Source organism: Cetorhinus maximus, chromosome 20 (assembly GCF_964194155.1).
Source record: "Cetorhinus maximus chromosome 20, sCetMax3.hap1.1, whole genome shotgun sequence".
In the NCBI taxonomy this organism is placed as follows: domain Eukaryota; kingdom Metazoa; phylum Chordata; class Chondrichthyes; order Lamniformes; family Cetorhinidae; genus Cetorhinus; species Cetorhinus maximus.
This window is the reverse complement of record NC_135898.1, coordinates 85,482,716-85,771,073: the sequence shown is the minus strand read 5'-3', so window position 1 is coordinate 85,771,073 and position 288,358 is coordinate 85,482,716. Positions and strand designations below refer to the sequence as shown.

Here is a 288,358-nt window from a genome sequence, read left to right as displayed (position 1 = left end):
ACAGCTCCTCACACCCTGCTTCCTGTAAGGGCTCCATTCCATTCTCTCAGATCCTTCGCCTCCGTCGCATCTGTTCCGATGATGCCACCTTCCAAAACGATGCTTCGGACATGTCTTCCTTCTTCCTTAACCAAGGATCCCCCCACCCCTCATCAACTGTGGTTGACAGGGCTCTCAGCTGTGTCCGACCCACCTCCCGCACCTCTGCCCTCACCCCTTCCCCTCCCTCCCAGAATCACAGAATTTTAACAGCACAGAAGGAGGCCATTCAGCCCATCCTGTCTGCACCAGCTCTCCAAAGGAGCATTATGACCTAATGCCATTGCCCTGCCTTTTCACCGTACCCCTGCACATTGTTTCTATACAAATAATCACCTAATGCCCTCTTGAATGCCTCGATTGAACCTGCCTCCACCACACTTCCAGGCAGTGCATTCCAGACCTGAACCACTCGCTGTGTGAAAAAGTTTTTTCTCACATTATATTTGCTTCTTTTGCAAATCACTTTAAACCTGTGCCCTCTCGTTCTTGATCCTTTTACAAGTGGGAACAGCTTCTTCTTATCTACTCTGTCCAGCCCCCTCATGATTTTGGACATCGCTATCAAATCTCCTCTTAACTTTTTTCTCTCCAAGGAGAATAGTCCCACCCTCTCCAATCTATCTTCATAGCTGAAGTTTCTCATCCCTAGAACCATTCTTTCTATAATGTGGCGCCTAGAACGGTACACAATGCTCCAGCTGAGGACTACCAAGTGTCTTATATTAATTCAGCAAAACCTCTCTGCTCTTGTACTCTATGCAGTTATTAATAAAGCTCAGGATTCTATATGCTTTATTAACTCTCTCTCCACCTGTCCTGCCACCTTCAATGGTCTATGCACATATACACCCAGGTCTTTCTGCTCCTGCACCCTCTTCAAAATTTCACTCCTTATTTTATATTGTCCGTCCATGTTCATCCTACCAAAATGCTTCACCTCACACTTCTCCACATTGAACTTCATCTGCCACCTATCTGCTCACTCCACCAACTTGTCTATGTCCTTTTGAAGTTCTACACTGTCCTCCTCATAGTTTACAACACTCCCAAGCTTCGTATCATCTGCAAACTTTGAAATTGTCTCCTGTACACCAAGATCTAGATCATTAATATATATCGGGAAAAGCAAGGGTCCCAATCCCAATACCTGGGGAACTCCATTACAAACCTTCTTCCAGCCCGAAAAATATCCATTGGCCATTACTCTCTGCTTCCTATTTCTTTCACCAATTTTGTATCCAAGTTGTTACTACCCCTTTTATTCTGTGAGCAATAACTTTTCTCACAGGTCTGTTGTGTGGCACTGTATCAAATACCTTTTGAAAGTCCATGTACACCACATCAACAGCAATACCCTCATCGGACTTTTCTGTTGCCTCTTCAAAAAACTCCAGCAAGTTAGATAAACACGATTTCCCCTTTAGAAATCCGTGCTGTCTCTTCCTTAGCAACCCATATTTTTCCATGTGACTACTAATTCTATCCCAGATAAGTGTTTCTAGAATCTTCCCCACCACTGAAGTTAAACTGACTGGTCTGTAATTGCTGGGCTTATCCTTACAACCTTTTTGAACAAGGGCATAATGTTAGTAATTCGGCAGTCCTCTAGCACCTCCCCTGAGCCTAGGGAAGGCTGAAAAATTATTGCCAGTGCCCCTGCAATTTCTACTCACTTCCTTGGATATCCTTAGATGCATCTCATCTTGTCCCAGTGCCTTGTCAACTTTAAGTACTGACAGTCTATTCAACCCTTCCTCCTTATCAATTTTGAACCCTTCTAGTGACAGAGTTTCCTTTGATAGGGTCCCCTTTGTCCTCACTTTTCACCCCACAAGCCTCTGCATTCAAAGGATCATTTCAACTAACTCCAGCAAGATGCCCACCACCAAACACATCTTCCCTTCACCCCACCCTCGTCAGCATTCCGTAGGGACAGTTCCCTCTGTGACACCCTGGTCCACTCCTCCATCACCCCCAACTCCTCATCACCTTCCCACGGCAACTTCCCATGCAATCGCAGATGGTGCAACACCTGCCCCTTTACCACCTCCCTCTACGCCAACCAAGGCCTCAAAACTTCTTTCAGGTGAAGCAGTGCTTCACTTGCACCTCCTTCAATTTAGTCTATTGAATTCGCTGCTCCCAATGCGGTTTCCTCTACATTGGAGAGACCAAACGCAGACTGGGTGACCGTTTTGCAGAACACCTTCGGTCTGTCCGCAAGCATGACCCAGGCCTCCCTGTTGCTTGCCATTTCAACACACCACCCTGCTCTCATGCCCACATGTCCGTCCTTGGCCTGCTGCAATGTTCCAGTGAAGCTCAACGCAAACTGGAGGAACAGCACCTCATCTTCCGGCTAGGCACTTTACTGCCTTCCGGAGTGAATATTGAGTTCAACAACTTCAGATCATGAACTCGCTCCTCCCTCTTGACTCCTTTTCCAATTCAATTTTTATTTATATTTTATTTTACTCTTTTATTTATTTGTTCATTTTTTAAATCCTTTTTCCCCTCCCACCCTCCCCCCGCCACAAGTACATCTGTCACTTGTTTTTGTGTTTTGCTGACCTTTGCTCTGTTATTAACACCTTCTGCTATCTTACCCTTGCGGCACTATCAGCACCTTCTTTACTCTTTAACACTACCATTAACACACCCTTTGCCTTGTGTCCTTGACATCTTTGTCAATCTCTCCTTAGCTCCCACCTATCCCTGACCTTCTATCTTGTTCCACCTGCTCCACCACCCTCCCCCCACCCCACCTTAACCGGTATAAAACCCATCACATTCCTACGTCAACTCTATTTCTCTCTCCACAGATGCTGGTCCGACCTGCTGAGTTTTTCAAGCATTTTCTGTTTTTATTTCATCAGTTTGAGCATGGGCTGTAAGACACAACAGGTACGTAAGACGTAGCTAAACTTTAGCCAAGAGCGCTCCCCCTGTTTAACTGGGTGCCAATGGAGCACATCGCTGCGAAGGTCTTTACCAATCAGATTGGCTACTTATTCAGAACAGAATGGAACTTGAGGAGCGAAGGGTGAGAGAGAAAAAAAAAATGAAAGAATTACCGATCAATTTTTTGTGTCCCCCCTCCCTCCTCTCCTGTACTTCTTCCCCTGTGGCCTCCACACCCTGTGCAGCATATGTCAGTGGTGTTTTTTTTTTCTAGTGACAAGCACAAACATCTCTTGATTGATTGCCTGCACTGGAAGCCGTTGATTAAACAGCTAGAGCAAACATGGGGTTGCATCAGCTCTGTCGCGGGATCGTGCGAGATGGATGAGTCATTAAAAAGTTACAGGTGGGTGTCGTTCTCAGCTTGAGGCGAATGGGAGTATAAATCGCTGGCTTGTGTCCGGCAAAGGCCAACGCCCGGAGGGCTGAGTGCAAGGACTGCTCTGAAGTCTCTATAAATCTGCCTTCCGCTGATGGATTGTGTGACTTCTTTGGTTATCCCTCGTCCAGATGCTTCCTTCATCGCCCAGAACAGCTGGGATGTCTCAGCTTTAAAGCTGCTGGGTTTAGGCATCGCTGCCAGACCAAGAGTGCTACAAACGGAGGTACGCCTTCACTCTTCCCTTGCTAGGGGGTCCCGATCTGTTTACTCGTTTTCCATTCTGTTTATGCTCCTCGCTGATAAATGGGAAGTCGAGGAGGACGAAACAGTTTCCACTTTGACACCCACCAAGCTTCAAAGACGTTTCCCCCCCATCTGGAGCACCTACAGATCAGAGGCAATGCACAATGTCACAACAACGTGTCCAGCTTCAGAGGAGCCCGCTCTGTTCTGCCAGCAAGGCAGTGTCATCCATTACAGACTACCGAATCTCTGTCGGCCCTGCTTAGTAAAACATCACGAGCTCTCAGAGTAACTCTTTCACCGACGAATTTTTTTTTTTTCCGAAGGCTGAGGGATTACATCGAATTTTAGAGCAAAGGCCTATCGGTCCATGAAGAGAAACTTGCCCTTATACAGCACCGTTCGCAGCCGCTGTTATGGCATCAGCCAATAAATGCCAAGCTGCCCAAATCCCGGGGGGGGGAATCTCGAAGCGGCTGCCGCAAGCACTTGCAATTTGTACTTATTTCGAGACGCGGGCTTTGAATTCGATTAAAAAGGAGGCCACGGGTTTCTTTAAAAACCAAATTAAACCTTTATCAAAGAGAGAAAAAAAATGATTTTAAGCACATAATTACTACTATGGCAACTCCTAGCTCCCCTACTTGATCTAACTCCCAGTTACACCTCCGTTAAGGCAACAGTAAAAACACATAGATTTTAAAAGCCTCAGGCAAAATAACACGATACCCTGAAAAGTCCAATTCAAAGTGAGTTTTCTTAACTTCAGCTCTTGCAGACAGCAGTTTGAGGTTTAGAGGCTTTTTACACTTGTTAGATCTTAGAATTCCTTCCCTTACACACAGCTTTCTCTCCTTCGTACATATTTCCCCTTTGAATGCAAATTCCCATTGTTTCACTATGTCTTTGGGCTTTATCTCTCTAATAATAAAATCCATCATGGTACCAATTTTACCAGTAATCTTTGGGAAAAATAAACACACTGTTTCTTAACTTCTCCTGGCTAGGTGAAACATTTCACCCCCTCTTTTGAATTAAAGCTAGTCTGGTTTATTTAAATATGCAAATGCTCCCTTTACACCTCACATTCTAAAACCTCCCCCATGTTTAACTATTTGGCACTTCAAACCTAGCTTCTCTTTCTACATCAAAGCCTTCAGACCAGTTGTCTCTAATACAATTAAGTCCCACACACACACACCCTCACAGACCCATAGATCCAGACCCTACTATTACTCTGCTTTACAATAAAGTCCAATAACATTATGAACATTATTATATCTTCCTGACAACCACCAGACATCCCAAAGCGCTTTACAGCCAATGAAGTACTTTTGAAGTGTAGTCACTGTTGTAAAGTTGGAAACATGACAGCCAATTCGCTCACAGCAAGCTCCCACAAACAGCAATATGATAATAAACAAGATAATCTCTTTTTGTAATGCTGATTGGGGGATAAGTATTGTCCAGGACACTGAGGAGAACTCCCCAGCTCTTCTTCAAAGCAGTGCCATGGGGTCTTCTATTCCCACCTGAAAGGACAGGGCCTCAATTTAACATCTCATCCAAAGACAGTGCAGCACCCCTTCAGTACTGCACTGGAGTGCCAGCTAGGCTAGATTTTTATGTTCAACTCTTTGGGTCTTAAACCCACAACTTTGTGACTCAGAGACAAGAATGCTGCCCACTGTGCCATAGCTGACAGTGTTTTGTTCCACACGAACCTATTCCCATCTTACACTGTCACATATCCTTGCTCTTTCTTTATTCCTTATCTGCTTATTTAACTTTTGCTTGAATGAATCTATGCTATTCACCTCAACTGCTCCATGTGGTAGCAAGTTCTGCATTCCCACCACTCTGTGTTTTTTTAATTACATTGACTATAGCTTATCACAGTTCTCAGAAAATCACATTGAATGACTGATCCCCACACAGCCTGGTTTCCTGACCTCCCCACCACCACCACCACCACCACTCCACCCTGAGTAATTGCTCGATCACTTTCATGGGAGAGATGATGGAGCAATGATGCAAAATTTTTGCCTACTGAATAGTCAGGAAGCAATTGTACTTTGACTACAGAAAGATCATAATTGACGGAAATAATTACTTCTTTACTTTTATGGGTCTCCACTATTCTTGTAACATTGGCAGTGGCGTGCAGATCACTCGTGAGCTACACCAGCATCATATTGCATTGCTGTTGAATTGTCGCTTGGTATTACAGGACTTGAGTATTGCTGATAAAAAGAGACATGTCGAAGCTTTTCATCTTGCACTCATCAGGACACTTCGCAAGAATACCAATGTCAGGGGAAAACAACAATTAATACTGTATGTGAAGAGAGCACTGATTGGTTGGCAAGTGGACTCTGATTGGTAGAGGCATTGCCATGGAGAATGCACCAATGATGGTTACAGACAGTTAACTGCCAAGCATTGGTTGAAATTTAAACCAGGCCGCTTGACCCTGATTGGTCAAGGCATTGCACTGAGGAATGAGTCAGTAAGTGGCTGTCACTTACATTGTTTAGCTGGAACAGGCTCAATGTGTGTACATGTTCTTTCTGGTTGCAAAGAACAAGGCCTACGTACAATATTAATTATTGTTTTCCCCTTATTTTGGTATTCTTGCAAAGTGTCCTGGTGAGTGCAAGATGAAAAGCTTTGACATGTCGCTTTTTTCAGCAATGCTATTTATTTACTTATTATTTCACGGGATGTGGCAATTGCTGGCTAGGCCAGCATTTATTGTCCATACCTAGTTGCCCTTGAGAAGGTGCTGGTGAGCTGCCTTCTTGAACCACTGCAGTCTATGTGGTATAGGGATACCCACAGTGCTGTTAGGGAGGGAGTTCCAGGATTTTTACCCAGCGACAGTGAAAGACCAGTGATATATTTCCAGTTCAGGACAGTGTGTGGCTTGGGGGTGAAATTTGCAGGTGGTGGTGTTCCCACGTATGTGCTACCATTGTCTTTCTAGGTGGTAGATGCCACGGGTTTGGAAGGTGCTCCCAAAGGAGCCTTCGCTTATTCCTGCAGTGCATCTTGTAGATGGTACACACTGCTGCTACTGTGCATCAGTGGTGAAGGGAATGAATGTTTGTGGATGTGGTGCCAATAAAACAGGCTGTTTTGTCCTGGATGGTGTTGAGCTACTTGAGTGTTGTGGGAGCTGCACTCATCCAGGCAAGTGGAGAGTCCATCACACTCCTAACTTGTGTCTTGTAGATGGTGAACAGGCTTTGGGGAATCAGGAGATGAGTTACTTATTGCAGGATTCTGAGCCTCTCACCTGCTCCTGTAGCCATAGTTTTTATATGGCTAGTCCAGTGCAGTTTCTCGTCTATGGTAACCCCCAGGATGTTGATAGTGGGGAACTTAGTGATGGTAATGTCATTGGATGTCAAGGGGAGATGTTTAGATTCTGACACTTGTGTGGCACAAATGTTACTTGCTACCTGTCAGCCCAAGCATGGACGTTGTCCAGGTCTTGCTGCATTTGGACATGGACTGCTTCAGTATCTGAGGAGTTACGAATGGTGCTGAACATCATCAGCGAACATCCCCACTTCTGACTTTATGATGGAAGGAAGGTCATTGATGAAGCAGCTGAAGATGGTTGGGCCTAGGACACTACCCTGAGGAACTCCTGCAGTCATGCTCTGGAGTCCTGGAGCTGGGATGACTGACCTCCAACAACCACAACCATCTTCCTTTGTGCTAGCTATGACTCCATCCAGCAGACAGTTCTCCCCCTGATTCCCATTGATTTCTGTGGTGGTGGTGGGGAGGTCAGGAAACCGGGCTGTGTGGGAATCAGTCATTCAATGTGGTTTTCCCCAGGGCAGCCAATTAATGGCCACAGGGACATGCTCATTGTGCAGTTAAGGATGTCAGGTGGGCTCTCAAAGGTGGAGGGCCAGTCCACCTTTAACACAGCAGCAGGATGTCATGACAAGTAATTGAGGGGGAGGGTGCTTCAAAATGGAGGCCGCGTCTCTCCAATTTTTTTTTATGATTTAAAGTAAAAATGGCTTTTGTAGCCAGGCCACCGCAATGGGATGGGGAGGGTGCCCCTATACAGGGTAGCTTGTGGCTGCTAGACACCCCAGGTAGGAATAGGAAGGGCCTATAAACCAGTCTGGAGCGCTGGCACCCTCCATCTGCTATCAGGAGGCCACCTCTGGACAGCTAAACTGGTCCCCGGCGCCTCGAAGAAGCTGAAGGCCGACTGGAAAATTCCAGTCAGCCTCCTTGAATTGGCCTTAAGTGGCTCTTAGTTACTTTCATCAACTACTCGTCATGTGCAGACAGGTCGTCCTCACCTCACCACACCTCATCCTCCCACCCACCTACCCACCGCCAACCCCCTCCACCACCAACCCCCTCCACCACGCCCCCAACCCCACTTCCGAGAAAATTATCTAGAGCCATGGTGGCTCTGGAGAATCAGCACACCATCCGGTGGGGTTACTTTCAGTGCCCACCTGCCACCCATCCTATGGCCCTAATGGGGCCTAAAAGTCAAACCCAACATCCCAGCCAATCAGCTGCTTTCCGCAGATTCCTCTTCCTTCATCTCGCTTCGTAGAAACAGGGACAAGATCTTCAGCTCCTCAAGCATGTTCCACTGTTCAACTAGATCATGGCTGACCTCATGGTCTCAACTCCATCTTAGCTCCAAAACCCTCTAAACCCTTTATAACAAACAAAAATGTATTGATGAAAGGACATCGACCCGAACTGTTACCTCTTTCTCTTTCCGCAGAAGCGGCTTGAGTATTTTCAGCATTTTATGTTTTTATTTCGGATTTCCAGGATCTGCAGTACTTTGCTTTTGTTAAAAAGCCCACCTGACCTCAGTCAAGGTTATGGTGAGACCACATTTGGAATACTGTGTGCAGTTTTGGTTTCCACGTTTAAGAAAGGATATGCTTGCTTTGGAGGCGGTACAGCGAGAGTTCACTAAATTGGTCCCTGGGATGAGGGGGTTGTCTTTTGATGAGAGGCTGAGTAAATTGGGCCTATATTTCCTGGAGTTTAGAAGAATGAGAGGCGATCTCAGTAAAACATACAAGATTCTGAAGGGGTTTGATAGGGTGGACACACTGAGAGATTGTTTCTATTGGTCGGGGAATCTAAAACACAGGGGCACAGTCTCAGGATAAGGGGCCGATCATTTAGGACTGAGATGAGGAGAAATTACTTCACTCAAAGGGTTGTGAATCTTTGGAATTTCCTACCCCAGAGGGTTGTGGATGCCCCATCGTTAAATATATTTTAAGGCTGGGATAGGCAGATTCCTCAGGGAATCAAGGGGTATGAAGTTGGATTTTCATCTTTGAGGAGTTGGGAAAATTCCCATCTTGCCCTGCCCACCTCAGGGGGAAGTCCCCGGAAAGGTGGGATTTTTGCTCCAGGGGGGATGGGTGCGGGCTGCAGCTGACCCGGGAAAAAGTTCGGAGGCAGCCACAGGGGTGCCGAGCTGGGTTGTTTAAATGGCCCATCTCGGTGCTGTGTGACTTCATCTCAGTTAGAATCAAAACAGAAAGGCCCTCCGCCCTTCACCATTCACACCCTCACATCTCCCACACACTCCCCAGCTATGCCATCACTTTCCACACACCCACCCCCTATGGCCCCTCATTCTCACAATGCCAAGGTAATCCTCCACCTACTCCCTATGAACCGTCATGCCCCCATGCCAAGCTATGCCACTCCCATGCCAATTCACCCACTATACACTGTATAGAACCAATGAACCATATAGCGACAATAGGATGTGTAAAAAAAAACTTTCAAAAAAACAGTCATTCATTAATAACATTTGACTTTCTTAAATAGAAACTCCTTTTTACTACAGGACAATAAAAGTGTCAATCATCCAGGCCCTTTGAAGTGTCAATAGCACAAACCTCTTTACCTTGTGTAAGTAAACATCGTGAAATTAACAGCATAGATTAGTTGTCAATCAAGCAATGTTTTCCCTGTGGCTCAGCTGTTTCAACAGGTTAATGGATTTCTGGGCTCTCAACCAAGCATCATTATTCATTCTTGGCTGAGGGTCCAGAAATCTATTAGGGTTGGGCAGAGGGGGCATGAGGAGCACCTTTTGAACTTATCTTTCAAAAGGTTCCCATATGCAGACTATAGTTCATAACACCTCTGAGGTGACATCAACCACGGCTCTTAGAAAAGCTCCATGAAAATTGCGGAGGCCTAGAACACCCCCATATTGGAGGTGGCCAGGTGAGGAGTGCAGAGTGTGGCCTCGTGACCCAAATCAATCCGCACCCTGAAAGGCTCTACTTCTGTATTCAATTCCCCTCACAATAAACAATAACATCCTATTAGCTTTCCTAATTATTTGCTGTACCTGCATACTAGTCTCTTGTAATTCATGCACTAGGACACCCAGATCCCTCTGCATCGCAGAGCTCTGCAACCTCTCACCATTTAGATAATATGCTTCTTTTTTATTCTTCCCGCCAAAATGGACAATTTCGTGTTTGCCCACAATATACTCCATCTCCAAATCTTTGCCCACTCACTTAACCTATCTATGTCGCTTTGTAGCCTCCTCAAGTCCTCTTCACTCTGTGCTCCTACTCCTAATTCCTGTGTTCTTGTAAGGAAACCTCAACTGGCCTTCTGTACCCCCAGCTTTCTGGGGAGAGAGTTCCTGATTACCACGACCCTGGGTGTGAAAAAACATTTCCAAATTTCACTCCAAAATGTCTGGACACTAATATTAATTAATATTGTGCACTGCCGCACCAGCACCAGCGTTCTGGGTTCCCTGCAGAGGAAATCCAGGGACTATTTGACTATCTGAACCTGATCCTGCTTGTTGCAATTTTCCTGACTGGAGTTGAACGCCCTTCAACAGACGCTAGCTCGAGGATCAGCAGCGACCTGCCACTCCAGAGCCACATGAGGCTCCTTAATAACTCATGTGCGGCTCCCAACCTTTTCCAATTGAATCACATTGAAAATGACAAGTCAAGTCTAGTAAGCGCTGTGTTTTTATTGTGGGCTTTAAGCACCCGAGCACGCAAATACTGGAGATAAGAAGGACAACAAATCAAAAGAAGACTCAAACTACAGAATAATTCAGAATTAGGTCTATTTTAACATCAATTTTCTTTCCCATTGGTACATAAATTGAATGTATTTTAATTATCATGTATGTAAATTCTACCAGAGACACTTGGCGATTTGCCAAGTATTTGGTTTAGATATGTTTATTTTTTTTTTGTCTTGCAGCTCTGATAATTTTTATTTTTGGTAATTTTTTAATGAAAAACTTTGCTGACTTCTGTCCATCTTATGTATGAGGCAGTCCCTGATGCTCTCCTGCACCTCCTAGAGGCCAGCATCAGAACTGCATTGCCAAGGGCCTGGAGCAAGTCATTGTTCCTTCTTAGCTTCTTGGCCAGAGTTCCGTGATATTTTTGTTTAATATTCTTGCAGTATAATAATGCTTCCCAGTAAGAGTGATGTAGGTGAAATATGCTTCAGGTCTGCAGCTAATAGTCTTTGGTTTTTCATTACAAGATTGATTCAAGAAAACCTGAGATTAAAGGAATAGATTCGGGCCGGGGCCTGGATTTTTGCCACGGTGGAGAGCCATAGCAAAAATGGCGGCCGAGTCCAGAAATCAGAAGTCCTGCCCCCCGAACACAGCGCTTGCTATTTTTTGCAGTGGCAGGAAGGGAGACGGGTCGGTGTGCAGTTTGCAGAGGCAGCTGAACATTTATATCATCATTTGTCACCAACGAAGTGGGATTTGGGTGGGCCAGGAGTGTGAATCCCAACGTGTGCAGATTAGACCTGTCAAAGGGAGCTTACCTGAACTTGGTGGATTCATTTGGATAGCCATGGTAGCCTTTGGAGGGGTAAGCTACCCCTTTGGATCTGGTCCCAAGACACCTTTGGGATAGGTCAGATGTATTGTCAAAATTAGGCATAAATGTGTGTAAAAAGTGCATAAGCTCATTACTGTCAAGCTCATTGGAACTGTCAATGGACCTGTCAAAATCAACTGTCAAAACTATCAGAAGCACCTGGCAAGGGGGATGTCAAAGGGAGCATGTCAAAGGGAGCATGTCAAAGGGAGCGTGTCAAAGGGAGCGTGTCAAAGGGAGCATGTCAAAGGGAGCATGTCAAAGGGAGTTGTCAAAGGGAGTTGTCAAAGGGAGCATGTCAAAGGGAGCATGTCAAAGGGAGTTGTCAAAGGGAGCATGTTAAATGGGGCTTGTCAAAGGGAGCATGTCAAAGGGAGCATGTCAAAGGGAGTTGTCAAAGGGAGCATGTTAAATGGGGCTTGTCAAAGGGAGCATGTCAAAGGGGGCATGTCAAAGGGAGCATGTCAAAGGGAGCATGTTAAATGGGGCTTGTCAAAGGGAGCATGTCAAAGGGAGCATGTCAAAGGGAGCATGTCAAAGGGAGCATGTTAAATGGGGCTTGTCAAAGGGAGCATGTCAAAGGGAGCATGTCAAAGGGAGCATGTCAAAGGGAGCATGTCAAAGGGGGCATGTCAAAGGGAGCATGTCAAAGGGAGCATGTCAAAGGGAGCATGTCAAAGGGAGCATGTCAAAGGGAGCATGTCAAAGGGAGCATGTCAAAGGGAGCATGTCAAAGGGAGCATGTCAAAGGGAGCATGTCAAAGGGAGTTGTCAAAGGGGGCATGTCAAAGGGGGCATGTCAAAGGGAGCATGTCAAAGGGGGCATGTCAAAGGGAGCATGTCAAAGGGAGCATGTCAAAGGGGGCATGTCAAAGGGAGCATGTCAAAGGGAGCATGTCAAAGGGGGCATGTCAAAGGGGGCATGTCAAAGGGGGCATGTCAAAGGGGGCATGTCAAAGGGAGCATGTCAAAGGGAGCATGTCAAAGGGGGCATGTCAAAGGGAGCATGTCAAAGGGAGTTGTCAAAGGGAGCATGTCAAAGGGGGCATGTTAAATGGGGCTTGTCAAAGGGAGCATGTCAAAGGGAGCATGTCAAAGGGAGCATGTCAAAGGGAGCATGTCAAAGGGAGTTGTCAAAGGGAGCATGTCAAAGGGAGCATGTCAAAGGGGGCATGTCAAAGGGGGCATGTCAAAGGGGGCATGTCAAAGGGAGCATGTCAAAGGGAGTTGTCAAAGGGAGCATGTCAAAGGGAGTTGTCAAAGGGAGTTGTCAAAGGAAGCATGTCAAAGGGAGTTGTCAAAGGGAGCATGTCAAAGGGAGCATGTCAAAGGGGGCATGTTAAATGGGGCTTGTCAAAGGGAGCATGTCAAAGGGAGCATGTCAAAGGGAGCATGTCAAAGGGAGCATGTCAAAGGGAGCATGTCAAAGGGAGCATGTCAAAGGGAGCATGTCAAAGGGAGCATGTCAAAGGGAGCATGTCAAAGGGAGTTGTCAAAGGAAGCATGTCAAAGGGAGCATGTCAAAGGGAGTTGTCAAAGGGAGCATGTCAAAGGGAGTTGTCAAAGGAAGCATGTCAAAGGGAGCATGTCAAAGGGAGCATGTCAAAGGGAGCATGTCAAAGGGAGCATGTCAAAGGGAGCATGTCAAAGGGAGCATGTCAAAGGGAGTTGTCAAAGGGAGCATGTCAAAGGGGGCATGTCAAAGGGAGCATGTCAAAGGGAGCATGTCAAAGGGGGCATGTCAAAGGGGGCATGTCAAAGGGAGCATGTCAAAGGGAGCATGTCAAAGGGGGCATGTCAAAGGGAGCATGTCAAAGGGAGCATGTCAAAGGGGGCATGTCAAAGGGAGCATGTCAAAGGGAGCATGTCAAAGGGAGTTGTCAAAGGGAGCATGTCAAAGGGAGCATGTCAAAGGGAGCATGTCAAAGGGGGCATGTCAAAGGGAGTTGTCAAAGGGAGCATGTCAAAGGGAGCATGTCAAAGGGGGCATGTCAAAGGGAGCATGTCAAAGGGAGTTGTCAAAGGGAGCATGTCAAAGGGAGCATGTCAAAGGGAGCATGTCAAAGGGAGTTGTCAAAGGGAGCATGTCAAAGGGAGCATGTCAAAGGGAGTTGTCAAAGGAAGCATGTCAAAGGGAGTTGTCAAAGGGAGCATGTCAAAGGGAGCATGTCAAAGGGAGCATGTCAAAGGGGGCATGTCAAAGGGAGCATGTCAAAGGGAGCATGTCAAAGGGAGTTGTCAAAGGGAGCATGTCAAAGGGAGCATGTCAAAGGGAGCTGTCAAAGGGAGCATGTCAAAGGGAGCATGTCAAAGGGGGCATGTTAAATGGGGCTTGTCAAAGGGAGCATGTCAAAGGGAGCATGTCAAAGGGAGCATGTCAAAGGGAGCATGTCAAAGGGAGTTGTCAAAGGGTGCATGTCAAAGGGGGCATGTCAAAGGGAGCATGTCAAAGGGAGTTGTCAAAGGGAGTTGTCAAAGGGAGTTGTCAAAGGGAGCATGTCAAAGGGAGTTGTCAAAGGGAGTTGTCAAAGGGAGTTGTCAAAGGGGGCATGTCAAAGGGAGCATGTCAAAGGGAGCATGTCAAAGGGAGTTGTCAAAGGGAGTTGTCAAAGGCAGTTGTCAAAGGGAGTTGTCAAAGGGGGCATGTCAAAGGGGGCATGTCAAAGGGAGCATGTCAAAGGGAGTTGTCAAAGGGAGTTGTCAAAGGGAGTTGTCAAAGGGAGCTGTCAAAGGGAGTTGTCAAAGGGAGCATGTCAAAGGGAGCATGTCAAAGGGAGCATGTCAAAGGGAGTTGTCAAAGGGGGCATGTCAAAGGGAGCATGTCAAAGGGAGCATGTCAAAGGGAGTTGTCAAAGGGAGTTGTCAAAGGGAGCATGTCAAAGGGAGCATGTCAAAGGGAGCATGTCAAAGGGAGTTGTCAAAGGGAGTTGTCAAAGGGAGCATGTCAAAGGGAGCATGTCAAAGGGAGTTGTCAAAGGGAGCATGTCAAAGGGAGTTGTCAAAGGGAGCATGTCAAAGGGAGCATGTCAAAGGGGGCATGTCAAAGGGAGCATGTCAAAGGGGGCATGTCAAAGGGAGCATGTCAAAGGGAGCATGTCAAAGGGAGCATGTCAAAGGGAGCATGTCAAAGGGAGCATGTCAAAGGGAGCATGTCAAAGGGAGCATGTCAAAGGGAGCATGTCAAAGGGGGCATGTCAAAGGGAGCATGTCAAAGGGACTTGTCAAAGGGAGCATGTCAAAGGGACTTGTCAAAGGGGGCATGTCAAAGGGAGCATGTCAAAGGGAGCATGTCAAAGGGACTTGTCAAAGGGAGCATGTCAAAGGGGGCATGTCAAAGGGAGTTGTCAAAGGGAGCATGTCAAAGGGAGCATGTCAAAGGGGGCATGTCAAAGGGAGTTGTCAAAGGGAGCATGTCAAAGGGAGCATGTCAAAGGGAGCATGTCAAAGGGACTTGTCAAAGGGAGCATGTCAAAGGGACTTGTCAAAGGGGGCATGTCAAAGGGAGCATGTCAAAGGGAGCATGTCAAAGGGACTTGTCAAAGGGAGCATGTCAAAGGGAGCATGTCAAAGGGAGTTGTCAAAGGGAGCATGTCAAAGGGAGCATGTCAAAGGGAGTTGTCAAAGGGAGCATGTCAAAGGGAGCATGTCAAAGGGAGCATGTCAAAGGGAGCATGTCAAAGGGAGCATGTCAAAGGGGGCATGTCAAAGGGAGCATGTCAAAGGGAGCATGTCAAAGGGAGCATGTCAAAGGGAGTTGTCAAAGGGAGCATGTCAAAGGGAGCATGTCAAAGGGAGCATGTCAAAGGGAGTTGTCAAAGGGGGCATGTCAAAGGGAGCATGTCAAAGGGAGCATGTCAAAGGGAGCATGTCAAAGGGAGTTGTCAAAGGGAGTTGTCAAAGGGAGCATGTCAAAGGGAGCATGTCAAAGGGAGTTGTCAAAGGGAGCATGTCAAAGGGAGTTGTCAAAGGGGGCATGTCAAAGGGACTTGTCAAAGGGAGTTGTCAAAGGGAGCATGTCAAAGGGAGCATGTCAAAGGGAGCATGTCAAAGGGAGCATGTCAAAGGGAGTTGTCAAAGGGAGCATGTCAAAGGGACTTGTCAAAGGGAGTTGTCAAAGGGAGTTGTCAAAGGGAGTTGTCAAAGGGAGCATGTCAAAGGGAGCATGTCAAAGGGAGCATGTCAAAGGGAGCATGTCAAAGGGAGCATGTCAAAGGGGGCATGTCAAAGGGAGCATGTCAAAGGGAGTTGTCAAAGGGAGCATGTCAAAGGGAGCATGTCAAAGGGAGCATGTCAAAGGGAGTTGTCAAAGGGAGTTGTCAAAGGGAGCATGTCAAAGGGAGCATGTCAAAGGGAGCATGTCAAAGGGAGTTGTCAAAGGGAGTTGTCAAAGGGAGCATGTCAAAGGGAGCATGTCAAAGGGAGCATGTCAAAGGGAGCATGTCAAAGGGAGCATGTCAAAGGGGGCATGTCAAAGGGAGCATGTCAAAGGGAGCATGTCAAAGGGAGCATGTCAAAGGGAGCATGTCAAAGGGAGTTGTCAAAGGGAGCATGTCAAAGGGAGTTGTCAAAGGGAGTTGTCAAAGGGAGCATGTCAAAGGGAGCATGTCAAAGGGAGCATGTCAAAGGGAGCATGTCAAAGGGAGCATGTCAAAGGGAGCATGTCAAAGGGAGCATGTCAAAGGGAGCATGTCAAAGGGAGCATGTCAAAGGGAGTTGTCAAAGGGGGCATGTCAAAGGGACTTGTCAAAGGGGGCATGTCAAAGGGAGCATGTCAAAGGGAGCATGTCAAAGGGAGTTGTCAAAGGGAGCATGTCAAAGGGGGCATGTCAAAGGGAGCATGTCAAAGGGAGCATGTCAAAGGGACTTGTCAAAGGGAGTTGTCAAAGGGAGCATGTCAAAGGGAGTTGTCAAAGGGAGCATGTCAAAGGGAGTTGTCAAAGGGAGTTGTCAAAGGGAGCATGTCAAAGGGGGCATGTCAAAGGGAGTTGTCAAAGGGAGCATGTCAAAGGGAGCATGTCAAAGGGAGCATGTCAAAGGGAGCATGTCAAAGGGAGCATGTCAAAGGGAGCATGTCAAAGGGAGCATGTCAAAGGGAGCATGTCAAAGGGAGCATGTCAAAGGGAGCATGTCAAAGGGAGCATGTCAAAGGGAGCATGTCAAAGGGAGCATGTCAAAGGGAGCATGTCAAAGGGAGCATGTCAAAGGGGGCATGTCAAAGGGAGCATGTCAAAGGGGGCATGTCAAAGGGAGCTGTCACAACTGTTGATAGGACCTGTCAGAAATGTCAAGAGGACCTGTCAAAAGCAACTGTGAAAGGGTGCTGTGAAAGGGAGCTGTGAAAGGGAGCTGTGAAAGGGAGCTGTGAAAGGGAGCTGTGAAAGGGAGCTGTGAAAGGGCGCTGTGAAAGGGAGCTGTGAAAGGGAGCTGTGAAAGGGAGCTGTCAAGCTGTCAAGGCATTTAAAAGACCCGTCCTTTGAATTTCTGAGAAGAAAGAATGCTTGCTGTTGCCACAGGGGCATATGTTGGCATGGAGGTTATGTGAGGTTGCGGGGGTGGATACAGGGGCATGAGGTGGCATGGGTTGACATGGATGGGGCATGGAGGGTGTGTGGGGGGGAGGGGTGAGGGCTGAGGGATGTCTCACAGGTGACCCGAATTCAGTAAGATCAAACTCCAACTCTGACAAACAAGATTCCTCACTGGCTCTTCGGATTTTCCTTCTTCCGCCGCCTCAAAATACATGCATCAATAAGATCAGCACTCATTGGCTGAGATTTAAACCACCCTGCCAACCAATCAAAGACAAATTTTTCCCAGAAAGACTGTCTCAGCTCCTGAAAGATGCCAGACTGATGAAATCAGAGAGGAAGATGCCAAAGGATGAACCAGGCTGTTTGGCCAAACTGGTCTGTGCTGGCATTTATGCTTCACATGAACCTCCTCCTGCCCTTAGTTCACCAGCCCACCAACATTTTATTCTATTCCTTTCTCCCTCATGTGCTCATCAAACTTTCCCTAAATGCACCCCTGTAGTTTGCCTCACCAAAATATGAGGAGAAATATTTTAAAGTAAGTGAAAATCAATGGTAAAGTACATAATCTAAGCAAAGGCGGAAGGAGATAAATAATTTTTGTAACTCTTAATATTGATAAACTGTTCTGGAAGTTTTGTAATACAATACTGTTGCCATCTTAGTCACAATCGTTAATACTCAAAAGCCTTTCAGGGTCAATGTCGACTCTCGCGACAGTGTAAAACTGGTGGTGGCAGTCAGCGACTTATTTCACATCTCCCTCCCTCCATCAAGGGAATGGTATAAACTGGGCGGCTGACTCCCTATCAGCTAGCGCCGTGTTACACCATGGTAAAAAAATCAATATCTACCCCTTAGCGTGACAGCTGACAGGTATTTTTTCTTCGCAAAATGGAGATGCAGATTTTCCTGGTGTAGCCAGCAAAGTTTGCATTGATGCAGAATAGTCAATAATAAAAAAAGGTCTGAGTCCAGGAGACCACTCGCGGAAGAAATACAGAGTGTCCCTTGAACCAAGCGTCTGTATCAACAAGCATAGGGTTTCTGCAGTAATTCAGCAGTAACCATATCAAGGTGTTAGAAATTATTTCTAAGTGTTCCTCTGTTAATAAAATGGAATTAATGTTCCAACGACATTCTCTTCATTACCGTCTCTATCAGTCCCATATTCATGATTATCGTTCAAAGCTGAATTTAGATGTCAGATGGCAATGCAGGGAATATGAATATTTACACATGTTTAGCTCCCTCGGTTTAACATCTCATCTGAAGGAGCGCACCACCAACAGTGGCAGCATCAGGTCTAAGTCAAGTTCAGCACTTGGATACAGAATAAAACTCCCTCTACACTGTCGCCATCAAACACTCCCAGGACAGGTGCAGCACGGGGTTAGATACAGAGTAAAGCACCCTCTACACTGTCCCCATCAAACACTCCCAGGACAGGTACAGCACGGGGTTAGATACAGAGTAAAACTGCCTCTACACTGTCGCCATCAAACACTCCCAGGACAGGTACAGCACGGGGTTAGATACAGAGTAAAGCTCCCTCTACACTGTCACCATCAAACACTCCCAAGACAGGTACAGCACAGGGTTAGATACAGAGTAAAGCTCCCTCTACACTGTCACCATCAAACACTTCCAGGGCAGGTACAGCACGGAGTTAGATACAGAGTAAAGTTCCCTCTACACTGTTCCCATCAAACACTCCCAGGGCAGGTACAGCAGAATGTTAGATACAGAGTAAAGCTGCCTCTACACTGTCCCCATCAAACACTCCCAGGACAGGTACAGCACGGGTTTAGATACAGAGTAAAGCTCCCTCTACACTGTTCCCATCAAACACTCCCAGGGCAGGTACAGCACAGGGTTAGATACAGAGTAAATCTCCCTCTACACTGTCCCATCAAACTATTCCAGAGAACAGGTCAGACGGAGAGACTACTCCTTTTATGCTATCCTTTTAGAGACTCTTCCCAAATTCAATGTGGGTTTGATACAGTGTTAAATCCTCTCTATATTCTCTCAAAAATGTTCCTATGCCCAAACTTCAGAAAGGAAGATTTGCTTTATAAAGCATGCTTCGCAACCTCAAGACTTCCAAAACTGCACTGCAGCCAGTGATGTACTGTGTGAACTGTAGTCACTGTTGTAATGTAAGAAAAACACTGGAACCAGTTTGCACACAGCAAGCTCCCACAAACAGCAGTGTGAAAATGACCAGATAATCTGCCTATCTGACATTGGTTGTGGGATAAATATCGCCCAGGTCACCAAGGAGAACTTCCCTGCTCTTCTTCAAAATAGTGTTGTGGGATGTTTTACATCCACCTGAGAGGGCAGATGGGGCCTTGGCTGAACACCTTACCTGAAAGACAGTGCCTCCAACAATGCAGCACTTCCTTGGTACTGCACTAGGCACAGGCTGAAGGCACAGCTGCCAATGGTTGTGAGAAGGAAGTGGCGGATGCACAAGAGGCCAGAATTGAAGGAAGGACTGTCAGCAGATTTGTTCTCAAGTTCTGGAGTGAGACTTAAACCTACAACCTTCTAACTTAGAGATGGAAGTGCTACAGAAGAGCCACAGAAGAACATCAGCATGTCTTTTAAACAAATTTAAATGGCATTTGCCCCTTTTCTCCCCTTGGCGGCTATTTTCAGTTTTTTTGTAAGACGATATATTGCAAAGGAAATACAACAGAACAAATTTTGAAAAGGGTTCTTCACAAACCTATAGAAACTTTTACAATCAGTTTTTATGTTCCCCGCAAGCTTACTCTCGTGCTCTATTTTCCCCTTGGTCCTCCTTTGCTGAATTCTAAACTGCTCCCAATCCTCAGGTTTGTGGCTTTTTTTTTTAGCCAATTTGTATGCCTCTTCCTTGGATCTAATGCTACCTTTAATTTCCCTTGTAAGCCATGGTTTGGCCAACTCTCCTGTTTTACTTCTGCGCCGGACAGGAATAAACAATGGTTGCAGTTCACCCATGCGCTCTTTGAATGTTTGCCATTGCCTATCCACCGTCATCCCTTTAAGTAACGTTTCCCAATCCATCATAACCAACTTGCGCCTCATACCATCGCAGTTTCATTTATTAAGATTCAGGAGCCTAGTCTCAGTATCAACTACATCACTCCCCACCTTGATGAAGAATTCTATCATATTGTGGTTGCTCATCCCCAAGGGGCCTCGCAAAACTAGATTGCCAATTATTCCTTTCTCATTACACAATACCCCATCTAGGATGGCCTGTTCTCTAGTTGGTTCCTCAATGTATTGGACCAGAAAACCATCCCATATACACTCCAGGGGCAGAAATTTATGGCCCCGTTTTGGCGGGGACGGGGCAGTTATAAATGCCATTGACAACAGCGGGAACGTAAAATCCCACTGTTGTAAAATTCTGCCCCAGGAATTCCTCCTCTATGGTATTGTTACTAATTTGATTTGCCCAATCTACATGCAGATTAAAGTCACCCATAATTACAGCTGCTCCTTTATTGCACGCATCTCTAGTTTCCTGTTTAATGCCATTCCCAACATCACCACTACAGTTTGGGGGTCTATATACAAACCTCGCTAACGTTTTTTGCCCCTTAGTGTTTCTCAGCTCTGCCCATACAGATTCCACATCATTGGAGCTAATATCTTTCCTCACTATTGCGTTAATTTCCTCTCTAACCAGCAATGCAACTCCACCGCCTTTTCCTTTTTGTCTGCCCTTCCTAAATACTGAATACCCCTGGATGCTCAGTTCCCATCCATGGTCACCCTGCAGCCATGCCTCCGTAATCTCGACGATATCATACCCGTTTACATCTATAAATGATGGTGAAACGTCTCCTAAATATTTTATGAATATAATTGCAATACTTCAGATAGCTGGTAAAGTTTTAAGAATGCTAGGGGATTGTGACATTCGGCTAGGTTGCTGTAAATTAAATTTACTGCTTTGCTTAAATACAAACTGAGGGAAAACTGGTTAAAACCAGTCATACCACCTGTCTACATTTTTAGGTTCTTGGAAAAGAAATTTTGCAGGGGAGTGTTTATCCCTGAGTAAACAATTCCCAACAAAATATAAAATCCAAATTTCAAAACCCCTTTATTTACTTTAAACTGAAAACCACATTTTAAGGTCTTTTTAAAAATGAATGGGTGAACGTTAATTTTTCTGACCTTTTTAATTGCTTCTTCTCGTTGCTTTCTAACATGGCCCACTATCACTCGACACTGAAATACCAACCTTCCAGGGTTGTCCTGGTGTCTCCAGGAACGAAAGGTTAATTCTTCTAGCAACCCCCGCGAGGAAGAAATGATAGGGTCGCTGAATAAAACATGGTGGGCATCCTTTGTTTTCTCTGAAGGTTTTTGTTTCTCAATTATAAAAATAGCGCAGAAGGCAGGGAGCGAATGAAGAAACAGCTGTTTGACTGGCAGCCAAGAATCATCCAATCAGGTAACAATCTTTCCAATTGGTGGGAGAAGGCGGAATATCACGGCAATGCACGTGTCAGGTGACCAATGATGGGGATTGAGGGTGGGGCATTTGGTGACAGGAGATCATGTGATGAAACCTCTTGAATATGGCCAATCAGCGTTGACAACCCTTGGTAGGAGAAATTATCCTGGTGTCCAGGCCAATTGTCATCCTTCAATCGCTATCACTGAACAACCTGATTATCTGGTCTTTATCTTCTGGGAGCTTGCTGATGTTCCATTGAATAGTGACATGGGAGAGGGCAGGTGGGGCCTTAGTTTAACATTTCACCTAAAAGCCATCACCTTTGCCAGCACAGCATTCCATCAGCACTGCACTGGACATGTCAGCCTGGATTTTTCAGCTTAGGTTTTTGGAGTGGGACTTGAACTCTCACCCTCCTGCTTCAGAGGAAAAGTACAACGCACTATGATACACTATTTCAGCCTTTTAGCGACCCAAGTGGTCTTTCAATTGCGATTTAATTTCTCATCACCGTGAGCCTTCTCCCTTCAGCATGGCTCTTATTCATAAAATAGCTAGATGCTCAAAAAAGTTGGCAATGTATCCTTGAAGGTGTCAGTTACTCCAATGGGAAATTTGCAACAGTTTTATTCCTGTCCAGGGCCATGTCTCCTCAGGAGGAGAGAGGTGGGGAGATGGAAAGGCCTAAGGAGGAAATCCCAAAGCACAAAACCTGGTTGACTGAAGGCACAGCTGCCAATGGTTGCGAGAAGGAAGTGGGAGAAGCACAAGAGGCCAGAATAGAAGGAGGGCAAAGCTTATAGAACATTGTAGGCATGGAGGAGATGGCAGAGATAGGGAGGGGAGAGGCGAGGTGAGGCTATGGAGAGATTTGAACATAAGGGTGAAAATTGAGTCAAGGAACCAGGCTGAGATTTCCAGTGCCCAGTGCTGCAGGAGTGCTGCATCGTCGATGATGCCATCTTTCAGATGAGACATTAAACCATTCAATTAAAAATAAAAGATCCTGTAACACTATTTTGAATAAGAACAGGGGACTTTTCCCCAGTGTCCTGGGCAATAAGTATCCCTCAACCAATATCTATATCTTGTAGGACTTTGCTGTGTGAGAATTGGCTGCTGCATTTTCTACATCACAACGACTTGAAGAAAAAGTACTTAATTGGCTGTAAAGCGCTCTGAGGCTTCACATGGTCATATAACTGCAAGCTGTTGTTTCTACCTGTTGCATGTTAATACGTCAATAAATAGATGACAAATGTGGAGAAGTTCAGAGACAATGGCCTGAATTTTCACCCTCGAGGCAGGCAGGGGGAGTTGGGAAAATTCCCGCTCGGCCCCGCCCGCCTCAGGAGGAAGTGCCTACCAAGGCAGGATCTTCATTGCTGGGGGATGGGTGCAGGCTGCAGTCAGGCAGCCAACTGGGAAGAAGTGTGGAGGCAGCCATAGGGGCTGCTGGGTGCCGAGGTGGGCTGTTTAAAAAGCTTCACCTCGCTGCCATGGGACTTGTCCCAGTGAACAAAAAACACAAAGGCCCTGCAGCCCTCACCCCTCACACCCCCTTCACCCTCCAAGCACTCCCCGTGCCCCATTCATGCTATCTCATACCCCCCCACCCACCCCTATGTCCCCTCATGCCCTCTACGCAAAACCCTGCCCTTGGACCCACCTCCTCAGGCGCATCATGCCCCCATGCCAAGCTCTGCCCTTCCACCCACCCCCTATGGCTCCTCATGCCCCTGTGCCAGGCTCTGGCACTTCCATGCCCATTGACCCACTGTACATTTTCTAGAACCAATGAACACCACAGTGTATAGTGGTATCTATAAAAAAGTGTAATCCATTGATAAATTTCTCCTATGCAAAAGAAGCCCGGACAGTAAGCTAATAAAACTGTCAATCATCCGGGCCCTTTGAAGTTTCAGAAACCAGAAACCACAAACATTTGAAACCACTTGACTTATGTCAGCAAACATTGTGAAATTGACCACAGAGATCAGGGATGCTGAGCTGTCAATCAAATAATATTTCCTCTGGGGAGCAGGTGTTCTGTGATTCTAATAGATGTTCTGGGCATGAGGCGACATCGGGGGTGGGTGGGTGCCATTGCTTTGCACAGGGGGCATGAGGGGCACCTTTTAAACTTGCCTTTTAAAAGGCCCCTCATGAACACTAGGGTTCACGACTCCTCTAAGGAGCCGTGAACCATGACTCTTTAAAAGCCTGGCCCGACTCTATGAAAATTGTGGGAGTGGTAAGAGCTACCTATCTCTGCAATGGAGCCGGCCAGTTTGGGAATGCCAGAGGCAAACCTCTGACCGGAGGCTGCCCTCACCCTTTAAGGGCACTCCTGAAAATTGAAACAGCTTGGGAATGGGGTTGGGAATCCTGGAACTTAGGATCTGCCCGCCATTTGTAAAGGGTTCCCGAGTCAGCCTGCCTGGGTGAGAATCCAGGTCACGGCGCTCGTGGCCTGCAGTATAGCTGGTTGCAGAAGGACAGAGATCAGATGACCTGGTTGGGTCTTTCCTTCTACCACCTGCAAGATTTCAAAATCTAAGCTTCCAGTCGTCTAGCCAGCTCTTTTACAGAGTCTGGACCCATCTCATCTCCTCTCCTTTACAAACTTACTGGTGTCCCGGAGTGTAACCATCCACCCTACACCCACATTTCTCAAATGAAAGAAACATAAACAGGCTGGTAGAATGGGCGGACAAGCGGCAGATGAAGTTTAATGCAGAGAAGCGTGAAGTGATATATTTTGATGGGAAGAATGAGGAGAGGTTATATAAAATAAAAGGCACCATTCTGAAGGGGGTGCAGAAACAGAGAGGCCTGGTCCACAAATCACTGACGGTGGCGGGGTGGGTACGAAAAGGCGGTTAATGAAGCAAATAAAAGCAAAAGACTGCAGATGCTGGAAATCTGAAATAAGAACAGAAAATGCTGGAAAAACTCAGCAAGGTCTGGCAGCGTCTGTGGAGAGAGAGAGACAGAGTCAACGTTTCGAGTCTGTGTGACTCTTCTTCAGAGCTCTTAATAAAGCACACGGGATCATGGGCTTTATAAATAGAGGTATTGGGCACATGATGAACCTTTATCAAACACTGGTCTGGCCTCAACTGGAGCATTGTGTCCAACTCTGGGCACCACACTTCAGGAAGGGTGTGGAGACTTTAGAGAGGGTGTCGTAAAGATTCACAAGATTGGTTCCAGGGATGAAGAACTTAAGTAAGTGGATAGATTAGAGGAGCTGGGGCTGTTCTTCTTGAAGAAGAGAAGAATAAGAGGGGAATTGATAGAAGTGTTCAAAATCATGAGAGGCATGAACAGACTGGATTGGGAGAAACTGTTTCCATTTGCCGCAGGATTGAGAAACAGAAGAAACTGATTTAAGGCGTTTGGCAAAAGAACCAAAGGCAACATGAGGAAAAATCAATTTACGCAGTGAGTGGCCAGGATCCGAAATGCGCTGCCTGAGAGTGTGATGAAGGCAGGGTCAGTCAGGGTCAATCTTCAAGGGGGCATTGGCCAATTATCTAAAGGGAAAAAATTTGCAGGTCTACAGGGGAAAGGCAGAGCAGTGGAACTAGTTGAGTTGCACTCGCAGAGAACCAGCACAGGCCGGATGGGCCGAATGGCCTTCTCCTGACCTGTCACCATTCTCTGGTTCTATTCTATAAGAAATGCTTGCACCAGCTGAGATCACAATGTGTGAATAATAAGGGCCTGAAGATGTCGTGTTAAGTGATACTTAAAGAATGAGGCTGGACTGTGAAGTGTAGAGCAAAGAACATAATACCTTTCATTTGATCTCCAGTTTTATCCTGCTACTCCATGATTAAACGCACTGTCAAGGATTGGAGAGCCATCCACCCTGAAAGGTTCCTTTCAACTTAATTTCGAGATGGGAAGGAATGAATATGTCATTTTAATTTAACTGAGTATCTACTCAGGCTTGACCTTGCCTGGGAATGGGATAAGTGAAATTCTTTCAACCTTAAGGAGGCTCATCGAACTATTCTCCCTGATGTAAATTATATGCGCAAAGGCATCCGTCTCACTTGATAATATTTGCTTCCTGAGGCTGCATGGCAAGCTCCTCCAGAGACCGCGCTTCCATCTTGAGCAACTTTTCAGCCCTTCCCCCCACCCCACCCTCACCGGCCATGCACCCCTCCCCCACCTCCATCTCCAGTCCGCTCCTCTCTTCAACGTTGCTTTGCGCTGAGTTTAGATTCACCAGCTGGCAGCACACTCAACTCACTGAGAGTCACGCTTGCAGCCAGATGTTGCCAACTCTGGCTGGGCCTTGGAAACGGGGCCTCATCTTTCGATCAGGCACTTTATAGTCTCCCAGGCCCAACACTTGAGTTCGGCAATTTCAGACCCTAATCTCTGCTCCACAATTTTGTTTCCATTTCTTTGTATAGTTTCTGGTCTTAAGTCTTGTTTTGCTTTTGGACGGCAGACGTTCATTATTCTGCCATTCGCACCTCTTCCGCCCCCAGTGCTCATTTCTTTACTTGCTCCGTTACTATTCCCTTGGGCACAACTAACCCTTTTGTCCTTTAACCTCTCCCGTCTTCCGCCCTTTCACCAGACCCGGGGCGGGATTGTACGCCAGCGGGATTTTACGGTCCCGCCGAAGTCGATGGGGTTCAGAAAGGCTTCGCCGTATTTTACCCGCCCTGTGACAGAGCGGTAATATTCCGGCCCTGGGCCTGGACCTTGCGTTCCGAGGTCAGGCGCGCACCCGACCCGCGCAGCTGGTGCACGTAAAATTGCGGGAAATGATGTCGGGCATGCGTCCCACACTCTCCCTCTTTTTCTGGCGCCCACCCTCTTCCTCCACCCCCATCCCCCACACCTCCCCCTTCCCCCGCACACCCCCCCAGGTAGCAATGAGCCTTTCTCAGTGTTCGTTTCACGCTAGCTGTCCGGCCGCTAATTGGCCAATCGCGGGTGGAAGCACATTTTGCGTCCGCCTCCGGGAGTCGGGAGCGGGCCTGTCAACAATAAAGCGGGTAATTAAGCCCATTAAGAAGGCAATTGTCAGCGACTTTACGCGTCCAGTTTGACGGTTGGCCGATGGGCCCCAACGCCCAGGCGGCCTTCACGTTTTCGCTACAAACTCCACCCAGGGCGGGGTGAAATGTCGGAGGCGAAATAAAATACAAGGAGGCGTTTGAGGGATGATCCGCTGTGTAGTCTGCTGCCTGGCGCTTGCATTGACAGTATCGTCAGAGTTTGCTGCATTTGTTGAGCCCATTTCGTTTTTAAATGACTGCAGCTCTCCTGAGGCAGCTCCACAGCAGCCGCCAGCCTTCGGGGAGCACGAGGACCCTCACCCCTCCCTACTTCTCTACCCTCTTTTCCCGCATTCCCCCCCCACCCCCGGCAACGCGGAACCTTTCTCAGCCCGCGTTTCACGCTGGCTGGCCCGTTGCGGGCGGAAGCGCGATTCGCGTCCGCTTCCGGGCCCGCTGACCGTGCGCGCCCGACGAAGGCAAGACTTTGGCCCCGTTCTTCACCCGGCCCCTTCTCCTTTCAGCTGCCGGAAACTTGTATAACGTCTCCCGGTTCCGACGGAAGGTCATCGGCCTGAAACCTCGGCCAGAATTTTCTGTTCGCCGGGCAGGCGCGCGGCCTGACCCGAACGAAATGACGTGTGACCGGACATCGGGCGGGCGGGCGAGCGTCCCGACATCACCGCGCGCTCACGCAACATTTCGGTTGGCGGGCGCACACGGGAGTCGGCGGCGCGCCCCCCGGCCATTAACAGGGCCTGTTCAGGCCCCTCAAAAATCTAATTTAATTAAATCTAAGGTTGGACTAAGGCAGGCGAAAAGGCCAAGCGGCCTTTGGGGTTTTTTTTTTGCGAAACCTCATCCACGGGCGGGACGAGGTTTCGATCTGTCAATAATAAAAAAAAAAACATTTTCAAACTACATGTTAGAAATGAGTTATGAAAATTTTACAGAGTCGCATGAGGGGGCATGTTCTTAAATTGTTTCTTTTTTTACTTTTCAAAGCCTTCACCGCTCTGAGGCAGCTCCGCGCCTCAGGGAGCTTTCCCTACGCGCACCCACACGCGCGTGCGCAAACTTGCGCGCTCGCCCTCCTGCCCACCGCCCACACAGGCAGCGCTGCAGTCCGCGTTCCACGCAGGGCAGGCCTTCATTGGCCCACCAGCTTGACATCGTGGTCAGGCTCCGATCGCAGGCAATGGTTGGCTTCCCGACGCCTCCCGCTCACCCCCCAACCCGACGAGGGCAATATCCTGGCCATTGGCTCTGTGTTTCTCTCTCTCCACAGTTGCTGCCTGACCTGCCCAGCATTTTCTGTCCATTTCTGGCTGGAACGGTTCCTGGAGGTTGCATCACATGACCTTCCTGTCCCTCGCTGACCGGCCTTCTCCATTGGTCGCTCAACACTTCCGCCCTCATGACGCCTCCCCTCCCCATGGCCAACTGAGCAACAAACACAACCTTGGAACCTTGTCAATTTCAGTCTCCCCATCTCCAATGTTGCTCTGTAACCGAGGGGAAAATGGTTAAAGTAAGTTAACAAAAAAACGGATCCCATCTGCTTTTTTAACAGCTTCCTCAACTGGCCCTAACTCTTTGTAAGATTTGTGTACACATACACCCTGAGGTCTCTCTGTTCTTGCACCCCATAGAAAGTTGTACCATTTTGTTTGAATTCCCTCTCGTTATTCTCCCTATTAAAATTAATCGCTTCGCACATCTCTGTATTAAATTTCATCTGCCCGGTTCCTGCCCAGTTCTCCATTCTATATCCTCCTGAAGTCGATATACTGGCCTCTCCATCGTTTACTACATTTCCAAGTTTCGTGCCACCTGTAAACTTTGAAATGAGGTAATCTGCAAGTTTTTAAAGCTATAAACTTTGCTCCCTCGATTGCTCAGTTGCAGGGTGTACTGTCTTCCCATCACAAATTTGCATCTTTTTACAGATTTCAGCATGACTAAATGCTAATCCATGGCATTTTACAATGATGCAGCTTGAACTTTACACAATCCTGTGTAAACCCACCCTGGATATTTCGGAAGGTTAGCGCTCCCCATAACAGTTACAGTTCTAACGTCACTTTTCAAATACACTTCCTCCATATTTTGACCGCTTCATGGGACAACCCGTAAATATTCAGGTCAGCCAGATATAAAACTGAGAAGGGACCGACAATCAAGTTCCGATTAACAAACTGAAAGGGAGGTTAAAGTTTGTCAAAGGATCTCTGATTCCTCATTAAAAAGAGGCCCGATGAGGAAAAAAGTCCCATTAATAAATCACCCAATTTGTGCCTGAATGACTGCCTTTAAAACAAGCTTGCTGGAGCAACTGGAGCTGGTGTACTATCCCATAGAGAAGGACCAGATAAGGGCAGCATCTCCTCTGCCCCTCCGCCAGTGACCATTGCATCTGGTGAGGCTGCGACGACTGGGGAGATGCCGGCTGTGGAACTGGCAGCTCCCTCCCAGGCGGGGCCAGCAGAGGCTCCACGGGCCAGAGGACGCCCGCCAAGGTCATCGAGGCCAACAGGACGGCAGAGTCAGCAGGCTGGCTCAGACGCCACTCCCAGCGAGGGGGCAACACCAAGACGTAGCACCCGAAAATGTAAGGCACCTTAGGAAAATCAGGGGTTTATCACTGGTGCTTTTGTGTTGGCCCGAGGTGAGATCTTTATGAGTTGGTGTGATTTTTAACACCTTTTTCATTTTGTTTCATTAAGGTTCTTTGGTTGCAAAAATAAATTCAGACATGTCACCAAGGCTAAGGGTGCCTCCTTTCTTCTGCAGGTGGATGGTTTCCAATAGAGTAATGAGCACTTTGTGGGACATCCAGCTTTATTAACAAGGACCTTAGTTAACGTTCCCAACCAGGCAGATGTTGCACTTAGGTCTCAGAAATTTCTGGAAGCAATTGTTTGTGCATCACGCATCAAGAGGGAAGGAAAAAAGCCGAAGGTATTGTCTGAAATAAAAACAGAAAGTGCTGGAAAAGCTCAGCTGGTCTGGCAGCATCTGTGGAGAGAGAAACAGAGTTAAGGTTACGAATCCAATACAACTTTTCTTTGGAACTTTTTCTCTCTCCACAGACACTGCCAGGTCTGCTGAGTTTCTTCAGCACTTTCAATGGTTTTTATTTCGAGATCTCCAGCACCTGCAGTGTTTTGCTTTTATTGAAGGTATTGTCAGGTTTGCTTCTGTAACCCATCTGCAAACGTTATTTCTAAAGAAGTTTGGATTGAAAGTGTTTATAGCCGACCTGTCAGTACCTGTAGAGTTTAAAGGCAGTCCAGTGTTTCAATGTAAACCTGAGTCAGAACTCACTCCGTTAGCACTGACAAGCTCCCTACAACCAAAGCATTAAAACGCTCTCTTTTCAGATGTTGATGAATCCGCAGTGTATTAGCGGATCCTAACTCACACCAAGTCCTGTTCACCCATCACCTCTGCCTTAATTGACCTACAGTGTCTCCGAGTCCAGCAACGCATTGATTTTAAAATTCCCATCCTTGTATCTAAATCGCCTCACCCCTCCCTATTTGTAACGTCCTCCAGCCCACAACCTACCGATCCTTTAACTCTGGCTTCTTGTACATTTCTGATTTCCTTTGCCCCACCATTGATGCCCATACCTTTCAGCTGTCTAGGCCCTAAGCTCTGGATTTCCCTCCCTAGCTGGCCTCTCTCTTCTCCTTTAAGATGATGGTTAAAATCTTCGTCTTTGACCAGGCTTGCGGTCCTCTATCCCTCTACCTCCACCTCCACACAGGGCTCAGTGTCAAACTGTGTCTGATTTATGCTCCGATGAAATGGCTTGGGGTGTTTGACTGTGTTGAAGGTGTTATATCAATGAAAGGTATTTGTTTTACTGGAAATTTTAAAGGTGCAAATAAAAACTTGAATAATTAATAATCCTTTATTTTTCATCCATTGAGCTGAAATATTTTTGAAAGCCTACCAAAACCAAAGGAAACCACAGGACAGCTATCGCATCGTGGCTGCAAGAAATAAGAACAGACACTCTAGAATTGCATCCTCACACACGGACAGATGGAATATACTGGCAGGAGGGGACTGGGCAGTTCAGACAGCGGGGATGTTCCTCCTGAACATACCCACGAGCATTTAGTAAAGTGTCTCATATTCGCGTCCACAAATCAAGATAAACAAAACCAGGCGGGAGCTCTGCGCGAACTCTGTTCATGATTCAGGTATTGACGATAGGTGAATTAATAACCAATAAGATTGGCCTCACGTAAGCTGAATCGTGATTGGCCGACTAGCTGTTCAATTTGTTTTCTGCCAAAGCAGGTGGGAATTCACTGGTTTCGTGCTGTGGTTAAAACAAAACGATTATGTTTTTCAGGCAATCTTTGAACTATGGCAAGGTGAGCAGAGAGGGAAGTTCTGAGAACGCTCCAGCGCTTGCGCACATTCTTATCTCCCACCTAACAGAATGAATGTCACTCATCCATGCCTTTCTTACTTCTAGGCTATTTCAATGTTCTCCCAGTTGGCCTCCCATCTTCCACCCTCCATAAACTTAAGCTCATCCACAACTCTGCTCTTTGTATTGTAAATCGTGCCAACTCCCGCTGTCCATCAGCCTTGTATTCGCTTACCTACATTGGTTCCAGGTTGAGCAGTGCCTCAATTTTTAAATTCTCATTATTATTTTTAAATCCTTCCATGGCCTTAACCTCTCCCTATCCCTGTAATCTCGTCCAGCCCCACAACCCTCTGAGATATCTACAATCCTCTAATTCCGGCCTCTTGCGCACCCCCAATTTTTAATCGCTCCACCGTTGGCGGCCATGCCTTCATCTGCTGAGGCCCTAAGTTCTGAAATCGCCTTCCAAAACCTCTCCTTTAAGGTGCTCCTTAAAGCCTACCTCTTAGGCCGAGCTTTTGGTCACCTGTCCTATTATCCCCTCATGTAGTTCAATGTCAAATTTTGTTGACAATGCTTGTGTGAAGCGCCTGAGAACATTTTGCTTTATTAAAGGCGCTATATAAATATAAATTGTTGTTGTTCTTGTCTTTGAGGTCAAATGCACTGAAATCACTGTTCACAATGACCAATTAATATCACTCGCAATATGAACTCATAATAAATGGTAGGAGTCAACAACAAGAAGTTGCGTTTACCATTATTAAACGTCACAAAGCACCTCACAGGGGAAATTAGCAACAAAACTTGACATCGAGTCCCATAAGGTGATATTGGGTCAGAAGACCAAAAAGCTTGCTCGAAGAGGTGGGCTTTAAGCAGTGTCTTAAATAAGGGGAGAAAGGTGGAGAGGTTTAGGAAGGGCATTTCTGAGCTTGGGACCTCAGCAGCTGAAGGCTCAACCATCAATGGTGGAGCAATTAAAATCAGGGACGTTTAAGGGACTAGAATTAGATGAGGAAGAGATCCCAGAAAGTTGTGAGACTGGAGACCACCTGTCTATAAGGTTGTCAACTCTGGTTGAACGCATCACAACATAACCTCCAGTCTCCAATTGCTCCACAAACTCCCCCATCCCATTCTCCCATCATTGGTTGCCCAACACGTCTGTCTTCCATAATCTGCCTTCCCGTAGCCAATTGGAAAGCCAAAAGACTCCGCGTCACCTGATTGGATGATCCTTGACTGTCAGTCAAACAACCTATTTTCTCAACGCCAATATTTTTATAACTTATAAACATAAGGTTTCAAAGAAAATGAAACACACAATTTTCTTTTAATTCTCCCAGGAAATTTCTCCTGGGTTTCTTACCCAGAGAATAATCTTCAATTCCTGAAGACCCCAGGCCAGTAGTGGAGGGCTGGCAACCCTCCTGCCTGCCTATGGCAACCATCCAAAACCGGATTCCAGGTGTTGGATGAAGACAGGTTTGGCTGAACGATTCAGGTGGGCACTAAAGACTACTTGGCACAATGCCAAGAACTGGGAGATGCTGTGGTCTCGTTCCACCTTCAATCAACTGGCCATCCATCTCACTGTGGGATCTTGCTGTGCAAAGAATGCCTGCTGCCTCTGCTCACACAATAAGCAGTTCACTGTAGCAATGAGTTTCAAGGCACATCAATGGTATAACTTCAAGCTCATGTAAAACTGCTCAAAACATCTACTTCATTCATGAGGTTCAAGAAGTCAAAATGTTGGAAAGGGTGCTGCACGGTGGTCCAGAGCAAAGTGATTAAAGGTGAATGATGCTCTGGGTATTAGGCATGATCCCACCCTCAATGATACCACTTGTCCACATCTGCTTGACTTATTCGCGTGCTTAATGGACCCTCACTGAGCTCTACAGAGAAGCCCTTTAAATATTATTTTCAGAGCAAATATCTTGGATGCAATGAGAAGCCCACATGGAACCCATCAAAGAGGCAAGCACTTTATGTTCAATGTACTTACTCTTTTTCCCCCTCGCACCCCCACCCCATTGGAGCTATCTCTTTCAAAAAAATAATCCTATTAGTTTGAAAATAAAAACAGATCTAACAAAATAAGATGAAAGATTTTGTCCCTCAGAAAGACGCAAATCAAATCCAAATTGTTCGCCCACAACGTACGTTGTAATAAAGAGGAAAATGGTCCTTTCAACCGTCCTATAAAACATAATTATTTAATTGAACACACATCCCCATTTCAAGAACAATCAAGTCTGTATAAACCATATCCCAAAACAATCCTAACCCAAAGTTTGGAATTCCAAAGCACTAAAATCACGTCCCATCTCCTCCAAGGAACCGGGAATTCCTCATTCAGACTCTAATAATAATGCCGACCAAATTTGCTGCTGTGTAGTTTACTCAACATTGTCCCTTCTCTGCCCTGGAACATCAACTGATGGTCTGCGCCAATAATTTGTACAAGTCCTAAGCCATCTATTTTTAACAATTCCTATTTTATAGAAACGTTCTCTATTTAGATTCAGCTAGAGATTGTCACAGGGTTTACATAGCCTAGATAGCCCAGGGTGTTGCCAACCAATGGGTGAGAGGCATCAAGGATCCGAGGTTGCACAGACCTCTGCACAAGTTCATCATGACCCTGAATCCCAATGGGAAAATACATCAGGACTGTGCAACCCATGATCCATGTGAACAAGCAAATCACTGCCGAATTGTTTCATGCCCTTGAGCTAAGTGGCTTGCAAGGCCATTTCCAAGGGCACTTAAGAATCAACTGCATTGCTGTGGGTCTGGAGAGTCACATGTAGGTCAGACCAGGTAGAGACGGCAGATTTCCTTCCCTGAAGGGCATTAGTGAACCTGACTGGGATTTTACAACAATCAATGGCAGCTTCACAGTCACCATTACTGAGGCTAGCTTTATAATTCCAGGTTCATTAATTCAATTTAACTACCACCAGCTGCTTGGTGGCATTTGAATCCAAGTCCCCCAGAGTATTAGCCTGGGCCTATGGATTACCACCCCAGTGACATTACCACTATGCCACCAGTACCCACTAAGCCATACACACAGTGCACTAGTGTGCTATGCCACCCAATTGCCACAATGTGAATAATTTTCACTTGACTTACTCTTTTTCATCCTTTTCCACTGACTTCTCAGAAGTTCCAGCTCTGCCGGCAAGTGAAATAGATCAAACTGAAACACTAAATGCAGCATCTCCCTCAAAAAAGAAACAACGTTTGTATAAATACAACAGTATAAAACATTCTGATCCAAATGTAACATTTCTTGGCAAATTCGAGAGGTCTTTATCAGGATTTAATTGTATTACATCCCTCATTAATCTCTTAAATGCCAGGAGGTCCCATTAGTTTAAATGCCTGTGACATAACATCTCATTATTAGTGCTTAAAACATACCACTAATTTCTGGAAGGCTGCCAAATCTGGGAATGAAAACCACAAAGGAAGAGAGAGAGTCGAGTTAGACTCAGTTTCTAAAATCCCTCTGAGATCCAGCCCTTTCATCAACGTGCTGCCTTTTAAATCACAACTCTCAGTGGCCCCTGCAAACTCACTGCCGGCCTGGGTCCCCCTTTATCGTACAATGTAGAAGCGTCCAGAAGCATTTCTTGCCTGCAGTCGTGGCGTGTGCACAAAGCCCTATGTAAAGTTTAAGCCCACGTCCCGATTAACTGCTGTATAATCTCAAACTGTCGATGTGAGCAGATCTCGTTTTGTCAGATTGTAAAACAAAGAGCAGTAAAGCCATTCAGCCCTCAGGCCTGCTTCCCCGCTCAATAAGAGGACAGTTTGACCTTCTACATCAACTTTCTCGACCTAACAACATTTTCCTCAATTCCCCTAGCGCCCTAGAATCCATCTCCGATGCTGAAAGAAGACATTTTGTCGAAGTTTCTCGCCTTGCGCTCATCAGGCCGATCGCGAGAATACCAAGGTAGAAGCAAAATACCGCGGATGCTGGAAATCTGAAATAAAAACAGAAAATGCTGGAAAAACTCAGCAGGTCTGACAGCGACTGTGGAGAGAGAGAGAAGCAGAGTTAATGTTTCAATTCTGTATAACTCTTCTTCAAGTTAATGGTGACTGAGAGTTAACTGCCAAGCATTGTTTGAAGTTTTAAACCAGGCTTGACTCTAGTTGGTCAAGGCATTGCCCTGGGGAATGAACCAGTGAATGGCTGTCACTTATTTTGTTTAGCTGAAACAGGCACAGTGTATGTACATGTTCTTTCTGTCTGCAAAGAACAGGGCCCCGTGTATTAATATATGTAGCTTCCAGTACATGCAAATGCACCACATTGTGAGCCTGACTGACAATTTAATAACTGGTGCATTCTCCATGGCAGCCAATCAGAGTCTCCTTGCCAACGAATCAGCACCCTCTTCTCCTACAGTATAAAGTTGCTGCTTCCCCTGACATTGGTATTCTTGCGCTTGTCCTGATGAGTGCAAGATGAAAAGCTTCGGCAAAATGTCTTTTTTCAGAAATACTCAAGTTCTGTACCACCAAACGACTATTCAATCTTTAACCCAAAGAGGAGGTTATGTTTCAATTGTACAGAGCATGTTCAGCCCACATCTGGACAAAGTGTGTTCAGTTTTGAGCACCGCATCTCAGGAAGGAGATATTTGGCCTAGGAGAGGGTGCAATACAGGTTATTCAGCTAAACGGGTTAAATTATGAGGTTAGGTTGCATAATCTTGACTTGTATTCCATTGAGTCTGGGGGAATTGGTGGGGGTGGGTTGGGGGTGGGGTGGGGGGGGGTGATTTGATTGAGGTGTATAAAATGATTTGGCGGGGCAGGTAATGAGGAATTATTTTCTCTGGTGGGGGAATCAAGAACCAAGGGGACATCGTCTGAAAATTAGAGCCAGGCCATTTAGAGGGAAAATCAGGAAGAAACGTCTTCACACAATGGGTAGCAAAAACCTGGAACCTTCTGCCTCCAAAAGGTTGTGCATGCTAGGGGAAACAATTGGTGCTTTCAAGACAGAGATAGATTATTGTTAAGGCATTGAGGGTTTTGGAGCGAAGGCAGGTAAAGTAAATTAAGTTAAAATACAGATCAGCCATGATCCAATGGAATAGGCTTGTGGGGCAGCATGGCCTCCTCCCATTCCTAACCATCCATAAGGCAACAGTACTGAAAACATCAAAATTACAATGTTCTGAAAATTCAAGCAGGTTAAACTTTAACTTGAATGATAGAGATTCAGCAGGTGGGTAAGGAACTATGTCATAGCGATGTCACTCACTGTGAGCAGATGAGTGAGAAACACTTTAGAGTGGAGCTGTAGCCACGTCCTGATGTTCTATAAACTTTAGAACAGTTAGTGATTTAAATAAAAGTATTTTGAACAAAAGGCTATTTCCTTCAGCAAGGTCTCTTCTAGAGTTAAAAAAAACAAGGGATCCTGAGCCAAACCCACAATAACAGATGATGGCAGCAGTGACCACACCCACCGAAACAGTACAAAGAGTCGCGAGGAGCCCCGAAGAGGAACCCAGCAGTGCAGGGCAGGAGGTGAAAGACTTCGAGGCCAACCCAGCAGCCACGTCGGAGAGAGAAAACACGAGGACAGCCCAGCAACCTGCCAGGCAAGCAGGTGTGGGAAAAGGGAACCTCGACCCAGGGTGAGAAATGGGCTAACACCTTTTACCTCTCGCAGAATCTTTCCAAAACATAGAGGGCCCCAGACAGAATGAACAATGGGAAAACTGGAGAAGGAGTTTCACCCGTTACCACAACACTTCAGGTCTTGCGAATAAAAATATCAACACTTTACTATATGTTGTCGGGAGCATCGTAGATGATGTGCTGGCCAGGCAGGGGTGAACAAAGAGACAGCCTCCTATGAGGACGATATTGGAGCCTTTGACTCATATCTCAGTCTCCATAGAAATATTCTGATAGAGGGGGGAAAAATTTAATTGACGCATTTGAAAACAGGGTGAAAGGGTCAACTCATTCATTAGCAAATTGTACTGTCCGACAGACAATATTCTGAGTACCAAACATTAAAAGACAACCTGATCAAAGATAGAATAGTCGTTAGTGTTTTAGATGAAAACTTCCCTGACTTTTCACAATCTGGGGAAGGTTTAACTTGAAGTAAAGCGGCACAACTAGGCTGAAGAGCGGAGGCAGAACCAAGTCTTTGTACAGGCTATGAGGGAAATCCCACACGACCAGCCCGAGGAACTCGTTCAGTTTTGTGGATTGTAAAACCAAAAGTGTAGCAAGGCAGCCACCAGGGAAGTGCCCTGAAAAAGCGCCAGCCGCCATTTTGCAAAGTCCCTGCTGTGGTAGGAAGAAGGTCCACGCGCGGGATGAACGCCCTGCCTGAGTAGGGCAGCATCATGGCCGTTTAAGAAGGTGGCTTAACAACACCTTCACGTATTACTTTTTTTTTCACATTTTCATTCATTGTGTGTGTGAACAATCCATCATTTCTATATCATCCTCGGTTTCCCTTTGAGAGGGTGGTGGTGAGCCGCCTTCTTAGCTGCAGTCCATGCAGCGTAGGGACACCCACTTTGCTGTTAGGGAGGGAGTTCCAGGATTTTGACCCGGCGACAGTGAAGGAACGGCCAATATATTTCCAGGTCAGGATGGTGAGTGGCTTGGTGGGGAACCTGGAGGTGGTGGTGTTCCCCCTGTGTCTGCTGCCCTTGCCCTTCCAGGAGTAGCTTGGAATGATCAGTAAGTGCTCACCTTGCCAATGACATCTGAACCCTGAAAATGAATTAAAAACAGCTTGGCGTTGCAAATGCATGGATGGAAGCAGCAGTGACATTTTGGGTACTACGGTCTCATGGAAGTTAGTCTGTTGGACTATGAGTGGCACCCCATTGATCGGCCTACCTTCAGTTCATTGTATATGTGGGGCTGGAGAAAACACTGAGATAATCTCCAACTAGACTGTACGTGTGGAGCTAAAAGCACCTGCAGTAACCAGCCTGATGAAATCCCTTTAGTGGACTGTATGTGAACCCCACCCTCACCAACACTAGCCTGCAAGTCTTGCCAAAAAGATTGCAAGAAGCCACTTGATTAATTTCCTGTCTGATTTATATTAACAAAAAAACAAACAAGCCAGCTGAATCAGAATTATCCAACAGATTAATAACATTTCATAATAACTGGTATATAGCCCAGGGTCTGTATTGTTTAATAAAACAGTTCCTTTTGACCAACATTACAAGAAAACTGTGGGGAAAGAAACACACTAATTTTTGCGATGAGACATCTGGGCTCTGTGGAGTTGAAGAACTCACATTCAGAAGAACCATCTCATTGAGGGAAAATGTCTCGGAGCATTTAACAAGGGGCAGATTAGCTCCCAGAAACTGTGTTAAGGGCGCGCGAGAGTCCCTTCAGAGTCTCACTTAGGCTCGGACCGTACTCTGGACATAACAGGACTGAGTGACAATGCCAGGTAATGTGTTAAAACAACAGTTTTATTCAATATTGAATAATGATAATTATAATAATAATATGATAATTATAATTGATAATATAAAAAAGAAAGAAGTACAAAGAAAGAAAGATAACTTTATTGAAAAGAGAAAGCACTATTATATGTCAGAATAAAGAAGAAATCCAGATTTTTTTTAAAGCGTAAACAATAACGCCAAATTGGTTTGTTCCACAACAGCTCCCCAATGGGTGTGGGGGTGTTTGGTTGGCCCAGTTGGCTGGACGGCTGGTTTGTGATGCAGAGTGACACCATCCATGAAGGCCCCACATTCTCAACCTTGCCCCTTGCCTGAGGTGTGGTGACCCTCATGTTACACCCACCACCAGGTCATCTCTCGCTAATGACAGAGCAGCCTCTGGTCCTCTGGGACTGCACTGCCTTTCACTTTCCCCAAAATGGGTAACCCCAACTTAGTCTGTTCCATGAAAGGATGCTAAATTGGTAAAAAATTCCCCTTGGTATGTACACTACCAAGTTTCTGAGTAACCTTACAGGGGTGGACTCTTTAGCCAGTCACTCTGATGTCCCTTCCTCCGTAGCCTTCAGTGGTTGACTATTCCACTCCAGCTGCAGCACTGAATCCTGGGAGCAGTGCCCCTTTAAGCCAAATTTCTGGCTCCATTCCAGCCTTTCGAGGCCTCGCCCAGATTTTCTCGAAACAAAGAGTCTGGAAAACACACACGTTCTTATCAACTCTCCACAGAGGCACTGCAAGGCTTTGCAGACTTGACAATTCAAGTTGTTTACGCATCTTTTGAAGGTACCTTCCCATCTGCCATCAATCAGGTTGTAGTCTATCAATCAAGCTCCATCTCCTGATTCCACACCATAGTTGACCACCCCATGTGAGGCGACTCATTGTCCTGGCTTGTAGTCCACGGGTCACCAAAGAACAAAGAAAAGTACAGCACAGGAACAGGCCCTTCGGCCCTCCAAGCCTGTGCCGATCATATTGCCCGTCAACTAAAACATTTTGCACTTCCGGGGTCCGTATCCCTCTATTCCCATCCTGTTCATGTATTTGTCAAGCTGCCTCTTAAACACCACTATCGTACCTGCTTCCACCACCTCCTCTGGCAGCGAATTCTAGACACTCACTACCCTCTGCGTAAAAAACTTGCCTCGCACATCACCTTTATAGTTTTCTCCTCTCACCTTAAATCTATATCCCCTAGTAATTGACTCTTCCACCCTGGGAAAAAGCTTCTGACTATCTACTCTGTCCATGCCACTCATAATTTCGTAAACTTCTATCAAGTCGCCCCTCAATCTCCGTCGCTCTAGTGAGAACAATCCGAGTTTCTCCAACCTCTCCTCATAGCTAATAACCTCCAGACCAGGCAGCATCCTGGTAAACCTCCTCTGCACCCTCTCCAACGCCTCCATATCCTTCTGGTAATGTGGCGACCAGAATTGCACTCAATATTCCAAGTGTGGCCTAACCAAGGTTCTATACAGCTGCAGCATGACTTTCCCAGCTTTTATACTCAATACCCCTCCCAATGAAGGCAAGTGTGCCATATGCCTTCCTGACTACCTTATCCACCTGCGTTGCCACTTTCAGTGACTAACATCGGGGTCAATACGGTAACAGTTCCTCTTTTTAAAGATTAGAAAAATAACTGTTTTCTTTAGTGGCGCATCTAGAAAAAAATGCAATGTTCAGTCAAAACAGCAGCTGTGAAAATGCTGCGCTGGAAGAGATTCTTGGGGGGGGAAAAGACCAAGTCTACAATGAATAATATTACTGATTATATAACTGATCAATATTCCATCACATCTAGGTTTAAATCAATGTCTACAAAGGAAGATTCATTGCAGGCCGACTTAAAAATCAAAAGTGAAGTAAAAATAAAATGACAAAGTTAGTAATTGCGGCTGTGGGTCTACCAGGGGCAGCAAGAGAAGAGAGCTAACACCTTGTTGTTGGGAGAAGCTCAAATTCAGTGCCGGATTCACCCTGATGTTAAACGTACTGTGCAAGTCCCATCCACAGAAAGGCACAAACAACAGGAGGTTCACTGAGGGAGCATGCTACGGGACATAGCACCAGGCACGCTGCTCAACCACAAGAGCACAGCTAGCACTGAAACTTTCCAGGTTAGTTAGCCGTGGAACAGTGGTTAGCTCCCTCCAGCTCCGAGTCGCAAAGGTTGTGGGTCCAATCCTGGCTCCAGAGACCTGAGCACAAGTCTAAACTGAGCACCATACTGCCAGTTGTACAGTCTTTCAAACGAATATTAACTGAGGCCTACCTGCCCTCTCAGGTGAAGGCAAATAAGCCCCACGGCATTATTCTGTAGATGTGCAGGGGAGATCTTGCCAGTGGCCTGGTAAAGATTTATCCCTCAATCAACATCAATAAATGCAGATGATCTAGACATTTATCTCGTTGCTGCTTAAGGCTACCATATTACAACAGTCTTGAGAAGGTGCTATATAAATACAAGCGAATTCTACCTTTCAACATGAGACGACCTGAACTTACTTTAGAATTTTGTCCGTGTGAAAATATTTTGTTGTGGAACAGTCCGCTTCAAAAGAAAAACACGTTTGAGTGTGTCAAATAAACGGAGCTTTCAAGAAGGAATATCTCTCTGAATTTTTTTTGAAAATTAGACTTTTGTCTCCATGACTCAGTTGATTGGGTTGCTTATTCTGATAACCCACCCGCTTTGCACAGACCCTGTCCCCCACTGGGCATCCGCCGTGTGCACAAATGCTTTCATTTTCACACAACTCCATCTCCTTCATGTCAACAGTGCAGTGTTCAGTGTACCAGCTCCCAGCCTTGCAAACTAAAGCCAACGATGCTTTTCCCTCCAACAACGAATAAAAATGAGCAAATAAAAAGAATGATTTGACAGCAGCAGGTTCAAAGCCTGTGCTTGTTTCCACTGTCACCGGTCCAATATAAGTACCCAAGACTCCAGATGTCAGGTGGGTCCTAGAGTCCAGACATGCTTCCGTGTTGATCTTTGCTGTGAAAGCAGGTCAGTACTCACGTTAGCACCCTGGGAGGCAGGGCTAGAAATCCTCCAGGATGATAGAGCACCACCAGGAAGTATTAAAATTCATTTTCATGGGATGTGGGCATGATCAACAAGGTCAATATTTCTTGCCAATTGCTAAATGCCCTTGATATACAACTGAGTGGCTTGCTTGGCCATTCCAGAGGGCATTGGATTCACAGAGCTATCAAACCGCTCTTGCTTAGCAATAACCTGCTCACTGACGGTCAGTTTGGATTCCGCCAGGGCCACTCAGCTCCTGATCTCATTACAGCCTTGGTTCAAACATGGGCAAAAGAGCTGAATTCCCGAGGTGAGGTGAGAGCGACTGCCCTGGACATCAAGGCAGCATTTGACCGAGTGAGGCATTAAGGGGAAAACTCTCAACTGGTTGGAGTCATACCTAATACAAAGGAAGATAGTTGTGGTTGTTGGAGGTCAGTCATCTCAGTTCCAGGACATCACTGCAGGAGTTCCTCAGAGTAGTATCCTCGGCCCAACCATCTTCAGCTGCTTCATCAATGACCTTTCTTCCATCATAAGGTCAGAAGTGGGGATGTTCGCTGATAATTGCACAATGTTCAGCACCATTCGTGACTCCTCATACTGAAGCAGTCCATGTCCAAATGCAGCAAGACCTGGGCAATATCCAGGCTTGGGCTGACAAGTGGCAATTAATATTCAGGCCACACAAGTGCCAGGAAATGACCATCTCCAACAAGAGAGAATCCAACCAACAGCCCTTGGTGTTGATCTTGGAACTCCCTCCCTAACAGCACGTGGACTGCAGTGGTTCAAGAAGGCTTCTCAAGGGTAATTAGGGATGGGCAATAAATGCTGGCCTAGCCAGTGACGCCCACGTGCCATAAATGAATAATTTTTAAAAATGGAGGCCAGACTTGGTAAATACAGCAGATTTCCTTCCCTAAAGTGACATCTATAAACCCGTTTGGTTTTTATAAAAATCTGGTAGTTACATGGTCTTCATCACCAATATTGATTCCAGGTTGATTGAATTTAAATTCCCTAACTGCCATACTAGGATTTGAACTCGCGACTCTGCATTGTCAGTCTAGATCTCTGCATTACTAGTCCAGTGCATAACCACAATGCTACCACACAGCAATTCCCAGCATTGAAGATATATCTCCAGGACACTGTTGCAACAAGCAGCCCAGGAGAAAAATCATAAAGGTCATTGAATAAGACCGTGCTTTATTCAATTTCTGTAAAACTGCTTTCCATTTGTTGGTTGTAAAAGTTTTGGAGATAGAAAGAAAGGCTGTTTCACTAACAGTCAAGATTAATCCAATAAATTTGTTCCCTTTCCAGTTGGCTATCTGCCTGGAGGATGGGCCAATGATAGGAGTGTGGGCATGAATAGTTTAAAGCAGGAGGAAGTGGTGAAATCCCCAGGAATGTCTGACTACAGTTGATAGAACCATGGGAAGCGACATAGAAACAACTCAGGCTCCTGCTCCCAATAATCTCCAGATTTGGTGTCACTACATCTTTTTATTTATTCATTCATGGGATGTGGGCATTGCTGGCTGGGCCAGCATTTATTGCCCAATCCCTAATTCCCCTTGAGAAGGTGGTGGTGAGCTGCCTTCTTGAACCGCTGCAGTCCATGTTAGGGAGGGAGGGGGTTCCGGGTATTTTGACCCAGCAACAGTGAAGGAACGGCGATATAGTTCCAAGTCAGGATGGTGAGTGGCTTGGAGGGGAACTTCCAGGTGCTGGTGTTCCCATGTGTCCACTGTCCTTGTCCTTCTAGATGGTAGTGATTGTGGGTTTGGAAGGTGCTGTCGAAGGAACTTGGTGTGTTTCTGCAGTGCATCTTGTAGATGGCACACACTGCAGCTACTGTGCGTTGGTGGAGGGAGTGAATGTTTGTGGATGTGATGCTTTGTCCTGGATGATGTTGAGCTTCTTGAGTGTTGTTGGAGCTGCACTCATCCAGGCAAGTGGGGAGTATTCCATCACACTCCTGACTTGTGCCCTATAGATGGTGGACAGGCTTTGGGGAGTCAGGAGGTGAGTTACTCACTGCAGAATTCCTAGCCTCTGACCTGCTCTTGTAGCCACAGTATTTATATGGCTAGTCCAGTTCAGTTTCCGGTCAATGGTAACCTCCAGGATGTTGATAGTGGGATTCAGCAATAGTAATGCCATTGAATGTCAAGGGGCGATGGTTAGATTCTCTCTTCTTGGAGATGGTCCTTGCCTGGCACTTATGTGGTGCGAATGAGACTTCCAACTTGTCAGTCCAAGCCTGGATATTGTCCAGGTCTTGCTGCTTTTGGACATGGGCTGCTTCAGTATCTGAGGAATCACAAATGGTGCTGAACATTGTTCACTGATGATTGCACATCGCCACTTCTGACCTTATGATGGAAGGAAGGTCATTGATGAAGCAGCAGAAGATGGTTGGGGCTAGGACACTACCCTGAGGAACTCTTGCAGTGATCCTGGGACTGGGATAATTGACATGCAACAACTACAACCATCTTCCTTTGTGCTAGGTATGACTCCAATCAGCAGAGTTTTCCCCCGATTCCCATTGACTCCAGTTTTGCTAGGGCTCCTTGATGCCACACTCGGTCAAATGCAGCCTTGATGTCAAGGACAGTCACTCTCACCTCACCTCTGAAGTTCAGCTCTTTTGTCCGTGTTTGAACCAAGGCTGTAATGAGGTCAGGAGTTGAGTGCTCCTGGCAGAACCCAAACTGAGCATAAGTGAGCAGGTTATTGCTAAGCAAGTGCCACTTGATAGCACTGTTGATGACCCATCACTTCACTGATGAATGAATGTGGACTGTTGGGGCGGTAATTGGTCACGTTGGATTTGTCCTGCTTTTTGTGTGCAGGGCCTTTGTTATGATCCCAGCTGATGTTCCTACTGGACAAGCCAGCTCCCAGGGTGGGGCAGGCTTGATAGATCCTAACTTTTATTTTTTGTTTGGAAATGAGGAGAACAGCTACTGAACAGAGTCAGAGGAGTCAGCTGATCAACTTCAAACAAAAGAATAAAACATTTATTAAACAAGAAAAGATGAACTATTTTACAATACTGCTTCACTCATAACTATACCTTTACAGATATATACAGATTTGTAAGGATAACAAAAGTTATAAAAGCTATCTTATACTCTCATATTCACAGAAAGTATACAGTCCATGTAAACCAATACATGACCTGTAATCAGGGATACCACACTCTGAAACCAGGTGATAGATGCCACCCAAATAGATGCTGTGGATTCCTTATAAACTCCTTCCAGGTGCTTATCACACTGTAAGCCAACTGAATTCTGTCTTTCACACGAGGGCTTCCAATTTCCACTCTCAAAGAACACACTTTGGAATCTTCTCCCAAACAATGCTTTCTCTTGGACGCCTTCCACAAGGGTCCACCTCCAGGGCTTTGAACTCACCTTCCAATGTTCCTGTCCCCTGGATCGCCATGTGCATTCAAGTTTCGCCTTCCACACACTCTCTCTCAGACACTTAACCATGCCAACAGAACACCACTGCTTCACATGCCCACAGTAAGAAGTCACCAGCCTTTGGCTGTCTCCTCAGATCTTCTGGTTTCTCGCAAGCCCATTTTGCTTTAAGTGCGCGTCTTTAAGCTTAGAGCTTTCCTCTGTTCCTCACTCTTAAGTTCACTTAACTGGACTTTTTCCAGATTCCTGTTCTTCCTTTGACTAGGTCTTCTTTGGACCTTTCTCCTGTTCCACTCCCTGGTTTTGGCTTGTTCTTTGGTTTGGGACTTGCTACCTCTCCCTCTCCTATGCTGCTTCGCCTGGCAACTCCTTTCAACTAAACTGAAATTGCTTTTCTGTTTCTCTCTGTGGGTGCCTCTCCCTGGACTCTTGTTGCTAGGCTACAGCACAGTTTTTCTACCCTGTGTTTGCGTTAACTTCCCTTCAGGAGTCATAAAACCTCATTAGAATGCAGGCATCCTTTAAAGTGAAACCAAAACTCAAGTTCACCCTTTCTTAACACACAAATACAGAAATACAAATTAAACTTAAACTTAAAGCTGAAACTCATTCTTAATGCGCACAAATACAAATACAACTTACTTAAACTATCTCTAGCTCTGAACAATATCTGGGCAATTTTCCACATAGCCGGGTAGATGCCAGTGTTGTAGCAGTAATGTAACAGCTTGGCTAGGGGCGTGGCAAGTTCTGGAGCACAAGTCTTCAGCACTATTGCTGGAAAATTGTCAGGGCCCATAGCCTTTATAGTATCCAGTGCCTTCAGCTGTTCCTTGATATCATGTGGAATGAATTGAATTGGCTGAAGACTCGCATCTGTGATGCTGGGGTCCTCCAGAGGAGGCCAAGATGGATCATTCACTCAGCACTTCTGGCTGAAGATTGTTGCAAATTCTGAAGCCTTATTTTTTGCACTGATGTTCTGGGCTCCCCCATCATTGATAATGGAGATATTTGTGGAGTCTCCTCCTCCAGTGAATTGTTTAATTGTCGACCACCATTGACAACTGGATGTGGCAGGACTGCAGAGCTTAGATCTGATCCATTGGTTGTGGGATTGCTTAGCTCTGTCTATCGCATTCTGTTTATGCTGTTTGGCATGCAAGTAATCCTGTGTTGTGGCTCCACCAGGTTGACACCTAATTTTTAGGTATGTCTGGTGCTGCTCCTGGCATGCCCTCCTGCACTCTTCATTGAACCAGGGTTGATCCCCAGGTTTGATGGTAATGGTAAAGTGGGGAATATGCCAGGCCATGAGGTTACAGCTTGTAGTCGAGTACCATTCTGCTGCTGCTGATGGCCCACAGCACCTCATGGATGCCCAGTCTTGAGTTGCTAGATCTGTTTGATACCTATCCCATTTAGCGTGGTGGTAGTGCCACACAACACGATGGAGGGTATCCCCAATGTGAAGGCAGGACTTCGTCTCCACAAGGATTGTGCGGGGGTCACTCCTACTCATACTGTCATGGACAGATGATCTGCGGCAGGCAGGTTGATAAAGATGAGGTAAAGTATGTTTTTCCCTCTTGTTGGTTCCCTCACCATATGCCACAGACCCAGCCTAGCAGCTATGTCCTTTAGGGCTCAGTCAGCTCGGTGTGTAGTGGTGCTACCGAGCCACTCTTGGTGATGGACATTGAAGTCCCCCACCCAGAGTACATTCCGCGCCCTTGCCACCCTCAGTGCTTCCTCCAAGTGATGTTCAACATGGAGGAGCCTTGATTCATCAGCTGAGGGAGGGCAGTTATATGGTAGTCAACAAGAAGTTTTCTTGCCCATGTTTGACCTGATGCCACGAGACTTCATGGGTTTGGGAGTCAATGTTGAGGACCCCCAGGGCAACTCCCTCCTGACTGTATATCACGGTGCCACTACCTCTGCTGGGTCTGACCTGCCGGTGGGACAGGGCATACCCAGGGATGATGATGTCTGGGACATTATCTGTAAGGAATGATTCTGAATATGACTACGTCAGGCTGTTGCTTGACTAGTCTGAGACAGCTCTCCAAATTTTGGCACAAGCCCCTGGATGTTAGTAAGAAGGAGTCTGCAGAGTTGACCAGGCTGAGTTTGCTGTTGTCATTTCTGGTGCCTAAGTCGAGGCCAAGAAGTCCATCTGGTTCCATTCCTAAGAGACATTCGTAGTGCTTGGATACAACTGAGTGGCTTGCAAAGCCATTTCAGAGGGCAGTTAAGAGTCAATCACATTGCTGTGGATCTGGAGTCACATGCAGGCCAAACCAGATAAGGACGGCAGATTTCCTTCCCTAGAGGGGCATTAATGAACCAGGTGGGTTTTTACAACAATCGGCAATGATTGCATAGTCATCAGTGGACTTTTAATTCCAGATTTTATTGAATTCAAATTCATATTCCACCATCTGCCTTGGTGGAGTTTGAACCCAGGTCATCACCCTGGGTCTCTGGAATACTAGTCCAGTGACAATACCACTATGCCACCGTCTCCCACTTACCCCCAGCTTGTCTCTTCCCTTTTTTGATTTTTATGGTGTTCCGTTCCATAGCCTCAGCATGAAAGTAGCACAAAGTTAACAGCATTTTTAGAATAATGGCAGACTAATGAGTTGTCTTGTGTGTTGAGCATGGTTGTAACCTTAAGAGAAAGGCATCCTGGCTCTTTGTCTTGGCCACATGTTTTCTAAGCTCAGCAGTGAACCTGGGCTGTGTACAGAAATATCAACAGTTTGCTGACGGACACTCAAAAACTGATGGAAGTTGCACGGAGGCAAGTTCATAAGTATAGGATAGCCATCAATAAATCCAACAAGGAATTCAAGAAAAAACCTCTTTACCCAACGTGAGAATGTGGAACTTGCTACCAGAGAGCAGTTGAGATGAATGGTGTAAAGGATTATCTCTAATGATAGGTACTGAGAATGTACCTAAAGAGCTATGGCACAGTGATGTCTCTCACTGAGAGATGAGTGAGAGGCATCTCAGAGAATAGCTCCAGCTATGTCTTGGTCTTATTTAACCTTTGTAAATAGTATGTAAATAATGTTTTTGAACAAAAGACCAATGCCTCCAGCAAGATCTCTTCTAGAGTAAGAATCCCGAGATAAACCCATGATAAAAGATGGTGGCAGCAATGACTACATCCACAGAGGAATCGTAGAAAACGATGGGAAAAGCCTCAAGTGAAACCCAGAAACAGTGCAGGGCAACCACACCAGTGAAGACCAAATAATGACGGGCCAGGCAAGCAGCGCAGGAAAAGACAACCTCGAACCGGGGTGGGAAATGGCTTCTGCTATGCCCCTACCAAGGCCCCATACAAACTGTGCAATGGCAAAGTTAGTGGGGAGATTTTACCTGGTACCGCAAGGTATCAGATCTTGACAGTAAAGAGAACAAAGATCATGACTTTGTTATATGTTGTTGGGAGCAGAGCAGATGATGCGCTGGCCTTACAGGGGATGAACAAAGAGACAATCGCCGATGAGGATATCATCGGAACCTTTGACTTCAGCCTTTAGAAAAATATCGTCATAGAGAGAGTGAAAAACAGGGTGAAAGGCGAATTGTACCGCCTAGCCGAAAATTGAGAGTACGCAACAACAAAAGACAACCTGATCAGAGATAGAGTAGTCGTTGCTGTTTCAGATAGGAATCTCACTGACCTCTTACAACCTTGGGAAGGTATAAATTTAAGTAAAGCTGTACAACCGACCAGACAGGTCAAAGAGTGCAGGCAGAATTAGGCTTTTGTCAGCGATGTGAGAGGAAATTTCCCAAGAACAGACTGGTAAAGTCACTCAGTTTGTGGGCTGCAAAGGGCAGCTTGCTAGGAGAATTAAAGGAAAATAAAAACCAGTATTGTAGTGCTGACATTGATGTCAATGGACATCCAACCAAATTCAAGCTAGACACAGGAGCTGGTGTCGCAGTGTTACCTGACAGAGTTTCATGGCTGAATACAGTGAAACTGCAACCATCCTCTATTTAACTCCAAGGGCCAGGAGGAATCGAGCTAAATGTTAAAGGTCGGCTTGATGCAACACAAAGACAGAGAAATTTCTGAAACATTGTACATTATCAAGAATCAAAAATGCTCTTTGTTGAGCAGAAAAGCCTGCGTAGCTCTGAATCTGCTTATGAAAGTTGGTGAAGTCAACATAAAATTACACAAGGTAATGAATTTAGGAGGAAATTCCCCACACTTTTTAAAGGCTTGGGTAAGCTGAAGACCGTTTTTTTTCACATTATGCTCAAGGCAGATGCAAAACCCATTTGTCTACTCATGTCAGGGAAGATCCCACACTCACTTATGAAAAGTCAGGTGTGAGAGAGAGGCAATGCTGCAACAAGGGGTACTTTCACCCATTACTAAACCAACCAGGTGGTGCTCTGGTACGGTACCAATCCCAAAGCCTAACGGCTCCAATCGAATCTGCATTGACCTGATACACCTGAACAAGGTGGTGGAACGAGAAATACATCCAATGGTATTGGTGGATGAGGACTTGGCCAAACTTGTGAAAAGCACAATCTTCACCTAACTTGACACCAACAGCGGATGCTGGCAGTTACCACTGGATCAGGAGTCAAAACTCTGAACTACTTTCAAGATTGCATTTCCTTTGGACGGTACTACTTCAGCCATCTGCCATTTGGCATCACATCTGCCTCCGAAATGTTCCAAAGGACCACAGCCAACATACTGCAGGGCATGGAAGGTGTCCTATGCCACATGGATGACATCTTGATCCATGGGTTGACGAAACAGGAACATAACAAACCGGTCAGGGAAGTCTTTCTAACGCTGCAAGAAGCTGGATTGGCATTCAATGACAAATGAGAGTTTTCTAAGCCCAAATTAAAGTTCCTGGGGCACATTATTCAAGCAACTGGGATCACCGCAGACCTATAGAAAACAAAGGCAATAAAAGGAGTACCCGCCACCTAGAAATATTACATTGCCACAGAGGTTTATGGGCATGGTCAAATAACAAAGTAAATTCCTATCTCACTTAGCCCAGAAAAATGAATCCCTCAGACATCTTTTACAAGACCAGGTCTTGTGTCACGTGCCATGTTCAGCACCAGCAGCAGTCATTCGAACAAATCAAAATGATGCTAACATCCTCAGGAGGTGCTAACCCACTACAGCCCTGAACCTCCCACGGTTGTGGCAGCTGATGCATCTGCAACGGGATTGGGAGCAGCGCTATTCCAGGTCCCAAGTGACGGCAAAAGAAGACCTGTTTATTATCCGTCCGGGTCATTAACCGAGACCGAACAGTGCTACGCGGTTATCGAAAAGGAAGCTCTTGCAGTGACTTGGGCATGTGAGAAATTCTCCGATTACGCGTGGGCCTGCAGTTTAAGATTGAGACCGATCATGCCCCTGTTGAACACAAAAGAAATTGCAAAGATGCCACCCAGGATTCAGCGAATCAGACTTCAGCTCATGCGATATGACATTACTATGGAACGCGTGCCAGGTAAATATCAGACTACAGCCAATACACTGTCCAGGATACCCGCCAATTAACCAAAACCTTCACAGCCTTGACTACCAAATACTTGCCGGCAACTGACCAGAAGTTGCGTGAATTCCATGTGGCCCAACAGCAAGATGACAAGCGCATCCAGATTCGCACATACTGCCTGGACGATGGCAGTCATTCGAACAAAGCAACTCTGTCTTGGTGCTATCCGCCTGGAAGTCCTCCAGAAGATCCAGCAAGGACACCTTGGTATAACCAAGTGTTGAGCCAGGGCACAGCAGTCAGTTTCAGGCCAGGGATTTCACACTCAATTGAACAGATGGTCTCCAACTGCATCACCTATGCCATTCACAGACAGGAGTAGAAAGAGCCACTTCTGCTCCCTTCCTTTCCATCAAGGCCTTGGTATGGATTTATTCAACTATAAAGGGAAAATATTTCTTATAGTATTAGATTATCATTCCCGCTGGATAAAGCTGCAAAAGCTACATGTCCTCACCTCTGAAGCAATTATTACCTCCTTGAAAATGATGTTCTCTGCACATGGTACTCCGGACATTGTCATCTCTGATAACGGACCACAATTTGCCAACAAGTGCTTCCAATCCTACGCAGCATCATATGGATTTTTGCGTGTAAGAAGCATCCTCAAAATACCCTCAGTCTAACGGAGAATCTGAGCGAGGAGTACACACTATAAAAGCCCTACTGAAGAAGAATGACGACTTTGAGCTTGCTCTGCTTAGTTATCGCTCCACACCATTACATAATGGGTTTGCCCCATGCGGGTTTCCTGTGGGCCGCAGGCTAAAGACCCAACATTGTTTCCTGCCCCACACCAAATGTCATGGTGGAAGGCCATCATCAAGCTGGGAAGAAAGAAGAAGCCTATCGAGCAAGACAATCTCATATGTTTAGGGCATGGGGCTCAAGGTCATCCAATTCTTGGAAGGGGAGGGAAGGTATGGATCAGAGACCAGAGCCGTGCTGGTATGGTAATTGAGGAGCTACAGCAACAAAGGTCGTATCTGGTCCAGATACGGTCAGGAATCATTTGAAGGAACAGGTTTGCCCTAATTTCAATGAACCTCAGGAGAATGTCAAACCTACAGAACGGAAAACGACAATGGCAAACTCAGCCGTGTCGACCCTGCAAAGTCCTCCTTACTAACATTGGGGGCTTGTGCCAAAATTGGGAGAACTGTTTCACAGCTTGACCTAGTCATACTCATGGAATCATACCTTACAGACAATGTCCCAGAACCCATCATCACCACCCCTGGGTATGTCCCGTCCCACAGGCAGGTCAGACCCAGCAGAGGTGGCAGCACATTGGTATACAGTCGGGAGGGAGTTGCCCTGGGAGACCTCAACATCGACTCCGGGCCCCATGAAGTCTTATAGCATCAGGTCAAACATGGGCAAGGAAACCTCCTGCTGATTACCACGTACCGCCCTCCCTCAGCTGATGGATCAGTGCTCCTCCATGTTGAACATCACTTGGAGGAAGCTCTGAGTGAGGCAAGGGTGCAGAATGTTCTCTGGGTGGGAGACTTCAATGTCCATCACCAAGTGTGGTTCGGTATCACCATTACTGAACGAACTGGCCGAGTCCTAAAGGACATAGCTGCTAGACTGAGTCTGCGGCAGGTGGTGAGGGAACCAACAAGAAGAAAAAACATACTTGACATCATCCTCACCAACCTGCCTGCGCATATGCATCTGTCCAGAATCGGTAGGAGTGACCACCGCACAGTCCTTGTGGAAACAAAGTCCTGTCTTCACATTGAGGATACCCTCTATCGTATTGTGTGATGCTACCACCACGCTAAATGGGATAGATTTTGAACAGGTCTAGCAACTCAAGACTGGGCAACCATGAGGTGCTGTGGGCCATCAGCAGCAGCAGAATTGTACTCAACCACAATCTGTAACCTCATGGCTTGGCATATCCTCCACCCTACCATTACCAAGCCAGCGGATGAAGAGTGCAGGAGGGCATGCCAGGTGCAACGCCAGGCATACCTAAAAATGAGGTGTCAACCTGGTGAAGCTACAAGACTGGACTACTTGCGCGCTAAACAGCATAAGCAACAAGCGATAGACAGGGCTAAGCGATTGCACAACCAACGGATCAGTTCTCAGCTCTGCAGTCCTGCCACATCCAGTTGTGAATGGGGCTGAACAATTAAACAACTCACTGGAGGAGGAAGCTCCGCAAATATTCCTATCCTCAATGATGGGGGACCTCAGCACGTCAGTGCAAAATATAAGGCTGTAGCATTTGCTACCATCTTCAGCCAGAAATGTCGAGTGGATGATCCAACTCGGCCTCCTCCAGAGGTTCCCAGCATCACAAGATGCCAGTCTTCAGCCAATTCGATTCACTCCATGTGATATCAAGAAACGGCTGAAGGCACTGGATACTGCAAAGTCTGGCAATAGTACTGAAGACCCATGCTGCAGAACTTGCCACATCACTAGCCAAGCTCTTCCAGTACAGCTGCAACACTGGCATCTACCCAGCAGTGTGGAAATGTGCCCAGGTATGTCCTGTACACAGAGCAGGAAAAATCCAACGCAGCCAATCACCACCCCATCAGTGTACTATCGATCATCAGTCAAGTGATGTATGGTGTCATCAACGTTACTTTCAAGCGGCACTTGCTTAGCAATAACCTGCTCACTGATGCTCAGTTTGGGTTCCGTCAGGGCCACTCAGTTCCTGGCCTCATTACAGCTTTGGTTCAAGCATGGACAAAAGAGCTGAACTCGAGGTGAGGTGAGAGTTACTGCCTTTGATATCAAGGCAGAATTTGACTGAGTGTGGCATCAAGGAGCTCGAGCAAAACTGGAGTCAATGGGAATCAGGGGGAAAACTCTCCACTGGTTGGAGTAATACCTAGCACAAAGGAAGATGGTTGTGGTTGTTGGAGGTCAGTCATCTCAGCTCCAGGACATCACTGCAAGAGTTCCTCAGGGTAGCATCCTCGGCCCGAACATCTTCAGCTGCTTCATCAATGACCTTCCTTCCATCATAAGGTCAGAAGTGGGGATGTTCGCTGATGATTGCACAATGTTCAGCACCATTCGCGACTCCTCAGATACTGAAGCAGTCCATGTCCAAATGCAGCAAGACCTGGACAATATCCAGGCTTGGGCTGACAAGTGGTAGGCAATGATCATTGACCAGAAGCGAACTGGACAAGCATATAAATGCTGTGGCTACAAGAGTAGGTCAGAGGCTAGGAATCCTGTGGCGAGTAACTCACCTCCTGACTCCCTGAAGCCTGTCCACAATCTACAAGACACACGTTAGGAGTGTGATGGAATACTCCCCACTTGCCTGGATGAGTGCAGCAGCAACACTCAAGAAGCTCAACACCATCCAGGACAACCACTTGATTGGCATCCCATTCACAAATATTCACTACCTCCACCACCGACACACAGTGGCAGCAGTGTGTACCATCTACAAGATGCACTGCAGAAACACACCAAGGCTTCTTAGACAGCACCTTCCAAACCCGCGACCACTACCGTCTAGCAGGACAAGGGCAGCAGACACATGGGAACACCACCACATGGGAGTTCCCCTTCAAGCCACTCACCATCCTGACTTGGAAATATATCGCCATTCCTTCACTGTCACTGGGTCAAAATCCTGGAACTCCCTCCCTAACAGCACAGTGGGTGTACCTACACCACAGGGACTGTAGCGGTTCAAGTCGGCAGCTCACCACCACCTTCTCAAGGGCAACTAGGGATGGGCAATAAATGCTAGCCCAACCAGCGACACCCATATCCCTTGAATGAATTTTTTAAAAAACCCCACTAACGAGGGAAATCAGGAGTGCAACCCCCATGAACTGACCACAGATCATCAGATTCCAATCTACCTCAGAGTGAGCTGCACGCTCATTCAGGAAGACTGATGAAACAACTGTAGAGACTTTCCCTTTAAGAGGGGGCACTTTAGGGAGAGGTGCCAGGGAACATGTGTATGATAGTATGGGGATAAAGACTCAGGAGGAGATGTAGGGTAAAGGGTTAACTCTAATGATATCAACTGAGCACGTGCTCAGTCACTACGTCACAGTGATGTTACTCATGGAGAGCTGAGCTTGAAGCATCTCAGAGTAGATCCAGCTATGCCTTGGTCTTGATTAACCTTTGTAAAGAGTTAGCATGGAAGTAAGTGTTTTTGAACAAAAGACCATTACCTCCGGCAAGGCCGCTTCTAGTGTAAGAAGCCAATGAATCCCGAGATGAACTCACAATAATAGAAATAGCATTAGATGCATTTAACGGGAAGCTGAATAAACACTTGGGAGAGAAGGGAGTAGAAGGATATACTGATAAGGTGAGGTCAGTACAGTGGGTGGAGTCTTGAATGGAGCATAAAAGCTGGTCAAACAGCCTGTTTCTGTGCTGTAGCCTCTATGTAATTCTGTGCAAGAGACAAATTAGGAGGAAAAAAACCATAAACGATCGTGCAAATGGAAGAAAGTCAACTTGCAATGAACAGAGGGCCTTTGTGCTAAAGCAATAAGTAGCGGCTGGTGGGATTGATAGGCTATGGGATGCTGCTACCTTCCTTGTGTCCTCTTCTTTATATTCTGATTATGTAACTAAAGGGAAATGACCAAATAGCCGGCCTCTCTTCCTGTGGCGCTGCTTCCTCCTTTACAATACAATGATACACGGATCAGACTTCAGAATTTATGATAGAACAAACAAACAAGGAATGATATATTTTTGGCAGTGAAATTCTTAACTCTGTAACCACCTTCAGCCCTACAAGCCTCTGAGCTCTTCCAATTCCATCCTCTTGTGCGTTCCCCATTTCCTTCGAGTTACCATAGGCAGCTGTGCCTTCAGCTGTCTAGGCACCAAGTTCTGGAATTCCCTCTTAGCCTGCCTCTCCTCCTTTAAGATGCTCCTTGAAACTCTTTCACCAAATGTTTGGTCACCTGTCCTAATATATCCTTATGTGATTCAGTGTCAAAGTTAGTTTGATAATTGTCACTGTGAATCATCTTCGAAGCTTTTATAAATGTTGAAGACTGTGTACAAATTCAAGTTACTGGTGCTGTGGTCTTGAAAAATCTGGCTTCTGGAGCACTCCAAACCCTGTGGATCAGCCTGGAAATTGTTTTTGAATTTCTTCTTTTATGAAGGTTTGAAAGCGCCCATTCCAGATATCGCACTCTATCAAACACATATTACTGAGCAGCAAATAGTTGTAAGAAAGCCAGCAAGCCATTTCCTTCACTTATCGTGATCTAGGGATAACCTGGACTGGTTGTTGAGAAGTCAAGCAGTCACTAATCTTGAGAAATTTCCAACAATAATTCACCTTAAATTAACCTCAGGATCCATTTAGATCACTTAAAAGAACTTACAGCACAAAAACAGATCATTTGGCCCAACTGGTCCACACCGATGTTTATGTTCTCCCTACATCTCTCCATCGGCATATCCTTCTACTCCTTTCTCTCTCATGTGTTTATCTAGCTTCTGCTTAAATGTGTCTACGCTATTCGCCTCAACTACTCCTTTAGGGGGCAAGTTCCATAGGGAATACTTTCAGCAACGGGGGGTAAAGGTTCAGGTCAGGGTAGATGTTAAATGTGATGTTTCAGAGATTGACCGTGGGAGAGCAGTAGATGTATCCAAAAAATATTTTTTAAACATGAAAAATCACAGCTTCCTTTCACAAATCTAACAAATGGTTTCATTTTTTAAAAACAGTTTTGATAAGAGTAGGTAGGAGGAAACTGTTTACGCTGGGTGAAGGGTCAATAACCAAAGACACAGGTTTAAGCTAATGGGCAAAAAAGATAGAAGTGAGATGAACGAAAAGGTGGTGGAAACATATTCAATAGGGACTTGAGAATTAAATAAATACATGAAGGGGAGATGACTACAGGGCTATGGGGGAAAAGCAGGGCAATAGGACTAACTGGATAGCTCTTTCAAAGGCAGCATAGCAATGATGGGCCGAATGGCTTTCTTCTGTACTGTTAAGATTTTATTGTCTCAATTTTTTTTCCATACATTAAAGGCAACCTCAAAAGATGCAAAGCAAAGGTGTTGGGGAGAAGGAGAATGAAAAATAAATGAATTGAGTTGGAGGAAAAACTTTAAAAACAACATTTTTGGAAAAAAAAACCTTTATGGAACACCAACCTTTTAAAAAAAATTATAACTAACAATCTGACACCAACCCGTCCACTCCCCGGAAAAACTCCAACACCAAGTGTCACAAATCTTGGGTGCCCTTCTGATATTTTTTTAACAGTAGATCATTTTTATTGAGAAAGTATTAGACTTGCACCACAGAAATCAAACTAAAGAGAAAGCATAAAATACAATCTTAAGAAACATGGTTTATGAGGACTCGGAGAGCTTTACTAGCTCTTTAAATAGTGTTTGACATCGCACTCTATACAAAACAAAAGGTCTAATCCGACAATATATACAGTAGAAGGCAGCATTTAGAGGTGAGGATACATACATATATATATTATATATTATTTTATATGACAAATGAACATTGATTCCAGAAAGCTTTCCTCTCATAGCTAGATTGTAGCCCTAAACCCTTAATACAGAGGAGTCCATTCGCAAGCACAGATCTCTCGTGTCTATCTCTGTCCTCTCCAGTTTTCAGTTTACAGTACATTTTATTTAAAATGTAAAAATAAAATTTACATTTAAAAGGGGAGGGGCGAAAAGAAAGAATGAATGCCTCGTCCTATTTGCTCAAGATGTAATGGCACTGAGCGCACACAAAGACCGTCTCTCGTTGGGCATCTGGTGCTGAAAGAGAAAGAGAGGGAGAGAAAATCATAGTGCAATAAAACCTGAGGGCAACAGGATTGTATGTTCTGTCGCTTCCTCCCATTTAGCCGGGAGCTGGAGTTAGCAGAAGTGGAGGTGTTTACAACAAATAGAACATATACAAATACTGTGTTCAAATTATCTCATGGAAAGGAGGGACAGACGAGTGGACTGCATCTGACATCTCAACTGACGAACAGGCAAACCTCCATACTGAAGGAAAACAGGGTTTGAATCCAACCAAATAGGATGGATTGGAAGTCATCTCTGGATGAACTTCATGAGAAATGACTCTCAATGGAGTGCAGTGTGCATGTAACGCAAACTTTGGCCCTTATTCAACGGCCATTGGCAACCTTGCTCAGGGAAGCCTAGCATGGGAAACAATAAATCCTACAGTAGGGATTCTGAAGTCTACTTTTGGGGCAAATAAGCAAAGGGAGCACTGATCTGCACGATGTCTGATGTGTAAGTGCCTTGGTGCCAACGGTGGGTGTCCCATATTGAAAGGACTCCATTCCCCAGAATCTGTATTTCTCATTATAATGAACATCAAAAGTCAGATTTTTGTTTGGGGAAAAAGTCAATCAAATCTGCAATTTCAACCAGGCAGTGAGTTGTGTGTAGTTACAGCTATACAAAGCGCTGATTAGATCACATCTGGAGTGCAGTGTTCAGTTCTGGGCATCACACCTTAGAAAAGATATACTGGGCTTGGAGCGAGTTTAGTGTAGATTCACCAGAATGATCCATGCTTTTCAAAGAATTAAAGTACGAGGCAAGATTACACAAGCTAGTGTTGTACTTCCTGGAATTTAGAAGATGGTATGGTCTGATTAAAGTTTTCAAGATATTAAGGAGAACAGATAGGGTAGATACTGACTTGGTTGGGGAATCTAGCACTAGGGGACACAGCATAAAAATCAGAGCCAGGTCTTTCAGAATTGAAGTTACAGAACACTTTTACAGGACTTTGGAACACTCTTCCACAAACAGCAAATGATGCTGGGTCAACTATTAATTTTAAATCTGAGATCGATAGATTTCTGTTAACCAAAGGTTTAAAGACAAAGTTAGGTGTATGGAGTTGGGTGAAAGATCGGCCATGATCTTATTGTTTCTACAGAACGGGTTTGAGGGGCTAAATTACTTGCTCCTACGTTCCCAAGCTGGGACGAGGAGGCTGCAGGACTCTATCTTAATTGGAAGTTTAGCAGATGCAAGCATTGCAAAGCTGTTAGTCCATTCCTGATGTACATGGAACATTCAGTTGGCACTTGCAACAGAGTTAGTTTTATTTTACTGCAACTATTTACAGGCACTAAAAGTATTTTTAACAGATGAAGCAAACCAGCCATACCGCTTATATATATATATATATATATATATGTGTTCAAAACATTTGATCCAGCAAAGAAATTAAGCCAAAATTCATCAGTAATTAGCTTCAAAGTCGCATGCTCTTTTGATGTCTGCTTTCTCTACTCTTCGCATCAAAGTGGTGATACATACTGCGGTGGTCCCACCTTTTTGGTAGGAGCCTACACAATGAGTGTTGACATGCTCTTTGAGATGAGGAGAGGAGAAAGGGACAGGGGGGATATTACACCAAGCTTAATCATCTCCAGGAAAAAGATGTTCACTAGATGTCAACTAGGAGCTGGGAATCATAGCTGCTTGCTCCCTGACTGAGCACAGAAGCACTGAGGCTCGTCATGGCACATATATCTGTCACCCTCAAAACAGAGATCCGCAAATTCAGCACAGATGGGGAAACCACACCAAGGGCATTCTCGGTATGTAGTAGCACAGTAGGTAGTGCAATCTTCCACCAAATTACAAAGCAGTTTCTTTGGCTTGGTTTTTGACTCAAGGCACAGAAGCGTTGCATCTATATTGCATGCTGATTTTGAATTATTTTTGCAAACTTTTTAAATTGAAAGAAAACCACCAAAAGACACAAAAACGGAAGGCACCAGGGAAATAGGAAGAGTAATAATTACCAGTTGCTCCCATTGACGATTTGGGAACTTTAAATGAACAGCATCTCGAACAATAGCTGTTGCCACAGTTGCTGCAGTTGCGCTAAGCATGGACAGGAAAAAAGAACTGTGATGAAAGGAGCAAGTACTCAACACATACCCAGTATATTAGCAGCACTCCCTACCAATACATTGCCTATACAACGTTAATTACCAAAAGGAAAGGGGGGTGGTGGCATAGTGGTACTGTCACTCTGGTAACCCAGAGACCCAGGATAATGCTGGGGACCCGGGTTCAAATCCCACCATTTGAATTCAATAAATGTCTGGAATTAAAAGTCTAACGATGACTATGAAACTGTTGTCAATTGTCATAAAAACCCACTTGGTTCACCAATGCCCTTTAGGGAAGGAAATCTGCTGTCCTTACCCAGCCTACATGTGACTCCACAGCAATGCCCCCTGAACAAGGGCGATTAAATGCCGGCCCAGCCAGTGACGCCCACATTGCCCCAAGGGTGAGTACTGACCCTCCGACATTGTAGTAACCCCTCGGCGCTGACTCTCCGACAGTGCAGCGTTCCCTCGGTACTGACCTCTGCCAACAAGTGCTCCTTCAGTACTGACCCTTTGACGGTGCAGAGCTCCCTCTACTGAATTTGGAGTGACAGCCGAGAGTCTTGCACTCAAGTTCCTGGAGTAGGATTTGAACCTACAACCTCCTGACTCAAGAGGTGAGAGTGCTAGCCGCTGACCCATGGCTAACACTGCTGTATAGCCATTCCATCTCTTTTTTTTAAAAAAAACGATAGGCATTGAGCTTGATGACAACAAAGGAATGAATTATTTTTTTTGAAAGAATACTCACTCGCTTCTTCAGGACTGAAAACGTGGCACTGCAACTGTTACAATTTCCTGAAATATAGAAGGAAAAAAGTGTAATAAAAACATAAATTAAAAAGCACAGCTATTAAAACAAAGCTTCTTCCACACTGACTCTACATTCCACTTCTGTTATTGCACTGATTGCCACAGCATGCTCTGGAACAATCATTACATATTAATTCACTGGAAATGCAGTTGACATAATCAGGTTCCAACTTTGACCCTCCTTTCAGGAGGAGATCATTGCTGGACTGCGTCAATGAAATAAAAAAAAAATCACGATTTGTCAGAGGAACGGGATACAAAAATAACAGACTTTCGAGCAAAGATGTCGACGTGTATCGCAGGAAAAGAAAACGTGGCGGTGGGAGGGGTGAGGGTGCTGCAGCTCCTCGGTAATCTGTGCACCGTAGCTTTGTGATGTCCAATTAGTCTTTGCCCTCCCTCTGAACTATTAAAGCCACTGCTTCACATTATGCTGGGCTCGTGGTGGATTCCTGACCCCTCACTCCATTGCTATATAGTGACACAATAACAACAATAGCTTGCATTTATATAGAACCGGTGATGTGGTGAAACACCCCGAGGCACTCCTCAGGAGCATCAACAAACAAAACTTGACAGTGAGCCACATAATCAGACATTAGGAAAGATGACCAGAAAGCTTGGCCAAAGAGTTAGGTTTTCAAGAACGACTTAAAGGACACACAGGTAAAGAGGCAGGGAGGTTTAGGGAGGGAGTTCCAGCGCTTAGGGTCTAGCCGCTGGAGGCACGGCCACCAATGGTGGAGCGATGAGAACTGGGGACGTACAAGGGGCCGGAATTGAAGACGCAGTGATCTCACAAGGATTGTGGGGCTGGAGGAGCTTACAGAGATAGGGACAGGCAAGGCACTGGAGAGATTTGGAATACCAAGAAAATTCTGTTTGAGATCAAAGACAGCAGACTAATTTCATTCTAAGCCAACCAGCCTCAATGTTCGCATGTTCTCACAGACTGGTGGAGGTTTACAGACACTGCCAATATTTCAGAATGCCATAAATAATCAGCATGCTAGCCGAAATGTACTCCTACTTTCAAAAAAGTGAAAGAAGTGATAAGTCATAATTTAGTGTTTTTCAAAATCATTTATTTGTAATTGACTTTAACCCTTCAAACCCAAAGGAAACTCCTCTCTCCCTGGGCCAACCTCTTTATAAATTTTCCAGCTCTCTCACTCTTAATATTACAGCAATGAAACCACTCAAAGACCAGGATTAGCTTTATTACAGGGCTAGTAACCACAACGGAAATAAGCATTTAAAATCCAATTTTAATTAAAAAATAATAAATTTTAAGCGCTTTTTTTCTTTGTTCTTTTATCCCTTTCCCTTTGACTTCGCTGTCCTCTCCAATTCCCTGTCACATTTTCTTTCTATTGCTCAAATTCTACTTTTATTCTAAACAAAGTTTCCTTTTTGAACCACTGTAAAAGTTATGGCCTGTTTTTTTACCCCTCCTGTCGCCCCTTTTCCATTTTTGACAGGTGAAGCACTTTCAAATTCTATTTTCATTTTAATTGTTTCAAATCTGCTCAATTTGATTGCTGTCCAGCCAATCTGAAGCTTAAAATGTTAAAGGGTAATGCTGTATAGAAGCACAAAACAGAAAGGCCTCTCTTCAGTCGCTCGGTCCGGGAGTGCAAAGGGCCAGAGAGGCAATTTCTGGCTAGCTCCAGCTTTTAAAAATTCAATATGTTATCTTTCAGAAACACCACCTGCATTTAAATAGCACCTTTAACACACTAAGATATCACAAAGTTCCTCACAGGAATGTTATCAAACAAAAATCAACACCAAGCTAAAGGACATTAAAAGACATTGCTAGAGAATAAAAACTTGGTCAAAGGGTCAGCTTTGAAGTGGGTCTCAAAGGAGGAGGAGAGGAGAGAGAGGTAGAGAGATTTAGGGAGGGAATTCCATAGCTTAGGACCTAGATGCTGAAGGCAAGGCCACCAATGGTAGTGTGAAGGAGTCAGTGTGGACGCAAAGGCAGAGTTGGTAGAATGCATAGTTCTCCGAAAGTTGGAGGGCTGGAGGGAATTACAGACATAAGGGAGGGAGAAGACATGATTTGAAATGAGGATGAGGGTCTTATAATGGAGGCACTCAAGGACCGAGAGCCAATGTAAGTCAGTGAGCACAGGGGTCTCGGGTGAACGGAACTTGGTTCACATCCTTCATCCATTTGCACTACTAAATACAGATCCAGTTACCAGTAAAATATGTTCTGGCCCTACAAGACTGTGTCCCCCAGTATTCAGCAGTGAATAAATATGGCCACAGAAATGTATAAAACAGCTACTCTTGCAGGGATAAAGCGGAGGCTATTGCTTATCCTTCCAACTTGAAAGAGAAACACAATCAAGAATAATTTCTCTTCTCTACTTTATAATCTGAAAACATTTGAAAAAAACTCTCCAGATCAGTTTACACAAAGACCTATTTGGCCAATTTGAACTCATCCTTCAAGGAACCAACCCTACTGCCCACCTGAACAGGTAAGCAGAGCCTGGGTTCAACACCTCACTCGAGAGATGAAACCACCCTCAGTGCTGTACTGAAGTATTAGTTTAGGCCATGAGTCTAAGTACTAGTGTAGGGTTTGAACGCTCACCTTCTGAGGTGAGGATCCTACTAATGGAAACAAGCAGGTGTGAGCCGTTACCACTCTTGTCCAAAATTCAGCTGATCTCCATCCATATGAAATAAATTTACCCTGTTGCTACCCCAGATCTTCATTCTCAGGCCTTGGAAGCCAGTGAGGGAACGTTTCACCAATGAGGGCCAGCAAGCACAAGGGAGCTATAACGGGTGCAGTAGCAGCGAATGGGTTAAGTGAAGAGTACAACTGCGTCAATATAAAATACTTCCTTGCAGAATACCAGTTATCCCAACTGATAATGCTGAGGAAGGGAAATCTGCAGAGAATCATTTTTCCAGATGTAATCGGACAGAAAGCGTGTTTATATTCTGGAAACTCCATCTGTTTAAATGTGACTCCATGTATAAGGTTCCCAGCAACATATGCTGAGCGTGCAAAAAAAAAAAAGTGCTGAGGTTATCAAAACACAGGTCAACGAGCATTTAGGTCACATCCCTGGGCTAAAAGACAAACGTGTTAAACATGTCCTTTGTCAGCTGTTGAGCCAATTCCTCAAACGCTAAGTTTGGCTTTGCTGCTGTTTTATCCAGTTCTCTCTCTCTCTCCCCACCCACCTCCAATATGGGGGGTTTGGAGGAGTTTTGGGTCTGGCAGAGGGTTATGGCACAGCCCTATTAAGACTTGGAACCTGGGTTTGGATATATCTCCAAATGAATGAAGGTCACCTGTCTCGATGATACTACCAAGACACAAACGGCCTTGTTGTAGGGAAGAGCATGAAAATGTGATACAGGGCTACAAACTGTCTTGGACAGCGTGTGGAGGTTCTCAAAGTGAAAAGATTTTTGGGTCAATCTCAACTGATATCAATATATTGACCTAATAACTAATGGAACAGAGACAGATCAAAGCACAGGTCACAGACGGAGAGGATCACAGACCAAGTCTTGTAGTACACTGGTTGATGCAAGTTACTAACACAGTTTAAGCTGTTCTTACTAGACGAAGAGACTTGTTTGACCAATCCGGGAGCTTCTCAGGCTTTCAGTTTACAATGTGATTTGTTGTCTAAATAAATATCGGAACTTTGCCTTAGAAGGTGACCAAGGCAATGAAAATACTGGTTTCTGAGGCAGTCAGTCTGATTTGGTCGGTAGCATCCTTAGCTGAGTTGACAGGTTGAGAGAAGCAGGCCAAGGTTGAATCCTGGGGATGGAGGGGACAAACAGACATCCTAGAAGATCTCATCCTTTCTGCGAGTACATTGCTTAATATATTAAAATAAAATTTCTTTGTGCGCTAGTATGCAGTAGACACAGCACCTTGGCTCAATCGCTAACACTTGCACCTCAGTCAGAAGGTTTCAGGTTCAAGCCCCACTCCAAGGCTTGAGTGTGTAGTTTGGGCTGATAATACAATGCAGCACTGAGGGAGTGTTGGATTGTTAGAGCTGGCACTCTTCAGATGAGATATTAACACCGAGTCCTTATCTGCCTTATCCAACAGTTCAGGTGAAGATCCCTTGGTACTATTTGAATAAGAGCAGCAAGTTCTTCTCATGTTGTGGCAAACATTCTGCTCTCAGTCAACAAATTAATGGGTGATTCACCTCAGAATGGCTGATACATTTGTCCATGTAATGATAGAGGCCCCTTCAAATGAGTAGTCTATTGCACACGACGCTCTTAGGGGTTAACTGTGTTCCTCTCCGCAGATGCTGTCAGACCTGCTGAGTTTTTCCAGGTATTTTTATTTTTGTTTTGGATTTCCAGCATCCGCAGTTTTTTTTGCTTTTATCTTTTAGGCTCTTAGGGGTGTCTGAATATGGTAACAAGGTGCTATAAACATAAGTGTGTCCTTTATTTTAGGGATGGAAAGCTCACATGCTTTATGGGAGAGTTGGGTGACCCTCAGCCTGGTGATAATGTAAATTAGGAGGTTAATGTAAAAATGAAAGGAGTGGGGCAGCAGGGGGGCACATTTAACAGACCAACGATACCAACATCACGGGTACAAGCGAACAGCAGAGTCCGGGTACTCTGCAATCAGTGGTTCGTCTCCTGACCCATCAAAGCCTCAAGTCAAGAATGTGATAGAATACTTAAACTCTCTTGGATGGATGCAGCTGCGACACCAGCTAAGAAACTCAACAACATCCAGGGCAGCAGTTTGCTTGATCGGTGCCCCTGCCAATGAGCGCAATATTGATCCCCCTCCCCCCTACACCACCCCATCACCAGTGTAGTGTCTGCTGAATGCACTATACCAATTCACCAAGGTGACTTTGACAGTGCCTCCTGTTCCTGTAACTTCTACCACCAAGAAGGGCAAGAGCAGTAATGCTGTGGGAACGCCAAGCTCCCTACATGATGGAGTCATGGAGTAAACCACTGTGTGCAGGTAAACCAACATGTACTTTCAATTTCTCGATACTTCAAGCTGGGCTTGCAGAAAAAACATATTAGGTGGGATATTACGGAGCCCACCAGAGCAGGCATGAAGTTGGGGGTGAGAGGGGGAGGGGCCGGTAAAATCGGGCTGGAGTACCCATGTCCGATTCCCGGTGGCGGGAAAACTGTCCTGAGTTTAGTGGGGAGCAGGAATGACCGGACACAGGAATCCCACCCGCAGGACCTCAACAAAGGTCATTAATGAGCTATTTAATGCCAATTATCCCTGGGCCCACCAGCATTTAATGGTGGCTAAGGGATTTAATGGGACTTGTACAGGTCTCCTGTGTCTTCGAGAGCCGCCCAGGAGACCCAACAGTAGCCTGCCAAGGAGTTCCTCGCTCACAGGCACTCAGTGCCCAATCGAAGGACACTGCATTGGGAAAATGGAGGGGGGGGTTGCTGAAAGTCATCCCCTCTCTCCTTGCTTCTAACCCCTCTTCCCCCGCCCTGCTGGTGACTCCCTGCCTGTGACCACCATCTCACCTCACTTGCCCATCTCCTGGGATCCAGCTATGGTCCCTGCTGAAGGCCTCAAAACATTGCCAGCAGCAGCCACCACTCCTGGTGGTGCTGCCGGTCATTGAGAGCTGCAGGTCTCTGGCTAGCCAGCAGGTCTCAGGGGATGGAATTTCCACCCTACTGGAGCATCGATCAAGTGGGAAGTCTAACGCTGACCAGCTAAGTGCCTGATTGCATTTAAATAGTGTCGAGCCTCCCAGTGAGAAGCAACATGGGGCCCCCAGCGATTCTCCAACTGGCGGAGGGAGCCCTTGTCACACAAACTGAATACTACCCTTATGTGATACATCTAGTGTCGCTGTATTTAAAGAGAAGTATCAAGTGATGAAATTTGGATAAGCAGTAATATATTGGGTATTGGATCAACAAAAAAAGAACTATTTTTGAGTGCAGTTCCCCCCCCCCCCAACTTCCCAATAGACAGGGCATAAATCCTGGTAATCTAACCCTGCCAAGTTTACTCAGAGACTCAAAGAATCTGCTGGCTGCAGTTGTTACTTAATAGCCCCTCAAAAGTTACTCAAACCATTTTGTTTTCCTTGGAGCAGAGAAAGCCAGCATTCCCTGGTGGGGAACGCAAGACAGATGGGGCTGGCCAAGCCTTTGAGTCTTGCGGATGCGCTGGAAACCAACTTTGTGTACTGAATCCCCTCCTCCTCCTAACATGTCATGTGTAAACAACATTAATACTGTCTAGGAGGCACAGGCATGTTTTGGATTTGTATCGTACATTGTGCCTTCTGGGTGGAATGTTGTTCAAACTAAGGACACAGTTGGCTCATGCCAACAAGAGCTAAAGGTTCAGCCAACTGGCTTGATGTATCTGTTCCTTTATGGTCACATGTGTAGCGATGGAAGCAAAGCCAAGTTTCCACACACAGATCGGATTGTACCTGGTCTGTGAAAGGAATAGAATATGATGGGCTGAATGGCCTTTCCTCATTACATAGTATGATACATTTTAAAATCTACATCATTTACAATGGATAATAAAACTAAAAACTCTTTTCAGAGCTCCTAACTTGTTTCGCATTTTTTAAAAAATGTAATAGAAAAGTCTCACGATTAATGTTAAAACCTTATAAAGCAGCAGTGCTCAAGCTCTTTGTCTCCTTGGGCCATTTAAATGTGCACCACAGGGCTTCAAAGGAAAATTTAAAGTCCTATACTTCCAATAGTGTGCTCAGATGCCAAGCCGAGAGTTGAAGGTGCCACCTTTCGGGTGACACGCTGTACCGAGTCTGTGTCTGCCTTCTAAGGCAGACGGCAATATTGGAGTTCTCCCAGGTGGCCTGATCAATATTTAATCCCTCAAACAACATCGCTTAAAAAGGAAAACCAGATTCTTTGGACATTTATTGTCGTTTGGGGGGTTTTGCTGCGTACAAATTGACTGCCGCGTTACCCTACATTACAACAGTGACTACATACACTTCAAAGTAGTATTCCATTGGCTGTAAAGTGCTTTGGGGCATCCGAGGTTGAGAGTTCCGCTACATAAAACACAACTTCTTTCCTTCCTGATGCTAACTGATCTCGGAGTTTCGATTTCAGATTCATCCACAAATAAGGCAACAATGCCAAGAACAGTCCTTTTCAAAATTTCAGGCCCGCGGTATTGGAGCAGGACAGCCAGCGGGGGACAGGAGTGCAAACAGATAGGAATTGCCAAGGCTCTGGGAGTTGTCCAGATGCCATTTTGATTCTGCTGGGTAGATCTGCACGAGATCGATGGAGGAGGAAATTCTGAATGGGATGGGTGCTCCAAGGCCTGTCTTCCTAGTCTAGAAATGGTGAGAGTTGGCAACTCTAGTCAAATGTTTTCCTGGAGGTTACATCATGTCCCTGTTCACACTGTCGCTCGTGGCCAATTGGAAAGGAAAGGGTCTCTACATTATCCAATTGGATGCTTCTTGACTGTCTTAGTGCCCCCAATCTCCAAAATTTCTATAATTCATAAACAGAAGTATTCAAAGAAAATGAGAAAAATGGTTCATTCTAATTACCACAATGGTTTTTCTCTAGGGTGTTGCTCACAGCGGTGTCGTGGAGATTAATCTTTAATTTCTGGTGGGTGGGAACCCTAGCAAGGTCAAGTCGCAAGCAAAATTAGTGAGAGGTGCTGATCAATGTGACGTATCAATGTAGATTATGTGATTAATTAGTTATCCTTGGAAAACTGCAATTTTCTGAAGACAGAGACCATTGTACCTATTTCTTTGTAGGCTGTCTTTCCCAGGAAGCAGTGAATTACTTCAAGAGAAGTGATAAGGGTCAAAGGTATGTGAATGAAAAAACACTTCTTTCTAATAACCACTTACACAGGCCCTTTTCTAGGCTTCAGCCTTTATGGTTCACGGTGGGGGGCAGGGGGAGGGGCAGTGGGACAGGGATGCCTCTCCTCTCACAGCTGCAAGGTTCTATTTACGAACTCAGGGAAGAGTTGGAAGGTGAAGGGATCACACCTGCCTCCCAACTTTCTGTCTGGGTTTTCCTTCCTCCTAGGGATCTTCATTTTTTTTTTGCCAGGCTCAAATTGCAGCGTATACAACAGGGAGATACCACCGTTTTAATGGGAGGTGTTTCCTCCTCTTTCCTTAGGAAATCTCAATGCTGCTCGACTGCAGCGCAGTGCAAACTCATTGAGTGACTGTGCAACTCAGAACTGTACTATAAACAGGAAACTAGCTGCAGCTGCCACAGAGGAGTCCTGGCATTTCAGACTCAAACAGACCGAAGGTGCAGGTGATGAAAACATAATAATCCTGCATTCCTTATGCGTATGCTTTGAATTTTAAACTAAACTGAAGAACAGGGGCAGTGTAAGGAGTCAAACCAAGCTCATATCAGACAATGAGGCCACACTATAAGGCGGTATGAGTAAATCTCTTCTGCACCCTCGCACCCTCTCCAAGGCATTTACACACTTCCTAAAATGTGTTGCTCAGAATTGAACACATTACACCAGCTGAAGCCTAACCAGTGCTTTAAAGGGGATTAGCACGGCTTCCTTGCTTTTATACCCTATTTCTCTATTAATAAAGCTCAGGATCCCATTTACCTTCGTCATAGAAATGATGGATGAAGTAACGCTGGTGTGGAACATAAACATTGGCATAAATCAGTTGGGCTGAATGGCCCGTTTCTGTGCTATAAATAAAAATGTGAAGTAATTCAGCTATTTTTCCTTTATGAAGATTGTTGTTTTTTTTTAAACTGCCCCACCCCCACCATTTTGGCAGCATTTACTGGGCTCCAGGACTGCCAGTTTCCTCAACGCTCTACCCTAGGTCAGTCAGAGCCGTGGCAGTGAAAATAAATTTTGCCGCTTGTTCTCTCTTCTCCCTTCCCACTGCAGCATGGGTCCAAACGGTAGCCCGTGAGGCTCACTAGCCACCCAAGCTAGAATGCTAAGTGCTGGCAACTCAGTTGAAAGGAAAACTTGCGTTTCTGTAGCACCTTTCACAATCTCAGGATGGCCCAAACCATTCCTACAACCAATTAAGCAGAATCATAGAATGATGCAGCACCGAAGGTGGCCATTCAGCCCAGCGAGTTTGTACTGGCTCTTTGAAAGAGCTATCCAAACAGTCCCCGCTCCACCTGCTTTTTTTCCCCTAGCCCAGTAAATTTCCCTTCAAGTGTTTATCCATTACTTTCTGGAAGTTACTACTGAATCTGCTTTCATCAGTCTCTCAAACGCTCCATGGCTGATCATCACAACTCGCTGTGTAAAAAGAAAAACCCTAATCTTATTTCCAATTATAATGCCAATCATCATAAATCTATGTCCACTGATTACCGGTCCTGCTAATACTGACAAGGTGGAGGGTGTGTGGTGGGGGGAAGGAGGTGGTGCAGGGGTGCGGTGCTGTCCCTTGGAGAATGTCAATATTGACAGGTCACCAACAAAGAAAATTTGAAAACCACTTCTGTACACAGTGGGGTGTTGACCTCATTTTATCAATTTTTATTTTTAATATAGGTCAGGTTACAAGAAATAGCTGTGTCTATGCGAGTTTGAGTTGATGTGTTAACCTCAATATTCAGCAGGAAAGCAACATTTTCATGGATAAATGCATTCCACATTTTAAAAAAGAAAATCAGAGCTGCAGAAAAATCAGAAACTTGTAAATATTGCTGGATTTCCTGGCAGTTCTACGAATACAACTTTGATGGCAATGTTTTTAAAACAACAGTCTATCGGTAACAAATATCAAAAGCAGAGAAACTCACATTAACTGACACGACGCACAACATAGAGAAGGATTAGACACTGAGCAAAGGAGAGAGGTGACTGAAAACACATGAGCCGACTATTCAGCCCATTATGCTTGTGCTGGCCCTTTGAAAGAGCTATTCAATTAGTCACACTCCTTCTCATCTTTCCCCTTGGCCCTGCAAATCTTATCCTTTTCCAGCATTTATCCAAATCGCGTCTGAAAGTTATTAATTGGTCAAAGAGATGTTCTCAGAAGTCCCGAAAAGCACGAGTGAGTGTTAGTGGACAGGAGAAGAGAGAGCAGGGTTAGGGAGGGACTTGGGCTGAGGCAACGCAAGGCTGTGTCATCAATGGTAGAGTAGGGAGAGAGGTGCGACACAGAGGAGATCAGAGGCCTAGTGAATTTGGCTAGAAGAGAATGTAGAGAGACAGGGTTGGAGCCATGGACTGAATTATAAACAAGGCAAAGGATTTTGAATTTCATGTTGTGCGAAGCCGGTGGCCACTGGAGGCTGGGGTGACGGGTAAAGCAAGTTGCAGGGACAGGCAGTAATGTAACAAAATTGCTTTCTTTTCTGATTTTCTCACCATGCTTTCCTCATCCCCTACCTCCTCTGCTGAAGGCGCTGACTCCGAGCTAGGGTCCCAGCAGTGCCCTCTAATCTTCAAAGTGGCCACTGTTCATTTAGGAGCCTAAATATCAATTGGAAATGGGAGAAACCAGGTCCAAGTCTGATCATTTTCCAGCACAACTTGCCAGAGTGCCATCAGAAACTGGAATTCTGGTGATCATCTGCACTCAACCCCAAGGCTTTGGAGACAATTTACAGCTTCTCCTGCCACTGTGTTGATTGTAAAGCTACTACAGTTGGGCCCACTGAGTTAAACTGTGAAGTGGAGACAGAGAGAAAAAAAAATAGATAGTGAATTTACTAAAGCTGCAGCCTCGGGCAGATATCCAAGGGCCACATTCCTGGCAGCTTGGGCGAAAGTTAGCTAGCTCATACCCAAGAGGTGTGCAACTATGAGGAGAATGGAAGTACGTCAACAACTGGCAACACCGTCATGTAGAAATCAGCACCAGGCAGTTCACAAGGAAGGAAGGAAGGATACGGAGCTGTAGTTGGAGTTAGGTTGCAGAAGAGTGAGGAGGCTTCTGAAGGGACAAGGCAGTAAGGGTTGCAGAAACAATGGCAGAGGGGTGGTTTAAAAAAGCTGAAGGCCCTGCCAGCCATGAGGGAACGGAGATAGAAGGCAGTTCCACAGTTGGAGGGAGCTGAAGTGACCAGCAATGGAAGAAATTCAATACGTAAAGAGAGACAAAAGGTACACACCAAAAAAAGTTGTCTGTCAGCAAAGTCTAAAATTTTGTATATGAATGTTTTTCACAGTTGCAAACTAGATTTATTTTTTTCTAAAAATTGTCCCTCTGTAAATAGCAAGATTCTAAGCTGCAAATCTCCAGCTCATACTCCTTAAATACCTTTGCCAGATGATGTACAGTGGACCCTTGGGATGTGTTTAGGTAATTGCAACAACTACTAAAATGTCAAATGAAATAAATATTCCCACTATCGCAATCTGGAAGTCTCAAATGTACACACGTTGCTGAATTCCATCACAACAAAGGATTTTCCTTTCAGCTCTTGATTATGAACTTTCAGGTTTGACACAATGTACAGCACACAAAATTTCAAATACACTGCCTCTTCGATATGGCAAAAAAAAAGTTCAATTTTTCAAACTTTTCAGTCTCTTTATTAAATAAAAGTGAATGGTTGACCTCCCATTGCATTTCACATGGGAGAGTCAAGAGCAGACGTAATTTTCAGGTGAAGTGGGGTTAGAGGGAAGGGAATAATTGAGGCATAATGGTGTCCTTGTTATGAGACCATACAAATATAAAAATAAGGGCAAAAGGAATTACAAATTCTAGGCGGTAACTTTGATGTTAGGCAATAGGGAAAAACAAGCTATATTGCATCAGTCACCCATCACCCAAAGTCCAAATTATAACACCAATATTCACATTTATAATGGGAACTGCCAATATAAATTGGCCACACTGTCATCACACTCTGGTCAGCTGTGGCATTGCAATGCCTTTACTGGATAAGAGGGATGGAGGATAATTACAGCATGACAAGTCTACACAGGCATTATAAATACAGACATAAGAATTTATACTGAGAAAAGTAGAGAGGTAGTGTGTGCATGTAAGATTTTTATCGATTATAATTTTTGGAGGGATTCTCCTCTTGATGAGCCAGACACTGTAGCTGTAGTATATCTGGACTTCCAGGAGGCTTTTTATAGGGTGCCGCACAAAAGATCAACACACAAGATAAGATCAAACAGAGTTAGGGGTAATATATTAGCTTGGATAGAGGATTGGCTAACCAACAGAAAGCACAGAGTCGGGATAAGTGGGACTTTTTCTGGGTGGCAAGCTGTAGCTTGTGGGGTGCCACAGGGTTCGGTCCTTGGGCCCCAACTATTTACAACCTAAATTAATGGCTTGGATTCAGGGATAGAAGGTACTATAGCTAAATTTTCAGATGACACCAAAATAGGTGGGAAAGTAAGTTGCAATGAAGAAATAAGAAATTTACAAATGGATATGGACAGGTTAGGTGAATGGGCCAAAATTTGGTAGATGGAGTTTAACATAGATAAGTGTGAGGTTATCCATTTTGGTCGGAAGAATAAAACGGTGACTTATTATTTAAATGGAGAGAAACTTCAGAATGCTTCAGTGCAGAGGGATCTGGGTGTCCTTGTGCATGAATTGCTGAAAGCTAGTATGCAGGTACAGCAGATAATAACGAAGGCAAATGGAATTTTGGCATTTATTGCTAAAGGAATAGAATATAAAAATAGGGAAGTGTTGTTGCAACTGCACAAGGCATTGGTGAGACTGCACCTGGAGTACTGTGCACAGTTCTGGTCCCCTTACTCGAGGAAGGATGTAGTTGCATTGGAGGCGGTTCAGAGGAGGTTCACTAGATTGATTGCAGAGATGCGGGGCTTGTCTTATGAGGAGAGATTGAGCAGTTTAGGCCTATACTCGCTAGAGTTTAGAAGGATGAGAGGAGATCTAATTGGGATATATAAGCTGCTAAAGGGGATAGGCAAAGTTGACGTGGAGCGGATGTTTCCCCTTGTGGGGCATTCTAGAACGAGAGGTCATAGTTTTAGGCTAAGGGGCGGTAGATTTAAATCAGAGATGAGAAGAAATTACTTTTTTCAAAGAGTCGTGAATCTGTGGAATTCACTACCTCAGAGTGCAGTGGATGCCGGGACGCTGAATAAATTTAAGGAGGAGATAGACTGATTTTTAATTAGTAACGGGTTGAAAGGCTATGGGGAGAGGGTGGGAAATTGGAGTTGGGGCCGAAATGAGATCAGCCATGATTGAATTGAATGGCGGGGCAGGCTCGAGGGGCTGAATTGCCTACTCCTGCTCCTAGTTCTTATGTTCTTATGACACTTGAGAGTAATTTGCAGCCTGGCTTTAACACACAGGATCAGCGAGTTTGTATAGTAGGAATGAATCAGCTTGTAAACAGATGTCACACTGCACAGTTTAACCCCATTAAAATTGGAGAATCATTGAAAATTATGGCACAGAAATAGTCCATACCAGGTCATCAAAGAGATAGTCCATACAGATCATCAAGGTTGCGTCCCCTGCTTTACTCCACAAACCACCTAGTCTAATCTTGCTCACCTGTTCTGTCCTCTTTTTATATCTGGATAATTTGCTACTAAGCAAACATTATTGTTTTTTTTTCATAAGAGTTTAAAGTTATGTTTTCGCTCTCCCCAAGTCTAGAGTTATGGAAAATAAAAATGCATTTTTAAAAAATTAAAAAAGAAAGACTTTTCTTTTTCTCTCATTCTTGAGTGCCTCTGTACTACTCATTAACCTGAACTGAGGGGGCAGTTATTCAACTGTCTCCATACATGTGTGAGCATGGCAGCATAGCAGAGCCTAATCCTGTAGGCGCACATTTTCCAGTGGGTTCACTGGAGAGCATTCAGGAACTCTGGCCGATTCTTCCCTCCCTCTCCCTGAGGAGTTACAGACAAATGTGCACACCATGCTTGTTGCTGTGTTTTAAGAACAGCCCAATTCAGGGCTGATGAGGACAGAACTCAATGCTACCCTTGAACAGAGCCTTTAACAACTGGTTCATTGGGAAAGCGGCCAATGAGTTACTTTAAGTCCATGGGTAGCATTCTGCCTTCACCAGTGACATTCTTTGCAGACTGTCAAAATGGATACAGAATTGTCATATGTTCCTAGGTAGTTGCATGAAGCCAGTACAGGCTGTCATATAATTTGAACATATGTCTCACTAGATTCATCCCATGCATCAGTCAATCCCTTTTTGAACTCCTACAAAATAGAGACAATGGAGTGGGAGCGCACCACTGCAGTTAATGGAAGTGCTGCAACATAAGTATAATAACACCTAACCCCCACTAATTATTCATGTCAGCCATGAGTCTTAATGCTTATCTTGAACAATCAGTTTAAACACATAGGGGTCAGTCAAGTTAGAACTCTCACTCAGATACGGGCATTCGAGGGTTCGCAAGCCCCATTCCAAAGCGCAAAATCTCATTTGCCACTTACAGTGCAGTACTGAGGGAGCACTACACTGTCAGACATGTCACCTTTTGGACGAGATGTTAAACCCCAGGCTCCTTCTGCCCTCTTGGGTGGATATAAAAGATTCCGTGACATGATTTCAAAAAGAACAGGGAACACTCCCCAGTGCCCAGGCCAATATTTATCCTTCAATCAATATTACTTAAAAAAAAAATCACTGTTCGCGATTCCTCCCTGTAACTTTAATTGGTTGCCACATTTCCTACATTACAAGTGACTTACTTCAAACATACAGTAATTCATTGGCTGTAAAGAATTTTGGGGTGCCTGACTCGCGTTAAAAGAATGACATAAATGCAAGTCTTTTTGCTTTACTACAGTAAAAAAATTAGCACAATTTTATTGAAAATGCTCTGTTACTGAACATTTTCTTATACTTTTGCAACATAATCAGGGAGCAATATCATACTTCTCATAGAAAAACACAGTCGACAACAATTCTCAAGGACAGGAAATGCTTCTCAAAACACCTTAAAGAGGAAATGATACAATGTACACAAACAGAAACCAAAAAGTAAAGTATTGAACCTGATCAGCAACACAGTAGAATAGAATTCAGCGGAAGCTTACCCGTCACAAAAATCAAATGTACACCTTCCTCAACATAAATATAGACTTAAAAAAAAGTCTCCCAGCTACCTGCACTCCTTCAACATTCATCTCAACCAAAATTCCACAGCCCCTATCCTCACCCGCACCATCTCCCATCACCCTAAAGCTCCACTGGCCTCCGGTACCTCATTAAGCTAACTACAAAGTTCACAACGTTGCCTTCAAATTATTCTATGCCCTTACACTTGCCTTCCTTAGTGATTGGCTCCAGCCCTCACCTGTACTTCTCTAAAACTGGTATTCTCCTTGCCGCACAAAACCACCCTTTCAGCTCTTCCACAACAACTCCTTTCCAACTCTCTCCACATTACCAACCCCCTCAGAGTGATCATAAATCGCTCAAAAACACTTCTTTTTAAACAGTGTCTTCAGTTCCCACACTCAAATCCTCTTACAAGCTCAAAGATAATTACAGGGGAGGAAGGCTATTCAGCCCATCTTAATTCATAGTCACATCCAATTAGTTTTAAAGGGACTTTAAGATTTTCACCTTCACTATTCTTTATGGGAGACCCTGCCAATGCATTGAATGCTCTTTCGAATAAAGAGCTTCCTGAACCAATCCTAAGTTTATCTTTTGTAGCTTGAACTTTTGCCCTTATCTGCAGCTCTTGGCAATTTAATTTGGAATAATTTTCCACATTTGCCTTTCCAACCATTCAAAAGAAGTAAAATGATTTTTTCATGCGCAGGGTTATCAGAACGTGGAATGTTTTATTAAAAGCAGCTATTAGAGCATCATTATTTAAATGCATTTTATGCATCTCTAGAAGATCACCTCTCAGAGCATTCCCTTCAAAGTCAAAAGCTTGTCCAGTTTTTTCTTAGTAACTTGGGTCCCTGGCACATGGGGCCTTCAGCTCCTCTCTTCACTGTGTCCAAGTGATTGAGTCCCTGCATCTCGGTGACACACTGGATGCAGTATTCAAGGTGTGGCTGCCCAGAGCACTGTACACTTTGATCATGGCTTCCTCTGATTTGTATTTGTGTTGGTGATCAAGTTCAACATTTTACTTTTCATTTTCTGTCTGTGTACAGTGTATCATCCCCTCTTTGAGAGGCCTTCTTGCCCTTGAGAATTGTTGTCGACTGTATTTTTCTATGGAAATATGACAATGGTCTTTGAATATGTGTCCCCCGGAACAAAGAAAAGCCATTCCCCCTTCAGACAGCTGATGCTTCCTGTATATCGGCTGCATATAGTGACACCATATTCCTGACCGGAATAGAGTATTGGGTAATTTCCTCATCAATCGCGTCTGGAGACTGCACTGTTGTAAAGAACTAGGACTGATTTTATGCACAAAGTCTGTATATACCTACCTGCTCTCCACTCACTGTGTTTTGCTGGAGAAATCTCCAAATGCAGAAATAATCCTGCTTTTATCAGAAGTTGCTGTGGTCATGAGCTTTGTTTTCTGTATTCAGGAACCCTTTTAAATAGACTCTGCAGACTGTTTGCTGTCTTGCATTCTTAAATACATTATTTTGAGTAGATAGACTGAGTCCTGCCGCAAGTCCTGGCCCATCTCCAACTCATAGGTTGACACAGTGGTGTCAGGAAACTTTATATCACGGAGGAGTTTCAAGGATAACGTTTGTGCAATAGGCAGGATTTCCTGATGCCGATTTTACACCATCACCCACAATGCGATGGCTTATAGGCAGGTTTGCACACCAGTAATCACCTGAAACTTGTGCCATTCTACTTTTAGTTCTGGCCAACGGGGCAGGAACTGCTGTATGAGGTGGGACATTAAACCCATCATGCCTGTGCAGGCTCTCTGAGAGAGCTGTCAATTCATCCCACTCCCTCTGCTCTTTCCCCATAGCCACGCTAATGTTTTCTTTTCAAGTATTTATTCAATTCTCTTTTGAAAGTGACTATTGAATCTCCTTCCACCACAGTTTCAGGGAGTGCATTCCAGATCATAACAATTGGGACAGTAAAACAAATTCTCATCTACCCCAGCCACTCCCCCTGCCTTTTCACTAATTATTTTAAATAATCCCTGGTTCCAGATGATGGTCTTGCTGGTGCAAAATAGCTTCAATATCTGGTGTAGTTCAACTAATACAATACCCACTCAAAAACAAAAAATACCTGGAAAAACTCAGCAGGTCTGACAGCATCTGCGGAGAGGAACACAGTTAACGTTTCGAGTCCGTATAACTCTTCAACAGAACCAAGGAAAAATAGAAAAGAGGTGAAATATAAGCTGGTTTAAGGGGGGTGGGACAGGTAGAGCTGGATAGAGGGCCAGTGATAGGTGGAGATAGCCAAAAGATGTCATAGACAAAAGGACAAAGAGGTGTTGAAGGTGGTGATATTATCTAAGGAATGTGATAATAGGTGACATTAAGGGTAGAAAACAGGACGAGCAAGGTACAGATAGCCCTAGTGGGGGTGGGGTGGGGGGAAGGGATCGAAATAGGCTAAAAGGTAGAGATAAAACAATGGATGGAAATACATTTAAAAATAATGGAAATAGGTGGGAAATGAAAAATCTATATAAGTTATTGGAAAAAAGGGGGATCAGAAAGGGGGTGGGGAAGGAGGAGAGAGTTCATGATCTAAGATTGTTGGACTCAATATTCAGTCCGGAAGGCTGTAAAGTGCCTAGTCGGAAGATGAGGTGCTGTTCCTCCAGTTTGCGTTGAGCTTCACTGGAACAATGCAGCAGGCCAAGGACGGACATGTGGGCATGAGAGCAGGGTGGAGTGTTAAAATGGCAAGTGACAGGGAGGTCTGGGTCATGCTTGTGGACAGATTGAAGGTGTTCCACAAAGCAGTCACCCAGTCTGCGTTTGGTCTCTCCAATGTAGAGGAAACCGCATTGGGAGCAGCGAATGCAATAGACTAAATTGAGGGAAGTGCAAGTGAAATGCTTCTTCACTTGAAAGGAGTGTTTGGGCCCTTGGACAGTGAGGAGAGGGGGAGTAAAGGGGCAGGTGTTGCACCTTCTGCAGTTGCAATGGGAAGGTGCCGTGGGAGGGGGTTGAGGTGTAGGGGGTGACGGAGGAGTGGACCAGGGTGTCCCGGAGGGAACAATCCCTGCGGAATGCCGCCAGTGGGGGTGAAGGGAAGATGTGTTTGGTGGTGGCATCATGCTGGAGTTGGCAGAAATGGCAGAGGACGATCCTTTGAATGCGGAGGCTGGTGGGGTGATAAGTGAGGACAAGGGGGACCCTAGCATGGTTCTGGGAGGGAGAGGAAGGAGTGGGGGCGGATGCGTGGGAGATGGGCCGGACACGGTTGAGGGCCCGGTCAACCACCGTGGGTGGAAAACCTCGGTTAAGGAAGAAGGAAGACATGTCAGAGGAACTGTTTTTGAAAGTGGCATCATCAGAACAGATGCGACGGAGGTGAAAGAACTGAGAGAATGGGATGGAGTCCTTACAGGAAGCGGGGTGTGAGGAGCTGTAGTCGAGATAGCTGTGGTCGAGCATGACCTAAACCTCCCTGTCGCTTGCCATTTCAACACTCCACCCTGCTCTCATGCCCACATGTCCGCCCTTGGCCTGCTGCATTGTTCCAGTGAAGCTCAACGCAAACTGGAGGAACAGCACCTCATCTTCCGACTAGGCACTTTACAGCCTTCCGGACTGAATATTGAGTTCAACAATTTTAGATCATGAACTCTCTCCTCCATCCCCACCCCCTTTCTGATCCCCCTTTTTTCCAATAATTTATATAGATTTTTCTTTTCCCACCTATTTCCATTATTTTTAAATGTATTTCCACCCATTGTTTTATCTCTACCTTTTAGCCTATTTCGATCCCTTCCCCCCACCCCACCCCCACTAGGGCTATCTTGCTCGCCCTGCTTTCTACCCTTAATGTCACGTATTATCACATTCCTTAGATAATATCACCACCTTCAACACCTCTTTGTCCTTTTGTCTATGACATCTTTTGGTTATCTCCACCTATCACTGGCCCTCTATCCAGCTCCACCTGTCTCCCCCCGCCCAAACCAGCTTATATTTCACCTCTTTTCTATTTTTCCTTAGTTCTGTTGAAGAGTCACGCGGACTCGAAACGTTAATTGTGTTCCTCTCCGCAGATGCTGTCAGACCTGCTGAGTTTTTCCAGGTATTTTTGTTTTTGTTTTGGATTTCCAGCATCCGCAGTTTTTTGCTTTTACAATACCCAGTCAGACTCTCTGCCTGTCCCATACATGAAAGATATTTTCTGGGGAAATAAATTAAGTTGTCCTGTCTGCTATGGATTATTAGTGTCAGCCTCCAAGACTAAAGAGCAGTGAGTACTACCAGCAGAGACGGTGTACATTAATAGGCCAAACCCAGAGAGTGTTCACTCCAATCCTGCACTTTTAAAGTTTTAAGAAACATGTGTCTGAAATAACAAGTGAGTGCGAACAAGCAAGTGAGAGAAAATATGTTTTAATAAGTGGTGCCCTGGACTCACATTGAGTGATCAATGCCGTGTTATTTCCAGTGTAAAACATTTCTAGCCATTTCCCTCCAGCCAGACATTCCACACGTAGCTCACTGAACGGGGGTGTAAACGAGAGCAAATCTCAGGACACTTGAAAGGAACTTCTGCACAGTTCAAACTATCTCACATCAAATCTATCGCTGCCAGAATAAGTGGAATACACTGATAGGACACAACATTAATTCCATTATAATATACTGTTAAATGCATGTCAAGCTGTCTACAAAAACAGCCACAAGTATGTGCTGTAATATCTAGGGTCAGTTATTTCAACTGATCTGTTGTTTCAAATGCAAAGCCTGAAGCTAAGTCAGTCAAAAATCACACCATATTTACAGCACAGAAATAGGCCTTTCGGCCCAACTGGCTTTTGCTGGTGTTCATGCTCCACATGAACCTCCTCCCACTCTATTCACCTCATCTCATCCTATCAACATCTCCTTCTATTCCTTTCTCCCTCAAGCACTTATCTTGTTTCCCATTAAATACATTATTATGCTCAACCACTGCATAGGGCCCTGACAGCATCACCCACATCCCAAGACCAAATAAAAACAAAATGCCTCGCGAGGGTGCAGAGGAGATTTACCAGAATGATACCTGTGATGAGGGGGTCCAGTTATGTGTAGAGTATAGAGAAGTTGGCATTGTTGTTCTTAGAGCAGAGGTGGTGTTGAAAAATTTTGATAGAGTAATTAAGGTGAAATACTTTCCCCGGACAAGAGCAAAAGTAACCAGACACAGCTTTAAGATAATTGGCAAAAGAGCTAGAGGGGAAATGAGGAGAACTTTTTCTTATACTGCCTGAAGGGGCATTGGAAGCAAATCCAATAGTAACTTTCAAAAAGGAATTGGATATATACTTCAAAAGGAAAAATCTGCAGGCCTATGGGGAAACAGCAGGGGATAATATTTTCAAAAAGTTAGGTGGTGGTCATTTGGCCCATTGTGCTATGAAAACTTATCCAAACCTGTCATAATCTTGTACACCTCTATTAGGTCGCCCATCAATCTCCTTTGCTCCAAGGAGAACAGCCCCAGCTTTTCCAACCTAACCTTGTAGCTAAAATCCCTCATCCCTGGAACCATTCTGGTAAATCTCCTCTGCACCATCTAAAGAACCCTCATATCCTTCCTAAAGTGTGGTGACTTGTTGGGGCTGAACCAGAGCTTTATAAAAAGGCTCAGCATAACCTCCCTGCTTTTGGCTCGATGCCTCTATTTATGAAGCTCAAGATCCCATATGTTTTGCTAGCTACCCTCTCAATATTTCCTGCCACTGTCAAAGATCTATGCACATGAACTCCATGGGGACAGCAATGGCTATGAAGTGATTTGAAAACAAGAATGAAAATCTTAAAATCGATGAGGAACAGGAGCCAATGTCGGTCAGCGAGCCATACAATAGACTTTTCAAATAAAATATTCTCTCCCCCTCCAAAAATAACATTAAGATTTAAAATATAGCCCCACCCCAAGATGTAAATAAAATCGTTTGCGGGGCCAATTACGATGTTAGCTACTTGTGTTGATGACAAAGGCATGTTGCTAAACATCCAAGATCTGATTGCCAGCCTTGCTCAATAACACACTTGCATGGAACTATTAATACTATATAAAAAAACTCACTGCTTGACATGCTTCCTCCTTTCTGTTTAATTTCTCCCAACAAACTTGTAATTAGTGCAATTCTTTCCATGCACCTGAATCCTATCCCAATCCCATATCATCTTGACTCAATTGGTAACTCTCCTGCTTTTGACTTAGCGCTTGGCAGTTCAAATCCCAGCAAGGAATTTGAGCGTACAAGCAAGGCTAGTGCATCCCAAACTGTGGGTCACAACCTCAAGATGAGATTTTGGGTCACAAGCTCTGAGGTAGCAATGGCTGCTGTGGAGCTCAATCTGCTTCCGACAGCTGTAAGGCCCCTTTAAATCCTGACAGTTTTTTTGTTGGTAGGCATGGCCTAAAAGACTGCTCTCTGAGGCCCAACTGCTGCTGCTGCAAATGTAAAGCCAGTGAATAGGTAGGTGTTTGCTTTATTTTGGAGAAACCCTGTCTTTTCACCATGTCCCCTCGCGCTCAACTCCTGTTTCCACAACCCGCCTCTAAAGAACTGAAGCAGCCCCCACTGAACAACAATTGAAGCATTCCACCCCCACCTTGCTCAGCAACTCTCATACCGCTCAATTTTCACTCTGGGTCACGTGATGTCCTGAGGCATTAAAATGGGGTCACAGCTGTAAAGTTTGGGAAGCATTGATCTAGGCTGGTGGGCCAGTGCAAAACCCAGGCTTGCTACGGAATTGAATGTCCCGCTTGTTACAGGCAAATGCGCAAAGCCGAGGCGTTGTGTGTTATTTGGGTATAAAAGGTCCCATGGCACTGTGAGAAAAGGGCAGCGAGTTCGTCTGGTGTCTTGGCCAACATTCCTTCCTCAACTGACACCACCTGAAACAACACCACAGCTGGCCACTCAGCTCATGGCCGCGTGTGGATGTTATTAGCTCAGGAATGGATGCAGTGTTTACCTACATAATGACAGTCTCTGCCCTCCGAAAGAAAAGTAGCTTATCGTGTGAACTTTCTTGTTGCTTCTATGAGAGAAGCTCTACTGAAATGCAAGTATTTCCTTTCGATCAGCTTTCTCTGTAGAAACAGAAGTATTTATTTTCTTGACCGTGTAGTAAACTGAGAAAAGCCAGATCAGGCTCTGCAATATGGATGTGATATCCTTGCCAACCCTGCAAGGAAGGCATTGTATATTTGTAATAGAAAAAGGAATCACTTAGCATATCAAAAGCTGACTCGGGCACTCTATCCTTTCAGCTGGCTTGCCAGCTATGTGTGATAATTATTCAAAGAATTTGTTTGTGTCTTGCACATGTGAACCAAATCATTTCTTGGCGTCTCTTTCTATAAATATTCATTTATCTTCAGAGCCACGGCATCCCTTCATGTCACAATCTATACATGTGAGAGTCATTTACAAAAGAAAAACAAAAAAAACAAATCCAAAAGAACTCAATCGGTCTGAAAACCCTGTGGTGGGACCACTGCAGTTCCCGCCACTGCTTCCCCCAAACTTTCACCCCTGCTCTCGATGCCACCAGTGCATGAGATAAGGTCCCCCTGGCACTGCGTTCCACCCCTCCCCCCCCAACTCATTGCCCCCTCCAAGTGTGAATGGAGAAAGTGGGGGGTCACCATCAACCTAACCCACTGTGAAGGTCACCATTGCTTAACCTGATCTGGTTCTCATGGATACACTTGGGCGTGCACACTTTGGACAGTGACCAGAAGCCTGACTCATGTCCACCCCTTTCCTTGCCTCAGCTGAGGTGTGCTAACACAGTGCCCCTGGCTGATGGCAACAGCTAGTTCAACTCAGAAAAGAGATTACAATTTTTTTTTGTCAATGACATTCTGGGAGCAGTTAGAGGCGTGGAGCTTCAACATGAAAGGTCACCCTTTGCACAAGAAATCTGGAGTTTATTCTTTTTAAAAAAAAAACTTGAGGCATATATATATTTTTAAATAAGTGGGGAAGTAGAGAGAAGAATGAGTTCCACTTAAAGCTTTTGTTTCTTTTCATCTAAGCTGTTCACCAAGCAACATGTTAGGAACGATGTAATAAAGTTACCTCTAAGTTTCTGTAACTAAGCATTCCCATATGTATAACACATGCACACCGTTATAATATCAAACAGAATAATGTATTAACTCAAATTGTCTAGGAAATGCTATGTCGCTGACTGCCAGGACCCTATGGCTTGAAAACAACAAAGATATAAAGGGAGGCACTTGCCAGATGACACATTTGTGTTCTTTCTGACAGACTGAATAACAGATCACTCCACCCAGCAAGCTGATTGTGAGAGTTTAATCCATGATGTGTGCTCATGCGTGTATATTTTGGATGTCCTGTTCCTATCTACACAAACACAAGTAATGGATACAGATCTAAGTGCCTGGGTGGTTCAGAGTTAGACATCTAAACAGGCGCGATATGCATTGCTTGAGTCCACAATCTTGCACAGCATAGCACTTTTCTACAAATCTTTGCCAATTTCAGGGCTGATGATGCCCAGGGAGTTCGGACTTGGTTATTTAACAAGATGTGCTTTATTTCAGCTTCACTCAGTGCTGAGTTTCAAACCCCACAATTTCGCTTTTAACCACCTCCAATGCTTGGAATTGAATTGCTGCACCATGCTGTCTTGCACTAATCTAAAACCTTCAAACCTATGAAGGTAGATTCACTATTTATTCCCCACTTCATATCAGAGCTCAGAGAGTTGACAAAGTGTAGTTAACAAAGAGGCAGTTTTCCATTGCTCACTGATAAGGAGAAATCATAGAACAGCTAACACATGCAGCTGGTGTGGTGAGGAACATCCCTCCACACCAACCACTGCTGAAATGTAGTTACTGTGTTCCAAGTAGCCCTTATCCCACTGTGCAGTGAGTGGGAATCACATCTAACCCAAAAAGAGAGTCTAATTTCTTCTAAGCTGCATTATTTAGTGTCTTTCACAAAGCCAGGATGCTCCAAAGTGATTCACAGGCAATGAATTACTTTTGGAACTTCTGGTTCATAAAATAAAAACTTATGTTTACATCACAGCTTTCATGACTTCAGGCCAGCTCAAAGTGCTTCACAGTCACTACTGAAATGTGGAGAATGTGACAGCCAATTTGTGCACAGCAAGATCCCTCAAACAGCAATGAGATAATGACCAGATAATCAAATTAGCTATGATCTTACTGAATGGCGAAGCACTCAGTAATTGGGTTGAATGCCCTACTTCTGCTCCTAAATCATATGTTAGTATGGAATCCGTTTTTGATGTTGACTGAGGAATAAAATGTTAACCTGAACACCAGGCCTCTCCTGCTCTTCTTTGAATAGTGCCATTGGATCTTTCACATCTACCTGAGCAGACAAATGAGAGGGTGTAACCTCTCAGCTGAAAGGTGCAGCATTCCTCTATTCTGCATAGTGTCAGCTAAGATTCTATATCAAGTCCTTCAGTGGGTCATTTGCCGTGAGTGTTACCAACCGAGCTAAGCTGATGCCCAAAGCTCTTAGTGCAAGGCATCATCATGGCTGTAAAGAATAACATTAAGGGTAAGATTGTAGCAGGTTGTAAATACTGAGGGAGGTAGAAGCTCTGAGGATGAATGTGTTACCACTCAGAGATGATGCAGTGAGTTTATTTTCAATACAGTGAGGGATGGTTATTCTTTTACAGTCGAGTAGGTATTTTTGACTATTCTCATTAAATGCGGCCAGTTTCCTATGCCTCAGAGAGGATGCTTTTGATTGCCAAGATACCTAGGTAAATACAGAATATGTCCAGAAAATAAATGAAGGGTTCATTGGATAAGAGTGCTACTCTATAAGCAGAATTTGAATAGAATGTGCCTATACTCTGAAGTTTAGAAGAATGATCTTAGAAAATTGTGAGAGAGCTCAACAAGGTAGATGCTGAGAGGTTGTTTCCCCCACTGGCTGGATAGTGTAGAACTAGGAGTCAGTCTCTGGATAAGAGATTGACCATTTTGGACTGAGATGAGGAGAAATTCCTTCACTCACAGGGTTGTGGACGTTTGGAAACCTCTATACCACAGAGCTGTGGATGCTCAGTTGTTGAGTATATTCAAGATTGAGATTGATTTTTGGGCACTAAGGGAATCAACAGATTAGAGTATAGAGCGAGAAAGTGGAGTTGATGTAGGAGTTCAGCTGTGACCTTATCGAATGGCTGAACAGGCTCGAGGCTATGGCCTCAACCATGGCCTATTCCTCCTACTTATGTTCTTATGAATCTTCAGTGGCTGATATCATCTCCACCAAGTCTTTGGAAGATGGCAGAACAATATTCTAAACTTTGAATGATCGATCAGGGGCCTGAAACGTTAACTTCATTTCTCTCATTCCACAGATGCTGCCTGACCTGTTGAGTATTTCTAGCATTTTCTGTTTTCATGTCAGACTTCCATCATCTGTAGTATTTTGCTTTTGTTCTCTAAGCTTTGACTTGAAGTGCAACTGTCAAATAAATTTACTAACAGTTAGACAAGAAGAAAATAGCAGCAGTAACACAGAAAAGTTTTTTTTTAAACAACTGTAGTCAATAAGCTTCATTAATCCCTCACGTGAGTAGAGAGCAATAAGCACTTACTGACGGCTGTGCCGAAACGTGACATTGGTAATAAATATCCTTACAAATTGGCTCTATTCTTTTTCTCAGTGTTTGTGGAACTAGCTGATTCGATTACCTGGCCAAAATCAGGGACAAAGGCATCACATCAAGCTGTGACATGATGTTTGTAAGTGCAGCTGTATTTAACCATAAAGAAAGGAGCCAATGTGAATCCGAGACAAGGAAGCTTCATTTTTGCTAGGAGGATGAGTTTGCTGGATTCTGAAAAGTCAGAAGAGTGCAAACCAAAGTAGCATCTAGAAAGGAAGGAAGAACTTGCATTGATAGGACACCTTCCACAATTCCAGCGCATCCCCAAAATACGTTACAGCTAATGAAGCTTCGTTACTACTGTGCGAAAAAAGAAAAGAGAGAAGGGCAAAAAAGCTGGTAGGAGGAGAGAGATTGAAAGCTAGAGTTGGGAAAGGACTCATCCATCTACTGAATTCATCCCCCACTCCTGCCTGGTGTCCTTTTCAGGAATATGAAAATTAGAGACACCTTCGCATACACACCAGGGCTTTATTCACGTTTTTGGAGGGGCTCAGTGTTCAGAAGTTGTTTTCTAGATACACACACACACGGGAAACTGGATTGAGACTGGTCAACTCATTTCATGTAGAGCCCTAGCAGGTGTTAGAGAAAGGAGGCTTCATGGGCTATGCTCAAACCCACAGTTCAATATGAACATGACAAGAGGATGAAAGAACGCGATCCTTCCAGCAAACCCACTTGCTCAGCAAATATAAGTGACATTCACAGACTCTACCCAGGATACTTATATTTTGGTGAGAGGTGAATAACCATAGAAAAGATGAGAAACTACTCCCTAATTCCCTCAGGGAATAAGCAAGACTTTAGGATATCCAACCATGATACTGCAAACTAAATTGCTCATCTCTATGGTCCAAGCAGCATAAAGACCATTTTGTTGTACAGAAGATTTGAACATGTATCTAATACCCAGTTAACCATCTCTAATTATCTACCTTGCAGCTACACAATGTTCCTATAATATTTTACCTCAGAAATGACTCTTTATAACACTTCAATTCTGACTGACACAGTCAAAATGTGCTCGTTTGTGGAGCCTGGGTAAAAGGGAGAAGGGCTTACTTTATCACAGTGAATTAGTGTAGTGCCTGTCATGGAGGAAACATGGCAGCCATTTTGCACACAGCAGCACTTCACAAAGAGCAGTGGACAATGCTGTGGTTTTGCCTCTCTCCCCATGGGATCTGGGTTCAAATTTAGACCAGATTGATGGGAATGAAAGTCTCTTTTGAAGGTTGTAAAGCTCCTGAGTGAACTGAATGTGAGGCGCTCTCTGTCAGGCTTCCCAAGAGACAATACATTAAAATGCCCACACTTCAGCACTGACCGGCATTAGACTGTCAATCTTACTTGAAAAGACCACAAAGAATGGCAGATGTGAGAAATGAAAATAGTCAACCCACTCAACACATATATTGTGTTAAACATATGGTACAGATTATATGCAGGATAATAGATGGTTGACATTTATCAAGTTGGGGGGTTTTAATGATGTCAATAAACAGTGAAATCAAAGCCCAAGCAGTTTATGTCGTCACATACCTTCAAGTCAACAAACTGCCTCTTATCAGCAGGCAATACATTAGCTGATCATCTGTGGCATTGCTCAGGGCTAGTTTACATTATAAAAGTAACTATGCTTTGAAAAGTACTCTACTGGCTGTAGAGTTGTGAAAGGCGTTATATAAATGCAAGTCTTTATTTTAGTGTGGGCAGTGGGGCATACAGACATACAAAATAGGAGAAGTAGGCCATTCGGCCCCTCAAGCCTGCTTCACCATTCAATAAGATCATGGTTGATCTGTTTGTATTTCTAATTCCACATTGCAATCTTCTCCCAGTGAACTTTGATTCCCTTGCCTAACAAGAATCTATCTACCTCCACCTTAAAGATTTTCAATGACCCCGCCTCCATTGCCTTCTGAGACAGAGTGTTCCAAAGTCTTAAAGAAAAAACTTCTCCTAATCTCTGTCCTAAAAGGGCAACCCCTAATTTTAAAACCACGCCCCCTAGTTCTGGACTCACCCACAAGAGGAAACATCCTTTCTACATCCACCTTGTCAAGACAATTCAGGATCTTGTATGCTTCAATCAAGTCACCCCTCACTCTTCTAAGCTCCAGTGGAAACAAGCCCAGTCTGTCCAACCTATCCTCATAAGACAACCTGCTCATTCCAGGTATCAATCTAGTAAACCTCCTTTGAACCGGCTGTAATGCATTTATATCCTTCCTTAAACAAGGAGACCTAAACTGCACACAGTATTCGAGCTGTGGTCTCAACAATGCCCTGTATAACTGAAGCAGACTGTGACGTCTAGCCATGCACGAAGGTGTGTTTCAGATGGATTGTTCCTCTTAAGACCATTACTTAGGTACTCGCTGTGACAGAACAGTCCACATTAGGCACACACTGAGATTAGACATTGAGCAGAAATTTCCACAAGTTGGCAGCTACTTGCAAGTCCTTGGCTCCCTGCTCTTGGAAAAATGATAGGTCATCAAAGTCAACAAAGCCAGCAGAAACAAAACAACCCTCGTTTTTAAAAACCAAACTTTTTGTGTTCTGAGCTTGAAGTAGAAAATGTGATGAATACCCATATATAGTGGGACTGTTTAATAATTACTACTGAAGCATTCTATTACAAATTTGGGTCAGCTACAGATATCTTCTAGGACTCAATGTCACTTATGTAAGCATCTAAGCATCTTTCTTTTAAGGGAGTTGAGTCATGCTGCCCTCTAGTTACTTGTACAATACTGGGATCTGGGGCTGTGACAATGAATGAGAGAGAGATTTGGACTGGATCCCCTTGTTCTTTATCATTCTCACCAAAGACGGGCCGAGTTAAACATTGGGAGGGTCAAGGCTCAGTTTGAATTAAGTGGGTTTATTCCACAACAATGTTAAATGTATAGTGCAAAAGGTCAGACTCACTTAATTTAATCAGCAAATCTTATCTCTGCATGTTGATTTTTTTTTATGCGTTCATGGGATGTGGGCATCGCTGGCTAGGTCAGCATTTATTGCCCATCCCCAACTGCCCCGAGAAGGTGGTGGTGAGCTGCCTTCTTGAACCGCTGCAGTCCATGTGGTGTAGGTACATCCACAGTGCTGTTAGGGAGGAAGTTCCAGGATTTTGACTCAGCAATAGTGAAGGAACAGCGATATATCCAAGTCAGGGTGCTGAGTGGCTTGGAGGGGAACTTCCAGGTGATGATGGTCCCATGTGTCTGCTGCCCTTGCCCTTCTGGATGATAGTGGTCATGGGTTTGGGGGTACTATCTAAGGAGGCTTGGTGAGTTCTTGCAGTGCATCGTGTAGATGGAACACACAGTTGCCACCTCGGTGGTCGAGGGTGTGAATGTTTGTGGATGGGGTGCAAATCAAGAGGGCTGTTTTGACCTGGATGGTGTCAAGATTCAGAGTGCTGTTGGAGCTGCACTTACCAAGGCAAGTGGATGGTATTCCGTCACACTCCCGACTGTGAAAAATCATGAACACTTGTCACTTTGGTGGGTCATCTTACATTCAACAGAATAGCCCCGCTGCATTCTAACCTTCATTCCAGGGTGTAACATCTTCCCCCACCCTCTCCAGCCTCATGGTCCACACATATGGCTTTTTGCTGCATGGCTAAGTCTTAAAAACATAAGCAATGGGAGCAGGAGTAGGCTATATGCCCAACGAGCCTGGTCATGCCTTTCAATAAGATCATGGCTGATTCTCATCCTCAACTTCACTTTCCCCACTTAATCTTTTTTTGGATAATGAGGTGATTATCTACCTTAGCCTTGAATATTCCAATGACCGAGTAACCTCACCTCTCTCAGGTAAGAGAATTCCAAAGATGCACAACCCTCTGAATGAAGAACTCTTTCCTTATCTCAATCCAAAACGGTTGCTCCCTTAACCTGAGACTCTGCACCCTAGTTTTAGGCTCTCCAGCCGGGGTAAACGGCCTCTCAGCATCTATCCTGTCAAGTCCTCTCAAGATCTTATGTTTCAATGCGATCTCATTCTTCTAAACACCACAGAGTATAAGCCTATTCTATTCAATCTGTCCTCATAGAACAACCCCCTCATCTCAGGAATCAACCTTCACTGTGCCCCCTTTAAGGTAAAAATATCCTTCCTTAGATATGCAGACCCCAGTATTCCAGGTTTGTCTCAATAAAGCCCTATAGAATTGCAGGAAAACTTCCTTACTCTTGCACTTAAACCCCCTTGCAATAAAGGCCAACATGCCAAATCGTTTGCTGTACCTTCATGTAAACTGTCTACAAGAAAAAACAAATCTCTCTAAACAGCAATAGTTAGTAGCTTCACAACATTTAAAGAGTTATGTTTTTCAATTCTCCTTACCAAAATGAATAACCTCACATTTCCCCACATTATACTCAGGTGGGTGTCTCAAGTGCCCAAGGCAACACAGCGTTAACATGGCAGAGTGGCAAGGAAAGTGCAATAAGCCAACTGCTTGAATTGTACTTTATCAAGGATGAGGGACTTCAGTTATGAGGAGAGGGTAGAAAATTTGTGCCTGTTCTCCTTGGGTCAGGGAAGATCAAGAGGTGACCTAATAGAGGTTTTCAAGATGATGTTAAGCTTGCATAGAGTAGAAAGGATGTTTGTTCCTTCTGGCGAGTGGGTCAATAACTTGAGGTGACAGATGTAAAATCATTGACAAAAGATCTAGAAAGGAGATGAGGAGAAACGTTTCACTCAGTTGTCGGGATCTGGAACTCTCTGCCTGAAAAGATGACAGGAACTGATTCCAGAAATAATTCGAAAAGTGTGTTGGATAGGTACTTGAGGATGAGGGACTTACAGGATTACAGACAAAAAGCTGGGGTGGGGAAAAGCATAACTGCTCTTTCAAAGAGTCAGCACAGGCACAATGGGCTGAATGGCCTCCTTCTAGTTTCAATGATCCTATAATTCTATTTCTCTCTTTTATTTTTCCAGATGATGGGGGTTGAAATTTCCATAACACACATACAAAAATTCCTTTGTGGCCACAAAACTGATTCAGCAAAGAAAAACACCTCTGGTATAAGAAATGAACATTCCAACTGCTTGTTCCAATGCAGGCTAATGATTTGCACAAATGTACAAAGTGTGACTGCCAAAGTGAGGCATGCTGTGTTGTTTAAATATCAGGAAAGGCTTGGGTTCTTAACTCTACAAAAGAGAAGGCTGAGAGGCAACCTGATATAAGTTGTTCACATTATGACAGAGTTTGACAGTGTAAGTGCGGAGATATTTCCACTTGTGGGAGAGACCAGAAGTTGGGGCAATAAATATAAGATGGCCACCAATAAATCCAGTGCCAACTTCAGGAGAAACTTCTTTAAGCAGGGAGGGGTGTTAATGTGGAACTTGTTATCGCAAGGAGTAATTGAGGTGACTAGCACAGATGCAGTTAAAGGGACGCTAGGTAAGTACACGATTGAGAAAGGAATAGGAGATGCTAATGGGGTGAGATTGAAGTAAGGTGGGAGGCGGCTTGTGAGGAACATTAAAACCAGCATGGACCAGTTAAGCCAAATTGTCCATTATGTAATATTCTATCCCTTAGGAAATCACTTATAGCCTGTAGATTAGATTCAAGACATCACACACTTAAAAGGCAAGTACTGTGACAAACAAATAATTCCCTGAAATTCTATGTAAATAGTTAGAAACCAGTTGAGATGGTGGTGTCTTAAGAAGCTAAAATCTCTCTCAAGAATATTAACATTTTCACTGTTGATAGTTTATAACATGGGGGCTGGGGAGAAGCCCATCTTCTGTCAAGGTTCATTGAAAAGTGAAGATCCAAATTACACGAGGGGGTATTGTTAAACTGAAAGGTGTACAGCATTACTACAAAAGGATGTCACTTGGCCCATCAAGTTCCTTCCTTGTACAGATCCTGTGTGAATCAATGCCACCAAGGGCACAACCTCACCCTGTTAATCTCGAGAGCATGAATTTGCGTCAATGTGCACTCTTTGCGAAAGGTAAATCATACAAATCTCATGCCTTTCAATTTCCTCTGAAGCCAACCGAGCTGCCTTACATGACCTGGGAGCGTTCAATCCAACAAAACAACAACTTACATTTTATATAGTGGCTTTAACATAGTAAAACATTCCAAATGCGCTTCACAGGAGTGTTGACACCGAGATACATAAAATGATATTAGGCCAGGTGACCTTGGTCAAAGAAATAAGTTTTAAGGAGCACCTTGGAAAGAGAAGAGAGGCAGAGAGTTTTTAAGCAGGGAATTCTAGAGCTTAGGGCCAAGGCAGCTGACAAACATAGTCACCAATGCACTGGAAATAGAAGGCGTTACTTTCCCAAATACTAGGTTTGAACGAAGACTCTTCAGCCCATTTTCATCTCCTTTCAAAGCAGTAACCTTGCTGTCTTTTCAATATAAATTCACAAGAGAAGCTCAGATTGGTCCTCAGCTGTATTGGCTCACCACTAACCACAAAGACTGCAAAAACAAAACATGTTTAAAAAAAGGAACAGCTGGAAACTGACAACAGATTTGTCTTCAGCGAAAGGGATAGGTTCACATTAAATATAAAACCCTTCACCAAATTCCTTTCAGAGGTTGAAAGGTCTGTTCTCTATGATTTTATTTCTGATTTTCCACATAAGAAACTTAGAAAAGCTCGTATTAAACTTCCTTGGTTCTAATGATCAAAAAATAGTGACGTTTTTCATTGATTCCTTCAACTGGTCACATGGAAAATCAACAAGCTAATGACTAAAGGGACAAAGAACTTGTGTTTACACAGTCCTGTTTACATCTTTAGAAAATCCAAAAGTGTTTCCCACTAAACAAATTACTTTTGAGTATAGTCACTGCTCTAAGGTAGACAAACATGGTTGCCAATTTCTGCACAGAAAGATCTCATAATCAGCATAAAGATGAATGACCAGCTATTTGGTCTTGGAAATGTTGGTTGAAAGACAAATATTGGTCAGGCCACTAGGGCACCTGCTCTGCTTCAATGAGTGGCAACTTTTAAACCTGGCTGCTCAGATGGAAGTAACATCTCTTCTGAAAGACTGCACTGCATGTTGATGCGACACTCCCTCAGTACTGCAATGGAGCTTCAGTTTAGATTATATGCTGAAGTCCCTGGGTTGTGGCTCGAATCCATAACCTTCTTGGGAGTTCCACCAATTATGCCAAATTAGTAAGTTTTGACCATATTAAAGTAGCACAGAAAATGATTTTTCATGAGCACATTAAGTATCATGCTGGCAAAATGAATTAGACCACCATCCCCCCACACATCCACTATTTAACCCTGGCCTCCTGCCTTTCCCAGACAATGGCCCCAGCCACACAGGAATCTACGTGTCCCAGAGTATTTCCTCGCTTCAGTCTACACCTACCACCAGGTGTTTTTTATTCTGGTGGTAGAGCACAAGGAAATATAGCCTACAGTATGTTTTGCAAGGAGGAGAAGAACAAAAAAAAGCCAGTACCTTAGTTAAAAAAAAAACCTTTTTGTCAACCATCCTATAACGTCTGTTTATCATCAACTGCAGGTGCAATAATCCTTCTAAAATCCAGAGAGATGCTGTGTAGTTCAAAATGATTTTATACAGTGCTGGTCTCTGGGGTTTGTTTAAAAAAAGCCCATTCACTTTCAGTGTAGTGTGCTCCTATCAATCAGTACAATTAATCATATTCCATCAGCACTGCTTCACTACTCAAAGCATGTTCCAGCCCAGCGGACTTCTCACCTCATCGGCTGAGCAGATTTGATTAATGAACACTTGTGCTTTTCCTACCTGCTGAGGTCGTGTTGACTGTCAAAGCTGTTATTCTACGAGTGAAAAATGCTCCTAGCTCTGGTAAATAAAGGCAATATCCAACATGGCCTATATATATTCTATATATATATATATACATTCAAGATAAAATCAAAGTTTTGGTGCCAAGCATTCACTGTGTGACCCATTGAAGTAGTCAATGAAAAGCAAATGTTGCTTTTCTGGGTGGGGACCAGAGCGAATCAGAAAGCAGTTCCTTAAAGGGCCAGTGCAGAGAACAGTAAAGAGGCCGTAAATTGGAAGCAGAAGTATAAAAGTGACAGAAGTGTACAACAGGTCAGCCAGTAGACAAGCGAACAGGGCAGGGTTCAATTCTCAACGTTAACCTGGCCAGTCTCCCATGTTCTACCCTCACCAGACTTGAGGTCATCTCAAACTCTGCTGGTTGTGCCCTAACTCACACCAAGTCCCATTCACCCATTCCCTCTGTGCTCACTGATCTACACTGTTGCGATCCCCTAGAGACCAATAACTTTTGAAAAGAAATTCAAACTTTCAGTTAATAGCTTGTTACGACCGGGACGGGAGGAGTGTGCGGTTGATCTAGCCCCACTACTCCACAGGTCGTACCATTAGTTTAAAAGTTTAATTTATTCACTAACGTGGCCAATCGTTTACCTTCACTATTGGTACCCAGAATAAAAGAGACTGAAGGAGAGTCATACGGACTCGAAACGTTAACTCTGTCTTTCTCTCCACAGATGCTGTCAGACCTGCTGAGTTTTTCCAGCTATTTTTGTTTTTGTTTCAGATTTCCAGCATCCGCTGTATTTTGCTTTTATATAAAAGAGACTTTAACTAGGCTTCTTTCAATAAATAACAAACCTATTAGTTTGTTACAAAACCGGGCTTGTCAAATAGAAAGGCGAAGCTTATCAACATACAGTATGGAATATGAAATTATACCAAATTTTCTTTTGAGATAACCCCAAGTCTCTCTCTCTCTCACACATACACGCAAAAGGAAATAAAATAAAAATAGAAATGGGGTATCTCAGCCAAAGGTTAAAAATCAATGGTTCAAAGGCAAAGGATAGACGGTGGAGTTCTTGAAATGGCATGCAGGTTATACGGTTGGACTCTCAGCAATGATCTGTGAAACAATCGATGACCCTGGCACTGCTTTCCAGGCGGATTCATGGAATACTCGAGGGTACTCTATTCCAGCATGCAGAGCGTCTCAGAAGCAGCTTATGCTCACTTCCAGCTGTGGACTGGCTCTGGACTGCAAAAAGGCTGTTGCTTTGCTTCTCAAGCAGTTGGTCCTTCACTTCTCAAAGCAAAGCCAAAACATACTTATAAAGCACAGTTTTCTAGGCATGTTTTTTTTTTCCAGAGCCATAAAACCCATGTGACCCTCTCTGTACACAGTTCACCCAAACCAAGAGAATGACAGTTTTTTTTTCAACTGCTTAACTACCCTTTCTTGTAAAAGGATGCTTTTTCCAGGAGTAGCAATCAGAGTCCTGCATTAACCCTATAAAGGACAGTGTATTTAAAAACAAATTCTTCCAAAATGTCCTAAGCCCCTGAAGGTAAACCATTTTCTGTGATTAGTGTTCAAGACAAGCTGAACAGATGATAACAAGATTCATATTATAAGGCACTTACTGTAACAAACAGACTAAAACCACTATTCAAATGCTATATTTGTAGGTAACTTATAATTCAAACTACAGAACAGATCTGTTAACAGAACCAAAAGAGTCCACTATCAGAATACGCTATACTATCCTTTAAATAGACATTCAATTCTCCCGGATCCAGTCTAAAATAATTCTTAGCTCCCAAGGGTTTAGTTCCGATCCTTTCCCTTCCCAGCCTGGAAACTTTTAATTCTAGGACTGTCTTTCATGGTGCGAGTTTTCCTGAAGACTTCCTCCTCTAGCTAAAGCTAGGCAAATCTTCCAGCCTTTTTAACTCCTCAGGAATTTGGTCTGTCAAACCTGAGCATGAGCTCCTACATAGCATTCCTGTGCGATGAACCAAAGAAACCTTCAGAGTTCACTTGCCATTCAATCAGCACTCTCTTCTCAAACAGTATAAATTGTTGTTTTCTTCTTATATTGATATTCTTGCAAAGTGTCCTATGAGTGCAAGATGAAAAGCTTCAACATGTCTCTTTATTCAGCAATAGTCAAGTTCTGTACTACCAAACGACTAAAAGAAACTTATGGCCTTAGTTGCTCTCTCTCCCTCCTGGATGCTGGCAGACTAATGTGCCTGAGAGTTTTCAGGGATATCTTAGAAACCCTTCCCCTCTCAAAGCCAATTTTCATGGCAACGTTAATCGCATGGTATTGTATCCAGGTGGAAATGCTGATTAACTAATCTTAAAACTGAAACTCTCTTTTATATTGGAAGAAAATGGATAGTTTAAAGTACAACTGCTCATAACCCCAACATTCTCAACACATTTCTTGGACTTTGGAAATTTATAGTCTATCCTCTGTTAGCACACAGGCTGCTACCACTGCCTTCAAGTGTAAACACCTTGCACCTTGTCCCCAATAAAACAATCTGAACTCCTCTTAATCTCTGACAATCAAAGCACCCAGGCGTGTTGTCAGGCAGACGTCAGAAAAGGTCACATGACTTCCTTCATTTTACCTCAAATTAAAGACACAGCCCCAAAACACAATAATCTTTTAAACCTCATAATTGTCAAATCTGACTTGCGGTTAAGCGACGCCTTAATTTTAAATTTCTCATCGTTGTTTTCAAATCGTTCCAAGACATTACTCCTCTCTATCTCTAATCTCCTCCAGCACCACAACCCTACTAATTCAGCTGTTAAGAGCTTTGGGACTTCCCGAGGATGTGAAAAATGCTACATTAATGTCCACTTACTCTTTCTTCTTTACTCAATTTGCACGCATTACTATAAAATGTGGTACATGGGTCACACCTTCATGCTGGCTTTATCAGAGATGAAAAATTTACAATATAGTGCTTTTCACAATGCTGGGCATCTTAGAGCGCTTTACAGCCAATGAGGTATTTTTTGAAGTTACTGTTGTAATGCAGGAAACACATCAGCCAACTTTGCACACAGCAAGCTCCCACAAACAGAAAAATGTGATAACGACCAGATAATCAGTTTTTGAAACACTGAGCAGCACACCCTCAGTAACCCACTGGTGTCTCAGCTTGATTTTGTGCTCAAGTCCTGGAGCAGTGCTTGAGTCAGAAGATTCTGGTTTCAGAGGCGAGAGCGCTACCAACTGAGCCGCTGCTAACACACCTGTGACAGCTACCAAAACAATGACACCTACAATGGCCTGACTCTCGCACTGGAACCTATGGACTTGCCGCACTGTATTTACTGCCCAACTTTGCAACAGTCTGAGAGAGAGACCATCTGCAGTGCATCACAAGGCCGATGTCTGAGGGAAATGGTACAGAATTAAAGAAAACATTCCTAACTCAATCAGCTTGCATGTCATCTCAAGAACATGCCAAAAGACGTACAAGGTGAAACACAAGTTTATCACTGCTTCAAGTAGGGCGTGATGATACTCAAGGCCATGTCTTTTTAAAAAAAACCCTTGAAGCTCTCCATTGAATCAAACTCTGATAAGACAGCTCATAGCACACGTTCCCTCATACAACCCTCACCAGACATTTCCAGATTCACCGTCATGACTAGAATGATGCAAACACGGCACCAAGCATTGGCCACTGCATTTCTGCTCATGTTAGTTGAGCAAGATGTTCATTTTCTTTTAAAATAAAGTTGATTAAACATACATTCCAATGAGAAAGAAAACTTCCAAGGGGAGAACCCACCATCCGTGGTTAACTAAAAAAGTTAAAGACAGCTTCAAACTTAAAGAAAAAGCTTTTAATTGAGCAAAGATGGGTGGAAGGTCAGGAGGTTGGACAAAATGTAAAGAACAGCAAAGAATGACAAAAAGATTAATAAGTACGGAAAATTTCAAGTACAAGAGAAAGTTAGCTGGAAATATAAAGTTGGATAGTAAAAGTTTCTATAGGTATAAGAAAAGAGTTAAAGTGATGTTGGACCTATAGAAAGTGAGTCTGGGGAGTTAATAATGGAAAGTAAGGAGATGGCAGATGAATTGAACAGGTATTCTGCATTGGTTTTCACTATAGAGGATACAAGTAACATCCCAGAAATAGCTGTAAGGGAGGGAGGAAGTCAGGAGAATTACAATCAGCAGAAAAGTGGCATTGAACAAATTGTTGGAGCTGCAGGCTGCCAAATCCCTTGGTCCTGATGGACTTCATCGTGAGGTCTTGAAAGAAGCGGCTAGTGAAATAGTTGATGCATTAGTTTAAATTTTCCAAAATTCCCTAGGTTTGGTGAAACAGCAAACGTAACTCCTTTATTCAGAAAGGGAGGGAGACAGGAAGCAGGAAACTACAGGCCAGTTAGCTTAACATCTGTCAAAGGGAAAACGTTAGAAGCTATTATTAAAGATGTTATAGCAGGGCACTTAGAAAAAATTCAAGACAACCAGACAGAGTCAACATGGTTTTGTGGAAGGGAAATCATGTTTAAAACATTTATTGGAGTTCTTTAAAGGAACCACATGTGCTGTGGGTAAAGGGGAACCAATGAATGTACAGTATTTAGATTTCCAGAAGGCATCTGATAAGGTGCCACATCAAAGGTTATTGTGGAAAATAAAAGCTCATGGTGCAGGGGATAACATATTGGCATGGATAGGAGATCGGCTGGCTAACAGGAAACAGAGAATGGGCATAAATGGATCTTTTTCTGGGTGATGGGATGTGATGAGTGGTGTGCCACAAGGATCAGTGCTGGGGCCTCAACTTTGTACAATTTATATAAATGACTTGGATGAAGGGACAGATGGTATGGTTGCTAAATTTACTGATGGCACAAAGATAGGTAGGAAAGTAAGTTGTGAATCGGACGTAAGGCGGCTACAAAGTGATGTAGATAGGTTAAGTAAGTGGACAAAGACCTGGCAAATGGAACATAATGTGGGCAAATGTGAAATTATCCATTTTGGCAGGAAGAATATAAAAGAATCATATTATTTAAATGGTGAGAGATTGCAAAGCTCTGACATTCAGAGGGATCTGGGAGTCCTAGTGCATGAATCACAAAAGGCTAGTATGCCAATACAGCAAGTAATTAGGAAAATGAATAGATCGTTTATTGCGAAGGAAAGGAAATACAAAAATAGGGAGGTTATGCTTCAGTTGTACAGAGCACTGGTGAGACCACATCTGGAGGACTGTATACAATAATGGTCTCCTTATTTAAGGAAGAATGTAAATGTGTTAGAATTAGTTCAGAGAAGTTTTACTAGACTAACACCAGGAACGGGCGGGTTGTCTTATGAAGAAAGGTTGGACAGGTTAGACTTGTATCCACTGCATTTTTGAAGAGTAAGAGGTGACTTGATCGAAACCTTTAAGACCCTGAGGGGTCTTGACAGAGTGGATGCTTCCTCTTGTGGGAGAATCTAGAACTAGGGGTCATGGTTTAAAAATAAGGGGTCGCTCGTTTAAGACAGATGAGAATTTTTTTTTCTGAGGGTCGTGATTTCTCTCTTCCTCTATAGGCAGTGGAAGCAGGGTCTTTGAATATTTTTAAGGCAGAGCTAGATAGATTCTTGATTGACAAGGGGGTGAAAGGTTATCGGGGGTTGGCAGGGGGTTACAGTCAGATCAGCCAGTATCATATTGAATGGTGGAGCAGGCTTGAAGGGCCAAGTGGCCTACCCCTACTCCTAATTTGTATGTTTGTATAAGCAATGAGAAAATGCTACAAGAACTAGGAATATTTACACAGGGCATTAAAAAATGTCTCAGGGAAGACCATGATGAAGCATTGAGGTTTATGAGGGACTCAAATAAACTAGATCCTAACAATATATTTGGCATAATCACTAACCATGACAAAAGTCCATGGGTTGAGTTTCAGAGGAGAGAAAATTAACTGACTATAAAGTTTTAACTACTTTATGGTGCTAAGCATTTAGAACAGGTTGCTTGGGGAGGCAATGGGGATGGATGTAAACATCAATGTTCACACTGTGACTTGAGAGTCACAGGCAATCCCCTGGCCCAATAGCCTCCACCCTCAAATCTCCAGTTACTCAGTCCTATGTGAACTTACATAAATTCTGTGTTTGTTTGCTAGTTTGTCCTGTTAGAATGTTGTGGGCCTGGAATTTTGCAGAGGGTTAATTTTAGTGCAGAGGTGGATAAATATTAAACCTGAAAACCAAGTTCTATTTGTCTTGTCAACTTGAGGTATTTACAAATTAATGGGAACACAGGTTTAAACGTTATTTTAAAGGCTGGGGCTTTTTAGGCAAGAGCAGACTGAGAGGTGACTCGATAAAGGCTTTTAAGTTTACGTAAGAGTTTAACAGGGTAAACGGAGAGAAAGGTATCCACTCGATGTGGGCGTGTTGTGGAGGGGACAAGGAATAATCACTATTAACCCCAATAGGGAATTCAGAAGAATACCTTTACTGAGAAAGTGGTTAGAATGTGCAATTCGCTATCACAAGGAGTAGCTGAGGCGAAAAACATAAATGCATTTAAGAGGAAGCCAGAAATGTACATGAGGCAGAAAGGAATAGAAAGATATTTTAGTACAAAGGAACAAAGTTCCAAAAATTCATGACCCTCAGAGAAAAAATTTCTCATCTGTTTTAAATGGACGACAAGAGTGCAAGGCAGAAAGAAGTTATTCATGCACCCCAAAGATAAGTCTCTATTACAAAAAAATTCCAAGCTACGATAGTCGCTCAGACCAGTGAAAGAGTCACCATTCACAATGCAGTCATGCTATTACAAACATATTACTGCAAACACGTTCCTTAATCACAGATGGATTCCTGTTGAAGTAAAAGGTGACCTCAAAACTCTTTTTAAACAAAACACAGAACAAGGAAAATGCCACTCTCTCCATCAAGCCCATTCATTCCACAAACATACATAATTCTTCATTGGACTCGAGCCAATCACTTCATCACCAAGACTCCGTTCTCTAAAGTTTCTCACCTCACCCTAAAATAAACCAAGTGAAAATCCGGTTCCTAAACAAAACAAGAAACACTGAGCAGGTCAGGCAACATCAGTATGAGAAATGAAAGAAAAGTGAATGTTTCAGGTATAATCCTTTGTCAGATTTTATGCTACACTCCACAGTCTCTGCCATGATATGACATGTCACAGCATCTCAGAAATTGCTGCAATCCACGTGATTGTAGTGAATAGGATTTGGCAGAAGACTTGCGCACCAAAGTCCTACAATTTATGTTTTGGCCTACCTGCATATAAATGCTACTTTTCTCTGAAAGTCCTTTTAGTTTCTATTTTAAATGAGTCAACATTTTAATTCAAAGGACAGTGTGAACAATATTAGACAAACACTTCAAGTGCTTGTAAGTTTCTATCCCAGAGTCTAATTTCAGGGCCCCGTCGATCCACTTTTAAGATTCAAATATTTAATTTTCCTACACTGCTTCCGTCAATCAATTTACCTGCTTTCCAATCCTGAAAAGGCCAAATTAAGCTGCACTTGAACACGCAAGGGCCTGGAACAGCTTCTCTGAAGCCAAAAAGCATTTTTCTGAACAAATCTTACGTTTCCACTATAAGTGTCAGTAAGTGACACTTGCCTTGGAGTCAGAAAGTTGTGGGTTCAGGTCTCATCCTTCAGTCATGAACACAATCCAGGCTGACATTCCCAGTGCAGTTCTGATAGACAGCACCTCCTGACCGACTATTGCCCCTATCAGATAGGATATTAAATCAAGGTCCCTTCTCCCTTTTCAGGCTGGCATAAAAGATCCCTGGGCACTATCCGAAAAGGAACAAGGAAGTTCTCCCCGGTGTTCTGGGCCCATTTGTATCTCTCAAACAACATCAATAAAACAAGATTATCGGGACATTTATATCATTGCTGCTTGTAGGAGCTTGTTGTCTGCAAATTGGCTGCCACAGTCCCGACATTATGACAGTGACTAAATTTCAAAAAGTACTTAATTGGCCGTAGTGCTCTCTTTGGGGTTGTGAAAGGTACTGTATAAATTAAAGTCCTTCTTCAGTTTACTTGTTTCCAAGTCTCAGCAGCACTGAATTCAACTTCATCTGAGTCAGTGATGGTGCAGTTGAAATAAAGCCAAAATTCCCCAGTGTCTTTCCATAAAATTCTTACATTTCCACTACAAACGGGTCTACATATATAGTAACTGCATGAGTTACAGAGACATCAGTTACACAGCCAGTTGGTGTAGATTAGATTGCTTAGCAATGCAGACAAGGAGGTTATAATCATTACCATCACTGGATGAAACTCAGTTCCATTACTGAAAGCTTGGCAGGAACCCCAGACCTATATACCAGGCACTAAGCCCAGACAGACAGGTGTGAGGCACGATTGTCTTATCATACCCCCCACACACATTCAAAAAGAACTGAGATAAAGCCTCAAAGCAAAGAAAGAGATGAACATTTTATGCAAAAGAATACTGGAAGATAAGGTGCTACTGTGGCCTTTATTCTTCATCAGTTGTGGAAAAGTACTGGTTTTATGAAAGAGAAAGGCCCCATGATATGAAGCTGTGGGATAACAGCATGCACATTAGTCTGCAATTCCTCTCTGCACTGTCAGTTTGCTTAAGATAAATGAATTAATGCCTCTGAAAAAAAATAGCAGGTGAATTTCCAATGAAGATTTTAAATGCTCACACCCTACAGTGTAAATACAGTAGCCAAGTACTGTGCCATCTTTAACTGAGGGACCTCTGAGGTGTTTAGCCACACAAATGGAACCACCATCTTTTCCACATTTTTAGCATGATTCATCCTTACTTTCTGTTGTCATATAATCGTCACACTTTTCTGTCAGGAATTATAATGCGGAAAGCTATGTCCACATTTATAATGGAGGTAGCCTCCGTAAACGTGCCATGCTGTGATTAAAGCTATCCCAGTTGTAGCTTTACAACTGCTGTCACTGCGTCACAGTTCCCAACCCCAAAGTCTGTCCTACACTAACTCCTTTGCCACAATCAACTCTACTTTCCTATTTCAGAAATTTCAAAAGAAAGATTCCATGGAAGCTGGTCATCCCCTCTCGAGCATTGGCCTGTGTAGTTACTACTGGCAGGCTATTCTGACATCATCCATTGTGGTCAACTCTCAAACTAACCTCTGAGGTGCTAAAGGCACTTTATAAATACATGTTGGTGTTGGTCTAGCAATCCACTCAGTTGTTACCAAAACCACTACATGCAATGGCCCAAGAGGGAGGCCCACCACCAACTTCTCTGGGAAACTAGTAATGGATACTGTGAACCTTAACAGCAAAACCACATCCAGTGAATGAATTTAAAAATGAAAAGAAATAATGGCCAACCCAACTCGTCTGATGTCTGCGTGTGCACATTCCCAGTGGGGAAACACTGGATAGTGATCTGGGACAGGAATCTTGACCACTATTTTCTTCCTCTCTCGTTGAGGGATATTGAGACCAATTCTCCAGCCTTAGCAGTTAACTCGATACATGTTTGGGACAAAACCTGAACTTTCTTTATCTGGATGGCGTGTATGCTGCTTTCAGCGGGGCTCAAGTGTCGGAAAGCTGAAGGTACCAGTGAACAAGGCAATTCTCTTGCTACTAGAATCTAGAAACACAAAGTTGGCCGAAATCCCTTAATTGAGGGTCTTGTGTTCTGTTGCTGGATTCACTGGCTCTGCTGCAGACGATGTTTACATACAGAATTCAGTGGCAAATGGGGTAAGGAGTTGCATTATTTGCCTGTACATAAGGCTGCGATATAAAACGGTCTTCAAACAGAGCAGTAGAGGGTCCATGACAGGTAATATAGCGTTCAGTACCATGGCAGTTATGGTGCTGCAGTAGCAACGTAGAGGTCATGAGTTCAAATCCCAACAAGCTGTGGAACGGAACAAACCTGGTCATTTATGGGTTGCCAGATTGCCTTTATAAAATTAATTAGTCACGGATCCTGGTTTTGATCACCATCTAAAGCCCCGGCTACACAGTGTGCTTCCGTAGGTCCAGGATAAGAAAAATGGGGTTAGTCTTTGATGCCTCCCAAGGGTCAAACGAATCTGTCAGCATTCCGTCTGGCCTCACACATGGTGCCTGTAGAGGAGGGAACTGCGCCCCAGCATGAACCATAAGAACACAGGACCTAGGGGCAGGAGTAGGCCATTCAGTCCTTCAAGCAAGTTCCACCATTCAATAAGATCATGGTTGCTCTGGTTGTGGTCAACTCCACTTTGCCGTCTGCCCCCCCAATCACTATCATCAGAGGAGAGCAGAGCAGAAAGAAACCAAAAAAGATCTTGCTGGCTTGCTGCTGCCTTTCTTAAGGGTTAATCGCAGTTAGCGCCAGCCCACAATCTCCAAAGGCAACTGACAGCAGCAGGCAGCACCGCAATTAAATGTGACAGAAATAGTAACATCACTTTTGCAGCAATATATCAAAGAACATTTTGCAACAACGGCAGCCTATAACCTATTATTCAAACCAATTTAAAACCCTGATGCCTTTTGCTAAAACAGTCACTAATTCAATCCCCATATTACACAGGAGTGGGTCCTTAAGCCCTGTGCAGAATTTCCTTTACATATATTTTATTTAAAATAAGAAAAAACAAAAAATCACATACAATTTTCTAAATGCTGGACAAATGGTGTTTCCAATTATCTGAATGATTAGGTAAACACACTCACAGGCTGGATGTGTGCTAGAAATTCAATGAAACTCCAGGTAAATTAATTTTGGAAGTTTGCAAATCATCTCTGTTCTCAGACGTTATGTTCAAAAGGTCACCTCTAGGTTTTTGCTTAGGGTTAGGAAGGAAGACAGCAATTTATATGACTAACTGGCTCCAAACTGTTTTTCTGCATGCAGTAAGCAACTGTGGAGCCATTTTGTTTTTGCACAATAAGATACCACAAACAGCCACAAACCACATTAGTCGGTTGATTCAAAGAGTGCTTTTTAAAATTGGTGTTGGCCGAGGTACCGGGAGATTGCCCAGCTCTCGTTCCAATAGTTCCATGGGATCTTTAAAGGTGATGATCAGAAGAGGCACAGGGTGGGCTTGTCTGGAGGACAGCAGCTGAGAAACACTGTGGCACAACCCCTTGGGGTCTAGTTTAGATTATAAACTCAAATTACTACATGGTGGGGGAGGGGCTTGAACCCATAACTTTCTAATCCAGCGACAGGAGCACCACCAAAGGAGGCAAGCAACAAAACAACAACTTTTGTTTACATAGCACATTTAATGTAGTAAAATGCCCCAAGGTGCTTCACAGGAACGATCATCAACAAAATGTAACACCAAGCCATGGGAGGAGACATTAGAACGAATGACTATAAAGCTTGGTCAAAGAGGTGTAGGTTTGAAGCAGCACCTTAGAGGAGGAGAGGAGGAAGGGTGGAGAGGTGAAGCGGTTTAGGGAGGTAATTCCAGAGCTTAGGGCCCAGGCAGCTGAAGGCACCGCCACCAATGGTGGGGTGATTAAAATCAGGGACATTCAGGAGGCTAGAATTGAAAGAGTGAAGGTATCTGGGAGAGCTGTAGGGCTGAAGGGGGTTATAGAGACAGGTGGGGGGGGTGAGGCCACGGAGAGTTTTGAACACAAGCGCGAGAATATTAAAATTGAGGTGTTGCCGGACCTGGAGCCAATGTAGGACAGCGAGCACAGGGGTGATGGGTGAATGGGACTTGGTGCGAGTTATAATGCAGATAGCAGAATTTTGATGAGTTCAAGTTTATGGAATGCAAAGCTGCAGGATCAACCAGGAGAACATTGTGGAAGAAGGGACCTACGACAAATAGCGGGAGAGGGATAAAAGCAAAAAAAAACAAAAGCTAATAGAACTAAATTTAAAAGAGAAATATTGCAAGTTCCAGAGTTACATGAAGCAATGAAAGTGGTCATTGGTCTAACCAGAGCCCATGTTAGATTCCAAGAGAGCTTATGGGTCTCTAAAGAGAGCTGATAAGAAACTATTTATATAGCTTCACACACACTGCTAGTTCATTCATCACCCGCTTCTCTTGCTGTCACTGCATAACCTGTTGCTGACTAATAGCGGTGCGTACCTGTCAGATGTTATCAGATAACTAGCAAGAGGAAACAATTGGCTGGAAGTGGACAGCCAGACTACACAGTCACATAACACCCCTTCTGCTGTCACTCGATTGGTCGGTCACTTCATAAGGCTTAAGTGCGTCTTCATCAAGGTGACTGTATGAGGCGCCTGAAAGCGGGCCAAATTAACTCAGAGAAGGTTGGGAATTCAAACTGTGCACGTGCCAGGCTGATTTTCTGTTTATTGTCCTCGGTGCAGGGTGAGCTTCTACACTAAGTTACTGTTAGTTGTGTCTGCTGTGGCATGGTTGACAGCAGTCTTGCTTCTGAATGAACACAAGAGTCCAGGCCAGCACACTTCAGTTCAGTACTGAGGGTGTGCTGAACTGTCAGGCTATCTTTCGGATGTTAAACCGAGGCCCCATCTGCCCACTCAGTTGGATGAAAAAGAACCCATTACATTATTGTGAAGAGGAGCAGGGGAGCTATCCCTGGTACCTGGTCCCTCAACCTATATAAAAAAAAAACAGATTATCCGGTAATTACACATGGCTGTTTGTGGGATCTTGCTGTGTGTAAATTGGCTGCTGGGTTTCCCACATTACAACAGCAACTGCATTTCAAAGGGTGACTAGTGGGGGGGGGTGGGGTGCAGAAAAGGCAGTCAGGTTTCATGCCCCAGAGTGGTCCCCAGTGGCAAGGATATGTGTGTGTATATATATTGAACAATTGCTCAAGATTATGTCTGATCTGAATCATAGAATGGTTATAGCACAGGTGGAGTCCATTTGGCCTGTCAAGCCCATGCTGACTTTCCACAAGAGCAATTTAGCCCACTCCCCTGTCCTTTCCCCATAGTCCTGAAAATTTTTTTTCCCCTTCAGGTCCTTTTTCTTTATTATTTCATGACGTTGCTGGCAAGGCCAGCAGTTATTGCCCATTTGCTGCTAGGTCATTGCAGAGAGAAGTTAAAGCTCAACCACATTTGTCTAACAAATTGGATTGAATTTTTCGAGGTGGTGACTAGTTGTGTAGATGAGGGTAGTGCGGTTGATGTAGGCTACATGGACTTCAGTAAGGCTTTTGACAAGGTCCCACATGGGAGACTGGTCAGGGTGGTAAGAGCCCATGGGATCCAGGGCAATTTGGATCCAAAACTGGCTTAGTGGCAGGAGGCAGAGGGTGATGGTCGAAGGTTGTTTTTGCGATTGGAAGCCTGAGGCGAGTGGTGTACCGCAGGGATCGGTGCTGGGACCCTTGCTGTTTGTAGTGCACATTAATGATTTAGACGCGAATATAGGAGGTATGATCAGTAAGTTTGCAAATGACACGAAAATCGGTGATGTCGTAAATATTGAGGAGGAAAGTCTTAGATTATAGGGCAATATAAATGGGCTGGTAAGATGGGCAGAGCAGTGGAAAATGAAATTTAACCTGAGACGTGTGAGGTGATGCATTTTGGGAGGACTAACACGGCAAGGGAATACACAATGAATGGTAGGAGCTTAGGAAGTACAGAGGATCAGAGGGACCTTGGTGTACATGCCCATAGATCCCTGAAGGCAGCAGCATAGGTAGACAAGGTGGTTAAGAAGGCATATGGGATACTTGCCTTTATTAGCCGAGGCATAGAGTATATGTTGCAACTGTATAAAACTCTATTAGGGCACAGCTGGAGTACTGTGTGCAGTTCTGGTTGCCACACTATAGGAAGGATGTGATTGTACTGGAGAGGGTGCAGAGAAGATTCACCAGGATGTTGCCTGGGCTGGAGCGTTTCAACTATGAAGAGAGACTGGATAGGCTAGGGTTGTTTTCCTTAGAGCAGAGAAGGCTGAGGGGGGACCTGATAGAGGTATACAAAATTATGAGGGGTATAGATAGGGTAGATAGGAAGAAACCTTTCCCTTTAGTGCAGGTGTCAATTACCAGGGGCATAGATTTATGGTAAGGGGCAGGAGGTTTAGAAGGGATTTGAGAAAAAGCTTTTCACCCAGAGGGTGGTTGGAACCTGGAACACACTGCCTGAGGGGGAGGTAGAGGCAGGAACCCTCACAACATGCAAGAAGTATTTAGATGAGCACTTGAAACACCATAGCACACAGGGCTATGTGCCAAGTGCTGGAAAATGGGAGTAGAATAGATAGGTGCTTGATGGCCGGCATGGACACGATGGGCCGAAGGGCCTGTTTCTGTGCTGTATAACACATTGCTGTGAGTCTGGAGTCACATATAGGCTACAATGGGTAAGGATGGTATATTTCATTCCCTAAAGTGGGTACAAAAGCAGGTCAGAGGCCAGGAATTCTATGGACAGTAACTCACCTCCTGACTCCCCAAGCCTGTCCGCCATCTACAAGGCGGTATCAGGAGTGTAATGAATACTCTCCGCTTGCCTGGATGAGTGCAGCTCCAACAACACTCAAGAAGCTTGACAGCATCCAAGACAAAGCAGCCCACTTGATTTGCACCCCATCCACCACCTTAAATGTTCACTCCCCCCACCACCGACGCACAGTGGCAGCAGTGTGCACCATCGACAAGGTGCAGTGCAGCAACTCACTAAGGCTCCTATGACAGCAGCTTTCAAACCCCATGACCCCTAACACCTGGAAGGACAACGACAGCAGATAGATGGGAACACCACCACCGGCAAGTTCCCCTCCAAGCCACTCATCATCCTGACTTGGAACTGTATCACCGTTCCTTCACTGTCGCTGAGTCAAAATGCTGGAACTCCCTGCCTAACAGCGCTGTGAGTGTACCTACACCACATGGACTGTAGAAATTCAACTGGAAGGTCACCGTCATCTTCTCGAGGGAAATTAGGGATGGGCAATAAATGCTAGCCTAACCAGCGACACCATGAAAGAATTTAAAAAAGGATATTAGTGAACCAGATGGGTTTTTACAACAATCACTGGTCACCATAACTGAGACTAGCTTTATATTCCAGATTTATTAATTGAATTAAAATTCCACTAGCTGCCATGGTGGGATTTGAACCCATGTCCTGGCAATGTTAACCTGGGTCTCTGGATTACTAGTCCAATGACATTACCACCATGTTACCGTCTCCCCTTATAATTCTCTTTTGAAAGTCATGATTGAGTCTGCCTCCATCACACTCTCATGCAGTGCACTCCAGATCATGACTACCTGATGTGTCAAAAGGCTTTTCCTCATGTTGGTTCTCTGACCAATCACTTTAAATCCGTGTCCTCTGGATCCCAACCCTTCTGCCGATTCAAACAGTTTCTATCTACTCTGTGTCATGCCCTCATGATTTTCAGCACATCTAGCAAATCCCCTCTCAACCTTCTCCAAGGAGAGCAACCCCAGCTTCTCCAATCCTGGAAGCACTCTCGTAAAGCTTCTCTGAGAAACAAGTAAGTTTAAGATCACATCTAAGGCGTTGCAGGTTGGATGAGTAACAAGAAAAAGGATAGGTCAGAGTAATGGGCAAAACTCCTGGGGGAGTAGGAAGCGTAGGATGATTACTCTCTTTTGAGGACATGACATAAAAGGACATAACATTCGGTGGCCATAACAGCAGTGACAGAAAACTGAAGTTAGTAGCATGGTAGTAGAACTATATATAGACACAAAGAATTAACAGCATGGCAGGGGGCCATTTGGAGGGGACGTGCACGTGTGTGTGTGTGTGTGTGTGTGTGAGAGAGAGAGAAATGCATGAATATATAGATTTACATTGATATATAGATACAAGGGATACCAGCTGGTGTGCTGCAGAAGTGCATATCTTTTCACATGAGTTCAAACTTGGGTCAGTGTGATCAGATGCAAGTTCTTCTGCTGGCTGTAAGAATCCAATGTGAAATTAATTCAGACCGTCTCAATCCAATTCCTTGTGTGTGTGTGTGTGTGTGTGTGTGTGTGAGGCTATGGCACAAAGTACACGGCATCATCACCAGCCTCAGTTAGCCAATCACTAATTACAGAGGTAACATCACAGACACATATATATAAATTTAACTTTCTTTTTATTTATCCATGGGATTGTGGACGTTGCTGACCAGGTCGGTATTTATTGTCCGTCCTTAATTGCCCTGACAATCGAGTGGCTTGCAAGACAAGGGCAGGGCAGGAAAGGATGGCAGATATCCTTCCCGAAAGGACAGTGAACCAGTTGTGTTTTATGACTCTCATGGCCACTTTCACCGTAGCCAGGCTGTTTTTAATAACCGAATTCAAATTCTCAAACTGCTGTAGGTGGAATTTGAACTCATGTTCTCTGGATAATTAGTTGAAGCCTCTGCAAGACTAGTAACACAACCGCTAGACTACTATATCTCTTGCACAGCATGTGACCACATTGTTGGCACAGAGTAAGGGGAGCTTCATTCTATTTCTAACAATGCTATACCTCAGGATGTCAAACACATGGTCCACAGGCCAAATCCAGCCTATAAACTTTCGTTATGTCACAAACTTTAGGATGGATGCTTTCAATTTGCATGCTTGAGACATAAATTATCTCTGCTGCTGATTTCAGCCACTTTCCTGGCCTAAAGGACTGCAAAACATTGTTCCTTCGGTGGTGGGTTTAGACCAAATCGGAGTTGTAATGTTTCAAGATTATTCCACAGAAAGGAGTTATGTGGAGAAAAAAGTCATTACTCCTTAAAAGCAACGCGTGTTCTCATGCGTTTTAAACTAAATAGCACACGAGTGAAGGTGACTATGTTAAACAGAAACAGTTTCTTGCCCCCTGCGCGTACGATAAACCATCTTGCATGATTGGAAAACCTTTTTAACGTTAACACAGCAACAACAAATTGCATTTCCATATCGCCTTTAACATAGCAAAACATCCCTAGGTTCTTCACAGAAGTGTTATCAAACAAAATGTGACGCTAAGCCACATAATAATGATATTAAGGCAGATGACCAGAAGTGTGGTCAAAAAGGTAAGTTTTAGGGAGTGTCCAAGTGAAAGGGGGAGGTGAGAGAGAGAGAGAGAGAGAGAGAAAACACAGCGAAGAGGAGAAAAATGCTCTGATATTTTCAATGTTGTACAGTGTTATTTCCAGCAGAGATAGTCAAGCAGTCAAATCAGAACTTTTCCTATCTCATCATATGAAACTGCTCTGGGTCAGCATGACATGCTAATCTCCACCGCTAAACGTAGTCAGGATGTTGGGAATTACAGTGTATTGAAATTTATATGAAGATTAAAAGGAGACTGAATGCTGATCTTAAAATCAAGGGGACTATTGCTTTTTTTGTATTTTTATCTGGAAGTACTTGACTTCCTTATCGCACAATAATTCCCTCTTAAAACAAAGGGCTTTGCCTTGTTCTCGAAGCTTTCCCAGACTCTCTGAATTAACCATCTCAACAGCAAGTCTTTTTGATATTACCGAATGTTTGGAATTATTTTCTGAAACAGGATTATTCGATTAGGATTCACAGAGAAGGGGTTCGGGGCCAACCCTGTGCCCTTCCTGTTGGAATCCCGACATACAAACGGCTTCCACACAGTCTCCTTTTAGAAGGCACCGTTTATTTATCGCAGAATTATTGACATAGGATATCCTTGTTAAACCCATTAAGTTTATTTGCAATGGACTCCCGCCCAATAGCTTACTGGAGACAGTATAAGCTTAATAAAAGTCAAGAGGATAGAGTAGGAGACATTTCTCATAGTTCAATGCTGCAGGACAAATGGTGCTCACTGCGTTATGTTTCCGCTCAGAGACAAATAAATATACATACACACACACACACACACACATGCGCACATGCTCAAACATAATCTCTCTTGCACACTTTCGTTTTGATGCCCTGGCTGCTTTCATTTCCTTCTGGGAGGATGGGGAAGGACACTCTGGTTGACTTATTTTTTTTAAAATGTCAGCTTGGCCATGTGGTGCCACGCTTTCCTCAGAGTCAGAAGATGTGAGTTCAAACACCACACATGGGCTGCAAGAGTTCAAGAAGGCAGCTCGCCACCACCTTCTCGAGGGCATGTAGGGATGGGCAATAAATGCTGGCCCAGCCAGGGAAGCCTTGAATCATCCCTTGAATGATTTTTTAAAAAACCCACTCCCGGATTTAAGTGCATAAACTAGCTTGACGTTTCAATGCAGCATTGCGAGAGCGTTGCATTGGTGAACTTGCTATCTTTTGGGTGAGACGTTCTCAGGAGGGCCCAAAGAATTTCACAGCCCATAGATTACTTTTGAAGTGTGCTCACTGTTATGACAGGAAAATGTAGCAACTGCTTCACACACACACACACACAGTGTGAAACAAAGAGCCAGCTAACCTATTCTTGGTGGCGATGTTTGAAGGATGAATGTTAGCCAGGATACTAAGCTTGTCTTCTGTTTGAATAACCAAGTAGGGCTCCAGTATGACCTCATCCGAAAGATGGCACCTCTGACAACAGCACTCCTTCCTACTATACTGTTTCCATATCCTAACTCTCATCACGCCCCATTCGCCCATCATCCCTGCGCTCACTAACCTACATTGGTTCCCTGTCCAGCAATGCCACAATTTTAAAATTCTTATCTTTGTTTCAAATCCCTCCATGGCCTTGCCCTGCTCTACCTTTGTGACTACCCCCTCACCCCAAACCCTCAGGGATCTATGCTTCCTCAAATCTGGCCTCTTGTGCATCCCCGATTTTAATCGCTCCAACATTGGTGGCCATGCCTTCAGCTGCCTGGGCCATAAAACCTGGAGTTCCCTCCCTAAACCTCTCTTCCTTTAAGACCCTCCTTAAAACCTACCTCTTTATGACCAAACATTTGCTCACCCATCTTAATATCTCCTTATGCCAAATTTTGTCTGATAATGCTGCTCTGAGGTGTCTTGCAGAGTATTACTATGTTAAAGATGCTCATATAAATACAAGTTGTTGTTGTTGAAGGGTCGACCTAGATTACCTACTGGAGTGGGGTTTGAACCCATAAGCAAACAAAAGCAAAACACTGCGGGTGGTAGAAATCCAAAATAAAAACAGAAGGTGCTGGAAATACTCAGCAGGCCTGGTAGCATCTGTGGTGAGAGAAAAAGTTATACAAATAGTCATTTGGTATTACAGAGCTTGAGCTTTTCATTCTTGCACTCATCAGGATCATCGCAAGAATACCAATGTCAGGGGAAGCAACAACTTCATACTGTATGAGAAGAAAGTGCTGATTGATTGGCAGATGGGCTCTGATTAATAGAGGCTTTGCCATGAAGAATGCACCAGTTAAGGGTGGCTGACAGTTAATTGCCGAGCATTGCTTGCAATTTAAACCAGGCAGCTTGACTCTCCATTGCCAACCCATCAGCACTCTCTTCTCATACAGTATAAAGTTGTTGCTTCCTTGACATTGGTATTCTTGCGATTGTCCTGATGAGTGCAAGACAAAAAGCTTCGACAAAGTGTCTTTTCTCAGCAATGCTCAGGAAACAGGTTTAATATTTTGAATCAAACATGACTCTTCTTCAGAACCCCTAAACCCCCAATCTGAAGACTCATATTTCACTCAAAAAGTTAACTCTGTTTCTCCATAAATGGTGTTAGACCTGCCGAGTACTTCCAGCACTTTGTTATTTGAACCCGTGAGCCTCTGACTCAGAGACAAGTGTGCTACCAACACAGTCAGGCTGTCGATCATCAGTAGATAAACATTTGAAGTACAGTAAGATAAAGAGCTATGGGAAAGTAGAGCACTGCGATTTTTTTGTATTGCTCTTGTATACAGCTGGTGCAGGCACAAATAGTCAAATGGGCTACAATGGTGCTTTGAACCTCTAAGTGATTCTGGAGACAGTCATATCGGCTCATTTATCTTGCAAGGAGGCAGTCGAATTTGGAGCTACCATCAGCAGCTGTAACGGAAGATTAAGGGACTGCAAAACAGAACAGGTTGATCAAAGAAAGGAACACTGCACATGTGGCAAACCTTCACAGTCATTCAGGGGGTGAGCTCGAATCATCATGGGCATCATACAAAATAGAACCACACCTCCTGAAGGTGGTAGGATAAGTTGACATGGCCATTATACGAATTGATTCTTGGCATAGGCATAATAGAGATACGAAAGCAAGTAAGTTACACTAAACCTTTACAAATTACTGGTTGGACCTCAGCTGGAGCACTGTGTACAATTCTGGGCACCACACTTTAGGAAGGGCATTAAAGCCTTGGAGAAGGTGCAGTGCAGGTGTCCTAAAATAGTGCCAGGGAGACAAACTTCAGTTCTAATGCAGAGGCAGTAGAGAAGCCAGGGTTGTTCTCCTTACAGCAAGAGAAGGTAAAAGGGGAGATTTCACAGATAAGTCCAAAATTAAGGGGTTTTTGAATGAAGAAATTTAGTTCCACTGTCTTAACGGTTGGTAATCCAAGGTCACAGATTTAAAATAACTGCAAAATCTTTGGGGGAGGGGAGAGAAGATGTTCTTTACATGCGGTGAGTTATGATGATCTGGAACGCACTGTCTAAAGGATGATAGAAGTAGATTCAGCAGTGTATTTGCAATGGAAAAGTAAATAAATACTTAAAAAGGAATAATTTGGAGGGTTTTGGGGGAGTCGGGAGTGGGGGGGGGGAGAAGATGCAGGACTAATTGGATAGCTCTTTCAAAAAAGAGCTGACACAGGCATGATGGGCTGAACGGCCTCCTGTGCTACAAAATTCTATGATTCTAAAACAATTGCCATCGAAACAAGCCCCATTAACTTTGGGGAAATCTCGCTGCTATTTGGATGTGATACCAAGGCTGATTTAGTTGATCCAAAAGCATATATATAGTCTTTTGCCAAATCCACTCCCAATACTTTATCATCTTTTTCCATACATAATCTCCACCAACAATCTTGACCAAGGTTGGAAGAGGAGCGGATGGGGACAGGACAGACACACACTCTTCACAGGTCAACCAGTTATTTTACCACTGGCCTGATTCTAACCTCATCTATTAAAAATATGATGTGAACTTTGTGGCAATAATCATCAGATAGAATCACAACTGGATAATTTATCTCTCAGTTATGTTGGAATATTGAGGTCAACCGTGGTGACCCATTCCTGCCCCAGCACTGCCATCAGATCAGAACATCATCCTTTTATGGAAAAAGAAACAATAATGTTGATCTTTCTGGGAGTGTGGTTTAGTGAAGGATTTATTGGAATGTTTATCTTGAATGAAATAAAAGGTTTAATTGGAACAATCTCCCCAGTAATTCAGCTTTTAAATGCTTGGTAATTATTAACTGAAAGGCTTCCAGAGAGAAAAAAGGATTAAAATTCCTGGTCACCTGCAGAACGGCTTCTGATCCTTTGTGATGGTTTGATTTGGCTGGACTTGAGAAGGGGGCAAGAGAGAAAAATGCTTGCGTGCTTTCTAATGTCGGAGTGTTCTGGCCTTCCCTGTGAAAAATGTGATACCAATTACAGAGCTAACTGTTGCTTTTGTTTTTAATTGGGAAGAAAAAGGCCATGCAAAGGGCCAAGGCCCATAGTCCCTGGAAAAGCAATGAGAAACGATGAGGTATATCAAGGAATGGTAATTGGTATTAATTACCTGATTAAGTATAAATTATTAATTGGGACGAGTATAGATCAGGAACATTGGAACAGGACTAGACCATTCAGCCCCTCAAGCCCATTCCACCATTCTGAGAGATCAAGGTTGGTCTATGGCTTACTTCCATGTACCCAATTTTGTCCCATAAAGCCTTTGATAACAAAAATTTATCAGTTTTAAAATTAAGAAGTGATTTAACATCAATTGCTCTTTGCAGAAGAAAATTCCAAACTTTTACCACCCTTTATGTGCAAAAGTGTTTCCTAATTTTGCTCCTGAATGATCTGGCTCTTACTGTGCTCCCTGGCTCAAGGCTCCCCAACCAATGGAAACAGTTTCTCTCTACCTACCCTATCTGTTCCACTTAATATCATGAAAAAGTCAATCAAATCACCCATAACCTTATAAATTCCAGGGAATACTATCCTAGTTTGTGTAATCTCTCCCTGTAACAAATATTAAGTATTAATTGATAATAGATAGGTCACATTGTAAATGACTCAAGTCATCAAGATATTAAGAGCAAAAAGGGGGCATGAAATAACATTGGCAGGTAAAATAAAGGAAAATCCAAAGTTATTTTACAAGTACATTAAGAGTAAGAGGATAACTAGGGAAAGAGTCGGGCCCATTAAGGACCATAGTGGTAATTTGTGTGTGGAGCCGGAAGACGTAGGTAGGGTCCTAAATGAATACTTTGTGTCGGTGTTCACAAGTGAGAGGGACGACGTGGGTATGGAAATCAGGCAGAAGGGCTGTGATATAATGAAATAAATTAGCATAGAAAGGGAGGAGGTTCTAAGTGATCTGGCAGGCTTGGAAGTAGATAAATCTCCAGGCCCGGATGAAATGTATCCCAGGCTGTTAAGTGAGGCAAGGGAGGAGATAGCAGGGGCGCTGGCAATAATTTTCAATACCTCTCTGGCCACAGAAGAGGTGCCAGAGGACTGGAGGACAGCCAATGTGGTACCATTATTCAAGAAGGGAGGAAGGGATAAACCAGGGAACTACAGGCCAGTCAGTCTAACCTCAGAGGTGGGGAAACTATTGGAAGCAATTCTGAGGGACAGAATTAATCTACTCTTGGAGAGGCAGGGATTAATCCAGGACAGTCAGCATGGTTTTGTTAAGGGGAGATCATGCCTGACCAATTTGATTGAATTTTTCGAAGAGGTGACCAGCTGTGTAGATGAGGGCAATGTATTTGACATAGTCTACTTGGACTTCAGCAAGGTTTTTGATAAGATCCTGCATGGGAGACTGATAACGAAGGTAAGAGCCCATGGGATCCAAGGCAATTTGGCAAATTGGATCCAGAATTGGCTGAGTGGCAGGAAGCAGAGGGTGATGGTCGAGGGGTGTTTTTGTGACTGGATGCCTGTATCCAGTGGGGTTCCACAGGGATCAGTGTTAGGTCTCTTGCTATTTATGGTGTGTATATATATATATATATATATATATATAAATAAACGATTTAGACTTGAACGTAGGAGGGTTGATCATTAAGTTCGTGGATGACACGAAAATTGGTGGGGTGGTAAATAGTGAGGAGGATAGCCTTAGATTACAGGAGGATATAGACGGGCTGGTGAGATGGGCTGATCAGTGGCAAATGGAATTTAATCCGGATAAGTGTGAGGTGATGCACTTGGGCAGGACAATCAAGGCACGGGAATATATGATGAATGGTAGGACCCTGGGAAATACTGAGGATCCGAGGGCCCTTGGTGTATATTTCTACCAGTCCCTTAAGGTAGTGGGATAGATAGATAAGGTGGTTAAGAAGGCATATGGGATACTTGCCTTTATTAGCCGAGGCATAGAATATAAGACCAGGGGGGTTATGCTGGAACTGTATAAAACGCTGGTTAGGTCACAGCTAAGGGTATTGCATGCAGCTCTGGAATGCGCATTATAGGAAGGATGTGATTGCACTAGAGAGAGATTTACCAGGATCTTGCCTGGGCTAGAGAGTTTTAGTTATGAGAAGAGATTAGATAGACTGGGGTTATTTTCCCTGGAGCAGAGGAGATTGAGGGGGGACATGATTGAGGTGTATAAAATTATGAGGGGCATAGATAGGTAGACAGGAAGGAACTTTTCCCCTTGGTGGAGGGATCAATAACTGGGGGGGCATAGATTTAAGGTAAGGGGCAGGAGGAAGAATTTTTTCACCCAGAGGGTGGTGGGAATCTGGAACTCACTGCCTGAAAGGGTAGTAGAGGCAGAGGCCCTCATAACATTTAAGTAGTATTTGGATGTGCACTTGTGATGCCATGGCATACAAGGCTATGGGTCTAGTGCTGGAAAATGGGATTAAAATTAGGTGCTTGTTTGACTGGCGCAGACTCGATGGGCTGAAGAGCCTTTTTCTGTGCTGTAGACCTCTATGACTATAATGAGGATAGAAAGGTTCACAGAAATACCTCGAGTTTCTGCTACTGCTATAAATCATAGCTTCCTTGAGAATTAAATACCACTTTCCAGGAACTCAAGGGTGTGGCTTGGGCAGGATAATGGGTTCAACCTTCAGGCTCCAATAATTATGTTTTACTGTGGGGGACAGGGGTAAGAGGGAGAGTCCTTGCATCTTTAGACAAAAGTCAATGGATCTCACAACACTACAGAATGATACTTCTTCCCGGGTATCTTTTGGGTGAACTTTTCTCCACCTGAAAAATTACACGGGCTCCTAGATACACGTAAAAAGTTGTATATTCCAATAGCTTCTTTTATATTAAAATAAAAGCAAAATACTGTGGATGCTGGAAACCTAGAACAAAAACAAAAATACCTGGAAAAACTCAGCTTCTTTTATATGTAGGGAATAGGTAAATTGTCAGATTTGTTGTGAAACCGAGGGTGGTACTAAGGTAACTAAGGGATACGAGGCTAATACAAGAAGGTGAAGTCGAGGCGGGAGGAGATCAGCCGTCGGATTTGCTGAGGGTGGAGCAGGCTTGAAGGGCCAAATGGTCTACTTCAGCTCCTATTTCTTATGTTCTTATGTGGAGGGCAAGGTGCACAGTGCAGGGCACCACTGAAGGTAGAAGCGATGAGGAAAGATGGTGAGAGTCAAGTAGTAATGATTAGGTGCCACAGGGTTTGGTTTTTATTAGCCAGTAGGTTTAGGGAGAAGGGAACCACTGCAGGAAGTAAAGAGCTCTGTACTTCAGAGCAGCTAGCAGAAAAGTAAATTTGATCACAGTGGTGGCGATGGAGTGAGAATGCATGAGTAGGTCAAAGTACTTGGGAGATTAGAAAGAATGAGAAGAGGAACCTTAATAATAGTCAATAAGATAGAAACACAAGAAAGGTTGGAAGAGAGAGATATATATTCAGAAATAATTGATTGGCATTGGAGGTGCAGCAAGAAAGCCATTGGGTCTTTTACGTTCACCCGAGGGGGCAGACAGGTTCAGCATCTCATGTGAAAGATGGAACCTATGGCAGTGCAGCAATCACTCCTGGCTGTACAGAGAATGTCAGCCTGGATTATGTGCTCAAGTCTCTGCAATGCGGCTTGAACTCTCAATTCTGGTTCAGAGTTAAGAATGCTGCCCACTGAGTCAAGACTGATACCCAAAGAGGGGTAACAGTGCTAGAATTCAAGGATGGTAAAGGAATGTGCCTCAGTGATAGGAATACACTTAAAAATAGAAATTAGAGCACCTCATTTCGTCCTTCATTCTTCCCCAAAATGGGTACGCACAACAGTTTTTTTTATTTTTACCTTTGCCTATTCCAATCTTACTTTGTTAAATAAAAGCCGATGCAGCCTGTCTGATTGAAATCAATGGAAACACAACACCGCGAAAATTACAATAATCTCTTCTCCTGGTACGTGTGATGCTCGAACTCTTAGCTACAGATTCAAATTAGACCTGACGCTGATAATTTTGACTACATCCTGTAAGGATTCCACAAAGTATTTTTATAATAGTTGGAATAACCGTTCTATTTTTTTTTAAAAACGTTGCCTGAATTCATTCCATATTTATTTAATACTTCCCCCTTTTCTCAATGATCTTATTTTGGGGAGTCTGACCCTGAAATCCAAGTTGGCAAAGGCCCTCAGCTCAGAAATGCTCACAATTTTAGACTAAGTGGGCAATTTGTTTGAGGGACCATTGGAACAGCTGGTTCAAAAAATACAGATTATCATCTGTGAAGCTCTCAAAAATGCCTCCAAACACTTTGCACACAACGAATTAAACTGAAGTTCCAGTGACTGTTATGTAGGCGGTTAACTTGTACACAGCAAGATTCCACAGACGGATGATTTACCAGTTTTTTTTTTCTCCATGGTGTCATTCGACGAAGGAATGTTGGCCAGAGCGCTGGGGGAACTCCCCACAAATAACAGCCAGTTGTTACAAACTTTGAAACTTTTGAAATGCAATCACTGTTGTAACGTAGGAAATACGTGGAGCTATGTAAAAGACTATGTATAGAGAAGAGGTATATAATTTCAAGTTGTGTTGTTAAGACACAGAGTTAAGCAGAAAAAATGGGGCACTTTAACACAACAGCTTACACAATTAACATGTCAGAAGATCCCAAGAAGATTCAATGGTGTGTGACTAAACCAAGCAAAAGGAGGTGAGGGTGGTTGAAGGGGCAGGTTTTAAAAAGGCATTTGAAAACAAAGAAATGTAACAACAGTAAAAAAAAAAGGATTTCAGTTAACAGATTAAAAATTTTAACTACCCTGACTCAAAAAGTAAGTGTGCAGTCTCCTGACCGATACATAACCCACCTACTTTTTAAAACAAACACAATCACACAAGCCACCCAAGCTAAAAGCAGAGATAAGAGAGAGAATAAGAAATCTGATCAAAAGCAGCAAACACAGGAAATACACAGCACATCTCCTTGTCCCCAAAAGAGGAGGAGAGAGGGAGAGAATGGGTTATGATGATTTAAGGATCCTGGGGGTGGAACGATGGGGACTAACCCTCGACTGTTTCTGATGAAAGGCCATGCTTGAAATGTTCACCAATCATTTTTCCCCTTTTGCACTATGGCCTCCAGGCCTGTGTGTCAGACATGCTCGTGGAATAAAACCCTAAGGTTCTGCAACCTAGACCAATAATTCCCGGCCAATATTCATCCCTCAATTACGACCTGGTAATTATTTACTGTTACTGCTGTGGGGGCTTACTGTGCTCAAATTGGCTGCCACGTTTCCTATATCGCAACAGTGATGACACTTCAAGAAGACGTCATTTGCTGTAGAGTGCCTTGGGGTGCCCTGAGGTCATGAATGGTGCTGCACAAGTCCACTTCTTGCTATCTTTCTTTAGGCCAACACTCTGATGACTTCATGCTCATTGTGCTCTTAGGCCACCAAGGAAGCTGCCTGAACAAGCTCAGGTCAAGAAATCCAGGCCTCGGCAACTGTTGGCTTTGTACAACAACCTGCATTTACATAGCGCCTTTAATGTAGTAACAATGATCCAAGACGCTTCACGGGAACGTTAGCAAGCAAATGTTCACACCGAGATACAGAAAAAGACATTGGGTTGGTGGGTCAAAGAGGTGGGTTTTAAGGAGCGTTTTGAAGGAGGAGATAGAGGTAGTACGATTTAAGGAGGAAATTCCAGAGCTCAGCACCCAGGTGGCTGAAGGTACAGCTGCCAACAGCAGTGTGATTAAAATTGGGGGGGCACAAGAGGCCAGAGTTGGCAGAGCAGAGAGATCTTTGTAATTTTGCAAAAGCAAAATACTACAGAAGCTGAAATTCTGAAATAAAAACAGAAAATGCTGGAAAATTCAGCAGGTCAGGCAGCATCAGTGAAGAGAGAACAGAATTAACATTTCAGGTCACTAACCTTCTCTCACCACAAATGCCCTCTGGAGAGAAAGTGTATGGGTGGGAATGGAAGAGTAAAAACAAGAAAAGGATAATTGGGTGGGCAACACTTAAGTTTAGACATATAGACTTTCAAGATTAGCAGACACTGGGTTCGTAGTAAAAAGCATTAACCTCTTGAGACGCAAGGGAGATGACCTCTTAACAACACCTTCTCTTCATCTCCTCCCAACTTTTGATAATAACAACCCATGATGCCCAAGCAACTCGTTGCCAACAACTGCTCTAGAATTGCTGGACAATGCTGAGGAACCTGCGTCCTAACTTTTGGAAGACAGTCAATGTAAAATGGCGCCATCATTAAAGAAAATTTCATTTTAGATAGTAAATGGTCACAGGAGCAACATGCAAGCACATAAATATTAAACTTTTATCCATTGAAATGATAAACAAGATAAGGATAGATTGGACCCTACTAAACAGTGCCACTCGTGCCGAATGTTTATTACACAGGTTTCCCCCCTCTACTGCCCCACCACCCACCTCGATCATCTTTTCCTCTCAACTTCTTAATCCTAGGAAACAGTACAAAATGCAGAGAGCTTGAATTTAATGGTTTCCTGTCATTTACCGAAGATTGGAGACATTTGATGAAACAAAGCAAACACTGAACTGCGAGAGTCAGCTTGACAGTAACATTTGTAACACAGAACATGATGCCTTTCCACCCTACAATAAGCTGCACAGAAGTTTGAGCTAAATTTGAAACAGTGGACTATAGGGTCAGTTCATGTCAAACTACTTTTCCCTAATTCACCAGATTAAATGGTGGTGCCAGATTCAATCAGGGTGCTGGCCGACTTGGCTCAAATGGTATACACCACTGTCTCATGCATTATAATTCTAACTGCTCTTATCAAGTGTGTCAGCTTGTTTAAAATATCTAACTCCCGTGATTCTTTAAGCAGTCGCTATCTGAAGGCTGCAATTCATTCAGAGTGGACTGCAGATAAAACAAAGAGCTCTCAGTCCTTACTTATGGTGGTCGCCAGTGAAATGTGAATGGCAGTCCCTCCTGCACTGCATGACAAAGAGAATTTGCCCGGGATTCCTGCAGTTATGTGAGCTATACAGTCCTTGTATTACAACAGGAAAGCAAGGAATTGCATTTATATAGCATTTTTCAAACCTCAGGACGATCCCAAGAGCTTTACAACTAATTAAGTACTTTTGACATATGGTTACCATTGTAATGCAGGAGAGTGCGGCAGTCAATTTGTGCACAGCAAGCTCTCACAAACAGCAATGCCATAATGACCAGATAATCTGCTGCAGTGATGTTGGCTGAGCGATAAATATTGGCCAGGACACTAGGGAGAATTTCATCAGCCTACTTCACCAGGTTTTCCTCCTTGAAGGACATTAGTGAATCTGTTGGGTTTTCTTTAATGACAATCTGACAGCCTATTCTCTCTTACTAGTGCCAGCCCCTCTGTGGATCACCACCTTGACATTATGGAGAGGTTTGCGCGCTTCAACAATCCCTCGAGCGATGCCGTAGGGAGCTCCTTAACCCTGGTAGGGCCATCCACTGCAGCAAGACCATGGTGAGGTGCCAGACAAAGCGCGGTCCAAAAGTCCTCTATGGCAGAACAGACAAAGGAAGGCTGTGCATTTCACTGGCTGCGAAGGCAGAAAGCGGCTGCAGCAGCAAGGTGGTCCCAGTTATTGTGGTTCAACATACCAGCAAAACCTGACTACCAACCCATCAAGCTCATGTGCACAATAATGGTGCCCCAATGTCGCCACGTTAGACAAAGTCATGTAAAACTTCAACCAGGGGCCATTACCAAGCCCTGTGGTGACGGAGAATTGGCAACGGGCACGGGGCTGTGAACCTGTGAGTCCCTAATTAGGAATCGTGCACAGCCGACTGGTGCATGAAGGTTGTTGGACACCTGTGTTGGGACAGAAATGCCTTTGGGCAGCATTTGTGACTGAGCAGTCCTGTTCAGGATACCCTCTGCCCACGCCACATGGGGAGGGGGCTAGAAAAGGTGCCCTAAAAATAGGCTGTCCCAATTTCTCCTGGCTGGGGAACCACGCCCTGTGGGATCACCATCTTTGGTGGTCAAAGAAAGAAAATTTTAAATTTTGCAACTTGGAATGTTAGAACACTCATGGAGAATCTCAAGACTGACTGCCTGGAAAGGACTGCAATCATATCATGTGAGATCAAGATTCCAAATTGACATCGCCGCCCTCAGCAAGACCCACCTGAGGAGGGACAGTTGAAGGAACTAAGAGGGTGATACACCTTCTATTGGAAAAGAGAGGCTGATAGCAACCTTTACATCCCACGGAGTTGGTTTTGTCATCTGGAATAGGATCTTTGATGTACTGCCAGAACTCCCCAATTGTATAAGTGGCATTTCACCTACAGCTCAGCTGTAATCACCCGCCATCATCAGTGCTAATGGCCTGACACTTGACTCTGATGAAGATGCTAAGGTAAAGTTCCATTCTGACCTTGATGAAGGCCTCATGCTTTCTGGGGGACTTTGTCAGGGTGGCTGTGATTCTGAGGTCTGGAGCTTGAGCCATTGGGAAAACCAGGGTGGGAAAAGCCAAATGTAAATGGTGTCCACCTGCTAACAAAGCACGCTCAGCATGGAGTCATTATAACAAACACCCTCTTCTGCCAAAAGACAAATACAAAACCACATGGAAGCATCCTCAATCAAAGCACCTCCTGAATTATGTCATTGTTTGGGTCAAAGATCAGATGACTGTATCGTTCAATACAGGGACTGATGCCTGCTGGACAGATCATAGACTTTCTCAATCAGTGAAGAACATCCACCTAGCACTAAGACATCGCAAGGCTCAAAAGTCCAAGAGGAAGATGATCAATGTCTCAGCCCTAAAGCAGCCTGACTGAAAAGAGGAACTCCTCCTGCTCACAGCCAATCAGGAAAATCTTCATACATGTAACTCAATTCCAGAACAGTGGGACCAAATAAAGTCAGCTGTACTATACGCCTTTGTTCAGACCATTGGATTCGAGCATCATTGTCACCAGGACTGGTTCGATGAAAATTATGCAGAAATATGTGAACTCCTCAAACCAAAACAAGCAGCCTTCATTGCCTGGCAGGACAACCCAAGGTTGCAAGTCAAGGAGGCAGCATTCCAACAACTCAAGGCTGATGCCCAAAGACAGATCCAAAAGACAAAGGACATGTTGTGGGAAGAGATACTGTGGAAACTAATGAGGTACTTCTCCCTTGTCCATAGCAGGGAAATCCTGACATACATTCCCCAGAATCTCCTGAATCCTGTGCCTGAGGAAATCCTTAGAGACACTGTGTGGCTTTAGACCCTGCAGCATAATCTCTGTTGCCAGAAAAATCCAAGAAAAATGTCGAGAGCAACACGGGGAACTCTTCATTGCATTCATTGACCCAACCAAAGCATTTGACTCAGTAAATCGCGAGCTCTGTGGATTGGACATCCAAATCTTTGGAACACAAGAAACTTCATCACAACCCTGCAACTGCTTCGTGATGATGACAGCAACTGTCTGAGTGGGAGATCTGAAAAAGACATCTTTAAAATCCAGACCAGGGTCAAGCAAGGCTGTGTGATAGTCCCCATACTATTTATAATCGACCTGACAATGGTTATTCACCTCAAAGATCAACTGCCCTCCGGTGTCAGTATTATTTACTGCCTAGATGGAAAACTCTAACCTCAGTCGACTCCATGCCAAAACTAAACTGACCACCACAGATATATAGGATCTACAGTTCGAGGGTAACTGCATTGCCGCTGCTCACCCTGCACCAGATTTGCATGCCACGCTCAATCTCTTCAATTCTGCATACAAGAAACTCCACTTGTCCTTGAATGTTGCCAAAATAAAACTCACATCAACCCACACCTGGTCAGCCAAATATTCCACCTCTCATATACGTTGAAGGGGAGACTCTGGAATATGTTGAGCACGTCCCATACCTGGGCAGCCACCTCCGTCAAAGGGCCACCATTAACAAGGAGATCCAACACAGATCATTTGTTGCTAGCTCAGCCTGCTTCAAACTATGGCAGCGATTGTTTGCGGCAACACGGACCTCTGAAAGTTACCAGAAGTCCCAGTGTACAGAGCAGTGGTCATCATACTCCTGTACTGCAGTGAGACCTGGACTGTGCATCAGCCACACGTAAGAAAAATTCGATCAGCAATGCCTCTGCCGTATCCCCCAGATCAATAGGAGGATCACGAACGAACGCTTGCGCCCTTCCTGAAGCCAGCTCCACAAGCATTCAGGCAAAGCTCCTGCATAAATCAACTTCTACGTACTGGACGCTGTGTCCGGATGACTGAAAAGTAACTCCCCCACCAGGTCCTGTTTTCTCAGCTCATAAATAGCCAGCATTCCAGGGGAGGATGAAGAATATACTTCAAAGGAATTATGAAGCTCTCTTTGAAGTGAGGCAGCATTGACATCAATGACTGGGTGCAGCTTGCTACCAATCGTTCAGAATGCCGACAACTTGTCCATCAAACTGCGTCATGCTCATGCTTTCAGTCCCAATATCTTAATGAAGAAGCAGAGCGCGGCAGAGAAGGAAAGGGAAAGGACGCAAATCCTGCATTCCAGATCCCACTACCTAGTGGGACATCCTGCCCCATGTGCCCAAAGATCTGTGGGTTGAGAATCAGCCTGTTCAGTCTCATGAAGACCCATGGCAGAATCCTGAGTGGGTGTCTTCCTTGAATCGAGGGTCAGCTGATGACATTTGGTGCCAGCTTTATCTTTCTAGACATAGAAGAAAATGCTCTGAAATTCTCAAATTGTCCTGGTGTGATTGGAATTCACTTCTGCTGGATTGCTCATCAGAACCCCATGTTACTGTACTTCAAACATAAAGACAGGTAGGTACCATATATCCAGAAATCTTTTGTGCAATACCCCTGCACAGTATAAATATTGTTCTCTCTCTCAAACCTCACCAATACTGATATTTTATTGCCTAGTTTTCAAATACGTTCGCAGTCTGGCAGGCTGTCCTCACTCTGATCTCTCAGAGGCGGTTGGCCTATTCAAATTAGTACCTCCCTGCATTACAATAGTGACTTCCCTTCAGAAGTATTTTAATTGGTTGTAGAATGCTTTGGGACATCCTGAAGTTGTTAGAAACATTAGAAATGCAAGATTTTATTATCCTCCTTTGCTGATTATGTCAGCAGCTCACACTACTTGAAGAAAAAATGTCCCAGTATCAGTAAAGAAACATGGAAAAGGATGTCACAGTCAATTGATACATTTTTTGAGCTGCTTGGGAACTTTATCTGCTAAGAGACTGTGGAGGTATGAAATGATTTTCAGACACCCAGCATCAGCATCAAACACTCCCAGGTCTGGTACAGATGGAGTTAGATACAGAGTAAAGCTCCCTCTACACTGTCCACATCAAACACACTCAGGGCATGTACAGCTCGGGTTTAAACACAGGGTAAAGTTACACTATCAGATCAAGCACTCACAGCTCAAAGACACCAGCAGCTAGATGTAAAGTGAAGTACCTTTTATACTATCCATTAAGTGCTCCTTTGTCAGACACTGAGGGGTTATACATATGTAGATTGAAGCACTCTCTGCCTGCAACAAGAATATGGCTCAGCTCCTGCTGCACGTAGCCACTTAGTAAGTTTAAAAGGAGGTCTAGTGGTAAAAGTTTCCCTTGAAATGGAGTGTAATCTGAAAACATTTTTCATCTTAGTGCCAAGTAACAAGACAGAACCCTCTGTCATGAAAATTATTTAGCAAAACTCTGAACAAGAGAAGACTGGGAGCTGTAAAAATAAAAAGAACAGAATGTGCAATGTGAAAAGGTTATTAAAACTCCAAGTTTGTATTTTGCAGAGCAGGTGCACTGTTGCCCTTTACTCCTGGGATCTAGGCATAAATCCAAATCAGTGGAAATCAGTTGTCATCCACAAACTCAATGAAGTTCCAAAGCCACAAGAATGCAGCACAAAGCTGCACAGAGAGGAGGGTAAAGGGATCTTATTTACTCAATTTTCTATTGCTTTTCTCGTTTTCTCCTAAGTGCAGGATCCACAACAAAATGGCAGTATCTAGCAGCAAGGGCCTAGGGGCTGGAGTGCTCTTATGGGTTTCAGCAGCGATGGTGGAGCCGGACATTCCTGGGCAGGGTGTAGAGGGAGGTGGCCCTGTATTTTGGTCAAATTGTAGTGTAGATGCTGAGATTTGGCACCAAAGGTGACAATTTAGCAGTACACCATGTGGCGATACTGCAGTTATTAGCAATGTGAGATTGGCTGTGCTGTTTGAAAGTAATGTGGTGCAGGTGCTAGGAATTCGACAGCATTGAGGGCATGGCCCTGCATTTTGTAGTAATTGGAACAGCTCCAATGGTTTGGAAAGACCAGCACAGGTCCTTTAAATTGATACCACTGTGAAGAGAGAACCTAGTCTTGTTTAGAATGGGCAACTGGAAAGTTGTGTTCAGTTCATTGAATAGTTCCCAGGATCTGGCAAGATTGGGAAAGTAAATCAATCTCAGGCCAAAGCAATACTGGCAGGAAACAAAGAGAACAGATGTAGGGGCTGAGACCAGGGGAGAAATCTAGAGCTCTAGCACGGGCTGCTTACAAGTTGGGAGGGGTTTTATGAAACAAGAGGATGGGAACAGCCTTGATTTTCTGTTCAGTTCTCATTCCGTAACATGCCCAGAATGCCCTTCCTGTACTGCCAGAGGATTAGACTCCCACCTTTAATACTACCATGTTCGAGGGTCCAATACCATTGCTAAGCCTGAGAATCCAACAGTGAGCCAAACCTAGCATTCAAACTGCATAATTTCCAGAAGATCCTACTAAAGGATTCTAGACACAATAGAAAGCCATCTGTTGTTAAGTCCATGGTAACTTGTGTCCAATGAGAATAGAGACCTGTAACTGTTACTGTAGCAGCTTCATCAATATTAGGAGTTGGAATATAAAAATTGAGAGGGGGTGGAAGAGAGAGAGAGAGAGAGAGAGAGAGGGTGGAAGAGAGACAGAAAGAGAGGGTGGAAGAGAGAGAGAGAGAGGGTGGAAGAGAGACAGAGAGAGAGAGGGTGGAAGAGAGAGAGAGAGAGAGGGTGGAAGAGAGAGAGAGAGAGTGGAAGAGAGAGAGAGAGGGAGGGTGGAAGAGAGAGAGAGAGGGAGGGTGGAAGAGAGAGAGAGAGGGAGGGTGGAAGAGAGAGAGAGAGAGGTTGGAAGAGAGAGAGAGAGAGGGTGGAAGAGAGAGAGAGAGAGAGAGGGTGGAAGAGAGAGAGAGGGGGTGGAAGAGAGAGAGAGAGAGAGAGGGTGGAAGAGAAAGAGAGAGAGAGAGAGAGGCTGGAAGAGAAAGAGAGAGAGAGGGAGGGTGGAAGAGAAAGACAGAGAAGGCAGGGGAACATTACAGAAAGAGAAAAAATACAATTTTATTTTTAATTTCTGCAACCAATATCACAGATGATCATTAATGCTTAATTTACCACAATATCATTGTACAATTTCAGCCTAAATTCTCTCACAGAATGCCTGCTTAATCCACATAAAAAGATTAACCCACATAGAGAGATTAAAGTAAGTAACATCTGGGAGAAGATGATTTCCACTCACCGTAGTTGTTGGTGGGATAACGTTTCCGCAGTTTCTCAGTCAGCTTCGAAACTTTGCTCCTGATGGGCTCGTTTTTATTAAAAAATCCATTGTCCTGCATGGTCAGATCGTAATCCCCACCGCACTGGGGACCGTCGTCATCCTCCTAAACACAGGAGCATAAAACAATCATCAGGTCAGAAGTCCCCACAAGTTTTCATTAAATCCAAGACATTGCAAGTGAACTTTGGAGAAAAAGCCATTAGCCTTCACAATTGTTTACCAAGTTTTTGTCCATGTCAGCTGCTTAAGCATTGCCAAGGGGCCACATGTAAATAAACACATGTCTCCATTAATTCTCAAATCATTGATACCAAGAGATCTTGACTGAAACATAGAAAATCCTGAGGGGTCTTGACAGGGTGGATGTGGAGAGGATGTTGCCTTTTGTGGGAGAATCTAGAACTAGGGGTCACTTTTTAAAAATAAGGGGTCACCCATTTAAAAGAGATGAGATGAAATTTTTTCATTCAGAGAGTCATGAGTCATTGGAACTCTGTTCCCGAAAAGGCGATGGAAGCAGAGTCTTTGAATATTTTTAAGGCAGAGGTGGATAGATCCTTGGTAGCAAGGGGGTGATAGGTTATCGGGAGTAGGTGGGATGCAGATTTCAGATTACTATCAGATCTTATTGAATGTTGGAGCAGGCTCGAGGGGCTGAGTGGCCTGCTCATGCTCCTTGTTCATGTGTTCTCATTCAGAATTCATCAATGAGACAACAGTGAATACAAAACAGAAGTGAATACAGGGATGAATTTGTTAGTCTTCAAGGGGCAGACTTCTAGGACCTCAGACAACAAATGGGTTGTGGCTTATTTAGCAACCTGCAGTAAGCAATAGTGTCTGGCATGAATGAGATTAGTGGGTAACAGAACACATTGCAGCAGCAACAGGAAGACAACCAGTCTTGGGTAGATGTGCACATAGTCCAGGATTCCAACACAGCCTCAAGGGCTGTTGAGGGCTCTAGACAGGAAAACATATCCTCTTTTTAACAGAAGCACTCGTCCAAATATACAAAAAAGCACAAGTGTGAGTGCACGTGCGTGCGTGCGGTTTCAGGCTTGCAAACTATTAACTGGAAGATTACTTTGGGCTCTTTTCCTACCTGACGATTGGGATAAAAATGCATCTTGCTAATGAAAGAAAGGCTTCCATTTACAACACATGATCCTGTGTTCTGAAATGTATTAAAATGCTTCGCATGCAATTATGTTGGAATCCAATAATTGCTGGAGTGATGCAGATAAAGGTGGCCATCACTTGGTTTTCAGCAAGATCAAGCAAACAGCAGAGCTGAATGAGCAGCTCATTGATCTATCGCGAATCTGCCTCAGGGAGGATTGTTGTCCAGTACACAGGGAACTCGTCTTCGAAATGTGACATGGAATCGTTACTATCCACAAGTATAGGTGGACAGCACTTTTGACAGTGCAGCACTTCCTCAGTACAGTACTGGAGTGTCAGCCTAGATTATGTGCCCTAGTCTTGAAGTGGAATTCAAATTCACATGGGAGTTTTTCAGTTGCTGCTGAAAGGAAATTTAATGGCAGTTAGTTGCCTATTTAGCTGCATTGGAGCTAAACATGGTGTTACCGGGTTCCCTCTAGTAGCAAATCAGTACTTAATGCTCTCAGGGAAACTACGGAGAATCAATAAATACTGCCTTGCCAGCAATGCCCACAACCTAAAACTACGTTTATAGTGCAGCCACATAGTGTTTACTTCTGGAGCCCTTGGGCCAGGAGTTTGTCAGCCAGAGTCCCCTCAATTGCAATCAATCCTTGTACAGATAAAGCACTGTCACAACTGCCACAATGAACTCCACAACTAACATATAAAGTATTCAGAGGATCAGATATGCTGGGGAAACGGCTCTTGCTCACAATCAACACGATGAAAGTCATGGATGGGTTATCGGATTTGCGCCAAGTGCCCATCCAGGTACTTTTTAAAGAACGTGAGGCAACCCGCCTCCACCACCCTCCCAGGCAGTGCATTCCAGACCGTCACCACCCTCTGGGTAATAAAGCTTTTCCTCACATCTCCCCTAAACCTCCTGTCCCTCATCTTGAACTTATGTCCCCTCGTGACTGACCCTTCAACTAAGAGGAACAGGTGCTCCCTATCCATGCCCCTGTACACCTCGATCAGGTCGCCCCTTGGTCTTCTCTGCTCCAACGAAATGATGAGTCCGTTATAAACAGTATTGTGTGAATTGCTGTTTATAGCAGTGGGCAATTCGATATAAACATGAACCATTTGAATTTAAACTGCAAATGGGCTTAATTTGCCTCTCAGTAAATTGGTACAATCCTGTAAACTGAGTTTAGAAAGTATCCCCATGGTCTGTAAAACACAAAATACGATCGTGTGAATCACACAGAATTCCAGGCATGCAGTCTAAGTAGGTGTTTGCATGTGTCTGTCAGACTAACAAGAGTACCACTTCTACTACCCATTGCATTTATAATAGAACCGGTATCTCCTTATGTTGCTGGAGGATGCAATGGGCACCTTCTAGTCTCCTAGGAGCACACAACACAAGGAGGAGAAATCCCTCTCCTTCCACTTGTTCAAAGACGTTTCCTTACAGCCATGTTACAAGGCTAATGAGCACAGATTTTTTCATCATCGGCCTTGTGAAGATGCCTTAGGGTATCACATGTGAACGCACAAACATATGAAATAGGAGCAGAGGTAGGCCATTTAGCCCCTCGAGCCTGCTCTGCCATTCAACAAGATCATGGCTGATCTGTTTGTGCTTTGAGTTCCACAATCCCAACCAACCCCAACAATCTTTGATTACCCTGCCTAATAAGAATCTACCTCTGCCTTAAAAATATTCAATGACTCTGCCTCCACCACCTTCGGAGACAGAGAGTTCCAAAGCCGCTCAACCCTCCTCACTTCTGTCCTAAAATCGCCATTGGGTTAGATCCATTTATGGTTCGAGCCATGATTCAGTGGGGGTCTCTCACTTCTGGGTCAGATGGTTGGGGCATCAGTTGCACTCCAGAAAATTGAACACAAAATCCAGGCTGACACTCTGTGTAGCACTCCCTCAGTATTGCACTGTCAGGGGTGCTGTCTTTCAGATCAAATACTAAACTGAGGCCCCATCTACCCTCTCAGGTGGACACAAAAGATCCTTTGGTATCATTTCGAAGATGATCACTCTCCTAGAGGCAATATTTATCCCTCATCAACATCCCGAAAACAGATGACCTGGTCATTATCACATTGCTGTCTGTGGGACATTGCGCAAATTGGTTGCTATTGTTTCATTGGTTATAAAGCACTTTGAGATGTCCTCAGCTCTTGAAAGGCAATATATGAACGCAAGTCTTTCTTTATGTACCAATCGCCTAACCCGCCATCAATGCAATCTGGGCACAAGTTAAGTGTTCAGAATCTCAACCATGAATCTAGTTCAGATGGCAGACGATCTTGCTCACCCCACTGAGGAAAAAATAGTATTACCCGACTGCTCCCTGTATCAACCTAAACATATTTGTTCTAGAGATTAATCTCCATCTGTTTCTTTAATTTTCTGTAAGTCATAACAATGCATTCTATAACATATGAACATACAAATTCAGAGGAGTGGGCCACTTGGCCCCTTGAGTCTACTCCGCCATTCAATAAGATCATGGTTGATCTGATTGTAACCTCAACTCTACATTCCTGCCTACCCCCGGATAACCTTTCACCCCCTTGTTAATAAAGAATCTACCTAGCTCTGCCTTAAAAAATATTCAAAGGCTCTGCTTCTACCACCTCTTGAGGAAGAGAGTTCCAAAGGCTCAACACCCTCAGAGAAAACATTTCTCATCTCTAAATGACCCCATAAACATTGACCCCTAGTTCAAGATTCTCCCACCAGAGAAACATCCTCTCCACATCCATCCTGTCAAGACCACTCAGGATCTTAAAGGTTTCAATCAACCACTGCTTCCTCTTCTAAATTCCAGTGGATATAAACCTTTCCTCATAAAATAACCCACCCATTCCTGGTATTAATTTAGCAAACCTTCTCTGAACTGCTTCTAATGCATTTACATCTTTCTTTAAATAAGACGACCAATACTGTACACAATCCTCCAGATGTGGTCACACCAATGCCCTGTCCAACAGAAACATAACTTCCCTACTTTTGTAATCAATTCTCCTCACAATAAATGATAACATTCTATTAACTTTCCTAATTACCTGCTGTACCTGCATATTAACCTTTTGTGATTCGTGCACTAGGACACCCAGATCCCTCTGAATCTCAGATCTGCAATCTCTCACATTTAGATATTAAGCTTCTCTTTTATTCTTCCTGCCAAAATGAATGATTTCACATTTGCTCACGTTATTCTCCATTTGCCAGGTCTTTGCCCACTCACTTAACCTATCTATGTCACTTTGTAGGCTCCTTGTGTCCTCTTCACAATTTACTTTCCTACCTATCTGTGTCGTCAGCAAATTTAGCCACCATTCCTTCAGTCCCTTCATCCAAGTCATTTATATAAATTGTAAAAAGTTGAGACCCCAGCACTGATCCCTGTGGCACACCACTCATCACATCCTGCCAACCAGAAAAAGACCCATTTATGCAAACTCTCTGCTTCCTGATAGCCAGCCAATCTTCTATCCATGCCAATATGTTACCCCCTACACCATGAGCATTTATTTTCTTCAATAACCTTTGATGTGGCACTATCAAATGCCTTCTGGAAATCCAAGTATAGTACATCCACCTGTTCCCCCTTATTCATAGCACGTGACCTTTCATGGGAATGGGATGTGGGCGTTACTGGCCAGGCCAGCATTTATTACCCATCCCTAATTGCCCCAGTTCAGAGGTCATTTAAGAGTCAACCACATTGCTTTGGGTCTGGAGTCACATGTAGGCCAGGCAAGGACGGCAGATTTCCTTCCCTAAAGGACATTAGTGAACCAGATGGGTTTTTACCACAATTGACATTGTTTTCAACGTCATCAAAGAACTCCAATAAATTGGTTAAACATGATTTCCCTTTTACAAAACCATGTTGACTCTGCCTGATTGCCCTGAATTTTTTCTAAGTGCCCTGTCATAACATCTTTAATAATAGCTTCTAACGTTTTCCCTATGACAGATGTTAGGCTAACTGGCCTGTAGTTTCCTGCTTTCTGTCTCCCTCCCTTTTTGAATAGAGGAGTTCCGCTATTTTCTAATCTAATGGAACCTTTCCTGAATCTAGGGAATTTTGGAAAATTAAAACCAATGCATCGACTATCCCATTAGCCACTTCTTTCAAGACCTTAGGGTGAAGTCCATCCGGACCTGGAGATGTGTCAGCCCGCAGCCCCAGCCATTTGTTCAATACCGCTTCCCTGGTGATTGTAATTTTCCCCAAGTTCCTCCCTCCCTTCCATTTCCTGATTTACAGCTATTTCCGGGATGTTACTTGTGTCCCCTATAGTGAAGACCGAAGCAGAGTGCTGGTTTAGTTCATCTACCATCTCCCTACTTTCCATTATCAATTCCCCAGACGCACTTTCTATAGGACCAACGCTCACTTTGTTAACTCTTTTCTTATTGAAATATCAGTAGAAACTCTTACAATTCATCTTTATACTTACTAGCTAGCTTTCTCTCATACTCTAATTTTTTCCCTCCTTGTTAATCTTTTTGCCATTCTTTGCTGTTCTTTATATTCTTTTCAGTCTTCTTACCTGCCACCCATTTGTTTTAGCAATATTCCATGTTGTACTTTCAAATTCCAATAGAAAGATCTCAGAGATTATTTGCAAAAGCTTGCTCCCATTTCCAAAAGAAGTGCTTTTGAGTCTGTGTTTAGCCAACAACTCGCATTCATGGGGGTATAAGGGAAGGAGTAGCGCCTATTACAGATGGGCTCGCTGACGCTTTGGAGTGGCTCAACCTGTACTGGTACTCACGTTCACTCAGTCCTCACCTATGACTCCATGTGTGACAGCAGCCAAATCCTGGTAAACTGCTTTGACAGGCAAGCCAAATCAGAAGATGACGGTCAATGGGTCTCCTACCCTCGACAACATAGGGATTTGGCTACCCTGGTACACGAAGACTGATTCGGTCAACTGGGCGGATGAGACTAATCTAAAGTCCAATGGTCTTGAAGGCGGGTCAGAATCATGTTATGGAACGCGTGGAGCTCAATCAGACAAAGACGACATCCTGGTCACCCACTGCGTCTAAATCTATCTCCAGCTGCCTAGACTCATCTTGCCACCGGGCCAACATAGGTCAGGATGGGAGAGTGAAGCTGATGATGCGCAACTCTCCCTCCCTATAATCCAATTCACATGCAAGCCATGCACATCCTATCATCATCACTCATCTTTCAGTACAACAAAATTGGTCCAAGGTGTGGTACAGGCATGAGTTAGACTTAAACAGGAGAAAGGAAGGCACTGGGTATAACACAAGTTAAGGTGTAGGCAACCTACTGTCCAATAAGAAGCCTCAACATTAATGTTACCTTCATTCAGAAACCATTACTTTTCACTGGCTCCAGGGCTTGTTATGCAAAATTATCATATTCAGATACCAAATGGTCTTGCAAATGGGCCAATAGAGAAATAATTCGCTTTTGGCTCAGTTTGCTATACCTTCATCACTTTGCTTCCTCAGCATGACCCTCAGAAAGGGTAACCCCCGACTGGACTAGTATAATATTCTATAAGGGTGAGGGAGAACTCGGACACTATTCAAGAGAGACCAGTTAAAAAGGACACAGGCTCAGCACAAAGGAAACCCATTCACTGATCCGTCAAACCCCTGCGTCCCACCGGGGAACCCCTTCCACCACACATTGTTACTGCAGGGCAGCGGCATGTAACTGGTGGAAAGGACACCCACACACAGAATGAAATTCTCTTTCTGACAACTTAGAAGAACTCTGAAATGAAAATCAATTTGGGTGACCCAGTCCAGGGCTGGGAATGAAGCCACAGCATCAAACCAGCAGACTTGGCATCAGGTCAAATTCCAGTCTGGGAAAATCAGTCATGTTTGTGTCATGAGTTTAGGTAGATTAGACTAGCAAAGGGTAGGTTTATAATACATTTCACTAAGTTTGATATTAACTCGACTCAGGAAGCCTGCATTTAATTTTGGAATGTTTAGTAGCATTTCTAGGATGGCAGAGACAACAGAGAGAGGAGCTAAGGCACTCCACAGTTTTAATGGATGCTTTAGAAGAATGAGTTACAACGGGAGGCCGTGTAAGGAGTTCGGATTCGGAAGAGCAAAAGGAGCAACATTTGTGTGGACAAACGTTTCTTTAGAGTTACTAAGGTAACTAACAGTTCCTACTGCCCTTCGCACTAGGTCTTCCATGGCTGCATTGACTCTTGGAGGTAAAACTCAACATTGTGTTACCTTGGAGGAGGATGACGATGAACACTACATATGCATGACTCTTAAGGCAGTTAGAAATAAGAAGATAATAACAGGATATATAAATGGAAAGCTATAGGATGTTGAACTATAAGGACTCCGCAGCCTAACCAGAATAATTCTGATTATTTTGATGTGGAAGGGGAACACGAGGCACACCAACCAACTACCTTGCCCATCTCTTTTAACAGAACTGCACCAGTTTCTGCAAACATAGAAGCAATTTATTTAACAGCAACTAATCACCATCTCAGCCAAACTAATGCCTACAAGACAACATTCGATGGGTTCAGAAAATGTTAGGGTGATGTATTTTATAATCTGTTCAGAAAGCACAACATTCATTCAGTAAAGAGAACATTACCAATTAACTTGAGGAAAACAAGAACTCCTAACTCTTTAAACAGTTTAAAAACCAACACTAAGACATTATCAGTGATTGAAAAGGAGTTTCCCTTTGAACAGCCACATGCTACTCACCGTTACCAGCAGTTGGTGCTCCTTTTGGAGTAAGCCGCAAAAAGAGAGAGAGAGAAGGAACAGTTTGAAATATTGAATACGGGTAAAAAGAAACAATGCTCAATAGAATTCATTTTGACAAGGTGCCCGAATGAAGATCCATGGCCCTAAATGTTAACCTTGTTTTCAAATCTCTCCGTGGCCTCAATTATCTCCGTAGCCTCTCACAGAACTATGAGCCTTCGAGATCTCTGTACACTACCAACACTGGCCGCTTGCACAGCCCCAATTTTAATTGCTCCAGCACTGATGGCCGTGTCTTCAGCTGCCTCAACTCGAAGATCTGTAATCCCCTTTCCTAGATTTCTCTGCCTCTCTGTCCTCCTTTAAGACACAATTTATAACTTACCCCTATTTGGTCATCTCCCCAAAACATCTCCTTACGTGGCTCAAAATTTGTCTGATTACTCTTCTCTGAAGCCCCTTGAAATATTTTATTACCTTAAACACTAGGTAAATGCAAGTTGTTGCTGTGGTTAATCTTGATGCTGACAAATCTGCCATGCCAACACTCTTTGCTTTTATTCCAGCTAGCCTGCATTTGGAGTTTTTCTTACAATTCCAATTTATTTCTTATCCTAAGACTGAACAACTTCTTTCTATGAAGATAACATTCTCCTTCTTTTGGTTTTACTTTCTCCAGGAAGAATTCTGCATTCCACAAGATATGGAATATCATTGTTAACTGAACAAGTTTCCATTTTTTGAATCTACTGCCAGAATCGGGCACTCTCCTGGAAAAGGAGTACACAAGTCAGGTTCAAAGAAAAGCTCCCTCTACACTGTTCCCATCAAACACTCCCAGGGCAGGTACAGCACAGGGTTAGATACAGAGTAAAGCTCCCTCTACACTGTCCCCATCAAACACTTCCAGGACAGGTACAGCATGGGGTTAGATACAGAGTAAAGCTCCCTCTACACTGTCCCCATCAAAAACTCCCAGGGCAGGTACAGCATGGGGTTAGATACAGAGTAAAGCTCCCTCTACACTGTCCCCATCAAACACTCCCAGGGCAGGTACAGCACGGGGTTAGATACAGAGTAAAGCTCCCTCTACACTGTCCCATCAAACACTCCCAGGGCAGGTACAGCACGGGGTTAGATACAGAGTAAAGCTCCCTCTACACCAGTGAAGGGCAACCTAGGCTAGTGAGTGGCATGTGCACTAACCGTGACCTCATGAATAAGAATTTGCGGGGCAGCACTTTGATTGGACACAGAGGGTGCACACGACTCTCACAGTCAATGTTGTGGTCAATCAGCATACACCTCACTTCACGCACCCTTGCTTTGCATGCGTATCACTTTGGTAATACCAGTAGGGGAAAAACTACATGGAAGGAAACCAACAGAATCTGGCAGCCCTGCATGTGGGCAACTATCAACAAAATGTCTTGTGGGTTGCACTCAGAACCCTGGTGGGCCACAGGATGCCCACCACTGCTCTACATTGTCCCATCACACCGTCCCATAGCAAGCACAGCATGGGTTAGATACAGAGTACATCTCCCTCTACACTGCCCTATCATACACTTCTAAAAGAGATGCAGCAGTTAGACACAGAGTTCAGCATTCTCCATTCTCCTTTTAACGGCACACTTTGGACCCAATCTCAAAAGGTGCGCTCTCTACTGTTTTGTTTACATTCCCTCATCACTTGCCTTATATTTTCTCAGTGGAAAGCACCCAATCTCCAGCAAATTAACTAATGGCTTTTAACTCCCTCTGCACCCGAAGGACTTGTTGAGAGGGGTTGTGCCAGGGGCATCAGAATCTTGCCCAAGTGCCCATTATTCCAAAGGGAGTGCTGGCAGTCAGTTTCGACAAGCTACCTGCATTCTTGTGCAGCCCATTCCTATCCTTACCCAATGTTCACACACATGTATTTTCCAGCCAGGATCGCTAGTTAGCAAACAGCAGTAGGAACACCAGTTGATTTTCCTTTCCTCATCCCATAAAAGCTGCAGCATTTTTAATGCCACTTCAAGATAACTCACACAATGAGTTCACTGACGTCAGCTCACTGCTTTATCCAGATCAGCCACCAAAGGGGCAACTAATCTTAATCACTTATCAGTTTTATTGCAATCAGTTTGTAAATCTCTAAATCTAGACAGTAGCAGCTGATTCAGCGAGGCTGAGATAACAGGATTGACGGCAAAACCAAGTCCAAATTCTGTCACCCTCCAATCTCCACACAGAAGCATTTCGGAGGCAGGCACCCAAGGCAATTGTAGAACACAACAACTGCCAACTGAGTGGAGATCAGCCAACTTGGCAAAAAATAATGCATTTATATAGCCCCGTTCGAGATCACATGTCATTGTAAAATACTTTACAGCCAATAAAGTATTTTTGAAGAGTAGAAATGTAGGAAACGTGGCAGCCAATTTGTGCACAGTGAGCTTCCACAAACAGCACTGTTCTGATTGATACAATTTGTTTTAGACATGTTGATTTAGGGATAATATTGGCCAGGACACACAGAGGAGAATTCCCCCGCTCTTCTTCAACATAGCGTGGTGGGATCTTTTGCATTCAACTGAGGCCAGATGGGGCCTCAATATAACGTCAGAAAGGCATCTGCATCAGTACAGTACTGGATTGGAACTGGTAGCCTAGGTTTCATGCTCAAGTCTCTCGACTGGGACATGAACCCAAATCCTTATAAGGCAGGGGAGAGAATGCTGCCAACTGTGCCTCGGCTGAAACCCTGGGTCAGCAAGGAACAGAGCTGGGGTCTGGATGGTCTGTATGGACTACACTGGATAATGACTGCTCACTGAGCATGCACACACTGACAGAAAAAAAATAACAGATTTCTCAGAACTCTGGCAAACAGGAAAACTTTGTCAATGTGGCCAAGTAACCAGATAATAGAAACTGCCGTATTCTGCATTTTCACTGCCTGGGTTTTTTCTTATTCTGCATTTTCATTGCCTGGGCTTCTTCTTATTCTTATATGGGATGCGGATGTCACTGGCAAGGCCAACATTCGTTGCCGATCCCTGATTGCTCTTGAACTGGGTGGCTTCCCAGGCCATTTCAGAGGGCACTTTAGAGTCAACCACATTGCTGTGGGTCTCGAGGCACTAAGGACAGCAGCTTTTTTTTCCTCGAAAGGACATTAGTGAACCAGATGGGTTTTTTTACAATAATCAATAATTGTTTCATGGCACCATTACTGAAACTAGCTTTCAATTCCAGATCTATTCATTAACTGAACTTATTAATTGATTGAATTTAAATTCCACCAGCTGCCGTTGTGGGATTTGAACTCACGCTCCCAGGGCCTCTGGAATACTCATCCAGTGACATTATCATTTTGCTATTGTCTCCCTAATAATCCATAAAATGCGAGTCCACATTACATCTTGGCAATATGAGAATGGGAATCCAGTTTTAAGAATCTGGAAATAAAAACCTGAAGTGAGCATGAAGTTGTTGCATTGTCAGAAAAATCTAACAAGATCGCTATGTTCTTCAGGAAAGGAAACCTGCCACCTTAACCAGCCTGGTGGCATACACGTGACTCCAGTTTCATGCAAGGTGATTGATTAACAACTCCTCTCCAGCGTGCTAGGCCATTGCACGCAGTTGGATCATTGCCTTCTAGGGATGTCAAGGAACGGGCTTACCAGGGACGCCATCATTCTGAGAATGATTTCATTTTTAAAATCACTTATTGCAACAAATCACTTAAAGTATTTTAAATTCAAATGGGCGTTCACATGGTGGCACAGACTCAGTGAGGAACCAGGCGCATATGTCCCATCTCCACAGTGCCACAGAGCATGCAAACTCCGACACACTGTGCCATGTTCAGGGCTGTGGATGGACGTTTGCTTTCCTTGCACGTTACTTCCCTAACGACATTCAGGTTTTCGGCTTTGAACTTAACTGCACATCAAGAGTGGCTGTTACATATCATTCTGTTCAGCCTGTTCTCCCAGGTGTGAACTCTGCAGTATCTCCATGGTACATAATAAAAATAAACCACGAGGAGTCCACATCTATTCACATAAACCAAAAGAAAATCATAAAGTCAATTCCGGAAATTGCACATAAATGATTGTATAGGACACTGTGCCAAATAAAACCAGACATGACACGCATACTTGGCGTAAAATTGGGCCTGAAGATTTTATGGACTGAAATTGCGGTGTGTGAAATTAGTAACAAATGTGTTGACTTGCAATTTTTTTGCCCACTACTTTAAACAAGGGTATGAAGCCATTTGTCTGAAACACCTTCTGTTAAATACTGAAGAGGAAATTCAACAAAACAGTGATTTTATCATAAAATATTCTCAAAGCAGTTCAAAGCAGGAGGAAATAACTGAGCATGAGCAATGATGGGAAAAGGTTAGGAAATGACTATGGTCCGAGTTGGGGTTACAATAGTGACTACACTTCAAAAGTACTTAAGTGACTGTAAACATCTGGAACATCCTGTGGTCGTGAAAGACGCTATATAATTGCAAATCTTTCTTTCTTAAAGCGGAGATGGGGGCAGCGAGGTGGAGGGGTTTGGGGAAGAGATTCAGAATGTGCAACTTAGATAGAGAAAAGGAGTCATACAGACTTGAAACATTAACTCTGTTTCTCTCTCCACAGATGCTGCCAGGTCTGCTGAGTTTTTCCAGCATTTTCTGTTTTTGTTTTAGATGGATGGTGGGTATTTGGAAGAAGGGGTTTATAAAGGAGGCCAGTGAAAAGAGGAGTTGGGCCAAAGATCAAGGGCTGAAGGAAGTTGTATTGGTTGGGGGGGGGGGGTGAACTTGTCTTTACTTTGTGTCCTCAATGTACAAGATAGTCAATAATAAATTCAAGAGAAGTTTATTTACACAGAGAATAGTGAGAATGTGAAACTCACTACCACATGAGTTTTTTTTTTATTAGTTCATGGGATGTGGGCATCACTGGCCAGGCCAGCATTTATTACCCACCCCTAATTGCCCTAGTTCAGAGGGCATTTAAGAGTCAACCACACTGGACGCAAGGACAGCAGATTTCCTTCCCTAAAAAGGACATTAGTGAACCAGATGGGTTTTTACAACAAGCGACAATTGTTCATGGTCATCATTAGACTTTTAATTCCAGATTTTTATTGAATTCAAATTCCACTGTCTGCTGTGGCAGGATTCAAACCAGGGTCCCCAGAGCATTACACGGAGTCTCTGGATTACTAGTGCAGCAACACTACGCCATCACCATACGTCTTGGTGTATCTACGTATAGCATAGATACACCCAATTGAAAACTGGATAAGTCCATGAAGGAGAAAGGAATTGATTACACTACTATGGTTAGATGAAGTAGGTTTGGGGAAGAGCCTCATGTGGAATATAAAGACAGGCATTGGCCTGTTAGCCAAATGGTATGTTCCTGAGCTGTAAGCACAATGTAATGTAATTTCACGTGAACACGATTTGCTACTAATATCATACCATCCAATTTCTATCCATGTGTGCCCCCCACCCCACCCCACCCCACCCCGGTCACTTGACGTCATGCAAACATCCATCAAAATATTGCAAAAGTCCCTCCACTTCATCATAATGATCGGATAAACTGGTACATTAATACTTTCTTTTGTTTTGATCCCTTCCCGCTGTGCACTCTTGACAAGTCCAATATTCAAAACACAGAAACTACAAAGGCCAGTTGTGTGGAGGAAGAGTCAGGGCTGTGTCTTCAGGTGGCTGATTAATCCCAGGTGTAGGATCCACTTATCTCAATTGGAAACATGTGGCAGCAGAAACCTGGATTTAAATCATGACTCTTTCTTCTTTATCCAGTTTATACTGCAGACAAATTCCCCCAGCCTCAACCCTATCCATCCTTCTCTGAACGTAAGGGATTGTTAGTTCAACGATCACAGCTCAGCCTGACCCTGCCCTCACTTGACTACCCACATAGGTCCAGATGTGCATTCTAGCAGGGAGTTGCGGCTACCTGAATGACTCAGTCCCTTCCCTAGGTGAGGGATAGGAGACAGATTGCATCACCTCCACTTGTTACCCCGACTGGAATCATTCCAACACAACACAAACCACTGATTGTGAAGGGGCTTGACAGGGGTAGACATTCAATCCACTCGCTGGGAGATCTAGAACATGGGGGGCACAGCCTCAAGATAAGGGTTGGTCATTTAAGACAGAGATGAGGGGAAATTTCTCTACTCAAACGGTTGTGAATCTTTAGAATTCTCTACCCTAGAGGGTTGTGGATGCTCCATCATTGAATATATTTAAGGCTGAGAGATAGATTTTTGACCTTACAGGCCAATGATGCACCCACACCTAGAATACTGTGTATAGTTTTGGTCTCCTTATTCAAGGAGGGATATACTTGCATTGAAAGCAGTTCAGAGAATGTTCACTAGGTTGATTCCTGGGATGAAGGCGTTGTCTTGTAAGGAAAGGTTGAGCAGGTTGGGCCTATACTCATTGGAGTTAAGAAGAATGCGAGGTGATCTTATTGAAACATACAAGGTTCTGAGGGGGCTTAACAGGGTAAATGCTGAGAGGATGTTTCCTAACGTGGGGGAACCTACGACTTGGAGACAGAGTTTCAAAATAAGGGGTTTCCTATTTAAGACAGAGGTGAGAAGAAATGTCTTCTGAGGGTCATTAATATTTGGAATTCTCTACTCCAGAAAGCAGTGGAGGCTGAGTCATTGAATATTTTCAAGGCTGAATTAGACAAGGTTTTTTATTGACAATGGAGTCAAGGATTATGGGGAACTGAGAGGAAAGTGGAGTTGAGGCAACAATTGGATCAGCTGTGATCTAACTGAATGGTGAAGCAGGCCTGATGAGCTGTAAGGCCTATTCCTGCTCCTATTTCTTACGTTTCTTAAGTTTTTGTCATGGAGGGGGACTTCCCAGGGTTGCCAAGGCTCCAGGAATTGAAGATGAATCTCCAGGACACTGCTGCCACAGAGAATAAACATAGGAGCACTTCAAAAAAAAAAGTACATTTTCTTCCCCTGTTTTCCTGGAATGCTTATTAGTTATTAAAATATCAGTGATGGGAACAAAATGGCTGTTTGACCGAGAAGTCAAGAACCATGCTACCGATGAGACTGTTCAATTAGTAACGGGAAGGCCGTCAGCCCCCAGTCCTGAGAGAGAGAATATCGGGCAGGTTGGTTGGCGACAGAAGGTCGTGTGATGAAACCTCCAGTAATCATTCCAACCCGAGCTGGCAGCCCAAGGTCATTCCTGCTTTGCAAGATCCAGTTCTGCAAAGAGGCAGACCACTGAGCTAGCAAGGAAAGCTATGCTATGGCCATTTTATTTTGTGTGTTTTTTTTTAAAAGATACAAAAGCTGTCCAAGGCGTTAATGTCTTCCAGAGTGTGCCCTCCTTTTCATCATGAAAGCAAAAAAAGAGACACAGCAGTAAAATTCCACTCACATGGGTGAGACGGTGGTGTTGTGGCAATGTCACTGAACTAGTAATCCAGAAGCCAGGCTAATGCTCTGGGGACAGGGCTTCAAATCCCTGGCAGCTGGGGGAATTTCAATTCAAGTAATAAATCTGGAATTGAAAGCTAGTCTCAGTAATGGTGACCATGAAACTATCTGGTTCACTAATGTCCTTCAGGGAAGGAAATCTGCCATCCTTACGTCCAATGTGGTTGACTCTTAAATGCCCTCTGAACTAGGGCAATTAGGGATGGGTAACAAATGCTAGCTTTGCCAGTGATGCCTACATCCCAAGAAAGAATTTTTAAAAACCAGATGGGTCATTTACTCAGCAACTTTACCACACTGCAGGACCACTAAGTAGACACAGCACTGCAAATAGAGAAGCTGCTTTTATACTGAGTTAAGGAGGTGGCAGAGCCACTGGGAGGAACAGTTTTCCTTTTATTTAGTTACAATCGTCCTGACCACCGGCCTTAGCAAGTTTACTATTGGGGGGTGGTGGTGGAGGCGGGGGCAGGATGCGTTCTGTTGGCTGCAATAGGAGCTGGCCGAAACTAGTGCACCATACAGGTCCAACGCGAACAGCAGCTTTAAAAGGAGGCATTAAACACCTAATAAAAGATGAACTTCCATTACACTTTTGCATTGTTGCACCTGAATTCCCCGAAGTCTGTGAAGGAGGAATATAAAAAACACAAGGGAAAGCACTGTGCTAATTTAAAGGGGGAGGGGGAGGAGGAAACAGGAATATTTGCCGACAGTGTGATTTATTTAAAATTAATAAGCCATGTATTCAGATAAACTGCTCTTTCATGATGCATTGGACCACACAGCAAATTAAAATCGACTCATAACATCAGGCACAATCTGTAAGTGAAAAAAAAGGCTTGTATTTACAAGCACCTCATTACAACTCTCAGAAATGTCTCACATACAGTGAGTTACCTTGAAGTGCGGAGATTGCTTTGAGTGTGAAAGCAGCAGCCAATTTGCATACAGCAAGGTCCCACAAACACAAGACTGGATTGTTTGTCTCTTTCTTTAAGGTGATGCCAGTCGAAGGAGGAATGTTGGCCTGGACAACGACTTTTTTTTTTTGTTACATCCACCTGAACAGGCAGACGGGGCCTCAGTTTAACACCTCAGCCAATCTGAGATAGCACGTCAGACAGCACCTTAATACAGCATTCCCTGCTCCTCTGAAAATAGTGGCATGGGGACCACTGACAGTGCAGCACTTCCCCAATACTGCACTGGAGTGTCAGCGTGCACTTGAGGCTGAATGTTCATGGGGTTTTAAAGATTATCCACCATGGATATGGAGGAACAGCTACAGAAAACCTAGGAAAAAACATCATACAAACCACGTGCAACATTTTTCCCATGTTTCCATTGCTCTTGTGCCAATCTTACAGAGAACGATTATGAGAGCCCCAAAAGAAATTCATCCCTCAAGTGATTAGCGCTGAAGTGGAGTTTGAACTCATAACCTTCTGATTTAAGGGGCAGGAGTAATACTAACTGAGCCAGGCTGACAAGATCGTCTTGAATAAATGCAACAGGGAATTCAGGAGAATCTTCATTACCCAAGAAGTGTTGAGAATTTGAAACTTGCTACAGAGGGTAAGGCGAATAAAATAAAATGCATTTAAAGGGAAGCTAGATAAGCACATGAAAGAGAAAGCACATGAAGGAGAAAGAAATAGAAGTATATGCTGACAGGGTGAGACGAAGTAGGGCAGGAGAGACGACTCTAATGGAGCATATACAAACCAGCAAAGACCAGTTGGGCGAATGGCCTCTACATTCTGTGCAATTCTGGTCTTTAATGATTAGCCATCCCAACGAGATTGAATCCTTATTGCAATGCAAGCGATAACCTATGAAGAGCTGCATAATTGTGGGTTTTTGTTTTAAACTTGTGTTTTGGGGGATGTCCTTGGTGACTTTGATCTTCACGAGTATCCTGTCCCTCAGATTTACATATTTTATCAATGCAACAAAGAAGTCACCCATGATGGTGGCATCAAATTTAAGGCCAAAAATTCGTAACTGTAAGCAACAGCAGGCAAACCCTCTGTCAGTAGTGCCCAGCTCACCTCTATTGCATCTTTGAATTCATCTTCTGCCTCCGGCTCCTCAGACTCCTCCAGGTTTCCTGGGGTTACTTCCTACACAGAAAGATCAAAAACATGTAGTACTTTAAATAAATCGTTGATGGGGGGGAAAAAAAGTAGGGGGCAGATGGAAAATATGGTCCTCATGACAAATAAAAAAGATAAGGTATTAAACAGGTGTAAGCACTTAATTTGGTGGAAGAAAGGAAGTGGGCCAGTGACCTCTTCCAAGCTGGAGATCATATGGCTTGATACTATCAGACAAATTTCAAATCCCTTATTCTGTTACTTTTGCAGGAGAGGCTAACTCAATCAGACTTTTAAAAAAATATTTATTCATGGGATGTGGGCACCACCGTTAAGACCAGCATTTATTGCCCATCCCAAACTGCCCTTGAGAAGGTCGTGGTGAGCTCCCTTCTTGAACCGCTGCAGTCCCTGTGGTGTAGATACACCCACAGTCCTGTGAAGGAGGGAGTTCCAGCATTTTGACCCAGCGACAGTGTGGAAATGGCAATATAGTTCCAAGTCAGGATGGTGTGCGACTTGGAGGGGAAGTCTATAAAAGTTTTGGACAACATTATGGCACAGGCCGTTTTCAGTCTTTGCTAGCAGCCAACGTTTTGCAAGCAGCATCTGAGTCAGCAGTTATATTCAAACACAGAGAAAGCACTGCTAAACTTTAAGTCTATTATTGTGGGGTATTTGAAAGTATCACAGCTAAAAGAAGAAATAAAAATGTAAATTTTCACTTCATAGGCTCTGATGTTTACAGCACGGAAGGAGGAGGCCATTCAGCCCATCGTGTCTGCACCGGTCAAAAGATCTAACTACACTAATCCTATTTTCCAGTGCTTGGCCCGTAGCCCTGGAGGCTTTGGCAACGCAATTGAATGCTTCTTAAATGTTGAGAGTTTCTGACTCAACTACCCTTCCAGGCAGTGAGTTCCAGATTCCCACCACCCTCGGGTGAAAAAATTTCTCAACTCCCCTCTTAGCCTTCTACCTCTTACCTTAAATCTATGCTCCCTGGTTACTGACCCCTCTACTAATGGGAAAAGTACCTTTCTATCCACCCTATCTTATACACCTCTATCAGGTCCCCTCTCAACTTTCGCTGCTCCAAGGAAAACAATCCCAGCCTAACCAATCTTTCCTCATAACTCAGACCCTCCAGCACAGGCAGCATCCTGGTAAATCTCCCCTGCACCCTCTCCAGTGCAATCACATCCTTCCTATAATGTGGTGACCAGAACTGCATGCAGTACTCCAGTTGTGGCCTAACCAGTGTTTTTTTTACAGTTCCAGCATAACCTCCCTGCTCTTGTATTCTATGCCTTGGCTAATAAAGGCAAGTATCCCATATGCCTTCTTAACCACCTTACCTACCTGCCCTGCTACCTTCAGGGATCTGTGGTTATGCACACCAAGGTCCCTCTGATCTTCAGTACTTTCCAGGGTCCTACCATTCATAGTGTAATCCCTTGCCTTGTTAGCCCTCCTCAAGTGCATTACCTCACACTTTTCAGTTTTGAATTCCATTTGCCAACATTCTGCCCACCTGACCAGTCCATTGATATCCTCCTGCAGTTTACAGCTATCCTCCTCACTATTTATCATCCTACCAATTTTCCTGTCATCCGCGAACTTCTTGATCATACCGCCTACATTTAAGTCCAAATCATTTATGTACACCACAAACAGCAAGGGCCCCAGCACCAAGCCCTGCGGAACCCCATTGGAAACAGACTTCCAGTCACAGAAACATCCCTCTACCATCACCCTCTGCTTCCTGCCTCTCAGCCAATTCTGGATCCAACGTGCCACTTTGCCTTGGATCCCATGGGTTCTTACTTTCTTGACCAGTCTGCCTTGAGGAACCATATCAAAAGCTTCGCTAACGTCCATGTAGACCACATCAAATGCATTACCTTCACCAACACTCCTGGTTACCTTCTCAAAAAATTCATCAAACACGACCTTCCCTTAACAAATCCACGCTGACTATCCCCGATTAATCTGTCTCTCTCCAAACGCAGATATATTCTGTCCCTCAGAATTCTTTCTAGTAACTTCCCCACCACCGAGGTTAGACTGACTGGCCTGTAATTTCCTGGTCTATCCCTTCCTCCCTTTTTTAGTGATGGAACAACATTAGCAGTCCTCCACTCCTCTAGCACCTCACCTGTGGCCAGAGAGGATTTGAAAATTACTGCCAGGGCCCCTGATATCTCTTCCCTTGCCTCCCTCAACAGCCTGGGATACATCTCATCCGGGGCTGCGGATTTATCCACTTTTAAAGCCACTAAATTCGCCAGTACCTCCTCACTTTCTGTTAATTTCCTCTAATATGTCACAGTCCTCCACCCTGAGGTCTATACCTGCATCATCCTTTTCCATTGTGAAGACCGACGCAAAGTATTCATTAAGGACTGTACCCACGTCTTCCGGGTCCCCACATATTATCTCTACGGTCCCTAATTGGCCCTACTCTTTCCCTAGTTATTCTCTTGCTTTTTATACATTTAAAAAACCCCTTTGGGTTTTCCTTTATTCTACCCACCAATGCTTTCTCATGCACTCTTAGTTTTCCTAATTTCCTTTTTAAGTTCCCCCCCTGCACTTTTTATATTCCTCTGATGGCTCTGCCGTATTGAGCCCTCGGCATCTGCCATAAACTTCTCTTTTTCTCTTAATCCTAACCTTTATGTCCCTTGACATCCAGTGTTCTCCGGACTTGGTCCCCCACTTTGTCTTTACGGGAACATACTGGCCCTGTACTCTCGCTATTTCCTCCTTGAATGCTTCCCACTGCTCCGACACAGTTTTATCTGCAAGTAACTGCTCCCAGTTCATTTGGGCCAAATCGTATCTCATCTTAGTAAAATTAGCCTTTCCCCTGTTCAGAACTTTTAGTCCCAGCCCAACGTTATCCTTTTCCATAACTATCCTAAATCTAACTGAGTTATGGTCACTATCTCCAAAATGCTCTCCTACTGATACGCCTTCCACCTGCCCAGGCTCATTTCCGAATATTAGATCCAGTACTGCCTCCTCCCTTGTTGGGCTTTCTATGTACTGACTAAGAAAGTTCTCCTGGATGCAACTTAAGAATTTTGCTCCCTCCCTCGCACACTAAAACTATCCCAGTTAATACTTGGGTAGATAAAATCTCCAGCAACTGCCTTATTATTCTTATATTTCTCTGAAATTTCACGACATATTTGATCCTCTAATCTCTCCCTGACTGTTTGGGGGCCTATAGTACACACTCAACTGCGTGTTTGCCTTTTTTGTGTTTTTTTACTTCTACCCATATGGCCTCATTTGATCCTTCCAAGATATCATCCCTCCTCACTGATATAATTGATTCCTTGATCAATATTGCGACCCCCCCACCCCCCCCGCCCTCTTCTATTCCCCTTTCGATCTCGTCTGAATACCCTATAACCAGGAATGTTGAGCTGCCAATCCTGCCCTTCTTTTAGCCAAGTCTCAGTCATAGCTATGATATCACACTCCCACGTGCCTTTCTGTGCCCTCAGCTCGTCTGTCTTATTCCTCACACTCCTTGCATTAAAATACATTCCATTTAGCCTTGCTAAACTCACTTCTTTCTTATCTAGCCTACGTTTCCTCTGCCTTCCAGACTCACTCGCTAGCGTTTTACTTATAATTAACTTATAGTTAACTTATAATTCCATCTCAGCTTCTCTCCCCTCTGAATTACTTTTCAGGATCCCATCCCCCTGCCAATTTATTTTAAATCCACCCCAACAGCATTAGCAAGCCTCACCGCGAGAATGTTGGTGCTGTTCCTGTTCACATGTAACCCATCCAACTTGTACAGGTCCCACCTCCCCCAGAAACGGTCCCAATGCCCCAGGAATCTAAAGCCCTCCCTCCTGAACCATCTCTCCAGCCACGCATTCAAATGCGTTCATCTGCATTCATCCTTCTGTTCCTATACTCACTACTGCATGGCACCGGGAGTAATCCAGAGATTACTACCTTTTAAGCCTTGCTTTTCAGTTTCCTACCTAAATCCCTGAAGTCTGCTTGCAGGATCTCGTTTTTCTTTCTTCCTATGTCATTGGTCCCAACATGGACCACGACCTCTGTCTGTTCACCCTCCCCCTTCAGAACGCCTTGCAGCCGTTCCGTGACATCCTTGACCCTGGCACCCGGGAGGCAACATGCCATTCTGGGGTCACGTCTACGGCCGCAGGAGTGTCTGTTTACTCCCCTCACTAACGAATCCCCTGCCGCTATTGCTCTTCCACACTTCTTCCTCCTCCCCTGAACAGCTGTCACTCTCACCGATTTCCAAGGCTGAAAACTGTTTGCGATCGAGATGCACTCGGGGAATTCCCTGCCTGGTCCCCCTTCTTCTGTCTGGCGGTCACCCATTCCCTCTCTGCTTGCACTTCCTTAAGCTGCGGGGTGACCACATCCTGAAACGTGTTATCCACGAACCTCTCAGCCTCCTGAATGCACGGTAGTGTCCCCAGCTGCTGCTCAAGCTCCAAAACCCGGAGCTCGAGTTGCTGCAGTCGGTGGCACCTCCTGCACACATGGTCATCCAGACCGCCAGGAGTGTCTAGGATATCCCACAAAGCGCAGGATGTGCAAATCACAGGACTGAGCTCCCCAGGCATATCTTAACTAAATAGAATATGGACCCTTGCTCTCCTGTAGTCTGTTTTATCCTTTCTGTCCCAAAGTCTTGCTGTTTTAACCTCTCTCCCCAAAGTCTCACTGTTTTAACTTCCTTTTAAAGAAAACATTCAGCACTTTGTAATTCACAGGATAGTAACAACTAATGTCACTCATCCAACTACAAGGTGAATAGAAAGCACAATCTTCATTTGCACAATGTTTGACTTTGTATCTGACTATACAGCTGCAATCTGGGATGTGCTGCCTGAAAGGGTGATGAAAGCAGATTCAATAGAAAATTTCAAAACAAGAATTGGATAAATACCTGAAAAGAAAGATTTTGCAGGGCCACTTGGGATAAGACAGGTGGGGGGGAGGAGGTGAGACAAGTTGGATAGCTCTTGCTGGCAGAAGCACACTGGGCCAAATGGCCTCCTCCTGTGTTACAAAACACTATGGACAGAATTTTACACACCCCAGTGGTGGGTTGGCAGATGGGTAGGGGTGCATAAAATTGGGCATAATGCCATTGGTGCTGTTCTAATCATTTAACTGGCCACCCCACCACAATTTTACATGCAGTGGGAGGGTGCTGAACTGCCTGACACCCAAGGGCCAACTAACCAGAACTCACCACTGTAGTCCTCCCATTCTGCAGGTCGCAAAGTTTGAAAAATTCCATGACTACTCAACAACTTCACAGAATCTCTCAGTGCAGAAGAGGCCCTTCAGCACATTGAATCTGCACCAAAACGTGAGAAACACCTGGCCTACCTACCTAATCCCATTTATCAGCACTTGGCCCATAGCCTTGAATGTTATGATGTGCCAAGTGCTCATCCAGGTACCTTCTAAAGGATGTGAGGCAACCCACCTCCACCACCCTCCCAGGTAGTGCATTCCAGACCGTCACCACCCTCTGGGTAAAAATATTTTTCCTCACATCCTCCCTAAACCTCCTGCCCCTCACCTGGAACTTATGTCCCCTTGTGAATGACCCTTCAACTAAGGGGAACAGCTGCTCCCTATCCACCCTGTCCATGCCCCTCATCATCTTGTACACCTCGATCAGGTCGCCCTTCAGTCTTCTCTGCTCCAACGAAGACAACCCAAGTCTATCCAACCTCTCTTCATAACTTAAATGTTTCATCCCAGGCAACATCCTGGTGAATCTCCTCTGCACCCCCTCCAATGCAATCATATCCTTCCTATAATGTGGTGACCAGAACTGCACACAGTACTCCAGCTGTGGCCTCACCAAGGTTCTATACAACTCCTACATGACCTCCCTACTTCTGTAATCTATGCCTCGATTGATAAAGGCAAGTGTCCCATATGCCTTTTTCACCACCCCACTAACATGCCCCTCTGCCTTCAGAGATCTACGGACACAGACGCCAAGGTCCCTTTGTTTCTCAGAACTTCATGTCATGCCATTCATTGAATACTTCCTTGTCAAATTACTCCTTCCAAAGTGTATCACCTCACACTTTCCAGGGTTAAATTCCATCTGCCACTTATCTGCCCATTCAACCATCCCGTCTATATCTTCCTGTAGCCCAAGACACTCAACCTCATTGTTAACCACCTGGCCAAACCCTGTGTCATCTGCAAACTTACTAATCCTACCCACCCCCAGTCATCTATGTCGTTTATATAAATGACAAATAATAGGGGACCCAGCACAGATCCCTGTGGCTTCCAGTCACTAAAGCATCCTTCTGTCATCACCCTCTGTCTCCTACAACTAAGCCAATTTTGAATCCACCTTATCAAATTACCCTGTATCCCATGTGCATTTGCCTTCTTTATAAGTCTCCCATGTGGGACCTTGTCAAAGGCTCTGCTGAAATCCATATATACTACATCAACTGCACTACCCTCATCTACACACCTGGTCACCTCCTCAAAAAATTCAATCAAATTTGTTAGGCATGACCTCCCTCTGACAAAGCTATGCTGACTATCCCTGATCAAACCTTGCCTCTCCAAGTGGAGATAGATTCTCTCCTTCAGAATTTTCTCCAATAGTTTCCCTACCACTGACGTGAGACTCACTGGCCTGTAGTTACCTGGTTTATCTCTACAACCCTTCTTAAATAGCGGAACCACATTAGCTGTTCTCCAGTCTTCTGGCACCTCCCCCGTGGCCAGAGAGGAGTTAAAAATTTGGGTTAGAGCCCCTGCGATCTCCTCCCTTACCTCCCTCAGCAGTCTGGGACACAAATCATTCAGACCTGGAGATTTGTCCACTTTTAAGCTAGCCAACACCTCCAATACCTTGTCACTCCCTATAGCAATTTGCTTAAGAACCTTGCAGGAGAGAAAGAAATCAGAAATGTACAAGGGGATAAACTAGGAGGAACCTTCTGGAGTTCTCAGAAGGGTTGTAAGGCTGGAGGTTACAGACATAGAGAGGGACAAGGCCATGGAGGGATTGGAACATGAGAATGATTATTACTGTCAGTCATAACTCAATTCCACCGTCTGCTAAATATCTATCTGGCTCCCCCTTGGATCTGCTAGCACGATCATCTTTTATTTCCAGATTCATTCTGATGTTCTTGACCTTGTCTTTCACACTTCCCATTCTGGTCTTGTTTTAAGCTATTCCCTTTAATCAGCGATAGAAAACCCCTTTTGTCTTGTTACCTCCTGCTAACAGTTTCCTAAAAAAACATCCCCTTTAACCTTGCCTTTGGTCTCCAGCTTCTTGCTGCCTTTGAAGCACTTTATCATGTTAAGAACTAAACTGCCACTGCATTATGGCAAATCAATGTGTTTAGGGGGCAGCAGCTCACAAGACCCAGAAGGAAGAGCAACCAGAACAAGCAGCTGTAGGTGGAAATCAGAGCACCTTGTAACAGAGTCAGTCTCATTACACAGGTGCAAACAATACACAACATTTCATGGCATTGCTCATACATTATGGTTCAAGGAACAGTTAATAGAAGCAATTGATGGCATGCCTGTCTGATAAAGCACCATCCTGTACACAAGTATCAGCCTCAACTCCATGGTAGAACTCTCACCTCTTGAGTCAGAAGGTCGCAGGTTCAAACCCCACTCCCAGGCTTGAGCACATAATCTAGGCTGGTACTCCCAATGCAGTGTTGCATTGCCAGATGTAATTTTAAACCAAGGCCCCATTCTTCCCCAGAATCATCACCATCCCCATCCTATGACCTTTCCACCGTACTCAAAGACATGTTTGCCTTATTCAAAGGCATGGCTTTGAGCAGATGTCAGAATGTGCATCCGCATGGTTACCTTACCTATCTGGTAATTAGCCACAGACCACGAGGGAGCACAGGCATTTCTCTCTGTTCGAGAAACAAGAGTTTATTTCGCTCCACATTAAGAATGGGGCACAGCAAGGAGGCTCTTCATGAACTACCACAGCCAGTACAGGGATTGAACCTATGCCATTGGCATCATTTTGCCATCTAGGAAACTGAGCTAACCAAACCCATATGTCTTCCTCAAGGACATGGATGGCCTTGACCAGACGTAGGAATGTGCACTCATGTGTTTCTGGATGCCTTTGTCTCCTGCACTGTGGAGTTGAGCTTTGTGAATGAGAATGCGAGCTTGACATGGACCAGTTCTGACCGTGGCAGTGCAGCAGTCTCTCTCTCTCTCATACAAAGCACAGAATCCACACAGTCCCAGCTGAAAATGGAAGACTCTCAGCTAATCATTCTGGGCTAAATTCAAATTAATGGAAGAAAAGGACAGGAAAAATAAATGAAGCAAAAGCCTCAATCCAAATATTTCATTTTTAATTTCAAAAGTTAAAATATGTTAAAGATATGGAGTTTGACAGGATACCCAAATGCCTCAAAACTTGAATAAAAATCCTCACAATGACAAATATTTTAAGGGATTGCGCATAATTTCCAGCATTTCTCACAAGCTAACAGTCGCTTGGTAATACAGAACTTGAATATTGCTGAAAAGAGACATTTTGCTGAGTATGCAAGAGGGAGGGAGGGAAGGAAAAAAGAGGGAGGGAAGGAAAAAAAGAGGGAGGGAAGGAAAAAAAGAGGGAGGGAAGGAAAAAAAGAGGGAGGGAAGGAAAAAGAGGGAGAACATGCAAGCTCTGAATTTTAAGCCTGCAAATCCTCAGTTTATGCTTTTACTCTATTCAGAATGAGCTTGTGAAGGTCTGGCACCTATTTGCGGTTTTGCACCTCTTGCTCTGGGACTCCAGCTGTTTCTAACACACAGCATGCCAAAATCTATGTCTTTATTTAATGTACGATGTGCCAAGATCTATATCCTCAAGTAACACACCACATGCCCAGACTTCTAACCTCATTTAACATGCAACATACCGCAACTCATTGTGGTACACAATGTGCCATAGCACATACACTCCTTTAATATAAAATGGGTCACAAACTGGATCTTAATTTAACACGCAATGTCGTGAATTAGAGGGACTATTTGGATTTATATAGTGCCTTTTGGTTTTTCAGGTGTCTCAAAGTGTTTCACAACCTGAATAAGTTATGCTTTGAAGTGTGGCTATTGTGCAGACAGATACACTGACAAGTCGCATACACCAAAGTCTCACCAAAAATAACGTGGTAAATGAGCAGTTCATCTCTCAAGGAGATATTGGTGAAAGGCAAGCGTTGACCAAGGCTCAGGGAAAAGTCCCCTACAGTTCTTTGACTTTGACCACCTGAACAGGTCGCCTGTGCCTTGCTTTGACGTGTCACCCGAAAGACAGCACCTCCGACAATGCAGCACTCCCTCAGTGCTGCAACGGAATGTCAGCCTGAGCTATTTTCAACTGTCAATTCCCTCCAGATTACATCTTCACAATCAAAGCAGCTGGATGAGAATTTTAAAATTGAAGTGTTGCTCAACCAAGTGCCAATGTAAGTCAGTGACAGCAGGAATGATACGCTACTCTCAAGTCCTAGTTGCAACACGCATTGGACACTTTTCAGTTTTTTAAGCACTGTTGGCCGACAAATACCATCAAATCAAACCTCACACCAGCCAACACTGGAAATGGGAGGGCAGATGAATGCAGATGGCGTTAACCTCTCCAAAAACTTCACTTGAAAGTGAGATTGAGAAGGTTGGTATGCAGGTTAATAGTAATTATGATAAATGTGATAGAATAAAGAGTAATAAACTATCCCACAAAGATGCGTATTGGGTGATATTAGTCTGTTAGTTGCCGAAACGTTTTAATTGGAATCTGTTGAGCTTTGTGAACGAGAATGCGAACTTGACATGGACCAGTTCTGACCGTGGCAGTGCAGCAGTCTCTCTCTCTCTTGCACAAAGCTCAGAATCCACACAGTCCCAGCTGAAAATGGAGGACTCTCATCTAATCATTTTGGGCTAAATTCAAATTAAGGGAAGAAAAGGACAGGTAAAATAAACGAAGCAAAAATCTCAATCCAAATATTTCATTTTTAATTTCAAAAGTTAAAATATGTTAAAGATATGAAGTTTGACAGGATACCCAAATGCCTCAAATCTTGAAACAAAAAGAAAAATCCCGACATGGACAGATATTTTAAAGAGATTGCGCCTAATTTCCAGCATTTCTCACAAGTTAACAGTCGCTTGATAGTACAGAACTTGAATATTGTTGAAAAGAGACAAAGATAGGAATGCCAAATTTCAAATGTTTGCATCAATTTTGAGATTGTTTGAAATCTGGCATCCTTGTTTTTGCCCTGATGACTGCAAGACAAAAAGCTTTGGCAACATGTCTCTCTTTTCAGCAATATTCCAATTAATTTTTATTCATTCATGGGATGTGGGCATTGCTGACTGAATGGGAGTGCTACACCATCTGAGGTGCTCTCAGAAAACAGGTCGTAAAAGATATCATCGCCATTATTCAAGCAAGAGCAGGGAGTTCTCCCCAATGTCTTGGGGGGCCAATGTTTATCCCTCAACTAATAACATTAAGACAGACTATCTAGTCAGAACGTGATTACTGTTTGTGGGTTGTAAAAGGCATTATATAAATCCAAGTTCTTCATTGCTTTCTTCCTTCCAGCGGTATTTATTAGGAAAAGTATACACCAGTCTATAAAATCCAAGCTTCTCACCTCTGGGGTACTTGCAGTTGGAGTTATGTCCTGGTTTAAACCTCCTTCCGTATCTGACACTGCAGCCACCTCTGCTTCAATCTCAGCGTTTGATCTAAAATTCTGCAGTAAAGCTCCCTTGTAATCAGTAGTAACTGCAGAAACAAAAAAAAAAACAGGGAGAAGAAAAATGAAACAATCATTGGGAAACACAGCATTTCTTCACGTCTACCCTCACTCCCCAACCCTGCCAACCCAACTCAAGAGCTGTGTAGAGCAACACACCGGGCTGAAAGATGGAACTGCTTTGATGGACCAGTGAACAAATGCATCAATCTGGGTTCAAGTTACGCAGGCTAAGCAAAAAAAAAATCCCAGCTTAAACTGCGCTACGGGGGATTCAAATAAGAGCAGTGACGGAGGTTTTGGAATAGAAACAGAACATGCTGGAAATACTCAGCAGATTAGGCAGCTTCTGTGGAGAGAGAAACACAGTTAACGTTGCAAGTCTGTGACCTTTCACCAGAACTGAGAAAAGTTAGAGATGAAATAGGTTTTGAGGGTGGGACAAGGGAAAAAGGAAGATCTGTGATAGGATGGATGACAAGGCGAGATTGAATGGCAGAACAGTTAATTTTCCAGGTGTTATATATTGTTGCGTTATCTGTATTAACAGCTAGGAACTAATTAGCTAGGAGCTAATGGTTGTGTGTAAGCGCTCCAGGGGCCACATTTCATGGCTGCACCAGAGGCTGATGTGATGTGCAGAACCAGTTCAAACCAGTCCTTCAAACAAGGCAGCATGGCAAGTTAAAGATCATGAGTACTGATCTTTTCAAGTTTAAAGTGCGATTATTACCAACATCATTGATATGAAGCGTGGGAGTGTTGTGAACTGGGAGGAGGATGGTGTGGAACTTCAAGAGAACATAGGCAAGTTGGTGGAGTGGGCAGATAGGTGGCAGATGAAGTTCAATGCGGAGAAGCGTGAAGTGATGTATTTTGGTAGGAAGAACATGGACAGACAATATAAAATAAGGGGTGAAATTTTGAAGGGGGTGCAGGGGCAGAAAGACTTGGGTGTATATGTGCATAGATCATTGAAGGTGGCAGGACAGGTGGAGAGAGCAGTTAATAAAGCATATCCTGGGCTTTATTAATAGGGTCATAAAGTACAAGAGCAGGGAGGTTATGCTGAATTTATACAAGACACTTGTTAGATTTCGGCGGGAATATTGTGTACAGTTCTGGGCACCATAATATAGGAAAGGATGTGAACACATTGGAGAAAGTGCAGAAGAAGTTTACAAGAATGGTTCCAGGAATGAGAAACTTCAGCTATGAGGATAGACTGGAGAGGTTGGCACTATTCTCCTTGGAGAGAAGGCAGCTAGGAGGGGGTTAGATAGAGATGTTCAAAATCATGAGGGGGCCGAATAGAGTAGATAGGGAGAAGCTGTTCCCACTCGTAAAATGATCAAGAACGAGAAGGCACAGATTTAAAGTGATTTGTGAAAGAAACAAGTGTGACGTGAGAAAAAAGCTTTCTCACACAACAAGTGGGTTCAGGTCTGTAATGCACTGCCTGCAAGTGTGGTGGAAGCAGGTTCAATCGAGGCATCCAAGGGGACTTTAGATGATTATTTGAATAGAAACAATGTGCAAGGGTACAGGGAAAAGACAGGGCAATGGCACCAGGTCATAATACTCATTTGGAGAGCCGGTGCAGACACGATGGGCCGAATGGCCTCCTTTCTGTGCCTTTAAGACTCTGTGATCCGAAAAACAACAAGGACACATAGCACTAGGACCAAAGGGGATGGTGACGGGGCAAGGAAAGAAACAAAAGATGTGCCTAAAGCAGGTGTGCTGCTGATTACAAGCAAAAATGAGAGAAAAACCAAAAAAATGCAGAGAAAAGGAAACAAAATGGGGCAGAGATTATGGTCTGGAATTGTTGAACTCAGGTCGAGTCTGGAAAGCTGTAAAGATGAGGTGCTGTTCCTCAAGCTTACGCTGAGCCTCGATGGAACAGCACCTCACCTTTACAGCAGGCCGAGGACAGAAATGTCAGCGTCAGAGCAAGGTGGAGAATTAAAATGACTGGCTATCTGGCATGTTCGGGGTCATGGTTACAGACTGAATGGAGGTACTCCACGAAGCAGTCACCCAATCTGCGTTTGGTCTCCCCAGTATGGAGGAGAACACATCGTGAGCAGCGAACACAGTAGACTAGATTGAAAGTAGTACATGAAAATCACTGCTTCACCTGGAGGGAGTGTTTGGGGTCTTGGATGTTGAAGAGAAAGGAGGTAAAAGGGAAAGTGTTACATCTCCTGTGTTTCATGGAAAGATGCTGTGGGAAGGGGATGGGGTGGTGTGGTGGGGGTGGGCGGGAAGAGTGGTGGGTGGGAGCCTGACTGAGAAATGGATCAGGGTATCAAGGAGGGAATGCTTCCTTTGGAATGCTGAAAGGGGAGCAGAGGGGAAGATGTGTTTGGTGATCACACTGGAGGTGGCGGAAATAGCGGAAAATGATCCGTTGAACATGGAGGTGGGTGAGGTGGAATGTGAGGACAGGGGAATAATACCATGGTTCTGGGAGCGCGGGGAAGGGGATAAGAGCAGAAATGCAGGAAATATGGTAGACACGGTCGAGGACTCTGTCAAACAGGGTGAGGTGGGGGGGGAAATCCTCAGTTGAGGGAAAAAGACATCTCAGAAGCACTAATATAAACAAAAATACTGCGGATGCTGGAAATCCAAAACAAACACAAAAACAAAATTACCTGGAAAAACTCAGCAGGTCTGGCAGCATCGGCGGAGAAGAAAAGAGTTGACGTTTCGAGTCCTCACGACCCTTCAACAGAACAGAACTTCTGTTGAAGGGTCGTGAGGACTCGAAACGTCAACTCTTTTCTTCTCCGCCGATGCTGCCAGACCTGCTGAGTTTTTCCAGGTAATTTTGTTTTTGTTTTTATCTCAGAAGCACTGTTGTGGAAGGTTGTTTAAGATATGACGGAGACAGAGGAACTAGGAGAATGGAATGGAATCCTTGGACGTTTTGGAATTGACCTCAATGCCCTTGGACTAGAGATGGGGACAAAAACCATTCAAATCAAGGTGCCTGCTCTTGATTACCACTTAACAGCCCTGCTTAAAAGTATTCACACATGGGTGCCCATAATAACAACAACCTGCATTTATACAGTGCCTTTATCATAAAATCATAGAATGGTTACAGCACAGGATATTCGGCCATTGTATCTGTGCTAGCCCTCTGAAGGAGCAATTCACCTAGACCCACTCCCTTGTCTTTTCTGTGTAGCCCTGCAAATTTTTCCTTTTCGGGTATTGATCCAATTCCCTTTGAAAGGCTCCTCAATTGACCCTACCTCCATCACACTCTCAGGCAGTGCATTCCAGATCCTAACCCAAGTACCTTAAATCTATGCCTCCACTAATGGGAATACTTTCTCCGTATTTACTATCTATATCCCTCACGATTTTGAATATATCTATCAAGTCCTCTCAACAGAAAACAGTCTCAACTTCTCCGATCTTTCTACTTAACTGAAGATCCTCACCCCAGAACTATTCTTGTGAATCTTTTTTGCACCATTTCTAATGCCTTCACATCCTTCTTAAAGTGTGGTGCCCAGAACTGGACTCAATACTCCACTTGAGGCCGAACCAGTGTTTTACACAGGTCTAACATAACTTCCTTGCTTTTGTACTCTATGCCCCTATTGATAAAGCCCAGAGTGCTGTAAGCTTTATAAACCGTGCTCTCAACCTGTTCTTCCACCCTCAATGATTTACACACGTCCCTCAGCTCCTGCGCCCCATTTAGAATCGGACCCTTTATTTTATATCGTCTCTCCGTATTCTTCCTACCAAAATGAATCACTTCACACTTCTTTACATTAAATTTCATCCGCACTTGCCTGCCCATTCCACCGACCTGTTCATGTCCTTCTGAAGTTTTACATTATCCTCCTCATGGTTCACAATACTTCCAAGTTTCGTATCATCTGCAAATTTTTGAAATTGTGCCCTGTCCACCAAGGTTTGGTCATTAATGTATATCAGGAACAGCAGGGGTCCTAACTGTGATCCTTTGGAAACTCCACTATAAACCTTCCTCAAGTCCGTGAAACAACTGGTCACCAATATTCTGTGTGTGGTAAAGTGAGGTACCCGCTCCCTTTAAGTGAATGCAAGTGTACTGATCATGTGACAGCACTGACAAATCACTGAACAGTGCGGGCAACTGGGAACTGTTAAGTCTAGTTCTGGAGGTTTCTGAGTGAGCACATATGATCTGGTGCTCTGCCCTATGTCTCAATAAACCATCACTGTTTATTCTTACATCAGTCTCTCCCCGTTATTGATTGCAAGCAGCAATTGATGAGAACATAGGAAGGCATGCAGTTAAGAGTTCGGTTGACCAATGAACTCATTTACCCAAGTCATAAAAGTGACAAAGAGGATAAAGAAAAAAAGAAAAGAAATTTCAAGATGGATAAGAAAAGCATTAGAAAGAGCAACTGTACTTATCTTATAAAACAGGCGACAGCCAGCAACTGGAGCAGAAAGCAGTGCTGCAGTTTAAAATAAAAATACTGCAGAATCACGATCGCTGGGATCCCGCCAAAACCCAAAAAGTGTGAAACCCAACAGAGAAAAGCCGGCAGCAGCAGAGACAGAGTTAAAAAAATTGGTGACTGCTCTTAAAGCGGCAATACATTTAAAAGGGTAAATAAATGAAAAATGGCTATGGACAGAAAATTATAAGAGACCCCAGAGAGAGGGCGAGTTCCACGGTAAGGTAAGCACCTAAATTCTTCATTACCTGAAAACCCAACAGAAGTGCAGCCCCTTGCAGTCGTTCACAATGCCGCAGTTCGGGCATGTCGATCCATTCGACCCCGATTCAGATGCCTGGTCTCAGTATGTCAAACGCCTAGTGTTCTTTTTTTACCACTAACAACATCGTGGGGGAGGAGAAGAGGGCGATTCTTTTTTTGTCCTCACGCGGAAGCAAAATGTACAGACTGATCCGTAGCCTTACATCACCTAGCGCCCCAGACTCAAAGACTTTCGACGAGTTAATAAAAATTGTACAGAGCCACGAGGCCAAAGCCCTCAGTTACTATGCAGCACTTCAAGTTCAATTTAAGGAACAGGCTTCTGGAGAAGACAATAACTGACTATGTGGCTGTTTTAAAGGCATTAACTCAGCATTGCGAATTCAGAACGCCCATTAGTGATATGTTGAGAGACCGGCTGATATGCGGGATTGGAGACGATACTATCCAAAGGTGTTTGCTAGCCGAACCTAGTCTAGATTTCAATAAGGCATCAGAATTAGCTACCATGATGGAGAGTGCTGTTAAAAATTCCAAAGTTATAAAAGATACACAAAATGGCGGCGTCCGTCTGGTTGAATGGGACAATCTGGCAACAAAAAGCGCGAAAACTTCGGACTCCACAGAAAGGTGGGGAACGCTCTTTAGCTCCAGACCATTGAAAAACAATGGTACTGCAGTGAAAACCCACGAAATGAACGAGAGGAATACATCCAGGCCTCCAGTGAGTGAACGACAACTCAAACAAGTCGAGTGCTTTTTCTACCACCATTTTGGCCACATAATGCGGCACTGCAGAGAAAGGCTAAAACAACACTATAAAGGCAGAAGGAAAAATCGTGAAATACGCCTCATGGAAGGGCCAGAAGAAATAGAATCAGACACCCATTTGTTATATAACCGCAAAGCGGGTAGAACTAAGCCAATCCAAGTAGCCATAATGATCATTGGACAACCCATTAAGATGGAAGTTGATGCGGGAGTGTCGATGTCCGTCATTGGAGAGCAGACATTTAGACATCTGAGTAAAGGAACCCATCCTTTGAAGTTAGAAGTTTCAGACACAAAGCTGAGGACGTACACGGGCGAAGAAATAAATGTGAAAGGGGTATGTCAGTGAAGGTGCAATATGAGGAACAGTCTGCAAAATTACCCCTATTTGTATAATGTCAGGCAGGGGACCGAGTCTCCTCGGAAGGAACAGGCTGGGAGAGATAAATCTTGAGGGCCCACTAAGTTCCCAATTCGAAACCAGAAGTGTGGCTGCAAAATAAAAAGAGTGCGCAAAGACCCAAAGGGAGAAGCCCGTGAAAGTGTTACACCGGGACAGAGTTCAAGTTGAAGTCAGCATCCTTCAAAAGGAAATGGAAAGTCTATTAAAGGGTCTTTGTGCGCTACAAAATTCAATCAACTCCCAATTTGTGCCATGAGAAAGATATGAAGAAAAGGAAGAATTAAGCCCGTCTCTGGGCGAGTTAAGGAACGAATTAGCTGAGAAGGGGCAACAATATGCGATTCTCCAGAAAACTATTAATGAGAATTGGAAGAGCTGAAGCAGCAGCTGAGCAAAAGCCCTGAAGTTTTAAAGCTAGAAGACCCTGAGTTCTCAGAAGAGCTGTTGGGAAACCCAATTACTGAGCTCATTCACGTTCAGCTCGCGTCCGAGTCTAGTCCAGCCAACAGCGAACTTAAAGACAAGGTGGAGATACAGGTCAGTGCTACCAAGAAAAGGACATGCAGGAAGAAAGAGAGAAATTGACAGTGCTCGGAAAGAAAAAGAAAAATAATTTTTTTTCTTTTCCTCTTTCTCCTCACGCATTATGTAGCTCATCGCTGTATTGCTTTGTGCTTGTTGCCCTTTATCTGTTTCAGCTTGGAGAGGAGGGGCAGTAGGAGTGAACGTGACTGCACCCAGAAGAGGGTGAAATCATCCACTGAGGGACATAGTAGGCAACTGCCCCTGAAAAGGAGGTCTCGGAAACACCAGCCGAGGTCGTTGCACAACCCGTCAAAGAAGGGCCGCCCGAGAGACTTGACCTGTAAATAGTTATTGTGTAAATAGTTAATGTTTTAAGCTTGTTAGCTGTACTTTTAAATAAAGGGAGAGGGATGTGGTAAAGTGAGGTACCGTGTCCCTTTAAGAGAATGCAAGTGTACTGATCACGTGACAACGCTGATGAATCACTGTACAACGTGGGCAACTGGGAACTATAAGTCTAGATCTGGAGGTTTCTGAGTGAGCACGTATGATCTGGTGCTCTGCCCTAAGTCTCAATAAACCATCACTGTTTATTCTTACATCAGTCCCTTCATGTTATTGACTGCAAGCAGCAATTGATGAGAACATAGGAAGGCGTGCAGTTAGAGTTCGGCTGGCCAACAATCTCATTTACCCAAGACATAAAACTTTGTTTCCTATCACTCAGCCAATTTTGTATCCATGTTGTTATTTTCCCCTTTATTCCATGAGCTCTAACATTGCTCACAAATGCCCTTCGGAAGTCCATGCACACCACATCTACAGCATTACCCTCTTACTATTAATTTTGTCCTGAATTATCGTTTCTAGAAGCTTCCCAATCACCAAGGTTAGCATAGTAAAACATCCCAAGGTGTGTGACAGAAGCATAATCAGGAATTGATCTAGAGAAGGAGAGAACACAAGAGGGGGGGTAAATAAGCTAAACAAAGCAGCAGGTAATGCTCGCCTTCCTTCCAGGGTGCATTGGAATTATGCAAGGTGAATCCTTGGCACTGTTCAGCACTGCGTAGAGTTCTTTCACGAAAGGCTTAGACTGAATCGTCAATCCGGTTGCCTTAATCTACTACTGTCTTCTATTGGTTCTCAGGCATCCCGAATGGCATGGCATCGCAGAGTGTGCCACATTGGGATTTGGCTGATGCTCTGTTGATGCCAGCTCAGTCAATGAAAGCCCGCGCCATTGACTCAATGGTAAGTGGCATCCTAGAGCAATATATTGTGGATCCAACCAGGGATCAGGCTATTTTGAGTCTGGTAATGTGTAACGAGGCAGGTTTAATAAATGATCTCAGAGTAAAAGATCCCCTAGGAAACAGTGGCCATAACATGTGGAATTTAGCAGTCAGTTTGACAGTGAGAAACTTAGTTCGGAAACATCTATGCCAAATTTAAATAAGGGTAATTACAAAGAAATGAGGGCAGAGTTGGCTGGAGTGGACAGGAAAAGGAGTTTAGCAGAAAAGACAGTTGGTGAACAATGGCAAACGTTTAAGAAAATAGTTCATGACTCACTTCCTTAAGTACTCTGGGATGTAGATTATCAGGCCACAGGGATTTATCGGCCTTCAATCCCATCAATTTCCCCAACACCATTTCCCTACTAATGCTGATTTCTTTCAGTTCCTCCCTCTCACTAAACCCTGTGTTCCCCAACATTTCTGGTATGTTATTAGTTCTGAATGGCTATAAATTGAGAGAGGGGAATGTGCAACGAGACCTGGGTGTCCTTGTACACCAGTCGCTGAAGGTAAGCATGCAGGTGCAGCAGGCGGTAAAGAAGGCAACAAATGGTATGTCGGCCTTCGTAGCCAGAGGATTCGAGTACAGGAAAAGGGATGTCTTGCTGCAATCGTACAGGGCCTTGGTGAGACCACACCTGGAATACTGTGTGCCGTTTTGGTCTCCTTATCTGAGGAAGGATGTACTTGTTATAGAGGGAGTGCAGCAAAGGTTTACCCGGCTGATCCCAGGGATGGCAGGATTGACATATGAGGAGAGATTGAGTCGGTCAGGATTATATTCGCTGGAGTTCAGAAGAATGAGGCGGGGGGAATCTCAGAAACCTATAAAATTCTAACAGGACTAGGCAGGGTAGATGCAGGAAGGATGTTCCCTATGGTGGGGGAGTCCAGAACCAGGGGTCACAGTCTGAGGATATGGGGTAGACCATTTAGGACTGAGATGAGGAGAAATTTCTTCACCCAGAGAGTGGTGAGCCTGTGGGATTCACTACCACAGAAAGTAGTTGAGACCAAAACATTGTATGCTTTCAAGAAGGAGTTAGATATAGCTCTTGGGGCGAAAGGGATCAAAGGGTATGGGGAGAAAGCGGGAGCAGGCTATTGAGTTGGATGATCAACCATGATCATAATGAATGGCGGATCAGGCTTGAAGGGCCGAATGGCCTACTCCTGCTCCTATTTTCTATATTTCTACAACAAAGATATATCCCAGTGAGGAAGAAGGATTGTAGGAAGGAGATAAACCAACCATGGCTAACCAAGGAAGTTAAGGAAAGTATCAAAGGGAAAGAATAAAACATACAATGTGGCAAAGATTAGTGGTAAGCCAGAGGATTGGGAAAGTTTTAAAAACCAACAGAAGATGACCAAAAAAAAAATAAAGAGGGAGAAAATAAACTGAGGGTAAACTAGCAAGTAATACAAAAACGGACAGCAAAAGCTTCTTTAAACACATAAAAAGGAAGAGAGAGGCCAAAGTCAATATAGAATGAGGCTGGGCAAATAATAATGGAGAACCAGGAAATGGCAAAGGAGTTGAGTAAATACTTTGCATCAGTCTTCACGGTAGAAGACACTAATAGAATTCCAAAAATATTAAATAATCAAGGGGCAAAAGATGGGGGAAGGAAATAAATACAATAACTATCACTAGAGAAAATGTACTAGGGAAACTAATGGGGCTAAAGGCTGATAAGTCACCTGGACCTGATGGGTTGCATCCTAGGATATTAAAAGGAAGTAGCTACAGAGATAGTGGATGTATTGGTGGCAACCTTCCAAGAACCCTTCGATTCTGGGAAAATCCCAGAGGATTGGAAAACAGCCAATGTAACACCCTTATTCAAAAAGGGAGACAAAAAACAGGTAACTATAGGCCAATTAGCTTAACATCTGTCATTAGGAAAATGTTGGAGTCTATTATAAAGGATGTGATAACAGAGCATTTAGAAATACATAATCTAATCAAGCAGAGTCAGCATGGCTTCATGAAGGGGAAATCATGCCTGACAAATTTATTAGAATTCTGTGAGGAGGTAACAAGCAGGATAGATAAAGGGGAACCAATAGATGTAATATATTTGGATTCCAAAAAGCGTTCGATAAGGTACCGCACATAAGGATACTTTATAAGAGTCCATAGTGTTGGGTAGTATATTAGCATGGATAGAGGACTGGCTAACTAATAGACAACAGAGAATTGGGATTCGGGGGGCATTTTCAGGATGGCAACCTGTAAGCTGGAGTGCCACAGGGATCAGTGCTGCGGCCACAATTATTTACAATACATATTAATGACTTGGATGAGGGAAATGAATGTACTATTGACAAGTTTGCAGATGACACAAAAATAGCTGGGAAGGCAAGTGGTGAGGATGACACAAAGAGTCTACAGAGGGATATAGACAAGTTAAGTGAGTGGACAAAAATGTGTCAGATGGAATATAATGTGGGAAAGTGAGAGGTTATGCACTTTGGCAGGAAGAATGGAGGAGCTGAATATTATTTAAATGGAGAAAACTGAAGAAAGCTGCAACACAGAGGGATTTAGGGGTCCTCATGCTTGAATCCCAAAAAGCTAGCTTACAAGTTCAGCAGGTAATAGGGAAGGCAAATGGAATGTTGGCCTTTATTTCAAAGGGAATGGAGTATAAAAATAGGGAAGTCTTGCTAAAACTATACAAGACATTAGTTAGACCACACCTAGTATCCTGTGAACAGTTTTGGTCCCCGTATTTAAGGAAAGATATACTGGCAGTGGAGGCAGTCCAGAGAAGGTTCACTAGATTGATCCTGGAGATGGAGGGGTTTTCTTATGAGGAGAGGTTGAGTCGGTTGGGCCTGTACTCATTGGAGTTTAGAAGAATGAGAGGCGACCTTATTGAAACATAAGATTCTTAGGGGGCTTGACAGGGTAGATGCTGAGAGGTTGTTTCTCCTTGTGGGAGAGTCTAGGACCAGAAGGCATAACTTCAGAGTAAGGGGGCGCCCATTTAAGACAGAGGTGAGGAGAGTAGTCGATCTACGGAATTCTTTACCGCAGAGGGCTGGAGAGGCTGGGTTGTTAAGTATAGTCAAGGCTGAGATAGACAAGATTCTTAATCAGTAAGGGAATCAAGGGTTATGGGGAAAAAGGCAGGAAAGTGGAGTTGAGGATTATCAGATTGGCCATGATCTCATTGAATGGCGGAGCAGACTCAATGGGCCGAATGGCCTACTTCTGCTCCTACGTCTTATGGTCTTATAGTTTTCACATGGGAAGTGGTCACTTAACCAGTCAAGAATGACCAAAACATCAAAGTCAATATGGCACATCACGCGAGACGCTGCAGGGAGCAGCACTTGATTTTGAAAGTCCCATCCTGAGAATCAAGCATGTAAAAACAACGGGAGGGGCCATCCACATCATTCGCGCATTGAGCTAAGGAGACACCCCAGCTAATCACTAAGATTCCTTCTGGTACCTGCATCTTAGGTTACTAATGGTTGGAAATGACTTACATCGTGACATTAAAAAGAAGTGCCAGAAATACACAGCAAATCAGATAGTAACTGTGGAGAGAGAAACATGCTGCCTAACCTGCTGAGTGTTCCCAGCACTTTGTTTTTTTATTTCAGATCTCCAGTATCGGAGATATTTGCATTAATATAACACTTAATACTGCTGAGTGGATGTGACCACATCTTGTGCTACGGCCAGTCACCCAGGATGGATCTTATGCTCCAAGAGAGGCTTTTTAGGGGATTAAGTATATTAAAAAAAAATTGATTCAATTTTAAGGCACACGTAAAGATGAGAAAACAAACTTTTCAGATACTAATATCCCATCCTACCTACAATAATAAAAAGCGACTGGCTCTTAAATATTTCTGTTACCTGCAAGTAGAAAGTGAAGTAAATAGAACAGCGCAGCCCTCATGAGAGATGGAAAAATGCAGTGCTTGCATTTGCCAAGCGATGCTGTTGGCACACGCAAATCCTTTTGGAATATAGCGCACAGGCAGATGCAAAAGTACAAGTGTAAGTTTTCCATTCAGATGGAAATATTTATGTAGGGAGGAAGGAGATCGCAGCCTACACCAAAACCACCTTTAAAAAGAAAACAATCTGAATATATTATCTGAAAAGCACAACGATAAACAGCACTAATGACTGCAGATCCTCAGTAAGTCACGTTCACAGGATTCCACTCATGAAACCAGATCTAAAGATGCACCGAAAACCAAATGTTCACATAATTTACAGAGGTTTCTATAACCAAGGTCACAGTGACAGAATATTCATTGCATGGCAATTCCAGGTTTTTTTTCAAAATGGGCTTTAAGGCACCCTAATAGAATGATACAGGATAGAGAGTGTTATTCATAAGAGGTTGTGGTGGAAGAATTAATCCAGGCTGGTCTTTTGGTTTATTTTCAAGACAACTCCTCAGTGCTACTGACTTCCAAGTAGCTTCCACACAAAGTGTTCCAGCTGTATCTTTTTATTCTATTTAGATGGGATAATCAATGCCCATCACCTGTTCAACTAGCAATTGTCTTTAACAAGGTGAATGTCACATTGACATAGAGGACCATTTGGCCCATCATGCTTGTGCCAGCTCTTTGAAAGAACTATTCAATTAGTCCCACTCCTTTCTCTTCCCTTTTGGTAATCGTATATTGGGGGGAGATGGGAACGTAGTGATTTTGTCACTGGGGTGGTAATCCAGAGACCCAGGGTAATGCTCTGGGGACCCGGGTTTGAGAGCCACCACGGCTGGAATTAATCATGGTCTTATGATGACCATGAAACCATTGCCGATTGTCCTAAAAACCCATCTGGTTCACTAATGCCCTTTAGGGGAGGAAATCTGCCATCCTCACCTGGTCTGGCCCACATGTGACTCCAGACCCACGACAATGTGGCTGACCCTTAAATGCCCTCTGAACAAGGGCAGTTGGAGATGGGCAATAAATGCTGGCCTAGCCAGCGATGCCCACATCCCATGAACAAATAATTTTTAAAAATTGGGTATTTAACTGTATTCAAGCAGTGGGCATTAACTGGGGATTCACTTGCGCTCATATACAGAGAAACAGACTGAAACTGGGCTTTTTGGGTTTGGAGATGCAGGTTTGTAATGTGTATCTCAATAAATAAAAGCTTATAAATGTCTAACCTTCACTGCTTGGCTACCTAGAATAGAACACCCATACTTTTCAAATCCCAACCCCCGCCCCTTTCAAGTATTTATTCAATTCCCTTATGAAAGTTACTATACAATCTGCTTCCGCAAGCCCTTCAGGCTGTGCATTCCAGATTATAACAACTCGCCGTGTAAAAAAAAAAAATGTTTTCCTCATGTCACCTCTGATTCTATTACCTTGAATCCATCTGCTTTTCAGTGGCCTTTTCCGGGCCACCGAGCAATACAGTGCAGCCTGCCTAGCCCACCATCATGGAGTGGACAATAGAAATCAGTATATAATCGAATCCCCAAATTTTGGGTTTTATACGTATCACACAGCAACCGCCTTGGCAAGGGAACGAAGACAGGTACAGTACAAGTGGTAAATGAACCTTATTCACAAGGGTTAAATACAAACAAGGAGTCTTAATGGACTGTACAGTGAGGCAACACCTCACCTTGTTTTACAAATAATCCAGTGGATCATTAGGTTAGAATGATTAGCAGAAGGATAATCGTGCAGGATTCTCGCGTATTCCAGATTGCTTCTGGAGTAACTAAACGCTTTTCTTCAACTACAACCTATTTGTTGCAGAGTTACTGGCCACAAGGTCGTTACAATGATGCAGCACTTCGATAAAGAAAGACCTTTCCTCTGGTTGTGGTAGTCAGTAGTCATAATCTAACATGGCTACAGAATGAGAATAGAAAAGAGTACAAAGAATTTTCCTCATTTTTTAAGCTTGTTCTTGGGATCTGAGCACCACTGGCAATGCCGACATTTATTGCCCATCCTTAATTGCCCTGGAGAAGGTGGCGGTGGCCAACTTCTTGAACATTGCAGGCCATGTGGTACACCCACAGTGCATTCTGGAGAGGGCAGTTAGTTAAGAGTCAACTCTTAACTCTTAAACCCCTCCCCACCCCCAGCTGCCATGAATTTGAACTCCTGACTCTGGAGCACTGGTCCAGGTCTCTGCATTATTAGTCCAGTAACAGTACCACTATGCTACCATCCCCTCCTGCCGAGGGTTGTTAGAACCACTGGGAGTGGTTGAGGCAAACACAAAATGCGCCTTTCAGAAAGTGGATCAACATTTGAGTGAGAAGAAAATACAGAGCTATGAGTTTCTAGTAAATTGACAGCACAGACACAGCTGGACGAATGGTCACATTCTGTGCTGGTCAATCTCCTGGTATGTATGACTGAGCCACACACTGCCTTTACTATCTGAGCTATCAGTGGAATTCAGTAAACATTATTCAACACAGCACATGATATCTGGAAGCAATTTCAAAGCTGCAATCTAATGCAGGGATTCAGATATGAGGGTTATAAATAGTTGAATTCATTCAAGTGGTTTCTAACATCTGAAACTCTTGATTAGATTATGCCATGTAATCATTTGTGTATATACCCATTATAAGCCAGCAAACCCCTCAATTCGATCAGTCATGCAAACATTTTCAAATATTCATTATACTATAAAGAATCTTTGGTTAGGAACATAACATAAGAAGTGAGAGCAGGAGCAGTCCATACATCAAGCATGCTTTGCTATTCAATAAGATCAAGGCTGATCTTCTACAGCAATTTCACTTTCCTGCACTATCCCTACATCCTTTAGTATCTACAAACCTATTGCTCCCAACCTTAAACTCACCCAACAACAGAGAAAAAAAAATCATCTCATCCCAGTCCTAGATGGCTGTTACCTTATCCCGACTCTATTATACATAGTTCTAGTTCGCCCAGACAGGGAAATAGCCTCTCAGCATCTACCCTGCCAAGCTGAGTAAGAATTTTATATGTATCATTGAGATCACCCCTCAATCCTCCAAACTCCAGAGACGCATGTGGATGTATTCCACTCAATCTCTCCTCACAGGGAAATCAGCTCATCCCAGGAACCAATCTAAGTGAACCTCGATCAAGAAATTTTCAATTAGAATACAGTCTTATAGCAATTCGATGGTATTTCGGACTTTATACTGAAATGATGATGCTCAGATGTTACTGTCAAGTATCAATTATTCTGTATATAGGAGAAATAAAAAGTCCCTACAAAATATTCCGACGAAAGTGTCTTGCCCAAAACATTAGCCTGTCTGTTTTTTTTTTAAAGTTTACCTTAGGCACCTTTCCTGTGCCAAATAGCACAAATCGAATGCTACAACCTGATACTTCCACAATAGCTGAGCAACCGTTGAGATCTTGGGATCAAACACAAACCCAAGTTACTGTATGTGGTTTATGGGATGAACTTATTCACTTTCCTTTACAATTGCATTGACTTCAGAAAGCGAGTACAATAAAACATTCAAAACGGGGTTCAGGCTATAAAATACCAGATTGATTAATAGTAAACAAACAGTAGCAACAACTGATTTACTGTATTATACAGATACCAGCTATCGTTTCCCAGTATATGCAAACAATTACATAATTTTTAATTGCTTCCTCTACATCAAAAGGCAAAGTAAAATTGGACCCAAAACAAGCTCCTTGTATAGTTTTCAATGGCCCTCCTGCCTATGTGCCAATTTCTGACAGAGAGATCTCAGGAGGCTTGCTCAATATCTTGACCTGAAGAGGTCAAACATCCCCACTGACTGATGGGAGACCCTGGCTTGTGACCGACCAAAATGGAGAAGGCTCATTCAGGAAGGCATCAAACACATCGAGACACTTCATTGCGAAGGTGCAGAGGTGAAGTCCAACCTACCTATCCAACCCTTCAAGCACTACCTGCCCTGCATGTGGCAGAGTCTGCAGAATGCACACTGGACTTGTCAGCCACCTCAGAACCCATCAAACAGGAGTGGAAGCAAGTCATTCTCCATCCCGAGGGGCTGTCTAAGAGGAGCTCAATATATACTTTCTAACTCTCAAGTTCCACACAGAACAAAGGAAGTCAAAGGAAATCTTTCACCACTTATTATTTCCCAATAACGTGCTTTGCTATTTTAGAATCGTCTCACTCTCCACTTCCAAATGTAGTCCAGAAAGAGTTCCATGGTAGACAGCAGGCCACTGGTACTTCACTGGAGGCCATTCTTCAATTGTCAGCCTAGCTGGTGTACGTGGGCAGCTGCTCGTCCACAGCCGAGTCTCACCCTGCCTGCTCTTTGTTGCCCACGTGTGCTCACTTTTGGAGCAGAAGTCAATGGGTAACAGGGAACAATCTGTAGCTTGTTATTCTGTGGTTAGACTAAATTTGCTTTGAGCTGTTGCAATCCAGAGTGAGTGATCATCAGGCAACAGGATATTTTTCATTGTATTAATATATTTCTAATACTGCATGCTCCACACAGACTCCCCCAAGGGCAAACCAAACTGCACCAAACAAATTCCAGATGAGCAGTCCTTTCTAAGTTTTGAAGGAACAGGGAAAGTAGTAACTCGCAACCAGACACATAAATCCCCAGATCAAATGACAATCCATCAAAGTCACCAGGTCATCAGTAGTCAAATTTCTCCCATCGTCAGTCAATGGACCTCCAAAAGAGAGAGTACTCTGCATTGGTTGGGGGGGGTGGTTGCTAGAAGGGAAAGATGCTACAGCAAGCTCTGGTCTTTCCACACTTTCTTCAACCCAGATCACAAATGGTCAGAATGCTCAAATTAGTATTCTCATTCAGAGGATAGCTGGTACTGCGAAAAGAAAGAGCAGCTCTCTCAAAACAAGGGAGCGGATTCAGAGGCTGAGGATAACTATCTTCAGCTAGGCAAAGTTATGCCCAATCAGGGAGTGATGTCCACACACAGAGTTTAGTTAGCACAAAAATTTACCGAAAAGAATATTTTGTTTGTTCAAAATAGGAACACTATTCCGTTCCTTCCTCCCATAAGTTTCTTTCATTATTAAGTTGCACAGGAATTTCAAACGGAGGAAGAATGCAAAATAAACAGTACTTTTTAGTTAATTCTGCACTTGCTGACTGGTGCAGTGAGACCTCGTCACGTTTAAGCAGAGTCATTAGCAAACAGGATAAGGGCCTTTCTGAGTCATGGCTATGAAACAGCTGAATTGCAGGACCCGACAGCACACAGGGAAGCCATTCGACCCATCATTGCAAGTGAAATTCAATCTGTTATACGCCTATCTGCATGTCACACTAACTACACAGAGATGAATTGTGTGCTTCTGTAATCAGACCCCCGTTATGCGAGATTCCTAATTTGCTAAATTTATACGTTTGTTTCCTGCCGACTGTCCTTCTGACCGTCTTGAGTGTGTGGAATTATTTTTAAGCTCAAGATTGCGTGGTAAGAAAAGAACAAGCAATTAAGTATGGGTATCATTTCTTGTTGCAGATTTAAGACAAATGAAAAATCACTTATTCGTGAAGTTTCAAGCTGGGTGTTCACGCCTGTGTTGGCTCTTTGAAAGGGATTGTGGTTAAAAAAATCCAAATCATTTCAAGCCCCATTCCAATGCAGGTGGAAATACTTTTGTACTTTGTTTTTAAATTAACGGCATAAACTTTTCAAGCTTCAGTTTCAAAAGAATCATTTGGTTAACATAATTTTTTTTAAAAAGCCATTTAACAAAGTATACATACTCCATTACCTATTTGGGTAGTCAGACGAAAAGCTCATTAATGGGAGTTAGGTTATAGAAGTAGCAGAGACTGATGTCCAGGGCCTGATATCTTAAAGATAAAAGTGTCGATCTCCTGAAGATAAAGGGAGCTTAGTTCCTGGAATTTTGTGGATCTTGGCTTCTATCATTGGAACACACGCTACGGTTCCATTGAAAAAGTCATGCAAGGCAAGGTAACAGTATCAAGCGCTCACCTCAAATAAAATTGTCTTACAAGGTAATATGTTTTAATGTGTTTCTTGCACAATGCCCTTAAATTAGTTGCCTCAAATGGATTCCATTGCTGCTACCATTAGCACATTACACTAGTGTTAAAAGGAAATATCAACTGTGCTAATGGACAGTTTTCACAGTTCAGTGGACAGTTATGAAAATTTTCACACACCCACTGTTAGGCTTCACTCATCGCAATGAACACCCAGCTTGAAACTTCACGAATAAGTGATTTTTTTATTTGTCTTAAATCTGCAACAAGAAATGATACCCATATTTAATTGCTTTTTCTTTTCATACCACACAATCTTGAGCTTAAAAATAATTCCACACCCTCGACAGTCAGGAGGACAATCAGCAGGAAACAAACGTATAAATTTAGCAAATTAGGAATCTCGCATAATGGGGGTCTGATTACAGAAGCAAACAATTCATCTCTGTGTAGTTAGTGTGACATGCAGATAGGCGTATAACAGATTGGATTTCACTTGCAATTCAGAAAAGGGTAGATATTGCCCCCAAATGGTTTTAAAGTGCTATGACTAAAAAGAATAGCAGCCAGCTTTAAAGAAACTCTATGCTCGCCACCCACTCTTTTCGCTTTGTTTTAAGCCTTCTTACAAAACAGAAAGCACCAATCTTCCCCACATCCTCACCTCGCTTACAGCTGCCCTCTGAGTACTTTTTCCCCAATTACCATTCTTTACGTGAGCACAGACACTGAGTACTCACCATCAGCAGTTGCTGCATAGTGACATGGAGCAAGAATCTGGCTATTATGTTCACTCTTTCATTCCATAATCCATGGCCGATTGAAGCACAGCTCAAGCTTCCCAAGCTGACAAATCAGGCAACTCGACAAAGGCCAGGACTAAATTGGAAACTTTCCCAGCGGGTGTGCTTCAGTGTATCACTGCAATTACAGGATAATTATCTTTTGGCTTCTCCCATTTTACTTGGGGTCGCCACAATGCTAAATGATCATCCTTCTCCATCTCCTCCTGTCAGTCCCCCATTCCTCTTCCAATTATGCTGCATTTATTCGCATTGCATCTTTCCATTTGGTCTTAGGCTTTCCTCTTCTTCTTCCTGGCAGCCCCATCTCTATCACTCACTTCACCACGTTTCTTCGCTCCTCGCAACAGGTGACCATACCATTTCAGTCTCTTCTCCGCTACTTTCTTTGATGCTCCCACAGTCTTCACTGATTCCTTGATGTATTGACTGCGGGTTCCTGATTTTGTCCTTTCTCAATACTCCACACATCCATCCCAGCATCCGCATCTTATTAGTATCCAGTCTTTGTTTCTCTCTTCTTGATATTTCCCATGTTCCTGCCCTATATAAGGCTGGTTTCACAACCGTCTTATAGATTCTACCTTTCGGTTCTAATAGGACAATGTAGCACTATATTTAAAGAGAAAAGACTAAGTGTGAAGACACTTTCTAGAGAAGATTTTTAAACAGGGTCGATACAAATAAAAGATGACCATTTGGCCCCTTTCAGCTCATTTATCCAGAGTAGGGCAGCAGATCCACCTTACGAGATTTTATGCAGTGTTCTCTTTAAAATTTTGTTGTTACGCACAGCCAGTTTTCTCAATGCGCTATTGCACACATGCACGATTTAACACAGAATTAAGGTTTCCGCGGTATCTTCCAGACACCTGGGCGGCAGTGTCTGCGTGCAGCTTAGTAGGAATATTAATTATATAATAGATTTGTGTTTACCAAGAGCATAAAGTTTCAGAATTGCTACAATCCTTTTAGAGATCGTTGATGTTTAAAGAGAAATCCAAAATCCCTGTTACCTACTGAAAGGATGAAGTCACAAGATTCCAGAGTTTAAACAAACGATTTTACTATACAAGAATCAAACAAAGCAAACACTACTAACTAAACACTGTCTTAGGTTATCAATTATACCTTACACTCAAAAAAATAAATGCGATCACTTCTACTTTAAAAATCGAACTCCTCAACCGAACCTTTCCCTTTCCACTTTGACGTCCCTCAGAAAGTCGTTGACTACTTATCAGGTTCTTGAAGGCTCATTCATTTCCTGGGACCAAACCAAAAGTGCCACAGTTCTCTGGGCTTCATGTCTATTCTCCTTGGTGGCCCTGCTAACCCCCAAGGTACGAGCTTTCTTGGGGTCCTTCCACTAGCTGCCAGCAAGGTGGCCCTCCAGCACTTCGAGTGCCTCACAATGGTGGACACTCCAGTTCTAACCTGGGCTTCATTGCATCCTGGTTTAGTGTCTCCACATCAGAAATGCCTTTTTTGCTTCGGATCTACAACTGCTTTTCAGCTCCTAGCAGACTCTCTACCGCTCCATGCTGAACTCAGGGCTTCCACCCACCAGCTTGGCTACTTTCAGCTCCTACATCAAAGATCTTCTGGAAAAATCCAACAACTTTCCAGAATTCCAACCAAGGCTCCAATCTGAATCAATACCTCTATGGCAACAGAAGCTAGCTGGGATGTTCAATAGATATTTACATTAACTAACCTTTCAGCTTCAAAACCAAACCTCTTGATCCCCAGATCTGCAGGGATAATTCAAATTTCTTATGAAGTCAGGGCAATTCTCCTCAGACCTATTGTCTGCAGTTCCCCAGCTAAATGAAGGCCACCTACTGTTTTTTAATGGCTTTCACCATCCTAACTCTGACCTCATAAGTACACCTGCAAGGCTCTTTGATGTGTGGCTTTGGGTGGTCTGGCACCTTCTGACCTCTAGAGGTTCAATTCCCTTATATTTCAAAACTTGCTTCCCAAAAACTAATAATTACACCTCTAAAATATTAACATAAACCATGAATCTAGATGATTATGAAAGAATCAAGGAAGCACTGTGGGTGTACCCGCACCACATGGACTGCAGTGATTCAAGAAGCCAGCTCACCACCATCTTCTCAAGGGCAATGAAGGATGGACAATAAATTCTGGCCTTGCCAGCAATGCCAACACCCCGTGAATGAATTTAAAAATTAGATTGGCCATGATATAGCTGAATTGACGAACAGGCTTGAGGGGCTGAATGACCTATTCCTGCTCCTATAACATCATTCAACTGTTTCTTAAAAGTATTCAACAGCTTGCACTTATACAATAATGTCACTAACGTAACATCCTGAAAACAAAACTAGGAATTCCAGACTTATACCTGAATTGCACTATTCAGAAACAAAAACAAAAATAGCTGGAAAAACTCAGCAAGTCTGACAGCATCTGTGGAGAGGAAGACAGAGTTAACATTTCGAGTCAGAAGTCCATTTGTACACTCTTTGTGGAGAAGTTCCTAAAATCAGCCCATTGTTTATTCTTTGTTTTGTTGTTGGAGTTTACTTAGCATTCTGAAGTTCATGCGATCCCTACATCAGGCAAGTGACAAAACTCAAGACGGAGTAAGTTACCTCTAACAATGCACCATGCACCCAGTGACAGATTAAAGTTACAAATGACCAACGATACATTAACACTGGAGGTAGGTATCACAGCCCAGTCCACTATGGAGCAACAGTAGCAAGAAGAGGCTCTGTGTTCACAGGTTTTAAATAATTTCAGTCTACAAATGGAAGATCCTACAGCAATCTCCCTTTAAGAAGCCTTTCACAAGTCACAATACTTGCTTGAAGGAAGAAAAAGCAGAGTGTGATTTCACTTACAATCCACTAATCACCAAGAGAAAAAAGGATCTTCAATCTTTCATTTAAAAAGTTTCTCATCCAGAGGTAGCATGCATATTTTTGCAGGGGAGTTCTTTGATATTTAGTTGGGTTATCAGCGTTTTTAGCCCCTAAAAGATATCTGAAGAACAATGGAGTTCTGCCCAATGTCATGGCCAATATCGATCCCTCAATCTGCTTCACTAAAAGAGATGATCTGGTCATTATCACATTACTGTTTGTGGAAGCTTGCTGTGTGCAAATTACTTTCAGCGTTTCCTTCATTACCACAGCAACTACACTTCAACAAAAGTGCTTCATTGGCTGTAAAGCACTTTGGCACTGTTGAGGTAAGAGCTTTCTTGGAGTCCTTCCACTAGCCTCCAGCAAGACGACCCTCCACCACTTCTTAAGCACCTCCCAATGGTGGATACTCCAGTTCTAACATCAGTTTCACTTTCTTTTACTCCGCTATTCCAAAAGGTTAGGTGATAAAGGTACCAAGTCATGCTGTACTGCGCCATCTAGAAAAGCCCCCAGATTTTACTGACACACACGCACACACACTCACATGTGCACACACACTCATTGTCAGGGCTCCTGGGTGTGCATTGGTCAAGAACAGCGTCAGGCTCGGTTCTGGTGCTCTCCCTCTGCAGCTACTCATTGTAGACACCAGCTGAGTCCACCATAGGTTCCAGTCCAGCCTGACAATTCCCCTCTTCGCCTGCCGAAATCCGTCAGCTAAACAGAAATCATGCACTTTCAATCCTTGCCACAAATTTGGAAGTCAGAATAGGAGTTAATAGTTCTCAATGTTTTTAGTAGTTTAACAGCCCGTTTGACACTCGCTCCGAGCATTTACGCATCGTGAGGGGCTGCTTGAAAGAGACCTGCCTATTAATGCTTCCAGCTTTAGTCAGAAGAAGAATGGGCGAATGAATGGTTAAATACGGGGTTCACAGACCTCTGAACCATCAACCGATAAATTGCTGTTGTTACATGCAAGTTGTTTCTTTAAATGAAAAGGGAAAGTTATCCTATTTGGTCTGGACCCAAATGTCATTTTACAGAATTACACAACCTCCAAAACTAGCTTGTATTACAGAGACTCACCCACTGAAATGTGGGTTCTCGCGTGTAACCCTGGTGCAGGCCCTGCTTCCTATCGCTCATTCTTCTTCCCAGAGACTCTGACCTATTTGTTACCCTTACAACAGACATGACTATTTATTTTTTCTAAAACACTATTATGATTATACATATTGTAAGCGCGACTCTAGTTCAAGATTTCCTGTAGTTAGCAGGCACGTTTACTTTACTGTGGTCCAGCTGACAGCAGAAACTGCTGGACCTGCTCCTACCATCAATTTGAAGTTGCCCGTTCATCAAAAGTAGCGACACAGGTTAAAGGGCTATAAAAAAAATGCAAACAAAGCACTGGGGTTCATTTCTAAAGAGAGAGATAGATTTGAGAAGCAGGCAAGTTATGTTAAACAAGCACAGAACCTCGATTACAGCACACTTAACTGCACTGCATGTGGACAGCTCTGCTCTCCAGGTTACAAAAAGGATAGAAGCACTTGTTAAGGTTCAAAAAAGATTTACTAGAATGATAAGATCACAAGATCAGGAGAAATAGGAGTAGGCCTTCGGTCCATCATTCGACAAGATCGTGGCTGATCTGATTGTAGCCTGGACTCCACTTTCATGCCTTCCCCCACCCCCATAACTCTCAACTCCCTTGTTGATCAAAAATCTATCTGAGCCTTGAATATATTCAATGACCCAGCCACCATTGCTCTCAGTGGGAGAGAATTTCAAAGACTACGACCCTATGAGAAAACAAATTCCTCCTCATCTCCATCTTAAATGGGAGACCCTTTATTTTTAAACTGTGCTCCAGTTCTAGACTCCCAGGAGGAAACACCCTCCCAGCATCCACCCTGTCAGGCTGCCTCAGAACCTTATATTTTTTAAAATAGGGTCACCTCACATTCTTCTTAACTCCAATGAGTTTAGGCCCAGCCTGCTGAACCTTTCCTCATAAGATAACTCTTTCTTTCCAGAAATCAGTCTAGTGAATCTTGAACTGCTTCCAATGCAAGTATATCGCTGCTCAAGTATGAAGGCCAAACTGTACACAGTACTCTAGGTACAGTCTTACCAATGCTCTGTCCAGTTGTAGCAGTTAGGATTTTACAATTTTTTTTTTAAGAAAAGCTGCTTTGAAGGTCACATTTTATAAACCTTGGTCTGAGTTTAAAGGCTGTTTCCAAATGGGCTCCAAGGGTCACCTGACTTTCCCCTGTAGATTTGAGCTGGAATCTCTTCAGCCAGACAAAGAGAAGACATCCTCAGACATATACGTTTAAAAATTCAAAGAGTGCTCCAAAAGAGTGAACAAAAACGCACTAGCTGGAACAGTCAAGTCCCTCTGTGGCAGATCCCCCACGGCCATGGAAACCTCCGTTCACTGGGACCCACCGACGTGAGGGGCTGGAAAATTGTAGTCACTGATTTGATGTTTCTTTCCACCAAATACAAAGACACTCATTGATAAGCCACTAAGGTGTGAACAACCTTGACTCTTTCGATCACTACATAGGTAAGGAGACTTTGGGTAACTGTAATGGAATATGCCTGCTTCCTTTGTATGGAAAGTTACTTGACATTTTTGTACAGGTCACATGATAAACAGTGGCCACCTTGGCTTACCTAGGAAAAGCGTTGAAAAGGTTAGGAAGTGGACTACAACACAGCGAACCATCTTGAAGAAGTTCAACCCAGGGAAAGACAGAGAAATGCATCTAAAAACAGCTACTGGTCAGCTGTAAAGTAACTAGGCAGCTAAAAGCGTCATGCTTACGGAACAGAAGGAACCTCTCTCCTCACTCAAAAACTGAGTCCACCTACTAAGTTACCCCTTGAAGCAACCTCCGGCAAGTCGACAGTGGAAGCCATAGCAGCTGCACAGATAACACTGCAACCTCAAGACCTTCATTTCAGACAATGCACCATCTCGACTTCAAAACATATCAGGCCTGCACCGAATATGAAATAAGCTTGATCGGATGTTTAGTATCGTTTTATCTTCATTTGTAACTAATCTTTGTGTATTTATGTGTTAATAACTTTATCTTTTCTTTGGTAACTTCGAGAGCAAGTGTCAAATCCCAATGACAGATGCCAAACTAGCTGGCCTAAAGTTTCCTGCTTTCTGTCTCCTCCCCCCCCCACCCTTTTCTTGAATAGTGGTGTTAACAGTTGCAGTTTTCCAATTCTTTGGAGACTTTCAGAATCTAGGGAATTTTGGACGATTTCAACCAACACATCCACCATCTCTCCAGCCATTTCCTTTAAGATCCTTCAGGTCCAGGGAACTCATCCGCCTTTAATCCCATTAATTTTCCAAGTAATTTTTCTCTAGCGATCATGATTGTCTTAAGTTCTTCCCTTCCTTTGCCCCTTGATTGTCTACTATTCTTGGGATGTTTTCTGTGTTTTTAACTGTTAAGACAGATACAAAATATTTGTTCAAAGTCTCTGCTATTTCCTTGTTTCCCATTATTAATTCCACAGTCCCACCCTCTAAGGGATCAATGCTTATTTTAGTTACTCTCTTCCTTTTTACAGACACGTAGAAGCTTCTATTCTCTCTTTTCATAATTCTTGTTAGTTTTCTCTCATATTCCAATTCATTCCTCTTTATTTTGTTTTAGTCATCCTTTGCTGGTTTCTAAAGTTTTCCCATTCTTCTGGCCTACCACTAAACTTTGCAACACTGTGCATACGAGCATATGAAATAAGAGAAGTAGGCCATTCTGCCCCTCAAGCCTGCTCCGCCATTCAATAAGATCATGGCTGATCTGTTTGTGTTAAGTTCTACATTCCCATCTACCCCTGATAACCTTAGATTCTTGTTAGGCAAGGGAATCAATCTACCTCTGCCTTAAAATACTCAGTGACCCCGCTTCCACTGCCTTCTGAGGCAGAGAGCTCCAAAGTCACACAACCCTCAGAAAAAAATTCTCCTCATCTCTGTCCTATAAGGGTGACCTCTCGTTTTAAAACAGTGCCCCTTAATTCTGGACTCACCCACAAGAGGAAACACCCTTTCCACGTCCACCTTGTCAAGACCATTCAGGATCTTATATACTTCAAGCAAGTCATCCTTCACTCTTCTAAACTCCAGTGGAAACAAGCCCAGCCTGTCCAACCTTTCCTAGTGATTGTAATTTCACCAAGTTCCTCTCTTCCCTCCACCTCCTAAGTTATAGCTATCACTGGAATGTTTTTTTATATACTCTGTAGTGAAAACAGGAGCAAAGTATTTGTTTGTTTCATCCAACAGTTCCTTATCATCTACTATCAACTCCCAATTCTCACTCTCTAGAGGAATACTTACTTTACCTACTTTCCTGTTTAGAAACTCTTGCTATACGTTTTTACATTTCTAGCTAGCTTCCTCTCATACTCTCATTTCTTTCTCCTGATTAACCTTTTAGTCATTCTCTACTGTTCTTTATATTCTGACCAAACCTCTGACCCACCACGCACCTTTGTGCAGTTATATACTTATTCCTTAAGTTTGATGCTTTCCCTAACTTTAGTTAACCATGAATGGTGGGTCCTCCCTTTGGAATTTTTCTTTACAGTAGAAATATACTTATCCTGAGTATTCTGAAAAGTCCCCTTAAATGTCTGCCACCGCTTCTCTATTGATCTATCCCCGAGCCTAGTAGCCCAGTTAACTTCAGCTAGCTCAGCTTTCATGCCCACACAGTTGCCTTTAGTTAAGTTTAAAATACTTAAATTTAAAATACTAGCCTTAGGTCCACTCTTCTCCATTTCATGCTGGATGCAAAATTCAATCAAATTGTGGTCACTGCTACCGAGGGGTGCCTTGGAGGTCATTAATTAATCCCGTCACATTACACAATTCCAAGTCTGATAATAACCTGAGCACTGGTCCCTGCAAGGTTCAGGTGTAGACCGTCCCAATGGTACAGCTCCCGCTTTCCCCAGTACTGGTGCCAACGCCCAACAAACAGGAATCCACTTCTCCCACATCAGTCTTTGAGCCATGTGTTTTTATGTAATATGTAATTTTATGTGCCCTATGCCAATTTGCACACGGCTCAGCTAATAATCCAGAGATTATAGCCTTTGAGGTTTTGCTTTTCAATTTAGCACATAGCTCCTCATACTCTCTACACAGAACCGCTTTCCTAATTCTACTTATGTCGTTGGTACCTACATGGACCACGATGACCAGATCTTCCCCCTCCCACTGCAGGCTGCTCTCCAGCCCTGAGCAGATGCCCCAAAGTCTGGCACCGGGCAGGCAACACAGACATCTGGACTCCCGCCCATTGCTGCAGAGAACAGTGTCAATGGGAGAGGCAGTGGCATAGTAGTATTGTCACTGGACTAGTGGTATTCCAGAGACCCAGGGTAATGTTCTGGGGATGCAGGTTCAAATCCCACCACAGCAGATGGCGAAATTTGAATTCAATACAAATCTGGAAGTCTGATGATAACCCCGGAGGCATTGCAGCAGTTTGTTGTAAAAACCCCATCTGGTTCACTAATATCCTTTAGGGAAGGAAATCTGCCGTCCTTACCTGGTCTGGCCTACATGTGACTCCAGACCCACAACAATGCGGTTGACTCTTAAATGCCCTCTGAACAAAGGCTATTAGAGATGGGCAATAAATGCTGGCCTAGCCAGTGACGTCCACATCCAATGAACTTTTTTTTTTAAATCCCCCTCACTATACTGTCTACAACCACTAAATTCCTTTTTAGCTCCTGCCCCTTGAATAGCTTCCTGTACCACTGTGCCATGGTCAGTTTGTTCATCCACCTTGCAGCCCCCACTCTCACTCAAACAAGCTGACAGAACCAGGGTAACTGCATTAGATAATTGCAGAGGCTCACACTCCTGTCCTCTGGACCCCTTGCCTGTCTCATTCACAGACAGACCCTGCTATCCCTGATCACTAACCAAAATCAGAAGGCCCTATCCTAAGAGGTATGACTACCTCCTGGTACAAAGCATCCAGGTAACTTTCCCTCTCCCCGATGTGTCGCAGAGTCCACAGCTCAATGACTCTGGGCCGAAGTTCCTCGAGCCGCAAACACTTACAGCAGACGTGTTTGCCCTGGATCACAATGTTACCCAGGAGCTCCCACATGCTGCAGCCTTGACACATCACCTGACCTGCCATCCTTAATGTATTTTAAATAATTACTTGATTATGTTATTTACTTATTTATGTTGCCTTTTTTTATATATTTAATTTACTTTACCACCAATTTGTTTTAAACCTTGTTTTATTTTAAACTACTGGAATAGAATAGACCTTAGCCACTGGCCAGATCCTCACCAAACAGCTAGCTCCTTTCCATGTAGTGGAGCAAGAGTTCCTACGGGATAAGAAAGATAGAAAAGGGAAACAAGCATCGCCTTCACTCCTTCGCCAAACTCCCCATCTCTCAAACTCAAGTCTGCACTCAATTTCCTCAGTTGCACTCCATCTGCCCATCTCTTCTTTCAATTTCGTACCATCCTTAACTTTCTTCGTTAGCCATGGTTGGTGCTTCCTTCTCAGTTTTTCTTTCTCAATGTAATATACCTTTATTGAGAGTTATGAAATATCTCTTAACTGTTTGCCACTGCTTCTCCACCATCTTAGCTTTTAACTTATTTTCACATTCCACTTTAGCTAACTCATTCTTCATACCCTTGTAATTTAGTAGATGGACGTGGAGATTTTCACTTATATGAGGGCAGGCAATGGATCATAAATGTAAGATGGTCACTAACAAATCCAATAGGAAATTATGGAGAAACCTCTTTACTCAAGACACCGATGAGAATGTGGAACTAGCTACCACAAGGAGCAGTTGAAGCAAATAGCATAGATGCATTTAAAGGCGATCTAGGTATGACCATAAGAGAGAAAGGAGTAGAAGGTTATTCCAACAGGATATAAGTAGTAGGTTTAGAGGCAGCTTGTGGAGCATAAACACCAGTGCAGACCAGTTAGGCCGAATGTCCGGTTTCTGTGCTATAAATTTTTCACAGCTCCACATCCTCTCCTGCATACCAGATATTCCCCCACCTTTCAATGCTGTAAAGTTCATGTTTCCTCCATCCTCACCTTCCAACAGCCTTTTCATAACTTACCTTGTGAGCAACGTTCGCAACTCTCTTCCTTTAACATCGTTTATGCTCACTATCCATTGCTGCCTCTGTTTAGTAGCTTAAGACACTCTGTTAAACAGAAGGCGCTGTGTAAACATAAGCAAGCTGAATTGATTTGAATAACTCCAGCTGTCCCCACAAGTGGACGTAAAGAATTCCACAGCAACATTTTGAAGAAAGGCAGATGAGCTCTAGCCAATATTTACCTCAATCGAAAAGAGCAGATTATCTGGTCATTATCTCATTACTGTTGGCGGGAGCTTGCTCTGTGTAAATCAACTTCTGAATTTCTTGCGTTACAACAGTGAGTGCATTCAAAGAGTACTTCATCGGCTGCAAAGCGCTTTGGGGTGCCAGAGGTCACGAAAGGCGCTATAGAAACGCACAGCTTTCCTTTCCCAATTCACCGGCTCCCTCCTTTTTAGTCACTAAACAAGGCTCGCTGATCCCCCAACTGCAATTTGACAGTCCCACCGAAAAGTGGATCGACAAATCCAGCGCTGGGTTTAAGCAAGAACCAGGTTTGTGGAAAGCTGAGCCAAAACCGGCTGCAGGGTGAAAGCAGCTCAAGTTTGTGTATCCTGCAAAAAAAAAACACAGCTGTGAATCCATCTTTATCCCCTCACTGGAAAGAATTTCATGCTGTAATACAGTACAAATGATTCCATTTGGTTCGGTTATTAGGCGTAAATCTAGTTAAGCCCCTTTCCGGCCACTTACACACACACAATGAGCATAACGGGAGCAGGTGTTGGTAGGGTCGCTGGGGCAGGGAGGAGAAGGAGGAAGCTCTTCCCTGACCTTGTTGAGAAATGCTCAAAAAGATTATAAAGGAGACTCAGAATAAAAGAAGCATGGGTAACATGGCGTGTAATTCAATCCAATTGGCAACAGCAACTCACCCAAGGCACTGGACCGTAAAGTACACAGTTGAGCATTACAAACAAAAAAATTCCATCTAAAATACAGCCTTCCATTAGGCTGCAAGCCATCGTCTTATTTTCACTCAAAACACTAAATGTTAACCTCAACCTCTCCTTGCCATTCTGCCTGTGCCAAGGACCATGTGAAATGCACACCAGAAATGATACGATAGCCTCTTGTTGGTCGATTATGTTTCCACATCGAAACGCACATCTCAAAAATTTCAAAACTGGGGATCAACTGATTTTTGTTGGGCAAGAGTATTGATTGTTATGGAACCGAGGTGAAGTTAGGATGCAGATCAGCCACAATCTGAATGAATGATGCAACAGGCTCGAGAGGCTGAATGGCGTTGTCCTGTCTCTAAGCAAATTCAGCCTTTCAACAGGGAGAAAATAGAAGATTCTGGAAGTACACCAATCTGATTTTGGATGCGGATTCTAGAGACGGTCCACAAGTGAAACATGCACTCATTCCTTTTTGCTGATATTGTAGGATCCCCGCGGGGTATTTTCAGAATTTTGTGTTTCATTGCAGATTTATTTTTCTGTGGGAGATAAAATGCATTCCTCAGCCCATCCCAGCAGCATATCTGAGATGGTTGCTCACTCCGCAGTTCATGGAGCTTTCTGACTCTTCTCAATTCCTGCGACATGTATTTGACTCTTGCTGAAGACTTCTCAATGAGCCGACCCCAGACTCCGGGCAACTTGGTAAATGTGTGTGGTACAAGGAACCAAACAATGCGGTTATGGTGCGAGAGTTGAATTGGCTGATCTCAGCTTGTGAGGCAGTTGGGGCTATATGAGTGGCCTTAGTATTCCTGAAGTAAGGAGGAAGCCAAGCTTCCTACTTTTGCAGAGACCTTTGCCAGGGTGGACGAAGACACACTCACATGCTTTCACAGGTACTGAGCAATCGGACTCAGTGTAACCTTAACATGTTCCGCAGCACAAGGAATCCAGGTTTGGAGACCCATCTCTATTTGGTGTTGCTGACCAAACTCAGCAGTAGCTGAAGTTGTGCGCATTTTCAGGTGGTCGGTTGACACATATTGTTCCATACTGCCTTAAAAGCTTCAGCTGGCAATAAGAGCCCAGCTCTCCCACTACTAACTGCCAGTCCGAAATAATAAACTAAATGCCCTTCAACTCATCAAGTATGCACGAGGAAGAGCGGGAGCAATAGAGGGTCACTCTCCTGAGACCAGTGCTTTAACATCAAATAGTTCCAAAATAACTTGCGCCTTAGCTGAAGAACAGGCTTCAAAATGCATCAACTTGGTGTCGATCGCGAGGATAAGTAGAGATGAGGAAGGCCATTCAGTCTATCTAAGTTATCCCATCAGAGGTACCCATGAACTCTTCCCCCCCCCCACCTCCCTCTCACGGCCACCTCTTGAACGATTCTGAAATTACTGCCTCCGCTCCCCTACCGAGGGACCATTCCTGGCGTCAATCACTCTATGGGATGGGGTTGCTCCCTAACATCAGTCCTGCAATAGTTATTTACCACTTTTGCATCTCTATCACTTATTCTGCAATCATGGTTTTATGTGAAACACACAGTTCCAAATAGGATTAACATTTCGTTAAAGTGTCTTAAACACGTCTGTAAAAGTCATCTCTCGTTCATCATCCTTAAATAATTAACTATTTGTAAAACCAAGAAGCCAAAACGTTGCGTTTCATCCATATGACCTCATCAGATCGCTTACTGATCCCACAAGACAGAAAGACAGTAAGATCGACACTGACTTTTCACCTCTGGTTTCAAACCAAGTCTTACTGATTGAATCCAAGGACCATCTCTCTCTGCTAGCCTGAAATAAGTCTGGGAAGCATCAAATTGTGACCAAGGATCCAAAAAACATAATTTCTCAGCTCAGACAATATCCCTCATTCCAGCTAGCATTTGGCATCGAAACAAGTCTCACCTACCCTCATTACTCCGTCCACTGAAACGAAGAAAAACACATTAAAAAACACAGCTATTGATTTTGGCTGTCCCTTGTCACTTGCAGCAATATATAAACAAAGAGTAAAAGTTACGAGTCTCTGTAAAATAAACGTGTCTGAAATCTACAGACCAGAGGGACACAAGTGAGTGGAGACAGAGACAGAAAAATTACCAGCAGGGGAAGAATAATTATCTTGAAGACGAAAGGGGGTCCAAACTGAGAGAAACAGACAACAGGAAAATAAACAGACAAAAGCACATCAAACAGCAAACAGGAACACAGAAGTGAAATGAAACTTTGAGAAGGAGATGTAAAATAAACAGTTGGTAAAGGTTGCTTGCAACTCAAGCCAAACAGGTCAGGAAACCCCAGGTCTATGCTGAATTAGAGAGCTCAGCCAAGGAGGGAATACAGCTCTCACTAAGCTAGTCTCAGTGCTGCTGGGTGAGGGAGAGACAAAGGAAAAAAAGTCAGTCAGGGCTTTGGTTGATTGCAACCCAGCGAGTCCAGTTGGGAAGTGCACGTGCAAGACAGAAGCTAGGTTAGCTCCGCTGTGACCCTTCTAACCCTCATGCAACAGTAGTTAAACAGGCTGTCAACACCTGCTGTCTAGGCTTGCACATGATGATGGTATGTGATAGCAAAGGAACATCGCAACAGGAGAAGGCCATTCAGCCCTATGAGCCTGTTCCACCACTCAATGAGATCATGGCTGATCTGTGACCCACCTCCATATGGAGCTTTATCCCTTAATACCTTACACTAATCTCAGATTTAAAATTAACTAATCTAACATGAATTGTCATTTGCGGCGTTACAAACTTGTACCACCCTTTGTGTGGTAGAAATGTTTCCTAATTTCACTCCTGAAATGTCTGGCTCTAATTTTTTAATCGTGTCCCCAACTCCCACACTCCCCGACCAGTGGAAACAGTTTCTCGCTATCTACACTTAATATCTTGAAAACTTCAATTAAATCGCTCCTTAATCTTCTAAATTCCAAGGAATAGAACACTAATTTGTGTACTTTCTCCTTGGAGTTTAACCGTTTCAGTTCAGGAGAAGGGATCACTATCCCAACTTGAATCATTGCTTTTGGGGGCGGGGAGGGCTGGGGCGTTCAATTAAGAGATGAGAACAGGGAGAAAAACAAAAAAAAAAAAAAATTAAACAGTGAAAAAAGAGGATTTTTCCCTTTTTCCATGGGGAGGAATTAGGGGAAGATAGTTCAAGGCCCTGTGGAGACAGACTTCACTGCAGTGAGGCAATATCCATCAATTCTAATATTGTAGTGCATCTCCATGGAAAATACATATCACATTAGAAGCTGCTTCCAGTCAGGTTCTGACAGCTGCTATTACACTCAGCAAGACAGGCCACAAAAAAAGCTTAATTCCTGTTTTGCATCACCTCAACGTTTGCAATCGAGTCACAATTTATGCGCAGGCTGTGGATGAGCCAAATCAGCGGCCATGAGAATGGAAATGTTGCTCAGCCCATTGAGTCCAAATCACTGGTGTTATCAACTACAATGGAAACCCAGAAGGGACAAAACAAAAAACCAGGAAAGACTGGGAAATAAGAGTACTGGTCCGAACTGTTTTTTCCTTCTGGGCATCCAACGAGCGAAGAAAAGTTACCCAGGGGAACCTTCGCATCACAGGCGTGCCGTCGATGGCAAACGCACCAGTTTCCCACCATCGGGGGAGTAAGGATGTGCTGTCTTGCACATGTTGCGGTGAGAGGAGGGACCCATTTCTCCGTGGGCCTCCTCGGCCGGCAATCTCTGCTGCTCTGCTTTAAACGTAGAGCTTTGGTTTAATGAGCGAGTACTTGCGTCACCAGAGAGCCAAGTCACACCTCTGATGCATTAGGCCAATTCGGCTTCTGTCCGCACACCTACACTTTATTTTTCAACCACAAAACCTCCTCCCAGGAAATGCAAGATGACACAGCTCCTTGTGCTGGCAGAAAACGCACTTGCATTTGTACAACATCGTTCACAAACTCAGGACATCTCAAAGTGCTTTACAGCCAAAGTACTTTTGATGTGCAGTCACTGTTGGAACGCAGAAAACATGGCAGCCAATTCGCGCACAGCAAACCCCCACAAACATCAGTGATCTGGTTTACTGGTATAGAGTAATAAATGTTGGTCTTGCAAGATGAGTTACAAATGCTGAAACAGATGCATTGTGTAAGAACTGGCTTTGGTGTAACCATGCATGCAACAAGCAGGAGGGGTGGGCTGCAGAATATCGAGATTTGAGAGGACATTGGGCTGAAGAACTTATGAGAGCCACGGGTGCAGAAACAAGTTGGGGCTTGCAACGAACCGGGCTGATGTAATCAGTGCTGAGACAAAGGAAGGTGCGGTCAGTAAAGTCTGACTTGCGATGGGCAATGAAATGACTGAAAGCCAATCAGGTAAGCCGAAATTGGCTTCTGAGCAAATACGGTCAGTGACAACAGGTATGCTGATATCGCGGTAACTGGGATGCATCCAAGAATTTAAAAGTCAGAGCAGGTGGAGATGTGTACTGCAGTCGGGAAGATGAGGCCTTGTCAGTCATTGGAAGACATGCGAAAAGACATCGGCAGATCGCACTCCAGCACGCACGTACTAAACGACCAGTAATTATCGCTTTCTGTAACTTGAAAATAAGGCTCAGTAAAGGCACAACCAAGTGTAAGTGGAATCAATACTCTCAGTGCCTGTCATTATCCTCAGAGTAGGGGTCCAACCCAGTGTCACTGACCGACAGTCAGGATACCTGAGACACTTCACCAGTTCACCTGAGAGGGCAGGCAAGGCCTCAGTTTAACGTTTCATCAAAAATAGCAGCTCCAACGGTGCAACACTCCCCCAGTACCGGCGCTGGAGTGTCAGCCTAGACCTTGGGCTCATGGCTCTGGTATGGGATTTGAACCCACAGGCTTCAAGCTCAGAGAGCAGTGTGTTACCCGCTGAGCCACTGCTATCACTGAGCCTGAGGAGAGGGCAGAAAACCAGTGCCTCTTTACCTATAATATCACAAAGAAGCTTTCCTTAACATCAGAGCCACAGTGTCTACAGCAACTAAGGCAAATTTTGTTTTTGAGTGCATGGGGTTCCCCAGGATTTTTAGCAACATTTTGAGGAACTGGGTTTCCTGTTTCCAACCTGAAAACGAGCATTCTTACAAACTGATTCCCAGCAAAATCATCCCCATTGGTCCCTCACTAAGTCTGACTTTGAATAGTTAAATAGTTCCCACTGAACTCGAACTGGGCCTGCAGTGCGACTCAGTGCCTGCTAATGGCGCAGTTGAAAAAAAGAGAGGTATGAAAGTTCAGTGCTACCACCTTCAGGCACAAAACAGGATTGCAACTGTGCAAAAAAACTATATTCGAAAATTTATCCATAAAAGACTATATATATATATATATATATATACAAAAATGTAGTCTTGTATATCTCATATTTCATCTTGGATGTCATGATTCAGTTCCACAATGCGCATCTCTTACTGAACATTGAATTGGATATCTCATTCAAAGATCACAGTGTGACTTTAATAATAGAAAAACAGAATAATACAACACAGGAGGGGGTCATTCGGCCCATACAGCACAGGCTGTTTTGGGCAATCCAGTTAGCGAATGGGTCAAGCTGCATTTACATAGCACCATTAAGGTAGTAATTGATCCCAAGGCACTTCACAGGAGCAATTTTCATAATAAATTTGACACCGAGCGACATAAAGATGATATCAGGACAGGTGACCAAAAGCCTGGTCGAAGAGGCAGTTTTAAAAGGGAAGAAGTAGAGAGGCAGAGAGATTTAGGGAGGGAATTCCAGAGCTTCAGGCCTGGAACAAGTTTGAAAACAAGGGTGAGGGATTTAAAACATTGCTAGACTGGGAGCCACTGCAGGGCTAATGGGTGAAAGGGGCTTGGTGCAAGTTAGCATACAGGTCATAGCTTTGGATGTGCTCAAGATTATGGAAGAATGGAAGCCTTCCAGGAGAGCATTGGAAAAGTCAAGTCGAAAAGGAAGAGTGGAAAGTACATTAGGACATGACACAGGCAGTGAGGCACCTTGCTCTGGACAGAGTAGAGAAGTGTTTGCTCTGCCTCCAAGCAGTGTGTGCTTGATGCCAACACAGGGTTTAAAGTGTTCCACTAAAATCTCTCACCCGGATCAGCACAGAAACTGATTCAGTAATCCTTCAGATTGAGAATCAATCCTACAACCATGAACTGCTCGAGATAATGCTGGAGCATTCTGAAACATGGTTTCACGCTGCTAACGTTTCATTAATAATGCAATTGGGATTAAGTTAAAGAATTGACTGGTGTGAAATTCCCTACACAGCAAACTTCTCAAACTCGGCGGAACAGTCTGCGCGTATTCACAGTATGTTTAGAGAGAAGAACGGATAGTTAGGTAAGAATGCAGAGGAGCATGAGAACTGTACCCCAAACAGCACAACCTCCCTCCCACACAGACATATACACCCCTAACCTCACAGTATCTCAAACACAAAAGACCTACAGCCAATTCAGAAAAAAAAACACACAAATTCACCTCCAACTCTAAGGCAATGAACCTATGCTCTGGAGCAACTTTCACAACAAACTAAATATTCTGTCATGAAGCTATTAATGTATATAATATTTTGGAAAATATTTTTCTTTTAAAATAGAGGTTTAGTCTGCGGGTGTGTCTTAATTAGATTAAAGTCTGGGGGCTTTGATATGTACTAGTTTGAGATGTAAACAGAGAGACAGAGTGTATTTGCATTTTTTGAATGGAGCAATCAAGAAGTGGGGTGAAGACTTGATGCCTTTCTAGCAGCTACCATACAATATGTTTATATTACTAATAAAAGTGGTACTATGAAGGAGGTTTCATTGTTAAAAAAGTAAAGTTCAAAGAGACTGGTGAGACAATAAGAATTTGAATTCAATCAGTGGTGGTAGGTATAACTTCAGTAGTTTTCAGGGCAGAGGCAATGTAAGATCAAAAGGCAGCTGTAAACCTCCAACTGTCTACACAGGAACCAAAGTGCAAAGAACCTCATTTTGAATTCGTAAGGTGAAAGTGCTTTGCCTGGTGTCTGGTTAAATCTATGGGTTGCTGTTGCCTTAATGGAGATTAGTTTGGGAATTTGCTAAAAGCTACGATAGTGGTAATTTGCAGCCATGTGTATATCTATTTTAACCTGTGTAACTTAATAAAAATGGTTCCTTTAGTTTGATGCAAAACCTCGAGAGCTGGTGGTTTGATTCCTGAATTTAGAGTCGAATCTCAAACATAACACTTAAAATTATAGGCTATGCCAGTTGTTTAAAGTTTCCCACTGGGATTTTTTAAATAACTCCGCTTTACCAACTGCTTCGGTCGTAACAATTCTGAATTGGAAACATGAGGCAGAGAGGAGTGAGATACAAACCGATACGAAATGCTGGTTGAGCACTTGGGACAAGTATCTTAATTTCCCCTTTCATCAGCATATTTTCATTGATTATACCATCACATCCGTATTCCCAATCACTTACCCCTGTAAAAATCAGCATTTCCCAGAAATAACACGCTGTTCAGGAGAACCATGACCCAACAGAGTGGGAGCAGGTAAAAGACGGAAAGCGTTCCCAACAGGCTCCCGTAAAACCTAAACAAAACAGAAAGCAAGGCAGACATCCAATGTTAGCACTGCAGAATTACAGGCTAATACGATGCAAAGAGTCATTGTATTTGCATTATCAAAGGTTCGATGGGTCGAATGGCCTCCTTCTGCGCTGTGTAAAGATTCTGTGATTCCTCAGGAGCTCAAGAACAGGAGGCCATTCAGCCCCTTGAACCTGTTCTGCCATTCACTGAGGCCATGAATTGATTTGCATCTTAATCCCAGATCCTTTTCTCTTTTAAAACCATTGTGCAGCAAAAAACTCTATCCATCTCAGGTGTAAAATTATTAATTGAGCTAGTATTTACTACCTTTTGGAGGGGGAGTTGCACACCCCTACCACCTTTTACGTGAAAGAGTGTTTCCCAACTCCTCTGCTGGCTAAAATTAAGTCCACCTTATTAAAGATTTCTCTCCCCGACCATCAGAAAAAGTTTCCATCTATCGACTCCTTTCAAAATACTAAAAATCTCAATCAACTCACCCCCTTCAAATTCTACAGCAACGTAGGAGCAAGGGTTAGACAATTCAGCCCCTCAAGCCTGCTCCATCATTCAACTAGATCATGGCTGATTTTTTACTTCAGCGCCATTTTCCAGCATAATCCCCATATCCCAGCATAATCCCCATATCCCTTCAGTATCTAGAAATCTTTGTCTTGAACACGCTCAATGATAAAGCCCCCTCAATCCTCTGGGGTAGAGAACTCCAAAGGTTAACCACCCTCCGAGTGAAGAAATTCCTCCTCAGCTCAGTCCTAAATGGCTTGCCTCTTATTCCGAGACTGTATCCCCCCCCTGGTTCGAGACACCCCAGTCAGGGGGAAATATCCTTTCTTCATCCACCCTGTCGAACCCCTTAAGAATTCATTCTTCTAAACTCTAGAGCAGGAGCGGGGAAACCTTTTCTAATCATGGGCCATTCACACAAGCAAAATCAGTCACGGGCAACCCACACACACACAGGAATCAACTTAATTTAGTTTCTTTTAAAAAAAGAAAATACAGAAACATTCAACTCACCCACTGTTTTAATGCGATGGCTGAATTTGAATATTATATCATTAAATATTATTGTAGTAATTTAGCTGATGCTTTTATCCAAAGCAAATTGGTAACGATGAAGATAAATGCTATTTTGAAGGCGCTACTGTCATAGGTCTATATTTTTAGAAATCTTGTTGCTGGCCAGATGAAATTGAGCAATGGTGCCACAGACCGTAGGTTCCCCACCCCTGCTCTATAGAATTTAGGCCCAGTCTGCTCAATCTTTTTTATTCATTCATGGGACGTGGGCCTCGTTGGTTAGGCCAGCATTTATTGCCCAGCCCTAATTGCCCTTGTGAATGCTGCGTGCATTCAACTAGAGAGTCTTTAATTCTGCCTTTTTAACATTATTCCGTATTTAGACTCCATTTGATGCTGGCATTTGTTTCTGCTGCCTTCCGCTAATTTTCTACCTCCCATTACCAGCTTTGTTTTTCTCCAATGAATTTCCTCTAAGATTCCCATCCCCCTGAGGAGCTAATTTAAATGCTTCCCACCAGCACTAGCAAATCTCCCCATGAGGATATTAGTCCTGGCCCTGCTAAAGTGTAACCCATCCTCCTTGTACAGGTCCCGGCTGCCCCAGAACCAGACTCAATACCGCAGAAAACTAAAGCCCTCCCTCCTACACCATCTCTCCAGTCACGTGTTCATTCATTTAACCTTCCTAATTCTATATTCACTAGAATGTGGTTCTGGGAGTAATCCTGAGATTACTGCCTTTGAGGAGCTGCTTTTCAAGCTTTTTCCCAGCTCCCTAAAATCTGTTTTCAGGACCTCATCACTCTTTCTATCTATGTTGCTGGTACCAATGTGAACCGTGACTGCTTCCCAAAAGGAATATCCTGCATCCACTCAGGGACATCTTTTACCCTAGCACCAGGGAGGCAACCCACCATCCTGAAGTCACGTCTACAACCGCAGAAACAGCTGTCTGTTCCCCTAACTATCTCTTACTATAATGGCACAGCTGATAGTAAATGCTCAAATCCCAGAGGGAAACTTGAAATAGCTGCCAGGACTGTTTTGCAATTTGTATTTTACTTAAAAATGCGTGCCTTGAATTCAGTAGGAATAAGTCCACCCATTGTTCCAAGATGTCTTTGCAACTTTACTTTTCTCAAAATATAAATCTTTCATAGTACTCATTATCAGTAACCTTTGGGAAAAATAAACACACTTAGCTTAGGCTTAGCCTCTTATGGCTAGGTGTAACATCTCATCATCTCTTTGAAATTCAAACTACACTGGTTTATCTAAAAATGCAAATGTTCCTCACACTCTAAAACCTCAGCCATGTTTACGCATTTAGCGTTTCAAATCTAGCTTCCCTTTTGATAACTCAAAAGCCTCCGGCTAGCTGTCTTCAATTCAATTAAATCCCACCCCCCACACACAGAGAAACTAATCCAAACCCCACCATTAACCCACTTTGACATTAAACCACAATATTATGATGAAAATTATTTTATTTTCATGACACATCACATCCTCCCCTCCTGTGCAAATGAGCCACCCATGGTGCAACAAACTTGACTCGTGCTACACTCCTCTGAGGAACCATCGTCCTCACCAAACTGGAAAACCAGTTAGTGAGCAACATAGACTCAGAGGCTCCTGCGCCTGGTACTTCTAGACTGTTTGGCAGTCACCCATTCTCCCTCGATCTGCATGCTCCTAACCTGTGGTGTCACCACCTCCCTAAATGTGCTATTCACATAGTCTCAGCTTCGTGGATGCGCCACAGTGACTCCAGCCGTCGCTCAAGTTCCTGCGGCTGGTGAAACTCCTTCCAATTTCAGGAACCCCAGGTGATTTCTTTGCTGTTTCCTAGCCACCACACTTAGACAGGACAATGATAGTGCCAGCTGCATATCAACCATCACAAGACAGTTCACAAGATCAAACAAACTTGACACCGAGTGGCATTGGAGTTATTAGAGCAGATGGCCAAAAGCTTAGTCAACTAGGTAAGTTTTAAAGAGTCAGCAGGTCTAGCAACATCTGTGGAGAGAGAAACAGAGTTAACGTTTCGAGTCCCTATGACCTTTCTTCAGAGCTGAAGAAGAATTTGTTAAAGGAAGGTCCTGCCTCACAAATTTGATTGAATTCTTTGAGGAAGTGACAAGAAGGGTTGATGAAGGTAGTGCAGTGGATGTTGTGTACATGGATTTTAGCAAGGCATTTGACAAGGTCCCACATGGCAGATTAGTCAGGAAAGTAAAAGCCTATGGGGTTCAGGGTAATGCGGCAAACTGGATAAAAGGTTGACTTTGTAACAGGAAACAAAGGGTAATGGTCGATGGATGCCCTTGCGAATGGAAAGTTGTCTCAAATGGTGTTCCACAGGGCTCGGTGCTGGGACCCTTGCTGTTTGTGTTATATATTAACGATTTGGACGTGAACGTGAGGGGCACGATTGGGAAATTTGCAGTTGACACAAAGATTGGCCGAGTAGTCGATAGTGTAGAGGATAGCCATAATCTCCAAAACAATATAGATGGGTTGGTGGAGTGAGCAGTAAAGTGACAGATGGATTTTATCATAGAGAAGTGTGAGGTCATACATTTAGGGAGGTCAAACAGTTACAGGGATTACAAAATAAATGGGAATATACTAAGAGGGGTAGATGAAGTGAGGGATCTTGGCGTACAAGTACACAGGTCCCTGAAGGCAGCAGTTCAAGCAGGCAAGGTTGTAAAGAAAGCATATGGAATACTCTCCTTCATTGGCAGAGGTATAGAATATAAATGGAAGAATATAATGTTGGAATTGTATAAAACACTGGTGAGGCCACAACTGGAGTATTGTGTGCAGTTCTGGTCACCACATTACAGGAAGGATGTAATAGCTTTGGAGAGAGTGCAGAGGAGGTTTACAAGAATGCTGCCAAGGTTAGAAAAGTGTAGCTACGAGGAGATATTAGATAGGTTGGGGTTATTTTCTTTTGAACAAAGAAGGCTGAGAGGTGACTTGATTGAGGTGTACAAAATTATGAGGGGAATAAATACAGTGGACAGGATAAAATTGTTTCCCTTGATGGAGAATTCTAGAACCAGGAGACATAGATTCAAGATAAGTGGGAGAAGGTGTAGGGGGGACATGAGGAAGAACTTTTTTTATGCAGAGGGTAGTGGGTGTCTGGAATTCGCTGCCCAAGTTGGTGGTAGAGGCAGAAACTTTAAACTCTTTTAAAAAGTACCTGGATCTGCACCTAAAGGATGCAGGGCTATGGGCCGGGTGCAGGAAGGTGGGATTAGAAAGGACACCTGGGTGTCCTCGGGCTGGCATGGACAAGATGGGCCGAATGGCCTTCTTCTGTGCTGTAACTTTTCTATGGTTTCTAAGTGGGGGGTGGAGCTGGAAAGAAGGCCAGCAGTAGGTGGTGACAAAGGAGGGATTGACAAAGATGTCATAGATGAAGATTGACATCCTTTGTCAATTCTCCATTGTCCCTATCTATCGCTGGCCTTTTATCCAGCTCCACCAGCCCCATCCCCCTTACACAGTATAAATTTCATCACATTTCCACTTCTCTTCAGCTCTGAAGAAGGGTCATAGAGACTCGGAACGTTAACTCTTTCTCTCTCCACAGATGTTGCTAGACCTGCTGAGTTTTTCCAGCATTTTCTGGTTTTTTTTCAGGTTTCCAGCATCCGCAGTATTAGTTTTAGAGAATGCCTGGAAGAAGGGGCAGAGAAAAAGAAAGGTTTAGAGAGAGAATTCCAGGCGTTGGGGTTAAGCAGTTGAAGGCATGGCCGCCAATGGTGGAGTGATTAAAATCGGCGATATGCCGTAGGCCAGAATTGGAGGAGGAGAGGTCTTGGAAAGTCGTAGGGCTGGAGGAGGTGATGGAGATAGTAAGGGGAAAAGGTGTGTGGGAGCTTACTGTGTTCAAATTGGCTGCTGCACTTCCTACATTACAGTAATTATACTTCAAAAAGAACTATATTGGCTGTAGAAAACTTTGGGACGCCCTGAAGTTATGAAATTTGCTATATAAATTCAGGTTCTCCCTTTCTTCTGTTCCACTAACAGAAAGCTTACGAAAACCAAGTGAGGAGTGGTTCCTTTGTAATGGCCATTTCTATGTTAATCATTATATTGATCAAGGCTTGACAATTCACAGCAAATTTACTTCCCTGCATCACATCTCCCCCCCCCCTCCCCCCACCCCCGCCCAACCATCTTCCAACATAACGAACCATTCACTCACAGGACAGACAGCGAATGATCCTCCCAGTACAGGACTCGATATGCAGCCTCGCAGCTGTTGCAGGTCTTATTCAGCATCTCATCCAGGTGAATTAAACTGTGGAGAGAAAAAAAACCCCACATAAAACGGAAGCATTAGCAAAGTAACAATCATCAAGCATTTCAACCCAATTATTCCCTCTCATGATATCACCATGGAATGGGGAGGCTCATTCCAAATATTTTACAGTTAGCAAGGGTGAACACGAAGTAGTCATTTACGTTAAAATCAGGAGAAATAGAGCTCTTGATATAACTGATGAATTTTTAACTACACGTAATTTAAGTAGTTGCTCTCTACAGGAGAGTTAAAGTTTTTCAAAAAGGAGGGCAGTTTACCTCGATACTAGTTGTACAGATAAATTTTGTATATTATATCGAATATACAGAAAGAAGCCATTCTGCCCAACTGGTTTATGCCCTACATGGGCCTATTCTCATCTTACTTCACCTACCACATCCTCCTATTCCTTGCTCATTTGGTAGCACTCTCGCGTCAGAGTCACAAGATTTGGATTCAAGTCCCACTCCAGGACTTGAGTGTCAGCTTTGATTTTTTTTTGCCCCCCACCGTGCAGTGCTGAGGAAGGGCTGCACTGTAGGAGGTGCCACCTTTCAAGATGTTAAACTGAGACCCCGTCCACCCTCTCAGGTGGATGTAGAAGGTTCCATGGAACTACTGCAAAGACGCGGAGGAGAGCTATGCCCATTGCCCTGGTGAGTAATTATCTCTCAACAAATATAGCAAGAACAGATTAAAACTGATCATCTTGCTGTTTGTGGAAGCCTACTGTGCACAAATCAGCTGCCTCATTTCTACATAACAACAGTGACTACACTTCACAAGTGCTTCATTGGCTATAAAGCCCTTTGGAACATCCTATAAAAAGGTGCTATATAAACACAAGTCTTTTTCCCTTTAAAGGACTCAATGCTATTCACCTCAATTGTCCCTTGTGGAAGCAAGCTCCACATTCTAACCACCCTCTGGGTAAAGAAGAATCTCCTAAATTCCTTACATGTATTTCATAAATGACTTGTGTGTTTTTTGGCAAGCCCAGAGGAATACTGGCTGAACTGCAAGGTCCCCTAGAAACAGACTGTACCACGAATGCAAATGCTGTTCCAGAAAGACATGGGCAAGCTCCCGATTTGACACGGGGTTGGTTTGCAACTGATTCCTAGATTTAAAAGTTGATCAGACAGTCCTCAAAACTGTAACTAAATTTGTGTATGGAATTGGCGGTGACGTGCACACAAATCTAAAATGCAAATTCTTTGGTTACAGATTCCTCCCAGACTGACTGGCGTTAGAAAACCGTGGCCAATGTTGGAACATAGATACGAGGGCCAAGTACAGAACTGTCCTATGATCTTGCCGATTAAGTCAATGCTTGCAAATTGATTTATTTGGACAGACTGAAACTCCGCAATTTGTTAAGCAACTCTTATCAAGCAGCCCTAGCTCACATAGGTATGTATTGATCAAAAGCTGCATGATTTCAAAGGGGGATGAACATGGGTCATCATGCTCCAGCCAAGATACATTCTTTCCGTGTTATTGTACTCACACTGAATCATTTTCACCTAAGCTGCCTGAGACAATTAATGAAGATCAGATGGTGAGACTAGACCATGCACATGGATGTTCTTCAAAAAAATGCCTGACACAACATACCAAGCTAATGATATTCCGATCATGAAGGCATAGTTTTGACGATCAGGCCACATGTTACACAATGGGCTGAATGATCTCTGTGTGTCTTCTCATCTGACGAATGATTCCCAAGGAAGATCGTTTGTGACACATTGGCAACTAGGATGCGATTTTCATGGTGAGCAAAAGAGACATTAAAGACTGCTTCAAAATGACTGAAACATAGAGAAAAATAAATGTCCATAAATGGGAGCAACTCGCTCAGGGTGAGAAATTCCAGCGAAAAGCCATTCATGAAGGTACCTCCCACTATCAGGCCCGTCGCGTTGATGATGCTGAAGGTATACACCGGCTGAGGAAGTCTTGCTTGTAAAATCAAAATTTCAGCCCCAGTGTATCCAGGATCCACTGTTCAATCTGCATCAATAGATCTCAACAGTCATCACAGAACTCTCTGCAGGAAATTAGATGATATTCTGGCCGTCTTCTTCAATCTCAAATGAACGATGACAACTCCCACTATTAAATATTGGAAGGGTGTGACGGATGAGCTATATACAGCATGACTGCCCCCTCACGTCAGGAATTGCTGCACAGGAAACAGTCACTATGCTACAGCAGCCAACCACTCCAAGTTTTTGTTCTATTCTTTCATGGAATCTGGGCATCGGTGACAAGGCAGTTAAGAGTCAACAACATTACTGTGAGCTTGGAGTCAGGTGTAGGCCAGGCCAGGTAAGGTAGGCAGATTCAGAAAATGCTGGAAAAAATCAGCAGGCCTAGCAGCAGCTGTGGAGGCTGAAACAGAGCTAACGTTTCAAGTCCATATGACCCTACTTCAAAGCGCTGCTAACCTTCATAGAACGATGAGGCATAGAATATAAAAGAGCAGGGAGGTTATGCTGGAACTGTATAAAACGCTGGTTAAGCCACAGCTAGAGTATTGCGTGCAGTTCTGAAATCCACATTATAGGAAGAATGTGATTGCACTAGAGAGAGTGCAGAGGAGATTTACCAGGATGTTGCCTGGGCTGGAGAATTTTAGTTATGAGGAGAGATTGGATAGACTGGGGTTATTTTCCCTGCAGCAGAGGAGATTGAGGGGGGACATAAATGAGGTGTATAAAATTATGAGGGGCATAGATGGAGTAGACAGGAAGGAACTTTTCCCCTAGGTGGAGGGATCAATAGCCAGGGAACATAGATTTAAGGTAAAGGGCAGGAGGTTTAGAGGGGATGTGAGGAAGATTTTTTTCACCCAGAGGATGGTGGGAATCTGGAACTCACTGCCTGAAAGGATGGTAGAGGCAGACACCCTCATAACATTTAAGAAGTATTTGGACGTGCACTTGCGATGCCATGGCACACAAGGCTTTGGGCCTAGTGTTGGAAAATGGGATTCGAATAGCTAGGTACTTGTTTGACCAGTGCAGACTCGATGGGCCGAAGGGCCTTTTTCTGTGCTGTAGACCTCTATGACATCCAGCTGACTGAACACATTAACAACAGATAGTAGAAAAAAAAGAAAAGAATATTGGAATTTGAAAGCTACAGAAAGGCTGCCACTGGAAAAGCAAGCCTTTACCCAATCTCTGTGTACTGAATTAGTGTTGGGGATGCCACTTGCTTTTTGCTTTATTAACAGGTGTTGAGTTTCTTCCATTATAGTTGGGAACTTATGAACTTTTACAATCTCACACTTCATCCCTATTACTAAAACACAAGGTGGAAAAATGGAAAATCTACAAATGCTATGAATCAAAAACAAAAGCAGAAAATGTTGAAAATGTGCAAACAGACTAGTTAAGATTGAATATTGGGCAAAGAAAATTATTTTATAAAAGGAATACGTCAACTGACTTTGGTCAGAAATATGCCATAAATGAAATAAATGACCATTTCAGGCCTATTTTTGGAGGTCAAGCACAGAACGTTGGTCAGGACACCAGGAAAAATCGTATTTGTTCTTTTCCCAAATAATGGCGCTGCATCATTCATGACACGTTGAACCGGGCAGACGCGACCTTATTTTTAACATCCTGACCAGAGGATGGGAGCTCCGACAGTTCAGCACTCCCTCAGCACTCCAATGGTGTGTCAGTCTAGTTCACGCACTCAAATCCCATTGCTGGGAGGCTCAAGCCCACAACTCTGATTCAAGAGGCAAGAATGCTACCAATGGAGTCACTCTGGCAAAGTGAAGCAGGATATTTCTCACAAAGGGTCATGCACTAAAGTTAACTGAACTTTCCCCTTCAGATTCCTGACCAACTTTTCCAACACTTTCAATCCTGTGGCATGTGGACTTCTCAAAAAAAAAATTAGTATTAAGCACGATAAATTTCAAGTAAACTGGAGCTGTAATTCATAGTAATCCTTTGACAGAACTGACTGAAACACTCTCCCAAGCAATACTGGCAGCTTTTCCTTACCTCCCCAACAAATTAAATTGAAAACATGAACGGATGCCAAGAATACATGAAGAAATGTGCCAGAGAAATTGTAAGAAATTAGTTTGACAAGACATATGTTGGATTAAACTAGAAATATGATCAATTCACACACACACTTCCTGTAAGGCTATGAGAGGCGCGTTGGAACAAACGCAAAATGTCACAGGAAGAATGCAGAGGCACTTTAAAGAATGCTGACTCCAATTAAAATTGGAAAAGGCTGGCTTTCAAGAGCAAAATAAGCTTTTTAAAAAAGTACATTTGTGTCAGGGAAAGGGGTTTACGGCCCTTGCAGTGGATTGGAACCCTATAACCCAACCCCAATGTCCTAACGAAAGGTCCCATGTAACTAGGTTTGGAGCACACATCTTCAGCATTACAACGATGATGCTGTCAAGACCCATGGCATTTGCTGTGCCCAGTGCATTCAGCCATTTCTGGATTTTGGGCAGAATGAATCAAATTAGCCCAAAAACTTATATCTGTGATGGTGGAAATCTCAGGAGCAGGCAGAGGAGGAGCATTGGTTCTGTAATTCTGGCTGAAGATGGCTACATGGTTGCAAGCACCTCAGCCTCGTCTTTTACACCAATGCAATGTTGGGCTCCGTCGTCATTGAAAATGGAGACGTTCATGGAGCTGCCTCAACATAATGTGAATGTAACATATATGTAATATATCGCATTTTAAAATCTTCTTATTGGTTGTTTAAATTGTACACCACCATTTGTGACTTGAAGTGGTAGAGCTTTGACCTGATCCATTTGTTTGGGATTGTCTAGCTAACTACAGCATTCTGCTTCTGCTGTTTAGCATGCAGGGTATCTTCAACAGATCGTAGAAGGTCAATCATCTCAGCTATAGGCACGAAGAATTTGCCAGTGCAAGCCCACCTATTTTAAGATGCTTCATAATTATTTTCCCCTGTTAAAACAATAACTTGTATTTATACATCACCTCTAGCATAGTCAAATATCTCAAGACACTTCACAGAGCATTATCAAACAAAATTCAACACCGAGTTACTTATGAAAGGTCACGACTTGAAATATTAACTGTTTCTCTCAGATGCTGCTAGTCCCGCTGATTATTTCCAGCATCTTCTATCCTTACTTCAGATTTTCAGCATCCGCATTATTTTGCTTTTGTAAGGAGACATTAGGGCAGGTGATCGAAAGCTTGGTCAAAGAGCTAAAACTTTAAGGAGCACCTTAACTGAGGAACAAGATACAGAGGTGTGGAGGTTTAGGAGGGAATTCCAGAGTTTAGAGCCTCGGCAGCAGAAAGCATGACCGCCAATGGCAGAAGGAAAATCGAGAAATGACAGAATTGGAGGTGTGCAGAGATCTTGACGGGCCATCAGGGCAAAGCAGATTACAGACGGGGATTTGGTTGGGGGGGGAGGGGGGGGTACATGGAGGGATTTGAAAACAAGAATGAGGACTTAAAATTTGCAGATGATACAAAGATTGGAAATGTTATCAACTGTGATGGGAATAGTCTTGAACTGCAAAAGAACATAGGCATGTTGGTGGATTGGGCAGACAAAGTTCAATGCAGAGAAATGTGAGGCGATTCACTTTGGCGGGAAAAATATGGTGAGACAGTGTAAAATAAAGGGAGAAACTCTAAAGGAGCTGCAGGAACAAAGAGACCTCGGTGCATACATACACAGGTCATTGAAGATGGCAGGACATGTTGAGGGAGCACTTAATAAAGCATATAATATCTTAGGCTTTATTAATAGGGGCATTGAGTACAAGAGTAAGGAGGTCATGTTGAACTTGTATACGACACTAGTTAGACCTCATCTGGAGTACTGCGTCCAGTTCTGGGCACCATACTTGAGGAAGGATGTGAAAGCTTTGGAGAGAGAGTACAGAGGAGATTCACAAGAATGATTCCAGGGATAAAGAACTGTAGCTATGAGGATAGATTGGAGAGGTTGGGACTTTTTTCCTTGGAGAAAAGGCGGCTGAGAGGAGACTCGATAGAAGTGTTCAAGATCCTGAGGGGTATGGATAGGGTAAATAGTGAGAAACTGTTCCCACTCAAGAGAACATCAAGAACTAGAGGGCACAGATTCAAAATAATTGGCAAAAGGTGTAAATGTGATGTGAGGAAAAATTTTTTCACCCAGAGGGTGGTTGGAGTCTAGAACAAACTTCCTGAAAGAGTGGTGGAAGCAGGTTCGATTGAGGCATTCAAAAGGGAGTTGGATTGCTACCTGAAAAGAGAGAATGTGCAAGGTTATGGGGGTAAGGCAGGGGAGAGGGACTAGGTGGAATGCTCTTTCAGGGAGCCAGTGCAGGCTCAATGGGCCCAATGGCTTCCTTCTGCATTGTAAAGATACTGTGATACTGTTGCCAGAGCAGGAGCTTATGTGGTTGGAAAGCACAGGGCTGATGGGTAAATGGGATTTGATGCGAGTTAAATCACAAGCAGCAGAGTTTTGGATAAGCTCAAGTTTATGAAGGATGTAAGGTGGGCAGCCTGCAAGGAGAGGTCAAAAGTGAAGCTGTTCAATTGCAGTATTCAACTCCATTCACATCACCTCAGACAAAGTAGTCTGTGTTCACATGCAGAAAGATCTGGAAAATGGCCAGGCTTGGCCTGATAAGTGGCAGGTTACATTTGCATCACATAGGTTCCAGTCACTGATCATCTCCAACAAGCAGAAGCCTAACCATCTCACGCGAATATCCCATCACTGAGTCTCCCACCATCAATATCCTGGGGATATTAAATTAGGTCAGAGGTGGGTATCCTGAGGTAAGTGACTCACTTCCTGACTCCTCAAAGCCTCAACACCTAATAGGTAAAAGTAAGGAGAATGCTTTCCCTTTACCTGGATGGGTGCAGCACTTGGCAGCTTGACACCATTCTATAAAAAGCAGTCCATTTGACTGGCAAACTACTCATAAGCTTCAACAGCCATTCTCCCCACCACTGGTGTCTGCTGTGTGTTCTAACTACACTACAGCAAGTTGCCAAGGCTTCTATGCAGCACCTCCCCTCAGACCCACAACTTCCACATTTCCACCACCTAGAAGGGTAAGGACAACAGGCATATAGCAACACCAGGACTTCCAAATCAGGCAACAAGGTCCCCTTCAAGTCACACAACCCCACCCCACCTCCCCCCAAAACCTGGGCATATATTACAGTTTCTTCATCATCACAGGGTCAAATTTCTGGAACTTCCTACCAAACATCAGGGAGAGGAGGGGGAGAACGGGATGGAAGAGAGCTGGAGGGAGGGAGAGTGAGCCTAAGTGAGCAGGGGAGAGAAAGCAAGCGGGAGAGAGAGTAAGCGTAAGCAGGGGAAAGAGAGAGAGAAAGATCCCAAGCACAGCAGAGAGAGGGAGAGAGAGAAGGGTTTAGGGAATAAATTTTTTTTCAGTGGTTACCAGGCCTCTCATATATTGCCCCTCCCTCCATTCAACGGGACGCAGGAACACGCACAGAAATAACTCTTAGCAGCAGCAACAACCTGGACCTCCCCATCCACATGAACCTTCAAGACTCCTCAACTCACCACATGGCTCTACAAAATCCCCTCCACAACACTGATGAAACCTGGAATAAAGCTTGGGCAGAAACCGCCCTCCCAAATAAACAATCTGACCCAACATCTCAACAACCAGGCTTCAATCTCCCCCGGAGCACGTGGACACCCCTCAACAGGACACGGACAGGACATGGCTGATGTGGACCACCTGATGTGCAAGTGGCACCTCAAAACCGCGCCAGGCTGCAAATGCAGAAACCCTGACCAAACCATGGAGTACACAATAACATCTTGCCCCGACTCAGGTTTGAGGGCAACATCCTGGAGTTACACTTGCTTTCTAGCAGGGCATCGGACCATTTAGGGAACTTGGCATTAAAACTGTGACAACAGTTTCTCCTCCTAAAGCCATATGAAAGAAGAAAAAAGGGAAGAAGTTTCAAAGATGGAGCCTAGGAAGCTGTAGACGTGACCACCCATAGAGGGAGAGGAGGATGTACAAGAGGCTGGAGTTACAGGAACCAAGTTAAAGAGGGTAGCTGTAGGAGGGAAAGCAATTAAACAATTTGAGCAAAAGTGTGTTTTAAAATGAGACATTGGAGCACAGGAAGCCAGTGTTGGTCAGGACAGGGGCGATGGGTGACTGGGATTTAGCGTGGGATAGAATACAGCCTACAGAATTCTGGATAAGCTGAAATTTATGTAGGGTGGCGGCTGGAGGGCGACCAGGAGAGAATTGTAATCGTCAAATCTGGAGCTGGTATCTCAAAGCACTTCAAATATATGCACAAACAATGACAGACCAGGAAAAGACTCTCTGATCCACCCTGCCTGTTGCACAAAATTGTGATATCTTCACAATAGATATATTCTACTCCATCTGTCTGTGCTTCTCTTAAATATGGAGTCCCAGCTCTTTTAGCCTATACAAATAACAAAGATGCTTTAGACCGGGAATGATTGAGGCTTTGGAAAAGGGGGGTCATAATTTTAGTACAACAAATTACTTTGCAATATTGTTATGTACGCAACAAGATGTATTCATACAGTGCCATTGATGTAGTAAATATCCCAAGTCAGTCTTTACTGCAGGAGTTTAAAGAGGTGACAGTAACTGCCCTTGACATCAAGGCAGCATTTGACACAGTGTGGCATCAAGGAGCCCTAGCGAAACTGGAGTCAATGGGAATTAGGGGGGAAACTCTCTGCTGGCTAGAGTCATACCTAGCACAAAGAAAGATGGTGGTGATTGTTGGAGATCAGCTCAGCTCCAGGACATCACTGCAGGAGTCCCTCAACGTAGTGTCCTAGGCTCAACCATCGTCAGCTGCTTCATCAATGACCTTCCTTCCATCATAAGGTCAGAAGTGGGGAATCAGAAATGGGGATGTTCGCTGATGATTACATAATGTTCAGCACCATTTGTGACTCCTCAGATACTGAAGCAGCCCATGTGCAAATGAACCAAGCCTGGACAACATCCAGGTTTGGGCTGACAAGTGGCAAGTAAAATTTGTACCACACAAGTGACAGGCAATGACAATCTCCAACAAGAGAGAATCTAACAATCGCCCCTTGACACTCAATAGCATTACCATCACTGAATCCCCCACTTTCAACATCCTGGCGGTTACCATTGACCAGAAACAGAACTGGACTATCCATATAAATGGTTACAAGAGCAGGTCTGAGGCTAGGAATCCTGTGGTGAGTAACTCACCTCCTGACTCCCCAAAGCCTGTCCACCATCTACAAGGCACAAGTCAGGGGTGTGATGGAATACTCTCCACTTGCCTGGGCGAGTGCAGCTCCAACAACACTCAAGAAGCTTGACCCATCCAGGTCAAAGTAGCCCACTTGATTGGCACCCCATCCACAAACATTCACTCCCTCCACCACCAACGCATAGTGGCAGCAGTGTGTACCAGCTGCAAGATGCACTGCAGGAATTCACCAAAGCTCCTTAGACAGCACCTTCCAAACCCACGACCGCTACCATCTAGAAGGACAAGAGCAGCAGACACATGGAAACACCACAACCTGGAAGTTCCCCTCGAAGCCACTCACCATCCTGGCTTGGAAATATATCACCTTTCCTTCACTGTTGCTGGGTCAAATTCCTGGAATTACCTCCCTAACAGCATTGTGGGTGTACTTACACCACAGGGACTACGGCAGTCCAAGAAGGCAGCTCACCACCACCTTCTTAAGGGAAATTAGGGATGGGCAAAAAATGCTGGCCTAGCCAGAGACGCCCACATCCCATGAATGATAAAAAAAAGTTGTTTCTGTTTTCATGTTGGCTATACATAAATCTGCCACTTCCATGACAGAACAACAGAATGACAGGATCAAGTGTGTGGGGAGAAACGTGGGATAGGAAAAGGCGGAAACAGGCAAAGCAAGCACTCTGTTTGAAAACAAAAGATACAATAAACCAAAAAGAGTGACCTTTCCTCCCCGCGATAGCTTCTGAGAATTTGATAGCATGACATTGTGTTGAGGGGAAATGGTTGGGAGGAGTTTGGAGCTAAAGATCATTGAACACCCATTTCCTCAACCAGCTGAAATCAGGATGCAACATGACCAGTTTACTACAGTCTGACGGCAATCTTTGTGCTCCAAGTACCAATATCCTGTGGTCCTCTTAATTTAAAGTAATCTGATAATTTAATTGATTTTGGCATTAAAATCCCATCTATGTTGCTTAAATCCAAGTGCTGGGTAATACAAACTCTTGTGTAAAACTCTAATTTAAATTTTTACAAGTACGTGGTGGATTAAAAAAGGGCGTATATTCAAAAACTGCTGCTGTTATGGCACAGAAATCCTCTAAAAGCGAACAAGTATCTTATCTTTTTGGCCTTTGTTGGTGCCAGGGCAAGTACTTAGAAGCCTCTCAAGCCATTTAAGGAGGTTACAGTCAATATTCTCATTAATTTGCATATACTTCAAGCTTTGGATCCTAACAGAATTTCGGTGTTTCTATGTGTAACTTATTCACCAAAGACGCAGCAGCCCCAAGAATAACCCTTTTCAAAACAACAAAGTAAAAGAAAAATACAACCACAAAAACTCCACAGCTTTTGACCCATGGTATAAGGTTTGAATGCCTCAGCTGTAATGAGGGGAAAGAGATTACTGTGTCAGCCTTGACCCAGTGGATAGCACTCACATCTCTGAGTCAAAAGGTTTGGGTTCAAGCCCCATTTGCAGAAATTTGAGCACAAAATTCGGGCTCATTACACTCCCAGGGGCAGTACTGCAGGAGTGCTTGCGGTGTCAGAGGTGCCATCAAACTGCCCTCTCAGGTGGAAGTGAAAGATGTAAAAAGGATGCAAAAGGCAGTATTTCAAAGAGCAGGGGGAGCTCTCTCCATCGCCCTCACCAACATTCATCCTACAACCAGCATCGCTAAACCAGATGACCTGATCATTGTCTTGTTGCTGTGGGACCTTGCTGTGTGTGTATTAGCAGCCACACCTTTCTTTATTATTCATTCATGAGGTTTGGCATGTCACTGGCAAGGCCAGCATTTATTGTCTGTCCTTAATTGCCCCCGAGAAAGTGGTGGTGGTGAGCCGCTTTCTTGAATGCAAGTGAGTGGCTTGTTAGGCCATTTCAGAGACAAGTTGAGAATCGACCACATTGCTGTGGACCTGGTATCAGACATAGGCACAGGCCAGGTAAGGATGGCAGGTTTTCTTCCTTAAAGCACATTAATGGATCAGATGGGCGTGTATGACAATCTGATAATTTAACAGCTTTTTATTTCAGATTTATTTAGTTAATTGAATTCAAATTCTCCAGTTCCCATGGTGGGATTATTATCCAGATCACTAGCCTAGTAACATACCCCTGTGCTGCCCTTCCCTATATTTTCCTGCACTACAACAGTGACTACATTTCCAAAAGTACATTATTGGCTATAAAAAGTGCTTTGGGACATCCTGAGTTACAAATGTAAATACCATCACCGCAATGCACTATCACCAAACTGAGATAAACTCACAAAGTTTTGATTTCTACCAGAGCTTCCTGTCTGGTGATTTTGACCTTCTGAAGATCCTCTCTCCGGACACTGTGACTTTTCCGTCTCACAAGGGCCTGCTCGGTGAGCTGTTCCTGGCAGCAATCCTGCAAATACCCAAGTATGGCAGGGGTAGAGATAAATACTGCAAGCAGGATGAACCAGCCAGCTGCAGAGAAAACAAGACAATAAGTGACCACTAAGTACAAGCTTCCAAAGGAAAAAAAAAACCGCGTATGAACTTTGCACTCAAATGGAGGGATGTTTACTGCTGGGGAGAGGAGCGTTTTCAGGTAGCCTGCGTGTCAGCGTCAAGTCCTGCAAGATGGGTTAGATGAGGAGCTAAGCTTCCTCTCGTGCTCCATACAAGCATTACCAGATCAGGTGGAGCACAGGTTACATACGTGGGGTCCTAATAAATGAGTAGAATTTCTATCGCCATTCTCCCGACCTCCCGCCATGAGCTTTGGAGAAAGTCCAGAGGCAGCCATTTAGGAGACTGCTCTAGGATTTCGATCAATCTTCCGTCAAAGCTACAGCAGTAGATGTCATGCACCTTTGCATCAGGATAGCATCCCCTCTTGCACCACTGCAATGTTTTTAATTCCCGAGAACAGGCTGGGGTCTTAACCAACACAAGCAGTAAAGAACATATTAAGAACGTAAAAAGCAGGAGCAGGAATAGGCCATTTGGCCCCTCGAGCCTGCTCTTCCATTAAACAAGATCATGTCTGATCTGATCGGGGTCTTAACTCCACTTTCCTATCTGCCTCCCATAACCCTTGACTCCCTTGTAGATCGAAAATCTGTCTAACTCAGCCTCGAGTATTCTCAAATGACCCAGTCTCTACTGCTCTCTGGGGTAGAGAATTGCAAAGATTAATGACCCTCTGAGAGAAGAAATTCCTCATCTCCATCTTAAATGGGAGACCCCTTCAACACAATGGGCCGAATGGTCTCCTTCTCTGCTGCAAGATTCTATGATTATGAGATTACCAATTTAGTGCCAAGTTAATACCCTTTCAAGCCCACATGAAACTGGACTGAGTTTATCTAAATTTATTTCACATTGAAACCTTTACAGTCAGTACAGGAGACACAGGTCCAATTAATCTGGGCAGGATTAAGGCACAAGTCTAATAGGTAAAAGGTCAGTCGCCAATCACTCTCCATAATGGGGACCACTTTAGGGGAGACAGTGGGGTAGTGGTAACATCACTGGACTAGTAATGGAGAGGTCCAGCTAATGCTCTGGGGACATGGGTTCCAATCCCACCGCGGAAGCTGGTGGAATTTAAATTCAATTGATAAAATTCTGGAATTATAAAAACTAGTCTCAGTACTGGTGACCATGAAACCAGTTGAAACCAGGCGATTGTTGTAAAATCCATCTGAAGGAAATCTGCCATCCTCACCTGGTCTGGCCTACATATGGCTTCAGGCCCAGAGCAATATGGTTGACTCTTAACTGCTCTCTGAAATGGCCTAGCAAGCCACTCAGTTCAAGAGCAATTAGGGGTGGGCAACAAATGCTGGCCTTGGCAGCGACACCCATATCCCAGGAAAGAAGAAAAAATAATTAATTTAACGATTCACATCTTACCTTCACTGAGTGTCAGGAATAACACGTTGAGTGTGACACAGCACATCATGGAGCATTTGGGTGCTTTCCACCTGCAAAATAGTAAGCTTGATTAAGAAATCTGGCAGCATCCCTTTGCCCGAATTAGTAAGGTCCTTAATAATACGCCAACTTCAGGGTACATATTGACTGCAGCTACCTGCCCAAGACTGGCAGCTACAGTTTCATTGAAGCAAAGCTGCAACCATAGCTTATCAAATCGTAGACACAAACAGGGCAGGAAGAGGCTATTTGGCCCATCGTGCCTGTAACAGCATGCTGAAGTGGCCGTCTGATTGGTCCCACTCCCCTGCTCTTGCCCATAGCTCTGAAAATTTCTCTTTTTCAAGCATACATCCAAATTCTTTTTGAAACCCACTATTGAATCTGCTTCCACCATCTTTTCAAGCAGTGCATTGCAGATCCTAGCTACTCGCTGTATAAAATAAAAATCCTTACCTCCCTCACTAGTTCTTTCACCAACTACTTTAAACCAGTGTCCTCTGGCTATCAGCTGTCCTGCCACTGGAATCAGTTTCTCACTTATTTACTCAGCCAAACCTCCTCATAATTGTGAACACCTCCCTTCAAACTTTCCTTAACCTTCTCTGCTCCAAGGAGATGTGGGGTCAGTCAGGATCTCAGTTCATTATCCTTTGACTCCACATTAAAAACTGCATTGATGGGGATATCTGGCTGGGAGACAGCAGAAAATTTAACGGCAGCTATCCCACTCTCGACTAAAAAGCCTTTGTTCATCAAATAAACTTTCAAGTTGCACAAAAAATAGAATTACCCAGTGCCTTGTTCTGGTCAAGGCTGTTGAATCGCTTTCTGATTTTCCTACGCAATACAGGCCCTCAAAATTTAAACAATGTCATAAAATATCACAAATGCAAAATTATTATAAATTTGGAGAAAAACCAGGAGGGAAAAAGTATTTATAGCCATTACATTTGAACATTAAAATTGACCTCTTGCTTCTCATCAAAAAGAAACGTATTTATTAATGATACATCTGGAATATAATTTACTCACACTACCATTTAATGGCAATTCAGATTAAACTGATAGGGAAGGAACATCGAATACAATAGGTTCATTATCTTGTCCATCATTCCAGTATTCCTAAAGGTGCTGGATCAGGTTATACCAGTAAAACTCATCATTTTATTTTCTTTAAAAGGTGCATTTGTAGCATAACTGCAGCACCAGTGGAAAATGGTAAAGGGTAGATGAAGAGATTTCTAATTATGCAGCAAGTTATGATGATTTGGAATGTGCTACCTGAAAGGGTGGTGGAAGAACATTCAATAGTAATTTCCAAAAAGGGGATTGAATATCTAATTGAAAAGGAAAAAATTTGCAGGGCTACGGGGAAAGAATGGGGCAGTAGAACTAATTGGATAGCTCTTTCAAAGAGCCCGCACAGGCATGATGGGTCAAATGGTCTCCTTCCGTGCTGCATGATTCTGTAATTATAGTATAAATGCAGTCGAAACATGGAGTCAGGTCCACTCTAACCCCGCAAAGCGGAGTTGGATTTTTGGAAGGTGCAGAATCAGACCTCTTTCAAGTTAGCTTGGACTATGACACTGGACTTACATTCTGTAAGTTTAACTTCAACGCTTTAAAGGGCTAAAACAAAATGAGTTTCAGGCAGCATGAAACCAATTCAAGCCGAGTGGAAAACTAGAAAAGAAATTTACTTGGAAAAACTGAGCAGGCCTGACAGCGTTGGCGGAGAGAAATACAGTTGACGTTTCCAGTCCGTATGACTCTTCACCAGAACTTCACCATTCTGGTGAAGGGTCATACGGACTCGAAACGTTAACTGTATTCCTCTCCGCAGATGCTGTCAGGCCTGCTGAGTTTTTCCAGGTATTTTTGTTTTTGTTTCGGATTTCCAGCATCCGCAGTTTTTTGCTTTTAAACAAATTTACTTGCAATTCTGAAATAACCGGCACTCTCACTGGAAGGCCAACGATGGACAAACCCTATGAAATTGGAGGGGCAAGCTGTATAGTGTGGGAATTCTGCAGCAGGCTTCACTTAGTGAACTAGAAGGGCTTTGTGCTAATACCAACAAATGGGAGGTAGAGAAGTAATTCAAGCCAGTGAATCCACGGAAAGCATGCGGCCCAGATCTGATCAGCGGGAAAATTCTTAATGAACGCGCTCATCATTTGGCAATTAACTCTCTCTCCGGTCTTTCAGAAATTCTTTGACATGCGCGCTGCTGGAAATCAGCCATCATCGCCCTGGTTGCTAAGAAGTCGCGACCAGTTGAGCTGAATGATTATCGAACAGTTGTTCTTGCATCGATAGTCATGAAGTATTTTTTTTTAATTTATTCTTTCATGGGATGTGGGATGTCACTGACAAGGCCAGCATTTGTTACAAATCCCTAATTACCCTTGAACTCAGTGGCTTGCTAGGCCATTTCAGAGGGCAGTTAAAAGTCAAGCACATTGCTGTGGGTCTGGAGTCACATGTAGGCCAGACCAGGAAAGGATGGCAGATTTCCTTCCCTAAAAGGGCATTATTTCAAGCACGTTGTGTCAAAGCGTCTTTTAGATCCTCTTATTCCACATTTGATCAGTTATAGTCTGCCTATCAATCTCATAAATCAGTGGACGATGCTGTTCTGACCTTGGTCCATCTAATCCAACAACACACGGATAGATTAGGCAACAATGCTCTTTGTTGATTTCTCTTCAGATTTTAATACCATGAAACCAATCGAGTTTATTGAAAAATTGAAAAACCTTGATGTCAATCCTACTCTCGTACTCATTGATTTCCTTCACAACAGGGCCCAATTGGTGTTAATCCCTGGGATTTACTCGGAGCCCATGTTAACGAATACTGGATCTCCTCAGGGGTGTGTGCTGTCACATTTACTTTTCATCCTCTGTATGAATGATTGTTGATCAGAGAGCACAGCAACGTAACGATCCTCAAGTATATGTTGATGATAGGGTGCTTGTGAGTATCATGAAGAATAATGAAGTAAACTATAGGAACTTCATGGAGAAGTTGGCAAAATGGTGAGATAACAATTCTCTTAAACGGAACGAAAACAAGAGAAAATAACTAATTATGGACTTTAGGATAAAGCCAGTTAATGACATTGTTCCGGTGAAGATTCAAGATGTGGGCATTGAAGTAGTTACTAACTACAAATACCTAGGTGTCTAAGCAGATGATTGTACCCTTTAATTCAACCTGTGTACAGCTGTGGTGGTCAAGGGGCATACATAATTATACTACCTCAGAATTAAATTCCTTTTGAGTAGATCCTACAATTGTGAAACTCTTCTCTACGGCTGCAGCTGAGAGTGCTATCTTTTTCGGATGTCTCGCCTGACATTGTCGTCTTAGGAAAGCCGGCTCTTTAAGGTTCTTTATTGAACCAGGGTATTTGAAGAGCAGATCTTTCTTGATTAAATCTGCTCAAAGAATTTTGATGAAAGTAAAGAGTGTCACGAACGAGGGGAATTACCACGTCTCAGTATTGCAGCTGACTGCATTCAGGGAAAAGGCTACAATCCCACAGATGCAGAACAAAATTGGTTCCTGAACTCATTTGTGCCCTTCTCAATAAAGGACTTTTAACTGGAATTCAACGTATGGATGAGGATATGCATTCGGTGAGGCTCACTGACTGATTATTTTAATGTACTGGAGTAGTTTTTAATACATATTTAATTAAAGTTAGATCTCTGTGATAGGGTCATTCTCTTTCATTGTTATTATTCATTTATATGCATTTTTTTAAAAACTGAACAAGCAATGTACCCAATGTCCCAAATTATTTATACACACACACCAGAATTCCCCTACCAGAAGTTTAATTTATAAATCCAGACGGTATCAGGTTCTTCATGAACAGGAATAACCACACCCCTTGACTTGACTAAAGGTTTCAAGATATTAAGGAGAGCTGATAGAGAGAAACTATTAACACTGGTCGGGGAGTTTAAGGCCAGGAGACATAGTCTAAAAAAATTAGAGCCAAATCTTTCAAGAGTAAAGTTTTAAAACATTTACATGCAAAAGGTGGCAAAAGTTTGGTACTCTTCTGCAAACACCAGTTCATGCTAAGTCAATTGTTAATTTTTAATCATAGATTGATCAATTTTTGTTAACCAAAGGCATTAAGGGATATGGGGCAATGGCTGAGATAAACTGGGGAACTTCCCAGGAGCTCTGCCTTAGGGCCCCACTGCCAACCTAGTCTGGTCAATGCGACATAGATAAATTGGTGGAGTGGGCAGATAGGTGGCAGATGAAATTCAATACGGAGAAGTGTGAGCTGATGCATTTGGTAGGAAGAACATGGACAGACAATATAAAGTAAGGGGCGAAATTTTGAAGGGGGTGCAGAAGCAGAAAGACTTGGGTGTATATATGCATAGATCATTGAAGGTGGCAGGACAGGTGGAGAGAACAGTTAATAAAGCATATAGTATCCTGGGCTTTATTAATAGGGGCATAGAGTACAAGAGCAAGGAGGTTATGCTGAATTTATATAAGACACTCGTTTGACCTCAGCTGGAGTATTGTGCACAGCTGTAGGTGCCACATTATAGGAACGATGTGAACACATTGGAAAGAGGGCAGAAAAGGTTTACAAGAATGGTTCTAGGAATGAGAAACTTCAAAAGACAGATTGGAGAGGTTCCTTGGAGAGAAGGCAGCTAAGAGGAGATTTGAGAGACATGCAAAATCATGAGGGGGCTGGGCAGAGTAGATAAGGAGAAGCTTATCCCGCTCGTAAAAGGATCAAGAATGAGAGATCACAGATTTAAAGTGATTTGCAAAAGAAGCAAGTGTGACATGAGAAAAAACTTTTTCACATGAGTGTTTTGGGTCTGGAATGCACTGCCTGGAAGTGTGGTGGAGGCAGGTTCAATTGAGGCATTCAAGAGGACATTAGATGATTATTTGAATAGAAACAATGCACAGGGGTACGGGGAAAAGGCAGAGTAATGGCATTAGGTGATAATGCCATTTGGAGAGCCAGTGCAGATACGATGGGCCGAATGGCCTCCTTCGTTAAAATTCTGAGATTCTGTTACATTTAAAGAAAAGTGGTCAAGTGTGAGGACACTATCAAGCAATTCCTAGAAACAACTTTTAAACAAGGTGGATATAGATAAAAGGAGATTATTAGCCCATCTTAACTCATCCATCCAGAAAGGAACAGCAGATTCACCCCACAAAGTAGATAAGGTTTTCATTTGGCAAGAGTATTCAAAGTTACAGGATGGTGTTAAGGCACACATCAACCATGATCTAGTTAAATAGAACAGTCTAGAAGGGCTAAATGGCCTACTCCTGCTTCCATGCTCCCTCAATCCCTCTCCCGCCCATTTGCTACTATCTAATTGAATGACACGCCCTGGTAACTTATTTCACAACTTGCCTTTGAGTAAAATAAATCTGCCCAATTTCCCTTCTAACTTTTAAAACTTCTCGCTCCTGGAATTTAAAACCCAAACAAATTATTTGCAAGTGTGAACAACCACGCCAACAGAAACCTTGCTCAACCAGTTGCTGCAGTGTGCTTCCCCTGATGGTCAGCTGACTCAGTGAGTAAGCTGAGTACCCTTGGTGTACCAGGGCAGTTGCTGACTATCACAATCTGAAGCAACCAGAAGTGAGCAATGATGACCCATGGGGATGTTGCAATGGAAAGACAATAGAGTCTCAAAGCAAGTGCAACAAAGGACTTTCATCACTAAACTGAAGCTAACTGTTCTGCCGAAGGGCCATGAAGGTTCGAAACGTAAACTGATTTCTTCTCCGCCGATGCTGCCAGACCTGCTGAGTTTTTCCAGGTAATTCTGTTTTTGTTAACTGTTAACAGCCTATTTCAAAAGAGATAAAGGAATGCCTCAGTACATGAATACTGATTGCATGGAATTTGTGCGTTAAAAAAGAGAATCTGCTTCTATTGGATATAAAGGAAAATGAAAGACTTGCATTTCAATAGTACAATTCATAACCCCAGGCTGTGGAGGATCAACCATTGAGTATGTTCAAGACAGAGATCGATAGATTTCTAGATATTAAAAGACATCAAGGAATATGGGGATAGTGCGGGAAAATAGTGTTGAGGTAGATGATCAGCCACAATCTGGTTGAATGGCACAGCAGTTTCAAGGGGCCAAATGGCTTACTCCAGCTCCTATTTCCTATGTTCCCAGGGAAGAATGTTGGCTACAACACCAGAAGAATGTCACATTCTTCTGTGAATAGTAATGTGGGATCTTCAATGTCCATTTAAGCAAGTGAGTGTGAAGAGTTTTTAAGTTTTTCCCACATTTTTCATATCATCAACAAGGATATGACTTTTGGACTTTTAAACTGCTGAGTTAAGTGTAAAACCCTGCAGACAGGAGGCTAGGCCCATGAAGGCCTGGAACTGGACATGCCCGGGCTTGTTGAGTGCAGTGTGTTTTTTTTTGCCTGAAACCATACGAGAGGAGACAGAATACGCATTCTTCCCTTTAAAACAATCAAACCAGAGAAAGACTTCATGTTACACAAAACTAAAGCCCATCAAAATCTTGCATAAATAATCGCTACTAACTACTAAGGCAGGAAGGCACAATCGATGCGATTATGCGAACCCATCAATACTCCACACATACAATGGCTTTCAGTTCAAAACTAGTTACGGGGGCAGGAAGACAATGATAAACATCATGCGAGCCCATTAAAAACGAGACAACAATCACCGGGGGAAGCCCACCAAAATCAAACAAAGAACTAACCTTGATTTGGATTCCGATAAGAAATTCGAAAGACAGTATAACTGGCCCAGTCAGTTACGAAGGAGAGAGAGAGAGAAACCAGCTAGCAGGAGGGGGTGGGCAGTTTTGAAACGGTTGAAACAGAGTTTAAGCAAGAAGATCTGGAGGTTTGCAGGCCCGCAGGCAACATCATGGCGAGGGGTACGGGGTGGCAGGCTCAACTGAAGACAACAAGGCCGCAACCGCAGCCCTCCACGAAGATCGGCCATCCACAACCGCGTCCTCCACTCAACTGAAGAACCTTCGCAGATTCCACAGACCAGGACCACGTGGGGACGGCAGGCCCCAGAGGACACAAAGAGCGCACCCCAAAACTGCAACCGGCTTACCTGGCTGGATTTCGAACTGTCAAGGAGCCCTGGGTTGGTGAGCATGATCCCTGACCTCTCCTAGTTCAATTTAGTTAGGTTTTGGGGGTGGGACGAGGGTAAGGGGATTAGTAGCGTGATTTTCCCTCGTTATGCCGTGTGTTCCCCATTATTAACTAAGTGTACTTTGTAAATCTGTATAATCTCAGTGTAATCCTAATGTTATGAGTTCATTTGTGACTTCAATAAATTTTCTTGCACCAAACCCAGTTGTCTGATGCACTTTGTCACAACCCCCAAATAAGTCCAAGGTCTAGAACCCAGGGAGTGGGAGCGATTCGAACCACTCAGAAGTGAAACTGACACAACACCACCACCCCCTACAAATGAGGCACCGCAGGTAGATGAGACACTGGTTCTAGGTTTCGCCCGGAGGTCAGAACTAAAGCTCTGCCGCTGTGCCGCACTGGAGCGTTGTCTCAAATATCATAACCTTCTGACCAACTAAGCCAAGGTAAGTATACAAACACTCGGCCTAGCGACGTGAAACCTTTCACTGTTCATTACTGTTCACTTGCAAGAATGGGCCTATTGTTCACTGAGTAGAAAAAAATTGCTCCTCACTGAAAAAAGTCATTCAAAGGTACAGTCAACAGCAGATGTCCCTATCAGCGACACTCGAGTACGCACAACCTGACTAGCCTGGAATTAATGGCATTTAGTGCCAGGCCAGGAACACATTTACAGGTGCCCTGTACAGATACAGATATCAACAAAATTAAATACCAGGATTTTGGAACACTGCCTTGCTTCTATGTCCAATGCCCTTAATATCTCCCTCCCTTGCTGCTCCCTCTAATGTAGCATACATAAGCCATGGTCACCACGCTGTGAACCAAAAATACAATGTTCCCTCTAAGCCGTGCAGGCATGAATCAGGAACGCACCACGCAAGGAACAAACAGGCAGGCCGCTCACAAACAACAAGCCCTTTCAGATGCACGCTTGTGCAACTAGTCAGCCACACACAGCAAATAGTCTACAATAACTTTTATTTCTGTAGCACCTTTAATGTAATAAAACATCCCAAGGCCCTTCACAGGTGCATTCGGGGCATTATAAAACAAAATTAGACAGCAAGTTGCAAAAGGCAAGGTCAGATGACCAAAACCTTGGTCAAAGGGGTAGGTTTAAGCGGTGCCTTAAAGAAAGGAAGCAAGATAAGAGGGGTGGAGATGTATACGGAGGGTATTGCAGAGCTTAGGCAATTGAAAGCATGACACCAATGGTGGGATGATTAAGATTGGGGATGCTCAAGAGACCAGGATTAGATAAGCGCTGATACTGGAGGCTTGTGAGGCTACAGGAGATTACAGAGCGAGGGAAGGATTTGAAAACAAAGGTGAGAATTATAAAATCAAGACATTGCTTGACGGAAGCCAACACAGGTCAGCGAGCAGAGAGGTGTTAGGTGAACAGGGCTTGGTGAGTTAGGACAGGAAAGTTAGAGGGAACATTGCTATGGAGTCTCACTCACTAATTTGTGTTGCTTTGTGAAAGAGTTTTTTTTCTGAAGGCTTGTAAAGGGAAGGGGAGGAACAGTAACAAACCAGTTCCATTCCTGCACTTGCCCAGGCTACTGTGGAGCAGACCGAACTTTACCAGTGTGACTGAGAGCACACAGCTGACAAGGTAAAGAACCTTCATGTTCAGTTTTGGAAAGCAAGCAGGAAACTGTGAGAACCAAAGATGATTATAATTTGTCCATCAAAACTGAGCTATGTAAGTGCTTTGGAAAAACTCCCTAATTAGCGTTCACTGGACAATCACAAGCTACATTCCAAGTTGCGCAATTCACTTCAGTAAATTTCTTTGTGAGTTCTAACAAGATTACTGAACTATTCGTAAACATTGAATTAACTTCATTACAGTTACTTTACTATAAATTTCAGAACAAGACAATAAGAAATAGGAGGAATAGGCCACTTGTCCTCTCAAGCCTGCTCCACCATTCAACAAGATCAAGGCTGATTTTCTATCTCAATTCCACCTTCCGCTGTACTCCCATATCCCCTAATTCCCTTGGTATCCCAAAACCTATCAATCTCAAGTGTTGAACATTCTCAATGACTGAGCAACCACAAGCTCTCTGGGGCAGAGATTTCCAAAGATTCACAACCATCTGAGTGAAGAAATTTCTTCTCATCTGTCCTAAAGGGCCGACCTCTTCCCATGGCTGTGACCGTGTGCTCTAAATTCCCCAGCTGTGGAGAAACTTTTTTTTTCCCAACACTGTACTATCTTCCTGCAATTAAATCACCAGTATGAAATATACCATAATTGAGGCTCTTATTGGGACAGGGGTGGCCCACATTTCTTGAACTAGCCAATTTAAACAAATGAGGTTTGATGACAATTGACATAATTTATTGTCCACTGTCCTTCTGCAGTCTCTGGTGACTTCGCATGTTTGTTCATTTAGCATGTTTCACATCTTCAAGACAACCTAAAGTGCTTCCCACTCTTGCTGCTCCCCTGGTACACTGTACACCTCTGGAACTCATGCCTGGAACGCACAGTGATGACCAGGCTGCACATTTGGTTCAAACACCTCACAAGGCACCACCTCGCACTCTCAGCAGCTAAATCCTCTTACTATTTCAGGATCCAAATCCTCTTACCATTCCAGGACAAGGACAACTGGCTTACAAATTTAATCATGCGATTCTGACATCATAAACTAGTAGAGCTGGTGTGGAATATACAGACCAGCAGGACCCAGAGGTTACTTGGAAGCCCTATACTCATGAAGATGAGCATTAACCTTTTTTTTTTTAAACAGTGCTTGCAGTATACAGAACAATAGCATCAATCATACTGCGACCTATTTCACCAGTCAGTTGTACACAACAGTGAAATTAAAACATGCAAGGCCACTCTGACTCTGAACAAGAGAACCTTTAGCTTATTTCATTCAGCCTTCTAAAATACCAAACCTACCAGTGCCCGTTACATCCATTAGCACTCAGCTGTCATGTAAATGCATCAAGCATTTGGGTGCCTGCCCCAGCTCAGTGGATGGCATCTGCAATGCAGGTGGCCATGCACGTGGTCAAGTCCCACTCCAGAGACTTGGAACACAAAATCCAGGGCTGAGACTCCAGTGTAATACTGAAGGAATGTTGCACTGTCTGAGGTGCCATCTTTTAGAGATGGTGTTAAACTGAGGCTCCATCTGCCCTCTCAGGTGGATGTAGAAGATGCCATGGCACTCTTCAAAGAAGAACAGAGGCACCCCCCTTTGGTGTCCTGGGCCAATATTAATCCCGCAGTCAACATCACAGAAACCAAATTATCCGCTCATTAGTCTATTATTGTTTGTGGAACCTCACTATGCCAAAATTGACTTCAGCATCGCCACAGTGAATTTAATTCCTAAGTACTTCACTGGCTGTAAAACAATTTGGGCATCCTGAGGAATTATGTTCTTTCTTTCCTGCCAACCAATTCCAGTTGTTGATGACCTTTTTCTTCTCAAAAAAGAAGAGCTTCCACATCAAACGCACTTCCAGTTACCTCTTATACTTTATATTCCTTGAGCAAATCAAAAAATAAAGTGGCGTGCTGGAGAGACCAATGTAAAGAATCCGTAGAGATGAGTGATACAGAAGCTGTAGGTATATGTAGCACATAAGTGAAAGATGTTAAAAAGGTATTATCAGCCAATAAGCTATACGTCTTATTCTGCAATATACTACGATACAACAATAAAAATAAAACACTTCTCAATTTGATTCTTGTGATGACAGTCATCAGATTTACAATTCCTAAGCCAAACCTGTTAACAGTCAAGTATATTCCGCAAAACTAGCTGAAAGTTTAACTGGGCTCAAGGTGCCCGACAAACTATTTTCTGTTGGCTAACAAAATTTGCTTCAAAACACATTGCTGTACGATGAAAAATATCACCTTCATCAAACAACTCATGTTCATTCCAGGCTCTTTAACCTAATCCAGCAGCCCCCACCCCCCCCCCCCCCACACACACACACACACACACACACACGAGAATAAGAAACTGTGCCCTTTAATTCACTGAATAAAGAAAAGCCATCATCCAGAAAGTAACAAAAGAAAAACTGCAGACCATCGGGTGACAAATCTAAAACAGGAAAAAGATCATTCAAAATATAAACACCACACCTGATTAAATACTTCACCATCTCCCAGAAGTCGTACAGCGGCTCCGCAAAGAGCTCCAGTCTCTTGAAAGCCACCACCAGGCTCAGGAGGTCGAAGGTCTGAGGGGGCTTGGGTCTGGTCCTGAGCTCTGCTGCTGCGGGGTTGCTCTCTGGCTCGGGGAGGGGGCTGCTGGCACTGAGAGGGGAGCTGCTGGGGCAGGTGACAGGGCTGGTGGTGGTGGCAGTGGGGCTCCCAGCAGAGTTCCTCCTCTCTCCCCCACTCTCTGCTGCTCCAGCAGCCTCCCAGGTAGGAACAGTGCCCAAAGCAGGCTGCATAGCTCCCAATATATTATCTATTTAAATATATAAATATATATAAATATATAAGATATATATAGAAGTAATAGATATTATAGAATTATTTCAAATAAAATTTTGGTCTGAATGCTGCAATGGTACTAAAGCCCTGCTCTGTGAACACAATACTAAGCTGGTGGACTGGGGGGTGGGGGGAGAGGAGGGGTAGACTGGGGTCACTGAGGGGTCACGGCGTTGCTAGGAGACGGGCTCGGTGACGGCCATGTTGCTCTCGGACGCTCCGGTAAGTCCTCGCTCGCTCGCTCGCTCCCTCCGCCTGATCTCTGCCGTTGTCTCGGTGCCGGCGCCCAGCTTGTTGCCGTGTGTTGATGGAGCCGCCTCCTTCTTCTTCCTCCTCCGCCCTCTCTCGCTCCCTCAGCCAATGGCCGCCCCGGCCAGAGCAATCGAGCTCCTTTCCCCCCTCCCCCCGCCTCCAATCGGTCTACGGCAGCTCGATGAGGTCATGCGTTGGCCAACCTCGATCGCGTTTGTATCATTGACCAGGGTTTAACATCTTGTGGGCGTTTGGGCTGCCCGCTTTGGTTAGGAGTGTTCCTGGAGGTTTCATCACATAACCTCTCAATCCACCGCCTGGGCCAGTCAAATAGCCTTCCCCATACCACTCATCTACCATATTTTATATAATTAACAAATGTGTTTAAAGGAATTAAAATAAACATTTTCTTTAACGACCCATGATCTTATGTACATATGAACATGGGAATTAGGAGCCAGGAATAGGCCACTCAGCCCCTCCAGTCTGGCTGATCTGATCGCAACCTCAACTCCACATTCCCACGTACCCCATTAACCTTTCATCCGCTTGCTTATCAAGAATCTATCCACCTCTGCCTTAAAGACATTCAAGGGGCCAGAATTTTCTGTTTGAGGTGAGGGGAGCGGGCCCCGCACGTCAACGCGTCAAATGACGCGCGGTGACGGCGGGCGTGCGTCCTGACGTCACCGCGCGCCATCGCCATATTTTGCTGGGCGGGCACTCGTTGAAATTCGACGCGCGCCCGCCATTAATAAATGGGCTAGTTAAGGCCCTTAATTCGTCAATCGACAGCGATTTTCAGGCGCCCATGCGATCTTCGGGTCGACGCACGGGCGCAACGGGCAGGCAGGTAAGAGACTTTTTTTATGAACCTCATCCACGGGCGGGATAAGAGGGTTCAGTGGGGTCGTTAATCTGGTCTGTGAAGTATTTATTGGAGAAAGTCTTTTAAACTTGCCTGTGTGACCTGCAGCAGCTCAGAACGAATTCCAGCAACTTTCTGTGGACTTTGAACCTTCAGTTCAGCACTTTGCAGTCAGTAATCTTTATCGGGCCTGCAGCTTTCTGGAGGCCTCCCCTTAGCCTGGGTATTAGTTCTGACATGTCCATGAGGAGGAAGTGAGGGCTAGAATAAGGAGGAGGCCAGGAGTGCACATTCAGCCTCCAGGGGAGCCACCTTTGAGAGTACAGGACAGGCACAAGGGGCACAGGGCCAAAAGATAGTCCAAGGTGGAAGGGGCTACAGAAGATGCCACTATCCTGCTGCCAGGGTATACAGGCGGTGAAGCAGCTACCTCAATATGACTGAGGTGCAGTGCCGAAGGAGGCTATGAGTGTCAAGCAAGACAGTCAACTACATCTGTCAGATGATTGGTCCTGAGATCTCTCCTAACTGTGTGGGCGGATGCCCCATGCCAATGGTTCTGAAGGCAACAGTTGCCCTCAACTTCTATGCCTCTGGCTCCTTCCAGGGCTTGGTGGGTGATCTTTGCTGTGTCTCCCAATCAGCTGTCCAAACTTGTGTCAAGCAGGTCACCAATGCTCTGTTCAGGCATGCATTGACCTTCATCCACTTCCGTTGGGACCAGGCAAGCCAGACACAGTGAGCCAGAGGCTTTGCGGCCATTGCTGGCTTCCCCCGTGTCCAGGGTGCAATAGACTGCACACATGTGGCCATCAAGACGCCAGCGGGTGAGCTCGGTGCCTTCGTCAACAGGAAGGGCTTCCACTCCATGAACGTGCAGATAGTGTGTGATCACAGGATGCTGATTCTACAAGTCTGTTCAAGGTACCCAGGCAGTTCCCAAGACGCCTACAACCTCAGACACTCCCAGGTGCCGGGGCTCTTCAGCGCTCCAGCCCGGCTGGATGGATGGCTGCTGGGTGACAAAGGCTATCCCCTCAGAAGGTGGCTCATGATGCCTCTCTGCCATCCAATATCAGAAGCTGAGCAGCAGTACAAGAGGAGCCACGGCACCACAAGGGCTGTGGTGGAGAGAGCCATCGGTCTTCTCAAGATGCGCTTCCAATGCCTGGACTGCTCAGGGAGTGCACTCCAGCACCCCCAGGTTGTGTCTCAGTGATAGTGGTAGCATGCTGCGCTCTCCACAATCTCGCACTGGAAAGGGGGGGGCTGCAGTGGACGATGAAGATGTTGATGCAGTGGATGCAACTGCACACGATGAGTCCAGCACTGATTCTGAGGATGAGGAAGCATAGGGGAATGCTGAGGGGCTAAATGCTGACCCGGGATTACACCAAGGAGGCAGGAACACCCGGGAGGCTTTAATCCAACGAACCTTCAGCTAACTCAACACAAATGGATCAACAAGTCCAGACTTGACTGGTGTTTCCATATTCGGCACCTAAGTGTTAAATCTGCCAGGTCATCAGCAGGAACTAAGGGCTTTGGACATAAAGTTGAATGTCCAAACAAACACTCATGACATTTATCTTAAACATACAAAGCAGAACAAAGGAGCCACCCTCAGCCATGGAAACACATCTGATTTTTATTTTAACCATCAGAAGTTCTGACAAATCCAAAACAAAACATTAAGCAAACAGAAAAAAATTATAAGTACCTAATCTCGGGCCAACACAAAAGCACCAGCGAGAAACCCGTGGTGTGCTTAAGGGGGCTTATGTTTACGTTTTCGGGCGCTACATCTCGGTGCCGCCCCATCACTCGGAGTGGCATCTGAGACAGCCTACTGACTCTTCTGCCCTGTTGGCCTCGATGACCTTGGCGGTCGTCCTCTGGCCCATGGAGCCTGTGGTGGGCCTGCCTGGGAGGGATCTGCCAGTTCCACAGCTGGCATCTCCCCAGTCATCGCAGCCTCAGCCGATGAAGCGGTCACTGGGAGAGGGTTGGAGGAGCTGGTGCCCTCATCCGGAGCGCCTTGAGAGGAGCCTGCAGATACGACAGGTAGCTGCTGCGCCGACATGAGGTCACTTCGGACTTCCCTGCTCACCGTAGATGGATGGGCAACGAGCTGGGAAGCTTGAAGCCCACACCATCTCCCACATTAGCACTGACCAGCTGTGGCCACTGGCGCTGTGAAGGCTTGCAGGTCCAAGCGTAACCCCAGGAGGACCTGCTTGTTCTCCTGGAGGCACCTCTTCACGAGAGTCGCCACTCTCTCCATGGAGGAAGCATGATACTCTGCCATGAGGCTCATTGCATCACTGATGCTCCGCCTGGACTCCTCCACCACGGACACCAAGCGAAGCATAGCCTCATGTATCACTCCCAGATGCTCCTGCACACTTGGCCGCATTTCCTGCAGCTGCCGCGTCGCGGACGACTCCCAGAGGCACATCATCACGCACCAACTGAGCATGTGCCTGGTCCCCTGCAGCCCTCCTACTGCTGGCACCATTGGCACTCCCTGTCTCTGCCAGCTCCTACAGCGATTGTGAAGTGCCCTCTCCACTGTGCCCCGGGACACTAGCCGATGTTCCAAAGCCCACCGAGGTGCTAGTATCTGCGCTGGTGCCTGCCTCGCAGAAATGGTGTGACGCAGGTGACACTTGAGGGCCCTCAGGTGTGAGAGGGGGCATCTCCTGTTCCTCCTGGTGGCCATGCTCTGATGATGCTGAAATGAACAACAAGAGCAGTGGATCAGTTAGCATGCACACAGTGACACACTTCATCCCTTTCCCCCTGGCTCATTATCTTTATTATCATTATCATTAGCATCCCGTATCTCAGGAAGGATGTGCTAGCCCTGGAGAGGGTCCAGAGGAGGTTCACGAGAATGATCCCAGGAATGAAAGGCTTAACATATGAGGAACGTTTGAGAACTCTGGGTCTATACTCAATGGAGTTTAGAAGGATGAGGGGGGATCTGATTGAAACTTACAGAATACTGAAAGGCCTGGATAGAGTGGACATGGGGAAAATGTTTCCATTAGTAGGAGAGACTAGGACCCGAGGGCACAGCCTCAGAGTAAAGGGAAGACCTTTTAGAACAGAGATCAGGAGAAACTTCTTTAGCCAAAGAGTGGTGAATCTATGGAATTCATTGCCACAGAAGGCTGTGGAGGCCAGGTCATTGAGTGTATTTAAGACAGAGATAGATAGGTTCTTGATTGGTAAGGGGATCAAAGGTTACGGGGAGAAGGCGGGAGAATGGGGTTGAGAAACTTATCAGCCATGATTGAATGGCGGAGCAGACTCGATGGGCTGAATGGCCTAATTTCTGCTCCTATGTCTTATGGTCTTATGGTCTTATTATGCGCTCAACCTTCCAGAACCAATGGACATGAACATTGGTTGGGTGGCAAATAGTGAGGAGGATAGCCTTACATTACAGGCTATTATAGTTGTATAGAACTTTGGTGAGGCCACAGCTGGAGTACTGTGTGCAGTTCTGGTCGCCACATTATAGGAAGGATGTGATTGCACTGGAGGGGGTGCAGAGGAGATTCACCAGGATGTTGCCCGGGATGAAACATTTAAGTTATGAAGAGAGGTTGGATAGACTTGGGTTGTTTTCGTTGGAGCAGAGAAGACTGAGGGGCGACCTGATCGAGGTGTACAAGATGATGAGAGGCATGGACAGGGTGGATAGGGAGCAGCTGTTCCCCTTAGTTGAAGGGTCAGTCACATGGGGACATAAGTTCAAGGTGAGGGGCAGGAGGTTTAGGGGGGATGTGAGGGAAAACTTTTTTATCCAGAGGGTGGTGACGGCCTGGAATGCACTGCCTGGGAGGGTGGTGGAGGCGGGTTGCCTCACATCCTTTAAAAAGCATCTGGATGAGCACTTGGCACATCATAACTTTCAAGGCTATGGGCCAAGTGCTGGTAAATGGGTGGATCAGGTGTTTCTCACGTGTCGGTGCAGACTCGATGGGCCGATGGGCCTCTTCTGCACTGTGTGATTCAGTGATTCTGCTGTATAAATATAAGATAAAAACAGAAAATGCTGGAAAAACTCAGCAGGTTGCTATAAATGTAAGTTTTTGTTGTAACGGAGCTGTTCGATTTTTGTAAAACCTCCCTGGTTCACTAATGCCCTTCGGGGAAGGAAATCTTCCTGTTATACCCAATTTGGGTTCAGTGTGACTCCAGAGCCACAGTAATATTGTTGACTTCTAAATGTCCTTTGACATTCCTCAGTAAGCTACTCAGGTGTATTCAGGAAGGCGGCTCACCAACATCTTCACAAGGGCAGTTAGAGATGTTCTGATGAAAGGTTATTGACCTGAAATGTTAAACTTGTTTCTCTCAAATGCTGCTGAACCTGCTGAGAGTTTCCAGCGTTTTTTGTTTTACTTTCAGATTCCCAGCATATCTTTTGCTTTTGTAACAACACATGCCAGCCTTGCCAGTGCTACCCACATCCCGTGAACGAATTGACAAAAACTCACACTGATAACAGCTTACATTTATAGACCACCTTTAACAGAATCACAGAATTGTTACAGTGCAGAAGGAGGCCATTCGGCCCATCGTGTCTGCATCAGCTCTCCAAATGAGCTTTACGACTTAGTGCCATTTTCTTGCCTTTTCCCCATACCCTTGCACATTGTTTCTATTCAAATAATCATCTAATGCCCTCTTGAATGCCTCGATTGAACCTTCTCCACCACACTTCCAAGCAGTGCATTCCAGACTCGAACCATTCGCTGTGTGAAAAAGTTTTTTTTCTCACATTGCCTTTGCTTCTTTTGCAAATCACTTTAGGTCTGTTGCTTCTTGTTCTCAATCCTTTTACAAACAGGATCAGTTTCTCCCTTTCTATTCTATCCATGATTTTGAACAACTCTACCAATTCTCCTCTTAGCCTTCCCCTTTCCAAGGAGAACAGTCCCAACCTCTCCAATGTTTCTTCATAACTGAAGTTTCTCATCCCTGGAACCATTCTTGTAAACCTCTTCTGCAGTCTCTCCAATATGTTCACATCCTTCCTATAGTGTGGCACCCAGAACTGTACACAATACTCCAGCTGAGGTGTAACTAGTATCTTATACAAGCTCAGTATAATCTTCTTGCTCTTGTGCTCTATGCCCAAAACATTTCACCAAGGATGTTATCAAACAACATTTAGCACAATATTCTCTTTCTCCCCTCCCAAGAAAACCTTAAAGGTGTATATGTTCTTCTAAGTTACAAAAAAAATTTACTACAATAACATGCATTTATAATGCACCTTTAACATAGCAAAATGTCACCTGGATGCTTCACAGGAGTATTATCAAACAAAATGTGACATAATATTCTTTGCCACTACCACTGCGCCATGAGACCTCCAGTCATGCGATGAAACCTCCAAGATTTCCAAGAAGCAGATGTGGAATCATAGAAACAGAAATATTTATAGCACATAAAGAGGCCATTCGGCCCATCGTGTCTGCACCAGCCAATCAAGCTATGCAGCCTAATTCCACATCCCAGCTCTTGCTCCATAGCCGCCTATCTTACGGCACTTCAAGTATATATCCAGGTATTTTTAATCTAGCAATGTGGGTTTTTTTGCCTCTACCACCCTTTCAGGCAGTGAGTTCCGGATTCCCACCATCCTCTACGTGTGAAAAGTTCTCCTCAACTTCCCTCTACTCCTTCTCCCAAATACTTTTTTAAAATCTGTGCCCCCTGGCTACTGACCTCTCTGCTAAGGGAAATAGGTCCTTTCTATCTACACTATCGAGGCCCCTCATAATTTTATTCACCTCAATTAAATCTCTCCTCAGCCTCCTCTGTTCCAAAGGAAACGACCCCAGCTTATCCAATCTTCCCTCACCAGTAAAATTATCCATTCCTGGCAACGTCCTCTTGAGTCTTGTGTGTACCCTCTCTAGTGGGATCACATCCTTCCTGTAATGCGGTGACCAGACTGTATGCAGTACTCTAGCTGCGACCTGACTGGTGGTTGATAAACTTTTCATTGAAGTGAGATGCAATGCTTGTGACAAAAATAAAAATCTGAAATAAAAAATGGCAAAGACCAGAAAATGCTCAGGAGGCCCAGTAATATGTGAAAAGAGGAAAGACTGGTTCATGACTCAGATACAAGCATGTCACAGATTGCAACTTAAATATTTCCTTTTTTAAAGAAAGCAGTCTCATTGCATTTCGCAATATTAGAACATATCTGTCCATGTCAAGAACGATGCCTTTTGAGTCTGATTTAGCATTTTATTGCTTTCTTTAATTTTGTCAGAGTACACACAGGGTTCATAACCACCCTGGCTCACAAATCATCCTCACAAATTTTGTTGGAATAAATGGCCTTTTTGCTGAAAATTAGACTGTGTGGGAGCAACCAAGCCATTCAATTCAAATACAAACATTCGCTGGAATTTTCCAGCCCCTCACACCGGCAGGATCTTCTGGTCCCGTCAACGTGAACGGAGATTTCAATGCCCCGCCACATGGGAACCCGCTGTAGGGGTGCTGGAAAATCCTGGCCCTTCTGTTTGACTTGTTTTCAGAGGTTGAATGGCCTCTTGTTGAACTTAACGTACCATTATTTAAATTCATAAGATCCCAGTAACAGCTTAAATGGAATTCACAAGGCTGAATTTTTTTAAACCATAGAGTCCAGTTGGAATATCCAAAGGAAGCTAAATCAGATCATTTTCATAATTAGTATATCCAGGGGGAGAATTTCCCCCATGTCGGGCAGGCCGTGCAGGAGCGGGCGCAGACCCGATCGCCACCCGCGATCGGGTCCACGCCGCCATTTTACGTGGGCGGGCCAATTAAGGCCCACCCAGCGTATTAAAGCCTCCTGGGTGTCCCTGCCTCCCTGCAGTATGCCCGGGCCAGCGTCTACCCCCTCAGCATTTCCCTGTGCGTGCTCATCCTCAGACTCACTGCTGGATTCATCGTGTTCAGCTGCAGCCACTGCGTCGACATCTTCATCGTCCACTGCATCCCCCCTTTCCAGCACCAGATTGTGGAGAGTGCAGCATGCTACCACTATCACCAAGACACGATCTGGGGGGTACTGGAGTGCGCCCCCTGAGCGGTCCAGGCATCGGAAGCGCATCTTGATAAGACCGATGGTTCTCTCCACCACAGCCCTTGTGGTGCCGTGGCTCCTATTGTACCACTGCTCAGCTTCTGTTCTTGGATGGTGGAGAGGTGTCATGAGCCACCTTCTGAGGGGATAGCCCTTGTCACCCAGCAGCCAACCATCCAGCTGGGCTGGAGCACTGAAGAGCCCCGGCACCTGGGAGTGTCTGAGGATGTAGGCATCATAGGAGCTGCCTGGGTACCTTGCACAGACTTGTAGAATCAGCATCCTGTGATCCCACACTATCTGCACGTTCATGGAGTGGAAGCCCTTCCTGTTAACAAAGGCACTGGGCTCACCTGCTGGTGCCTTGATGGCCACATGTGTACTGTCTATTGCACCCTGGACGTTGGGGAAACCAGCAATGGCCGAAAAGCCTCTGGCTCACTGTCTCTGGCTGGCCTCGTCCCAGGGGTAGTGGATGAAGGTCAATGCACACCTGAACAGAGCATCTGACACCTGCTTGACACAAGTGTGGTCAGCTGATTGGGAGATTCCACAGAGATCACCCACCGACCCCTGGAAAAAGCCAGAGGCATGGAAGTTGAGGGCAACTGTGACCTTTAGAGCTACTGGAATGGGGTATCCACCCACACAGTTTGCAGAGATCTCAGGGCCCATCATCTGACAAATGGAGGTGAATGTCTCCCTTGAGAGACGGAGCCTCCTTTGGCATTGCACGTCAGACATATTGAGGTAGCTTCTTCGCTGCCTGTATATCCTGGCAGCAGGATAGTAACGTCTTGTGCGGCCCCTTCCGCCTTGGCCCTGTGCCCCTTGTGCCTTCGCCTGTCCTCCCAAAGGGGGCTTCCCTGGAGGCTGAACGTGCACTCCTGGCCTCCTCCCTCTCCTGGCCCTCCCTTCCTCCTCAGAGGGGCTGCCTCCAGTGGAGAGTTCAACTCCCATTCCCAGGCTAAGGGAAGTCTTCCTGAAAGCTGCAGGCCCCAAAAATGACCTTCACTGTAGAGTCCTGACCTGACGGCTTTTACTCATGTCCAAGCAGCTGGTATGAGTTTTGAAGTATTCCTGCTCACACAGGCAAGTATAAGTGACTTTCACACTTAAATACCTGAAAGATCACATTCGTGATCCCATTCACCCCTCTTATCCTGGCCTTGGATGAGGTTTATACAAATGTCTCCTACCCGCCTTCCCATTGCGCCCGTGCAACATCCGGAAGATCGCACAAGCCCTGAAAAATTGCAGTCAATTGCTGCCTCAAGGGCCTTAACTGGGTGATTAATTAATGTTGGGCGCCCACCCGAGAACATCGTACGCCCGCCCGCCCGCCCACCTAAATATCGCCAGGGCGCACGGTGACGTTGGGATGCGCGCCCAATGTCATCACCCGTCATTTTACGGAATTTTTCCAACGGGAAAATTCTGGCCATGGGGATGGGGAGGGGACCCATTACATAATAAAATTAATTTCAGGTCAATTTAACATAGAATTTTGAAAGAACATAAGAAATAAGAACAGGAGTAGACCATTCAGCCCCTCTAGCCTGTTCTGCTGTTCAATAAAATCATGGCTGATCAACTCCACTTTCTCGCCTGATCCCCATATCTCTTGATTACCTAGTGCTCAAAAATGTATCGATCTCAGTCTTGAATATACTCATCAACTGAGCATCCGCGTCTCTCTGGGATAGAAAATTCCAAAGATTCACAACCCTCTGAGCGAAGAAATGCTTCCTCATCCCCATCCTCAATGTCCAACCCATTAGCCCGAGACCATGGGCCGGGTTTTCACAGAGTGGGGAAGACTCCATGAACCTTTAAAAATGGTGGTGGGACTTGGATGTAGAAGTCCCGCCCCATTTCCAACAGATCCCATTTTTGCCGGTGGGGGGAAGGGGCCAGGCATGATTCACACAGGAGGGAAATGTGAATTCAGCAGGTCCATTGGAACTCAGTGCTGAGTTCAAACAGACTCCATTTTGGCGTCAAAAGGGCCTTAACTGCAGTGTGAGAGTCACAAATTGATGGAGTAGAAGTAAAAGCCCTTGACGGGCAAATGAAGTCTGTTTAACTGTCATGATCGGAAGTTTTTTTGACTCCCTCGCTCTTTAAACTGTTAAAAAATAAACTGGCTGCAGCTGTCAGTGGTTGTTAAATAAAATCTGCTTTGAGTGACACGCCAGCTGGTTCGAGCAGTTTCAATAGATTTATATGCTGAATTTCCCTAAGGGCTATTCATTAAGAATGCTTGGCTGAGTTTCAAAATCTAAAAATACCTTAGGGGGTTCTGAGTTCACAGTTTGATTAACAGTTTAAAGAGGCTATTAAAGGATTAGGGGTATGAACAGAAGCTTGTTTGTTTTTATAAGAGAATAACACTTCAGGAAATTTTAAAACTTTTTTGCTTTCATGAATGGGCATTTTTTTTCTTACCATCAATTCTGCATAGTGAGAGCTATTTTAGATTTTTAGAAGTTCTTGTTCATCTGTAGATGCTCCTGAGGCACCATGGTGGGGGGGAGGGGGGAGGTAGTTGGTGGGTTGCAGGGTGAGGGGGTGGTGAGGGATGAGGGTTAGAGAGTGTAAAATCTTCTAAAACAACTGGCACCAAGCCCCAGAGAACTCAGAGGCTGGCCTTCTAACCAGCCTGCTTCTGCAGTCATTCACCCCCGTGTCCTCTTGGCATCTGCTTCCGGGGTCGATGGTCCCAGCTTCACCCGGCACCTGCCCACTCAGAGCAAAAAAAAATCTCATGATTCAGAGCGCTTTTTACCAAGTCGGGAACAAACTCAACCTGCCCGTCTAGGTATCCAAAACCCAGCCCTATAACTTCTAATTCTAGATTCTCCAGTAGAGGGAAACAACCTCTTAACAGCTAAAACTAAATTAATATTTAATAATACCACAAGGCAATAGCTGATCTTTACAACTATGGTTAAATAAAATATCTGCTCTGTTCCTGTTATTATTTGCTTATTGTATTACTATTTAATAAGCTTATTTGGTGATTAATGCCTAAAGGGATTGTCATTCTGCCACCTTCCAAATACAATAAGGATCACTGCATGCAAACGATAAAAACAGCAGCTCAGATAATTAAGAAATTGGTTTGTTTTCCCTGCGCACTAAGCACAGAGAGGGATATGGAAATGTACTGCTCCCTTAAAAAGGCAGACTTCAACTTGGGGAACCAGAAACATCTACTGAGTAAAAGTAATATTGAAACCGGAAGACTTAACTCTTCCAACTTGCTCAGTTGAAGTAAGGATCACTCAGTGTTGTTTCTACTAAAGATAGACAGGACTTGGTGATCTCTTGTGGGTTGGTGACCTGACTCACTCCTCACATCCTCACATTGCGATCACGTTGACAGCTGTGGCAATATTAGGAAGGAAAATTGCTTCTGAAATGACCTTTACACTTGCTTCACCAGTTCCCTCACCAAAAGGCCATGCACGTGGTCAACACCTCTTTGTCCTTTTGTCTGTGACATCTTTTGGTTATCTCCACCTATCACTGGCCCTTTATCCAGCTCTACTTGTCCCCACCTCCCCCCCACACCTTAAACCAGCTTATTTTTCACCTCTCTTCTATTTTTCCTTAGTTCTGTTGAAGGGTCATTCGGACTCGAAACGTTAACTGTGCTCCTCTCCGCAGATGCTGTCAGACCTGCTGAGTTTTTCCAGGTATTTTTGTTTTTGCCCTGTACAGAGGTTCTTTCAGCCCAACACGATGGGGGCCTGGCTGTTTTTTTTTCTGCTTTATATTTAATTTTTTTTTAAAGTTGCTGAGGTGGTGCCTCCATGTTGAAACACCCTCTCAGTTACTTACCCTCTGCTGCAGTATCCTGCCCCTCTCAAGTTGGAAGGCCTCTGAATGGCGCTGCAGGTAGAGAGTGGACTAATCAATGCTTCTCTGTCCTTTCAGGCGAAAACATCCCATAACAATGCAGAGAGGTCGCATACTGGCAGGGGACCCCCACACCTACGAATCCTCACTCATTATGAGCAGGAGGCCTTGGAGCTGGAGAGGTGCCATGTGCCTAGGTCAAGTGGCCGCGGAGAGGTTGGGGTGCTATAGGGAGGTAAGAGTGCAGTGCACTGTGGTGAGAATGTCGGTAATTGCAACCATTCCACTGTTGTCTCTATATTGATGTGAGCCTCCAACCTGGAATCCCCATTGATAATGGAAAGACGAGGGCACCCTGATGCACATTTCTATCTCATGAGGCTGCCAGGCATAGACAGTAACAGTGTGATGACTTCAACTAATGACATGTCCTTGTTGTTCCTTTTAGGCTCATCACCAGCCCTTTGGGATGAGGAGACTGAAGGCCCACACCTGATCCCTGATAACAACACCGATCAGAACGCACCTGCAACACACCCACTCTCTCAAGCAGGCACCAACACAGATACCAGCACCTCGGTGGGCATTAGATCACCAGCTACTGTCTTGGTGCACATTGGCTAGGGCGCTTGAGGTGCAGGCGGAGGCAGAGAGTGCCCAGGGCACCGGTAGTCAGAGGACAGCTGGGGACCAGGACAATGCTCAGCTGATGGCTGATGATGGGCCTCTTGAGTCGCCCATGCGGCAGCAGATGCTGGACATCCAGCAGGGTGTGCGGGAGGATCTGGCAGAGATACATGAGGGAATACGTGCCATGGTCTCCATTGTGGAGAAATCCTTTCGGAGCGTGAGCAATTCGTTGACCCTCATGGCCGGGCGCAATGCCTCCTCCACGGAGAGAGTGGCGACTCTAATGAAGAGGCTCCTCCAAGAGCTGAATCAGAGGTTCTTGGGGATGCACTCGGACCTGCAAGCCCTCACACCTGCAATGATCTCAGGCGGTCAGTGTCATTGTGGGAGATGGATTGGGTACCCAGTATCCCAGCTAGGTGCCTGTCCATCAATGGTGAGCAGGGAGGTCCAGAGCCACCTTATGTTGGCGTACCCTGTGGTCTATGTAGGCTCCTCTCAGGGTGCTCCAGATGAGGGCAGCAGTTCCTCTGCCCCCCTGCTAGTGACCGTGGCATCCGATAAGGCTGCGGCGACTGGGGAGATGCCAGCCATGGCACTGGCCGCTCCCTCCCGGTCGGGGCCAACACAGGTTCCACAGGCCAGAGGGCGCCCGCCAAAGTTATCAAGGCCAACAGGACAGCAGAGTGAGCAGGCTGTCTCCAAGGCCGGTGCCAGCGAGGGGGGAGCACCTAGATGCAGCACTCGCAAGTGAAAACTTAAAGCACTTAATCACAACATGGCCTGAACATGGGTGATATTTGTTTCCCCCATTTTTCCGTTCAGTGTTTATTGGCGTGATGGAAAGCGCCTGTCAATGTTCATTGTAGAATGTTTGCCAGGAACCATTTAATTAAATGCGTTTTTGTGCAACTGACCTCTGGATGCTTCATTTGTTCTGCAGGTGCAGGGTAAGCCATGATGTTATGTTGGACATGTTTCTCCTTATACTATGTGCCATTTCAATAAAATTTATGTTTTTGACCAAGGAAATGGTCCTGTCAGGTATCGAGTATTGAGCCTGCAGCACTGACATTTGGTGGTGGCTCTTGTTTCGTAGGCTAGCCGAAGGAACGTTGGATCAAAGCATCCCGGGTGTCCCTGCCTCGCTGGAGGTTGCCCGGGTCAGCATCTATGCCCTCAGTGTTCTCCTGACTGTGCTCATCCTCTGACTCACTACTGGACTCATCATCTGTTGCCTGAGCAGCTACATCAAGATCTTCTTCCTCCACTGCAATTGCCCCCTTTCCAGTGCCAGATTGTGGAGAGCGCAGCATGCAACCACTATCAGAGACAATTGGTCTGGGGGGTATTGCAGTGAGCCCACTGAACAGCCCAGGCATCGGAAGCTCATCTTGAGAAGACCTATGGTTCTGTCTACCACCGCCCTTGTGGAGGCGTGGCTCCTGTTGTACCGCTGCTCGGCCTCTGTTCTTGAGTGGCGGGAGGCATCAAGAGCTACCTTTTGAGGGGATAGCCCTTGGCACCCAGAAGCCATCCATGCATTCGGGCTGGAGCACTGAAGATCCTCGGCATCTGGGAGTGTCTCAGGATGTAAGCATCATGAGAGCTACCAGGGTACCGTGCACAGACTTGCAGAATCTGCACCCTGTGATCACACACTATGTGCACGTTCATGGAGTGGAAGCCCTTCCTGTTGACGAAGGCACTGGGCTCACCCGCTGGCGCCTCGATGGCCACATGTGTGCAGTCTATTGCACCCTGGACGCGGGGGAATCCAGCAATGGCCGCGAAGCCTCTGGCTCGCTCAGCCTGGCTGGCCTCATTCGTACGGTAGTGAATAAAATTCAATGAACACCTGAACAGAGCGTCTATCACCAGTTTGACGCAACTGTAGATAGCTGATTGGGAGACACCAAACAGATCCCCCACTGAGCCCTGGAAGGAGCTGGAGGCACAGAAGTTGAGGGCCATCGTGACCTTCAGCACCACTGGTATGGGGTGTCCACCCAGACAGTCGGAGCTGATCTCAGGGCTGGTCCTCTGACAAATGGAGGTCACGGTCTCCCTTGAGAGACGGAGCCTCCTTCGGCATTGCACTCAGACATATTGAGGTAGCTGCATCGCCGCCTGTAAACCCCGGCAGCAGGATAGTGGCGTCTTCTGCGGCCCCTCCCACTTTGGACTTCCTGTTGGCCCTCGTGCCTGCACCTCTCCTCCCACAGGTCACTCCCCTGGAGGCTGAATATGGACATCTGGCCTCATTCACCTTCTGCCCCTCTCTTCCTCCTCAGAGGAGGTGCCTCCAGCAGAGACCACAATCCCCATTCCCAGGGTAAGGGAAGGCTGTCTGATACCTGGAAGGCCCCAAGTGGTATGAATCCTCCGGGGGCCTGGAAAACAACACTGAGTCCTGAACTGAAGCCTCTTATTTCTGTCAAAGCAGCTCTGAAGCAAAATGAAGATGCCCTCTTCACTCAAGCAAGCAGCAGCTAGCTATATCCTAAACTACAAACTACTCACATTTACAAGCCCACTGACCCCTCTTATCCCGACCGTGGATGAGGTTTTTGAAATTGTCGCCTGCCCGTTTAGCCCGTGCGACTGCCTGAAAATTGCACGGGCTACGCAAACTCTGAGACAATTGATGTCTCAAGTGCCTTAACTGGCCACTTAATTAATAGCGGGCGCGCCTCCGTCTTCATCGCGTGCCCGCCTAGCGAAATATCGCGAGAGTGCGCATTGACGTCGGCATGATTCGCCCACCCCGCCATGACTTCAGCACTCCCTAACTCCGGGTGCCATATTTAAATGGCACCCTTTGCACAGCGTTCGCTGTCTCTGCACCCTAGGACACCTCCAGTGAAGACAATGGTTTCCAAAGGCAGAGAGCATTCTGCACCCAAATTCAGTGACACCTTACTGGTGGGCCTGTTAGATGCGGTCAAGGCCCTCCGCTACGTCCTCTACCCCTGCTCTGGCTGCAGGAGTTTCACCAAATCCAGCTTGGGAGGCAGTCGCAGCGGTGGTCAGTGCTAAAGCCCTGCAGAAGAGGTCAGCCACCCAGTGCAGGAAGAGGATGAACGATCTCATCCGTTCTGCCAGAGTAGGTCAGCCATCTCATCACTCTCGACCCACACGCTCACAAGCCAGTCACACATTCGCCAGGATCTCACTTGCTGCCATGTTAAGGGACATCACCACTCACTCTCACACACCCTCACATCTCCATCTGGCCTCACCTCCTCCGGAGTTTGCGTCCCAATCCTGCTCAGGGCTCCACGCATCGCCCACAAAAAGCTAGGCATCCTAATCGCCTGCCCTCACATGCATTTTGCTCACACTCTCTCCACCTGTCTTCAAGCAGGACAAGCTGGCTCACAATAAGAGGGAAAGGTCGCATACCCAGGCTGGAGTTCCTGAGATCAAGGTTCTCGTGGATTTCAAAAACAGAGCCATAGAGCTGGCCGGAGAGGACGCAGATGTGCCTGCGCTGACAGGAAGGCTGGCGGTGCACACCCAAGTGAGGATCTGTAACCTCCTCAGTGTAGTTGTGGGTGGACGCTTGAGCGATCCCGCAGACTGGCGTAGAAGTTGAGTGCGGTGGTTACTTTTACAGCCACTGGCAATGGATGCCCTCCAGGTCCCCGTGGCACCAAGTCCTGCAGAATGTGGCAAATGTGATTCGCCAGGTCCCCTGACATGTGGAGGCATCGGCGACGCTGGTTTTCGCTCCTCTATAGATAACACATGCAACATCTGTACACCGTGAGTCTAATGAGGCACCTACGAATGACGCCTCTCTGAGGTTCATCCTCTGTGTCCGGAGAGGGCCCTGCTGCCCCTTGGTCTTGAAGGTTTTGCTCCTCACTTTGGCAAGCCAGGCCCCTCCGTCGTGATATTCTCCTTCTGCTTTTCTGCCGATAAGCAATAATGCAGGCGGTGATAAAACCAGGCTCCATCTTACTGATGGTCCCCTCACCGTAGTCTCATTGAGAAACACACAAGAATTAGCATTTGTTTCCAAAGGACCAATTCTGTCAAGGAATCATCCGTGATTATGGGCTCAAGGCCTTTTCCATCTGCTACAAAGTACTGGCTTGAATTGATACCCAGTGTGGGTTGCGCGTCAACATTCCCCACAACCCCCCCCCCACCAACACCCCACCAAGCCCACATGGCCGACTGCTGACAGCTTTGGCCAGGCGACTGGATGTTCTGCTTTCAGCCCAGGTGTTGGGATCATCATTACCTGCACCCCAAGACTGCACTGCTTGGGCTAAACATGAGGGTGAATGTTCAACGACTACATGAGATTAATTTAGGAGATCCAAAGGCTTCTCCTCTCTGAGTGGTGCCCCTGGCCACATTTCCAAGGGGCTCCTCAAGCTTGTCCTGTCACCGAAAAGCTCTGCAGTTCCATAACACTCCGGGGAATTTGAGGGTTGGGGAGGGATGTGGAGACAGCAGTAAAGGAAGGAAGATGTTGAGACTATGGGGGCGCCCCAGTATTCCCCTGTAGGCATCAGTGGTTTGCCGTTGCAATTTAAGCCTTGGGCATTGTAGGGTTGTGCTCTGTCGCAGTTACGCTTTCAGAGCACGGCCCCTAGGAATTTGGGGTTAAGTTCTGAAGAACAGAAAGTAAGTTTGCAACTGCATCTGTTTTTATGCAGGGCAAAGAGGGATGCCGTCATGTTTGAAGAGCAAACCATTGTGTAACATAGAAGAGGAAGTCGCTGCCCTCATTTTCATATATTCATTGATGTGCTTCCAGCATTGTAGATTTGGAAAATAATATGCAACTAGGCACATAGACCCATACTACCACACCTCACTTAACCACACCCACCCCCTCAATTCCGCCATGTTGTATGTCCGTCAGAATGAAAGATCCCACCTTAAATTGTTGATGCAATGAGATACAAACTGAAAAATTATTCTGTACGGCATTTCCTTAACAGACAGCAGATGGCAGCAAATAACCAGTTTTTGATGACAACCTGCTGACTGAAAGCCTTGTGTTTACACTTTGTCTTTAACAACCTCAGGACGTCCCAAAAAGCATTTTACAGCCAAGAAAATACTTTCGAAGTGTGATCCCTGTTGTAAAGTAGGAAACACAGCAGCCAATTTGTACGCGACAAGCTCCCACAAACAGCAACGTGATAATAACCAGATAACCCCTTTTTATGTTGACTGGAGGATAAATATTCGCTGAGACACCAGGGAGAACTCCCCTGGTCTTCTTCATAATAGTGCCATGGGATCTTTTACATCCCACGCGAGAGGGAAGATGGGGCCTCAGTTTAACGTCTCATCTGAAAGACAGCAGCTTCAGCAATGTAGGGCTCTCTCAATGCTGCACTGGAGTGCCAGCCTCAATTTTTGTGCTCAGGTCCGGGAGTGAGATTTGAACCTACAAACTTCTGACTCAGAGGTGAGAGTGCTACCCACTGAAGTACAGCAGTGCCAAAGTAAAATTGAAGGTATAAGATAGGTAAAGAACCATTTACATTTACATCGCACTTTAAACTTAGTAAGATGTCCCAAAGCTCTTCAGAGGAGTGTGGGGTGAGGGCAGGCAGCCATACGTTTGGTCAGAGAGGTAGGTTTTGAGGGGCATCCGAAGGGAGAAGAGAGAGTGAGAGAGAGGGGCAGCGAGGTTTAGAAAGCGAATCCCGGAGCTTGGGGCCAACACCGTTGCAAGCACTAATGGCGGGGTGAATGTACATCAGGCAAGAATTGGAAGAATGCAGATATGGGGAGCAGTAAAGCCGCAGAGGGATGGACAAAGGCGAGAATTTTAAAATCGATGCATCGCTGTGTCATTGCTGATCAGTGAGCACAGGGACTGAAGAATGTCGTAAATGTATGCTGGAATGGTTCAGGCATGGGGCCAGAGGGAGAAGGATTTGATATAAGATCTCAGTCCAAAATGCTCACTTGCCTCTTCTAGGAATTTCCAGCATTTTACTGTTACTATTCCCCAGTACATAGTAGAGTGCAATTACTCGCAACTATTGCAGGGGTATAACCCAGAGTAATTAACAGCAGATATCTCACTTAGCGGAAACAGTGGGGTTGAAATCATTTAAACAGGCAGAAAACGGGGGCAACACAGACCCGTCCTAGGCAGCGGGTCTGCCCCCAAATCTGGGCAGGCACTGACCCCGATACTAGCCTCGTGGGAACGTGTTCTCCATGGGGCGGATGCCCAAAGCAGGCGTTAGCCCCTTTAAAAATCTAAATTAGGAGCCTAACAACAACTTGTTTTCAGAAGACAGTGCTCACTCATGGAGGATTGCAATACCACTTCCTTTTTTCCCTCGCCTGTCAGTTCAAATGTTTAATCTATAAATCAACGGCCTGAATCTTCTTTAAAAGGAACAACTCACATTCATGTAGCACATTGTAAAATCGCTCAGAAATGTTCCCCAGCACTCCCTGTACAACGATCTGATTTCAAATCACGATAATTATCATTGTTATGTAGATGGTGACAACAACCTGCATTTAAATAGCACCTGTAACATAATAACAGGTTTAAGGTGCTTCACAGGATCGTGATCAGAATAAAATTTAACACTCAGCCACATAAGGTGATATTAGGAGAGATGGCCTATACCTTGGTCAGAGAAGTAGGTTTTAAGCAATATTTTACAGGAGGAGAGAGAGTCAGAGAGATTTAGGGAGACAATTCCAGAGGTTAGAGCCTAGGCAATGAAGGCATGGCCGCAAATAATGGTGCTGTGGAAACCAGGGATGCGCAAGACAGCAGAATTGGAGGAGCTGAGATCTCAGGGTTGTCGGACAGGCGGAGGTTGGGGACCTCATCAAGACATTTGTTGACTTTGTTAGTGATCGCCAATGTCAGGTACAAAAATAAAAATTCTTAAAAACAAACATTCTTATCGGGCCAAGAGAAGCTGAGCCATATCAAGGGAGTCGAAGGGCTATGGGGGACAGACAGGCAAATGGAGTTGGGGCCACAATCAGATCAGCTATGATCTTATCGAGTGGTGGAGCAGGCTTGAGGGGTTGAATGGCCTTCTGCTGCTGATTCGTATTTGTATGTTCATATTATCGAGTCACCATCTCTAGGAGTGATGATCAACGCCTCCCTCCCTCTAAATAGACCAATTCCTTTGCCAAACTCTCTGGGAAGTTCCTGGCATGGGGAAGAGAGAAAACGGTGAAGATTTCGGGGAGGCCATGGATGGAGTTGATGGCCTGTGTGCATCACAATACTCCTCTCAATTCCTCTCCCACAGCTGACTGAGTGCCCTAAGATAATTGCAATGAATAAGGTTGAAGAAGAGCTGCAACCTGCCTGTATTCCTGTACCTTGCCAAGTGCTCCTCTGGATTATTAAGCTTGCATTTGTTTTGTGATCTCGGTTTAGGCCGCTCACTGTTCACCCCCCGCTCCAAGTCTAAGCCCACACTGAAATTTATCCTGTTTTCCTTTGATGTTTGAATCATGGAGCCCATTTTGTTCTACTCGTCAGGATGGGTTTGCAGAGGGCAGCCTGGATTCTGGGTTATGAACCTGTGTACCTGAGTCAACACCTTCAGCAGGAAAGGGAAGATAAAGAAGGAAGTCGTTTAAGGGACTCCCATATTGGCAGAGCCGATATTTGCTGTGTGCACAAGGCACAGAAACAAATTTACCAAAGTCCTTGTTGATACATCACAAAGGTACAAATTGAATTCCTATTGACTCAGCTTTTGCGATGCTGATTCCATTACTCTGGAGTATATAAAATAATAAATAGTCCATTCCTCTATTGAGGAATAAACACTAACATATCAGTCACTTACTGCTGAAGAATATATAGTAAAGTGGAGCCTGATAGGCAGCATTTCATTCACCTCTAGTCTCTAACCTCTCCATCACAGAAATGGATGTATCTATTTTATCAATATTGCCCTGGTCAATATTTCTTTGAACTTTACCTCACTTGTTACTTCTCAGTTGGAAATATCCCATCCTGCAGGATGTTCCTATCCCTTTGCATCCTTGTGTTACAATTAACAAATCATCACAGTCTCCCCCTCCAAGAATAACTACTTGCATTTATATAGCGCCTTTAGCATTGTAAAACATCCCAAGGTGCTTCTCAGAAGCATAATAAAACAAAGTTTGTCACCCAGCCAATGAAGGAGACATTACAATGGGCGACCAAAAGTTTGGGCAAAGAGTTCGGTTTTAAGGAATACCTTAAAGGAGGAGAGAGAGGTGGAGAGGTTTTGAGAGGAAATCCCAGAGCTTGGAATCCAGGCAGCTGAAGCCATGGCCACCAAATGCACCAGGCCAGAACTGGAGGAGCACAAAGATCTGAGAGAGTCGTGGTGTAGAGGAGGTTACAGAGTTAGGGAGGGATGAGGCAAGTTCCACTGTTGTCCCACCTTAGTGCTTGAACACTAAAATAAAATCAAGACTGGCACTTCAAGATGGGGAGGTGGTAGTGCTGGTGGTGGTAATGGTAATGTCACTGGATCAGTAATCCAAAGACCCATGGTAATGATCTGTGGCCATGGGTTCAAATCCCACCACAACAATTGATGACATTTAAATTTAATAGATAAATCTGGAATATAAAGCGAGTCTCAGGAATGACGACTATGAAACTATCACCGATTGTTGTAAAAACCTATCTGGTTCGCTAATGTCCTTTAAGGAAGGAAATCTGCCGTCCTTACCTGGTCTGGCCTACATGTGACTCCAAACCCGCGGCAATGTGGTTGACTCTTATTTGCCTTCAGTCAAGGGCAATCAGGGATGGGCAACAAAGGCTGGCCTTACCAGTGACGCCAACATCCCATGAAAGAATAAAAAGGAAAAAAATGCAGTACCGAGGGAGTACTGCACTGTCAGAGATGCCATCTTTCAAATGAGATGTTAAACTGAGGTCCTGCCTGCCTGCTCAGGTGGATGTGAAAGATGTCATGACACTATTTTGAAGAGGAGCAGGGAAGTAATCCCCAGTATCCTGGCCAATATTTATCCCTCAATCAACATCACAAAATCCGATTATCTGCCCATTATCACATTACTGTTTGTGGGAGCTTGCTGTACACAAATTAGCTGCCACGTTTCCTTCATTACAACAGTGACTGCACTTCATTGGCTATAAAATTGAAACTCACCACAACCAATGATCTAGGGGTTTGTGCAATGTTCGTAAACCACTCGCTTTGGCTGGAAGATACTTGTGATGTCTGGTAGCCTTGAAAAGCGTTATATAAATGCACATCTTCCTTTTAATTCATGGAGGTTCTTGAGCACAAGGATGAGAATTTTAAATTTCTAACTCACTCATTCTTAGGATCGTAACTCATTTCCCTCCTCAGTTTTCCATTTCCACGACAATGTACAAGCCTTTAAACTCCTAACCGTTCAGTTACCTGATTTTGTTCACTCCCTTCAGTCTCTGTTGCTGTTTTCTCATGTTGAAGCTCAACACTTTAAGCCGGACCACTTGATAAACTGTGGGACACTAGGACTGAATGATGAGGTTCTTAACCATGGTTCAAAGGTCACAGCAGCCAAAGCGAGTGGTTTACCAATATTGCACAAATGCGTAGATCGTTAATTGTGGCGAGTTTCAATTACCCAAACGCTGGCCGGAAAACACATAAACATTGTCAATAGCCATCCCAGCTCTAATCATCAGTAATTACCTAGCAGATGTTGATGGGAGCAACTGAGGCTCATTGATAATAATGGGCTCTAAGTTGCCATGGTAGGACAGCTAACAATGTCTGCTGTTAGTTTGATTTGCCCTTGCACATTTAGGTTTCTTTAAATGTTTAGTGTGGGAAGTTGCTGATAGTGGCACCGTAAAGGTAAACTGAGAACCTGAATTGGGCAAGCAAATGTGTCTCTCATTAGCCAATCAGATTGAAAGATGGTGAAATTAACAACGCAAAGATAAAAGCAAAATACTGCGGATGCTGGAAGTCTGAAACAAAAACAGAAAATGCTGGAAAAACTCAGCAGGTCTAACAGCATCTGTGGAGAGAGAAATACAGTTAACGTTTCAAGTCCGTATGGCTCTTCTTCAGAGCTAAAGTAAACATTTCTACTTCTCTTTAGCTCTGAAGAAGAGTCATACGGACTTGAAAAGTTAACTTTTTTTCTCTCCACAGATGCTGTTTGACCTGCTGCATTTTTCCAGCATTTTCTGCTTTTGTTAACGACACAAAAATTGAGAAGGAATTGCGGGTGAATTCAATGCCAATCAGATACAGAAAGAGAAATAGAGGGTAAGAAAGATCGGAGGGAGAGTAAAAAGAGACAAAAAGGAAAAGTTAGAACAAAATTACGTAAACTTTACACTTTTTAAAATCTCCAACTACTATTAAAACCTGAAGGGATTTTTTAAAATTTATTCTTTCATGGGATGTGGGTATCGCTGGCAAGGCCAGCATTTATTGCCCATCCCTAATTGCCCTTGATTTGAGTGGCTCACTAAGCCATTTCTGAGGGTAGTTAAGAGTCAACCACATTGGTCCTGGAGCCACATGTAGGCCAGACCAGCTAAAGACAGCAGAATTCCTTTCCCAAAGGAATTGGTGAACCAGATGGGTTTTTATGACAATCGACAATGGTTTCATGGTCACTATTAATGAGACTAGCTTTTAATTCCAGATTTAATAACTGAATTTAAATACCACCAGCTGCCAAGGCGGGGTTATCCACATGTCCCCAGAGCATTAGCCTGGTCTTCTGGATTACTAGTCCAGTGACATTACCACAATGTCACCATCTCCACTCGTTTGAGACCCCACACTTAGAAAAAGTTAATTGCCACTGCAGAGAGGTTGATTGGCAGTACTTAGCATTTATCACATTGTTGAAAGGGTAATTACACTGAAATAGACTATGGAACCAGGTTGGTTTATATAAACTGTGCAAGCGCAGGAGCTTCAGGCCGTTCATTGTGTGTCGATGGTAAGGCAACAGCAAGATAATTCTCACCAAGCTGCTAATGGAACCATCTAAAAGCCACTTTTAGATTTTTGATTTCAACTCTGCATCTTCCCCTCACCTGAAGTTCTGCGCCATTTGCCCATATATAAAGGTAAGTGCCTTTAACTTATCATTACCTTACCAGCTAATAATTGGCCAATATTATTAGATCTGGAATACACCAGTTAATCTGCAAAAACAACACAATAATATCAGGCAAGACTTTGAAGGAAGTGCAAAGTGTGTTTCAACGAGTCATGGATTCATACAGCACATAAGGTGGCCATTCAGACCCTTGTGCCTGTGCCAGCTCTTTGAAAGAGCAATCCAATTAGTCACATTCCCCTGCTCTTTGCCGATAGCCCTGCAAATATCCCCAATTCAAATATATCCTATTGGCCTCTTCCTGTGTTGTGAATTTTGCGCATGTCATTCACAACGACTTGCTGTGTGAAAAATATTTCTCCCCATCTCCCGTTCGGATGTTTCGCTACATGTTAATTTATACTTGTTAATTGGAATACAATATTGTTTGGACAACATATACAGTAAAGAACTGGAAATTATGCAACCCAGGTGATTAAAGTTACTGACACTGGCAGGTACGCCTTTACGGTGCCATTTTGAGGGCACTACTGACCCATTAATGCCAGGCAAAGGCAGTCAAAATAGACCCCAATATTTTCAGGAGGCAGTATTCCATGGAAGAAAACAGGCTGTGTGAAAATTGGAACATGATGTAATCTGGGCATGTACAGAAATCGCTGCAAATCTTTCCAACAGCAGTGTGAAAGGATCGAGACTGGGGAGGGAGAAGGATGAGATCTGGAGCTCTGCAAACCAATCGCCGCAAGAGATACATAATTCATTGGAAAGCCTTCAATAATAGATTGCAAATTCACATTCAAATGCAGGAGAAACTTGAGGAAGAGCTATATAAATAGTATTAAATTAGTTAATATGTTAATTCAAAACTTCAAACACTGCTTATCTGCATAGTATATCAATCTGAGATGAGCTTGAAGCCACAGTTTGTAAAACAGTTTAACCACATCAAATGTTTCAATGAATTACATGCAAACTGCCAGCAATCTTGCCCACCATTTTTTGCTTCAGTCAGTCCTTTTCTTCATTCATTCATTCATAGGCTGTGAGCGAGTGTCACCGGCAAGGCCAGCATTTATTGCCCATCCCTAATTGCCCTCGAGAAGGTGGTGGCGAGCCGCCTCCTTGAATACAACTGAGTGCCCTACCAGGGCAGTTTCAGAGGGCAGTTAGGAGTTAGTCAGCTGCTGGGGGTTTGGAGTCACATAAGAGGCCAGGCCACGGAAGGATGGCAGATTTTCTTCCCGGAGGACATTGGTGAATCAGATGAGTTTTTTGAACAACAATCCAATTACCCTCATGAGACAAGCTTTTTAATTATAGATTTCATTTTATTCATTGAAGTTAAATTTCCCAGGTGCCATGTTGGAATTTGAACACATGTCTCAGGAATTATTAATCCAGGCCTCTGAATTATTAACAAAAACAGAATTACCTGGAAAAACTCAGCAGGTCTGGCAGCATCGGTGGAGACAGAACATTAATCTGTCCCTCCATTGGCTTGTTTCAGATTGACCAGTGGTGAAGGAGGGAAATAAAATCATAGAGGTACTAACAACACCCCTGGATTGTGTTTTTCAGATAAAGGAAAGGAAGGAAGCTAGTGGGTGAGCTTCCGCTGTGTTTGGGAGTGGGGGAGGTGGTGCAGTCTCTCCCACTCTCATGTCATTTTTCATGGCTCATCCAGCAAGGTTATAGCCAGTGCTTGGAGGAGTGAACTCCAAAGCCCACCCGCCCCCCCCACCCCCTTGGAGGTGAGGTGTTGGGGGGGGTGAGGGGTTGCTGTGGAAAGTGCTGAAGGAGCCTGTGAAAGAATAATCATACATAGGTTCTGGTTAGGACAAGTTTGATAGGTTCTGGGTGGAGCAAGCTTGATGGACAGTTGGCCTTCCAGATGTTGATGGGCCTTGTGTGCTTCCAGGAGCTTTCCAATTTACTACCGAACATTTGATTTCTTTTTGTACAGGTTCTGCAGGTTTCTGCTGCAATCTGGTTGGATGGTTCCGGGTTTTGTCTCTACCAATAAAAGAAAAAAGAAAGAACTTGCATTTAAACAGCGCCATTCCTGACCTCAGGACCCCAAAGCGCTATACAGCCAATTAACTTTGCTTTTTGAAGTGTAGTCATTGTTGCACTCTTCCTGTTCTCCATGTGATTTCCCCACGCTGACCATCCCCTCTGCTTCCCAACTCACTTAAGAAGTGACCTGTTCTCCGGCTCAACACTTCTCTTCTACAGATTGAGGAGGATTGGGATATCAACAAAGTTGGAGCAGAAACAACAGCAGAAAAAGGACAGTAAACTTGTGGAGCAATAATTATTGATGGAGAAAGTGAGGTCGCAAACCTCTTCAACATCTGGTGCACGACCTTTGGCTGGGAGATCAGAAAAGAGGATGGGGAACGCATGATAAGTGACAGAAGATGCCTAAAGAGCCTAGAAGATGGGGGCACAATTTCAGGATAAAAATGCCAATTAAAATGTGGCAAGCAGCAGAGTTCATAAATAAAATATTTTTTTGGCCTTTTTGGTTAAGAAGCAGACCTAGAGAGAGACAGACTAGGCCCCAAGGTCACCAGGAAAGGAGTGGGGACCAGGCCTCAGCTAAAGAGTTGGGTTTAACTAACACTGACCTTGCATTCGCCCCTGGCGGCGCACATTCTATGCTGGCCTCAGTGGAATTCATACGAAAGCAGGGGTCGGAAGCAGGTTGCCTTTCAGCCTTTTCTTCCTCTTCCACCCTGCTTTATGGATAGGCTTTTGAGGAGGGAAGACGAGGAAGGCATGGTGTATGTTTCCATCTCACTCAAAGCCTCAGGGTTCTCGCTGTCACACAAAATCACCCAGAGTCACCCACCCACACAAACACAGACTCTCACACACTCTCCTCTCTCACACACACATACAGACTCTCACTCACTCTCCTCTCTCACACGCGCACAGACTCTCTCTCACTCACTCTCCTCTCTCACACGTGCACAGACTCTCTCTCACTCACTCTCCTCTCTCACACACACACACAGACTCTCTTTCGCACACTCTCCTCTCTCTCACACACATATACACACTCACTCCCCACAAAGTTTGGACACTACCTCAGGAAGAATCGATCAGGAGGTAATGGCCTCTTCTCATTTGGCGGGCCTACCCGACCTCCAGCCACTCCTGGGCCTAGCCGATCTCCAGCTGCTCCAGACCTTCCCAACTTCCACCCACTCTGTGGACCTTCCGGACCTCCTCCCAATTGCCAGACATTTGTTGTTTCCTGCTTGCCACCCTGCTTACAGCGCCTCTTCCAAGCCCTTGCTTGCTTTCCTTGCACTCTGCTTTTCCCTGTGGCCTCGCCACCCGCTCCACCAACCTGACCCAGTGCTCCTTCAGTCGGTGCCTGCACAGGAAGCCAAGAGACAGCATGTACTCTGAAAACAAAGGAGCAGCCAATCACCTTCACACTACTCGCTGGTTCTCCAGTCAGAGACTGGTGAGCCTATCAGCCACAAGTGAGGGAGAGAATCAGTCTCTGATTGGAGGAACAGATCCTTGCAGATCTTTCATTCAACTTACCCGTAACTTGAACAGTGACTCCGCAGGCTGGATACAGAGGCATCGGGGAACCGGTTATGGCCCATGGGATGGAGGTTCCACAAGCCTGTTCTAAGGGAATTAAGGACATGGAAACAGAGTGGGATAGTGGAGATAAAGTAGATCAAACCTGATCTTATTGAATAGCAGTGGGAATTCATACATACGAAATAGGAGCAGAAGTAGGCCATTAAGCCCTGCAAGCCTGCTCCGCCGTTCAATAATATCATGGCTGACCTGTTTGTGTTTCGAGTTCCACATCCCATCTACGCCCGATAACCTTTGATTCCCTTGCCTAACAAGAATCTATCTACCTCTGCCTTAAAAAATATCCAATGACCCCGCCTCCACTGCCTTCTGAGGCAGTGAGTTCCAAAGTCGTACAACCCTCAGAAAAAATTCTCCTCACCTCTGTCCTAAAAGGGCAACCCCTAATTTTAAAACAGCGCCCCTTAGTTCTGGACCCGCCCACAAGAGGAAACACCCTTTCTACATCCACCTTGTCGAGACTATTCAGGATCTTATATACTTCAATCAAGTCACCCCTCACTCCTCTAAACTCCAGTGGAAACAAGCCCAGTCTGTCTAACCTTTCATCATAAGAAAACCCACTCATTCCAGGTATCAATCTAGTAAACCTCCTCTGAACCACCTCCAACGTATTTACATCCTTCCTTAAATAAGAAGACCAAAATTGCACACAGTATTCAAGATGTGGTCTCACCAATGCCCTGTATAACTGAAGCATAACATCCTTACTTTTATGTCTAATTCCTCTCATAATAAAGGATAGCATTCCATTACCCTTCTTAATTACTTGCTGTACTTGCATATTAATTTTCTGTGACTCATGCACTGGAACACCTAGATCCACCTGCTCCTCGGAATTCTGCAGTTGTTCTCCGTTTAAGTAATACTCTGCTTTTTTATTCTTCCTGCCAAAATGAACAACTTCACTTTTTCCCACATTATACCGCATCTGCCAGATTTTTGCCCACCCACTCATTCTATCTATATCTGTCTGCAACCTCCTCATGTCCTTTTCACAACGTAAAGTGGCTGGATTGTCAACTCCTGTTTCTATTTCTCATGCGCTTTTGTAGAACATGAAGCAAGATGAGTGTTGAAAAGTTTCTACAATGGCCAAATTAATCCCCAGCTGGTGAAGGTGAACATGATCCCTCTATATCTGTGGGATATCTAACATGCCATTGATCAAAATCTCGTCCACCACCCACCATACGTTTTTGTGTAATAATCTGAATGTCAATTTTGACCACATCCAGAAAACCGATCCAATATTTTTCCCGCAAGATACTGAGTGTAAAGGGTTAACATCAGAACCATATCTGACACTGATGTAATAATGGTGTCAGATCACATGACTGAGAAGTAAGAGCGATCTGGAAGGAGGAGAAGCTCCAAGCTCAAGTAGAGGTCCAAATGTGTAAATACTTGCTTTAAGTAAGGAGTAATAGTTTTGAGAATCTACAGACTTGAGCAGCATACTTTGGGAGAGTAGATAATTCCCCAAACCCCCGCCTAGACCCCAACAACACAACGAAACTCTGAGGGCAGACCGCTGATCCAGAGTGCCATGGAGCAGAGGGGTGCGCTGTTATTGTGGCCTCAACCGAGGGGAGGTACAGATGGGAGGTCAAATACTTCCCCAGAAAAACAGATCTGGAAGGACCATCATGAGCAGCCGTTCCCAGGCAGCTTCTCACACCTGGTCCAGGACTGCATTGGACAAGGTGCTGGAGTGAGAAATAAAGAAGAAGAAATAAAGAGTTAACTTGTGTTTCTATAGTTAACTTTCATTGCCTCAAGACACCCTGAAGCGCTTTACAGGCAATAATGTACTTTTGAGATGCGCTGTAAGTCCTGCCACTGAATTGGAACTTGGCTCCCATTCCATCCACTGGCACATACGCAGTTTCTCCTGTCACTGATGTCACTACTCTGCGTCTACGCCACCCGCTTCCTGAAACCTCCCACTCTCTACCGCTTCCCGCTCCCTTGCAGCATCAGCAAAGGCAGCCTTTAAGGTGTCATCACAGTTGTAATGTAGGAAACGCAACAGCAAACTTGCAGACACCCCCAGTACTGCACTGAAGTGCCAGCCTAGATTTTGTGTTCAAGTCTTCTGAATGGCATTTGGACCCATGACCTTCTAACTTAGAGACAAGAGTGCTACCCACTGAGCCACGGAAGTAAAACATGGATGGGTTTTGACTTAAGTTGCAATGGAAGATCTTGCTGCATCTTTCAAGCTGGCTATATCTTCTAATGATTTTGTAATAATATTGTGTTGCTGCCTAAAGCTCAGATATATAAATGTAAGGTAGCTCCTTCTACAACATTCTATTCACCAGTCAATGTTGCAACAAAATATTAGAAATCATTTTTTTGTTGCACAATTAAGTCCTGGCTTTTTATGCAAGATTTTTCCCCTTTATTTTCCTCTCTGAGTCTAAACTATGACAGTCAGAGCATCTAACAACAACAATCTGCATTTACATAGCACCTTTAAAGTAGTAAAATATCTCAAGGTGCTTCACAGGAGCAATTATCAGACAAAATTGAACGCCGAGCCACAGAAGGAGATATTTTGGGGCAGGCAATCTGAAACTTGGTCAAAGAGGTAGGTTTAAGGAGTGTCTTAAAAGTGGCGAGAGAGTTGAAGAGGTGTGGGGAGGGAACCCCAAAGCTTCGGGCCCAGGCAACTGAAAGCGCAGCCACCGCTGTTGGAGCGATGGAAATCAGGGACTTTTGGACTTTTGCCCAACCTGAGAGCGGGAGCAGAGGGTGGGCAGGTGCCTCGTTTCACACAGCCACCAGGGTGCTAGTCTGTCAGCACCATCCCATCCCTCAGCTATTTTCCTGGATGCTGAATCAGAGCAGAATGCCTACCAGCCATCAAGCAACGGGTAGCTTGTTAAGGTCATTAAGAGGCCAATTATCAGAGTTGGATTGGAATTGTCCAGTTGGTCTGCAGGAGCATGGCAGCTGTCTGGAGGCAACCCCCCAATAGCAGACCAGGGAGCCAGCACTCCAGGAAGGCTTTGCCCCCTCCCTCGACCCCCCCCCCCCCCCACTTCCTGTAAAGGGGTTCTCCCTCCACAATGGGTGATCCAGCAGCATGGACATTTTTCATTTCATATTTTTTAAAGTAGCTGAGAGGGTATCTCAAGATGGCAGTGCTCTCCCTCACTCTCTCTCCCTTACCTGAAATGGTAGGCTGCAGCTCCTTCAGTGATGGGGGAGTTCCTATTGGCCCTCCAGCTTTGAGAGTCTGCCCACCATCCTTAACTGGATGGTGATCATGCCCTCTGGCCTCTAATTGGTCAATCCAGGCAAAATCCATGTCAAGTTGCTGCTCCTGACACGGTGCAAGGTCAGAACCCATGTTTGACCCCAATGCTGGGGGTCCTGACCCAAAATGCAAAATCCTGCCTCAGGGATGAGCAAGTGGCCAGAATTGGAGGAGATCTCGGAGAGTCGTAGTGTTGGAGAAGGCCTGATTTCAAATGGATCAGGCTTAGTGGGATCCCCATCTCTGCTGGCCACCCCCACCTCTCCCTGGCTGCAGCTTTGGGGCTGAGGTTTGTACTCTTTACAGAGCTCTACTGGAAATTTTCGGAAACTGGGAAGCCCTGGCACAGCCGAGTTTCTGCCGTATTCTGGTGGGTTCCCACAGAGTTGCAATCGCAGCCTGGCAGAACTCCCAAGGAGACTCTGATGAAGAAGCCCTTGAAGAGACTGTCCCTTTAATAAAGATTCTCATTAAAGCAGTTCCAGCCATTCTCGGGTATTGAGCTCAAAGTTAATTTGAAGAATCCTTTGAGAAAACACGAGAGACTCTCCTCACAACAAGAGCTCTCACTTTATTAGTCCTGTCAACAGATCAATCGAGCTTTTGTGATCTAATTTAATGTAGAATAAGTTAAATATGTATATTAACAGTCAATTCTCAGTTATTGCACAGGGGTACAATTTACACCTTTTATTCTGTTTAATTGCTTTGTTACCATCTCTGAGAGAAAGACCAGCAGATTATTTGCAGCACTCAACTTATTTTTCCCTCCCACTGTTTAATTTTCTTTTCTAGCTGTGCACAAGGTCCATTTGTAATTAAAAGATTCGGAGTTTGATATCTGGACAGCTGATATCAACTAGGGTGACAAGGCGAGGGGGAGTGAGTGCAACAGTTGGCCAACAGTGGGGGCCAATGGTTACCTATGACCTTCGATATTAAAAGCCCCCAAATGTAGACATTGGCTGAATTGACAGAAACAAAGTCACCTGTGATCTACCTGATGAATGGTTGATGAATCGCTCGTCTCTACCAACAGGGAAAAATGGTAAGTTTAATTCTCAATGGCAAAGGCACTACGATGGTACAAAAAGTATAATCTTTTGTATCCATAGAGTAACAGATTATGACACCAGAGACATATATGGAGAAACTGTTTTCATTGGCGGAAGGGTCGAGAACCAGAGGACACCGATTCAAGGTGTTTGGCAAAAGAATCAAAGGCAACATAAGGGAAAACTTTTTTACACAGCGATTAGGATCTGGAATGCACTGCTGGAGAGTATGGTGCAGACATGATCAATTGTTGCTTTCAAAAGGGAATTGAATAAGAAGCTGAAGAGAAAATTTGCAAGGCCATGGGAAAAGAAGAGTAGGACTAGATGAGTAGCTCTTACAAAGAGCCAGCACAGATATGATGGGCCAAATATCCTTCTGTACTATAACCATTCTATGATTCTATATTGCTCAGTTATTATCTCAACCCAGCCCTAAAGTTACTCCACGCAATACACCAGTGTGTTTCTCTCCTGTGGCTTTAAACCAGTTGGAGTATTTAACTCCGTTCATTGAATTTCTTGAGAAAGTAAACATGGTATAAAGCTAATTATGTCACATTTCAGGTCAGCTCTATATGGATGACCTTCCCGCTTCACCCCTCAGCAAACTGATCTCTCCCCTTCCCACCCGACATATCCACCTGGAATCTAGATCAAACACATCACGGCAGTTGGAGTTGAGACGCACTGGAGTCAACCTTGACATTTGGGCAGTTGAGTAGCAGAGTGGAAGCCCTAACTTCAGTTACATCGAGTCAGCGAGCTGTCAAGTATTCGTGACAAAGCAACTTGCCAGATCAAAGCTGGCCAATATCAAGTCTCCCCAGCCATCTGGGGTCCGGAGGAGAACTCCTTCTTCTCCTAAGGCCCTACAAAAATAAGTTCAGCCTCTGCTCCTTTATCACCCGTGGCATTGATTGAAGAACTTTGCTCCATTTCTAACTCAAGACATTCCTGCTTGGCACAATGCAGAGGGAACTTCACCTGACCTTGAAGTACTTGATGGGGCAGAGTAGAAGGAGAGTTGCCCCGTGTCCCGCTCATATTGTGCCACTAACAGAGTGCTCCTTGGGTCAAAGTAGGAGCAGCTTTACCTTCCTGACTGTCCTTTCCCTCACAGAGAGGAAATATCTTTATCAAGATACCAAGGGTAGCTGAAGGATGAACAAAGTCCGAGTGTGAAGTGCATCAGACTGTTTTGCAAATGAGTCATTCAAGATTAAATCAATGTGAAACTGTGCTCAAGATGGTATAGGAACAAAGTGGCTAATAATTATTTATAAATTGACTGTGTCTAGTCTTGTCTGGAGGGAGAATTAAAGCGGGCCTGAATTCAATGAACACACAGATGAAAATGCTAAGTTCTACCTTCAAGCCGATATATGTGTGTTTGCATTTGACCATTCTTTGCAGCAACTCAAAGCTCGGCACGGTCTTGAAGTGTCTCTGCTTTGACAAGATATACTCACAGTTAAAATTTCCATCTGTTACATTTCCTGGGAGAGCGATGTGAGTAAATTTAGCAGAGCCAGGCACCCTGTGTTTTTCGAGCCACTTTGGCAATAGCCAGTCGCTAACATGTATCTTCCAGATCGTGACAGATACACATCTTGGACTTGGAGTGATAAAGAATTAGAGTATCATTGCAAGGATGGCTCAAGAGAGAATGCTGTGCATGTGGCCATGCACGTGAATGAGAGGAGTGGAATCAAACTGTCCTCTTCTTCCTGCTTTGGGGTAGCACCGTGCTTATTTTCTAGAGGGCATGAATTGGACATCTTCCTCCCAGTGGGTGCAATTCTGATAGAGGTAAATGTTTATCCCTCCCAGTGAGTTCATTGATCATTATCTGCATCCTGGCTGCCTTTTCACAGGAGTAGGTTCGTGGGGTTGAACTTTCACTCCGGGGCATGGGAAGAGATGTTAGGACTGTTTCCTAATCCCAAACCTGCCCCGCCCCCAACACCATCCTTGGGGGAAACAGAGGCTTTTTGGAATTTTGACTGAGGCGCCCCATAAATTGGCATGGAGGCAGGCTCCCTGTCCAATGAAGGGTGGGCTCCCAAAGATGGGGAGCCAATCAAAGACCTTCCAGCTTGAGAGGAGCTGCAGCCCAAAGTAGAGCATAAGGCGCCTCAACTTGGACCTGCCCCCTCACGAGCATTTTTAAATATGTAACGAAAAACCAGTTCAAGCAGTCAAGAATCCATGGCAGAGCGTGGAGGGGTGAATCCCTCTACAGGACAGTCTTTAGCAGTACCAGCCTCCAGGGTGGCAGGGAGGGCTTGTAGGCCTGCCAGGGATGCTGGCCCACTGGGCCCTGTCTAGGTGCCAATCTTCAGGCAGTTGATCTGACCCCCCATCGCATCGGGAAACTGGAAGCTGTCTGGAAAATCTCAGTCCTACTAAACTCACCTTTAACAAGGCTTTTAATGAGGCCAATTGGTTGCCCACCAGATGGGGGGGGTGGGGACAGGGCAGCCCTGCTGGGCCCCGAACTCATACTATCATACTCCAATCGCTGCACTCCCTGCCTCCCTCACTTTTCCCTTTCCCTGTAAAACTGACAGGCTTTTATAACAGAAACTTAGGCCGGGATTTCCTGGCTCCAATGTGGCGGGACCCACCACGGGAGATTCGGCAACCCAGCTAAAAGCCCATTGACTTTCGGTGGGACCAGACGATCCCAGTGGAGGCGGAAACTCCTACCTATGGTATCGCCCAATTATGACTTGTGCATTTGTCTGGCCTTCACTAATAGTCTTTTCAATTCTGATAGTTTTCTGCAGTTATGAGTCTCAGTCAGCACTCCCCACAGCTGCAGCAGCACTACGGCAGCCAAGGTATCCAAGGTGCCTCTGTAACGAAAGATTTGCGTTTCTATAGCGCCTTTCAGTGCCTCAGGACCACCCAAAATGCTTTGCAGCCAATGAAGTACTTTTAAGGAGTATTCGCTGTCGTAATGTAGGGAACACAGCAGCCAATTGTGCAGGAAGCTCCCACAAAAGGCAACGTAATTATGACTAGATAACCTGTTTTTGTGACATTAATTGAGGCATATAAATATTGGCCAGGACACCAGCGAGTACTTCTCTGCTCTTTTTCGAAATAGTAGCTGTGGAATCTTTCGCATTCCCTCCATCTACACTGTCCCCATCAAATGCTCCCTCCATCTACACTGTCCCCATCAAACATTCCCAGGGCAAGTACAGCACAGGGTTAGATACAGAGTAAATCTCCCTCTACACGGTCCCATCAAATATTCCCAGGGCAGGTACAGCATGGATTAGATAGAAAGTTAAACTCCCTCTGCTCTGTCCCATCAAAGATCCCCAGGCAATATATAGCACAAGGTTACATACAGAGTGAAACTCTCTTTACACTCCCCAACAACACTCTCAGGACAGGTACAGCACAGGGTTAGATACAGAGTAAAGCTCTCTTTACACTCCCCATCAAACACTCCCAGGACAGGTACAGCACGGAGTTAGATACAGAGTAAAGCTCTCTTTACACTCCCCATCAAACACTTCCAGGACAAGTACAGCACAGGGTTAGATACAGAGTAAAGCTCTCTTTACACTCCCCATCAAACACTCCCAGGACAGGTACAGCATGGGGTTAGATGCAGAGTAAAGCTCCCTTTACACTGTCCCCATCAACACTCCCAGGACAGGTACAGCATAGGCTTCCTTCATGGTTTGAGTGTGAAGCAACACTGACAGCTGCAATGTATATTGCCCTCTGCTGATATCTAGTTGTAGGAGGCAACTCCTCACGGGAAGATTTGATGCCTTCAACGGTATTGGGATCAGTTTGTTTGCTCCCCTCTGTTACCAGTCACGTTCCTCCCAATGTCCGAGGCAGCTCTGTAAAGCTAGAGTTTGGATTGCCTCTGGCTTTACGAGGACCAACCTGCAACATAATGAAGGGTACCTTTAAATCTCGTGTATTTAATTTTGACAAGTATAAAATAAATTTTATTAGCTTTGAGCACATTGCAAAATTATATTGTGAGATATAATTTATATCCCATTTGTGACTCTGATCAGAACTTTGCTTTTCTGAAGGCCGGCCTGAATATGGGATACAAATTATACCCCCCCAAAACTTCAGAATGAGTCCTGTGTCCTCAACTTCTCCCAGATTTCAAAGACCACGGCTCCTTACTGCACCTGTGGGGCATTTGCAGTTCCCACTCCAATTCTCTTGTCACCGCTCTAAGTGAGAAGGCTAATTAGTGATGAGTCTAGGCTTCATGAAGACTATAATGCAACATTGCCCCTGGGTCTGTTTCACTTACAGCTGTCAGGAAGAGAGAGAGAGGTGGGGGGGTGCTGTTCATCCCATCCATCTGATCTGGACTTGAAACAGGTGTTGGAGTTTTACCATAAGGGGACATCATCCATCCATCGCCCATCAATGGAAATGAGAGCTCAATACACTGATTAGCATAGAACAACTGCGATTTCCTCCTCGCTTCCTATTTTTGCTTAACATCCTCTGCCTTTCCTCATTGCTTCTTTTCTCATTTTTGTCATTGTTCTCCATCAATTTCTTTCCTTCCCTGATGTTTCCCTCTCCTCATCAATTGTGGACAGGGAATTCCCGGTGGGGGGGGTGGGAGGTGAGGTGCAGTGACCAGTCCGACGCCAGGAATATCCTAGCAGAGACTTCCCCATTCCCCTAATATTCCTCACAATTGGTAATTATTGGCTGTCTGCCATTGCAGGGTGAGTAGCTGCTTCTGTTGCTCTCCCACCTACAGCAAGATTGTCCAGAGCTGGGAAACCACCAACCTGACATTGACATTTCCTCCAGGCCCCGTCTCTGCATCTTATAAAATTCTGCCCTTTGACGGGTCAAACTGGTGTGAGGCAATCTGCAGGACAGCTACTTGGTGTCCAACTGAGTTACACTGGCACTGTTCCATTGATAGGAGTGTAGGAACAGGGGGAGGCCATACAGCACCCCCCATGCCTATTTCACTATTCAGTTAGGTCATGGCTGATCTTTATCTCAGCTACCTGCCTTGGTTTCCTATCCCTTGACACTCCTACCCAACAAATATCGATCAACCTCAGTCTTGAAAATTTTTAATTGACCCCCAGCATCAACAATCAGTCGAAAGAGAGAATTTTGGATTTCCACTACCCTTTGAGTGAAAATGTGCTTTCTACTTTCCCTCCAAAACCATTGAATTCTAATTTTAAGATCACACGGACTTGTTCTGATTCTTTCATCAGTGCAAGTAATTTCTTTGAATCTATCCTTTATCATTTTATGCACTTATTGTTTTAAATATCTCAATCAGTGTGCCCGTCAACATTCCAAGCTCAAGGGAATACAAAGTCAAGTCTATATAACCTGGCCTCATACATTAACCCCTTAAATCCTGGAATGAGTCTGGTGTGTCTGTGACCTCTGTGTTTTTCCTGAATGCGGTGCTCTAGACGGGGTCTGACCAAGGCTCTGTACTCATCATCTGAGCACTCCAAACCATGTTGAATTGACCCAAGGGAATAAATTGAAGTCTTAAATAAGTGCAGAATGTTTATGTCCAATTCATCTTCTTCAGGTAGGATCCCTGATTGTTCAATGGCAGCTGAACCTCAGCATTTGCTGTGACTTTACTATGGGGCAGAGTGAGGAGGTAGGTCCCAAGTGTAACTCAGCTGGAACAGGGATCAAACCACATGCTAGCCATCTAGCCAACTGAGCTAACCCAGCCCTGCCCTCCTCTCATTATATCCACTACTCTGCATCAAACTCAACCTTTGAGAGAACTAGGAATTCCAACAACAACTCATAATTATATAGTAGCTTTAATGTGATGAAACATCCCACAGTGCTTCACAACAGCATTATAAAACAAAATGTGACACCAGGAGATGTGTGGAGATATTAGCCAGGATTTTACGGCCCCTCCTGCACAACGGCATATTACAGTCCCGCCGAACTGAATGGAGATTTAAATAGCTTGCGGCGGGGCTGTAAAATCCTGGCCATTAGGTCAGATGAACTGTCAAAGAGGTAGGTTTTAAGGAGTGTCTTAAAGGAGGAAAGTGAGGTAGAGAGGCAGAGAGGTTTAGGGAGGGAATGCTAGAGCTCAGGGCCCAGGAAAATGAAGGCAAGGCCGCTAATGGTGGAGCAATTAAAATCAGGGATCCTCAAGAGGCCAGAATTAGAGAAACTCAGAGATCTCGAAAGGTTGTGGGGCTGGAGGAAAGTACCGAGCTAGGGAGGAGCGAGGCCATGGACATTCAGTGTATGCTGACCTTTCCATAATTTGAATTTGTGCCCCTCATCCTGCTGTCACAGTTTAGATTGAAGAGATGTTCTTGATTTCCCTTTGCTATGCCACTTGCTGTTGTACATGCTGACTCTCCTGGCAAACATATTCCCATGGGCACCACCAGCCATCCTGCCCCTAACCCAAATCATCATTCTTCAGGTATGAACCCAGTGTATGTCAGCTAGCAATTTACCCTGGAGGCATCAAAGCAGAGCCCGAAACTCTCCTCGTCCATGCCTGATGTCCACTTCAAATCATTGGATAATGATCAGAGGCGGGAATCTTGGCCAGTTTTCCCTTTGCTGCTCCACAGACATTCAGAGCGAGATCAGTAAATGGGGTTAGACCCTCTGACCTTCTTGTTTTGGAGTGGCAGGGCTATACCGAATAGCTTCTTGTACAGGACAGGTCAGAAATGAAAAAATGAGAAAAATAACTTATCTGTACAGTGACCTTCTCCAGTTTCAGAATAGGCCAAAGCACTTCAAAGCCAATTATATACTTTTTTGAAGTGTGATCACTGTTGTAATGTAGAAAATGCATCAGCCAATTTGAGCACAGCAAGGTCTCAGAAACAACAATGGTGAGATGAATCAATTTTAGTGATGTTGATTGAGGGGAAAATATTGGCCAGGACACCGGGGAGAACTCCCTTGTTCTTCTTTGAAGGGATTCAAATGAGACGACAAATGGGTCCTCATTTGAGGACCTCGTTCGACAGATGGTACCTCCGACACTGCTGTGGTCCCTCGGCACTGCCTCCAACTCACGGGGTAGAATTTAATCCAGGTGACAGGGGTCTCATTCACCAGCTGGAGAGCCAGTGAGAGCCTGCTTTGGGGAAGGCCTGCCATATGAAGTGCCAGTCAGGCAAATCCCACCCTTCCCAAGAGCTGCTGGCCAATCAGATGCCAACAGTTCTCCATTGCAGGGAGCGCCACCTAGATCACTGAGGGACCCAGGCCACAGGTGAGCGAGGGCACGATGGGATTTTGGGGAGGGAAGGCAGCGGGTCAAAGAAAGGGCAGGTGGGTGGCTCTCAGCAGCGCCCCCCCACCCCTTACTGATGCTGGGCCTCTTGATCAAGCGCTGAGTGCCTGACTACAAGGGAATGCACCTTCTGGAAGCCCGCAAGCAAACCCAATAGGTGGCGGCGGGTTGAGCCCATTAAGTGGGCATTAATTGTCCATTTGAGTGTCTCAATTGGCATCAGGGTGGCAAGGCTGCCCATGCGCCTTCCCTCCCCAAACTTAATGACATAGAGGCCCCCACCCCACACCCTGTAGCCCAATTAAATGCCCGCCCCTCCCCCCACCTCTAAATCTCTTTGGGGGTGGGGAGGGGATTAAATTCTGCCCACAGGCTTGTCCCTACAAACCTGGCCACCATAACTCAAAGGACACCCTCCAATCCATTCGCTCCTGTTATGTGATTTAACCTCCTCGCTGCGCACTCAGGAATTCCAATACACTGAAACCTGAACTGTGATCCAATAAGGGGTTAATCAAATAAAATCTGTGTATTTAAATAAAGCAATTTATCCTAACCTCTGAAACAGCAGAGGTGGATTTCGACAAAGTTGAGTGGGGGAGCGGATGGGGGTGGGGGTGGGTGGTGGCTAGATGTGGAATTCGATTCACCCAGCCTCTATATAGCCCATTTCTGGCCTAAATAAATCATTTGCTTGAGAGAAAAGGATTTTTTTCTCCCCCCCACCCCCCCTCCTCCACTACTTCTTTGTCAATTCGCGAGACTGAGTGTTGGAGGCGCTGTGTATTTGGTAGTAGGGAAGCTGTCACGTAGAGAAGCATCGTCCATCCCAGATTACTGGCAAATCATCACATCTACACACACACTCACACACACAGTGTGTCCCTTTACAGACAGCATTTCAAGGAGATAGGGGGCCGGGAAGAGAGGACAGAAAGAGAGGCGAAACGATAGAGGGAATGCAAAGAAACTGAAGGCGAAACATCCCTAAGAATCATTGCAACGAGTTGGGGGTAAGTCGAGTTTAATATCCTAAAAATGTGATGTTGCAATCCACTGTCCCCGTACCAAAAATAAACTAAACTAACGACAGGATCGATGTCTCAATTTAACATGCATTTTTAAAAAAAACACATATATATATATATTTGATTTTAATTATAGACTGGAAGTCAGCGTGTCTTTCTGTGACTGGACTGGTGCTTTTGAAGTGTGGGAATTGTTGAGTAGTTTTGGTAACCGCGGTGAATACAATTGGAAACACCACCGTTCGCACTGGGGAGAGAGATAGAGAGAGACAGGAACTGGGGCTAATTGGCAATGAGTTTATTGGATTTAAATCGCCAAATAATCATATATTTAAAACAAAAATCGATTCCCTCCAAACGAGGAACACGTTAAGTGACCTGATTGAGAGCAATTTGCAAGGGCAGTAAGCATTTATACAGATTTTTTTTTCCCCCAAAAGAAAGGAAAGTTCACACTTTAGACCAAGAGAGGAGTCAACTGGCAGCGAGTGTCGTTTTGCCAAGTCCCAGACATGTCACTTTTAGCACATTTTGAGGATCAGAAATTGTCATCCTTTTATTGTGGCTGCTGAGGGCAATCTTCCCGTCTAGGAGTGAGCCACCTTTACACATGAACTGAAAAGGCATGGAACCTGTACATTGGTTAGACAGCCAAGATTGTCCTTGTTTGCTGAGAGGATGGGCGGGGTGTGTGGGTGGGGGTGAGGGGGGTGCAGTGAAAATACTATTCCTTCAAGAGATGCACAGGATTTTCCTCCCTATCCCATGGAAACTGGTTCTTTACACCCCTGCTGCAGTTCCTCCTTGTGAGTTAGCACTGACATCTGTATAAACACAGTGGCTCATTTCACAAAGTAGGCTTGTTCCCAGGTAACAGGATGGTTCTTAATTTGCAAAGAACTAGTCAACACTTTGCGGGAAGATAATCCTGAGAAAGTTGTTACAAATAAGTAGGTGTGAAAGTGGTTTTAATGCTGGAGACTTTTATATTATAGAACTGTTTGCGTTATGAACTTTGTCTTTGTATTGTTTTTTTCCTGCAAATTGATTATGGAATAATATTTTAAATTACGTAGAATTTCCAGCACAGAAACAGGCCATTTGGCCCATCTGGTCTATGCCTGTGATTAGACTCCACACAAGCATCCTCCTACCCTACTTCATCTCACCCTATCAGCAGAACCTTCTAATTCCTCCTTTGTGTTTCTCTTTTATACCTCAATGCAATTTGCCTCAACTACTCCATGTGGTAGTGTACCCTCATTCTAGTCACTGTCTGGCCGAAGACGCTTCTCCTGAACTCCCTGTCACATTTATCAGTGACTGTTCAGTATCTGGGGACACTTATTATTATGAAAATGTTAAATGGATTGTGGTTGTTTTGATGCCGTGAATATGCTTTTAAGGCTTCAAAAAGCAAAAATGTCACAAAAATCCCAACAATTCAAACTTGCATTTTCACTGATTCCCGTCATTCTTCATTGTGCAAACAGTTGGTTTGTGTACAGTTGTCTTTGGGTTTAAAGAGCAGACATTCATGATAACCCTGGTCTCTTCTCCACTGAAACTGTAAAAATAGAACAAGTGAAAAGCTACCAAAGTGAAAACCACTTCCTCCATCTTCACTGTCATTTTGGTTTTGTTGGCAAGTCTTTGTTCACACACACACACACACACACCACACACACACACAACTACCTGTCCGGACTTTGCTAGAAATCTCTTGAATTCCATCTCCCACACCCATTATCTCTTGCCACAACCACACAAAAGTAAATGTGCAATGGAATTAAGGAGAAAAGACACTATTCTGCAAATAAGATATAGAACAAATAGACTGAGCCCAATCCCCTACTTTCTAAAATTCATAAATAGTATATAAGTGATTGAGAATTTAATGAACTCAACCGAACAACATAAGATCTATCGACTTTAATACAAAATGCAGAGTGCAGTAGGCCTTTCATTTTTATTTGTAAATTAAGGAGACCTGCATTTTTTTGGATACCGAAATGTTCATAATTGTGCAACCTTTTTATGATTTTACACTTTATTTTTATTTTAATGGCTGTCTATAACTATGTTATGAATTATGATTACATGTTTCACTTGTATCATCGTCACGCAATTCGGCACCTCCCACCATGATGATCTCCCAATAATCCAATTATCTGTCTATCTATATATCGACCTATCCTTTACCTTTCCCTCTGTCTCTCCAATCCTTTCACTGTTTGTTTCTCTCTCAATTTTATCCTGTTTGTCCTCTCAATCCCTCATTCCTTCTCACTCTTCTTCATTTTTCTTTACAATCCCTCGCTCCGTGTTTCACTTCAATCCCTTGCAGCTACCCTCTCCTTTCTAATTCCTTCCCCTCTCTCCCCCTAGATATATACCTCCTTCATACCTGGCACCTTAGACCTGTCTCTTTCCCTTTGGTGCCTCACTCATCATCATCTTCAATCTCCTCATTTTAAGAAAAGACTGTTCTTAACCATTTGGGCGCTGAGAAACTCTCTCCAATATACATTGACCCCTTAAAGGGAGTTTCACTAAAGCTATTCTGATTCATGATCTCCACCAACACCCTGGCAAACTATTTTACTCTCCCTTTAAAGCCAGCACCACAGTTGTGGCGGGGTACAGTGTGTAAGCTAGCATCCAATGATACAAGCAGATCAATTTAGCCTGAGAGGAGACTGAGTGAAGGCGCTGCTGGTTTTATTCAGACTTTTAGCAGGGCAGTTCATTGTGTGGATTTGTGTGCATGGGTTAACAATTTTTTCAGTAAATAAATTTTAAATTAAAAGGATGCAACAAGAGTGATGAGTGATGTGAGCCCACACACAATGAAAATCCCAGAGTTTACACCAAGTCTTTGCAGAGTTAACTAAGCTCAGCAAAGGTGGCTGCAAGGCAGCAACAATTGACCTGAGTGCTTCTAGAATTAGAGTGCTGAAAATAATATTAACCAGGGTCCTGCCTGTTCCCTGCCTTCCACTGAAAGGTAAGTGAGTGGGTGTGAATGTCAGGTGGAGACTGGGTTTGATTGTGTGGCCATGCTTGACCGTCCTGTTGTGCCTCAATGTGCACGTTTTTACATGAAGATTGAACATTTGGCAGAAATATTGGAGGTCAGTTAGTGCACCCGGGACCGAGTCCAAGCAAGAGTCAACGCCTTGAGTAGTGACGGAGGGAGAACATAATTCTCCCACAACCAATGATGTCATCACCTTGACACCCATTAACTTGGACCTCATAACTGATAATAAATGGCATCCTTTAAAAAAAAATTAAAGCATTGTCAGAGTCAGCAATATAATTTGTATCAAAAAATAATGACCTCAATCTAATTAGCATTTTAATTACTTAATATTTTAGGTGTGGGACTATTCCTGTCCATAACTGAACATTAACTACAATTCACTATGACTTTCTTACTAATTGTGACTTGCGGTGACTTTCTCCCTCATTGCAGAGATAATTGAACGTAAAAGCAGCCAGTGTTCAGGGCACCTGATTGCCTTCAACCCATCAACAATGTTCCATTGCATGCTTTTGGGGAATGGAAGGGATTAAAATAGAAGGAAAAGCAAATGTTTTAATAGAAGGTACACTCTGTGATATCTAAGCCATCCTGTTAAACTTGTTAAAGCCTCGATAACTTGAGTGCAGTGACTTGCTGGAGTGTTGGAACTTGCACTAAAAGCAATGTGGCTTCATCAGCTGTTTTCCAGCTGTCTAGACAGTTGCCTTTTGGTGCGTATTTTGTAGCATTGCTACTCCTTGCCAGGCAACAGTGCCCAAAAGTCTTTGGCCTCTCTCGATGCAGGGTGCTTGATGGCGAATGTCGGCAGATTACTTTTGACAGCTGGGAAACCATAGATTGCTGCCAGCATTGGTTCCAAACTGGAGCCTCAAGGTTACAGTCCCTGAGGTCGATCCTGGGTATGAATCATTGATTCTGGCAGACTGCCCAATCTGATGGGCCAATCAAGGTGACTTTTGGCTCATCCCCGGGTCACTAAATGAGAATTTGCATAACAACTATCCCTTTGAAGGCACGACTAATGTAAGAATTATACAATATTACAAAGTATTTACAGCACAGAGACAGACCATTCGGCACAATTGGTCTATGCCAGTGTTTATGCTCCACACAAGCCTCTCACCTCTCTTCATCTAACATTATCAGCATATCCATTTTTAATTCATATACATGATGTGAGCATCACTGTCAAGGCCAGCATTTATTGTACATCCCCAATTTGCCCTTGAGATTCCTTTTTCTCCCTCACGTGTTTACCCAGCTTCCCCTTAAATGAATCAATGCTATTTCGCACGGCTACTCCCTGTGTTAGCAAGTTCCACATTCCCACCGCTCTCTGGGTAAAGAAGATTTCTCCTGAATTCCCGATTGGATTTATAAGCAACTGTAATAACATAAGGAAGAAACATATTGTTAAATCAAACTTAAAAGGAGCTCAACATGAATGCAACAGTACCGGCACAAAAAAAGGGGATACTTCCCAACTAAATCCCACTGTTGTTATCAATATCTGAATACAACAGACACAAAGTATAACATTTGGCAGTAAAAATAAGTTATTTCCACCCCCCCCCCGCCTCAAAGGGTAATGGAGTCGGCGGAGATGCACATTGGAGTGGGCTGTGTAAATGGATTCAAGCGACAATTAATTTGTTCCTGCAGGCGGAAGGGGTACAGGGTTAAGAGACGCGTGTCGTTTGGATTCCTGGTTCTCTTCTTAAAAATCTTCCGATTTCCTGAGAGCAATGCACAATCTCACCGAGTTCTGTTCAATTAACCCAGGCTCTTTTTATTTTAGCCTCCAGCTTCCAATGCCACTCTAGACGTCTCATGCCTGTCTGTCTATCTTTTCTCTCTTGCAGATGAAATCCGCGGGGACAGGTGAGACAGAGTTGTTCACAGACAGCTACTGTAACATCTGCAATGCACAGTTAATCTCCGAGTCCCAGAGAGTAGCACATTATGAGGTAAGGAACGTTTCCACTCTCACTCCCTGCCGTCCCCACCCCCTCCAACCTCCCAACAACCCTCGAAAGGTGAAATCCTTCAATCAGATCATTTCACTTGTCAGGAGAGGGTGGTTGGCCTCCGTTCAATTGCTTGAAATGTTCAGGAAAGCTAAAGAAAACCCCTATCATAACTGGGCAGAAGAAATTAGAGAAAGAATTTGCATTTATATAGTGTTTTTCATCACTGCAGGATGTCTCAAAGTGCTTTACAGCCAATGAAGTATATTTTGAACTGTAATCAACTGTTATAAAATAAGAAATGTGGCAGCCAATTTGCACAGAACTCTTGCAAACAGCAGTGTGACGATGACCAGATAATCTTTGTGTTCGGGTGTTGGTCAAGAGATAAATATTGGCCAGGACACCCCTGCTCTTCTTTGAAACAGTGGCATGGAATCTTTTACATCCACCTGAGAGATCGGATGGGGCCCCAGTTTAATGTCCCATCCAAAAAACAGTGCAGCACTCCCTCAGTACTGCGTGGGAGTGTCAGGCTGGATTTTATGCTGAAGTCTTCAGAGTGGAGCATGAGCCTACAACCTTCAGACTCCGGGGTGCGAATGCTACCCACTGAGCCATGGCTGAAGCTTCAAAGTTGCCTGGAACCAATGGTTTTTCACACACTGAGAGTTCATGTCAAGCACTCAGTACAGGAGGCCGACAGCCATGTGAGTTGACAGTTAGTGATTAGCCCATCAAAGTTACAGTTGTCAACGCTGGAGGGACGTCAGGAGTGAGGAATCTGATCAAAAAATAATGAGATGGAATCATGAGTCCTTTGATGTACATGGGAACTGCGTGCTCACTGTCAAAGGGCTAAGGTTTTGAAGTGAGCATTAAGAGGTCCAACAGGACATCCCAGGGGGCCTGTAAGTCCGACAGATCTCTGCCCACTCATCATTTCATCTTCCCTGTAACTCAATGTAACGAGAATATTTCCTGCAATGACAGGTCTCTTTGAGTAGCTGAGATTGACTTTCCAGAATTAGGATGGGGTGGGGTCCCAGGAGTGTCTCATTCAATTCAAGAATATCCCACTCAAAAATTTCAAGTCACCAGTCAGGATATCAAAATGGTTTATAAGGAAACTTCCATTACCAATTCCCAGTTGTCTGTCAGATGTTACACGTGTTATGGTCCTTGACCAGTCCCCCAAGTATTTGGTAAGATTTGGTTAGGGACCAACAACATTTTGTTTAAAGTAGCCAAAGTTTGAGATTCAAGACACTTGCTCAGTGATGAAAGCCACAAGATTCCACGGATTTTGAACAAACAAAGATAAATTTTACCATACAAGGTTGGAAGATAAAACAATTTACAGTAGCTATCCTATACTCTAATATTCAGGGTAAATATGAGGTATATGTGAATTAACGGGTAAACTGTGCCCGAACGCACCACACTACACAATAAATGGTAAATGCGACCAAGACAGAGTCCGTGGATTTCTCAACAATCCACCTATACATCAGTAAACATTGAGAGTCAACGAATCTCACTGAAACACTCTCTCACGAGGAATTCCAGCCTTCCATCTTCGAAGATCTAACCTGGGAATTCTCTCCAAGTCACTCCAACTCAGATGGCTCAACGATGGTCCACCTTGCAGGGTTTCAATCTCGTCTCCCAAGATTCTGTTCCCCTGGGTTCCCAAATACACACTCAAACACCAACTCATAAGCACAATTTTAGCTCTTTGGCTGCACTGAGCAGAACACTACTGCTCCCAAGGGGTACCTTCACCCCAACAGCCCACAGCACGGAGTCACCAATCTTTGGCCGCCTCCTTGGATCTCCAGGCCCTGAGCCCTCTTCACTTAAAGTCTGCTACCCGCAGCCGTTTGGAGCCTTTTTCCCTGCTCCTCTCTTCTTCCTTAACAGGGACCTAATTCTGCCCTGTCTCTGTCCCCTACCTGGGACTTCCTTTTGGGACCTCTCCTGGCCACTCTCCCCTTGGGATCCCTCCCTGCCCCCTCTCTCTGGCCCCTGCCAGGGACAAGCTTTCAATGGCTCTCCACTCGCAGTCACATGGCCCTGGTTTTCATGCTGTTTTCCATCGCACCGGGCTCGTGCTCAGGCCAAAAAACCTACACTGTTGAATTGAGAATGTGCAGCCCGCTCCCAGTCTGCACATGTGCAAAAACTCCAAGGTCTATTGGGATGTAGAGCTCCCAACCTTTGTTCTCAACACCAAGGCAAGTCTGGTTTTCGTACCACAGAGAGCAAAGCTTTGGGGAAGACACAATGGAAATTTTAAAGCTCCCTCTGCACTGTCCCCATCAAACACTCCCATGACAGGTACAGCACGGGGTCATATACGGAGTAAAGCTTCCTCTACACTGACCCCATCGGACACCCCCAGGGCAGGTACAATGCGAGGTCCCAGGACAGGTACAGCACGGGGTTCGATACAGAGTAAAGCTCCCTCTACACTGTCTCCATCAAACACTCCCAGGACAGGTACAGCACGGGGTTAGATACAGTGTAAAGCTCCCTCTACACTGTCCCCATCAAACACTCCCAGGGCAGGTACAGCACGGGGTTAGATACAGAGTAAAGCTCCCTCTACACTGTCCCCATCAAACACTCCCAGGACAGGTACAGCACAAGGTTAGATACAGAGTAAAACTCCCTCTACACCGTCCCCATCAAACACTTCCAGGACAGGTACAGCACAGGGTTAGATACCGATTAAAGCTCCTTTGGCACTGTCTCCTTCAGCAGGTCAGATATATTTCAGGTTAAGTGCAGAGCTAAATCTAAGACGCTCTGTTTACATTGTCCATATAATGAGAAATGCTGTCAGTCCAAAGGGGAAGTATAACTGCTGATGATTCCTATTTTTGACAGATGTTCTAGCCTGCGCAAGTTTAACTTTAAATTTTAAGGAGAAATATAGATTTATAAAACCGCGTACCATCTACAACCTTCACATTAATGAATTAGCGTTGAAATGTTTTGTTATATGAGTGCAGCATCCAAATTGCACAGAAAATTCTGGAAATGTGAATGAATGAGAGAACAGTTGAATTGCTGCAGCAGCTTTCATGACCATGGGATGTCCCAAAGCACTTTACAACCAATGAAGTACTTCTTAAAATAAAAACAGCAAATTCTGGAAATAGGTCAGTCGGTCTGGCAGCATCTTTGGAGAGAGAAACAGAGTTCACGTTTCAGCTTTGTGAACTTGCATCGGAAATGGTCAAACTAGCATCGTCACAATGTAGTGGAATAAAAAGAGAAAATGCCAGAAGTGCACAGAAAGTCGGGCCAGTAGAAAAGGCAAGCCTTGTGTATTAAAGTACAGACCCATTATGGCATATTAGATTACACTAGAGCTTATTAGTTTTTCAGATGCTGCCTGAGTGCTTTTTCAGCATTTCCTGGATTTATTGTAAAAAAAAGTTAGAGCAGGGCATTTTTATCTTGTAATTGATGAGTAATGGGATGGTTTTGTTGATTTGGGAGGGATGGATTATCTGTTGTGTGGAACGTGGCTGCTGTTTGCACACTGCTGATCCACCTGCTCTCTCCGGCCTTAATGATCGCCGGGTGTGACTGGTAAGCGCGTACCCATCATGTGTCTCTCCGTGTTCCAGGCATGTGCACAGCCATTGCATCATGCATCCCTACTCAAGGCTAATTTAGAACGGGAGAGCTGGAGAAGTTTTGGCGCACACACACACACACACACCACACACACACACACCCACACACACACCACACACACACACACACCCACACACACACCACACACACACACACCACACACACACCACACACACACCACACACACACCACACACACACACCACACACACACACCACACACACACACACATACCACACACACACATACCACACACACACACCACACACACACACACACACCACACACACACACACCACACACACACACACCACACACACACACACACACACACACCACACACACACCACACACACACCACACACACACACACCACACACACACCACACACACACACACACACACACCACACACACACACACACACACACACCACACACACACACCACACACACACACCACACACACACACCACACACACCACACACACACACCACACACACACACCACACACACACACCACACACCACACACCACACACACACCCACACCACACACCCACACCACACACCCACCACACACACACACACACACACACCCACACACATACCACACACACACCACACACACACACACCCACACACACACACCACACACCACACACCACACACACACACACACCCACACACACCCACACACACACCACACACACACACACACACCACACACACACCCACACACCACACACACATACCACACACACACACACACACCACACACACACCCACACACCACACACACATACCACACACACACCACACACACACCCACACACCACACACACACACCACACACACACCACACACACACACCACACACACACACACACCACACACACACCACACACACACACCATACACACACACACCATACACACACACACCACACCCACACACACACCACACACACACACACCACACACACACACACGCACACCACACACACACACACTCCAGTAAATTAAATTCCGTTGAAGTATAATCACTTCTGTAATGTAGGAAAATATGACTGCCAATTGCACACAGCAAGCTCCCACAAACAGCAATGTGATAATGATCAAGGAACCTCTTTCAGTAACGTTGTTTGGGAGATGAATTTTGGCCAGGAGACTGGGGAGAGGTCTTCTGCTCTTCTTCAGAATACTGATCACGGGATCTTTTAAGTCCACCTGAGAGTGCAGACGGAAACTCGTTTAGCAGCTCATCCAAAAGATGCTATTTCTGGCAGTGCAGCACTCCCTCAGTACTGCACCGGAGTGACACCCTGAATTATGAGCTCGAGTTTGAGGAGTGGGATTTGAATTCTCATCTTTCTGACTCGAGTGCTACCCATTGAACCAAGGCTGACGTTACATCTAGAAGATGAGACTGTGTTGGATTGGAAGGATGTAGAGAGGCCTTGGAACAACTTGCGGATGAGGTCAAGAATTTTGAAGCCAACGTTTCAAAGATGGGGAACCAATGGAACTCAATGGGGACAGGAATAATAAGGACAGAGACTTGAGCACACAGACTAACATTCGAGTGCCGTCAGGGGACTCGAGAACTTTTGGATGAGATATTAATTCAAGATCTCGCCTGCTCTCTCAGTTGGATGAAAAAGATCTCATGACGCAATATTTAAGAAGAGTAGGGGGAGTTCTTCCCTTTACCCTAAGGCAAATATTCACCCCCCTCAATCAACAATGTTAATGAACAGATTTTATCAAGCCATTATCAACTTGCTGTGTGCAAGTTGGTGTTCATGGAGCTGGAGTTGGAGACTCGAGGATGAATTAAAATCTGTATCAGCTAAAGCAAAGGCTTGACAAGGATGGTGTAAAAGTAACCTATAGATCTTAGATCTGCCTTGTAGAGTCAGAGGGCAGGGTTTTCGGGTCTTCGGGTGAGGTGGGCAGGCCCGGGAGCAGCCGGGGAACAGCCCGCCCGCCGCCCGCCATCGGCCTCTGACCCCCATTTCACGCTGGCCGGCCAGTTAGCGGTCAGGCAGCGTGAAACGCGCGCTGAGAAGCCCAGCGCTGCCAGGGTGGGGGTGGGAGGCGGGCAGGCTGGCGCTGAAGTCAGCGCGGGCGTGGGGGAAGCGGGCAGTCAAAACTGTCTGAAGGTGGAGAGCTGCCTCAGGAAGCTGAAGAACTTAAAACCATCAAATAAAGATTTATAAACGCAGCAGAAAATGTCCACACATCGGACTCACTCACCCAAACATATAGATTATAAAAACTCTGCCCAAACGTGTGTAATTTTTTTTTTTTTAATTTAATTTTAAGGAACCTTATCCTGCCCTTGGATGAGGTTACCTGAAAAATGCAAAAGCCGCCTGGCTGATTCACCGCCCCCCCCGGCCAATCGTGAGGCTGGCTGGGCAGCGAAAAATTGCTGTTAATTAATACTTTAATGGCCTTAATAGGCCTCTTAACTGTCGGCGGGCGTGCTGCCAACTCTCACGCGTGCCCACCGACCCTAATATCGCCTGAGTGCGCCATGACATCGGGACGCTCGCCCGACATCATCGTGCGCTATTTTACACCCGATCGGGTCAGGTGTATGCCGCCCACGGGACATAAAATTCTGCCCATAGAGTTTTACAGCACGGAAAGTGGACCTTTGGCCCATCGTGTCCGCATTGGTCATCTACCCTAACCCCATTTCCAGCACTTGGAGCATAGCCTTGTACGCTATGGCATTTCAAGTGTTCATCTAAATACTTCTTAAATGTTGTGAGGGTTCCCACCTCTACCACCCTTTCAGGCAGTGAGTTCCAGATACCCTCCACCCTCTGGGTGAAAAAACTTTTCCTCAAATCCCCTCTAAACCTCCTGCCCCTTACCTTAAATCTATGCCCCCCCCCGTTATTGACCCCTCCGCTAAGGGGAAAAGTTTTTTCCTATCTACTCTATCTATGCCCCTCATAATTTTGTATACCTCTATCAGGTCCCCCCTCAGCTTTCTCTGCTCTAAGGAAAACAACCCCAGCCTATCTAGTCTCTCTCCATAGCTGAAACACTCCAGCCCAGGCAACATCCTGGTAAATCTCCTCTGCACCCTCTCTAGTGCAATCACATCCCTCCTATAGTGTGGCGACCAGAACTACACACAGTACTCCAAATGTGGCCTAACACTTTATACAGCTCCATCATAACCTCCCTGCTCTTGTATTCAATGCCTTGACTAATCTTAACCACCTTATCTACCTGTCCTGCTGCCTTCAGGGATCTATGGACATGTATACCAATTGTTCCTCTGATCCTCTATACTTCCTAGGGTCCTACCATTCATTGTATATTCCCTTGCCTTGTTAGTCCTCCCAAAATGCATCACCTCACACTTTTCAGGATTAAATTCCATTTGCCACTGTTCTGCCCATCTGACCAGACCATCTGTATCATCCTGTAGTCTAAGCCTTTCCTCCTTGCCATTTAGCACACCATCAATTTTCATGTCATCTGTGAACTTGCTGATCACACTTCCTACATTCATGTCTCGATCATTAACGTACACTACAAACAGCAAGGGACTCAGCACCGAACCCTGCTGTATGCCACTAGAAACATGGAAACTAGGAGCAGGAGTAGGCCATTCAGCCCTTCGAGCCTGCTCCGCTATTCATTATGATCATGGCCGATCATCCAACTCAATAGCCTGCTCCCGCTTTCTCCCCATATCCTTTGATCCCTTTCGCCCCAAGAGCTATATCTAACTCCTTCTTGAAAACATACAATGTTTTGGCCTCAACTACTTTCTGTGGTAGTGAATTCCACAGGCTCACCACTCTCTGGGTGAAGAAATTGTTCCTCATCTCAGTCCTAAATGGTTTATCCCGTATCCTCAGACTGTGACCCCTGGTTCTGGACTCCCCCACCATCGGGAACATCCTTCCTGCATCTGCCCTGTCTAGTCCTGTTAGAATTTTATAGGTTTCTATGAGATCCCCCCTCATTCTAATGAACTCCAGCGAATATAACCCTAACCTACTCAATCTCTCCTCATATGTCAGTCCCACCATCCCAGGAATCAGTCTGGTAAACCTTCGCTGCACTCCCTCATAGCAAGTACATCCTTCCTCAGATAAGGAGACCAAAACTGCACGTAATATTCCAAGTGTGGTCTCACCAAGGCCCTGTATAATTGCAGCAAGACATCCCTGCTCTTGTACTCGAATCCTCTCGCTATGAAGGCCAACATACCATTTGCCTTCTTTACCACCTGCTGCACCTGCATGCTTACCTTCAGCGACTGGTGTACGAGGACACCAAGGTCTCGTTGCACATTCCCCTCTCTCAATTTATAGCCATTCAGATAATAATCTGCCTTCCTGTTTTTGCTACCAAAATGGATAACCTCACATTTATCTACATTATACTGCATCTGCCATGCATTTTCCCACTCAATCAGCTTGTCCAAATCACACTGAAGCATCTCTGCATCCTCCTCACAGTTCACCCTCCACCCAGTTTTGTGTCATCTGCAAATTTGAAGATATTGCATTTAGTTGCCTCATCTAAATCATTAATATATATTGTAAATAGCTGGGGTCCCAGCACTGATCCCTGCGGTACCCCACTAGTCACTGCCTGCCATTCGGAAAAAGACCCGTTTATTCCTACTCTTTGTTTCCTGTCTGCCAACCAGTTTTCTATCCATCTCAACACACTAGCCCCAATCCCATGCACTTTAATTTTACACGCTAATCTCTTATGTGGGACTTTGTCGAAAGCCTTCTGAAAGTCCAAATAAACCACAACCACTGGCTCCCCCTCATCAACTCTACTCGTTACATCCTCGAAAAATTCCAGTAGATTTGTCAAGCATGATTTCCCCTTCATAAATCCATGCTGAGTCTGTCTGATTCTGTCACTGTTTTCCACGTACTCAGCTATTAAATCTTTTATAATGGACTCTAGAATTTTCCCCACTACCAACATCAGGCTGACTGGTCTATAATTCCGTTTTCTCTCTACCTCCCTTTTTAAATAGTGGGGTTACATTAGCTACTCTCCAATCTGTAGGAACTGTTCCAGAGTCTTCCAATCACAAAAATAACCTTCGACCATCACCCTCTGCCTCCTGCCACTCAGCCAATTTTGGATCCCATTTTCCAAATTGCCCTGGGTCCCATGGGCTCTTACCTTCTTGACCAGTCTCCCATGTGGGACCTTGTCAAAAGCCTTACTGAAGTCCATGCAGACTACATCAACTGCACTACTCTCATCTACACACCTAGTCACCTCCTTGAAAAATTCAGTCAAGTTAGACATGATCTCCCCTGACAAAGTCATGCTGACTATCCTTGATTAATCCCTGCCTCTCCAAGTAGAGATTAATCCTGTCCCTCAGAACTTTTTCCAAAAGTTTCCCTACCACTGATGTTAGACTCACTGGCCTATAGTTTCCTAGTTTATCCCTACCACCCTTCTTAAATAATAGTACCACATTAGCTGTCCTCCAGTCCTCTGGCACCTCTCTTATGGCCAGAGAGGATTTGAAAATTAATGTCAGGGCCCCTGCAATCTCCTCCCTTGCCTCCCACAGCAGCCTACAATACGTCTCATCTGGGCCTGGAATTTTAAGTCCGCTAAAACCTCCTCCCTCTCAATGCTAATTTGTTCAAGTGTATTACAGTTCCCCTCCCTGATTTCCATACCTACATCGTCCTTCTCTATAGTGAATACAGATGCAAAGTACTCATTTAAAACCTCACCTACATCCTCCGGCTTCACGCACAGATGGCTACTTTGGTCCCTAATGGGCCCTACTCTTTCCCTGGTTATCCTCTTGCCCCTAATATACCTATAAAATGCCTTTGGATTTTCCTTTATTTTACCCGCCAGTGTTTTTTTATGTCCCCTCTTCGCTCTCCTAATTTATTTTTCAAGTACCCCCTGCACTTTCTATACTCCTCTAGGGCTTCCACTGTATCTTTTAAATAGTTGGAATGTGTCACCGTCACACATGTAACTATACCCCCAAACTGTCAGTATGTTACCAAAACGATTCCGTCTGTCAACAGCAAAATGAGAGATGATAAAAGGCAGCAGTGTAATGAGGCAAGTCCACTTACACCTGAGCTGTGATGTTTACAATAGAGTTCTTTCCTCACCTAACATCAACGCAATTCCCCATGACATTAGCCCTTCTCTAGTGTGTGTCTGTGTGTGTGTGTCTGTGCCTGTGTGCGCATGTCTGATCATGTGTGTGTGACTGTGTGTATGCGCGCGTGTGTGTCTGAGTGTTTGTGTGTGTGCCTGCATCTGTGTCTGCCTGTGTGTTTGTTTCTGTGTGCCTGTCTCTGTGTGTCTGTACGTTTCTGTGCGTGTCGGTATCTGTCTGTGTGTCAATTGTGCTCCCCCTGTCACACCATAGACACATTTAATGGGAAACTAGATAAACGCATGAAGGAGAAAGGAATAGAGTGATTCTGAGAGGAAGTAGCATGGAATGAGGCTCAGGATTCTCTGTCACTTTCTGTCTCTCATTGTTCCAGTATCTGTCTTTCTCTCTCTCTCTCTTTCTGTCCATCTCTGTCTGTTTTCCTGTGGCCCCTGTCTCTCTCCTACTTCTGTCTCTACCTTTTGCTCCCTCCCTGCTGTTCCCTTGCTCCTATCATAAGTCTGTTATATTCATGGTTCAGTGGATAGCATTCTTTACTTCTGAATCAGAAGGTTCTGGGTTTAAGCCCTGCTCCAGAGACTTAAGCACTCCAGTGCAGCACTGAGGGAGTGTTGGACTGTTGGAGGAGTCTTTGTTTTGGATGACATGTTAAACCCTCTCAGGTGGATGTAAAAGATTCTATGGCACTATCTTGAAGGAGAGTAGGGGCGTTCTCCCTGGTGTCCTGGCCTTTATCGCTTAATCAACAACACAAACAAAGATTATCTAGTCATTATCACATTGCTGTTTGTGGGAGCTTGCTGTGCGCAACATTGACTGCATTTCATTGGCTGTAAAGTGCATCCTGTGGATGTGAGAGATGCAGGTTGTTGCCCCCCACCCCCCCTTGCATCTGATTTGTTCTCTGCCTCTCACTTCCACTTTCTGTCTCTCACTCTCCCTCCCTGCCCTGGACTCCCAAATTCTGACCTGTTCCTCACGGATACACCCTTCCGTATCTGTCTGGCTTTAAGAATCTGTTTCCCTCTGAAAACTCGTTGCAGCCGCGGAAAAGTTGGCAAAACACCATTTTAGGGCTGTCTTGCTAAATGCTGGCTATTTATTGCTTTGTAAAGGTTTTTATTATTCAGTTGATGTCAAATTGGTTGTCAAAAAAAAAGTAAAGAATTATTATATAAACTACCACTTAAAAAAATTAATTTCTTTGAGAATGTACGACGAGATGAAACGGTGCTTTAATTCATTTTAACACGTTTTAATGCAGCACATTCACACCCTCTAATGTCAGAAAGTGGGATAAAAAAAAAACAGATTGGCACTGCTTTGGGTAGCCCTGGTTTTAGTGGACAAAGTGGGAAGTAAAGGAGCTGTAAACTGACAGTGGCTCTGGAGACAGACAGATTGGCAGGCGGGGGGGTGGGGAGGGTGGAAATTGTGACCTTCCAATGCTGACAGAGGTTGCCTGGCTCTCTAGGTAGCACCCCCCCCCCCACCCCCCCCAGTCTCGCAGTCAGAAACTCTGGGTTCAAGTCCTATTCCAGGAATTGACTTCAGTGGAAGGAGTGTTAGTGATGCAGTTCAACAGGGTTGATAATCTGTCTACTTATCCTACCAGCTACTTCCCACTATTCCCCAAATGGGGGTTGGGGGTGAAAAAATGTGTGTGAAGATACAAAATAGACTCCTGTATTTAGACTGAAGCTTCCACAGGAAGATGGCCACCACCTGGAAGTTCCTCTCCAAGCCACTTGCCATCCTGCCTTGGAAATATGTCGCCGTTCCTTTACTGTCGCTGGGTCAAAATCCTGGAACTCCCTTCCTAACAGCACTGTGGGTATACCTACACCACATAGACTGCAGCGGTTCAAGAAGGCAGCTCACCACCCACCATCTTCTCAAGGGTAATTAGAGATGGGCAATAAATGATGGCCCAGCCAGCGAAGACCACATCCTGTAAATGAATCATTAAAAAAAGAATAAAGAAAAACCTCCTGGTTGACCCTAACCTGCAGCCCAAAAGCAAAAGAGGGAGGAAGCTTCCTCTGGACACATGTCACAAGGGTGGCATTGAGATGTACAGACAGGAAGTCCCAACCTGTCTCCACTCTGTGCTAAATTAGCTCAATCCAGGCGAGACAGAAAAACAGCGCCTTTCACGACCTCAGGATGTTCCAAAGCACTTTCCGTTTGGAAGTGCAGCCACTGCTATAATGCCAAAACATGGCAACCATTGTGTGCACAGCAAGCTCCCACAACCAGCAACGTCATGTTTTCTAGTGATGTCGGTTGAAGGATAAAGGCCATGGAACCCAGTCCCAGTCAGAACCACAGCTTCAGGAGAGGGGGGGAAACAGGAGGAAATTTCAAGGGGGGGCCAGAGAGGGAAGGGGCAGCATCATCAGAGAATGCTATTGGAGGAGGGGGGTGTGCGTGGTGGAGTTGAGAGAAAATGTAGGTGTAATTCAGGCCTCTGGAGCACCCCCGATTATAATTGCTCCACCATTTGTAGCTGTGCCTTCAGGTGCATGGCCTCTAAATTCTTGAATTCCCTCCCTAAACCTCTTCGCCTCTCTACCAGCCTCTCCTCTTTTAAGATGTCCCTTTAAAATCCCTACCTCTTTGACCAAACCTTTGGCAATCTGCTGTATACTGCATCATGTGACCAGGTGTCTAATTGTGTTTTATAATGCTGCTGTGAAGAGCCTTGGGACGTTTTATTATATTAAAGGTGCTGTAAAATATAAGTTGTTATTGATTGGCCGTTGTGGTTAATTGATCGCTCCCCTCTGCTGCAATACTGTCACTCGGCCAGCAGGTGGCAGTCACTTAGCAAAGGGGATTTCCTTTGTCCCATTCAGTGGAGGGTTGAGTTGCCAACCCTTCCGGAATGCCCTGGAATCTCCCGGGATGCTCTGGGGTCTTCCGGAATGGGGCCTGGACCTCCTGGGTGTTGCTGCACACAGCCCAGGAGATCGTCAAGCGCAGTGACGCCACCGACTCCGTCGCTGGGGTGTGGGATGGACAGGTGTGTTGGGAACAATGGACGCTGGGAGCCAAGAGTCGGAGGTGGGAATATGCTCAGGGTGCTGAATGAAGCACCTTTTCGAAGCGTTGGTCGCCGCTGTTATGCCGCTGCCAATTTGCACACAGCAAGCTCCCACAAACGCCAATGTGATGTTTTCTAGTGATGTTAGTTGAAGGATAGATATCGGCCAGGAAACCAAGGGTTGGGGTGGGGGGGAGCATCTGCTGCTCTTCTGTAGTTAGTGGCCGGGGGGATCTTTTACATCTACCAGAGCGGGGGGGGGGGTCCCATCCAAAAGACGGTGCCTCCAACAGTGTAGCACACCCTTGTTGCTGCGCTGAGCATGTCAGCCTGGATTGTGTGGCCAAGTCTCTGAAGTGGAGCTTGAACCCACGACCCTTTGCCTTTCCCCTCAGGCAGTGGGAACAATCCAGTGAGAGACGTGTCTGCTTTGCTGCCGAACCTCACACACCTGGTAGGTTTATTTTTGATGGTAGGGAATCGCCTCCCTTGTGACTGGCCTGACTATCACAGTGGAACAGCAACTTTAGTTTTGTGCTCTGCTGCCCAAATGCTCTGATAATCTGAGGTAAATAATTTATCCATCGCACCGCCAGGTAACTGTGACAGGCTATTCCTTCTGGTTCATAACGCTTTGTCTTGTGTCCTTGGCAGTGAGGTCAATGTACCTCACTGTTTCCACGGTAACATGAAAGAATTTACTCCCTTATAGATTTCAGCTGCGAATACTGTCCAAAAGAATCATACTTTTTAAAATTCAGGACACACAAAAAGTGTCCTTTCATGTGTTTAAAAGAATTACCAACTTAACCATTTTCCTGGCATTCTTCACTTACTGTAGAAAGGTTCTTGGATCTATATCTATATCTATATCTCTGGCAGTTATTAAACTGGCTCAGTGAGTCGCAATGGTCCATTTCAAAATTCACTGTTATGTCCTGGCATATTAATGGCCAGGATTCTAACGGCCCCTACGAGGCTGGGTGAGAGGCAGGGGTGGCCTGTAAAATCACATCAAGCCACGTCAGACTGGCTCTCCAAATGCAGGCCCACTGTGGGGGCGGGAGCATTTCACTGCTGGTGGGCCTAGGCGCGGAGGGCCACCCTCCCCTCCCAAGGAGGCAGGCAACCTATTGACATATGGTAGAGGCCCAATTAGGGGCCATTTTATGTTGCCGTCAGCAGCAACCCAGGGGAGGAGGTCACATAGGCCAACCCAAAGGCGGGGCCGTGGGCAGAGAAGATCAGCGCCCTACGACCTCCCCAGTGGGGTTTGCCCTCCGACCCCCCAGCCTCGTGAATGTTAAAGATTTTTTTAAAAATTTTTACTCATCCCATTCTCCTGCGTTCCCCAGTAGTGACCACCTCTCCCGGCGGCACTGCTGAGGCTTCAGCGCTGGCGACCCCATGGCCGGGCCTGACTGCCGATCTCAATCGGACAGTGGGCCCACAGGCAGCCAGCTAGGGGGCTGCCTGCGGTAAAATTACCAAGCGGGTCCGGCTGCCGGCAAATCCAGGCCCAGGACCCACTTTTTACTCCCATGTCAGGCTCCCGACTCTCCTCATCAAGTTCAGCCCATTGTGTCCATGAGAAGATCTACCCTAAGCGTCTCACCATTTACTTAAGGCGCTGCGATAGAATTTCGCAATTTTAGAGTGACTTGTCACGTAACATTAGGCGGGTCACCCATTCCTGGCCTGGTCCTTAGACTCGGCACACAATTGCCATGAGGAGGCACCGGGATCTTTCCTGTACGAATGCTGTTGGAAGTCTCAACACCAACTCAGACGCTCAGACACTGTAAAGACTCCCGCTCTATCTCTGTCCCGCCTTTTCCCCTGCGCAGCAGCTGCCAGGAATAAATGTTAAACTGAAAAGTAAAAATCTGCTGTGCCGGCCTATTCTATCAAAACCCTTTGTGATTTTAAACACCTCTTTTAAATCTCCCTTTAACCCTTCTCTGCTCTGAGAGGAACAATCCCAGCTTCTCCAGTCTCTCCACGTAACGGAAACCCCCTCATCCCCGTGGCATTCTACTGAATCCAAGGCCTTGACATCCTTCCTAAAATGCGGGATGGAATTTTATGGCCCCCCCCATCGGGGCAGGAGTGGGGCTGTAAAACGTGGTGAGCCGTTCAAAAGCCCATCGGCGTAAAATTAGGCCTGTGGTGCCCAGAATTGGCCACAGTTCTCCAGCTGAGGCCGAACGAGTGATTTATAAAGGTTAGTGTAACCTCCTCGCTTTTGCATCCTATTAATCAAAGCAAGGATGCCGTGTGCCTTTTTAAACAGCCTTCTTAGCTTATCCTGCCACCCTCACAGACTTGTGTTTGCCAAGGCCGAGGTCTGTTCCTGCCCCTTTAACATTGTGCCTGTAAAGTTTATATTGCCACTCTCTGTGCGTCCTGCAGAAATACATCACGACACGCGTCTCTGAATTCAATGTCATCTGCCATGCGTCTGCCCCTTTCGCCAGTCTGTTGATGTTCTCCTGAAGTCTGCTCCTCCTCTCTTCACTGGAGCATTATCAAACTGAATTCAACACCGAGCCAATCTGCTTACATTGGGTCAGATGACCAAAAGCTTGGTCAAAGAGGTAACTTTTAAGGAGCATCTTAAAACGAAGAGAGAGAGTTAGAGAGATGGAGAAGTTTCAAGAGGGAATTCCAGAGCTTAGGGTCTAAGCAGCTGAATGCACGGCCACCAGTGGTGGAGTGATTAAAACCGGGGATGCACAAGAGGCCAGAATTAGATGAACGCAGATATCTTTGAGGGTTACAGGGCTGGAGGAGATTACAGGTTTTAAAGACAGGGATGAGAAAGGACTGAAACCCCTGTTCACTTCCCTTCCTACCTGTAATCATTGTGTTTTTGAGAAGGAAGAGGTGTGTGTTTCTTAGCCCCTGAGTGTGTGAACAAATTAAATAACCAGCAGCAAGCTTTCCATGGGTTTAAATAAAGAGGTTTATTTGTTCACACATTTACCCCGAAAATCTAATGCTATGTCACTCACTTACTCACTCTCACATGGACACGCACATACTCACACCCACTCTCACACTCACTCTCACACACATCCACACACTCACACACATTCAAAAACACATTCAAGGAAAATACAATTAGAGAGAATCGTGCACTTGCGCAAGTTACGAACAAAAGAATAGTCCTAGTTTGTAGTTCTTATGATTGTCGGATCTTACAAAACACATGCCGCAGGTCTGGTGAAGAAGAGGTTTTTCACTCCTGAAGCTTAGTTAGGTGAATTCAATAATCAAAGTCGGATGCCAGAGACATTGCAGGATTCTCTTTGAAGAGATGGACTTTCTGCAAGTCACGACGTTAGTTACTTGCCGTCCAGCAAGTCGATTTTCTTCATTGGTGGACTTGGAAAGGAAGAGGCTCGGAGACCTTGCCAATGTTGCAGTCTCTAGATCTGAAGGCGTAGGTGTTGCTGCCCTTTCTGCTGCTGCTCTTCCTGCAGTTGTTGTGTCTTGCAGATAGCACTTAAGGATTAAAACGGAGACCAACATGGCTGCCTTACCATGTGGGTTTTCACAGTCCCCTTGTAAATATGGCGTGGTGCTTCAGTGGATTAGCCGCAGCCTGCACTATGGTTTGCAGACGGGATTTCAGACAGTCACTGTCTTGGTTTCAGAATGACCCATTCAAGTCAGTAAGCACCTTTTGGATGGTCTCAGGAGATGAAAAGTGACATTTCTTATTCTGGAATGTGTCCCTTTGTCCTTTCAAGACGGTGCAGTAGTTTGAATCCACAGACCAAGTCAAGTGACCCTCGGCAGCTATCTTTTGCAGTATTTTAATATCCATTTTTTAAAGAAAAGTCAGTTCCAGAAGGTTCCACACTGATTACAGTTCATGTTTTAAAAGTTTGGGTGGGGCATGCCTTTACTAGGCATGGCACAGAGGTAAGGAGGGGTTTGAAAACAAAGATGAGAATTTTAAAAACCAAAACATTAATGTGCCGGGAGTCAATGTAGATCAGCGAGCACGTCAGGGGGTGGGTGGGTGTGGTGTGGAGGTTGGGGTGGTGTGAATAGTGGGGTGGCAGGGGGGATGCGTTGGGTGGGGAAGGAGGAGAGGTGGAAATAAATGACACTGGAGATATGTGGTCTAAAGCTCCTCTTGGAGTCACATATGAGACCAATGTTACTAATATTCTGGTTCAGCTTCAGAAAGTTGCCAGGGAGAGGGATGGAGTAGGTGGCTAGGAAACCAAGTTTGTGCCGGGGACCCAATACGATGGTTTTGCCCTTCCCAATTGCTCCTTGAGTACTGGATGTCAGATGTCCGATAAGCAGTCTGATAGTTCAAAGATAGGAGCTGAGAGGGCTGGTGGTAACGCAGAGCTGGCTGTCATCAGCGCACATGTGAAAACTGCCGTGTTTTTGGATAATGATTCCAAAGAGGCAGCATGTAGGAGAGAAATAGGAGGGGGCCCAGGATAGATCCTTAGGGAGGTATGCCAGAGGTAACAGTGCAGGAGTGGGAAGAGAAGCCATTGCAGGTGACTGATTGTTTTTGTGGAGAATGGAAGATACCGGTAGATTTGAAGGAAAGGGCCTGAGGAAAGATAATCATTCGCATTAACATCTGCCAGCCTAGAGCACGTCCAGAAAAGGGAACTTGAAACCACGACCTCTTGACTCGGAGGTGAGAGTGCTATCCACCGAGCTACAGCTGACACCTGAGTATATCACTGAGCAGATTGCACTGTCAGTGGATGGGGCAGGGTCAATGGGCTTGGCCAGCTTTCTTTTCACAGTAACCGGATTCTTTTTGTTTTAATCGTGAATCGTGACTTCAATCCTAAGCCATCTGCCCGTTTCATTTCCTCAGAGCAAGAAGCATGCCAACAAGGTGCGCCTGTACTACATGCTTCACCCAGAAGATGGAGGACCTCCTTCCAAGAAGCTACGGCCGGATAACCCGGTAAGTAACCACGTTCCTAAAGCTTTGTCTGACTAATAATATCACAGATCAACAAAGGTTTCTTCCCCTGCTGAATAATCCAGAACATACGGTCAGCACAGGATATGTCCTGACTTGGTGGTTTTATTAATCATGTAAGCTCTGAGTTAGCATTTTGTTGCAGATTTTGCATGCCTTCAATAATTTACTTTTTGGAGAAATATGCTTTGATTAGATTTCTCTGCTGTCTGCCTCCTTTGATATTTGTTGTGCTAACCTTGTGCAAATGGCACTGGATTATTGCTGCGTAAGATATTGTTCAGGTCCCACAGTGAGTAACCGCACTAATCACTGGGGTGCAAATCGTCGGCGAAGATGTTTCACTCCCTATGAAAGGTGCTGGAGTTGAGTTGTATGTTTTCTGTTGCTCCCCTACCACTGCACCCTTCCCCACACAGCCCATGATGGAACAACTCCCCAAAATTCACTGCCAAGACACTCAGGTGTGAAGGATAATTGGATCAAGGTACCCAGGGGCGAGGCCCACACATTGAATTGTATCCAGCACGAAGTGGGGATTACAGAGACAAGAGCACAGGTGGAAAGTAGTGGAAG

At 44.5% G+C, this 288,358-nt stretch overlaps 2 protein-coding genes across 3 annotated transcripts in view; one reads left to right on the top strand and one right to left on the bottom strand.

Moving 5' to 3' along the window:
• Positions 1–56,778: 56,778 nt before the first annotated feature.
• Positions 56,779–225,128, bottom strand: zfyve27 (zinc finger, FYVE domain containing 27). Its single transcript, XM_078565097.1, has 11 exons — positions 224,505–225,128; positions 213,152–213,222; positions 211,531–211,717; positions 199,860–199,955; positions 194,470–194,582; positions 157,314–157,447; positions 146,551–146,622; positions 129,040–129,184; positions 60,182–60,228; positions 59,335–59,416; positions 56,779–57,310 (listed from the first exon to the last, which is right to left on the bottom strand). The coding sequence occupies exons 1-11, from the start codon at positions 224,816–224,818 to the stop codon at positions 57,246–57,248; spliced, it is 1,326 nt and encodes a 441-aa protein (XP_078421223.1). The 5' UTR covers positions 224,819–225,128; the 3' UTR covers positions 56,779–57,245.
• A 39,642-nt stretch (positions 225,129–264,770) lies between these two features.
• Positions 264,771–288,358, top strand: part of LOC144694539 (zinc finger matrin-type protein 4) — a 402,800-nt gene continuing 379,212 nt past the window's right edge. Inside the window, exons 1-3 of one of the 2 annotated variants that reach the window (XM_078565096.1) lie at positions 264,771–264,916; positions 269,843–269,947; positions 287,672–287,764. In XM_078565096.1, coding sequence (XP_078421222.1) covers positions 269,843–269,947; positions 287,672–287,764 — 198 coding nt within the window. In that variant the 5' untranslated portion in view covers positions 264,771–264,916. The remainder of the gene's footprint in view (positions 264,917–269,842; positions 269,948–287,671; positions 287,765–288,358) is intronic. The other variant, XM_078565095.1, reaches the window with a different exon arrangement.

Coding starts and splice junctions, on each gene's coding strand:
- zfyve27 (XM_078565097.1), bottom strand. CDS start 224,818: ATGCAGCCTGCTTTGGGCACTGTTCCTACCTGGGAGGCTGCTGGAGCA. Junction 60,229..129,039: donor TTATCCCACCAACAACTACG/GTGAGTGGAAAT, acceptor TCTATATTTCAG/GAAATTGTAACAGTTGCAGT. Junction 59,417..60,181: donor TTTCAGTCCTGAAGAAGCGA/GTGAGTATTCTT, acceptor GTCCATGCTTAG/CGCAACTGCAGCAACTGTGG.